This window comes from Pipra filicauda, unplaced genomic scaffold, assembly GCF_003945595.2.
Source record: "Pipra filicauda isolate LSUMZ 115617 unplaced genomic scaffold, ASM394559v2 scaffold119_size3216105_pilon, whole genome shotgun sequence".
NCBI classification, from domain to species: domain Eukaryota; kingdom Metazoa; phylum Chordata; class Aves; order Passeriformes; family Pipridae; genus Pipra; species Pipra filicauda.
Window position 1 is genome coordinate 1,463,818 of NW_024103651.1, and position 205,137 is coordinate 1,668,954.

Below are 205,137 nucleotides of genomic sequence, written 5' to 3' on the forward strand. Positions count from 1 at the left end.
CTGGAAGAGCTGCCATGGAATAGCCACAGGCAGTCGTGATTCAGTCCTGAGCAGTCTCATTAGCACCTGGTTTCTTAATGGCATCCTGTATATACTTACCAGCTATTTTTGTACCCTCCATGCAACCAACCACTGCCTTAACAGGAACTCTCTGTCCACATAAAAGTCTTTTGGTTTAGTTTGTTTTTTTTTTGTTTTTAATCTATATGGAAATGCTGGCTTAAACTTTTGCTTAAACCCTTTAAAATTTAAACTTATAATTAAGAAGAAAAAAACCACTTTGCTTAAAACCTGATGTTCTGTACTTTTTCCTAAAGCCAACGCTTCAGCTTCTTTGAAGAAAAGATTCAAAAAAACGTTGCAAAAGTATTTATTTAGCACATTTTTGGCTTAAAGTACTGTCTTACCAGGTCTGCTATTATTGCTGCTTATCGCTCTGAGGTAACATTTGCTTTTTGTTCCAAAAGTTTCAGGTGTTTGCTTTTAGGGATGTTACTGGTGGTGGCTCAATATCTGGTTACAGATGGCCAGAGTCTGACATGGCTCCTGCCTGAACCAGCTTCTCCGAGTCAGGGAAAGATCAAAAGTGGCAGAGGGGAAAACAAACCCGAGGGCACAGGTCAGCTCTGCCTGGGCTGTGTGGGAGCAAACCTGGACAGGGGGATTGAGGCTGTCTGGTGGAAAAGGCGCTGAATCACGACTGACAGGGATGACTCTGGTCTGAGTGGAGCCTTAGTAGTGAAAACTGGCAAAGCACTTAAATGACATCTTCCACCCAGTCTGCTGGTGAGAGTTGTCCAGAAGCTGCCGGGCACAAAGCTGACATAACCTCTACCCCTTTGCTCCTGCAGGTCTGGCCTGGGCTGGACCCCACTTGCCACCTTGCTGCTTATCGATGTGCTTGTTGACCTGGCTGTGTTCCCTGCATTCCAGAGTTGGTCGTTGGATGTTGTTTGTTTGAATTCCTCTGCAGCTTCAGCACAGCCCCATGTACTGACTCTTTTGCTGTTTGGAGTTGTAGCCTTCCATCACCGTGTCTTTGAACAACGTATGTGCTCCCCATCCTTCTTCTACAGTACAGGAATTTGGGAAGAATCAGCTGATTCCCTGAAATTCCAAATATTATTAATGGTATCATTATAGGTGGCCGTGCTCTCTTACTTTTCATGAAGCCAGGAGTAAAGCTGAAGCTCAGATAAAGAGACACCTGGCATTTGTATTTGTTCATATTTACAATAGTCTAATGATTGCCTTCACAGGCTCCTGCAAAGTGTTCACCTGCCCGGAGGGATGGAATGACTCTGCAGGATATCTGCATTACAATTGGAATATTGTTCCTGCTGGGAGAGGACTTGGGAGAATATTTTTATTTTTCAGCAGCTCCTGCTGTGCTTTGGCTTTTACAGTCCATCTGGACTAACACCTTCAGCAGTTTTTTCTCTGCCCAGCAGAGTCTGGGCCAGCAGTGACAAGCACATTAGTTCATCACCAAGCTGTGAGTAGCATAGTTGATTAGTTTTTATCATTCACTGCTTTTAGTGTGTCACACAGAACTTCAGAACTTCCTTTACGGGTGGGGAAACTGAGTCATGGAGAGAAGAGATGGTGCCACTTAGTTCACCTGTTAAGGAGGGTGGAAGAGGTGACACCGAGATCCTGGCTGGCTGAACTCTGGCTGGGAGACCTATCCTCTGGATTGCTACCTATTCCTGAAAATCTGGGGCATGAAGGCATGATTGTCACACTCCTCTCACCTCTTCTGCCTGGCTTGTGATGCAGTCTACTAGAAAGGCCTTTCTGAATCACTTGTTCCCCCCAGAACCTCTTACTAATCTACACAGACTCATCTGGATCTAAAACTAAGACTCCCTAGGAAAGCCAGAACAGCCAGGCTTTCCCAAACTGTGTTCTGCTGAACTGTCCAGGTCCCCAGACACAGCTGTATTTCTCACAGGTGTGTTTCTTAGAGCAGAACAGGATCTCCTCTTGCTTCCAAAGACCTTCCCAGAATTTGGTACTGAGTCACTTGTCTTGAATCAGATTGCAACTGGTCCTCCAAGTGAAGATGCAAGGGCAGGGGCTGCAGGGAAAGTGGGAGAAGAGAGTTCAGACCCCTGACTCGCAGGGCTTCCAGGAGTATTTTCTCACATGTGCTGTTCAGAGAGCTGCCCGAATAGACCAGGGGCTCATTCCCTGGGAGCAGTGAACTGGAAAAACAAGGCTGGCAGAACCGGCCGGACACATTACCCGGGAGCCGCTTCAAGCTGTGAGCTGTCATTGCCCTCTGCTGACAGTTTGGTGTATGGGGCCATCACCGTAAAATCGAGTGTTCTCTGGTCTAGAGCAAACAAGGATTTCTGAGGATCAGCAGTAAACTCAAGGAACCTCCCTCAGACAGAGATTTTTGGGGTTTAGTGCTTGATTTTTTTATGTCCTTTCTCACTGTTGTAACTCATATGCTACACATCAATCGATCAATCACACATCAATCATCCCACACCAAAGACAAGCCCAGTGTAAGCTGCTGTGCAAGACATGCAGTGCACACAGAGTGAGACCCAAGTTTCCCCTGGAGTCCTTGTGGTGTACAGGGACAACACAGATAACGCATAGTAAAAAAAAAATGATCAGCCCCATTTTACATGTAAGTCACTGAGATGCTGAAAAGTCCAGCTGAACCCAAAAAAGTTCAAAAAAACCAAAAAAAAACCCCAAAACCCAAAAAACCCAAAAAACTCTGGTGCCCTGCCTGGAAGTTGGATGAATTCAAAGCAGAAATAAACTACAAGTCCTGACTGCAAGGAGAACAGATCACACCCTTTGCCTCTTCTTTTTTCCTTTTAAATTTTTTTCCTCACAACGATAGGTAGCTCCTTAGGTCAACCAAAGCTGAAATTCAAATGCTGTTTGAGGGGTAGAGCAGGCCAGGAAGCAATGACCTATGATTAATAGGAGGTTGGACTGGACAGTCACAATTCTTTTCTGCCTGTCAGTTTGTCCAAGGTCACAGTGGAGTTATGTGAGAAAGCCAGAAAGTAAACCAGCAGTGAGGTTTTTTGTTTGGTTTGATTTCTTGTTGTTTGGGGGTTTTTTTGTCCATGGCCTTAAAATATGTTTTCCGCTTATTTACATTTCAGAATTATCTAACAAATGACTATAGGAATGTCTTTAATTAAATATTATAGTGACAAATGGGACAGAAAGGTCTAGGACATTTTGACAAGTGTTTTTTCAGCCTATGAACTGCCACTGAACTCTTTACCAGGACTTTTCCTGTGGTAAATTTACTGTTTGGGTTCTGCTGGTTTGGTCCTTGTGAGTGCTGAATAAATTGGTGTTGCATTTCAACCACCCAGTGCCTCATAAAGATTTCAGGCTGTCCATGGAAATATTCCTGGGTTGTCTGCTCTGAATAAATGCTCATGTGGAAAAAGACTAAAAGCTTACAGGAATATCCACAGACAGCAAAGAAAAAGGACTTTTATCTTTGGCAACTTCCATTTTACCATGCTGAGTATGTGGTAAGGACTAAGTGTGTTTTCACAGGCTCTGTAAAAGGATGAAAGTCTTCTCTTGCTGCCAGACAAATGCTATTCCCCCACTCAAGCAGCAAAGGCTTCTGATTTCAGCAGTTAAAAGCAGTTTCCAAGCCCAGCTATGGGGAGGAGACATCAAAATCTAAATTCCTGAACTGTAGTGGTGTCACTGCATTAAGTAGATTATAGCAAGAATAATAGCAACAATAAGTAATAGTGTTGATAATTAATAATTACCTCAGGCTAATGAATAAGGGGCTGACTGTCCTTGCATGGATATTCTTGCTGGTCCCAATGAAAAAGGGGTAAATTAGGTCATTTTTTCACTCCTCTGTGTGGGTGCTCTGGAGAGCACCTCAGTGCTTCTCCTGAGGGGCCTCCTTTCAGAGAGCCAAATTCTCTCACTGCTCTGCTCTTTCATCTGTTACATCTCTTTCATTTCTTACAGGTTTTGCATTAAAACCTGATGTTTTCCCCCACAGCAGTATTTATGGCAGTGCTACCAGGTTTTAAAGTATGATGTGGTATTTTGTACAGCTTTACAAATTTGTGTACTTGTAGAAAAATCTTAGCATTTGTTAAAAAAAAAAGATATTAAAATTAAGCCCCAGGGAGGGAGGGAAAAAGCAGAATAAGAATTCCATCAAAAACAACAACAACAGCAGACAAACAAAAAAAAATAAAAGAAAAAGCACACTAATTTAAAATATGTATAACCTAATCTAGTGAGGTCTTGAAAGAGAAGGGAGATTAGCTGAGAAGTATTCACCATGTCTGTATTTATTGGATTTTGTTACATGATTAACTGAGGATTTTGTTACATGATTAACTCCCTTAAACAACAGAGGATAAAGTTTTAATAGCATGAAGGGTGTATTTCATTAAACGGGTACAGGGAGCAAAATATTAATTTCTAGACTGAAGAACACATTAGGAGGATGACTTCACGTGTTCACTTGCTTTTTCCTTTCCCCCATGTTCTCTATACAGTTTCCTAATTCTCTATTGTTTCCTTCCAGAAGCATCACTCAATGTCTACACTGAGAATGATTTTGGGCCAGGAAGTGGAGAAGACGGAAGCAGGTATATCTATCACGTTATCCTTGATGCTGACAGGGCAGAGATGACAGGGAAAACATCACTCATCTTTCCAAACATGATTTCATCCACTGTAATTGTTTATAGGAGGACAGGTCTGGAATAAAACCCGAGTGCCACTTGGGAAGGCCTGACGCCTTCTCTGTCATCAGCAGCTGAGGCAGCCTGAATGTCAACATTCTCTTACTGCAGTTAATTTGTCCTTAAAAGCTCCTTCAGAAAGCAGGTTATGGCTGGAGCTTCCACTCCCTGAGACATGGCCCATTACATCAGACTTCCTGACACGTGGCTCTAAAGGAGCCAAAATGTTGCCATCCATACCCATTCCGCCTTTGCAGGAGGGGATGTTCCTTCAGCACAGTCAGTGGATGAGATCAATACCATGTTAAGTCCAACAGGATAACTTGCACTGCTATGCAAGTTAGTTTAGAGAGTTGGTTTTGTTTTTACCTAGGCTGGAGGAATGTTTATTTTCAGTGAACTTGGAGGGAAAATTAAAGTCTCTCATATTAAGCAGCTAGGAACAATAATCATGAATCAAACCCATGGATCTGGCTTAAATTTTAGTAGTACAAATTCAGTTAGTTATTTTATCACCTGGTTTTGTTTTCAATTTTTTTCTCTTAACATGATCAATAAAATATACAATAACCCTGTGATGCTCCCATTATCACGACTCCAGGATACAAATATTCCAAATAAGTATTAATGTTTTAAAACTCATAGTGTGAAAATTACCGCAGTTGGCCACATCGAAGTTGAACAAACTGTTTTTCCCCTTTCCAAATACACAGTGGTATTATGGGTACATGTCTGCTATTTTCTTTTTAGAAAAGCTATGGATTTGACAAAAATAATTGCTAATATTGACAACAAGCAGCCAGGAGATGGTGCATTATACTATGGAGAGTGAGAAGGGTACACCTCTGATGGATTTTTCCTTCCTTTGTCAGTGTAAAACAGGATGGGGATGCATTATTCAGTAGGGAAATTCAGAATTAGTATAATTGAGGTGCAATGCCAGTGGAATCAAGACAAATGAATCCTACTCATTGCAGTATGAGATTTGTCCTATAGCTTTAGGTCTTCATGGAAATTTAACCATTTGTCTCTTCTCCTTATTGCTTAGAGAAGGCAGCCAGCATTTCCATGAGATTATTTAAATGTAGGATTATTAGAAAAGTTTGCAGCTACAGAGATAGATGGGTTTTACATAAAATCCCTGCTCTTTGTAGCAGCCGAGTGTGATATTGAGCAAGATAATGGTCAGAAAGTACATTGCCAGGCTCCTAATGAGAAACTGTTGACAGTAGAATTACCCCAACATTCATCAAAAAGCCAATAAATGTCAAGCAAGGGGCCTTTGATGCAGTGGCTCATAATTCCTGTCCAGAAGCCTTTGCAGTCACTTCAGGGCACACAATCACCCTGAATTTCTGCTGATTTTACCAAAAACTTTGTTGCTGAAGAATTACAGGGAGCAGGTGTCAGCATTCCAAGTGCCCCTGTTCCAGTGCCATGGGCTCACTGTGAGACCTCAGGCACAGCTCATTTGGCCTCAATTTCCCCATCTGCAACACAGGAATGACAATAGAGGAATTACCCAGAGGCATTTCTGTGAAGGACACAGTGTTGCCATCCAAATGCTCAGGAATCATGAGCTAGATGGGGAAAACTCGGATGCTGACTCCTGCCAGTGAGGTAGTCAGGCATTTTTAATATTAACTGTGTCCCGCTTTTGGGGCCTTTGTAGTTCATATTTTCAAGCTCTCTCCTCCACAGCTACAGGAGATTACTTAAAACCGATGTGAAACTAATTCTTACCCAGGTTGATGAATCCTGGGTTGGGCAGCCTTAAGGAAACTGCATGGAGTTCATATAAAAGCTTAGATAAACTGTCCTTTGGCTCTGTGGAACAAATACCTTGCTCATCACCCAAGTGCTCTGTTTGTCTTCAGCATATATCCCCCAGGTGACGTGGTGAGGCAGGTCATTGCCTGGTCCATGAATTAGGAACAACCTTGTGCTGAGTGTTACTCTCCTTGTCTCTGGTCCCTGGCTTTAGGTTTGCCTTGTTCATGAGGGGAGCCTGAAGCTACATCACAAGTGACATGACCATATCCTCTAGATTTTGCCTGTATATATCTTTTCTAAGATTTGCAGGTAAAGGCTCAGAGTCATTCTTTTAAGGCCTCCCTGCATTCTGAGGTACTTCAGTCCATTCATACTGGCAATTCCTTGCCTGCATTTTCTTGACTGGTTTCCATTCCAGCTGTTCCTGTCCATATGAACAGAAAACATGTCCCTGTTGGACATTTCCAGGGATAAGCTGCATCCCAGAGGCTGTATGAAGATGGGGTTGTGCTTAGTTTCCAGAGAAGGCTAAGTGTGTGCCACATGCTATTAGGGTCACTTGAAACTGGGCTAATTACCTGGCAGACATTGTTGCAGAGAGATCCTTTAATAAAAATGAATGGGGTGACAAGGAAGAGGCTCCTTGCTATTTTGGGACAAACTCTTCCCTCAGGCAGCAGATAACCACGCTGGTAAGGCTCCCAATACATCATTTGGTTTGCTGTTTCTTGGCTGTAGAACTTATTTAACAATTCTGGAACTGCTCTGTTTCCCAGGAATAGCTTGTAAGTCCATTAAATTAAACAATAAAGGCAGATGTGGGCAAAAATAAAAAACCCACGCAAGTCCAAAATGAAAAATTGTTTTGTCAGTCTTCAGGGGCCAGTGCAGGAATGTTATAAAACCTGCTGAAGTTTTTCTGTCTAGTGGTTCAAGCAAGAGAGAAATGCTCCTGTGGATGCCACCATTTATGGAACTGATGATTACTAATTAAAAGGGCATGTAGTGACAGGAAAAGTAGGAATGGTTTTAAACTGAAAGACAGTAGGTTTAGATTAGATACTGGGAAGAAATTCTCTACTGTGAGGGTGGTGAGGCACTGGCACAGGTTGCCCAGAAAAGCTGTGCATGCTCCATCCTTGGAAGTGTTCGAGGCCAGGTTGGATGGGGCTCTGAGCAACCTGGTCTAGTGGAAGGTGTCCCTGCCCATGGCAGGGGGGTTGGAACAAGATGATCTTTAAGGTCCCTTCGAGCCCAAACCATTCTATGATGATTCTATGATTCTATAATTACATAATTGCTTTATTGCATTAAATAGTACAAATAGAGTGAAAACTGAGTTAAAACATATTTTTTCTACTCAAGATCTGAAAGTACAAGACAAACATTTGTCATACCTGTGAATTAGACTGAAAAATACCACGAGCCTTGAAAAGAAGTGTTCTTTAGGATCTGAACTCAGTTGCCCAGAGCATTGTACTTCCTCAGCTTCCACAGATTTGAACTGTGAAGGAGCTCAAGACATTATGGTGCTCGGTCTTCTACAGGGTAAGCCAAGGATAAAGGTAACAGTCCTAACCTTTCCCTATCACATAACCAACCAGGACACCATTTCTGATAGTTAACTTCCCCTCCCAACATCATTTTGTCTTGCTCAAGTGTGCCTGTTCTTAACTTTACACAGCACTTCCATTAACTTCTGCTCATAGTGAAAAGCCTGAGGACACTTATGTGTCTTTGGAATATTAGTGTCCTACAAGGCCATTCAAACTGAATGAATCCATGTGCAGGAATAATTTGATTCCACTGTGGTACAACTATTTCAAATGAAGTAATTATTCTTTTAAAATGCATTTTTTTCCTTCAAAAATTGCAAGCATGAGTTAATAATAATACTAATAATACTACTACTAATAACAATGCCAAACCCCACCCAGTGTAGATGGCAATTAGCTGTAGAATAATTTCTAAATATCTGAAAGAATGTGCTCATCTAAACTGTCACTTATGCTTTAAGATGGCCAGTGAAACCATTTTATTACTGCAGTTAGTTGGAAAGAGCACTGTTCTGCAAAAATCAGATAATGTACTTATTTCTAAAAGCCTGGAACATAAGAGCCAGTTAAGATTTGCTGAGTAGTTGCAAGATAGCCATTAAATATAAATATTTTTTAAAACAATTTACTCTTTCCTAATGCTTTTAGAGCAGCATGTGGGAACAGAGTCTAAGTGCAGCATCTTACTGCATTGAAAAGGACATGATGAAGGTTATTGGGCTCCAGATTTAACTCTTCTATCTCTTAATTGCTCATAACAGTTCCTAACTTATATGAACTGTGTGAGTTTTTTTTAATAAACTTACCCATCTTTACTGGTGGTAACAATAAAAATTTATATTTTTAAAACAACTAGTCCCAATATACCCCTTTTTTCTCTTTTCCATAGAAACAAATTATGTTCAGTGGTGAATTCAAGTTTAAGTTTCCATTCCTCAAAGTAAAAATTGCAGCAGAACTGAAAAATTCTTTCTTTTCAACCTGTAGCTGGGAAAGAGAATTGCATTGTGGGGCTGGATATGTATAAATGGTAAAAGTATTTATGTCACTGGTTTCACTGAAAGGCCTATGGGGACAGTCCTGGGACTTTACTGGGGATCTGATTCACTCCAGTGGAGAACTGAGGAATGAACTAACATTCAGACAGACAGGGAACCAAGGATGTGGGTCCAACATACCTTAAAAAAATCCTTCCTGATTCATGATGCTTCCACATTTGGAGTTTTAGTAGCCATAGGCAGGATTAATTTGATCTAACTGAAGACATCTAAGTCTGTGCTTAGCACTTTGGGCTACTTTTACTGTCAACAAAGAATAAAAGGCCCATCCATACAGTGATTCACCTGATCTTGCTTAGATGTCTATTTAAGGATGAGATGGATGAGCCTTCATGATTTGGCTGTGTGGAACTTCAGAAAAAATGCCTTTGCTGGGAGGCCATCCCATGTTGATCACCATGGATTGATATGAAGACTTGTATCACTCAGTATCACCATCAGTAACAGATCTTCAGCAAGCCTGCAGGTGATATGGAATTGAGGCAGTGACTGCCACACCGAAGGGCCTGGCTTCAATCCCAAAAAACATAATCTAAGGAGAAATGTGAGTTTCTGCACCTGGGAAGAATAACCCCAGCACCAGTACAGGCTAAGAGAGGACTGGCAGAGCACAGTCCTCCTGGAACCGGGCTCACAGTGGATGAATGGCTGCAGCAGAGCCAGCAGTGCCCTCTCATCCCAGACCAGACAAAATGCACCCTGAGCAGGACTCACTGGCCAGCACATGGAAGGCATATTTTGTTCTCTGCTCAGCACTGGTGAGGCCATATTTAGACTCCAGTCCAGTTTTGGCACAACCAGTAAAAAGGGATGTGGAGAAACTGGAACTGGTCCACTGCAGGGCTGCCAAGCTGGTTACCTAGAGAACCTGACCTACGGGGAGGGTGGAGGAAGTTTGTTCAGTCTGGCACACAGGAGCATCAGTGTGGTGTAAGTGCAGCCTGTGACTGCTTGAAGACAGTTACACAGATAATGGATTTGGAGTTTTCTCAACAATGTCAGATAATGTAACCAGGGGCAATGGACAAAAAAATTCTGCTTCAAGGCTCAGACTGGACATTAACAAAAAATATTTCAGCAGGAGGGTTGCAAAGCACTGTAAGAGATTACCCAGAGGAGCAGCTGAATCCTTGTTGTAGGAGGTTGTCAAGTCTGTAAATCCACAGCTGAACTGCTCCAGTGCTGGTAAAAGCCCAGCTCTGAGCACAAAGATGGACTTGCCAACTAATACATCCAAGATTCTGTGATAAACTGAACACATACAGCCTGAAAATTACAGCTGGGTCAAGTCACTGCCAGGTGAGGATCTCTGCTGAAGCCCATGGGGTGACTTTTGCCCCAAGCCACGCTCATCCTTCCCTGGAGTCAACAGCACAATTCTCTAGAGCTGGGAGAAGTGCTTGAACTGATAGTAGAAAATCAGGATTTGCTGTGGGATACATACAGTTCATAAGCAGATATATCCATAAGGAGTAATGGATCACTATTACAGGCTTCTGTCTGTAACACCCAAACAGTCCTGGAATCCATTATGACATGTACTACCATCATCTCTGGAATGTGTCCAAGCCCTTCAATCTCTATTAATAAATGGAAATTCTCATCTAGAACTATGGGGAGAGGTACTGAACAGGACGATCTGAGCTCTCTCTCAGTCCCTGTGACTCCCTAAGTAACCTGGGACATCTTAAACTGATTTTTGCAGCACAGAGTTCCTTCTAAAACCACAGATTAAATTCACTGCTGAGAAAACCCATTTTTTCTTTGATGTTTCTTAACATTTATTACATACTTAGAATAAATTTATTGTGTCTGGCATATGCAAGAAGACAAATTTAACTTTCAGTAAGAACAAAAATATAATTCCCAAAGGCAACTGCGTGAAGAATCACAAAGCACAGCTAAGGTTAGTTAAGAGGCAGGACTCATTTCTTCTCTTCCTGAGAGTGTGTCCAGACTGGCTTACGCTTCTGGATAAAGGCTTCGATACCCTCCTGCCCATCCCTCAAAGTCAGATTGTCTACCATGACCTGAGTAGTCATTTTGTAAGCAGTGTCCAGGTCCTGGGTTATCTGTCTGTAAAAGGTGGCTTTCCCCAGGGCCAGCACGGACTTGCTGCTTTCACAGATCTTGTGAGAGATTTTCATGGTCTCTTCTTCCAGCTTGTCTTCTGGTACCACCTTGCTGACGAGCCCGTGCATTAGTGCTTCGTGGGCAGAGAGAGGTTCACCCGTGAAAAGCATCTCCAGTGCCACCTGAGCAAGGAAAAAATTTGTGTTAAGTCAATCCAACGGCCTTACTGCTTTGCTTTGCTTGGGGAATTTCAGCAGCCTCCTCCTCTTCCAAGTACAAGTCACTCTTTCAACAAACATAAGATTTAAATCTTCTGGCCTCTTAAACTGCCAAGGACACATTAAGAGGGTTCAGCAAAGAGAAGGACTGAGTCTAAAGCTAGTCTCTTTAAAGCTGCCCGCTGATCCCAGCTGTCCTAGGCTGACACCTCTGGCTTTCTCTTCAAAAGCCCACAATCTCTACTGATTGCTGCAGGAATTAAGAGACATGTGGGTCATCTACAATGTCAAATGACTGAACTTGGTATTTTAAGCTGGGCATATGTGCAGTTTTTGAAAACACCTGCCTTAGTTTTAAGTTTGGTATGGATGGTTTTAAATATGCACTTCACATAGCCACGGCTACTTCAGTCTCCTGCTGCTTCCAGCATCTGCTACTTGAGGTTTCAAATTAAAAACTCCCTCAAATACTCAGCGACTGTCCAATGTTATATATCAATAAGGATTTTTTTCCATGACTCCTCATGCAAATGCCTGAATCATAAGAGCTGATTATCCTCATTAGTATCTTTGAAACAATGGCAACATTTCACTTGTTAAAAGGTAAAACTGGCAATCCTGGGAACTGCAGGGAATGCTCTTGCTACTTTGAAAAGTGGCACCGGGAAAAGTATATCCTGCACATTTTAGAGAGGTAATCACACCCCCAAGAAATACTAATTCAGAAATAGTTACAAGTGTACACTACAGCAGACTTGGAAAAAACCCCATGGACTGTATTTGAACAGGATGGCCTTACAGATGGCAAATTTCAAGCTGAAGCTCTTATCCAGCAATGGGATTTGTGCTGCATCTCAGCAGAGCCCTGCTGGGCTTGGAGAGTCTGTCTGCATAAATCCAGCTGGATCAGAACTTAAAATTCCTATTCTCAGTTACGGAAGCTTTACAGATCGTACCATTTTTTATGCAGTGAGAGATGTGCAGCCACAATCAGTAGGACATAAAACAGGAAGACAGTACAGGAGGGTTTCAGATGCTATTTAGAGCATCTTGATCTACAGCCAGGCAGATCATGCTGGCAGTGAAATGTCACTGCCTGGTGAGAATTGATACCTCGGTGGGATTGTTATCCTGAACTTGCAGGGGTTTCCTCCTCAGGGGAGAACATCATGGGCTAAAGCACAGAGCTGTCTGTTGGGAAGGAAAGGGATCACTGAGCTGTTGTGCTGCTGGGATGAGCTCGTGCTGGCTGGAATTGCATCAGTGGGAAACTGCTTTCCCTAAACCGAGTTCATCCCTTTATTATTTTTCCCAGTCCAAAGAGTTATGGAGATGCCTTTTGCAATAGAGTACTTTGAATGTTGTACTACAGGAAAATAAAGTTCAGGCAACGGAACTAAAACTCCTGACACGGGGACCTACTTCTTGCAAAATTACAAAGAATGTCTGGGAAGGCAGCCTACCTTTCTTGGAAGAGATCTGCCCAAGGCCACAGCTGGTGTGGAGCAAAACAGCCCAATGTTTACCCCAGGAGTAGCAAACTTGGATTTCTCACTTGCCACTGCGATGTCACAGCTTGCCACAAGCTGACAGCCTGCTGCTGTAGCCAAGCCGTTTACTTTGGCAATCACTGGCACTGGAAGCTTCTGGATTAAAGTCATAACCTGCATGTACAAAGAAAGAGATCGGTATCGAAATTTAGGAAGACACAATCCTGTTTTGGAAGCCCTCAAAAGTACCTTTCTCTCTCTACTGACCAAAAAAAAACCCCAAAACTGTTGGATCTTGGCTCCTTCAGCTGTAGCTTTCACACATGGCTTTTACAGCATTCCTGAAGTATGGGTTTGGCAATGTGTACAGACATCAGTATTACTGCAGGAACTAGAACAAAGGGTTTCAAAGTACTTTCTGCTGTCACTCTGAGCAGGATTAGGGATCAAATTCTAGTGCTGTCACAATCAAAGGGGGGTTTGCCATTCCCTCCAAAGGCTCCAGGATTCACTTTAATATCTCAGCCTCCAGGACTGTGTCTTTGTAACAAGAACTTGTGTGTTCTGCTGATGGGGCAACCTGGGAGTCAGATCTTATTTCCACGTTGTCTATTTGACGTTTAAGCTGGTCTTGAGTTCCCAATGAGATGCTGGGAAACAACATTGGATCACACGTGATTTGAAGGTGCTTATCCCCAGATTTCTAGGAATGACATTGCCCAACTACTCAGCTGTATGGAACACTGGCTAAACTAAGGAAAACACTGAGACTGTACCCATTGCTGGAGACATGCACAGTGTTATTGCAGCCCTTTTATTTACATGTAGAGAAATCCAGGGAAAACATAAATTCACCATTAAAATAGCAGAGCAGCAAAAAGCAAGGAATCTGGAGCAAAAGCCTGTGCTTTAGCAAGTAAGTGAGCAATGCTGTCCCTCCTCACACCAATGCTTCCTCTTAAATACCAAACACAACCAGTGTCACTCAAAGAGGACTGCTTACCTCTGCACATAATTCAAACACTTGGGAATGATGCTTCACATCATCTTCAGTTGACAGTTCCTTTAAATCATGGCCAGAACAAAATACAGGTCCTTCAGCTGCAAAGAATTTCAGGAAAAGTCAGTCTGAATTAATCAAGAAACCAGGGGCAATGGCACATCAATGCCCCAGCTAAAGGGATGTCAGTGAGATGTCCATGGTCAAAAAGGAGTTTGGGGAGGGAGTTTTGCACAAGAGTTGGAAAATATTGTGTTCTGGGGGTTGTGACAACTTTAAATTGCCACAATGTAACATTTAACCACAGTAACACCCATAAACACTTTTCAAGGCCTAGTTTTACTTCCATTCCAGTTAACTCAGTTATATATAAGGCTCTGAACCCAATTTCTTGTAAGGATACTGTTCAAAACAGCTCCTTGGTACAACACAAACTGGTCAGCTGGAGCAAGGCTGGAGTGCTCCTCTCTCAGACTGATAAATACAGTTAGTTCCTATTTATTGTACCCAGAATTAATTATTAACATTTGCTAAACAAGCATCAATATTTTTAGCGTCATGGTGTTCGAGGTCAGAGTGGGGAAAAAAAAAAGAAAAAAGATTGTTCTGCTAGAGGAGAACCAGAAGGACTGCTGGGGTGTCTTTACTGCTAAAACTGTCATCTAGAGATTCCCAAAAAGTATGTTCAGGGTTTGGGCAGCAAACCAGCAGGTTTTTGTGGAATTAAGCTTTGGATTTGCTAAGATCAAAACACCCTTTGCAGGTATGCAATCCTTACAACAGTATTCCTTTGTCATGAGGATATGTGCTATGAGAATAAACCAATGTGGTGCTTTTTAATCCTTCAGGACTTCTCAGATATTTGCATGGATATGACATTTCCAGCTACAACTGTGTAAGACCCAACCTGGACTTGTTTCTTAAGGATCAGAAATAAACACACAATTATTGTCAGCCAGCTCATGGGATCAGCAATATATATCTGGAAATTAATCACATCTGCATTTATGCCTCATTGAAGAAGAATCCACTGCAAAGTCTCTGTTAAAGACCCAAAGCATTCCCTGAGAAGTCTTTTATTTTCTTGACATTTCTTCCTTTGCATGCCATTCAGCAAGGGAATTGGCAATCAACAGGAACATGCAATTCCTTTTTAAACTAAAACAAAAAACCCAAATGCAACTGGGCTCACCAACTGCCACAGCATTGTACTCCCAACCTGTAACTGCTGTTGGAAATGCTGAATATGTGCATTTAAACTCACCCTTGTGGAGTCAGCTCACTTCCACTTGTGTGTGTGCACTAACACAAAGTGTTTCCCCTATATATAGGAAACAGCATCATCCTAAATTAATAACCAATTTCCCTGAGATGTTTGGAAGGGGGGCAGAGGAAGGTTATCTTAAAATAGCAGAGGAAGAAAGATGGCTTAAGAATGGCTCAGGTTCCATTATCTTCAAGAACTCTCCAGGTTAATACCTAAATGGAAGGAAACTGTAACAGGCTCCAAGAGAAACTGTTTTACATCCGTGGGTTATGGGTGACTTGTGGTATTGACATTATGGTCTCTCCTTCCTCTGAGAGTTTTAAAAATAGTTCTGACAAACCAGTGGCAATAATTTGGCTGATCCTGGCTCTGAGGAGAACAAAGCACTTGGTTTGCAGAACCCTTGTGAGTCCTGTTTACTCCAGTCTGTATGTGTCACCAAAGGCAACAAGTGTCATCCCAGCTCAGCCTGTTCCTGTCCAAAACCAGTATCTGGGAATGTCACTGCTTTACTTTGGTAACTATTAGAACTCTTGTTCTGTTTGGCTTTTGGCCCGTTTAAAGTATTCTTCAGACGTAGTTTTAAAACAAATTATTTCACCTGCTGATTGTTTCTGTAAAAGTAGGCAGCTCACCAACTGTAAACACAAGGCACAGCCCGACTGTGAAATATGGACATCCTGGGAGTTCTGCTTAGACGTGTTGGTTAAAACCAAAACCGTAACAAAACCCAAGCGACTTGTTAATGCTGCGTTCGAGAACGAGGAATTAAGTACATGAGAGCGGCAAGTGGGCGGAGTATACAGGAATATAGGGGGAGACCTCAGGGGTGCAGGAGACCACGGGGGTGGCAGGGACACAACAGGCAGGTCCCGTCCCGTCCCCTGCAATTCCGAGGGAGGTTCGGGTTTAAATCCCGCTGTGCGCCCCATCCCCGCCCGCGCCCCGCGGTACCCGCGATGACGATGACGCGGAGCTCCCGGCTCTTCACGTCGTGCAGCAGGTCCTGCCTCAGGCACCGCAGCATGGGCAGGGACAGCGCGTTCCGCCGCCGCGGGTTGTTCAGGACGATGGTGCTGCAAAACCCGGGAGAGACGCGGCGGGGTTACCCTCACGGAGCGCCCCGGGCGCGCCCTGGCCCCGCCGGCTCGGTGCCCCCCGCCGCCCCCGCTCACCGCACGCCCCCCGCCTGCCGCCGCACCGTCAGCGGCTCCGCCGGCGGCTCCTGCCCGGGCCCCGCGGCCGCGGCGCTGCCGAAGGCGGCCGTGAGGGGCCTCCGCAGGCGGCAGAGCCGCGCGGCCGCCATGGCTGAGGGAGGGCGCCGGGCGGGGCGGAGCGGGGCGGGCGGGGCTGCCGCGCTGTGGCACTGAGGCGGCCGTGTTGGAAAAGACCTCCGGGATCATCGAGTCCACCCCGTGACCGAGCACCGCCATGTGAACTAGAGCAGGGCACCGAGTCTTTCCTTAAACGCCAGGCCACGTCCAGTCTTTCCTTAAATACCTCCAGGGACGGTGACCCCACCACCTCCCCTGGACAGCCCATTCCAATGCCTAATCACCCTTCCCGTGAAGAAATTCCTCCTGATGTCCAGCCTAAACTCCCCGGTCCTCTTGTTGTGTTGGTGGTTGTCTGGGAGAAGGGACTGACCCCCACCCTCCCTTCAGGGAGTTGTAGAGAGCGATGAGGCGACAGAATCACAGAATTCACAGAATCACAGCGTCGTTAGGCTTAGAAGGGACCTCTGGAGATCATCCAGTCCAATCCCCCTGCCAAGGCAGGGTCACCTGGAGCAGGTGACACAGGAACACGTCCAGGTGGGTTTGGAATGTCTCCAGAGAGGGAGATTCCACAACCTCCCTGGGCAGCCTGTTCCAGTGCTCTGCCACCCTCCATGGAAAGAAGTTCTTCCTCAGGTTGAGGTGGAACTTCTTGTGTTTTAGTTTATGGCCGAGCCTCCTCTTATTAAGGGTAAACTCTCCCAGCTCCCTTAGGTGCTCCTCTTCAGACTTGTGCTCCAGACCCTTCCCCAGCTTCGTTCTCTTCTCCGGACATGCTCCAGCACCTCAATGTCCTTTGTGTCATGAGGGGCTGAAAACTGAACGCAGGATTCAACGTGTGGCCTCACCAGTGCCAAGTACAGGGGGATGCTCTGCTTCTTGTGAAAGATCGCTTCAAGGCCAAGAGTAACTGGTATGGGATGAATCAGTTCTGTGGGGCTTGGGGTCATATACTTAGGAATTGATAAGATTGTAGTTTACTCACTGGGAGCTCATCATCATAGTCATGGTCATGGAGTAGACCTTGTGTGTTCTAACTGATTCCACAGAGTCAGTCTGTGGCCCCTATGATGCATGCAAGAAGAAGAAGAAGAAGAAAGAAAGGCAAATGTGATTTTAAGAGGTGATTTGGTGATTTTAAACTTCAAATGTGATTTTAAATTTCAAAGTATTTTAGGGATATATATTCATAGCTTAATTATTGCTTATGCTTCTGGTCACCCACATTCCAGAAGCCAGGCTAAAAGAGGGGCAGAGAAAATAGAAACAGCACAGAACAGACTCTGTTATGAGGGATGAGGGGAGTGTTGTTCCTTGAGTCCAGCAAGACAAATACAAAAGGATTTATGGCTGCTGTCTTGAGGACAAGCATTTTCCATCTGAGAAGACAAAGAGGAAGCTCAGGAGGCTTCTAAAAGGGGTTATATGATGTCCCTGCCTGGGTTACCAGAGGATTGGATCTGGGGAAGTGGGTCCCTCTCCACTGGTGTTTCTGCTGAAACCCAAAGCTCTCCTTTGCCAAGTGCTGGCACGATGCATCGTAAGTCTTTCTAGTTTGAGAAACACACGACTCTCTGCAGACCCCAATTACTCAAAATAGTTCTTCCAGAAAATGTCACTTTGCAATATAACCTCTCCCATTTCTTTCATTCTTCTGTTCTCTGTTCACTCCCAAGAGCAATGACCCCTGCCTGTCACACGTGGCTCAGGCAGTCTCCTGGGAAGGGAGCAGCTGTTCTCGTGAGGCAGCTGGTGAACAACCTCATCTGCCAGGGGAGATGCTGACAGGCCCAAACAGCAAGCAGCCTTGTTCCAGGAGTTACAGGTACCCTAAAATGAAATAGATATATGTCCAGCATATGTTCCTTGTAAATATAGATCTGTGCTCCTGCTTCCTGATCTCCCTATTCTTGTGAGTTCTTGCCAAGTGCTTGTAGGTTCCCAGATGTGTCTCCAGTTTTCATCACTGTCTGTTGAACCCCTGCAGTTTTTCTGACTCTAGTGGCTATTGAGGCTTCTCAGTTCTGAGCATCAGCCTCATAAAAGAACCACTTGAATTTTGTGTTTAATAATATATTTACTTATACAAACAGTAGCTTAATGTGGAGATGCACTTTCTGCTTACTGATTTTATATTGTCTAACACAAGCCCTTGGATCCCTGGGCTTTGTGGCTCTAATGTGAGAGCAACAGTGGGTTTGTAAACCTGTTTCAGTGTTGAAGGACACTGACAGGCTTGAGAGCTAATTCTGCTCTGGCCTTTCCCCAGTTGCCCATCTTTGTTTTCTCATGGTTGTTCGTGCCTCATGGTCATTCATTGAAAAGTTTTCCCAAAATTTGCTTTTAATATGTGATAGGAATCTGTAGCCAAAAAAAAAATCCATTTAAAAGCAAATGAGATCATCTTAAATAGATCTCAGCAGTGTTCAAAGTCCCTGCTTGGTGTGGCAAAGGCCATCACATAGAGAACACTCAGGGAAGAGTTCCCAATCCCCTGCAACTCCAACCAGTGACCTCTTTCAAGCTTGTGGATACAACCTTATTTTTTTTTTTCTTCCAGTGCCTTCTCTTTCTCCATCTGCTTGTCCTTTTTCTGTCCATCTCCAAGGAAAGAAATTTTTTTGGTCTTCTCCAAAAAGCTTATTTTTATATAGTGTTTCCAGCTCCCTGGAAATTCTGTTCTTTTTCACTTTGACTGACAACCTCATGTTTCCTTTCACACCCACCCCCATTACAGACTGTTTTTTTGGCTGCAGCTTCCCCAACGCATTTAGCAGACCTGCTGCTGCCTTCTCTGAGAAAGTACTGAAAAAAACTTTTCCAATTTCAGGCAGATTTCCTTTTTATAGCATTTGCCAGCAGCATTGTGGTTATGGCTGAGCTCACAGCTCCAACTGGAGACAATTAGGAGCCAGGACTGCAAGTACCAGACAGGGCTTTTCTAACCTTTAGCTGTATTGATCCTTCATGTAAAATAAAAAGGGAGATGAGGAGGGATATGATCCTTACAGAAACTTTGAGGGTATCACACTGTGCAGGAAAGGATGTTTTGAGATTCAGCTGTGCTCAGCTGCTGGGATCTCCATTATAATGTTGCTGAATAGCCTGCATGGACAATAAAGATACAGGATCCCTTTCTTTATGAAGCACAGGTATTTAATTGGGTCTTTATTTCCTTGGCTTTCAGTGATCCCAGAAGGGACATGCATCTTGCAGGAGCACCTGCTGTTATAAATAGCAGCTCATCCCAGGGCAAAGGCAGAACTTGTTGGGATGTGGCTGAAATGTAAACCATGTCCACATGCACATGTGTGAATGGGTAAATATATCCATAAAGACACTTCTAGCTATCAATTGGAGTGCTGTGATGAAAAACTGGGACTATTCTATGGAACATGGGCAGACACATCCCTGGCTGAATTTCATGCAAATTATTTCTCATGAAACATTGGCATTCCCAGAGGATCTTGTGACCTGCTTTTCAACGCTGCTGAAGGCATTCAAATCCCACTGGGAGCCAGAAGGGTTCAGCACCTTTAGAACTTAAGTGCTGCTTAATTCTGGTCAGGAGTGTAGTAGTTCCAGGATAACAGGGAGAGCAGGGCCCTGTTCTTGCACCCAAGCCAAAGAAAATAATTTATTTTCCTGCTTTGTGAGTTCTGCTAGCAAAGAGATAGACAAGTGCATCATGGGCTCTCTGATGTGGAACCCTCCAGCACTGACTAAAGAAAAGGTGAAAAAAGATTTTACATTTTTGCTCCCATTTAGCCAGAATTCTGAGCTGAGTCCCAGCACCACATGATGGGTGCTGTCCAAGTAATATTTTTTACTGTATCCTGAGACTATTTATGTTTTCTGTATTCGTGTTGGGATAGAAATAGTACAGAAACTTCAGGAAAATACCCACTTGGGCTGGAATTTTCTAAGAGCATGAAGCTAAGGGCACTTTACTTTGTCTACACCTGGAATTCACAAGACTTTGCTACCAAACCTCCTTTGGGTTCTAGCCTTGTTTTTTTTTCCTTTGAAGAGATATTATTATACTTTAGTTAGAGAAAGACTAAGTAATACATCAACCTTCTCTTTAGAAAGCCTTTAATTACTAAAAGTAGTAATTAAAAACCAGTTATAGGATTAAAGTCTGGGAGACTATCAGAAAAGTTTAGTGTGTACTCTATGAGAAAGTAATTTTTTAAAAAAGAAATTATTGATTATTCTGATAAAATAAAGGATTTGAATTCAGTTTTAACTCCATGACTGCTACTGAGAATTTTTAGTAACCTGTGAACCAGGCTAAACACCTGCCACTAAGGCTCAGATGAGGTCCTTACCTGGCAGTACTGCTGCCTCCTGCCACTACATTTTGCATTCCTTCGGCAAACGGTCCAGTGTCCTGTTTGCTTTCGATATTAGACATAAAGCCCCCAGTGTCAATTCTGCTGCAAATCTTCGCAGATGCTGCTCCTCTGTCACTGTGTGGCAGCACTGCTCCGTGGAATGGACGCTACTTATTTTCCCTTCAGCCTGCGAACCAGGTGAACGACCCTTTTGTCACTACACCCATCCCTGTTCCTCTTTATTTGCTGTTTTTCTCTTATCCTCCCCGCACTCATCTTTTATCTTTCACTGTCCTCACTTTTAAAGCAATTTATCTTTCCCTGGCGTTATCTTTAGATTTTTTTGTATGTGCCTTCCAATTGTGAGATTCTCAAGATGTGAACAATGATCAAAATTACAAACTATATGTGAGGCTATAACAGGCTTGGAAAAAAGGTGGCATTCATTCCTGCCCTCACAGCAGCTAACCTTAGGTTCCCAATTTAGATAGTTAATCCTGCAAGGCTCCCTACACGATCAATAGGGACGTGCTCTCCCCCGCAGGGCTGGTCAGAGTGTCTAAATTAGCCGCCTGCTCCCAGTGCCTCTCCAGGCTGCTTCCAGCTCTCCTGCTCTCTATTGATTGCACCAGAGTCGGGGTTTAACCCCTGCTGGCAACTCAGCCCCGCGCAGCTGCTCCTGCTCCCTTCCTCCGAGAGGACTGGGGGGAGGGTGGGAGGGGTAAAAGTGAGGAAGCTTGTGTGTTAGATACAGACAGTTCATGGGTAGAGCAAAAAAACGCGGAAGAAAAATCAAACAAGGAATTCATTCCTTGGCAGGCAGGTGTCCAGCCACCCTCAGGAAAGCAGGGCTCCATCGCTTGTAATGGTGGCTTGGGAAGACAGACACCATCACTGAACATTCCCCCCTTCCTTCTTCTCCCAGATTTATGGGCCAACCATGATGTCATAAGGTCTGGGATATCCCTTGGGGCAGTTGGGCTCATCTGTCCCAGCTGTGTCCCCTCCCAGCTCCTTGTGCACCCCCAGCCTCCTCGCTGGTGGGGCGAGGAGCAGTAAAGGCCTTGACTGTGTGTAAGCTCTGTCCAGCAATAATAAAAACATCCCTGTGTTATCAACACTGATTCCAGCACAAATCCAAAACACAGCCCCATACAGGCCACTGTGAAGAAAACTAACTCCTGTCCCAGCCAAAATCAGCACAGTTGGGAGCTGAGGCAAACAGGTCAGATACCTCTTGCAGGTGGTGTGAGCATTCCCCTCAGCCACAATGTACATTTTGTACATTGTATTTGTACAGAAAGGTACAAACACTGATCTCAGCCCAGGGACTGGGCTGGAAGAACAGAGGGCCAGAATCCTCCCAGCCTGACAATCCTCTGAGTGTATCTCAGGATTCACTTCCAGGTGTCAGTGTCTCTCTGCCGTGGTTAGACAAAAACACTGCTGTGAATGAAGAGGTAAATTGTAGCTGCTGTTTGGGGCTAAGAGCAAAAATTTGGCGTAAGTTGTTTATACTTGTGAACAGCCATCGTGGCCTGGCTTTGCTCTCAGCCCCTTCTGCAAATGACAGTTCTCACCCTCTACCCACCTTGTCCTTCCCTCTGTAAGTAACTTCTTTTCTGTAGCAAAATATGTTGAATTTTCTGGACTCTTCCCGTTTACCTGTTTCCTGCCCTTTGGCCAATTTTCAGCTCATTTCATTTTCTTTCAATCCTTTTTATCTCATAACAACCATCATATTAAAACCGGGGAAAATATTTATTTTTCAACAAAATTGGACTTTTATCCAATAAGAATACTGCATGAGAACGACAGAACCCTAATAGTTAATAGTTCCTTGGTGGCACCACCACCATCAGAAGGCCCACAGACAACAGCCATCTCGGGTAGAAAGGTTTACAAAGTCCCAGAAAAAATTAGTTCAGTCAGGAGCTGAAGCTGGGCATGTCCATGCCAGACTGGGACAAGAGGAGGAGGAGGCTTTCGTGTGTCCTCAGGTGAAACATTTCTTGCAAGGGGCTTGACCCAGAATGCTGCTCATTAATGGGTTGGCAGTGACTTACCTATCTCAGTGGCCTATATTTTACTTTATCTCACCTTACATCTTATCTCCCTCGTGCTGTGACAGATGTGGCAACCATGAGGCAGGACCAGGAGTCACCAGGGAAGCTGCCAAGTGCTCGTGTGTATTTTCTTTATGGTAGGAAATGCCAGGCAGCAGTTTGGGCTCAGGGTGTGCAGCTGGCCCTGATACTCTTCCAGTGCCCTTTTATCTTATCAAGACCACACATGTTAAATTCACAGTGTGCTGGCACTAAGGAGGGGGCGATGGCCTGATCCAACACAGCTGTCCCATATTGTGGAGAAACATCCTGTCACTCTCTGTGTCAAAGTGCTCGTGATTCCTGTTTCCAGGCAGAGGAAACATTAATACACAATGAGGAAAGAAAATTGTTCTGTATTTAGGGAATGCTAACCCACACATTAAAAGGGGCATTTTTATAATAAAGAATTATTTTACTTCTGAAGGAAAAAAGAAGCTTTGGCAAATTATGTCTGCCAGTCCCCCAGATCTATCAAGGAGATTGGAAGAGATGTTAAAGGTTGCAGGAAAAATTATTGCTGAGGAGAAAAAAAGACAGAAACAAATGCTTACCCTGAGGGAAAGGCTGCAGCAGAAGCTCAGGGATCATCTCTCTTGTGTGACCTGCCGACCGATCCATCAGCACGTGTGTGTCCATCGATCCTCATCTCCTGGAGCCAGCCCCAGCCCTGCCTCTCACTCCGAGAGGAGTTATGGGGTGTGGAAGGAAGCTGAGACACAGGGTGTTTGTGTATGTGCCAAACAGACACACTGAGAGAGAGGGATTACATATAAGGGGAATTTAGGGTTACTGTGACAGTGCCTGGCAGAATTCAAATTAGCAGTAAACAGTCTTTGCTAGTTCTGTAATTGGAGAAAGAACCTGTGTTGCTACACCCCTAACACAACACGTGTCACCAACCCTCTCACTCCCCCACCATTCCCGGAGCACACGTGCTGTGGTGTGAGGAGTTTGGGGTTCTGCAGGTCGAACACAAAGTCTGTGGCTCTTCTCTTATTCGAGGTGGTAATTTGGGTCTCCAGTTTCTGTCCAGCCATCGCTGTTCTCAGGAGAGGTGGATACTGAGGATCACTGAGAACCCCAACCTGCTGTCAAATGTAGCAGGAGACGAATAGTCTGATCACATTTCCACAGGAAACCAGGCTAAAATAACCTTCATGATCATGTTAAACTCCTACATTTAAAATTACACTGCTGTTTTCATGAACAGCCTCCTGCACAAAAACAACTACAGTAACCTAGAGGTTTTCATCATTATTCATCTGTTTTATTGAGAGCTGAACCAATTAGTACTGCAAAGATTCATAATATGGCAATGGACTTACAAATTACCAGTGAATATTTTAATGAACTAATCCCATTAGTGAATTTTTAGACTTCCATTTATTTTAAACAGCCAACTGACTAGTTTATCTTTGTTTTTATTTTCACTTTTTCACACCACTCGTGATAGAAACTTTTGCTTGGGTTTCACAAGGCAGCAGAAGAGAAATGTGCAAGCCAATTTCCACCTCCCTTTTCACCAGAGGCAAGGAAATCAAATGCTTCCTCAATTTACATCCTACTTAAATAAGGGTACATGATTTGTCCAATTAGATCTGTACAGTATGCAAACACGAGGGTTTGGCTAGGTCTCTTCAAAATAATGTAGTTTAATATATCACTTTTTTTAAAACATGGCCACCTGCATTTCTCCTTCATTAGTATTTACGTGCTTAGTTCCGGAGCAGGCAAAAGAAGGCCATTTCTAGGTAGTAATTTATTTAAATTTGGACTTCAGTGATCGTTGTGCTTGTGGGTCCCCTCCAGCTCAGGATATTCTGTGATTCTATGACCTTTTTTTATTTCTTCTTTCAGAAGTACCTTTTGTGCTCAGTGTGTTCAGCTCTAGGAACTTGAGCACCTCAGCTGACACTGCTATTCCCAGCAGGAACCTTCAGGAAGATGAACAGCATATATTTGGACATCTGAGGCAAATGAAATATGATTCTATGAATTAATTATGGCTGTGAAGTTTTTCTAGTTCTGCATGTTTCTCATGAACGTACACATTTGGTTGTTGACAGTGGCACAATGTTTCATTTGAATTGCTGAAGGTAGAAGAGTTTCTGACTGTGCAAGCCAGCTGAATCTCAGTCCTGCCTGAAGCTGGTGGCTGGATTCTTATGGATTTTGCTGGCACCAGGTTTCCTGGACCTGGCACAGCAATTTTCAAGCATTGATGCAGTGGCATCTCATGACAGTTCATGAAGACTTACTTTCAGCTTTTGGCTATGCAGTGCTATCCAAACTGCATTGGAACCAGATGATCTTTAAGGTCCTTTCCAGCCCAAACAATTCTGTGATTCTATGATAATAATATCTGTGCAATCTCAGAGCCATAACAGCACAAAATGGAATTCAGGCAGCACCTTGTATCCCCAAAACTGCAGAGCAGCCTAAGTACATAACTGCACAGCTTTTTGATACTGGAACACCAACTACTTTTCTTCGGTGCACATTAGCACTAATCAGTTGCCTAGGTCTGGACCAACCTATAGAAGTGAAATTACAGGGACATTAGGATGGTAAATCGTTTATTACATGAGTGCCTAAGGCTGACAAAGTACAAGGCTCCCCACTACAAGACACTGTACTCCCTGCTCCAAAAATGCTCAGAGCTGCAGAAAAGCAGCTGAATGTATTCGTAAAGTGAAGGTTGTAATTTGATAGCAAGCACGTAGGTTATGTAGTATCTTGGTGATGTGAGAGTCAATTTGAGAACACCAACAGAAAGAAGAGAGAAAGGAGAAGAGATTCTGAAAAGAGGATTGTTGGGAGTAACAGTCACAGGAGTGGAATGAAGCTGATGTAAGAGGTTTTGAGCACAGGGGCTGGAACAAACACCCAGTGAACGTGGTGAACATTGAGCCAGCACTGCAGAGTGGCTCTGGGGGTGGTTGTCACTCCTGCCTCAGCAGCTGCTCTCAGGGCTTGCTTCTTCTCCATCTGAGACCTAGCTCTCCCAGAAATGGGGACTGCTCTCGCTATAGATGTGAGACAGAACATCTATAGTTTTTTTTTTTCTCTTTCTGACCTTCCTTTTTAAGCAGATTTAAGGAGTGAAACAGAGTACACAGAGCAATGTTTGCAGCAATATGTTGAAAATATATTTGAAATATATTTGAAAATATCAAGTTTAGGTACTAAAGCTGGGTATACACAAGCTAAACTAGAGCAACTCTAATGCTGGTTTTAAATTAAATCTGGCTGCTCACAGCCTCATTGATCACATGATATAAAACCAAAAATGTTTTGATGTCCCCTGGTTTCTTCACTACATCAGCTCTAGGCCACCTCAGGACTTGTCCTGCGCTGGGGGAGTTCTCCTGTAACACACTGTTTGTTTCTTCCATCTGCTCTTTTCTGCTGGAGCAGGGATTAGAATTTGTCTTGAGGAATCCCCATTTTCTTTTTATAGCTTCACACTGATTCACCATGGGAAGGGGTTCAGGTATAAGGAATGTTGCAGGCTGTGAACTACATCCTGCTCAGCTGCACACCTACGGCTTCCACTCATTTGTAAAAAAAAGACTGACATGCATCCAAGAGGATAATTTGGTTCTGTTCCTGTTATTAGACCTGCATGACTTGAAATTACTCAGAAATAGTTTTCTGGCTCTTGGACACCTGTTATTATCATTAGGAGACTTTATTACTGTTTGTAGGAAGAGGTAGGATGTAGATGAAGAATAATTCTCCTCTCCATATCTTCAAGTCTAATGTTCCCTTTCCAGTTATGTCCAAACATGACAGCTGGAACAAAAAAAGCCAGTCTCCTTTCTTTGTATGGACAGGTAATTTGTAGCTGCATTCTGTCCAAGATTCGGAATAAACCAAGAAGTGTGGGGGATTTTTTGACCTATTTCTTTCATCCAAACAATTCCCATACCCCAAAAGGAAATCAAATATTGTCCAATCCTCAACAAAACCCATAAAGGACAAGAGATTATTTTAATATATTTTTTAAAAAGGTGTACTTAGAAACTTCAGGTATAGCTAATCCAGCTGAGGGTAGGAGAATGCAGTGGATGAGTCCATTTCAGTGTCCCTTCCAGTTCTGTTTTCTATGATAATATGATTGGGAAGAGGGTAATTATCAGCAATATCCAGTGTGAACACAGGAGCAGATTTGGAGTGCTGCCTGATTACAAGGTATTTGTCTGACACTCATCGTCATTGTATGAGAATGCTTTAATTAGCCTTGAAAACATTTAGTTACATAGACCATCTCTTGCAAAAATAGACTGTGTGCCTGATGTTTTCTACTCTATATAAATGCTAAGTGTTTAGCACATGGGTACACAATGCCACCACCTGAAAGCACTAAAACCTATAAATCCTTGATTCTCATTTGCAACAGAAATACCAAGAATCTTTAGGATTGTTGATGTAAACATTTTCTTGTCAGTAAGGATGAACAATGACAAAGTGTGTTTTTACTACTCAGAAAATGAGCTTATAATCATGAAAAGGACAAGTGATCCCAATCTATTTCTACAAAGGCAGATCCTGTTCTGGCATCTGAGCAGCTGAGTAGGAGGTATGTGTATATTTAAAGACAAGATACCACACAGACAGAGCACATTCTTGTTTGGTTCTTATACAGGTTTATACTCAGTTCTCAGAGCACTTCAGATTATATTTTCCGAACACTCTACTTCTCTCCATTTGCTTCATCAAAGTCATTCAAATCTGGATTTTAAACCTGTGTTTCCACAAAGTTGGCTGGAAGCAGATTCATTTACCTAATGTAAAGGTTAGACTCAGCCAGCAGATTAAGACACCTAAATTTAGGTGTCTGCACGTAGGTGCTGACCTGGGATCTGGCTGTCACAGGCACTGGGGGCTTGTCAGCTTGATAGGGCTCAGGATTCACTGACTGCTGATCACACCTGAGCAAGGACTCATGGAGTTCTTTCCCAGTATAATCAATGGAGAGCTGGTCAGTGGAGCTTAGAGTGGAATCAATCCAGTCACCCGTAAGTGTTTTATAATGAGCTGCCTCGTGCCCTCAAGCCCTTTGAGTGCCCTCCAGCACCCAGGGTGGGAGCCCAGACACCTGGTTTGCATACAGGCACATACATTGCAGACACCTCAGGCTAAGTGAGGTCCATCCCACCTGAAGTGGAGACTGGATGTGGAGATCCTCTGGGCTGACTTCCTGCAGGAAACAGGCTGTAGGACAGAGTTCAGCAGCCTCTGGACAAGCAGTCTCACAAAACCAGTGGTTAGATACACTTGTGGCCCCACATACCTACAGCTTCTCCGGAGCCTCTGCACATGCCAGGCTTTTCCCAGCTCTCCCACGGATTCTAGACAAGGAGGAAAAAGATTCTTTTATGCACAATAAAGGTGTTGGAGGGTCACCAATGATTCCATCTTCCTATGGAAAAGACTTGGGTGTGACTGGTGCAGGACACAACACGACTGTGCTTTTCTATCTCAATGCAGATGTTCCAGAACAAAATTACAAGGAAAGGCTGATGCAGCTTTTGTGACAGATATCCATGACTGTATGGCAAGTCCAGGATGTATTTTAAGTGAAACATTTTGTGTCATTTAATTAACTGATACTGTGGCTATGTTGGTCCTGCCAGAGGATTTCTAAACTCTTTGTACCAACTAATTTTAGTTCAGTTCGTTTTTTTAATTAAATTTTTTTAAAAATTAATTAGACATTATATATGTAATTAAAATATATAAAATTAGATATAGAATAAAAAAATTAATTAGACAGTACAATGAACTTACTCCATTTTCTATATTTTCCCAAATTCAGATTTCACCCTTTATCATAAGTGAAGCAGGAGCAGCACCATGTATTTTCCATTACCTCCTCCCCTGCTTCTAATAAAATTTCAACTATGGGTCAAATCCTTGGCTAGAAATTCTATACAGAGCAGGATCTGCCTTGTATAAAAAAGCTACAAAAACAGGATGTGTTTTATTTGACTGGAGTGAACTTGATGGTCAGGGGTCATTTTCATTTAAGACACATTTTTTCACATGGTTTTCAAATGTATTTTGTTTCTTAAATGACAGCAAAAATAAAATGCATTTTTCTCAGCATTTTTTCTTAAGGATCTCGAGGCACTTTGCTGGAAGTAATTTGCTAAATCTTGCAGCCTCTCTATATAGTGAATATGTCACTGCTGGCCTTATCTGCTTTCTCAGCTTTCAGGCTTATTTCCCTCCAGTGGGAGGGAAGACCCTGAGTGCTTTCCAATCTGGAATTATTAAGAGGACAGAAACACCATATATTTTTATGTACAACTTTTTTTTTCTCCCTATTACTTGGATTTTTCTTCATTTGTCTTCCCAAACTGAAAGCTTGGTAAAGGATTCTTCCTTTATTTCACCAGCATGTTGTTCTTTTCTCTTGTTTTCAGCTCCTCCCCAGCAAATCTCCGGTTTGCCCTGTTCCATTCATCCCCTCTGGAAGGGTTTTCAAGTCTTGAAAGTTCACCTCAGGAAGATTTCATAATAAGAACTTAAGGAAAATAATATAATCTTGCTTTAAAACACTTCCTTCCTCTGTTTTGCTGATGAATTATAACAATTCACAATACCATCTGGCCAGCAACTGGTACAGAACTTATTTCATTGTTTTAACTGTATTTGTGTCTTTTGGTTGTAGAGCACATACCATAACATGAGGATTCCCTCGCTGCTCTTTTGTGATCAGATGGACCCAGACTGCAACATGAGATCAAGATGTGCCCAAATGTCTGGAATTGGGCTAGAAAGAGCCTTGGCAAATGATCTGCAGTCTTACAGTGAATTAGAACGTGAGTCCTGTGGTGGAGGGCAGAATGCAGGTCTGAATTTTCAAGCTTGATCCATTTTCTAAAATCAGAGGAAAATATGAAGAGAAATCCAACATTCTCCTTCTTAGGGGGATTTTGTAGAAACTTCTTAAACTTGTAGATTGAATTCAAAATGAAAAGGAACCTGTTTTCTGAATCCCAGTTTTGACATAACTCAGGATAATAAAAATAGAGCTGGACAAGAAGTTTTGAAGAACTTTCTACAATCCCAGTTTTGAGGAACCTCACAGCACAGTTCAGGATTTGGGTGGTGCTCTGGCCCAAATCTAGGAAGGACAGCCTTAATTCCAAAACCTAAGTGACAAAATCAGCTCTGAATTTGATCACTCATGGATCAGGAGCGCTGGTGGTGATGTGGTGGGGAAGTACCACACCCAAGCTTCCCACCAGATCCCCTGAAGCACTTAATGAATGCATGAGGTGAGTGAGACCTCAGGGCTTTCTAGATCCTCCTTCCAAGTACATTTGGAACACGTGAATATCAGACTTTCAATACATAATTTGAGGCCTGATTCAGTGTGGATCATAAGGTGGTGCAGTGAAACTACAACTTCTTGTCCTACAAAGTTAATTTAATTAACTTGTGCAGTTTTGAAAGACTGTGAAATGAAGAATGACTCAAAACAGTCTCTAGTGACTATGGATGTTCTTACAGCCCTTACTGGAAGGTGAATGTTATGGTGTAAATGTACAGACCATTCAGCAACAGGCATTCACTGTCTGTCCCATGAGCAGATAGAGGTCAATTCTCAGTGTCTGTGCTGCTCCAGGCACAACCTTGCTGACCAACATTGTGTTTGCTGTTGATTTTTTGATACAAGACCTCTTGATTTCCAGCTTTTTCATAAGCTGTGGCCAGACAATAAGAGGCAAAGGCCAGCATCACATTAATGACAGAGGGTGTAAAGTTCTTAGAATTTATTTTTAGTTCACCAAACCATTCTAGGCCTCAGGGTTAGATTATTTAAAGTGAACGTTGCTGTACACCCAACACATGATATTTTCTCACATGTTGCCTCACTCCCACATGCTCATGCCACTTCCATGTGAACTCCAGCATATTGCAAAGCTGTGTCGTATTCTTTTAATTTTTACACTGAAGGATTTCAAATGGAACGTAACATAATTAGATTACTTGTAATCTCTTCCCATTTTGATCCCATTCTCAAGAGTGTTTGCAAAGGAGCTTACTCGAGTCTTAAATGCACAACTTTAAATCGCACTGACGGAGACGAATAAGAGCAGGACGCTCTTAGGAAAACATCCTGATGTGCAGGACAAAGCCCTGTGGCTTTATCCAGTGAAATAGGAGTCCCCATTGGCAGTGTCTGCTTCGAAATCCTCGACACACAATTTTTTAAACTTCTGCACAAAACCTGTAACAAGTTGATTCTGAGTCTTTCCTTATCCATTTCTCCCCTGAATCAACACAAACTCCCATTAATACCTGCTCGTCCCGGGGCTCCCGCAGAGCTCTGTCGTTTCTATTAAGGTGTCAGCCATCGAGATAAACTGCAGTTCAGAAGGGTTTTCAAACAGCCATCACCTTTCTGGGAGTACATTCAAAGAGATTATGTGTTGCCAGACAGCAAGTCTTGTCAGGTCAGGGCAAAACAACATTTTAAGCCGATTGGCTCATATATCTCAAGGTATGTGTGTCCTTGCACAAATTCACTTTCCCCTCAACCCAGTATTTAAGAAAATCCACCTTTCATGATGTTGATCGATCTGAAGTGTGGTCAGACTGAATCCTGCTTATTATCTTGAGGTTACGGAAGGAGAAATAACTCCAGATGCGATAGTAAATTATTGGATTGTAAGGAAACTTCGAGAAAATAGCCTGTTATTTGGTGGTTGATACCTCACCTTTCAGAAAGCTTTTCTTTGCATAAAAAGGATAAAGCATGCTTACACTCCAAAGGTATTTGCCAAAAGTTTGGGAAGCTTCACCCTGTTTTACAGATGAAAGCTGGCTTTGTTTGCCAAAGGTGAGGGGTGCCTTTATCAGCAACGGTGGTTGTATGCAGGGACCGTGGCTCCCTGAAACTGGGTACCTGGTGTAAACACCAGCCCCAGCAGGATCTGTGAGCACATCTCCTTCATCGGCCAGGAATGTGAGTTACCTCACGTCCCGTGTTTGGGCATCCTGGGTGCCAGTTGTGCAATGGCCCCTTCCTGGGAAACAAACTCTGCTCCTCACAGGTGTGAAACAGCTTGGCCACTCTCTCCTTGGCTCGTTTCACTCTATGGTTCCATATGGGCTTGGTTAGGGAAAAGATAAGTGCCATAGGACTTCCATTTCCCTGGCAAGCTATTCCTGCAGTTAAGGCTTCGTAGGAAACCTTCACTCTGCTTAACAGGAGGCTGGACCGAACACAGATGGCTCAAGGCAGAGGGGGAAGGAAAAAAGCAAAGCCCAACTTGCATCCCCCATTTCACGTTGTGCTACATAAATTCTGCATAAGCAGGGAAAAACTCTAAATGCCACATTGCTGGAAAAAAATGATTTTGATCTTCCACAAGGAGCTTTACCTGATCGAACTGAACATATTTCTGCTCCATCAGTCATTTACTCTTCTCTGCTCATTTCAGCAGCAAATGGAAAAGGTCATAAAGATTTAACTTTTGCACTACATTAGACAAGTAATTACACCTTTTGCAGGATACACTATCACAGCACAGAGCATTGACACATTTTATTACAGGCTCCTGTTTTCATTTGCTTGTAACTTCATGAAAATGAATCCCTTTGAGGATTTTAAATTTGTTGGTGTCTAAGAAATGACTCTATTTCTGTTAACTTTGAGTTACTTCTGACATGCTGGTGGTTATGGGTGACTGATAATAAACTTTAATAGTGACTGTGCTCTGAACACTGACTCTATAAAATACTGTCATGAGATTCCTGGTTCCTTGTCTTGCTGTAACTCTACATCAGATCTGCAGTTTAAAAAAACATATCTTTCAGCTACTGTCCTGGAAAACCACAAAAGATGAAGCTGATGCTTTGTTTTGTTGTACATCATTGCCAATAAAATCTAATCTTCTGTCTTCTTATCCTTCCTTTTCTTCCTCTGTTTTATGTTCTACTTCTCCTTGATTTGAAAGCTGTATGATTTGATTACAGCTTTTCCCTCTCTTTCACCAAATCCCTTCTCCTTCTGCTGTGGGAGCAGGATGAAATCCTGTTAACAAGAATCTAAAATTCAGATTCAGGAAAATACTCCACTTCATGTTTTAAACCCATCCTATGCTTCAGTTTAGATATGGCCACACGTGCCTTCTTCAGCAAGGCTTTTGTATTTGCTGTGCACAGTCATCTTGTATTGTCTGTGTAGTCAATGTAGAAAAGGATCTCTGGGAAGTTCTATGACATGGGATATACAGGGAAGTGACACATTTTTGGTGTTGTGCGTTTTTTCAGTTCACTGAAAAACTACTTGGTGTTAAGGAGACATTTTTAAAAGGTTTCTTTGTACTGTGTATTAAATGCTGTTCCATGTGTACTTTTCATAAAGAGTATTGAAACCTAAATCAACATATAAAAGGGGAGAGAAAGAAATGAGAGAGTACTGATGTAACAGAAAGAATAAGACATAAGGATGTAAATGGGAAAAGGCAAGAAAATGCTAGAAGAGACAGAAAATTTGGGAAAAAAAGGAAGGAGATCAAGAAAATCTCCTTGACAGACAGAGGGGACAGAAATATGCCCTTTCATCAGGCAGCAAGCACTGCACACATTCAAGTCTGATTCCCATGGCAGGAGTCACCAAAAGCAGGAAGAGAGGCCTGAATGGGTGAAACCTGAACCTCTGCAAACCAAGGGAGCCTGCAGACAATGGGACTGGGTGAGGGCAAGGGAACAACCCCAATGGAAAGGAAAACAGTCCTTTAGGCAGCCAGAAAAATGACATCAGCACTCAATAGTGAAGCAAAGGGCAAACCCTCCTGCTCCCAGTCCCACTCCCATCCCTGCTTTCAGCACAGCCCTTCCTGTGCAATGCAGTGTTTCCAGATCAGAGGGTGGCTGATGCTGTACAGGCAAACCTCTGCCTAAATCATCAGTTTTGCAGAGCTGGGGGATGCAAAGCTCCTGCAAATGTCCATGGCATGATCAGGCAAGTGATGGGCTGGAAGTAACACCTGAAACAGTCACCCACCACTTGCATTTTGGGGAAAGTAAACGAAAGCAAACCCGGCAGGTGGTACGGCAGCTGAGGGCATTTAAGCTTATAAAATATTGATGTACTTCATGATACTGTAAAGAATAGCCATCTGCCAGCTATTGTTCATAGTCCTATAAGCACTTCACCTCAAATCGGGTATTTGAAGTGATATCCTTTGTAATGACTACTGTAGGTTTCAGAAGTGACAAGTCTCAGAGGTTGAACAGGCAGATGTTTAAATTTAAGACTAATAGACAGGTTTGTGTGTGTTGGATACCTGCAGGATCTTCTGAGCCGCTCACTCTCCAGGTACATGCCTGTGCATAAATGGTTCGTATTTTGAGTGACACAGAAAAACACCCATTAGCTCATGTGCCTTGAAAACGATCTGCAAGCAGAAGTGGAAATGCCATATGCCACGGAAAATATGCTGGAAATCCTACACACCACAGAAACTAAGCCAAACCTATAGCACAAACACAGCTTGGAAAAGAATAGTCCAAAACCAGTTTTAAAAATAATTTTAGGACTAAGAAAATTCTACTAACTGCGGTCTTTTCGGTTCACAGAATGCATAATTTTGTAAAGCCAAAGTCAAGCTCTTCAGGGCTGTAGCTGTGCCACCAAATCACAGAATGGTTTGAGTTGGAAGAGACCTTAAAGATCATCTAGTTCCAACCCTCCACCATGGGCAGAGACATCTTCCCCTGGACCAGGTTGCTTCAAGCCCAGTCCCACCTGGCCTTGAACACTTCCAAGGATGGGGCATCCACAGCTTCTCTAGGCAACCTGTGCCAGGGCCTCACCACCCTCACAGGAAAGAACTTCTTCCTTACATCTAATCTAAATGTGCACTCTGTCAGTTTGAAGCCATTCCCTCTTGTCCTGTCACTCCATGCCCTTGTCAGAAGTCCCTCTCCAGCTCTCTTGGAGCCCCTTTAGGTACTGCAAGGGGCTTTAAGGTCTCTCCAGAGCCTTCACTTCTCTGGGCAGAATGACCCCAACTCTCTCAGTCTGTCTCCACAGGGGATATGCTCCAGACCTCTAATCATGTGTTCGTATGTGAATTTATATGTTTAGCCCAATGGACTGCCTTAGGGAGGCTGCCTTAGGGTGCCTTTGCACCACAGGATGGTGCTCCAGAAGTTCTTGGGACTTCCAGTCCACAATTCCTAATTCAAAGCCCGGGTCATCAAATTCATGCCCTTGTCCCATTGCTGGGCAGGCCTCACAAGGGAGGAAGCTCATGGATACAGTGAGGGCAGGCTGTAATCACTACCTGCAGACAGACAGATTTACTTCCAGATGTTGCAGTTGGCTCACAGAACTCTGCACATGTGCTTTGTGTTCTGCTTAATTTTTTAAAATGCTGTTTTATTGAAGAGAATGGGTTTCATAAGCCTTGTAGCTAAAAATACCCCAGAGGGCAAAGCACACCGAGGATTGGCTGCTGATGGGAATCTCGTTGCTTTTGCAGCATGAATTCCTGTGTTCCTTTGGAGTCCAGTGGGTCTCTGAGGGAAAAGCTGTGCTGGGATTGGGATGGCACACGAGGAGACTGACCAGGACTGTCTTTACCCCCGCCAGGTAAGTATTTTTTTAGTGGATATCCATGAGTGGATATCCACCTTCTGGATATCCTGAGCAAGAGAGAGTGTGGCTTTGGGTCGTCACTGTTGTCTGTGCAGTAACGACATCCCTGACTGCTACACTGAACCTGTCAAATCTCACTGGAGTGGTGTTGTGATTACCACTGTGGTTAATTAGTTTTGGCCATTGGTTTTGGTGGGGACTTAAAGTTTGACTGAGTTGCTGCCTGCACAAAGCTGTCTCCCTGTACCCCTGTGGTGCATCCCAATGCCCGCTCGGTGCAATGAGGTGTTAGTTTGCACCAGGTTCAGTATCTTCACTTCTGTGGCTCCAGACCCAGCTGAAGGTGGCTGCAACATCTGAACTTCAAGGTCATCTCTTGAGGTAACCCCTGAACGTTCCTGACATTAGCAGATACTCCTGGTTCAGAAAGGAATTTTACGGAAAGGTTGTAAATGTGATTCTAAATGTCTCTTACATGTTTCCAACTGAAGTTCACACTTGGTGAGCAAGCTGCAGGTTTTCCAAGTAGAGAGCAGATGGACTGGACCCAGGCAACTTCTCCACCGTGTATCCCACGCTGCTCACTCTGCCCACGTGACATGGAAGATAAATTGGTACGCTGGGAGTCTCACGAAGCCTGTCAGCATGGGGTCGGCTGGCAGGCTGCACACAGGACCAGTTTAAGGACAGTGTAGATACAACAGTGTAGATACAACATGGAGAACCATGTGAGGTTTCCCTGATTCCCAAAGCACGCTCCTGGCAAAGAGCACAGGCACAGGCAGCGTCTCTTTATGTTCTTGGGATGCCACATGGACCTTTAAGCATTATAAATAACAGTGAGTGGATACACTTTCTCAGACTAAGAACTGTGATAAAAAACAAAGTGTTGCTGGAAATGATATTGCAGGATTTGTATGTGGGAGTAGTGATAAAACAAGTATGATCCCACTGTCAGCCGCTTGGAAAGCTGTGATTTCAGAACTGTTCCACATCCCAGTTATAGTAGTGCAACAGGAAACAAAGAGCATATGGGGAAACAAAAACGATGATCTACAGTTTGAGAATGCATGAAATAGAAATGAGATGGTTCTGATGAAGCAGGGAGCTCCCTGTGGAAGACATTCATCTTAACTCATTAGCCATTTTGGGAGGAAACAAATCCCTAGCTGGCAGAAAGCTAAGTAATATTTTTATATCCCAACACCTTCTAAAATTTTTAAAAACACAATTAAGTCTTGAAATTGGAATAAGCCAGGTCCGACCACGGTATCCCTCTTGGGATCGATGGGATACTGATAGGTTAGTTAATCACAATTATTTTCTGAAATATATTGCAAAGCAATACATTTCTGGTTTTTGTTACAATTTCTCTGCACAAGGAGAGGAAATTTGGACAAAAGCAATCTGGGCTGCTCTGTCTCACTGCCTTTGGCCTTTTTCTCCTACATGAAATGGGTGTCACATGCAGCCATGCTCATGCACAGCATGTAGATTTCCCACATTCCTGGAGGCAGTGAGATGTGCTGGCATGGGGATTACGTGTACCAGGGGTGATACTTCCAGTTTTTCCAGAAGTAACACTATTCAAGCTCTTTTTCATCTAAAATAAGAGAGAACTATGAGGACAGAAAGCCTATTAAAAAAGGAAATATCTGTGGAGATTTACTGATCTTTGGCTAACCAGTCAATAATTATTTAACTCATCTAATCTATCCTGGAGTAATGGAGTAATGTGTTCTACAAATTGTCATGAAATGTCCTAGGATTACAAAATTTAATAAAAATTAATATTGGAAGTCGAGAACCCCACAACTCCTAGTGCAAGTTGTCTGGAATTGCTTATTTTAAAGTGTTTATATTTTGTAGATTATGCTAAATTCCTTGGTTAGTATTTGAATAGAAACTGTTTAAATATAATTGTGGCTCAAACACAGGATTGTTTAAAACATTTACGGGACATTGCTCTGTTTTCCTATCGTTACTGGACAACTTTTGGTACTACATTTTAGGTACTGTTTATTTTAATTCTGCTCTGAATGTAACACCCTATTTTATTGCCACTCCAAATTCCCTCTTAACCACAACAGTTTTGTTTTCAAACCAAGATTTAAACTCTTCTGGTCATGACACTGCTGTGGCATTTGAGATGTCAAAATGTTAGTTGCATTGCTGTGCTTTCTCCCTTCCAGTTTTGTTTGGGACCGGCTCCACTGCCCCATGCAAAGCACAGGGATGTAAATGCACCAGGAATTTGCACACAGGGAGTGGGAGCACTTGCTTAAGGAAGAGGCAGGGCTAGGATCAAAGCTCTTGTGATGGGTGCAGGATGCCAGGAGAGCTGGAATGAGCAATATAGCCCATCCCACAGAATGGGTCAGGTTGGAAAGGACCACAGTGGGTCATCTGGTCCAACCTCCCTGCTCAAGCAGGGCCATCCCAGAGCACACGGCACAGGATTGTGTCCCTGTGGTTCTTGAATATCTCCAGTGCAGGAGACTCCACAATCTCTCTGGCAATCCTGTGGTAGTCCTTGTCACACACAAGCCCGAGTTCAGCCATGGAGCTGTGCTTCAACCCTCCTGCCAGAGAAAATCAAAACACACAACCACAGAATCGCTGGGGTTGGAAGGGACCTCTGGAGATCATCCAGTCCAACCCCCCTGCCAAGGCAGGGTCACCTGGAGCAGACGACACAGGAACACGCCCAGGTGAGTCTGGAATGTCTTCAGAGAGGGAGATTCCACAACCTTCCTGGGCAGCCTGTTCCAGTACTCTGCCACCCTCCATGGAAAGAAGTTCTTCCTCATGTTGAGGTAGAACTTCTTGTGTTTTAGTTTATGGCCATTGCTCCTTGCCCTGTCACTGGACACCACTGAAATGAGTCTGGCACCATCCTCCTGGCACCTGCCTTGGAGATATTTATGCATATTGATGAGATCCTCTCTCAGTGTTCTCTAAACGGGCCCAACTCCTTCAGTGTCTCCTCAAAAGAGAGATGTTCCAGACCCCTCATCACCTCTGTGGCCTCCGCTGGACCCTCTCCAGCAGCTCCTTGTCTTCCTTGTATGGAGCAGCCTAGACCTGGACACAGGAGAATGGGTTTCCATGATGGGGGTCTTCCATGATCTGGCAGCACAGCCACGATATATCTGAAGGCCACAAGACTTGCATTGTGTTTTCCCCCTTCTTTCCCCCACACGACGCCCTGTCCCGCTCTGCCCCGGCTCTCCCGGAGGGGCTCCGGGCGGACGCCTCGTCCCCAGCCCAAGATGGCGGCGGCGGGTCAGCCCTGTGGGAGGGGCGGGGGCGGGGAGGTTTCCATAGCGGCGGTGTCACACCGGGGCACTTCCTGGTCGGAGGCCGCCGGTCCCGGGGCAGCGAGCAGGGACGCGCCGCTGGGGAAGGCGGCGGAGGGAGGGAGGGAGGCCCCGGGAAGAGGAGGAAGCCGAGAAAAGGTAGGGGCGAGCCGGGACTTTGCTCCGGCCATTGTGCGGCCCCCGGGGTTGGCCGGCTGGACCCATCCATTGCCGGGGCGCGGGGGGGGGGGCCGCGTGTGTGTGGAGATGCCGCGCCGGACCCTCCATTGAAACGGGCGGGTTCCGGCGGGCTGAGGGGAGGTGGGCGGTACCATCCTCCCCCGGGGGCGGGGGCGCGCACCCCCGCGGGGCCGGAGAGGTGGAAGAGGCGGGAGCCGGCTCCCGCAGGGTACTGGGGTGCTCCGGACTGTTCCACTCCCGGCGGAGGGGTGTGTGTGTGCGTGCGTGTGTCTGTCTGTCTTTGGAGGTTCCCTGCTGTGTCTGTTGGGGAGGGGGCAGCGTGCGGGGGGCTGTGAGGGGCCGGGACGCGGCTGAGCCGGGAGTGCTGAGGGAGCCCGGGGGAAGCCCTGTGGAGATGTCCCTGGGTCCCAGTGTAAGGCTGGTATGAGTTGTGGCGGCGGTGAGGGGGGCGCTTTCCTCAGGAGAGTGAGGGGCCACAGCCAGAGTGGGGCTGGGGCTGAGGGGCCTGGGGAGGTGTTTGGGGGGTCGGACACTGGAGGCCCCCTCGAGAAACCCCCTTTTCTGCCCAGGTGGGAGGCGGCAGTGCCGCCCCGGTCGGGAGCAGGGAGGATTTGGATGGCTGAGCCCTTGTTTTAATCTGACTTTCTGGCACCGCCGCTCTCCCTGTACCTGCTCCCTCTTCTGTTCTTTGTAATACTTCAGGTATGTGGTGGAAAGTGCCGGGCTGGCCGTGCTGGGTTGGGACAGAGGGGTCCAGAGTCCTGTGGGCTTCCCCTGGCTGTGCCGAGCCCGGGGGTCCGTGTCCCTCTCCCAGCCCGGGGTCTCCGCTGGGACTGCCAGCAAAGAGCCAATTCTCCGATGTTTTGTGTTCTTTCTGTGGCGTGGATGGCTGCTTGTAGGAAACCACCGAAGCCATTGAACTACCAGCTGAATGAGAGTCAAGTGGTGACTTAAAAGTCGCTCTCTCCGAACTCCTGTACCAGTTGTTCGCCCTCATATGCTCGAGAATAACTTTCTTTGTGCCATTTGCTGCTTGGAGGAGGCAGCTGCACTGAGGGCTGGCTGTGAGGGGAGCCGGTTTTCAGCTTTCACTGAATTACAGTGGAGTGAAAAATTCCACATCTGCCCTGTTCACAACAAACGTATCTTGTGGAGGATCAGTTCAATTAGAATAATTCCATTAAATAATTGTTTTCTATGGTTTTCTGGCTTGCTGCCTGCCCTGCAATCTAGAGCTGCTGTGTGACAGTCGAAACTCCAACTCTGCCAGGCGTGTGTGTGTATGAAACGCGGCGGCCAATGAGCAGCGCCTGAAACTAAAGGCGATTTGCCTCAACGCTTTGTAGTGTAAATATTCCTGCCGCGAACAAAGGAGGGTGTGTCGTTGGACTTGTTTCATTTGTACTTCCATGTGCTTCCTCATTTGTGGCCAGTCAATGATTCTGTGTAGGTTCTGAAACAGTAGCAGTCTCACTTTGTTGTGAATTGTGCCCTTCGCGCTGGCTTTGGGTATTTTTCGGAGCTGGGATGCTCAGAATCTTGGTGCTGTGTTAGGGATTTTTATTGTGTTCTTTTTAACAGCCGTGCTCTGAAGTGACTTAGTTTTGCTCTTTTTAAACTTTTGTTGTTACTGATTAGAACTTTGAAGTTAACTCAACTTGGATGCAGTGTAAAATGAGTATTTAGTAGAACTGCCTTTTAACCAGCTGTTCTTTTGCCCTCTGATTATACAGCACAGAAACCAGCAATTTCAGACTTAATGTTCTGCCAGCCAGATATCTATACATCTCTAAAACATGTGCTTCTGAAATCTCTGTATTTGTTTTCTGTGAGGGGCCATAACATTTAATTTAAAGAAAAAAGTAAATGACAGTAAAATACTGATTTGTGCAAGGCAGGCTCTCTTTAGGCTATTTTGTCTGTGTCTTTAAACAGTGGAGGAGCACAGGAGCTGCTCCTGTGATTTCTGATTCTTGGGAACTGGGGATATAAATTCTTAATGTTAACTCCTTAGCATCTAAGTTAAACAAATACTACAATAACATACACACTGGCTAGACCTGAATCTTTAATTGCCAATTTAAAGGGAAATCTTTTCTCTGGATCGAGTCATAGTGCATAGAATATGCTGTAATTTGCTTGCAATCTGGCTCATGCTAATTGTCCTGAAACAGAGTATTGGGTAAAAAAGGAGACCTGGCACTGGGTGTGGAAACAGGTCATTGAATGTCTTATTAGTGTGGGTGAATTTGAAGTCGCAAAGAGCTTCCCTCAGTTCTGGTGTTCCTTTCAAATCTCGGTTAAAATGCCGATAGTTTCACAGCTACTTCAGGTGAATCCCCCCGAGGGCTGGTAGATGTGTGTCAGTAGAGGAAACACAAGGCTTTGCTCTTCAGGAAAGGACAAGGATCAAAGTTATGTGTGGGTGGTTTCTTATTTTTTTCTTTTATAGCCTTGTTGATTGCAAGGGAAAGCACAGAGGGTGTCAGGCACTACTTTGGATTAAAAGTTTTCCCAAGATTTGTCTTTCAGCAAGACACTCAACAAGTCATGGTCTGTCTTTCTCTGCTCTGTAGTGGTTGGTTGTGTTTCTGTGCAGGAGAAAACCCTCCATGCACTGGAATAAACCAGGTTGTTGGCTGAGAGAGCGAAGCGAAAACAGTTTAGTTTCTCCCACACTCCTTAGGAAGAGTGTTGATTTTGCAGTGCAATATAAAGCAGGGACATTCTGATATTTGGCAGTGTTGACTTTTCCTGACTTTCCAGTGCTGCTTGCTATTGCTATACTCAAAATTATAGATAAAAGATGAAAATTTCATTTTTTTTTTTTTTTTTAGTGACTTAAGCACTTTCCAGTAGTCCAAGAAAATACCTGTCAGCGAAATGATCGAGTTGTTCACGAGGGAAATGGTATAAAGCACGCAGGGTTTTTTCTTTGAAATAACACTCCCTGAATTAACCAGAAGTCTGCACTGGCTGGTAAACAGGTACTGGCAGTAGCTAAACAAAATATTTAGACACTGAAGGCACTGTGGGAGTAACACTTTATAGCTGGAAGCCGGAGTTCAGGTTGCTGTGGAGCGCTGGAACACTCACTTTTCATGGCCATGACACGTTTATAGGCAGCACATCACTGCTACATTCTCATCTCATTTCCTCACTGTTACGTGACTAGGTTTTTATAAGAGATGTGCTGCATAATTATGCTATTATTAGCCTTAAGTGGTTTTCAGAGCTGCTGTTTTGTTTTTTCCTAATGAACAGCCTTTTCCTGTGCATACACACAATAAAGTGTCGTGTAAGACGATGTCTCAGAGCAGAATATTGTTAGTTCATATTTGCAAAACTGAGGTGAGACTGTACCTTTGGAAAGTTGAGTAGGAGAGTCTGGTTTTTCATCTGGTTCTGCCTAAGAGTCAAGCAGAATTTGGGCCCAAAGACACTGTGGGGCTCTGGTCAGAAGTGCTTTGGACCTGAGTTGAGGGCTGTCTGCTTGACATATTTGATGTTCTTAACATAAAAGCTGTTGTTAGTGCAGTAAATAATTAAACATCATGGAAGTTTTGTTTGATAATTTTGACACCAGTAATCAAGAGGAAGCTGACAAGGCTGCAGTTCTAACATTATGTTTTAACAGACACTTCATTTTTTATTGGGCTGTGTGTGCTTAAATATTGAATTTAGCAGCCATTCATACAGCACTGCCAGGGCTTGCAGTTCAGACTGTTCTTCAGTGATTGCAACTTCTCATGGCTTTGTGTTCCTCTCTGCTTGTTTAGAATGGTTGCATATGGATTTCTCCAGCCATTTTCTTCCCCTGTTGAGCCTCTTCCCTCTGTTACTTTTTCAGTGCAAAAGGAATTGGTTGTAATTTTCAGTTTGCATCATTACCAAAGGCTACCTTTTGGCAGTTGGTTTTTTTTTTTTTTATGGTGTGGGGGTGGTTTTGTTTTTTAATTTTATTTTTATGTTTTTTAGAAAACTGGTTTTAGCAATTGATAGAGGAACCTTCTTGTGATGTGAATTCAGTCCTGGGGTAGTTCCTCTACTATTTTGCCACATGCTGTAAATCTAAATATTATGTGAAGACATAATTTAGGAAAATTAGATTACATATTTTGTCTTTTTGCATTTTATGTTGCTTTTTGTAAAGCATGAAGAGATCAGGAGAGTTGAGACTTGCAGTCTGAGTCAGCACAAGATATCTGGCTGAATTAGCACAGGTGGTCAGGTTCAGCAAGTTCTAAAAAGAGGGAATAAATCACACAATATTCCCTAATTTACAGATACTCTCTATTTGTGCAGGTATTAGAGAAGAATTCTTTATAGCTTAGTAGATATGGTTTTTTTTTTTTTTCATTTCAGCTGTGAGGTGAAGTTACTTTTGTTTAGCTGTTCTGTCAGACTTGTATAAACTTGCTTTTAGCAGCAGGATGGAGATTATATAATAAATTTTTCAAGATGTACTTGCTGTGCTGTCGTTTTGGAGATGCAGCCTCTGTATTTGGCTTCGGGGAGGGCCGGGCGTGTTGTCACTGAATCCACATCTGCCCTGTCTGGGTACCTGCTTTTTTTCCTTGCCATCAGGAATTGACTGATCTGCTGGTTTGCAGTTGCTAGAAATGGTAACTTTTCCAGGTTTTGTTTCCGAGGAGGAAGTGTTTGATGCTAATGCCAACCTGTGCTTATTTAGTAAATTTAATTGCAGTTCTTGTGTTTTAAAGAGTGTTTTTATGCCTCATCTTGCTGGCTGAGGTTGCTGAAGGAGAAAACACTGCTTTGGAATTTTCAGTTATTGTATCCATGTTGTGGTCTTGCACTTTTAACTTCTTAACTGCTCCCAAAAGATAACAAACAATATATTTTATAGCACCTTTTTGTAGCACATGCTCACAAGTTTGTAATGTGATTGTTAGAAGGTACACGTTTTTATCCATAAGGAGTTAAGCTCTTCAGTCATAACAAACACATCTTTGTGTTCCTTTTTTTTTTTTTTAAGGAGGAGGATGAAAAGATAGTAGGAAAGACAGTGTATATGTAAACATATATCCTAGTGATTTAAAGTTGAAAAAATGATTTGTCTTTTTATTTTCTTCCTACCATCAGGACATGTATACCTCTGAGAAACCTTCTCCAACAAGATACCTTGCTTCAAGACCTCTCTTGGATTATATACAAAGAAGTTTCCAGTCATGAGTGAGTAGATTTTTTTTTTTTCTTTCAGAAAAAAAAAGAAACCCTTATTTTGTAGTTTAGAAGAACTGTGACTTCTGTAGTAGGTTTTGGGAAGTGGTTATTCCTCAAAAATATTCGTATTGAGTTTTGTCTCTTCAGTCCTTCAAACTAACCAAATGAAACTGAGACTTGGCAGATGCAATTCTTAATATGCAAATTTTTGATCACTGTGTGCTCTGTGAGACTCCTGTGTTGGTAGTCTGGTCTCATTTTCAAGAAGTTTGGTTCTGTAACAAGCTGATGTTTGTTTTTTTCAGTATAAATAAAACATGTAACTCTGAGGGGGAAATGTCTTGGGTTTGCTGAGAACTCCAAAATTTGTGACTGCCTAGTGAATTAAAATAACTGGTAAAGATCCAACATAAAATGAAAGGACTTCATTTTGTAGAAAAAAAATAAATATGTTTCTCAAATTCCAGTACAGAGGTCTGATCCCAAAGGAATTTTGGCATGTATTGGAAAGATCTGAGCCATAGAAAACCTAATATATCTGTTTTGGTGAAAAAAAAAAAAACCAAACAGATGGAAGACACTATAAGTTTTGTTTTAGGTTGTATCTGATGGGTAAGGTGATCTCTTTTTAGTGAACCGTTCTGAGTGTTTAAAAGTCCCTTGTAAGTTTTGTGGATGTGAGACTTGATGTAATTGTTGGCAGCCACGTTCCCTGGCCTTACCTTGTGTAGAAATGAGGATAAAACTTCCTATCCCAGGAACTGTGTTTATAGTGTAGCTCAGTTCCAACACAACTGTACTGAATGTGCTGAAGAATGAGCATCTCGTTCACAGGATAATTATATCCTGTGTTAGTAAAATAAGACCATTCGAGTTTCTGGGAGGAAGTGAGTAAAGAAAAGGGTTGGTTAAATTTCTTGTCAAACTAAATGAAAAATGATTGTTGGTGACATCTGGAAGAAAAAAAAGGAATGGTGAAGGAAATGCTCGCTAAATGCAGCAGAGGAAAAATTATACCAAACAAAGGGCTGAAAGAACTGCTGAACTCTAGAGTTCTTGCTGGTGTAGGTAGAACTATTTTAGTATTTATATATAGATTTATCTCTTTTATGTTGCTGTTGACACTTGTTTGCTTTCTGAGGTTTAAAGCATTTGCTGTGTTGTGTAGGTGACAATTTTCCTGGCAGTTATTCAAGTACCGGAATGTCCTGATTTGTCCAACACTGCTCTATTAATCCTCATTTGTTGTACAGAGCTTCTCATGTGCTGTCATTGCCTTGTGTGCAGCCTCAGACATTACCAATAAGTGAATCACAGCTCTGTGTGGTGTGACTGGCCAAGGTGCTGCTGGGATGGGGTTGCTTTGGGGACAGCACAAACTGCCGTGGCTTGAGCAAAACACCATTGGCTTGGTCACATTTTGGGCTGATTCCAGGCTGGAGGGTTCAGCTGTTTGTTGGGAAGAATGAAGACCCTCATTCAAATGCAAGACAGCACTTTGGCAGGACTTTTTGTGGTGGTCACTTATAATGTTCTGCAGTGCAGGACACCACGTTGTGGTGGGGGACTGGATGCTTCAGTCCCTGCTAAGTGATGGCCTTCAAGGGCACGATGGAAAGTGCCACTTGTTTGAAAATATGGTTTAAAGAAGATGAAATGTTTTATGTTCAACTCATGTTGGATTTCTTAGTTTATGGTTTACTTGAGAGTAACTTGAACTATAAGCACAGTCCTTATTTTTAGTCTCCTCTCTCCCAAATATCTCATCACTAAGATATGTATCATCCTATGAAGATGTATTTATTTGCATCCCTCTGTACATGTGAGCTTATTCACAAAATCTGTGGGCACCTGTAATAGCTGGATGTGTTAAAAACGATGGGAGTCTCCAGTATTCCTAACATGTGCATCACCTAGTGTGATTCAAACCAAACATCTACCTAAAATTAGGGAATGTCAGTCTTAAGAAGGTTAATAAAACTTCAGAATGCAGGCTACATTATCAAATCCTACTTGTTACTTGCTTGAGACACACTTGATGCAATATATATTTACATTGCTCTTTGTGAAGGGCTGTTCTACACTCTTAGTCTTAAAATGATTAAATCCCTTTTGTAATATCTGCCCTAAATTTATTCACAGGTAGTTCATATCTATTTTTTTTTTGTTTGCCAACTTTATTAATCAGCTAAAGAAATTTTTACCTTATCATATTTGTTGTTTTAGCAGTTTGTTACATAAAGCTTATATTTCATTGAAATAATTTGTAGAATTAAATCTGTATTATCTTGCTATTTAAGAAGCACACAGATGCTTATTTTTAAGCAAATGATCAGGTAATTTTTTTTTCAAAGTGAACAAACTTACTATTGTTATATAACTTCTAATAGTTGCCAGGTGTGTAGGTAAATGCTTTGGATGCTGTTGTACTGGATCTTCCCTATTATCAGGGAAGAGCATTGACAGAATTGCAAAATTCACCATTCATGGTAGGTTTTTTTTGCTGGGCAATACAAAGAATCAGATGGAACTGAGGCAGCCCCTGTTCAGGCTTTTATTTCTGTGGAATGCCTTTATAAATGTCTGTTTTCATAAATAAGGGTAAGACAGATCCGTGTTTGAAATTATGCTTTTCCATTTTGTGCCCCATAGCACAGTGAGGTCATGTGCTTGAAGGATGGGGACAAGTCTAAAGTGTAGCTAAGTGAGATTGATTTTGATTTGTTTTGTATTTAAAGATAACTTGTCGAGGAGATCCTGGCTGGATAGAACCTGCCTAGAATGTCCCACCTCAGAGAGAGTTGGTTTCATCTTCCACGTTTTCTCCAGAGATTGACATTTAGCAGCTAAAAAATGTGTACTGTCATGATAAATTTTTACTGTGCTCTTTATGTTTGGGAGTTTTCCTGTGCTTTTCTCCTTGGAAGAAAGGTCAATTCAGTGAACTCTTTTGAGCTGCTGCAGTGAACTCTGTTTGCAAACAATTGATCCACATGTTAGTACACTCTATTGCAGCAAGCTGGTAACATCTTTGATTTTCTTTTACCCCCTTGAATGTATAGTGCCAATTTATAATACAGAATATTTCTTTCCTGACTTTATCTTTCTGCTTCTAGTTTTGTTTCCCACACCCTAAAAACTCAACACTGTTCACAGTTGCGAAGTTCACCTGCTGTTCTTTGTGCCTCAGTATCATCTCGTGAGTGACTGAGGGTAGGAGCACATTTTGTGTGTTTGAAGAGATGCTGTGCAATGAAATCTTACAGTTTGGAAATGGTCAGTGTGGCCTGGTAATCACAGGGGGAACTTTTTGCTTCAGCAGTTCAAATCAAGACCACAATGGTGTGATTAAAGGCTGCCTCTGTTTGATGGTTGGTTATTTTTCTTGACCTCTCATTACAGCTGGCTTTCTAGTTTGTGTTCACAGAGGAACCTGAAGCTTTGGGGATTTCTAAAAAAAAAAAAGAAAAAATTTTTTCCTGTCATTTTGTGTTCTTGTATTGTATGTAAATAAATAGTTTTGGCTGTCAGTTTTCCTGTTCATGAGCAATAAACTTGGGAATCAAAACAAATATTAAGATCAGCCATAATAGATAAAGATGCAATAGATGAAGGCCAGGTTGGACGGGGCTTGGAGCAGCCTGGCCTGGTGGGAGGTGTCCCTGCCCACGGCAGGGGGTTGGAACGAGATGATCTTTAAGGTTCCTTCCTACCCAGACCATTGCATGCATTATTATTCTTATATTTGCAACTGAGAAAAGTGTGTTCTGGGCTTCTCTAAAGCTTTGTGTGCGAAGGAAAGTCTGTTTGGTTAAGTCTGGCTCAATTTCCCCCCCTCGCCCCTAATCTCCCCTCCTGGGTCAACCAGAATGAATTTGCAGTGAATTAAGGACCAAGTCAAACTGTTAATAAAATAAATACTGGGAATTAGACTTTTTTTTTTTGTGGTCTACCCAAAGTGTAGGTGACTGTGCATTTTGTGTATTGTGGGTAAGGTGCTGAAAATAATTTTAAAGCTGATTGATTTGGTTTAAGAGGCTTTATATCATCAGTTCTTTGCTGTGAGCTGAGATTGAAAGAAAGGAAAAAGTCTAAGTTCTGATTCACACAGAAAACTGAATAACGGGGGAGGAAAGCTTAGAAGTAAACTAAAATGCTTTTACAATGAAGTATAATAATGAATAGCTAAAGGATGTCAGATTATTATGTTACATTTGAAGTTTTTATTTTTGGACCATGAACCCTGAAAGCCCATTCATAAAATGCAAGTTTGAAGCTACAGTTCGTGAAGTGTTTTCACAGTTGTTCTGATTTCACAGCACAATTATCTTCTAATCTATATAAATACTGAGACTTAAGGAATGGGGAAGAAATAGGGAAGAAGTTATGAGGTCTCCTGGGTTATCTTTACTGAAATTTGAAATAGTAATTCCTTAGGAAAAATTGAAGCTCTGAATGATAAAGATTTGTAGGACATAGGGGATAAAGAGCCATAATGCAGATTGGAAAAAGGTTGCTTTGAAAACTTGGGATGTGTTTAAAGAAATTTTGAAGAGTCAAATACTAGTAACCCCCCTGGAACTCAGCTGTGTGAAATAGGGGGAAGCCCACAAGATTCTTAAATAGTAAACTACTGTGTATTAGTGACCCCCTAAAAATTGTTTCCTTGATAACATCAGTATTTATTTAGTGGTTCCACTATTTTTTTTCTTGAAGCTGTCAGAGGGATTTCCCACTGTATGTGACTGTAGTGGCATGTGAGCACTTGGACCAGGAATAGTAGTGTAGTAACTTTTTTTGTAGTGGGAGGTTGGAGCATGAAAAATAAATGTGTGCTGAGTTCTTTGGCTCCTGGACCTCGTGGTAGGAGAACTTGCAGGGCTGGGGGTCAGTGATCTGTGGGTGAGGCTGTGGTAGATGCTGCTTTCCCCTTGCTTGGAGTGGGCATGGAACTGTAGCTTAAGTTGTTCAGGAATGTGGTAATCTTGGGCTTCCTCTGCCCTAAGCAAGGAGGGGCATCTCCAGAGGGCTAATCAGATCTTACATGACCCAGTTTCTCACCAGTGCTGTAATTAAACTGCTCCTGTAAATACAGAGGGTGCCTGACTAGCAATAAATATAAACCCAAGTGCTTTGCACAGAACTGATGCATCACAGTGAGGACATGAAGGCATGTTAGTAGAAACTTACCTGCTGTTTTAATATTCCTATTTTATTATGTTGGATTTCCTGACATAATGATGCACTTTCTCAGACCTTGTGGTTTTATTTTTTTTGCTGAAAGTACAGTTATTTAAATGTATCAGAACCCAGATGAAAGCTTTTTGAAATTTGTCTGTATTTAAACAGATTTTAGATTAATTTGTTTTTCATAATCCTTCCTTTATTTTCGGTCACTTTTTAGGATATTTAGGACTGATAAGTTGTGACTTCCCTTGGGCTTAGAATTTATTTTTAGATCAAAGAGGCAGATAAACACGTTTTGAATTTTGTTCTGTCACCTTTTTACCTGAAAAAAAATAAGTCCTCAATCTCCAAAGACTGAAGTGAAGCCACTTCTTTGCAGGAGGTTGCAGCTACCAAAAATGTATTTCTCACATCCAGAAACTGTGCTTGCATGTGGTAGGTACAAGTTGAGTGGTGTCACTTTTTATTAGGCTTTGCTAACAAGCAGGTGTTGTGGAATATTTAATGTTTCATTTAAATTAATGTATAGTAAAGCTAAATTTTTAAAACCCTTTGCATGTGTTTCACATACATTTATTGAAGATTTTTAAAAAAAGGTGTTACATTTATTTTTTAATTTATTTTTCCATAAAGGGAACTTCAGATCTTCTTTTAGTTGGGCTTTTTCCCCGTGGGTTTAAATTGATGGTCGGGTTGATGGGGCTTCTCTAAATAAGTCAGAGCAACATGACACCTACTTTTAAAGCAATGTAATTTCTGTTTGTAAACCAAGATGTTGGCACTGGCAGGAAACTATTGTTAATTTTGAGCTGACAGGAGAGCTGTGGCAGGAAAATTGCCATCATTAATGTTATTGGAGGACCAGTCTTTTTGTATACACCCTTACTACTCCCTGAATGTGTCCTTTCTAGACACTTGCACTTCACATTTATTCTGTCATGTTTGCAATGAAAATTAAGGTTGGATTATTTCCAAATTATTTACTTTATGACACTGTGTGTGTCCAAACCAGCAAGGATAATAGAAATATGGTTATTGTATATATTTGATCATTCATTACATATTTCATTTGTTATAAACATTTTATGTAATTTTCTCTTTATATTATAAATTATATACTTACATAAAATACATGACAGTTCTTTTATTTATGAGTTTGTATGGAGAGCCATCTTTTAAAATTTCTCTGCCTCTCAGTGTTTTGATGGATGGCCAGTAAGGAGGGATGAATTATTGTGAGTAATTGGCATACACAGGAGTACATGCCTGTGGCATGATAATATTCTCCCATTACAGGGTTTTTTAGTTAAATCTTAGTCTTTGGGCCTCTCTCTGTGCTCCTTTATGTAAAACATTGCACAATGATGCCTTTATGGTGGGTCTTTGGTGCTCCTGCAGCAGCAGAACAGGGTAACCTTGTTCTCTGGAGTGAGGATCAAGTATCCAGCACTATGTAAGCAATTCATATTTCTGGGATCCTATTCACCCTGGGATAAGTTGAGGGTGGCACTCAAGTACATTCCAAAGGAGGAAGGATGCAGAAATTCCCAACCAAAACAGAGATGAAAAGCAACAGTTATACATGTAGATGTTTGGGTGGGCACCCCCTTCTCCGCGTAGGGCGCTGTGTAGACACAGAACGATGTTTTGGTGACTGCAGGGAGGACTTTCCAGAGGCTGCAGTTCTGAGCTTCCTGGTGGTGGATAATAAATAGTTTTATTGACTATGGAATCAGAGAATTCACAAGGCAAATGAATGGGATGAAGGATTAGAAATGGACTGCAGAAGAACTTTCCCAACAGCAGTGTTAAGTGAGATGTTCAGAGGACTTTCCTTGCCTCTTGTGAGTCATGTTGATTCTCCCTTTCCATATGAATAATTGGATAATATGCTCCACTGTGTAGGAAAAGTGAAGCTATTGCTGCTCACTGGTGTAAGTTCATCACAGATAAGAAAAATAACTGAGCTGCAGCCTCATTTTGTTATGTTATTCATGTTCACATTCAAGAAACAAAACACCTGATTTACAAGATTTGTGGTTATTTTAAGCTAAATTGGTTGTGTTTCAAGGAAAACTACTCTGACATTCTTTATCCAGCTTCTGATAGGAAACGACTTCTTTGATTTGTAGCACAGACAGAAAATATTTGGGCTTGTTGCCAGAAGTGGGGTTATGCAAGTAATGTCAGCCAGATTACTGGCTCCATACTTGTTTAAATTTAAGATCTTTTCTTTACTTAAACTATCCAACCTGTTGTCCTTTAAGTGTTTAAAGGATGGTTGCAGATGTTTGTGTTAACGAAGTAGCTGCACTCAGATGATATCCTATCAATCTTCCGATTATGAGGTTTGTTTAATCTCTCATTGCAAAAGACCCCCCCTATAATTAAGGTCTTTTAATTCCCAAAATTGTGTGGGAGACTGGCACTGGAATTTTTTCAAGGCTGTTGGTAAACCTGGACCTGTCCTGCTTGAAATTTCTGAAGCAAGCAGAAAGCTGGGTAGGACTCCCAGGCTGATTTGGGAACCTGGTGTGTTGTGTTTCTTTTTTTTTCTTTTTTTCTCCATCTTCCTTTTTCCCTGTTTTATTCTGTGGAATGTAATGGTCTCCGGAGTGGAAAGCTCACCAACACGCTGTGGAATCTCCAGTGCTTTTGGGCAGTGCAGTCATTAATCTAACAGATCTGGAACGTAAAAGGGCACTTTGTTTGAAAAAAGCACTTTGGTTTGCCATAGGAGAGGATTCCTGAATGCAGGCTTTCTGTTTTACCCTTGAAAAGTTCTTTGAAAACCTGCCTAATTCTGTGGTAGATGCTGAAAGGCTCACTCAGAGCTCCTTTGAGCAGGAGACAGAATTGCCAGAAGTTTTAGAGGCATAGGGAAATAAGTGTCTCACCAGAATATTCTGTTGCATTCAATAAAAAGCTTTTCCCTTCTCTGTTTTCTTTTTTTTTTCATAGTACTTTGTACAGCATTATATGAGAAGTTTTATTTTGTGAGGCTGCTGTACCTGAGTTGTCCAAAACACTATGATGGCATAACCCAAACTCCAAACTGCCTGCCCTCCCCTAAAGTTGCTGTTGGAGGTGACACTTGTTGCTGCAGCTCTTGGTTCTTGGAGTGGTGCTGAGCTGCAGCCCTGCTTGTGTTCAGGCTGCTCCACAGCCCCTGCTTGTCTTGGGAGCCTCAGAACAGTTACAGTTCCAATTATTTTATATCTGACTGCACAAACTAAAGCTTTTAGCTTCCTCTCCCCCTGGTTACAGCATATTCCTGCGAGATGATTGAAGGATGTCAGGGTTGGTCTTGGAGAGCAGGAGAGACAAAATTAGGTCTATAGTTGGCTGTGAAAAAGTGAGGTACAAACTGCAAAGTATCAGTTTTGGTTTTTATTTCCTCCCCACTTCCTACTCCCTCCCCCCACACTCTTTTTCTATGCCAGAAGCAGTGACAAAAATATTTGTAGATTTTACTTTAAGTATGTGGTAGGAAAGTTTTCTTTTTAGAGCAAAGGCTAATGAGTCACTTATAATGATATTTCAGTATTTATTTATTTCCTGTGCATTAAAACAAACTAAAAGAAATAATACTTATGTGAAACTCACTGTAAGGTTCTTGAGTGTTTGGGGTTTTTTTCCCCTCTTTTTCTAATGCATCAGTCACTAAGTGGACCATTAATTTTGGAGAAGTAGCTCCATTTGTGTTTTTGTTTAATGGTGTGTAATCAGGGGACCTACAGGATGCTGTAGCAAGGCCCAGCTATCTGTGTTGTCCAGTGACACTGAACTGATCAAGGGTAAATCCCCTGCAGATGGGGGATGATGGCACTTCTGTTTCTGTTCCTGTAGCATTGGTGTAGCGCCAGTGGGAGTTCAATTAGTGGGTTGCAGTCTCTGACTGTGATATTTTGTGGAGTGATGCCATTCAGTGCCACCTTGGACATGGGCAACTGTTGGCTGAAACTTGGCATGATTTTAAACTCCCTACTGCTACAGAGAGAGCAGGGAGAACTCCAGTCTTCCCTCTGCCAAAAGTGGGATTGTGTCATTAGGAGTCTACGATTGCTCTGTCTTTGCTCATGTACCAGGTAGGTAAGATGTCCTCCACTGGGACAGGGTGATTGTCTTCAGGTGAAGCTCACTAAAGAAGTCTAAGATGCCTGGGTATTCCCACCATTTTTTCATTGATGAGGGAATACAAGAACTCTTTTCAGTAGTGGAGGCCTGCATATGTTTTATGGGAAACAGGACTGGGAGGGACGTGCTTGTTACTAAATAATTTTTGTTATTAAATCATTTTTGAGAGCAGAGGCAAACCAGATAACCATAAGGTAGCCACAGCCAGCCACTAAAGCAGGAAATGTCTCAAATACAACTCTGGCATTGACCTTAAGTAGTCACAGTTAACATGATGGTCATATCCAAGTGCTGAGCTTGGATTTTTAAAATACATTAGTTAAAATCTGCTTTAACAGACTGCATTTGCTGAGTGAATGTGCAAGGAGAGCAGGAGGCAGAAGTGTGACAGTGAACAGTCTGCCATTAGAACACAAGTGCAGTGAGCAAACAGACCCAGGGACACTTCCTTTTCCAGGGGGGTGGATCTCTGCTGATCTGGCTGACCTGCACCTTCATTGCCTTCAGCTACTTTTGAAATTCTTCCCTCCCACGTGTCTCTTTGTAACAGCTTCTCATCACTAAGGTGGGCAGGGTTTGTGGGAACAGATGCCACTTTAGTGTTAGATTACCCTGTTACAAAGTACTCAAAAACTTGTTTTAAAAGTTTCACTTTTTCCTGCAGCACAGAAAGCCACACCATGTCCTGTTTGCTGCACAAACCACGCCTGCAAATACATGGGCTTAATAAAAGTAGTGTGTTTTGCAGTGGACTAATGAGGTTTGATGTTCTTCCTGGTGGCTGTGTACAGCTGCATTTTATTACTTGGATTAAATATCAGCATAGAAATGTTACATGCAGTGAAGGATTTAATCATGCTAACAAACAGCAAGGCAGAGAATTTTCTAGTTTTTCTTTGCCTCAGGGAGGTACAAGATTATTAGTCTCATTCATATCCTCTTCAAAAAGAAGCCAAGTAAGGGTTTAAATTACAGGCAGAGTTTTTATTTTTCTTCCTTCTTTGAATTGAACACACATTCACTTTTATCAGTCTTTCCTTGATTAAACTAATGAATTTACTTTTACTTCAGAATTAACACATGTAAGATAGTAATAGTTTTGATTTTTGTTTAATATTGCAAAAAGAAAGAAAAAGTATTTTAGTGACTAGTGTGGCTTCTGTGTGCTTGGGTTTGACAGAATATTTAATAATATCCTTTAACTTGAAGATAAATCTGTTGATTAGCACTACAGGCATGACCTAAATCCAGGAGATGTAAAATTGCTGCATGTTCTATTTGAAATGCTGCCCGTGCAGGAAATACTGCATATTGCTTGGAGAAAATCTTTTGCTGTAATTATAAATGTATAAATGTTTAATTTCTTTTTGGGACTTGTAGTATAAAACTTTTTTTTCTCAGAAAAATTTTCATTTGAAACTAAATCTGTATTAAGATTTGGACTGTCATATGAGGAAGACTGAGAAATTCTATGGGGTTTGTGCACTCACTGAGATGAGGATCTTGTACTGACATCCTCTTTCTTCCTCCCATTTAAAAAAACCCCAACAAACCTAATTTTATCAAATGTTTAAAATGGGCTTCCTAGATACAATTTTTTTTTTTTGAAAATGCCATTTGCTTTGTTGGTGCTTTTTTACCAGCTACTGTGCCTTACCAAGTGGCCTTTTGGCCTTTGAAGGGAGGGCTGTGAGGGGGAGGAGAAAGGAATGGAATTAGTTTGAAGAGCCGTAATAAGAACCTGCGGTTCTGCAGCTGCTCTTTGTCGTAACCTCTTTGTAACTTGCTTAACACAATCCCAAGCACACAGACCCAAAAGGCATGGAGTGCCTCAGTTGTATCTAAGGAGCTCTGTAGCCTGAGCTATTCTTTTTGATGAATCCCTACAGGTTAAATCTCTAAGAGCTTTTGGAACCCTTTGAACTGTTGCTAAATTGTGTATTCTGGACATGCTTGTATGTCTAAATCTGATGGTACAGTTTTACAGAAAATACATGAGCAAAGACAAAGCAGTGCCCTTTTTTGCTCATGGAGGTGATAGATATAAACCCCACACTTATTGAGAAGAAGAAAAATAAATGATACATCTATACATGCTTGCTTTTTTTATTTTTAGAAGAGTGCATCAAGACGTATTTGAACACAACCTTCTGATGCTGCTCTCCATTAGTGTCTGTTTGTTCTCAGGAGGGTGGTAAAAGTGATCCACAGGGGCAGTTCCCTTGGCTTCCTTGTGGCTCTCAGGGAAACTCCCTGTCTGCCTTGTTATAATCTAGATCCACTTGCAGAAATTGCTGTAGCAAGAGCTGAGGGGATAAAACCTGCTGGGAATTGAGTAAGAAGGGCAACAGTAAGAGTGTTGTGCAATGTGTAGTTTTCTTTCCTGTGGTCTGCTGAATGTGGCTGTGTGTTTTTCTGTCTTCCCTTTCCCCCAGTTTTAGCATTTGTTTTTTTATTTTGGGTTCATAAATTTTTGCCCAGAACGGGCAGAATTAATTTTGTTGACCGTTTATTGAAGTTCTCCATCTGAATTTAATGAACAGCTTTCTCCTATGTGCAAAGTATAAAGAAAAACAGACTTAAAAAAAATAGCTTTCTCTTCTCCAGCCTCTAGATCACACTACTTTCTGCTCCCAGGAAGATGGCTTTTAAATGATGCTCAAATATCTACATCAGATTCTTTTAGAAACTGCAGCCAAACTTTCATGCTTTGAAATTGGTAGCAAACGTGCTAGAAATAAAGGAAAAAATATTCCTAAGTGGAAGCACATTCTAGTGGATTAAGTAGTTACAGACTCTGTAGGACCATTGGGAAGACTGTGAGGATATTCATTTAGTTTTTGGATACTTTGCAAAATGCAGAGCCAAATGCAGTCATTTGAGAAAAATGAATGCCTTGAATAGTAAAGGGAGTTGTATGAGTAGTGCAAACATTTTTATAGGAGAGGCTACCAGAATTTCACCTATGAATTCTTGACACCATTAGGGTAATTTTTTCATGGTTCAAAGAATGATCTGTAGAAAATAATGAAGATAAGAATTTAAAGTTTCAGAGATTTATGGGGGGGTTAGTTATTGATCAGGAACTATACAGTTCTCCTCTTCCAGCTACAATAGATTGTTTAAAACTTAATGAAAACTGTAGGCTTCAGTTCACAAATTGGAAAATTAATTTAAATGTTAGTGAGAAGGAACAGATAACCTAATTTATATCTGCTTTAGTAATAATTTGTATCATGATATAGTGCCTGTCTTAAAACTCAGTGCCTAATTCTTTTGAGATAACAATTTGAAGACCAGTTCTGACAGGAAAAGTCAGAGAGGAGTATTATAAACCAAAATATTTCCGTGGATAGTTAAGGTATTGCCAGAACTTAGCTGCCAGGTAGACTTTATCTGAATTTATTATTTTTTGCAAGAAATAAGCAGTTTTTACTGTGAAGACACTATGCAAATGTTCTTTATAATATGCTCTTCCTTCTATTTGATACTTAAATAATCTTCTCCCAGCTAATGTGCCTTACTTGTGTTTCCTTAATCCTTTAATCTATTCTTGAAAACTTTTATCCTGCATATGAAATAGTTGTTCCTCATGAGAAAAATCTTCGTTTTCTGAGCCTCTTTGCTGAGATGGGAGGGAGGGTGAAGCAGTTGTGCCATGTGTGCTTCCTGAAACTGCTGCTCTCAGAGCAAACATTCCAGTGGGTCGTTAGGAGCAGCTTCCCTGGCTCTTGGTGGCACTGGAGGTTTTATAGCCCCTGTTAAGGACGATCCTGCTGACTTTGACTTGCCAAAACACCAGCTGGGCTTTACTGCATGGAAAGGAGTGGCCAAAGAGCAAACAGACCCTGCTCTTGTAAATCCCCTTCTCCTGCCTCTAACCTCAGACTTTGCTCTCTTGCAGAATTAGAGGGAGCAGAATGAGTGTTTTGTGTATTTATCTGCTTTCTCGAGAATGTAAGGCTTGACCCCACTTCCATTAGACCAGGTAAGGCAGGACTGGCTCTCGGTCAGTGCCTTCCCGGCCAGTTTGGTCTGGGCTCTCCATTCCCGGGAGTGTCAGGCCTGTAAGCTTGGTATTCTGACCATGTCTGGAGTCCAGCAAGTGGGGAAAAGGACACAATGCTGGCTCTGGGGAGCTCAAGGGAGGATGATGAAGCCAAACCCGCCCAGGTTTCTGCAGAGATGTGAGGAGGAATCTGTGTGCAGAATGTCTGAATTGCAGACAGCTCCTGTTGATGTGAGGTGGAAAAAGAACGGTGACAGTTACTTTGCATCTCAGCTCAGGTGTGTGCAGGGCTGTTGTTCCTATGAATGGAAACCCTCGAGCCATTGTAGTGGGTTGGGGTTTTTTCTATTAGTAGCTTGTACATCTTTCTTTCTGTAAATGAGGGCACACAAGCAGGAGCATTTTGGGAAGCTGCAGTGCTGCCTCGAATACCCTGAGGGTTCTTGATGGCTTTTTAATAGCCTAGACAGAATGCCATGAATATATAAACATTACAGATTAGAACAAGAGAGGGAAAGAGAAAATATTAAGTCTTCCTCAAATTTTGATCTCCCCCACCCCCAAGTGTCATTTGACAAATACTCACTGAGCCATACTTCTGCAGCATCTTTTGTGCTGTAAATATGTTATCTCCTGGCAATATGTTTCACAAAAAAGAACTGCTTCCAAAGATCAATTAATTATAATTATGTTAATGGAAGCATTTTTATTCTGAATTGTGATAGCTGGCTAATCAGGATGCAGGTCATATTTTTTTATTATGGTTAGGAGAGATCATGTTGATCCATAAAATCTCATCCTGGTTAACTGCTGCTCATAGCAATGTATTTCCTTGGGTTGATAACGTGCATGATTTCTGTATTCCCTGCAATTAAGGAAGAAAAGCAAAATCCAAGACCATCATCAAGCACATATTGCTGAGCAAGCTCGGTGTCGAAGATGAAAAATGCTTGGCAGCAATCTGTTCTATGCACTGGATATGTCAGGCTGCTTTTCTCCTCAAACAGAATCGACTGACATGGTTACACTGACACAGTTTCTTTGTGGTTCACTTTGTTTGTTTGTGTCAGCACTGCTGTGACCTTCCCGTGGGTGTGTCTGTCCCTGCCCGTCTTGTCAGGATGTGGTCTGAGAGGTGGCACTTGTAGTGACAGATGGTGTGGAAGTATCAGTTGGTTCAGTATCACTCAGACATAACAGTGAACTATAACCAAGTTATGATTCATGAGTTTCAGATGAAATGACGTGATTTAACTAGTTAGTGCATTTTATTTCTCAGTAATGGTATTGCCACTGTTCTAAAGCAGCTTTAGTGTTATTGTCTTGGTGTATAGATTGATTTGGAGAAAGACAAACAGCAGCCACAAAGCTTGCTGTGTGATTCCTCGAAGTTTGAGTGATTTGTTTATTTGTTTATATGCCCGTGTCAGACTTGCACCATTTTCTCTGTTTCACACAGAATATTTAGTAAAGTGGTTTACATTTTCCTAAATGAATTTTAAGGCTTTGGGTTTTTTTCGGTTTCTTTCTATGTGCCAGTTGTCACAACAAAGAAGAGAGTGCATACCAGCTCTGGAGGTGATTTCATGTTGAGGAAGGCAGGTGTGTGTGAAAATGATTTCTAGTCCTGAAGCTCTTTGTGTGTCTCTCTTTTAAAAGCTCAGAGCAGCTTCCGCTGTTTAAACCCCCCCTGCCTCTGGTGGAGGGAGAGATCCTCGTGATCATAGGGGTGGAAGCCTTTCCAGTGGCTATTCTGCAAACTTTAGTAGGGACTGGTTTTGTATTCTGACCACTGTCCACTGGACCTGCAAATCATCTAAAAGAGTCCTTTTCCAGTTAGTCATCTTTATTACCAGCAGGACAAGGGATAGTTTGGAAGAAAAGGGAATAGGTACTGAAGTGCCCATCCTCTCCTTGTTCCAGCACTTGAGAACATTGCTGTAGAAATGAGATAATCAAGTTCAGTTAAAGATCAGTTCTGGGACCTTCAAGGTACACTCTTGCTTTGGAAGGCCAAGTGGATGTTGTTACTGAAGATTTTATTCAACCTTACTCCTTTTTTTTTCTTGTTCCTCCTATCCATAATGTTTATATAAGGACCATCAAAAGTTTAGTAGTTCTGTAAAGGTAGTTGTGTTCCATAAACCTAGAAGCCAGTTTTTGAGAGGGAATTTGCAATGTAATGCAGCTGCAAGTAATGCTGTTCCTTCAGGTTTGTGTCTTTGACTTGAGAACAGGTTGTTCGATTGCCCAACTAACTAAAGAACAAACACATCATGGCAAGATAATTGTGGAACAGTTTTTACAGCAGCAGTTTTGAGCACTGGATTATTAAGTAAAGGACCTCCAGGTAAACTTTACTGCACAACCCTGCATTCTACATCTTATTTAAGTGTTCTGCAATATATAGCTGTTCTAGAAAGTTCTGTTCGTAGTAATCTTCTCCGTGCCTCTCTGTGTATAGAGTCATTTGTCTTAAACCTGGAATTTAAGTTTAGGTCCAGGACATAGAAATTATTCTTCATACAGAAAGTTGAGAGTTCTGTTTCTTTGCTGTGAAGAATCCTTTTTCAGGAAGGACAAGCTGCAGTTGCACAGTATGTCTACAAGCTTCCTACTGGGTGGACACTTGAATGTTTGCAGGGTGGGAGAAGGAACTGGACAGCTTGGCAGAGAGAATGATTTTACTTGTCTTTGTTCTGCCAACCCAAATACAACAGGACTTTGGGTTGCTCTTACTTCTGGCAGAGATGGATTTATGGGCAGGCTGTAAAGGAGACTGACATAACAGAAGTGGTTTGTTGTGCCTGTGCTCTGTGTTTGAAGGGACTGACATGGATGTGGATAAATGTGCCAGCAAATATAAAATCTGAAATGCTTGTGATGAGCAGCTGGGAATGGAAAGAGGTGACCTCTCGTCCCCCCACCCCCCATCTCACACTTAAGCAATGGGAACAGAAGGTCTAAAGGCCAGAGAATGTGGCCTGTGGTTTGTTTAAATGTTATGGTTTTCAGAACATGTAGTTGGCTTCCTAAATCAATCTCTCTGTGTGTGCAAGGCCTCACAGTGCTGTGTAGGAATTTGGTTTTCCAAATTGTTCACAGAGCCCCTTCAGGGCTGACAGTTATTTAAGGTGATCACATAAAACATGATTCCTCAGGATTTATTTTTTTTTTTTGTTATCTCTGCAGAGGTTTTGGCAAAAGGCACTTATGAAGGGCCTTTGTACATTTTCCAGATGGCATTAAAAATATTGGGGGGGCACATAGTGCAATCTGTCTGCCTAAAATTACCTGACAGAAGTAATCACAATGGCTTTGCTGAAATAGTTCTCTGGGCCTCTGGTGGTGGGAGAGAGAATGTCTGAAATACTCCCAGGATTTCCAGCCTCCCGGTGTGCGAGAATTCCCATCACGTACAGGGGTGTCAGAGGTTTGTGTTCAAGGGGGGAGAGAAGGAACTCAATGCCTGTTTCTAGAAGGAGCTTGCTTGTGCCTGATGGAGTTTTTGCAGGCTGGATTTAATTTCAGTCCTGTTGGTGGGTCTGACGTTGGCTCTGCGCTGCACCGGAGTCTTTCTTTGAGCATTATGTGGAATTCCATGAATTGAGACAGACTCGAAAGGAGGATGCAGCCACTTCTTACTCACTGAGCCCAGGGGAGCTGCATCTGTCAGCAGTCACTGCAAGTGGGTTTTTTTTCTGTAGCTACTTTGTGGCGTAATTACTTTATTACTTTAAACTTTATTTAGAGGCATCGCTATGCGTTCTCTGTGGTAAATCATTTTAAAATGCTCTGCAGAAACACATTCAGGACTGCTGGCAGTTTCTTTCCTCCTTGTGCTGAAGTCACTTTAAATCCATCACCCCAGCCTGTAGAGTCGTCAGGCAGAAATCTTCCTGTGAAGGTGGATGAGTTGTTCCTGCATCACTTTTGCTTGGGCATACTGAGGACAGCCATGTAATCAGGTGTAGTAATGAAACCTGTTGGAATTCTAGAGGAGCCCCCAGTCCCTTTGATCTTGCTGCTGAGCAATGATTCAAGTGCTACAGATTGTAAAGGATCTGGTGTCGCCAGCACGACGGAGAACAGATGCTGCTAAGAAAGGTAAGAGCAGCACTGGGATGTATTCAGTGCTCTGAGCAATTTACTGTAAATCAGAAATATTCTGGAGTTTGGTTGTAGTTAAATTAACTGTGTACTTGGTACTTAAACATGCTCTTTGTTGTGGCATGTACAGCTGCCATAATTTGGCTTAGAACTATATTAAGCCTAATGATTATCGTTTCTGCAACTGCAGCTTTCCCAAAGAGAATCCTGGTGACGTTCCTTATGTGAGGATTGAGTTTGTCAGCATCTGTGACTGCTGCTGTTGTTGCTGTTGTTCTAAAGATCTTTTCCTTTTTTTTTTTTTTTTTTTTTTTTTTGTAGTAAAAACATTTTTGTTGTCTGGAGAGCTCAGGTTGTGAAAATAGCAACTGTATTCCGTGTAATCCCATCAGAACAGTTTTTAGAGTCTTAATGCTCTAAATGAGAATAAGAGCAAAAATAGTGCTTAGTGCTTATGGAAATGAGAGACTGGAAGGACACAGCTGCACTGCTGGTTAGGTTTTACAATTAGATTATTTCTAGATTACAACTAACTTCAAAATCTGAAATGCCTCCTGCAAGTGTACAAAACATTACTTGAAATACTCAATTACTGCTTGAAATTAATCGATGGTAAATGCTGTTCTTGTTTACTTCAGTGTGTTGAACACTTTTTATTTTGCTAAAGTAGTGCCATCCTTTGTGGTATCTGGCACACTTATCTAATTAGGAACTGATTAAACACTTCTTTCTTTTGTACTTTTACATCTTAATCATTTGCAACTGCTGAATAAATGGTTCATAGAGGAACTAAATTATTTGTAGAGATGTCTTAAAAATTTCATTCCTTTCTTGCTAAAATTAATTTTCTAGGGCCACTTTTTTTGTATTGAATAGGTCATGAATAATTTAGGATCTACAGCATCTGTGTCTGCCTGTTACAGTGTCACTGTTCTATTCTGCCCTTACATGTAATGTGTGGCTAAAGGCAAGTACCTTTATTTTAAATCACTCCTCTAATAACATCAGGCTCTTCTAATTTTAATGAGTCAGTTAATGAAACACCTCTGTAAGGAGACAAAAGGTAGAACTGGGCTCAGCTGTTACCTTCTTGTTCTGGAAAAAAAAAGGGCAAACTTCCTAATTACTTCCTTAGATTTTGCAGTGATTGGTTGAACGTCCCCCCCAACAGTTGTATAATTTCATCACAGGGAATTACTCCACTTCAGTGCTGTTCACTGTTCATTTTTTGATTTGTGCTTCCACTCCACTGGTTCCAGAGAGGAATGAAGGGGCAGGAGTTCTGCTTGTGTGTTCTCCATGTAGCTCCCCAGTCAGGAAGCATTTTTGTAGGAGTACTGTAAGAACTGGGTTGAAAAGATGAGGATTTTTTATTTTTTGGGGGTTATTTATAGGAACAGATGCAGTAGAATTGGAAGGGAAAGCCTTGAAAAACATGAGGAAATGCTCGTTTTCTCAGTTCTAAAGCTTTGAGGTTTTTTTCTCTCCATTTGTTTTACTCCCTTGTTAAAAGACATTAATTTTGGGTCATTGTTTGGGTGGTATTCTCAAGCTGCTACTATCTGAGCTAATTAGATGTCAGCTCTTACAGGACTGAGTAGTGCATTTTGACAAGCAATGTTAAGATCTTAACATTAAAAAAATTCAAACATTCCCAAGAAAACATTTACAAAAGATGTAAAATGCTGCCAGACTTGTGTGATGAATACTGTAATTTGAGTAGGCATTATTATTTTTTTGCTTCACAGCATGCAACATCAGGCATCTGTTGTACGTGAAGGGCTGTATTCTGCAGAAGTGACTCATTCTCATTGTTTTCAGTACATGGAAAAATGTGTTTTTCCACAGAGGAGGAGTTGCTGGGAAGCCCCCTGTGAATGCAGGTGAATCCATTGAGATGTGGGGGATGATGTGTGGAGTGTTCACCAATGTGCTTTCAAACTGGAGTTACTAAAGAGTGAAGGTTTAAACTCCCACTCCTCAGGTGCATCCTCTTCTTCCCCTTTAACAAAGTGTTTATCAATTTATTGGGAGACAAATGTTGCAAAGGAACACAATGTATTGACGGTGTGTTTAATATGCAGTACCAAGTTTAAAACTTCTTTTTTAACACTGAATGTCCTAAGCATATAACTGTTTTTATTAATAGTATATAAGGTTGTGGGGGAAAGGACTCCTCTGGCCTCCAGTTTTCCCAAGATGTATTTTCAGACTGAGACCTAGAAACAGGGTGAAGAGCCAAGAGAGTGTCTCTTTGCATCCATCATTTGACACCAGAAGCTTGTTACAAGGTAAGAAGAGCTACTGTGGAGAAGAAAATTCAATCCCTGCAGAAGAAATTCCTGCGAAATGCAGTTTAAAAGACCCCATTACTAACATTTCATGGATTAAAATGTGGATTTAATGGGATAATTGAGCAGCCTGCCAGACGTGCCGAGTCTAATTTTGCTTTTTACAGGCCAGAGTTTTTTTCATTGTGGCCATGACCTCTGCCACCAGTTAAATTAAATTTATTTTTCTGTATCATAAGAGGGTGATAAATAAGTGGTTTACAAGACTAAATCCTGCCAAGAGTGAGGCAGTGTGAGCATGAGTGGCCACCTCATCTCCCAGTGCAAGTCCTGTGGTGCTGGTTTTGTCTTGGCTCTTTGGCTGTTGAGGCTGGACAACAGAAAATCCTTTGGTAGCTTCGGGGTCTTCCTTAGTGATACAAGTGCAGGGAGCTAAACAGTAACTTTAGAATGTCTCACTTTTCCATCCTGTTTTTTAGTCTTGTGCTGTTTAAAAATTGAATTGTTTGAAGTTTAAGGAAAAAGGGCCCTATAACTGTGTTCCATAGTCTTCCAATTGCAGCGAAGCTGAGAGTGTAGAGTTTTTTGTCTGCTTTTTATGGGTTTTGTTTTTGGGAAAACCAGACCTTACCATATTTAGATAATACCAGGTCAGTTTAAAAAATGCCTCTAGTGCATTTATTGTCAAAGGGGTAACACTTTACATGCTCTAAGTCTGAAGGTGAACATGAAGTAGTAAAGAAATTTTGAAGAGGTTGCCATTATTTTATTTCATAATACTTGAATTTCTTTTAATGAATTATGAAAGTCTGTCTTCTTTGGATAAAATTCTAACTTATGCCAGTATAAAATTCTCTTGATAAGCATTCTAATTCAAAGCCAGACATTCTACAGGAGCTGAAAGCTTTCTGAATTTTAAAAACCAGTTCAAATGTTACTTCTCCTAGAGAAGTCCATGTAGAGCACAAATCTATTATTTATTTTCTTTTTTTCATCCCTAAAATCCTGGTTGAAATCCAAGTTGTTTAAAATTAAAGAATTACTCATATTTACTTCTTTCCTCCCTCCCTCCTCTTACAGATGGTCACAGCAGAACTTAATTGGCAACATCACCTTGATGTTAGGATATAAAAAGAGATGTTGTATTAAAATACTTCTGCCAGATGGGATAACTAAATTGAAATGACAGAAATAAAAAGGGATGCAGTGTTTCAATGTGAGAGAAAGATGCCTGTAGAGAAACCTTTGGTTTGGTACTTTTTTAATGGATTGCAAGAGGAGGCACATGTTTGGTCACTGCAGTACTTGGGCCTAGGAGGTGTGTAAAGGTTGGGCCAGCCAAGGATAACCAGGTTTTAACTCTCCAGCAATAACAAATCCAGTAACAAATCCAGTTGCTGATGCAGTTCCCACTTGGGAAGTTACTGCCTGGATTCACGGTGGTGGAACCCTGGGTTTTGGACTTAGACTTGCCAAGAAATGGACAGTGTTTTTGGGCTTCTTTCTTTTGGCATGGACTAAGCTGATTAATTGCAAGATTTATATAATTGCTGATTATTTGGAGAAAATAAAATAAAGGCCCCACAGCAAGCAGTCTTGGTGTTTTCTTGTTCCCTTTGGTGAAAGTAGAGGAAAGGTATAATCAAATGCTTTCTCTTGAGGCAACTATGTCAGAAACTCTCTTCAGTCTCTTAATTTTTCTGTTTGTTAAAAGCTCTTGCACAGGAGGCTGAGAATTTGCCTTTTATGGGAGGTTCCAGGGCTACCTGAATTTCTTTTTCATTTCTTCATATAATACTGTTATAATCCAGGTGGAGTATTTGAACTGATAAAAGCTGGATTAGAAGTAAGGGTTTTTGTAGACCTATCCTCAAATTACTTTTCTTAAAGGTAGCCTGGACAGAAGAGCCAGGTTAATAAAAATTAACAAGTTCTTCAGTGAGCTGCAAGCAGGGAGGTTGGGTTCTTTTTTCCATTTAATATGAAATTCTGCCCACAGCAGGCAAGATAATGTATTGTATTCTGCAGCTCCCCAGTACATGTACAGCTTCAATTCATTATTTACCATGGCTCAGTTTCTACCAATGGGACAGAATTTAACTGTATTTCAACAGGTTCTTCTGACATTTGTATTAAAGTTTCAGCTGTGTTTTCACCAATAATTAATGCCAGCAGAAATGACTCCTCCTGCCTTGTTCTGCTGCTCACTTTGTCTCCTCATCCCAGTTCAAATCCCCAGAGAGCTTCACAAGCCTTTGTGCAGCCCTGGAGTGATTTGGGTTGGGAAGCTGTACCTCTAGTTCTTGTTGAGTTCCCAGAATCCTGATTAACTGATGCAGTTGCTGCTGCACTTCCACAAAGGTTTATGTCAGCTCCAAGGAGGAGCCAGCAATAGGATGTGAGTGAATCCATGGGGACAACTTTCCTTCAGTGGTGCTGATGCTGGTGGGAAGTGCTGCTGGGACTTCCTTCTGCAGGAGTGTGAGGGATTCACCTCAGGATGATCCAGACACGAGCAAGTAATAACACAGCTGGATCCCTGTAAAACTGGGCACACAGGGTAGTGTTTTTACCTAAAATACTCTTATTTCTGTGACCGGCATTTGCTCTCTCTCTCTTTAAGTAGTAATACCTTTCATGGGGTGTACACACATTGTGGCTTTTCTGTTGCATTTCTTATCCTGACATTTTATTGCCTTTTTTACTTTATTTGAAATTTTATTTTTCTCATTTGTGTGACGGCAGCTGCAGTGATTAGGAAAGGTCGTGGTGCTGCTTTGCCATATGTAGCTGTTAATGACTTACTTAAGTGCCTGTTTATTTGGTTATTAGGTAGGTGGCATCATTTAACAGAGTACGTAGATGTTGTATCTTGGGAATTGATCTGTGGCATAACAAAATTAATACAGACAGCCTGAATTCATTTAGCTATAGAGGAACTACAGGAAAATGAAGTACTGCATGTTCTCCTTTTATGCAACAATGTTAGTCACCTGAAATGAGCCAGTTACAAGCAGGTGAGCACAGGAAAGGCAACTCATCTCCAGCTCCAGACCGTGATTTGTTATTCCAATAAGTGTTGGGGTTTTTTGGGAAGGTGTGACCCTAAACCTGTGAATGTCAAGTGTAATATTCTCAATAATCTTGGAATACCATTTTAGCTTTCTTACTTGTAGCACCTGGGAAATGTGGGAGCTTAACATAAAATATTCCTGTAACAGTAGTTTTGAAAAAGAAGAGTAAGGAACAGTGCAGGGAAAAGCACAACAGGTTCACAGTGATGCTTCTGCTAGATGGGACAGAAATTCATTTTGGTATAAATCTGCTCAGCTGTGTCTGCATCCCTGAAGCTGATCTGACTTGCTGTGTGTGGTGTGGGATTCTTTGTGTTGTCTTTTTCTTTTTTTCCTGTAAACATGCACTGTAGTTGTTGTTTTCAGTCCGTGCAAGGACAGTCAAATGTAAAGTAAAAGTGATCTGCAAACCCCGGCCTGGTTTCACCACAACCCGAGGAACCTGGCAGCTGGGTGGAAGCAAGGTGACTTTACTGGGTTCCTTGAAAAGAGAGGACAGTTAGGGATTAATTCCAGTTTTTGCTGACCATTTGAGAAGGTTAATGGTTACGTGGTTTTGACCTTGAGCTGGTGGATGAGTAGATTTGGCTTTCTGGTTTCAGTGACTGCAGCCGAGACAAGGATTCTGTTTGGCCCGGGGCATTTGCCCACTGTGTCTGCAATAGAGCCAGATCTGAACGTGGCAAAAAGATGTGTGTCCTGTGCCTTTCCTTCTGTAGCAGCTCTTGTACTTCTTCACCCTGTGAATTTTACAGCTGGCAGCCCAGACATGGTAGTTTTGGTTTGGAGACTTTTGGGAAAAGGCCAAGAAGCTCTGTCTGAAGGACCTAGAAAAACAAACCTCATTCTGTGCCTTGCATTTTTGCAGTTCAGGTGCACATATTTTTCTGACTTAGATTTTGGTGAGATGGCAATTGTGCATATGCTATTTGCAAGCACGTACAACTTTTTTCTTCTCGTTGACCCTCAAAGTGTAATGCTGATGTTATTTGACACAACAAAGTACATTCCTTTTCTTTAAGAAAAACTTGTGCCTTTGAGATGTGCACATTTAAGGAATGAGGGATCATATGATTTTTTTTTTTAAGCCTTCAATTGTTAAGTTTCCAGTATTTTATCCTCATACCTATGAAATTTGGAATTTAATGTTAAATTTGAATGCTAGTCTCCGTGTTTTGGTTGTGAAGTTGTGAAGCTTGTACAGAATTTATTTAATACAGCTTGAAAAGGTGATGGTTTTGCTTGTTAAATTGGACTGGATAGGATTAAGCAAGAGTGTGGAGATAAATGCTAATAAGTTTCTATGTTTCTTTTCAATTGCTTAAAATGTGGTGAATATTTCCAATTGACAGGGTCCCAGCTGGACATTGTCTACAACAGATAATTACAGCACTTGGGTGGCTTAGCCAGTGCTTTGGTGTATATTGGCATTTCACAACTTCCCTGGATATCTTAGCTGGCTTCTCCAAGCATTTTTGTCCTGTTGAGCTTCTAGATCTTTTGGTACAGCTTGTAAGGAAAACATCCAGACTTCTCCAATCAGCTAACACAGCCAAGTTTTTTAGTTAATCCTGTCTAACAGCAAATAAAAATACTGGTTTCTCGGTGGATTAGATTCTCCTGTTTCATCCTTCTGGTTGTAAGTCCAGGCAGTTTCTTCTAAAGGAAATTATCTGTCAGCATTAGTATTAAACTATCCATAAAAATGTTAATTTGAACCAAATTCCAGATCAAACAGAAAACTTAATTCATGTCAGTTAATTAAATTCTTGGTGGAAATGAGAAAATAAGTACACAGATGCCTGAGACTGCTGCTGTCTCTTTGCTAATAAAGCAGCTAACGAAGCATTTTTAGCTGTACCTGGAGGGGGCAGGTCCTTGGTGGGAATGATTTCCTCAAGGAACAAATCCTACTACCTTCTGCATCGTGTCCCAGGTGATGCAGGTTTTTTTTTCCTCCTGTTGTTTTCTGTAGCATTATTACATGGCAACACACTCAAACAAAGAAAAGGATTAGATGTGCAGACACTTGCCTGCAGACGCTTCTCTCTGGGAGAAGAGCCCAGAACCAGTGTCAGGGCTGTGGTGATGAAGGGGATGTCAGGCTTGGAACCTGCCACGAGGGCTCCATGAGTGCGTGTGGGCTGTGGTGTAGAATGGGTCTGGGCTGAGTGGCCTCAGCTCCTGTGAAGACTTTTGGGGGTTTTGTAGCTTTAAAGCCAGGTGTCATCTTGGTTCACACAGTTGACTTGGGCAGTGAAAGTTGTGTGCAGTAGTTGATATTTCTCTGTGTGTGTGGTGGTTGGTTTTGTTGTTTGTTTGGTTTGGTTTTTTTGCAAACAGTAATTTTTTGTGTGGCAGTGTTGTGCTTTCAGCACGTTGTCACAATCCAGATGCTCCATTTCTGTGGCACATTAGCAGCCTTTTTGGGACTATTATAGTGTAATGCAGATATTAATGAAGTGTAAGTGGGACTGGAATGAAATCTCTTGATTTCCCTTTGGTTTAATTCATCATTAAAAAATAGGTTTCTACTTAAGAGTCTAAAAATCAAATGTCTTTTTCTCAGCATTCCTGTTAACAGTGGTGTAAGTGATGGCTGTGCCTTCCTCTCCTTCCACCAGTGCAGGCACCAGTCCTATCCAAATGTGGAATGTTCAAATGGAACCTTTCTGCCCTTTGGTTTTCCAGAAGCAAGTGGCAAAGGCCTGTGAGCTGTGGGTAAATCAGATTGCACAAAACTTTCTGCATTTATTGACTGGCAAATATTTTTATTCCCTGGAAACTGAAGGGGGAAAATGGTTCTTTTCTTTTCCTTGTTTTTAGATGAGATATTTTTCTTTTGAGATTTAGCTAATATACCAGGCAAGACAAATGTGCAAACATTTGGAGGGTGAATAGGCAGGTTTCACCATATCTGCTGGTCTATACTATGTGCTAGTTTTTCCTCCAAAATATTTTGACTAAAGGCACTCTCCAGTCCATTTTTTATCTCCCATGAGTCAGGAGTATCTTGCAGAGGTTAAGGCTAAGTTTCAGGCTTGTTTTTTTAGAAATAGATCCTTCAAAAATTCTAATTTTTAATAATTTTGGTTCACTGATTCCTGTCACAGAATGCAAGTGCAGCTTTTGTTGCTAAACCTCATTTTTGAGTGGGAAATAGCAATAGTCTGGAGGACACGGTTATAGTGCAGTTCACAGGTCTCAACTGGAATGTGAGAAGTTGCCTTGATCTGAGACTTCCTCTTGCTGATAGAAAAGGAAATACTGTTTGTGCTAATGAAGGGACTTCAGTAACTTGAATATGCTGTGATCTTTCCTAGAGAAATATTTTCTGTTTCGTTTAAAGTCACGTTGTTTGGATTAGTGGAACGATTCTTCCATCATTTTCAAGTGCTGGGTGTTTCTGGGATGCTTCCAGGGCTCCCCAGTGTGCTCTTTCCTGCTGAGCTCAGGCGTTGCACTTTGCTGTGTGGTGGATAAACGGCTGCACCGTTGCTCTGTGTCCTAATTTTTCTCCTTCTATAAAGAAAAAACCTGACTAATCCTTTCCTTTTTCTGATGACAGCTGTACATTGAAAGGACTTCAACATGTTTTGCAAAATTTCCCCATCTATGCTGCAGCTGCACCAAGTCTTGAAGCCACTGTGTCACATCACTGGGTAAAAGAAAATGTTGTGTTCAGACTGTGTTGTGGAGCACACCCTGCACAAGTCAGAGACACACAGATCAATAAAAATGTTTTTGTCAATTTTCTGCTGTAAATTAGTACCCTCGTTAGGTTTTAAAATATGTGGGATGAGTGCTACTCTAGAGCTTGCCAAATCTGTAGATGAAAGAGAAAATAAGCTACACAGACTCCAATTCCCATTACTATTTAGTTTATAGGCGTTGGAATGACCTTCTAATCTGTGCAGTGATAATTGCCTGTTTTACATAATGTGTAAAGCTTCACAGAAGACTATTTGTAGTGATGGAACATGTATTAAAAATCATTGTCTGGTAACTAATAAGAATGTAAAGCCATTCTATAAATAGTGCAGATAAGCTCTGAAGGGAAGAATGAGCAAACACATTTAACACAAATCAAAGGATGACTGCACTGAGGCCCAGGCTGTGCCTCTCCCACAGGGAGATGTGTGGCAAGGAGTGTGGCACTGCAGGAGAGAGGAAAGCTGGGAGTCCAACATCCCTCTGTGTTTGGGCAGTTCTTCCAGGTCTAACTCAAACCTCAGCCTTATTCTTCGGGCACAACATAACTTGGAGGTAGGAGTGTGTCTCACAGATAGTTGAACCTGGAAGGATTCCAGTTTTGCATACTTCCAAGCCACTTCCCAGCACAAACTGGGGAACAGTAAATAGAGATGATCTGGAGCTTTGCTCCAAAGCACTCTTCCAATTTAGACTAAAATGCTATTTAGAAAATTGCATGGAACATCAGCAGTCTTTTACCCCAGATTTGTGATCTGGACATTGGATAGAATATCCTAATGAGGCTTTTCTTGGGAATAAGTGGAATTTCTGGTAGGGTTGATATGTCAGGGGCAGAAAGGGGATCAAGAGATTATGCATGAATGTATTGAAGACTGACATTTATGACCTGGGTTTGTATATGCTCTGCCTCTCGAGATTAAATGCTGAATTAATGGGAAGGTTTCTGTCTGGCCCCTGTATTGGGCTTCCATGGCAAGGTTTTGGTAGCCAGGGCTGCAGACCTGGCCTGTGTCAGAACAGGTCAGGGGCTGTCTCCTGTGCTGGACACAGCCAGATCCAGCCTGCTCCAGAACAGACCCATCCTTGGGTGAAGCTGGTGGCACCTCCTGGGATAAGATATTTAAGCAAGGATAAAAACCACAGCGCAGCAGTTGTGAGAGAGGAGAACAAGAAAAATATGTGGGAATCAACTCTGCAGACCCCAAGGTCAGTGAAGGAGGAGGAGGAGGAGGAGGAGGTGCTCCAGGCCCCAGAGCAGAGATTCTTTGGCAGCCTTTGGAGAAGACCATGGTGAGGCAGCTGTCCCCCTGCAGAACATGGAGGGAGCAGAGATCCACCAGGAGCCTGTGGAGTCCCCCCTGCTGAGCAGATGGATGTGCCCTGAAGGGAGCTGCAGCCTGTGGAGAGCCCATGCTGGAGCAGCTCCTGGTCCCCGCAGAGGAGCCCACACAGGAGCAGGTTTTCTGGAACAGCAGCTGGTGGGAAGGGCCCACACTGGAACAGTCTGTGAAGGACTTTGTCCTGTGGGAGGGACCCCATGCTGGAGCAGGGGAAGAGTGTGAGGAGGAAGGAGCAGCAAAGACCAGTTGCTATGGACTTGACTGCAAGTCCCATTCCCCATCCCCCTGTGCCAGGGTGGGGAGAACACAGAAGGATTGGGATCAAAGGAATGAAGTTGAGCCTGGGAAGAATGCTGTGTTTCTCCCCATCTTATACTATTTTTAGCTGCCAGTAAATTAATTTCCCCAAGCCAAGTCTGTTTTGCTCATGAGGGTGATTGGTAAGTGAACTCCCTGTCTATTTTGATCCATGAGCTTTTCTTTTTCCCTCTGTCCTGTTGAGGAGGAAGAGTGAGAGGAGCTTGGTGGGCACCTGGCACCCGGATAAGGATCAACTCACTGCAGCAACGCTGAGGATGTGGGCAGAGAGAAACTTTGCAGGCCTGTGTTCCTCTGGGTTCTCCCCAGTCCCAGTTCCCCCAAACTGCTGGGGATGTTGTGCTGGCAGTGGGAGTGCATTCAGCAGTTTGCCTTTTCCCGTGCTGGGTTGCAGGGCACTCACATGATCCTGTTTACCAGCCCTGCCCACAGCAGTAACTCCCAGCAGAGCTGGAGACAAAGAGCAGTGACAAGAGCTGTAAGTCCAGGACTGGATGTCTGAGTGACATTCTCCTACATTTCCCTTTACACCCTCTTAATATACTACTGGATAAAATCTGTGCTAAAAAACAATTAAACATTTAATAAGCTTCTTAACATTTTTCAGCTACTGCTGTTTATTAATTGGTTTTGAAACACTGTTTATTGGTACGACAGTGGATTTTTTCGGCAATTTTAGGTGGTAAGTGTTAAAACTACTAAAGTCATTGCTACCTTAGGAGACCTCAACATATCTCTCGTGCATCCTATCTACAGAAATGGCATGATAGGAGAAGCTTGGAGAAAAGATAATTGAATTAGGCTTAATGGGAATACACTTGAATGTGAGGTGGTTGCAGGGGGCAGGTGGATGAGGGGGACACAACATTTATTTGATGTATCTGAATGATTCCTGTTGCTGTAGAATTGTTATTTAATAGTGATTTGGTTTGAGGTTTGTTTATTTAACTAAGCTGCCTTTCTAGGCAATTTCTGATTACTTTTTAATTTAAAACAACTTTTCTGCATTATTTTGTATTTCTCATCTCCAACCTATTTTTGCCTGCTTTTTATCTGTCATGCAGCTTCCATCAGTTGAGTTCATAGACTTCTGGTTAGCAGGAAAACAGTTGTTTCCAATTAAAAACTAAAAAAAACCCCAACTTACAGATTCATATTTGGAAATAATTTATTTTAATACAAAGATGTTACAAAACTGCTGTAACATGAAAACCGTTTCATTTCTTTTACTATTTTGAATGATTATTTTTTTTCCTCCACAATTAAAAAAACTGCAGATGAGTTTGTGTCCCAACCTAGGAAACAAAACTGGGAAACAAACTTCTTCGTTCTGAGACAAACGTGAGCAGTCCTTTAATTAAAATTTGGTCTAATTCCTGCGGTCCCACATGAAAGGGACCTGTTGGGGATTCTATTTATATGAACTGAGAAGCTCGAACTTGAAATTCTGACGTATAAATGATATCTCAGGGAACTGCCTGGTGTTGGGGTAGTAATGACATTCCAGTTTCACTGAGAAATAGTTACTTCTGAGGTCTAGGAATAAGAAATTTGCCTTGTTTGCCCTGAAGTGGCCACACAGTTGTATCTGCAGTCAGGCCATGGCAGTAGGTTATAAATGTGACACTTCCCTGTCTGTCTGGAATCCCTGGGGATTAACTTGGAGCTACCCAAAAGGCAGCTAGCATGTTTTTAAAATGAAGCTAATTTAAGGTCACCTTACTTGTGTTCCTTTCGTGCTGATCAGTTTTCTCACAAGTCTCAGTTGTGTGGGCTTTGGGGAATAACTGTGCTTTTCTCTTTGTTTATGGTGGTTGTTTTTTTAGTTATTTGGGAAGTTATAGTTCATTAGACCCCTTCCCACTAACTCATGGTGTAGCCTATTCTTATCCAAGTGCTTCTGTTTCTTTTTCATCTTTCTAAGCATGTGCAGTTGTTTTGCATTCCTGTTTTGCCTTTGTGACTTTTCCTTCAGGCTTTTGACGTTTTATTTTTACATTTCAGCATTGTCTGTCTATCCAGAGGGATAGAAAGTAGTGCTGATCTCATGTCTGGGTACAAGGCAGTGAGAAAATTGCTACTCAAACCTGATGGAATTAGTTCTACAACAAGGTAGTAAAAACTTAGAGCAGCTCAATAATTATTTTAAATTATTTAATTTAATCTTTGGGTTTCTTACTTGTGGTTTTGTGCATTAAAATACCTATGATGAAAGATAGTTTTAAAATCCCTCTCTGTTGGCTTGAAGTCCCTTACCCCTTACTGATGATGACCCCTACATGCTTTAACTTGACAGCTTATTATATTCTGGAAGTTTTTTACATCATGCTCTTAAAATATCATTCCTTAAATAAAACATCACGCTTCCCCTCACCTCCCACCTCCCCCTGCCACTTTCTGTATCCTCTTTTCATATTGTTTGCATTTGTCCTGTCATTATGGCTGACTTGTAAATTCTCTCTCTTCTGCTTTTCTAGTGCCAGGAGGTGTTAGGTTACCAGAGAACAATTCTCCGGGTCACTGCCCTGGCAGGGTGTTGAGGGGCAGGGGAAAGGTTGCAGTGTCTGAGCTGAGCCACAGCCTGGGCTGTACCTGGAGTTCTGACTGAGTGTTCCAGCCCCACCTGCATCCACAGCACCCAAATAGATCTGCACCATCAAACAGCAGCAGCCCTTCATTACATTCCCGCTAAAGATTTTTGATTTAGTAAAGCCTGATCAGCTGAGTCGCAAATCCCCGTATTTGTCTTGTGCTTTCACTTAAAATCCTGTGTGTTTATCTGAAAAAAGGGCCTTAGTCTGTGTTCGAGGTGATTCAGTGAAACACCACCCAGGCTCAACAGCACCTGAAGAGTAATGGCTGTTTGTGAGAGTGTTTTAATGGAGGGGGAGCTTCCCCGGGGCGTGCAGCTGACTCACTGCTCAGAGAATCCTGTCAGTAATGACTCTGAGGTGGCCTGAATGTTACCCTGGGATTGAACAGCCTGTTGTGCCTCAGGTACAAAGTACTCTCTGTAGCTTTTCTTTTCCTACGTGTTTATAGCACCCGTTATCACAGTGATGTGAGCTGTTTGTTCCTGTTGTCAATTTTTAGGTTTCATGCTCTTCCCAAACAGTGGGTGTTGGCAAATAAAGAGTACGTGTGAGTAATTTTATAGTGTTCAATGGTTACACCCCTGGATTTTCACACACCAGGGAAGAAAGTGAGGTGGGGAAGGAGAAAAGCAGTGAGCAGGATTTCTAGACTAAATACACGAAGTTTGCACTGATGACTAACACACCCCAAGAGCTGTTATGTTTAGTGTGGATTATGGTAAAATAAATTTAAGTTGAAAATTATCTGTGCTTCTTCTCCGAGCCTTAAGGGAGTCTGAGTTGTTTATGAATTCTCTCAAAAACTTGCTGTCATAACAAGTTGTTTGTTGTTAAATTAACTGGTTTCAGAAAACTCAGACAGGAGAAATATTTGGTATTTCCCCCTCACATTTAGACTTCTGCGTTGGCAGATGACAACTGTACTGCTGAAGAGGGAAGAGTTGATGAAAGGCTTTTCATCAAGTTTGAAGCCCTTGGAGTAATAACTCCTAATCCTTCCAAAGTGCTGTAACTGAAGGAAATTTTATGATGTTCATCCTCTTCATTTCCTCTGCTATTGCCAGACCTCCTGGGAACACCTTAGCAGAGATGGTGCCTTAGTTTTACTGCATTACAGTTCCTTGTTTCAAGGAGATGCTTTGGCTTTGTTTGTAGTAACATCAGAAATGCACAGTTGGGATTTCAGTGTGTACTGAAGGAATGTTTTGGTGGTAAGAGGGAACCACAATTCATAACCAAGATGTTTTTCCCTTGCAAGTCATTTTGAGTTTATCTTCACTGACGAAAATTTCAGGCTTGAATTTGCTGAACTTTCATGTGAAGTCGATGAATTTCAGAGTGAGCGTTGTACCCGGTGGGAAGGTTTCCTGACTGACACTGTAGCTACATCTCCAGGTCAAAAGGAGGTTTTAAAAGCAGTTTAGGCAGACCAAGAGCTTTGACCTGTATGTGCAGCTGCTGGTGGTACTTAGGGCTCAAAGCCATTCTCTTGTGAAGAGTCGAGTTCTGATGTTTGGTTGATGCCTGGAACCGGTGAGCCCTGTCACTCCTGGTCTGTCCAGGCTGCACAAATGAGAACTTGAACCCTCCCCAAAGCGCTGAATCCCCAAACTGCCTGTCTGTCCCAGTGCACACACGGGGTGGGTCCGGCTTTGTCTCAGCTGGGCCCTCACCGAGCACAGCCGCTGCTGTTCCCGCTCCCTCATGGGGGGCGCAGCTCCTGCCCGCCCTTGGGGAGGGCTCTGCAGTCAGCCTGCTTTTCCCAGGATACAGGATGCTCCCTGCCAGATGCTGCTCCACAGGCTCAACCGAGGCTTCACTCGTCCTGTGGATTTTGATACTGTAAGGGCTATGACATTTGCAGAGTTTGACAGGGATCTTTTTTGAATGAAATAGGTTATTAGGGTGGACTGAAATGTGTAAAAGGGTTTATTTGTGTATTATCCTAGAGCTAACCCTTGTAACTTGGAATAGGTGTTGCCAAAGTATCATAGTTTTTGCATTAGATGAAGTAGACATTTTCTGTGTACTGAGTTCAGAATTGCTTTTTAGCCATTTCTGTTGAGATATGAGAGTCTGATAAATGGTCAGATTTTTCTGGGTTATGGGTGGTTTGCTTTTTTTTTTATTTTTTTAAACAGACTGTACTGGTTACAAAGTGGATCTTCATTAGTAGGTTTAGTGCATTATTGACTTTAGCATTAAGAAATAAATGGATTTTTTGCTTGGTGCCTGTGCACCAGGCTTAGACTAAAATTAACCTTGTGTTTGTCTTGCAACAGAAAACTTGTTAAGGTGTTTGCAATGTGTGTTTGTAGCTCTTCATTTTGCATCAGTACTTAAATAAAAGTACTGATTTTGAGCATTGAGTAGCATTGAAAACGTGACAGTGGGTTTTTGCTGCTGAGGTACCTCAGCGTTTCTCTTCCTCTCAACCAGTCAAGGGAAGTGTTAGTGATACGTCTGTTAATGGACTGATTACTAAAGTAATTGTTTCCATGCACCGGCAGAATAAATTAATAATTATTGTCTTAAGTGACTGCCAGATATTTGTAAAACATTTTCAGAATGAGCCAAATGGTGCCTCTCGCTGTGATCTCATACTTGAAGGAGACTTATGACCTCTTTGGAACATTCTGTTCTGATCAACCTGTGTTATCTTTTAAAATCAACTGTTCAAACAAACGGCTTTTCATTTTTGTTTTGTGGTTCTGTATTACTACAGCTTTGTGCCTGACCTCAGTGGTACTGGTATCTCACGTTATCTGTGCTTAAATGCCAGACTGTCCTGAGGTGTGGGGATGAATTAAATCTAAAAACTAATTTGATGTTATGTTTAGCAAAAACTGATTGAAATAAAGGTGGTGATATAACTTAGGCAGAAGGTTTGTGTTACTGGTCCAATGTTTTGTGGATAAACTACCACACAGTTTGGGGGATTGATCTTTTTTCCTTTGGATTATTTTAACCAAACTCTGAAGTTGTTTTATATTGATAAAGGTTTTAGCTGATGCAAACTAGATGGAGGCAAACAAATTAGTACTGCTATTGCTAATTACCAGTGTGAATGTAACTGGATTGGGATTTGGTGGGTATGGCTTTGGGATTTACTGCAGCCCCTCTGCTGTGCTTTCCCTTGGCTTCAGGCTGGGACCCAGACACGGGACAGCCTTGGAGGCCCCAATTCCTGCTTGGCATGGGAAATGCTGTGGCTGTTTACTTTGGTTTGTTTACCAGCCCTCAGTCAGTGCAACCGAAAACAACAGAACCTTCTTGTCTATCACCAACTTCCTTTTCTTGTAGCAAGGATGAAGAAACTTCCCCACTTTCTGCTGCCGTTCAACAAAGTTGTTTACCCTTCCTCTTGTTGTCTTTTACTCCTCCAGCGCTTCCTATAACCTCTTTATAAACATAAAAAACATGGATCTAGTGCATGGATGACACTTAAAATGATTTCAAATGTCCAGAGGGGATTTCAGTGTTTTCCCCCTGTCCCAAATGCCATTTTAGTTTTTAATTGAGTGACAGATATTAGAGGGAGCTGATGACTCAGGTTTTTTCAGAGCAGCCCCGTGCTGTGTAGACACGACTGATATTACAAGCAGGCAGGTGTCTAAATTTGCCTTGATGTCTTTCTGTGGACTTAGTGAAACTTATCCTAGTCACCAAGAGAAGGTTTAGTGTCATGGGAGCTTCTTGGTGCCATTCAGACTTTTCATAGGATTCGCTCAGAGGATCCTATTTGTACTTGGGGTATTACTGCAGTTAAAATGTTTATCTGCTCAAAGATGAATAGCTCAGAGACAGCCATTGAAGAAAGCTGTTCAGCTACGGTGAGCAGAGCTGTAGTGTGTAACTCAGTACTTTTATTTTTGTGGAAACACTTTAAATATGTTAAGATTATAGTTAAAGTTGAATAGAGAAGGGCCTCGCAGCTCCTCTGTGACTTCTGCTGGTTTGTTCAGTGTATCCCAATGGTAGATGGAGGGATGGCTGAGATTCACACTCTGGAATGGATCCCAAGAGCCTGTCCAGCAGCCCGGAGTAACTACAGTGACATGCTTTTGCTGGTATAAAACAAGAAATGCTTTTTCATCCTGCCAAAATTTTAGCAATATTTAAGATTTTATTTTCCTGTTGTGTGTGTGTTGAGGTGAAACTGAGCTTATGGAAATAAATCCTGCCACGGGGAGGCTGTGCCCAGAGAGGCAGAGCAGGGACACTCAGGTTGAAGTGTGGACAGGGGCTCGGGCTGGTTTTTTGGGGGAAGGAGCAGTTCCTGTGCACTCCGTGCTGTCTCTTCCAGGAGAAGGCAGAAATTTCAGAGGCTGGCAGTGCATGTGCAGCTGGTGAGTAAAGGCTGGTGCTATCAGTGGCTGCTCATCCGCTGCTTGTTTGCAAACGCTTCCTTTTCCGTCTCACGGAAGGGCCGGCGAGCTTTGGGCAGCGCCGTTCCCGAGCAGCAGCGTGGGCTCAGCCTTGGGTCGGGGCTCAGCCTTGGGTCGGGGCTCAGCCTTGGGTCGGGGCTCAGCCTTGGGTCGGGGCTCAGCCTTGGGTCGGGACTCAGCCTTGGGTCGGGGCTCAGCCGTAGGTCGGACTCAGCCTTAGGTCGGGCTCAGCCTCAGGTCATCGCGGAGGGCGCGGGGCAGGTCGGGGGGAGCCGCTCCTCCTTCCCGCGATGCTCTTCAAGTTCTGCTCCTGCCACCTCGGGTCAGTGCTGGTGTTTTTCTGAGCTGGCTCGGAGCTCTTTAGTCTTATTAACTGGCAGAATGGCGTCTATTACAAAAACAAACCCTCCTTTTCTTCCTGTTGTAATCAGTTAAATCGGCTGTGTAATTAAATGATGAGCTGGACTGTGGGTATGGCAGTGTATTCAAAGATTGGCTGTGTAGAGGAGCAAACCTCTTTGTTTTAGCCAGTAAGTGATATAGATGAATATCAATATAGATGAAATTTTGTTAATTGGGGAACTTTTGTAATTTCTCTGGCCCTACAGAAGAAATAAAACAACTTCCTCAAAAATGAAGACCCCGTTTTAAAAGTTTCTTCCAGAGTCTGTATGAGCATTGTTTTGGTGATGCTTTAAGGCTTCACATCATTAATACTAAATTTTAAAATATAATTATTGTTTGGGTCATTAATTTTGACTAATGCTGAGATAAAAATGAATAATCAGGAGACAACATAATTAGTGCAGTGTGGCAACTGACTACTTGATTATGAGTCTGTTAATGTGGGAAGTATAGCTCTTGCTATGAAATGTTCTTTGTGTCAGGATCTAAAATATTAGAACCATTTTACTCTTTAAATTGATACTGCAAATTGCAGTGCTGTGAAAACATTCACATTCTACCACTAATGAAAATGTTCAAAACAGGAAATCTGAAATTATGTTTGAAAATAATGTCAAAATTTCAGAGAATATTTTTAATGTTCTTTTGATTTATGTTGCTGGAAAAAAAAGTGATTTTTGTTTGTCATCCTGATGTATGGCATTGGGAAAACGAAGAGGAAATTTATTGCAGGGAATGGTTGTGTTCAATCTTGCTGAAAGATTGTTTTGCCTGTATGTTTAGTAGCCTGTCACAGTTAAAAGAAGTATGAGCAGCCTCAGTGTGCAGAAGGGATATTTTAGTTTTCAAAAGCCTCTGGGAACTGCAGACATAATATACTTTTAAAGTACAAGGGATCAAAAAAATGGCATTTTCAGCTGAATTTGCTTATAAAATCATAACCAGTACCTGAAAAAACACTGGTATGAAAGAATGACTCGACTTATATTAGGTTGAGGGTAAAATTCCTGTAATCTTCCTGCTTTTTATCTGTCAGTACTGCTTCTGATGAGGTTAAGTGTCTGCTCTTACCATATAATGCAGCAGCTGATTTGCAGCATATTTTATTAAGACATTAATTATAAAGGCTGGGACTAGTGCTGGGAAAGGTCATGGATTTCAGGGGAGTGTGGGAGTAATGCTCATGGGCTGTAGATGAAGCAGATTATATGTTACAGCAGGATCAGTTCTAGCCACAGTAGGAGTTCCAGGAAATTTAATCTTTGGTGGAAGACCATGAGATAATTTCCATGTAGCAGAAACCCTGCTGTGTTTTTCCCTGAAGGCTGGATCTTTGTCTCTCCATGGCTGCTGGGTTCTAAGGTGTTGCAGGAGCAACGCTGGCTGTGTCTCCTGGAACAGTGGGATGCAGATCTGCTCCCATCACCACTGGAACTGTTCAGAGGGCTCGAATTACTGAGATCAGCAGAATATTTGCAGCTCCTGACAGATGAAATGTGTAGGTGAGGGAGCACTGCACTGGGGCCAGAACGCTGCTCTTTGATAGCAGTGAGGAGAAACAGCAGTGAACTAATGAAAAGGCCAGCTGCCAACTGCACCCTTGGGAAGAGGAGAACAAAGGATGACTTAGGCTTAGACATAAGACATTAGGTAGTTGTTGCACAAGTCAGACCAGTCTTAACATACTGGCAAGCCCCAAATTATACCCAGCCCAAGTTTTTACATTGAAGTCTAAGAAGAGCTGCCATAAATGTTTTTTTGGGTTGTGTTGACAGAGTCACGGGCAGGAGGGTGAGTTGGGTATTGTTTTTTTTTTCTCCTTTTCTTTCAAGAAAGCAGCATTGTTCAGAGTTGGGCTTTCTCTTTTCAGCGTAGCTTGTTGCAAATTGGCAATTATGGTTTCTTCTGGCTTTGCAACTGATTATGTTAACCTTCAGCAAATTAATTATCTTCTGGCTCATGACTGCACACACAACACTTTGCAAAATGGAATTACAGTAGAACACTGCCAGATCTTGTCACTCCACTTTGTAACCCGTGTGGTGACATTCATAAGGCTCAGTAGTGAGGTGATGACATGAGCATTCCAACTGGAGCTTCCAGCTGGTGAGTTGTAGGCAGAGCTGATGGAGATGATTCAATTTTCAGGTGTACTTATGCAGAAAAACAAATTGCAAATTAGGACTAAGTAAATGGACAAGTTGTATTCTATTAGATTATGTTCTCTTTCTGGTTTTTTGCTGGTTTGTTCTGAGGTTTTTTTCTTTCAGTGCTCTATTAACTAATATGTATCAGTAAGGCTCTGTTACTAAAAATAGTGATAGACATGTTACAGTAACTGATTAATATTGGTAGAATTCCTCTAAGTCCTTTCTTAATTGCTGCTTTAAAGTGAGATAGTTTGGGTAGTTGATTTAAATTCTCTGCAATATATAGGCTACTAAATTCTCATTTCTTGTTTAGACACAGGTTTCTTCTGTGGAATATTGCTTAGCAGGGCTGCCTTGCTTGCCCTGCTCTTGCTTTGAGTCCTTTGGGAATCACTTTAAAATTACTTTGAGGGAGTTTTCAGTAGCAGTTAATTCTAATTTCCAAAGTGACCATTTTCCACTGGTGACTGTGCAGTGTCTCAAAGGGGATGTTGCAAAACTGCAGGTACTCTGCCATAGTGAAACTCGATTTTTTCACTAAGAGGAGAGTGCAGTCATCTTCAGAAAAGTTAAATCTTTACTTTCATTTCTTTCACCCATTACTCATGCTGTAAAACTACAATACGGTCTACTCTGAAGAAATGCTGATGAATGGGGGGAGGGTGCACGTATTTTGCTGTTGGAATAGGGTTTTTTGGTGCAGAGCATAGTGCAATATATTGATTTTACAAATAGCTTTGCCTTTTTTTTTTTTTCCTTTGGAAGAGAGAAAAAAATTCAGTTAAGCCAAAATCTTTCCTCTGTGTTAAGTCTACTTGAAAACACCCACAAAAATAGACATGCTAAACTTAAGAGATGTCAAAGAAGTGTCAGTATATACAGGTCTAGTGTAGCTACAGTGTGTGTGTGTGTGTGTGTGTGTGTGTGTATAGATATATATAGATATATATATATATCTGTAATATGGCTTATTGCTACCTGGGAGAACGTGTGGTAGAAGAGCACCAGTGATGTTAAAAAGCAGGTTGTTTTCAAGTGGTGAAGGTGTATCTGTGAGAGGGTTAACCTGGAACGAGTGCTTGTGTTCATTGAGTGAGAGTTCTTTTCATCCTCACCACAAATACCCTCTCAGGTAAAAAACCAGACAGTAGCTGGTTTTATAAAACCAGTTGAGTAGTTCTGTGATGAGCAAAGTGGAAGATTATTTCGGTATAGCAAGAGGATTGCTGCTGTGGGCATGGGGATGTCAGCAGTTAAAGGCTGCTTTTGAGGGAAATGTGCCTGGTGTTGGATATGGCCCTGGCTTAGTCTAAACTCACACTGAGACCAGAGACTAAACTACTGACACCTGGGTTTGGGTGGGATCCATGAGCAGCAATCAGTGGTAAAGACAAAGGAGCTGCTGCTCATTTCCAGGCTCGGTGCTCAGCCAGGCGATGTGGGGAGGAAGGTTAAAACAATTGAAGGAACTTAATTTTTTTTTCAGACTCTGGGGGAAAAAGAACAGTTTGACACACTTGATCAGATCTGTCTTGTGTTCCTGGCATCTTAACACTTCTCAGGGCACAAGAAAACCACAGAATGGTTGAGGTTGGAAGGGACCTCTGGAGGTCATCTGGTCCATCCCGGTGCTCGCAGAGCTGGTTGCCCAGGATCATGTCCAGGTGGCTTATGACCCTCTCCAAGGATGGAGACCCTGTAGCATCCCAGGGGAACCTGTGCCAGTCCCACTGATCATCTCTCAGTTGGCTTCACAAGCAGCTGGAAGCCCACCCAAGTCTTCCACGCTGGGGCTGGCAGCGTGTGTGCCCCGACTTCCTCAGGCTGAGCAATGGAATTGGCTGGCTCCTGGCTCAGGGCAGCAAACACCAGCTGACTGGTTGTGGGAGAGAGATGTGTGAGGGCTAAAATCTATGCAGGAGAATGGCTTCGTGTGTGCCTGGCCTGGAATATTTGGCATGGAGATCTGTTTTCCAGGTTTTGAGGATGCAGATGAATTCTACCGGTTTTAAATCTTGAATTTTTGTTCTTTTAGCAGCAAAAATGTTCTTGTCAAATTCTGCCACACCAGGTATTTCAGGTCCCCAAGATATCCTGAACAATGAAGGAGTTTAGAGCAGAAAATATGTAAACTCTCCATTCTGCCCTCAGGGAATGCCAAACAGTTACAGAAATTGAAACTATTTTAGAGTTACTCCATTTCATAGTTTCTTAAGTAATAAGCCAGAAATAGGGTACTTCAAGCCCCATTTCTAGTAAGTCTTTTCAGTGAGATGCTGTTCCTGCAGCGCTGGGTAAATACCAGTAAGAATTCTTAGCCGAGAGTGTCACAGGAGCCGCGGCCTCTGAGGCTGTTTGTTCAAATCCCTTTGTTTATTATGAGCTGGAATGCGGGGCTGTGGGCTGGGGTGGGGAACACCAGCGTGGTGCCTGCCTGACACTTCCATTAACAAATGGCAGCTTTGTTTGAGGAGCTGCAGCTCGTGGAGCTGTAGAGGGGCCGTGTCTGGAAAAAGGAGCACGTGTCAAGTGGCTCAGTTGTGTGGAGCAAGTGCTGCGAGTGGAGGAGGAGAACTTTCCCCTGGTCATTTTTGGTAAACTAATTTAGAATATGGTCTAGAAAAAAACAGGTTTACTTCATGAAGACTAAAACAGAGCTCTACAAGGACTGGGAAGAAAATGACAATCTAAAGACTGGTAAAGCATTTTTATTTTGTGTACTGGTCTTTAATTCTGTATATTGTGCTTGTTTTACTTCTCTCTTATTTCAAGTTAGTCATAACTGAGTTTTAAGTACTTAATACTACTAAGATAACGATGTTTAATTGTGGAAGAAATGTAGCTCAGTTAACTTCTGGAATATGTATTTCTGAGGTGTTGCTACAGAAAAGGGATTGCTTTTCTAACTAACTAGTTCCCTTTATGTTAAAACTTTTTCTCTGTGTTAAAAGTTCTCTCTGCATGAGAAGAAAAAGAAAATATATAATAAATTATGCTTAATCCCTTTTGTTCAGAGCGGGTTTAATGTTGATGTGCAGGTATTTACCAAGATTTTTCCTTTGGAACATCATGTACCCACAACAAAATACTACCAAGTGTACGTCATGGCTTTTCCTTCGTTGTTTATGGGAATGGACTGGAAAGTAAATAAACAGCCTGAGTATTTAAGGGACTTTCTGATATGACCAGAGACTTTGTCTGTTGCTCTGATATGTGCTTTGAATGTGTAGCTGTGGAGCAGCTGGTGGTAGTGCCTGCAGACAGGAATTTGTGCCAGTGCAGCTCTTTGTGCACTGGAATGTGTAATGTGCAAACAAGCAAGAATTGGGGTAAAGTAATGGAAAACAAATTAGCATGTTTCAAGTCTTTTGGGCTTTTCAGAGTGCTCTGCTGTTGAAGAGACAGTATGGTAGGTCAGAGAACAAAAAAGGGAGAAATCTCTGTTCAGAATTTGGGATAAGGTTGTGGGGGATGCTGTTAATATATTGGGCCTCAGCCGCGTGGGAAGAGGCATTATTTCTGTGGGTGCTGGTCCACAGCAGCTGAACATGAGCTGGAGTGTGCCCAGGTGGGCAAGGCCAGTGGCATCCTGGCTTGTACCAGCAATAGTGTGGCCAGCAGGACCAGGGCAGGGACCATCTCCCTGTACTTGGGCCTGGGGACACCACACCTCAAATCCTGTGTTCAGTTTTGTGCCCCTCACTCCAACAAAGACATGGAGATGCTGGATCTTGTCTGGAGACGGGCGGTGGAGCTGGGGAAGGGACTGGAGCACAAATCTGATGGGGAGCAGCTGAGGGAGCTGGGGGGGCTGAGCCTGGAGGAGGCTCAGGGGGACCTTCTCGCTCTCTACAACGCCCTGGAAGGAAGTTGCAGCCATGTGAGGGTTGGGCTCTGCTCCCAGGTAACTGGTGACAGGACAAGGGGAAATGACCTCAAGTTGCATCAGGGCAGGTTTAAATTGGATATTAGGAAAAATTTCTTCATAGAAAGGATGGTCAAGCCCTGGCACAGCTGCCCAGGGCAGTGGTGGAGTCACCATCCCTGAAGGTATTTAAAGATGTGTAGATGTGACACTTGGGGACATGGTTCAGTGGTGGGCTTGGCAGTGCTGGGTTCGTGGTTGGACTCAATGATCGTAGAAGTCTTTTCCAACCTAAACAAATCTGTGATTCTTCTTAAATTTATGGCACATCTGTAAGAGGCAACTTCTGCTGCTACTGATGCATAAGCACTTGTACCTGCTGCTCCTTCAGTACCTGTAAGGAACTCTGAGGCTCTCGGTGGTACTTGTTTTGTGCTAGGGATTTGTCCCTTGATGAGGGAGTTGGTTCTTGGCTGTTGTTACCTTTTCCAGGTGAGGTGCTGTCAAGCCATTTTTTTAGGCTGTTTCAGAGACCGTATCACCAGTGGGTTTGAGTAACCCCAAAGACCATTCCTGTAAGTTGTACGACTACTTTGGCAGCAACCAGAGGTGTGTGTGCTCGGTGCACTGCACGTGGGGATCACTTGGAAAAACAGTGTGCCTTCCTGGTTTGCAGTTCTGTAGCTGAACAGGATTAGAAGCCATGCAGGATTAGGGAGAGCTCAAACTAAAAGTACTCACTAAACCTTGTAGAGAGCAGCTTTTCTCCTTGTGGGAAGGACCAGTGTTTTACTGTCTTTGGCCCTTCCTCCCTGGGCAGCAGCTCAGTCCTGTCAGGCTGTGATGGAGCCCAGGTGTAACTCTGGGCTCTTTATAAGTCACCCCTGACCAGGAGCAGCCAAGCTGCTGCCAGACTGTCACAGGCTGTTCAGCTCCTCCTTGACTGCTGGAAACACAAGGGATAGTGCTGCCATCTCCCCACTCTTTATTTTGGAAAACTGAGCTACTGCAGGGACTACAAGAAAAATCCTGTGTTTTTCTTGGCGATTTAAATGAATACAAAAATACATTATTGCTAAACTTATTTTTTACCTTTTTTTTTTCGTCTTCTTCCCTATCCCACTTTAAAAAAAATGTATTTTAGGTGCATTATGGGGGGACCTTGGATCAGGGTTCCCTGGTGTCTGTAGATGCCTAGATACATAGCTGCCATTCCTCCCTGTGGAACAGGAGGGAGAAGATGGCTCAAAGGCAAGAGTAAGACAGGATTGTTTCTGTGTTTTTGTTTTTTTTTTCCAGTTCCATCAGATCTACCAGACTGTAACTCTGCTTCTTGCAAAAATCTCTATCCTTGAGAAGGTTTACTACTACTCAGAATTTAATTTTTGCATGTATTTATAGACCTTATTTTTTTCTTTACTAGTGTTTTCTTTTTACTTGGATCTGTTGTTTGGCTGTTGAATATTTCACTTATGGCAGTTGGTCCATTCCACTTAGTCTGGCATTCATTATAGAGCATAAAGTTATGTATTTTTTGTTTACATTGTGTCCATTAACATTATTAGTTCCTCACTTAAATTTACTGCATTTGCCTTTCTTCCTGTAGCATTGGAAGGATATGGAATTCTGGAAAAGTAAGCTGTTGTCCCCAGTATTCCTCACAAGCTGCAAGATACTTAGAATTGCAGCTTCTCGGTAGGAACTGAGAGTTCTCAGTTGGTTTTCCAGTTTGTGTAAGAAGCCTGTTTATTAATAGTCAGTTTTAGGAATTTATTTTAATTTTGTGTTATGTTTTTCCAATTTTTTGTATCAATTGACTGAGCTGGACAGTGTTTTTAAAATGTGTTTAAAAAAAAAAGTTCAGCTTTAAAAATGTGGGGGTTTGTTTTAAATGAGATTGTGATGCACAGAGAGACCATCTAATAGTGAAGAACAGGATAACACCCAACATTCATCTGTAAATTTGTTCTTATGAAACAAAGCTGGTGTCTCCAGGTCACTCATTTCCTCTCAGAAAATACTGGAGCCTAGCAAGGATTGTTCCTTGGGTAGGACTGGGTTAATTTTTTGCCTGTGCCACGTCCATCCCGTCACCACTCTGTTCCTTTTCAATTCTTTGGTAATTGGTGAGGGCAGGAGAGACTCATTAGAGTGCCAGAGGAGGAAAGCTGGTACTGGTGCTGGGAGGGCTTCCACTTCCAAGGGCTGTGGCATCCACAGGTGGCTGATTCAGCAGGCCTGCCTTTGGAGCAATTTCAAGGCAGGGAGCTGCAAAATAAACCCACTTCTAGTCCCACCCTTCAGTATGCCTGTGGAAGTTTGGATCTGGCAGTTTATCAGTCATCTCAGCAGCACTGACCAGTAAAACAGTCTGATTTCCAAGTGGAGCAGAACAGCAGGGTCTGGCTGTGATGTTGGTCCTTTTTCACGTCATTGCAGGTTGGAGTTTTCTGTTTGATTTTCTGTTTCTAGTGATGCTTCAGTTCCTTTGCATGGTGCTGTTCAGAACTTACACATTTTGTAATTGTGCACACATTTTGTGTGTAAATTTTGTAAATACAGCAAACAGGTCAGTGATGAGGGGCAGATATTCTCTGATGGGGAGTGTTACAGGCATCAGGCAAATCCTTTCTTTCTAGGCTTAACCTTTCCAAGAGCTCGATGTGTGCCACCTCCCTTTTTACAAGGAGTCACATGGAAAAGACGAGAGGGGATGGTACAAATTACACCTGAGGAGATTTAGGACATGTGGAAAAGTGTTGACAATGAGAACAGCCAGCCATTGGAATAATCTCCCCAGGGAAGTGGGACACCTTTAAGATTCAGCTGAACAGGGTGCTGGGCTATCTTGTCTAGGCTGTGTTTTTGCCAGCTTGCACCAGAGGATCCTGGAGGTCCCTTCCACCCTGGCATTCTGTGAATGCTGCTGGGCAGGGTTTTAACCACACTGCTTGTACCTTGTAAGCCTGACTGGTTTCTGGGGGGACTTAAATGTTCTGTTTACCTTGCCATCATTGGCAGATTTTGTCATCTCCTTATTGATAATATATTTCCTCAGTTTTTAGTTCAAGTCAGTTCTCTGTACTAGTTAATTTGCTATATATTAATGCCAGCCTCATCTGAGATTGCATCGTTTCCTGTGTAATGTGCTGTTCATCATCTGTCCTGCTAACTTTTAATTAGAAAATTTAATCATGCTTGTGTCACATCTTTAACTTTTCACTGAGATAACACTTACTGAATAAAACTGATAAGACTTTAGAATACCAGTTATTTGTCTTCAATTTTGTAGTGATGTATTTTTGTGCCTAGGAAGGTGTTTCACAAAGAATTTTCCTTGTTCCCATATTTAGCTTTTACTTTATCAGGAATCATTGTGCAATTTCTAACTTGGAGATATTTAAATATTTCCTCTTAAGAGAAAAATCATGTTTAATGCTTATCTCCCAAAATATAACCTCCTGTGCCCATGGCAAGCTGTTTTCTGGGTTTTTGGTGTGGATGGATTAACGAAACATCGAACTATCTCAGTGCAGCTGGAAGGTTCAGATGGTTCTGGCAGAAAGCAAAGAGGATTACTTTAAAGGCAATGAATATGATAATTTCCACACTAAATGTAATTGAATTGTCATGAGACACAGAACGTGCCAAACTTTGATTCACACATTCCTTCTGCAGAAGAAGGGAAGGTAAAGCAAGGCACAGCCATGTTTTCAGCATAAACCAGGAACTTGGTTTCTGGTGCAGATAACATTTTGCATTCTTTTAAGCAAAGGTTTAAACTTTGTTTCAAATTATGCCACTTATCCCGTCTGTGGTGTTGAAGAGCTGTGCATGTCCTTTTGGGTACATTTTAAGATAAAGTTATAACCTATTTTTAAATTCTGTTAAAGTATCGGCTACATAGTCCTTGAATGTACCAAGTACTATAATAAATATTGTCTATTTATTATTCAGCCATACTCTTTCTCAAATCTAATCTCTCTTTTACTTGGAAATCAGTGATAGGATTTTTTTCCCCATGTCTGGAAGCTCAGCAGCAGGTGTACTTTAAACAAGGAAGCTTTTCCCCCACATCTTTCCATTGGAGAAGTGGTGGGTTGCTCAGCACTTGAATTCTCTGAAGGAATATCAGCTTTCTAAGCAGGTTTAAAGTTTACTTTTTAAAAACCGATAGTTGGTCTTCTATAAAGACTTGCTGTAAGCACAGATCTGTCTTAGAAAATAAAACACAATTTAATTTTAGCTATGGTTCCTTTACCTGCTCACTTTGTAAATAGTACTAGGGTTCATCTACTGCTTTTTTCAGTGTTGATTTTGTAGCTTTAGTGGATGTTGTCAGTTTAGTAGATACACCATGTCAGCTAGTAAAGGACAAGAACCAGATTGTTCTAATTGTGTTGGGGGGGCAATGTGGAGTTCAGTGTGTGCCCTTGGGGGGGCACAGGGCTGGGGAGGGGCTCTGGAGGGCTGTGGTTGGTGTGCAGGAGCTGTGTCGAGCTCACATGGACAGCTGGGGTGATGGAGTCCTGCAGTGGCTGTAAAGATGCATCAGAGAAAATCCAACCTGAAACCAAAGTGCTTTGTGTCTTATGCTCCTCTTTAAGCTTAGGAATAAAGGTGCGTCCAGCACCTGAAGGAGCAGGAAGAACAGTGCTCTGTTTGGGCACACCAGAGTCTGAGCAATATGAAATGATTCCACTCACCTCTTATCTTACAAGGAGGAAATTCTTTATCAGTTTTGTGGCTCAGAGATGTAAAGCTTCCAGATACAGCAGGTGGAATTATGATTTTTTTTTTCCCCCCTCAAATAATTGTGTAAATACGTGTGTGCTGGTTCTGGTGCACACTGGGAAAAAATGACAGAGCATTGACATCCTCACTAATAAATGGGAGTAATAGGATTGGCAAATGGTGATAAGCAGAAGGGGGCCAGAACTGGGGGTAATGAAGTGTAACTCCTGGGGGTCATAAAGGAAAGCTTTACAGAGGCAGTCAGGCTTTCCCTCAGGGGGAGCTTAGGACAGGCATTGCTGTTCCCTGAATGTTGGTGTTTGTGTCTGTGGTGGGTCACACTGAGGTTCTCTCTGCATTCCCCCAGAGAAAGTTCGAGTGAAAACAAGCAGAGACCATGCGAAATCTCTAACAGATGGCTTAGAAGGCACCTTGGCACAACTTCTTGTCTAATTGTTGAGAAATATGTAGGTAAAGTTTATTAAAGAAACACTGGGTTTGAACAAATAATTGTGTTAATGTCATGTGATAGAAAACTGTAATATCCAGTCTGTTTTTCTATTTCATGGCCCAGATGGTTGGTATGTACAATTCCTGAAGTTCATTATGCTGCCATGAACTAGATAGTGAGGAAAAAACACGTGCTTGGAGTTATTTTTGTAACAGGGTGTGCTCGAAAAATATTTCAAATCTTTTTAAAGCTTTGCTTTATCGAAAGTTCATTGCTTTTTAATAAGAGAAACAAATTTAAAGTTTGTTGATTTTTAACAATCGAAACTCTTGAATCTTTCACAAACTTATTAATTAAAGCTGATTTGCCTCCTTGGTTTGACATAATCACACTTGGGATATCAAAGCATGTTCTGTTGCTGGATATTCAAAGCAGCAACTCTTCCTTTATTTGATGTCCTCTTTATGTTCCTACCCATGTTCTAGAGATGGTTTCTGCCAAAGGAACAGGACTTAGCAAGACTTTTACTGCACTGGTGTAGTAAATGCTGCGTCTGCAGTGTCCTGGGGCTTCCCCACACATCGTTTAGTTCTTGCCTGTCAACCTTCCTGTTGTCATATCCTTATTCCAGCTCTGGGTCGCCCAAGTTGCACTTCTGACAATATGACAACATCCCTCTCTGATTTCTGAGAAATAAGTCTGAGGCAATTTCTCAGATGAAGCCATGCAGTGTTTCTTCAGTATTCCAGTACCTCTCTACAAATCATGTAAATGGCTCACACTTCTGTTCTAAGCCAGTAGGGTACATTTTGGCTTTCTTTGACTATGAGAATGTTTGTGGAATTGGCAACTAGTAGCTTTTACTATTTTCTTCAGTCTTTCAGTTAGTGGATTGTGAAGAATCATTATTTTACTGTATTTATTGGTGGAAAATCAGCATCATTCTAAACTTGGCAATTAAGATGCCATCCAATAACTGTATTTTACTCTGAACAATATTCAAGATGTGCACCGAGGTCATGTTTTGCTTTGATACAATAGCTTTGGCATTTCTCCATCCAAATTGTCTCACTGAAGTTGATTTTTCCAAGTATTTAGCTGCAGTTCTTTGTTCACAATGGAGCAAATCTGAACAGTGTTATTTTAATTCTCTACAGGTGCAGATGCTGAGCAGGATGCTGCTATCAAACTTGCCCAAGAACGAGCAGAGATAGTTGCCAAGTATGACAGAGTAAGTGAACTTGTTAATAATTTTAAAGACATTTTATAATTAATCTTAGTAATATGTCTGTTTTAAAAAATGAATCACTGTTCCAGCCAGCTGTTGTTTAAAATACTCTAGTACTAATCTGATGGTTTCATGATACACTGGCCTCTGGGTGAATTAAATTCTTCCTCCACAAGGGATATTCTGGATAATGACTCAATCAGCTAATTTTTCAGGTGCATGGCAAGTTGCTTTGGGGCTATTTAAGGGGGTGTATTGTATTAGAAGTAATGAAGGTGGGGGGTTTGAGGCTGCTTAGTATATCTATGAGATTAGAAAGACACTTTTTATTTCTTTAATTTTTGGTTATGATAATAGAAACATTTAAATCATTACAGACAAAGTAAAAGATGAGTGAGCTGCATTGTTTGTCAGATTCTTGTGGGCAGCTGAAGTGCCCTGATCACCTGTTACTTCTTGTCAAGTAAAAGCCTGGCACATAGTGTGCCTAGAGAATGCCTGTACTGTGTTCAGGTATTTTTGTAACACTTGATGACTTTGCAAGTGTTGCTGGGGTACTGAGCAATAGAGGAAGCAAAAAACTTGTTTGTAGAGTTCATGAAGCATTTTCCATGCCAGACTCACTGGTGGTTTGCACAGTGTGCAGGTGAGTGGCTGTGGCTGTTTGAATAAGGAAAGACCTGCTCATGTGTGGCAGGTTGACCCTGGCTGACACCAGGTACCCACCAAGCTGCTCTGGCACTGCTCCTCACCTGGGCAGGGGAGAGAAAATACAAGGAAAGGCTTCTGGATTGGGATGAGGGCAGGGAGAGATCCCTCACCAGCAGACCTGGCTTTAGGAAATGGGTTTAATTTATTACTAATCAAATTAGAGCAGGATAATAAGAGAATAAAAATTAAGACTTAGAACATTTTCTCCCCACCCCTCCCTTCTTCCTGGGCTTAACTTCACTCCCGGTTTTCTCTGCCTCCTCCAGCCCAGCAGTGCAGGAGGATGGGGAATGGGGGCCCTGGTCAGTTAATCACATGTTGTTTCTGTGGCTCCTTCCTCCGTGGGGATTGGACTCCTCACACTCTGCCCTTTCTCTAGCCTGGGGTCCCTCCCACAGGCTGCCCTTCTCCATGAACTTCTCCAGTGTGGGTCCTTCCCATGGCTGCAGTTCTCCATGAGGTGCTCCAGTGTGGGCTGCTTCCACAGGGTGCAGTTTTCCAGGAACAGGCTGCTCCAGTGTGGGTCCCCTGCAGGGTCACAAGTACTGCCAGCACACCTGCTCCGTGGGGGCTCCTCTCTCCGTGGGGGCACAGTTCCTGCTGAGAGCCTGCTCTGGCATGGGCTTCCCATGGGTTACAGCCTCCTTCAGGCATCCACCTGTTCAGGTGTGGGCTCCTCCAGGGGCTGCAGGTGGGTCTCTGCTCCTCCAGGGACTGCAGGGGGACATCCTTCCTCCCTATGCTCTGCACCACGGGCTGCAGGGAATCTGCTCCTGTGCCTGGAGCAACTCCTCGCCCTCCTCGACTGACCCGGGTGTCTGCAGGGCTGTTTCTCTCACAGGTTCTCACTCCTCTCTCCAGCTGCAATTTCTGTTGTGCAGTTTTTTTCCTCCCTTGTGAACTCTGTTGTCCCAGAGACACAACCCCTGTTGCTGATGGGCTCAGCCTTGACCAGTGGCAGATCCGTCCCGGAGCCAGGCTGGCATTGACTCTGTTGGACAGGGCGGAAGCTTCCAGCACCTTCTCACAAAAGCCACCCCTGTAGCCCCCTGATACCACAGCCTGGCCATGCAGACCCAGTGCACTCTGTGTTCTGAGTGGTGGCCTCTCTTCATACCCAGTAACCTGTGCAGAGCCCACACCAGAAGCAGATACAGCTGAAATATATTTAAATTTCTGCCAGCCTTAAGTAGATTGGCAGTTGGAGTGGGAGAGAGGGACATGAATGAGCACTTCATTGAGAGGAAAACTCAGTGCTGCATTCTCTCTGTGGACATCAGCTCAGGATTTCTGCAGGATGTGCTGTTGCAGGTGATTGTTCAGGAAAGATGGTCTTTGGCAATGAAATGAGTAGAAGGCACTTTGTGAGGACCTTAGTGGACTGTTGTGGAGTTTAACAACAGATGTGGGATCACTACAAGTCTGTGGTTGAAATCAGTGGTTGAAATGTATTCTGTGACAAAAAGAGATTTCCTGTGATGAAAGTACTGTTCCCAGGGGCTGGGAGAGGTGTGCTGCAGAGGTGGCCTGGCCAGTTTAGGACTAGTGTTCTCCTCCCCCTCCTCTGACCTACTACCAGCATGTCCCAAAGGTTATGCTTTGAGTGGCTGAATCCTGTCGTATGTGTCTTAGTTTATTGTGTCATAAAACATCATTTGGCTTTTTATTTTTTCCTTTAGGGACGTGAGGGGGCACAGATTGAACCTTGGGAAGATGCCGACTACCGTCTGTACAAAGTCACAGATAGATTTGGGTTTCTACAGTAAGTAGCAACTTTGTAAAGAAAATAAGATTAAGAGTTTGCTACTATTACTATTTATGCTTTTTATTGTATTGCCTATTTGGTGAAAGTAATATTATGCCTTTTAATAGATCTTCTGGAAGCTGCTGTGTAAGTGTTACTGCTTTCACTGTGCTTTTCAGTTCAGTTTCTATCTGTTTATTTATTTCTGTAACTTGATCCTGCATGGGGGGGAAATGTTTTAAATTTTTTTGTTTGGGGGGAATGAAAGTTGACAGTCTACAAAAGAGATATTTCAAGCTGAATTGCAGTTGTGAATAACTTAGTTGGATATAAACAACCTTGAAGTTCTTGGAAGGATTTATAAAAATTTTGTTGAAGTGTTGATTTTTAAAAAGCTCCCAGCACATTAAGGTTACTTAATGGTTATGTATGAGCAAATGTGTATCCCAGTCCCTCAAAGATAAATATCATTTGACTTCATGTATTTAATAACCTTAGTGAAATCTCTGCTGATTTGGTACCTAATGTTGAATCTTAAAGTCAAGTCAGAAAATGCCAGAATCCAGATCCAGTTCCCCTCTAGGTACCTCCTTTGTAACACACTCTCTGTCTTTTGGCAAATAAAGGATTAGAGTATTAAATGGTATTGGGATTTTTGTGCTTGGCAAATGTAAATATTCAGTTTGTAGAAACTGAACACAAGCAGAGTTGCCACTTTTGATAATATCAGGACTCTGGTGTTCTTGTTGTTTGGCATTTATGTTTGAACACGTGAAATTCAGTTAAAATCCAGAAAAATCAGTGATAAGAGGAAAACTTATTAATAACTATGTAATTTATAGTATGGGGGAGGGACGTGTGTATGTTTTGGTTTTCTGGGGGATTTTTTCCCCCCCTGTCTTCCTTCTCTTTTGCCATGTCATTGTTTTTAAAGCTGTCAGTTAAAAAGTCATCTTCACCTGCAGACTGCTTTTGCCTCACTGCAGTGAGTTAATTTGGGGTATGGCATCCAAACAGTTGTGTTTTACACAAGGAGGTCCTTGTGTGGGTAAACTACAGCTGCAGCACCACGTGCCTGGTGTTGTAGCTGCAGTTGGAGCATTTTGAATGGAGAATGGATGTCACAGTTATTCCTCGTGCAGAAGTAATGGGAACTGCTTCCGAGTTCACCATGGACTTTGGTATCCTTATGAACTCCTGAACTTTTCCTGGTACTTGGTATTTTTGTGTGTTAGGCGTGGAATATTGTTACTCCAGTCCTCCCCAGTTGCTGCTGCAGTCAGTTTTCAGGAATGTTGCTGTTCCACAGCTCCAGTGCCTTGGCATGTTTGGGGTGCAGTTGGGCACATCAACATGCCCCAGGCTCTGAGCTCTGTCCCTGTAACTCAGAGCTGCTGTGGGCACCCTCAGATCCCACTGCAGTCATTCCTGGGGTGTGCCAGGGGGATGGACTCAGTCATGAGCCCAGACCTCCTCCCTAGGAACATCTTTATTCATAATGCAGAATTAATTGTCGTTACAGTCAACTTCAAGGGACAAAAATGGAGAGATTTATAACACATGAAGACTGCACAGGCTCACAGTGTATGCAGATAATCTCTTCACTAATTGTGTCTATTTGTAGCTCATCCATGTCTTGTTACAAGGCAGATTTCACCTGAGAGTGCTCAGGTTTATGAGAGGCTGCTTTATGATTCTATAAGAGAAATCCATTGCAAATGATGTTTTTATTTTCCTGGGAAATAAAATCCTCTCCTATTAGAAGAAATACACTCAGGATAACCATATCAACTGTCTTGCCCAGAAGAGACAGTTTATATGGCACTGGAGAGTTGAACTGTGGCCTGGGTTTGTGTGTGCTGCCACCCTGAGCCTGTGCCACCTGCTGTGTCTGAAAGAAGCTCCTGTTCTGTGAGACTTTGGAATCAAGCAGGATGTACCAAAAGCTTCCAATGATTATCATCCCTGAGAGCCATAATTCCCTGTGGTCTATCAGGTGTTTAAAGTAAATTAATTGTACATTGACAAACAGGCCTGATGCACATTGAAACCTGAAAATCTGGGGACAGCACCAAGCTTTCTGTGCTCCAGTCAGAGTCCACAGTGATTTGCAATTGTTTGTATTGACATCTTAAAATACTCAGTAAAATGTCTTTTGTGTCAGAAGGCTGCTGGGTGTGAGGAACAGGATGGAAAATTAGGGCTTGTTTTCTCAATCACAATAGGCTTTTATTATCATCAGTAGTTTTCTTTTTCCTTGGCTGTGTCCTGTTTGCAGCTTTGCTGGACTCTGTGAAGGGCTTTCAAGGTTCTGTTGATTGCTGATAAGGCAGAAAAGATAATTTTTGGGGAATGAAGCGCTCAGGCTGCCTGTGTAACTTGCCACCTGTTAAAAGATGGGAGAACATAAAGATTAGAGACACTCTAAGAATAGTTTTGGTCTGGGTCTGCACTACTTCTGGTGTCCCAGTGCCCTTATTTGTGTGTCAGACTGGGAATTTGTAAACTTGGGGAACCTGAAGACACTTCAGTTGTCTTCCTACCATATCAGTAGAAGTGGGCTCAGGTTTTCTTAAGAGAACACAGAGGCAGAGGGAAGGTGCCTTTTTATTTAACAGTGGAGAAGTTGGGTGGTGATTGGAAAGTGATAGGACCTTTCCCTTCAAGTGAAATATCTCACTTTAACCTTCTTTTAAGACCCACAGCTGATGTACCTGATATCCCTGGTCAGTTCTAAGTGTTGTAGTATTTATTGTTTACAATAGTTGGGACCATCTTTACCCAGCACTGTCTTAAATTTTCAGTAGCTGCTGCCCTAAGAACACAATTTAATTTGTTTGCTGCAGTATTTTATTTTGGAGTTCTGCAAAATGTGTGGATGTTCTTGTTATCTTTTCGATATTAGAAGGAAAGAAGTTCAATGAGAAGTACCAAAGCATTATAATAATGAGACTTGTTTGAAATGAATAAAGGGAAGTTTTAGAGGGAAGTGTGATGTGAGAAGGTTTTCAGCAAAGCCAAGCTGTAAAATAACTCATGGGGAGCTGAAGGGTTCTGTCCCTTGAGATGTTTAGGACCAGACTGTGCAAAATGCACCTATGGGAAGTTTGGTCTGTAGGACTGACTAAATTGTAACAACTACTCTACTGAAAACATAAACTGTACATGAGAGGTGTGCAGGAACCAGAGAGAGTGAAAATCTCATTATTGGCTAAAATGTAGAAAATTTGGCCTTACCAATTGCTATTGTTGCCAGGCTGTGGTGGGTCATGGTGTCTTTAAGCCATGTGGTTTGTGACAAACCAGTCTCAACTTGGGGATTTTTTTACATAATGTATTACCAAAGAGCACAGCTTGTGATTGCTGATTTGGATACAGGGGACACACACGCTCCAAAACATGAAACTTTAACAGACACCTGAAGGAAACCCCTGTCTCCCCTCTGCCTCCAGGCCAAACTTCCCTTGCTTTGTGTTGTGGGTTACCCTTGGATCACCCCAGTTCCTTTGGTGAGGCACAGGCAGTGCAGGAGGTCCTGCATGGAATGGCTCCTTTCTGCTGTTCCTGGTTTCTTACTTGTTTTCATCCCCTGTTCCTTGTGTCTTATCTGTTTTCTTCTGCCCCCGTGTGGGTCTCCCATGGCTCCAGTCTCCTTGGAGATCCATCCCAGCATGGTGTGCCTCCCTCTGGGAGTGTATCTATGGCCATGTTCCCAACATCTCCTTCTGTGGGTCTCTTCTGCCTCCCCAATTAGTATTGCTCCTCTTTATTAAGATAGATTTGTTTCTATCAAGTACTGTTGGCCTTCCTCACTGTCACCAGGTGCACATGGGGTAGTGCCTGTTAAAACTTTACTCTTCACTTCCATAATGTTTCTCTTGGAGAATCCCATGTCAGGGACTCATCTTGTCACGACCACGAGTATTGAGAGAGCAGATCAGTATACTTTATACAGGTGCACTGTGGTTACCCACAAACATAAAAATATTAAAAAAAAAAACCCAAAAAGACAGCAAAAAACCTTCAGGCATAGTCCTTGTTCAATACAATTTATTTCCAGTAAAAATCCTGCTGCATTCCTGATGTCACGTGATAGTGCAGGAATGCTGAACAGGAGGGGTGATGTGAAAAGTGCCATTCAATTTTAAAAGGAACATTTTTTTTCCTCTGGGAAGCCCAGCACCAGTGTCTGTATGTACAGTCTGCAGGGTTTTGATAAGATCAGACACTCTTGTCTAGAAAGTGCAGGAGAGGGAGAGTTTGTGCTCTACCTGTAGTTGCTGGAAGTCCAGCAGGACATCTCAGGGGACTCTGTAGGGCTCAGATAAACCTGAGTGTGTGATAGATGACTCTTGCAATCAAGTATTTTAGGAATGGGAGAAATGCCTGAGATCTCTTCACAGATAGTCATAACAAAAACTGTTTTAACTGTTTTTGGAAATGAAAAAGGCAGAATGTGTTTGGTATTCATAAAAAATGAGGGGTTTGTTAGTTCATTTTTTTCCTTTTTTCTCGCCTTTTTGGTTTGTTTTTTGTGTTTGTTTTCCTCTTCTTGGATATGTTGTGTCTTTTTGGTCAACATTGTGTCAAGCTACCTCTTTTTTTTTATTATTTTTCCTCCAGATTTAATCACAAATTCGCATTTCATGCTCAGAATACACACACATACACAAAGCACCAGAGTCTTGCAGTTAAAAAACCCAACAACCAAACTAATAGAAAACAAAAAATTAAACCCTATGCCCAAAAACCAAACTCCAAACACCCTGTACCCCCCAAAAAAGCAGTTCCTTTCTGTCCTGTCTCAGAACCTGGCTAAATTTTAAAGTAAATGTTCTTAGAATTTTCACTGTGGACTGTTCTTTTCTCCACAGTTTGCCTTGTAGATACTTGTGTTTGCAGTTTTTCTAGCAGCAGTCATTGATAAGGGAATAACTTCAGGGAAAGAAACCTGAAGGAATTTCTGAATGTCTTGAAGCTCATAGCAGGCATTCCAGTAATGCCTGGGATCTGGGATTTGACCCTTCCCCCTCCTTAAATTCTTTAGTTGATTTGTTACTGTTTGGGGATGGTTGAAAAAGCTACTGAAATAAATGTGTAATTCCTTGGGTGGGGGCAAGTTCCCTACTACAACCAGGAACATTTTCAAAGGTGTTTATTTCTTTAAGCTGACAATTTAAATAATATCTATATTAATTTGTCAATTTGGAAGTGACAATGATATGAATAATTTCTATAGTCTAAAAATTATTAAAGGTCTTAAAGCTGCAAAAGAAAGCAAGAAATCCAAATGAAAGTCAATATTTTGTAAACAAATAAGAATTTAAGCTTTATCTGAAGATCATTGAAGCACATTTTTTTTGTGAATATATCCTTGTATTTATTTTTTGTGAAATTCTCCAGTTAGCTACGGGGACAAAATAACTTTATTCCTTCCCCTTGCTCCTTGCCCCAGATAATTTTAAGGCTGAATGCTCTTATGGTGATAAATATCCTGGGATCAGCATAGTGATGTTGGAAGTTTATTTGTTTGTTTGTTTTTTAGAGAATAAAAAGTTGTACAATAAAAGTACCAATGGTAGAAAATACAGATGTGGTCCCATTCATGAGGCTCCCTTCAAAATTCGGGTTAGATTCTGCTCTTACAGTAGCTCAGTGCTGATTCTGATGGAATTGTACCAATTCACAGCAGCTGAGAATGTGACTCATACTCTTAGTCTTAATCCCCTGAGTCTATTAAAGCACTGAACATGCTTTGAGAATAGTTTGCTAATGATGGAGATTACCACGGTGCCAGAGGCGCTTTTCAAATAGCAGAATTCATTCTTTCCTTTGCTGAGAGAGGGACCTGCCTGCTCTTCTCCATCAGCTTCTCTCCTTAAAAACAGGTATTGCATTTTTATTAGCTCTGATGCATTTCTGCAGCATGCTCCAAGAAATGAGCTAGGGGAGCTAAGAAGTGGAGAGCTCAATCAAGGATTGTGAGATACTCTATTAAATGAAGCTATTGATTCTTTTTTTTGGTTTTTTTTTTCTTTTTTTTCATTAACCCTGAACTTTTTAATGGGGAGCAATATGATGAGCAACCAATTACCTTCTCTCTCTCATTCTGTTTCTTGGTGGTTTATATGTAGCCTTGCTGGAAAACAGTCCTTGTCTCTGAAGTATTCTTTGTGCATTCCTTAATATTTTCTCCAATGTGCCTGTTGCACCACATGTCTCAGAGCAGTAACTCTTGCACAGCTCACCCTGCTGATTTGGGTGGGTCCACAAGTGAGTTCTCTCCAGATAAGGGGTGTAAGGACTGGCCTCTGAGGGCTTTTGGCAGCCAAAGAAGTTATGCTGAAATTTTGGGTAATAGAAATTAAAGAAAGAAGCCTGTTAGCTGTAATTTGATAATAATCAAAGTAGCATTAAACAAATTGAGATTTTATAATATTTTAATTTCAAATTTTTAGTAGAAAAGTCATAGAATCATAGAATCATCAAGGTTGGAAGAGACCCTGAAGATCATCCATCACCACCACTGTAATCCCTAAACCACATCACCCAGTGTCAGATCCAGATGCCTCTTAAACCTATTCCAGTGCCTGACCACTCTAACAGTGAAAATTTTTTTTCTAATATCTAATCTGAGTCTCCCCTGTCTCATTTTAGGGCCATTTCTGTTTAAGGCCATTAAATCTGCACCTCAGAGCTTAAGGAAAGAACACCAAGGCTACTGGGAGAGTTCCACACTTGTTGTTCCCAGTGACATGCAGCCACCATCCTTACTTTTCTTGGTGCAGTAAATATTGCCAAACCCATTACATGATGTTCTAAAAGTGCAACGAAATGTTTATTCTTAAGAGTTCAATTATAAATGTAAATTTTACTGCATTTTATTTATCATGGTAATTCAGGAGGGAGTTGCTGTCGTCTTCCTCTCCTCTTTTCTTCTCAGCTTTGGGAGACAGGGTCAGAACTGCTTGTCAGGAGAGTGGCTTAACCTAACTCTTCCCTCCCTTGGGAAGAAGTGTGCCAAGTTCAGCCTCTTTCAGCTGTCAAGGACAAAACTTTATTTAAAAAAAAGTTCAGATCTCAGATATTACAGAAAAGTCGTGTTTTTCTTCATTGTCTTTCTCCTAAATATATAAATGTGCCTCATTTTGACCATGTAGAGTTTTTCATGTGGCATTATAAAGATTTAGCATGAGAACTCCACTGGAGTGTTATCTTATGTGCCGTGGATTTTGCCCTCTAATATGTGATACATTGGTCTGGACTGATTGTGCTCTGAAATATTCATTGCTAATCATTGTATTAAGGAACTGCTGTAAAAAAAAAAAAAAACAACCAACCACAGACTTCAACTTTATTTAACATTCTTTCCTTTTGCCCTAATGTACACTGAGGATGTTATCTTTATTTAAGGAGAGAAGTGGAAGTTTTCCTGGGTTAGTAATTGAGATTCAAATTGCTTGTTTTAGATCCATCTTCCTGGCATTAGACGAATACTTTTTTTTTTCTTTTTTTTTCTTTGCCTGCTTCCACAGGGAACTAGTTTTAAAAGAATATTTTAATTGCATTTCTGTATGACAAAACCTGTTTTTTGAAAACACAGCAAGACCACTATTTATTGCTTATGGAATTCCTGATAAGCTGAAATGAATCCCTGCTTACCATGCAATTGTGAAGTGATGGGGCTGAGTTTGAGACCAAGGTCAACACACAGTTTTATTTAAACATCACTGACAGTGGAAGAGCACATTGGACCTGCTGTAAAATTCACTTAGTCCTGTCCATTCTGGCTGAGTTTACAGCTCTGCTTCCGTGATGGACAATGACCTTTGGGCTCTGAATTTGTCTCCAGTTATGGTGGTGGTTTTGTTGTGATAATTCTCTCTGTGTTCATGCATTTGAACTCATGTCCAAAAGCATGAGATGTGTGTGGCAATTTGCTTCCTTAAAACGATGTCTCATTTTGCAACAGCAAATGTGGTCAGACACGATGCTTTAAAAGGTGTTTTGGTTGCTACAAGGAACTTTTCAGTGCTTTTGTTGTTCACTTTTTCTCACACTTGCTGCTCTAAGAAGTATTTTTGCCAACCTGATGGTGAAAGTGGTTGTTTATTCAAAGCTGTTTCATGGTAAGTATCTAAACCAGACCCAGCAAAGGGACCTTCTCTCTTGGGTGGTCACTGGGAGCTTCACAGTCTTCCAGGGTCTTACAGTATTTGCACATCACTTGTGTTCCTGGTGGTAGGATTTTACCAGGAGAAGATGGAAGTGCCTCACTCCTGGTTTTGGCCTGGTCACTGTCCAAGCCAGACTTGCTTTAGCACCTCCTAAAGCCAAGCAGACTGTTTGAACCCAGGCTCACCTCATTTTGTGTGAGACTCGAGGTCATCTTGGACCATTTGAAGAGAAGCCAACGCCTGCAATTCAAACAGGAGCTGAGAAACCCCCTCCTGGGCTGGTATTTACAGCCACAAGAGGGAAGTAGGAGGACTTCAGGTGTACCTTGCTCTGCCAGTTTTTGTTGAGTTAATTTTGGATTCCATTGGGGAATAAGCAGCTTTGCCCACCTGCTGTGCTCTCATGGTTGCAATAATTTTTTAACATCTACGTCTCTACAAGTTACCAATGAATTTTTCAGTGATTTGGACTGCGAGTGTCAGTTCATGTACAAAAGTGTTTAAGATGTTCTTCTCTTTAATTCAGTTTTGTGCATCTTAGTCTAAATTGGATTGTTAAAGAATAACTTGAAAGGGGTTTTGGTTTTTTTTTTCCTTTTAAATTTTATTTTTCCTTTGTGTTATCACGGTGATCTAGTGTATGGCTTTTCTACTACTCTCCTTTCAGGCAGCTTCTTTCTGTGGAAGGAAGAAATATTCTGTTGTTATTTGCTATAATTCAGAATGGTGTGGACCTTTTTTCCCCTCAAACGGTGTCACAAGGGTACCCATTTCTTTAGCTTATTCTTAGGACTAGAATTGAAATTTGAATTTTAAATCCATTCTTTTAGCTGAGTTAGTCCAGGCTGTCACTTCAACAATCCTCTGCAGATACAGAAGGTAACAAGGTGAATGCAACCCTGCAGATTTGATGGCAAACACAAAAATAAGCTGCAGGAAAATTCTGCCAACTAAGGACAAATAATGTGTTTTTGTTAACAGCTGCTGCTACTTGATTTGAGTAAAAGATCACCCACTGTGTACAAGGAATTCATAAAGTACTTCCTTGTATGGAAAGAGCTATTAGGCAGCAGAACTGAAAAAAAAAAAAAGATTGAATATGTTAATATGGTTTAATTTATACATTCATAAAGCAACACACGATGGCTTTGAGTTACTGCTTAAGCTCTAAAACGTGAGTATTCAGCATAATCATTGTTACCACATATATTTCCTACCAAATTTAGCATTTGTAGCAGATTGAAGTAACTGAATGTAGGGAATGGCCAAAGTGTGTTTCATTGGCACACGTTAAGGATGCTGAAAGGTGTCAGGGACAACAGTTTTTAGAAGTGCAAAAATGCTTCTACTCTCGACCCGATGAAGGACCCACCAAAATGGGGTTTGACACCACCGAAGGTTATTTCCTAAAAGAACCAAGTGCAGGTTCCCAAAGCTTGGAGCTTCAGCAGTGAGCAAATCCATATTGCTGGGACCCCCCATCTTAGTTAGCTGGTGTTGAAACCCGCTCTGCACAGCACATGAGTTTGAATAGAGATGGAGCTGCCAGCCTGCAAACCCTGGCTCTCCATGGATCTGTGGTGAGAGGGACCTGCACGGGAACTCCCCTCCCAGCACGGCTTGAAAGCAGCAGATGTGTGTTTAAGGGGAAATTTTAGACATTATCACATGTAAATTAGAGGCTTGTTCTTTTTCGTTTGTCTTTCAGACTCTTGAGAGTGTTGAGGTAGCTTAGGCTAATTTTTATCTTTTTTTAAAAACGCTTGGCATTGATGCTGGGAGGACCCTCTTGACCCCAGCGGTCATTTGTGCACCATTAAAGTGGCGTCAAAAATCACAAGAAATGCTGACGTGCCCAATTATGTGGATTATAGATTTTTCTCAAAGGTTTTGTGATTCCAAGCTGGGAAGACTTTAGAGTTTGCATACAGAACAAATCTCTTCTACTAACGACTCAGGAAAGCACATATTTTAGCCTTTGGCAGTGAAATCACAGATATCTTTTTTTTGCTATGAATTTCCTGAACATTTTTCATATTGGCAATAAAAACTTTACAGTGAAGTCATCTTCTTCCAAGCAGCAAAGTACTTCACTAAAAAGTCACCATTTTGAGATTGAATTGAATTTGATAAAACTTTTGATTTTATTTTATCTTATTTTTCTGCACTACTTGAGACTTTCTGGACAGGAGCTACATGTTCATGGCACTGTGCTCTGCATATTGGCAGCTACAGCCACAGAATCCACAAATAATAATTGCAACTAAAACCTAGTCACAAAATCACATGTGGTCCATTTCTTTTGCCAGCATTAAATTCTTTTTGCAACATATTTCCTGATAATTATATTGTGGAATATCACATTGGCTGATCCCATATGTTAATTAATTGCTTTGGCTTGCTTATGAATTTTAACCAAACTTCTGAAAGCTGTTTTTTAATCTGCTGTAGTCACCACCCCCATACTGTGCAGAGGTTGTTCAGTGAAAATTCAAAGTGGATGATTATAGTAGCAGAGCTCCAATTATTTTGAGAGACAGACACAATCAGAATTGTGAGTTATGTGAATTGTGAAATGGGAAGAAATGAGTGAGCTGTAGAATTTTAACTGTAGAAAAAAAGCAGTTTTCTTATTTTCTCCTTAATATTTTCAGAAACCTTTTCCATGTACTGTTGGTTTTGAAAATCACACTCTTGCCTTTAATTTCCTTTGAGAAGTTGGAAGATAAAAGCAATCATTCATAATCAGGATTCCTCTGAAAATTACCTTTTTGGACTAAAGGGTCTGAATTAAGACCAAGTTGTGCTTTAGATTTGTGCTATAAAGAGTAGAATAACTTAATCATAGGCCTAAAGAAGGACAAGACATTGAAATAATGTTTTATTTCTACTTAGAATGGTTAATGAGGTTTTTTTAGTTGGCTTTAGGAAAGAGTTTGCTGTGAGCCCACCTTGTGCCATACTGCAGACATAAACCCAGTCCTTACAGGGAATGATGCTGGTTCCTGGGATCTCACAATTGTCTTATTTATATTCCCTTCTATCAGGTGATTGTCAAGCATTTTTCAGCTAACTTTAGAACAAAGATCGGTGTGCATATACTTAGAACAGGCTGTATGTATATATCTATATATATTTATTTATGTGTATATAAAACTAAGATGTGCTTGTGTTGCAAAGCACTGTTGTAAGTATCCATAATACTGTGTATTGCCCTGACAGCTTTATGTGCCCTGGATCAGACCCTGAGGGGGAGGCAGACCTAACAGAACACCTACTTAGTGTGTTTATTGCTGTAGAATTGGTTTCCCAGTGTGAATAGACTCTTTTTTTTTTTTTTGTCTAGTAAAGCTATAGACTCCTACAACTCACTTCTGACAAATTGCACAGCCTAAAAACTGGTCTTACTTGGGAAGATTTACTCTTTCCCAATACACCTGGAGACTGTAAGGTTGCAATTTATTACTCAGCAATCTGAGTTTGATATTGTACAGCAAAACAACTCCATTTTTACTAAAGCTTTTTGTGTCCACATACTTCTCAAGCGAATTCTTCCCTTCTCATACCTTACCTGTGCCTGAATTTATTTCATGTCACTTGTGAGTTTTATGCCTCACTAATGGTTTTATGGATGTTTCACTCACAAATTTCTTAGTCATGAAAGTTTCAAAATTATACAAATGACTGTTTTAAAAATTTTTTTTAAGGAATTCCTTCAGAATAAGTCTCCTGAATAGTAGCAGGTGTGTTTTCTTCATGGATTTAAACACTTAATAGTGCCTCACAAATGACAAACTGAATGCCCAGCATCTCTTTCTTCATGATTAACTCAATGAGACCGTGAAGATGAGTGTCCTGCAAGAAACTTTTCCCATATTATATTTACTGTGTGAAACAATTTTGCATAGGCACTGCACCACAGCCTTTAGGAGGATCCAAGTTTTTTTAATAGTCATGTTATACTGAGCTGAATGATGTAGGAATCTTGAATTTAGTTGACTTTTTAATTAAATAATGACTTGCATGTATTACAGTTATTCCTGCAAATGTTTCAGGATAAAAAGCCTCAAGTTCTTCACAGTGCACTGGCTAATTCTCCCTGGGGCAAGAATACAGCAGGTAGAGAGGGTTTTTAAGCAAGTGCTGTGTTTTGAAATAGAATTTATGAGAAATGACAATAGAGCGTACCAAGAAATTTTGAACATAACAATTCTTTGGGCAGTTAAGCTTTGTAGTGAAGATTTTTAGTCTTATTGTGGTCAATTTTTGCCACTTTTTTTTTTCTTTTTTTTTCCCCAATGAAAAATTGATTGCCAGGCTTTATCCAATTTGTAACTGTGAAGAATTGAATTGATCCTCTGGAGTTTAGAGTTCTGGGGTGATCGGTGTATCAGGGCTGCTGATCATTGCACTAAACATCTTCCATCCTCAACTGAAGGTGCAGAGGATAGAGGAGGCTTTAGATTTCTTAAATTTAAGCCAAACTAGAAGCAGGAAAGTGCTGTGATTTGAGCCAGCAGGGAACATACTTGGGATTTAAATACAAGTGTAAGAAAAGAGTAAATCTGATGAGTGGCTAATATAAGAACGTCTTTCCTCGTGATTGTATTGAACAAATATATCAAAGTGATGTTTAAAGATTTAAACAGCAGCAGTGGGTAGGTGACTGTAAGCTTGTTAAGTCTTAGGCTTTTCAATTCATTTAAGCTACCACTGTTACTCGAGGAACCTAATTACAACACAGCTTAATGGTCGAAACCATAGATCTGCCATATTTAATGTTCTGAAGGGACAGGTATTTATGCATTAAGATCATTATTTTAAGTTATCTTGAAACATTCATGAAACCCTGTGTTAACCATCGTGGGGGATTTAAAGATGTAAAATCCATTCATCCCTTAAAATGCAACTTAAAAAATTTCATTTTCTATCAAGTCCTTGTTTTTCAAAATGAAATCTTGTTTCTTTGATCTCACAGCCATTCTCACCAGACAGTGGGAATAGTCCAGATGGAAAGATGGGAAGACAACTTTGGGCTGGTGTTGCAGATCAGCACCAGTGAGGACCATGGGTAGAGGTCCTGAGTTCAGTCAGACCTTGGAAGGAAGTAAGCACGAGATTCCAGTGAGATGGCTTTGAGGAGCCTCTTGCTAGAATTCCCAGTGTTCACCTGATTGGAACTGGGATTTGGACTTGCAGTGTTTTGCAGCTCCCAAACCTGGTGACAAGATCTTCACCCCTTTCTCTTAGTGCTGTAACTCCAGAGCTGCTTGGCAGTGTCAGAGCCCTGAGCTGCTGTTGGGATCCAGTGTGGGCTGCCCAGCCTGGAGCTGGAGCTCCTGCCTTCCTGCCAGAGGCACAGACCAGGGGAGTGATTCCTGATCCCTGGCTGATTCAACAGGTGACTTTGCCTAGTTTGGGTTTCTCTTTAGTGTGGACAGTAGAGTGTTAAGATTTCATTTCTGGTTAGTGAAACCTTATTTCCATGAGTTCAGTTAAAAGCATCCCTGTGACTCCTCTTTTGGATAACCAAGGATTGTGTGGTTCCAAGCTAATTACGTTATTCAGTTCTGTTCTCTCTGTATCCCCTAAATGAATAGTACTTGGGCTATTAAAGGAAAACAGTCATCTTAGGGGCAGGATATTGCTATATTATGTTAATATTGTTTACTACTTTACATTATTATTTGGTGAAGTGTGCAGATGAAAATCTGGAAAAATGCAAGTTTAAATAGACTGGGGATGATGGGAGAAGATTCAACGTTAAAAGAAATAATGAAGGTATAACAATGTTCGATTGGTTAGGCTGGGGAAGGAAGGGGAAGACTTGTCATTATAAAGAAGAAATAGAAGGTGCAATAAAATAACTTTGATTAATAGGCATTAATTGATTTTGTGTCTGATCCCACCTAATCATGTAAAAAAAAAAAATCCGTAAGGTTCTTCTGCACAGAAAACACATATGCTAAGGGGAAATGTATTTATTTAAAATACCTTTAGGGGCTTGAGAGAGTTTGTGTGCCCACTGTGCTTTTCCTCAGTCCTTGCAGGATAGATTTGAATATTTAGCTGGGTGAGCACATGGGTGTAGTTGGTGCCATCTCCTTAATTGAGAGGAAGATCTCCAGGAACTTGGTGCATTCCAGTCCTGTGAGTTACTGAGCAGCCCGGGGCGATTCCCTTGGCTACTGCTCCTGCAGCATCATGGGGAATAAAAACATGGGGCTGGCTTCAAGTGCTCCTGTGGAATTCCAGTGGAGGTACATGGAATTAGGGCACAGCTGTGCAGCTCAAGAAATAACGAGGAACGTGGGCATAAATTTGCTGCTGGATGGATTTCGTGAGGGAGTGCAGTGTCTGCTTCCCAGGGCCTGCTCAGGAGGTTCAGCCATGCCTTTGCTCTGCATGTTGATGGTAACTTGGAAAATTAGCTAGTAAATCATTGCAAAATATTGTGAAAAATAAGATTTGATTAATCTTTCATGTGATCAGCTTCCATGCTGGATCTGCCAAGGATAAGATAGCCTGTCAAGTGGTACCAGTCAAGCAGAGGAGCTGCTGTGTCCAGTGAGTCCCCAGGGCTGTGGAGCTGTCCCACCCTTGTCCTGCACACTGCTGGCAGCACTGCAGGGAGAGGACTTTGTTGTGTGCACAGCTGGGGGGACCTCAGAGACTGAGGCTGGTGGGGGGTGGGCAGGACCTGCAACTGTCACTGAACAACTGGAAATTCTAAATGACGTGGAAAGGCTTAGAAATCTTTGTTCATCAAACCAAAGAGCAACGACCCCAAGCAGATTGTATTAAGTTGAATTTTTACTTCCCCTTTGTTTCTCCACCTGCCCTTCAAGTAAGCTGGATTTTTAGGTTATATTTGGCATACAAAGGGCCTGCTTTCAGTTGTTTGGTTTAGTTATATGAGAATGTACAATAATTTGTAACATTACAACCTCAGGTAGTGCTGAATATGGGCTCTTTCTGGTGTGTTAGATGGTAATCAAGAGTTTTTTTGATTTTGATGTTGTTTGCCAAGAAAACTTTTAGATACCTGGAAAGTGCTTCTAAATGCATGGACTGTGCTTTTTGCAATGCTGCTCAAAAGGAACAGTGTTTTGGTTTTAAAATTAGTCCTGGGCTGTGTACTGGAAACTTTGACTTGTGTGTGTGTGGTCTCTGAAAAGGTGTTGATTGGAGCAAGTTTTTCCATTAGATGAAGTAATTCAAATGTGTTTCTTTATTCAAATATAACTTCTGAATCTGAAATGACAGCTTTTAAATGAGATAAATGAGATTGAATATAATTCCAGCCTTTTGCATCAGACTGTGCTTGCATTAACATCTGTGGCCTTCCCCACTGTTTCATCCTGCACAGGTTTGATCCAGGTCTAAAATACTGTGGTTTAATGGCCTTGCTGTGGAAGGCTGTAATGGTGTGGGTAGGAGGTTTTTTTCCATAATATCAAGACTCAGTAGGAATTTTTTTAGAGTGTTTCACATGGTTCCTGCTTGTTAGTCCTTTTAAAACACAGTTTTGATGGGTGTGTTATTTATCTGACCTCTGGAGCAGAAGAAGGGTAGTTTTGCTGCTTGCAGATGAGCTGCTGTGTTTTCAGAAGCTTTAAAGGAAGGCTCATTTGGCATCAAAGTGGTCCAGTTACTTTTGATATGAAAAACACAAATCTCTTTGAGAAAAACAGAAGTTGGAGCCCTCAGAATGAAACTGGAGTTAATAAAAAGTCTGATTAAAAAGTCTGAACATGTATCTGTTCCAAGGTTTCTTTTTAAGCTTTCCATTCCTAAACTGCCTTTTTATACTTCGGCTAAGAAGTGTTTAAGGAAAAGAGTTTAAGTTTTAATACTAATTGGATACCTAGTAACAAATCTGTATTTTTTTTTCTTCTTCCTCCTTGTTACTGAGAGTGAGTTTTGTAGAGTTTTGAGAAAATGGAAGTTAACTCTCCTAAGTCAAGCAAAGTCTCAGCACCTTTCCTAGAGCACAGTAGTAAAGGAGGGAAACCTTTATTTTTATTGGTATTTCTCCTAATAATGGTATGGTCAAATAAACTTGAGTTTAAACTCAAAAATCAGTTGAGTTTCAGTTCAGTACAGCACAGGGTGCTTTTACAGAAGAAAAAACGAGTCCTTGACTTTTATTAAGCTATGCAATGTTTTTCTTAAGCTATGCAACTATTTTGATTTAGAATCCTAGTTCTGTACTTAAAATATTATGAGTTTGACTTTGTTTGAAAAATAAATTCCGAGGATTTCTGTGTGAATCTTAGTTCTTTATAGTTCAGAATTCTTGATTGCTAGTTACTATAAATTGCTGCTGTAAATGATGACTTGTAAGAACTTACACAGAAATGATTTTGTACCAGCATTAACCAAGACTAACATGAACTTTGTCTTTGTTTTCAGTCCAGAGGAGCTTCCTGTCCACGATGCAGTGATAGAAAAGGTAAGTCCACTGCCTTCCAGGTTTTTTTACCAGGAAATAAAAGTTTACAGATTTTACAGCTTTTTAAAATATAAATCTTGGAGAAACGAGTTGATGAAGCATTTTATTGATTTGCATTCCCAAGGAAGCACGTTCCAAGTCCTGTAAGAACTGTCATCCTTGAGGCCACATTAATTTACCCACAGATCCCTTGGGGCCCCCTCATTGTTACATTTACAGCTGGTGCAGGTCGGAGTCCAAAAGTCCTCCTGCTGCTGGAGGATTCTGCAAGAGCAGTTTGACAACTGATGTGTTGGGAACGTGGAAAGCAGTAAAAATAATGGGGAACTGAATTGCTGCTTGTCTGGGCCTGGTTACTGTTGGTGTTCCCCCTTGGTCAGTCAGGCCTGGTGTTATCTCCAAGATCCTTCTTGTTTGTCCCTATTAATAATCTGTATAATCAGAAAACTCAAGATAAACTATTTAAAGCTGTATTTTTAAGTTACCCCTCTTGGCTGCACAAATCAGTGGAGTACATGGAAAAGGGATGGAATGACTTGTTCCAAGGCAGCTCAGCTCCTTGAGTATTAAGAGCAGCAAAATAAATTAATTATTGTAAGCTTCAATTATATCCTGAAACTAGTAAGAGATGCTCTCTGTAGAAGAGTGGAACTTGTGAGTCCCTTTTGTTTTGTGTTGGTTCTTCTGTGTCCCTGCATACACAGCCTGGAATAGTTGTGTTTTCCTGCCATGTTTCATTACATTTAATAACACAGTGAGGGGATGTATAATTTCATTTCCATCAGAAGGGCACAGCAGGGGGGGAGTCTCTGAGCATAAATATTAGGCAGCTTGCAGTTGCTGTGGTGGGTGTGTTTTGAAGCTCTGATTCACTGTGGCTTTGTAGTTAGCCTTAAATTATTGAGGGAAAATTAGTCTTGGGTCTCTGTCCCATATTGTGTCTGTGCCGGCTCAGACAATGTGTCAGCACAGAAACTGTATTTATTGAGCCGGTGTTAAATTGCAAATCTGGAGTCTTTTTATAACCATCCAGTGATGCTTCTGTGTTAAACTCCTGGTTACACTCCTGATGGTATCCTGACCTCTGCTGGTCTGAGGTTTATCTGCCTCCTGTCAGCAGGATTTTCAGGATACCATTCATGGGATAATTAATGTGTCATGTTAATGCAGGCTAAGACTAAAAGCTTACTGTACAATGCCTTTTGAAGTCACTTGGCAGAACTATTTATGCTTTCTTTTTGCCTTGCTTGTGAATTTTAAAAAATATTCCTAAGCCATGTTTTCATTTCATTTGCAACTTAGGTAAAGGGTTGATATCCTGGTGAATTTTGAATCTTTGTTCACACACACACACACACACACACAAAACTTAAGCTGGGTTTTCTGTGTGTATATTTGTTAATTTTTGGTCATAATACCTTTAGTAATTGTTACTGTGAGTGTAGAGTAGTTTTGATGCTTCATTACCTTGCTGCACATTTGGTGACTTAAATGCATCAAATCATTGTCCTACATTATGAACTACTTAACCTTGAGATGAATCATCCAGCACATCTGAGAGAAAACCAGGGGAGGAAAGATTTTCTGGAGGAGGAAAGGAGAGAGAACTGACCTCAGGAAATCTGGAGTCTGTGTCTCGCTCTGGGTTTGAAGTGTTTTGAAAATGAATGTTTTGTAAGTAATTTTCAGTTTGTTAGGCTTTATCTTTTGTTTATTTGATTGTAAATCCTGTGGTGAACAGTTCAGCGAGTTCTGGTGTTGTCTGAGGCTTCTGCTCTCCTGGCAGGTGCAGTGCTGCACACAAGATGGATGCTTGCCAACTTAACTCCATGGTTTTTTTGCTTTCACTGGTGCATCGTTTACTGACATCAAAATAAGAAACCCTCTCTGCTTCAATTAGGGATTCTGTTATTCCCAGTAGCAAAAATGCTTCCAAGTGTAAAATGTACTCAAAAGACAGATAAATGGATTTTTTTTTCTTTTTTTTTTGGTGACAACTACATGGAACTTGCCTGAAAGAGCAGCAGCAGCTCTGAACACTGAGCTGCCTCAGATCTGTCCATGTTTTCAATGTTGTACCTGTTAGACATGAAAGGGAACATAATCCAGACTGGGAAAGAAAGAGCTAAAAATTTTCAACAACTGAACACAGAAATAATTGCTATTTTGACTACAATAGCATCACTTGAGAATGGGGATAAATTGACACAGAGACATGAAAGCTTGAACAAACATACAATTGAAGTGAGCTCCTGGCTCAAAAGACCAAAAATCTTGAAAGCAGATCAAACATACAAACAAAAAGACTGTGGGAGCAAATAGGGTTTTATTTTTTCTTACCAATTATCTGAACAACCTGTTGAGGGCAGAGACCTTTCCTGACTTCCTGTTATTCCTGCAGACTAAACTCTGCCTGGAGGACATCTGCTCTCAGAGATGGTAAAAATGCCCATTGCTTAAAGGGCTTGCAAGCGGGAAGGAGAATCAGCAACAGTGTTGTGAAAGTCATGACATGTGGGAGGCAGTGGGTTTTCTACCCTTCCCCTCTAACGGAACTCTTAAGAAATGTCTTTTACAATTTGTTTTTTTAGAGGCAGGTATTTGAGATGTTGCCCAGTCCAGCCAGAACACGGACAGGAATGTGGGTTGCAACATGAACAGTGGGATAAATTACGGTTGAAAGAGTAGAGGCACTTCTTTTCCCTACAATTTTCTTATGCTTGTGTCAGGCTTACATCAGTTGAATTCAAACAAAAACAAGTTGTTTTGGGTTTTTAAGTTATTTCCAGGACAGTTCATGGACTGAATTGTGGTTGGGATGGACCTAAATGGTCATCAAGTGCTACTCCTGCTCATGCAAGGCTTTGGACTCCTGAATTAAAGAAGTTCTTTGCCCATTTTGTTGCATTAATATCCCAGAAAGAATGCAAAAATTCTGATGGATAAAAGCTAGTAGTAAAATTAGGATTCTGTTGAGGTAGTAAGTAATAATTTATATATCCTCCCAAGATTTCAGGCTTTATAAATACTTAATGAAAGTATTAATAAATTTTCAATATCCTGCAGAGCTTTAAAATTAAACTTTTACATTGTTACCAGATTGAATCACTAACCATATGAATATCCTTCCTGTCTTTATTAAGCCCTTTACAACAAAACTCAATATTTGTTTATATTCACCTTTGGAGAGAAAGCAATAGCCACACACAGACATTTTTCTGCTTTAACTTTTCCAGTGTGGATCCTCAGCTCCAGAGCACTATGAAAGAGTTGGAATAGTGTCATTAAAAAAAATGTAAAACCACATAGTTAATAGTTAACTTTGTAACATAATCAGAGACACTTGTAAAATGTAAAACTGGGCTGTAAAAATGATACTAAAAATCTTATTGTTGGAACCAACAAAATACAGATTTTTGTCTGTGTAGAGCCAAAGTGCCTTGAAATTCCATGAACAAAGGTAGCTAATTCCAAGGGCTCGTTTGGTTCCCAAATTCTAGAAGTTGATGGCAACTGTACCAATAATTTCATAGACAGAATGGCAATCTCTAAGGTAGTAGGGTTGTCCCATGCTTTTAAAGCTGTATATAATAAAACTGAAGTGTGGAATTCACGTATTTATGATTGTTGTGCATTATACTACTTAATATAATGATTTATTTTGAGAAGATGGGGCTTGCTTTGTTTTGAATTCTCGTTCTATCACCCTGTAACTGAAATATTCTTGCCAGTACTACAATTCAAGCAAACAGATCTTCAGAAGAAATCCCTGATGTTAAAATACAGGAAAATTTAGGTAAAAATGTACCAAGCCAAGGAAGAGAATTATGACAAGGCTTTCCAGCTCTTAATGTCCAGAATTAGAGCTTATTCCCCCTTCTGCTCCTGCACTGTTGCTCTTGTGTGCATTTGTTTTTGTTCCTGTATTTTGTGCCCTTTTAAAGTTGTGCTTTTTAGGAAGGGGTGGTTTGTGTGGTCACTGGCAAACAGAAGCTGGTTATGTTTAGGGCAGGTCTGGGTAAAGATGATCATTTCAGAAGCAACCGATTTTTAAATGGCTTCAGCAGAAATTATTTGCCTGAAAACCTACTGAGTATAAAAACAAACGGAAGGCTTTTTTACCTGTCAAAAATGTGTAGAGAAGAAACTTTATAAATTTGTACCTAACTTCTTCTTACAAAATACAGTTCTTCCATAGTGCTGAAAATAAGGGTTTCTGCTTATTTTCAGTTGGTTGTTTTATGTGAACTGGTGTTACTCTTTGCTGTTCTTAGATGACTGGATAAAAAGTTGATGATGCCCTGTTAAACTTTTTCTCAAGGTTTTTAGAAAAACATTAATAATTTAAAATGTATTCATTTTGAAAATACTGAACATTTCTAATTCCTTTTCAGCAAAAGCACCTTGAAATTGAAAGAACGACAAAATGGCTCAAGATGCTGAAAAGCTGGGAAAAATACAAGAATAGTGAAAAGGTAAAGTTCTGCATGGCTTTGTCACTGGCTGTCACTTCTGAATGGCTGTGTACCCTGAAATTAGATTGCCTGTGTTTGATACCTGAAAAACCCAAACCCCACAGTGACAGAAAAAGGCTTTTTATTCTTCCAAAAAGCAAAATACATAATAGCCCAATGGTAATAATAATGACCCAACAAAAGTGGTGGTCAAATGCAAGGATTTGTGTTCCCTTTGTTCATGTCTGCAGAACAGTCTGTGGAGAGAGTGGGTTGTGTCAGGTGGACCATTGAACACCAAGTACTTTTACTTGCTTTAAAAGCTGGGCAGGGACTTTCATGTGCATAGTTTATTTGCTGCAGTTGTAGTCATGATCATCTTAAAATTACAGAAAACTTCCAGCTGGGAAAAACTTGCTGGAGAGGCTGCATTCCCAACACTGTGTTCTGGGGAGGTTTTCATAGCTGGTCTTGTGGCTGTTTGGTGGCTAATGCACAGAATATGGAGTTCCCAAGTTCAGATTTCCTCTGCTTCTCAGTAGGGCTTAAAATTTGCATTTTCTGTTGGGGACTCTGTGTGTATATTCTGGTGCTGCTGATCCAGCTGTGTTTTGCTGAGGACTTGAGGACACCAGTTACCCACCCCAGGTTCCTGCAGATGACTGGCCTGCAGTGTTGCTTTACTCCCTTACTGGCCTTTAGCAAATTATCTGTGCAAAGTTGAAAACTTTAAAGGGAGAGATTGAGCCCAGAATCCTTGTTAGCCTGCTGGGCAGGGAGCTGAGATAGTAGGAGTTAAGTACAGGGAGAAATTCTCTTGGCATGTCCCCTCATCCTGTCTGCTCACTGCCTGTGTTTTGGATACCAGTAGCTGTGTTTGCACTTTGCTTTTGTTAAAAACCACAACCAGTGGTTTATGTTTTTCAGGGTATAGCTAAGAAGCCATTTTAAAAGTCCATTTTATTAAAATATGACGTGAATCCATGAAAAATAATTATTTGTTGCTGAAGTTTTTCTTATGGTCCTACTTTCTGTCCTGTCATCTTTTCTGGAAGGAGAAGCTACAGGTCATAACACCTGTGACTTTGTTTCTTTACTGTGGCAATAAGGTGATTTGAAGATCAAGTATGTATCCAAATCCAAAGGGATGATAAAAAAATGAAATCTGTGTAACAGCTACTTTGTTTGCAAAGAGAATGTTAAATATGACCTTTCAGGTAACAGTGACAACTCCAGCAGTGGTTGTGCTCTTCAGCCATGGGTGACGTGGGTCCATGATACACTGACTTAGGTGAATAATCCTCTCCTCACCAGGCATGCAGAAGGTGCAGCAGACCAGCTGAGCAGAAAGAGCTTCAGTTCATGTAACAAATTATAGGCTGAACTATAAATAGTGGCAGGAATAATTCAATATGTTCATAAAGGGATGAACTTTGCTTGAGGCTAGGAAAAATTCTCACTCATTGTTGGACTCTAGTGGAGCACATGAGACTTAAAAAACAAGGGTGTTTTCCTTATTCTTTCTCACATCTTGTGTGGTAAGGGAACCAGAACATACAGAACAAAGAATCAAAGCCAGACATTATTTGTCACTGCTCTTTATGAAAAGCCTGGCCACATTCTCAGGGTTGTCCAAAACTCACAATTAAAGACAGTTTTTATCTGGAAGTGTGTTGGAAGAGTGCACCAGTTTTCCTTGCTCACATTCTTGCAGCACAGAAGCAGCAGTCACAAGAACAGTTCCTGGCTCTTCTGTCTTCACTTGACTGGATAAAGTGGTTAATGTTAGAGGAACAAACTGCTCAAGAAAATGAACAGCCTGTGTGTTAGACTCACTTCACCTGACACTGCCATGGTTTCTGTGCAGTCAGGCTGCTCCTGAAATCAGTGTTCTTTAGAAATAGCACTGAAGGGAACATTGCAGGAGCAACAACAGTAATAATGTTGTAGGATTATAGAATGTAATTGTAGTGATGACTTGGTTTTGGAAAATGGCATATTTGAGAGGTGCTTGTGACCTTAAAAAGAGAACAAGGGAGACTCAAAGATGGTCCCAGGGATACAGCAGGTATACACAGAATACAGGACTTTAGACAACCTGTTTGCAATGAGCCTTCATAATGTACAGCTGAGAGAGTTTTGCCTTGGAGGAGTCTATTCATAGTGTACACATACTGTAAATGAACCCATATATTTGGTTACATTATCCCAAACTGTCATAGGCTTAATTGCAAAATATAGCTTTCATTTAATACTCTTGCAGAGCTGCCTATAGGCTGCTGCCTTATTTTTTTCTCCTGTAACTTCACACGAAGAATTAATGAGAAAACATTAACACATGTTAATGTGTGCACGTGAGGTGGTTCTATTTACATCTTTCCCTGACCTTTCTGGAAGGAGAATATCTCAAGAAAGAGATGAGGGCTCTGGGAACCTCATGCTGTTTGATCATGGACATACCTATAGGAGCTTGCCTTGCTGACCTTATGTCCTTGTCCAGTCTCTCTGTATTCCTCCCAGGCTGCCTGTCCTTGCTTCCCCCACACCCACAGGTTTCCTTGTTCTGTTTGAGGTGGTCCATGCACTCCTTATTCACTCACAGAGGCCTCCTGGTGCTTTTGCCTCACTTCCTCTTTGTGTATAAAACTCCTTGATTCCTGTGTGATTATTTAGGCATCTTTTTCAGTGAAGTCATCATGATTCTTACAGACACCAGTGTCTGAAGTGTGTAACTGCCCTTGTGTCTTTGTGTGATTGATATTTGTCAAAACAAAGCTTTTATCTCCCCATCAGTCACTTCTTATGCAGAAAGTGTCACAGAGCAGCAAAGTTTGTGTTTCAGTGTGGTTTTCTCTAGCTTGTGCTTTTATTTCCTATTTGTATTCTACTGCTCAGTAGTCCAGGGTACAATCAACCACCCACAGATAGTAAATCCTTCCTGGCTTAGTATGATCATAACTTTCAGGAAAGATTAAATAAAACTGTTATATGTTGTATTCCCATTTGAGTATTTCCACCAAAGTATTTCTGTCTTTCCCTGTCTGCCTTCATCTGTCTGTGATTGAAGTTGCCTAAATTGAGAGGGAAAGGAAGAAGAGAAACAATCAGGGGAGCTGCCATTTCCAGCTGTTCTGGCATTCACACAGAGTGTAATAATCAAGTCTCCACTTCGTTTGGAGTCTGAACACAGAACCTTAATGAAGAACCCTCTTCGCATTCCTGGGATTTCTTGAATGAGGTGGAGCAACTCTTGTATTTGCAGTCTTTCTTCCTTTTATGCAACCCACTGAAGATGAAGAACCTCTAAAGGCAGCAGGCTTTATAAATATATTTTCTTTTCATTATAAATATACTTTCTTGTGAGACTTCAGATTTTAATTCCTATGCTTGTCATCACTGATTCTTTTTGAGCTGCTTGTGCAGCTCTTCCTGACACAGCTGAGAAAGTTTGATTTTTAAGAAAACCAGTTTTACATCTTTGAGGAGCAGTGATGACACTTCCACTCTTCAGGCTGGTGCTGTGTGACAGTGGCCTCATTTCTTGTCCAGGAACCTGTTGGGTTCATAAGCTGGAGAGATTGGGGCAGGGGAAGGAAGGGGAGGTTCTATGTTTTCCAGGTTTTCTTCATGGAGGCAACATTGAATGTTAGAAGTTATGGACTTCATTATTTGAGATGATAGCTAGTTTGGAGTATTTCAAATTTGAGAGGGTTTATTTCCTTTTGATTTGTAAGGATTTTAGTTAATTCTGTATATTCTGCAAGTTTACAAGTGTGATTTCTTTTTGCATTAGAAGAAACTCCTTTTGAATTCCCAAATGGTAGGGCCTCATCTAGTCTCCATTTGTCATATCCACTTCAGGATCAACAATATTAGTAATAATAGCAAGAGTTTATGATAATTGTACTTGGCTGAATATCATCTTAGATGTGATACAGAACTCGAACCTGTATTTTTTTGTATCCTGTGTTTATACAGTTACATGTATCAAGGATTACTTTCTTTTTTCTATGCCCTATGCTGATGGAAACATCCCAGATTCCATATCCCCATTCTTGGAATGATGCATGCTTTTATAGGTGTACATTTTTATCTGAACTCCAGGTTTATATACTTGTGTTTTGTTTGGAGCTAGTATCTTAAGAAGGCCTAATTTTAAAGAATTTGTTGAAGATTGACTCGTTATTTCATCTTCCCAGAAGCAAAAGAAAAGAAACAAGTTTCTGAATTTTCTACTTTCTATTTTAATCATTAATTCAGAGAGAGCAGAAGAGTAGATTAGGGTTCTGCAAGTCTATAGAGCCAATCAGTATTTCTCAACAGTTTTCAACCTTGTATTACATAAGGAAATAAAAGCCAGCAGAGGGCACTAGTATGGTGCTTATGGTAAAGAGATTGTTAGCTAATAATCAGTTTGCTCATTTATATTTTGGTGACTGAATGGTTATAAGAAGTGAATTCTGCTGTGAAGTGTGTGTGGGTTCCCCCCTCTCACTCCCCAGGATGTAGCACAGCAGTGCCATTTGCACAGAACTGCAGCATCAGAAAGGGTCACGGAAAGGTTGAGGCTGGAAGGGACCTCTGGAGGTTCCTGGTCCAGCCCCCTGCTCAAGCAGGTCCCCCACAGCAGCTGCCCAGGACCATGTCCTGATGGCTTTGGAGTGTCTCCAAGGAAGGAGACTCCACAACCTCCCTGGGTGGCCTGTGCCAGCACTTGGTCACCCTCACAGTGAAGAAGTGTTTCCTGATGTTCAGAGGGAATCCCCTGTGTTTGTTTGTGCCCATTGTCTCTGGTCCTGTCACTGGGCCCCACTGAACAGAGCCTGGCTCTGTCCTCTTTGCACCCTCCCTTAGGTATTTACACACACTGATGGGATCCCCTGAGCCTCCTGTTCCAGGCTGAACAGCCCCAGCTCTCTCAGCCTTTCCTCACAGCAGAGGTGATCAAGTCCCTTCATCTCTGTAGCCCTTTGCAATATGTCCATGTCTGCCCTGTACTGGTGAGCCCCAAACTGGACACAGTGCTCCAGGTGTGGCCTCACCACTGCTGAGTAGAGGGGACCTGCTGGCAATCACAGAGTCATAGAATGGTTTGGGTGGGAAGGGACCTTTAAGATCATCCCATTCCAACTCCCCTGCCATGCACAGGGACACCTTCCACTAGATCAGGTTACTGAGTAGAGGGAAAGGATCAACTCCCTTGACCTGCTGGGAATTCTTTTGTCTGACACTGCCCAGGATACCCTTAGTCATCTTTGCTTCCAGGGCACTGTGCTGGCTCCTGCTCAACTTGGTGTCCACCAAGACCCACAGGTCCTTTTCTGCTTCCCAGCTGGGTGACCCCCAGCACGTTCTGGTGCCTGGGGTTGTTCCTTCTCAGGTGCAGGACTTTGCACCTCTCCTTGTTGAACTCCAAGAGGTTCCTGTCAACCCCTTTCTCCAGCTTGCTGAGGTCACTCTGGGTAGCAGCACAACCCTCTGGTGTATCAGCCACTCAGGTTTTTGTTGTGTATGAAATGTTTCACAGTTGTTTCCATGTTATTGTCTGTGCAGTGGAGCCTATGCCATGAAAGGTTCTGTTCTTGAGTGACTTTTCTCTCTCCTATATCAGATAGACAGTGAAAGTCTTTGGTCTTGTGTTCTCTGAGTCTCTAGGCAGGATCTGGTAATGACTTGGGATGACTGAGAGCTTTTTCTCTGCCTCAATAAAAGAGTAGTTGGAATAGCAGAGTCAGCTGAAGACAGATCTAAAATGGTTTGTAAGAAGCTGTGACTGTTATTTGGGTTTATTCTGTCAGGTAGTGCAATAATTCAGAATTTACCTACTGAAAATGTTTGCTTTCCTCCTGGGGTTTTTTTGGCATATCTGTAGTAGGCTGCTGGACTCTCTGTCCTTTCCACTCTTTTTAAAGTTATATTTGCAAACTCACTTTTCAAACTTTTCTGTAAAAAGCACCTCCACAGTTCTCTCAGTTTTTACCTACTGCTGCAAGGGCTCTTGTAGTGTTTGGCTGTTTCAGTCCAGGCACCACAGAAGATGGGAAAACTGTAAATACCATAGACGCCTCTGAAACTGGTGGTTCTTCTCCTTCAGGTTTATCTCCCCAAAAAAACCCCTGGAACAACCCCACACCTTGGATGGTTTGAATTATTTTGATTCTATTTGAATAAGAAGCTGTTGTTACAAGGGCTTATTTCTGGCCTTTCATATCCACCTGATCTTCTCCCAAAACATTAATTTACAACAACAGTAATCCTGAGAATTTATTCTTCAGCCAGTTTTCTTCATTAATAAACTTTTGTTCTTGAAGACATTTGAAAGCAAGTTACAAAATTATAGTTAACTGACAAAAATGTTTGTTGTGAAGGTGCTCTGTTGCTGTACCATGGGGCTGAGGAATAAAACTACCTGTCAATGGGGACAAGATCACTGCTTTTTTTCTCGTTTGGCTTTCACAAGACTGAATTTTCTCCCACAGGCAGTTACCCCTGTGTCTGGGCTGACACACACTGAATTCTCAGTGTGACCTGAGCTCTGGGTATCCATCTACAGAGGAGCTGCTTTGTAGCTCTGTATGTTCTTTATCCTTACAGAAGAAACTGTACTGACATAGCTGTGCTCACAGTACAAGTGTTGCTGCTTTAGCATTCTTAGCATTAAAGCAGCAAAGTTTTCTTTATAAAGCACAACATTTTTTTTGTGGACAGCCTCCAGGATTGCTGTTGCCTCTTATACAAGTTTAAAAGTTTCATTTGAAAAGGAACAAGGGAAAAAAGTCATGACCTTACTTGTGCAAGACTTCTGGATTTTAAAATCCAGGCACAAATCCTTGCTGGCATTAAAGACACCTTTAAAGATCTGATATATCCCAAGCAGCAGGAGGTTTGCAAATTTACTGCAACGAGGGGTTCATTAATTTTCCAAAACTGGAGATGTGAAATACGTGAAAAGAAAAACGATCCTGTCTTTGAGGAGGACATTTCTTTTAAAATATTTCTTATGTTGCAAACATAACTTCTATAAAAATGTTTGAAGGAAGTGATAACTTTTTCAATTGCAATTTTTAAGGTCTAACTTTCATTGTAGGATAAATGCAAAGAATGAAGTTTTTGGAGAGCAGTTGTGTGTGTTTTATTCTCTTTTAAATCTAATTGTCTCCCTGTGTAACATTACAATGATGATAAAAACATAACTTCAGAAAGGTTCATTTTCTTTGTCAGAGTTCTCTTTTTTTATTTTCCTTTTCTTAGACATGTCTCCAGAAAGATAACATTTTTTTGGTGGTTTTTATATTGTTTTTGTGCAAATCCTTTAATGTGCATTTAGACATTTGTTATTGTCTAATAACAAATTAGTTTGTTATTGGTTTAGAAATATCATCTGAGATTTGCTAGCTTTAGAAATGGCAAATTCTGGTTTTTTTTTGTGATCTCACAGTTTGTTTTGTTGCATACATACATTTCAGCACACTGCTGCAGTCCTACAAGCATTCAAAAATCAATTCTGCTTTTGTTTTTTCTACTGTAATCTTTAAAGCTCTGTGATATTGCTGCTTGCTTTTCACCATTTCTGTTTATAGATTTTAATAATAGTGAGTTATTTGTGGCTTATCCGGAAATACTGTGTTGCTAAAAATTCGGGGGTTTTTTGGGTCTAAATTGGAAAATTTGCTTAGCAAAGGTGATACAATTTTGACAGACCTTCCTGCATGCAGAAGGTTTGTAAACATCACCTGCCCAGGTTTGGCCGTGTCCCCATTTTGTCCCTGTGCTTCTGGATTCTGTCAGGAGGTCCCAGATGGAATCACCAGACACCTTCAGTCCCTAAAAGACACTTGAACTCTGTCCCCCAGCAGGTCAGCCTTTTGCTGGGACAGTTGATGTAATTGCATTTTTCTCTTTACATTTTGTACCTCACTGTTCCTTTTGTTCAGAGCATTGTAGATTCTGCTGCATTCATATTTTCTTTTGCTTTTTTACAGTTTCATAGGAGAATTTATAAAGGGATCCCACTGCAGTTCAGAGGACAAGTCTGGTCTTTACTACTTGATGTCCCTAAAATGAAAGAAGAAATGAAAGACCTGTACAATGTGAGTTTGTAGAATTTCCACTTAATATTAATGAAAAAAATATCAAATACTGAAACTACAACCTTTATTAAGCTTCGTTGTTATGCAGCATTAAAAAATAAATTGAAAATTACATTGCACTCTACTGCTTATTTTAGCTAGGGAAAAAGCTATGTGTTGAAAAGCGCTTTTCCAGCCTATTTTTTGGTTCTGAAATTCATGGAATTAATTTAGTTTTCTTTCCATTTCTTTTCCCATTCTCAAAATGCAAAAACCCTTTTAAAATCAAAGCAAAATAAAGTAAGAAAAATCCCCTGTCAAGGTAAGAAGGCAAAACCCTTGGAAACTACAGCTCTTTGAAAATGTCTATTAAGGAAGTACCTTGTTAGCTGAATATCAGTAAAAGAAGTTTCAGTATTCTGGAAGGGATGGTGCCTTAATCTTGGAAAAGCCAGAACAAGCTGGCTGTCTTTGTGCCATCTCATGTCCAGGGGAAGCTTAGCTTTCCAAAGCACTGCCTGGTTACTTGGTTGTATTCCCAGAGGTGCAACTGGTGACAAGGGTGTTAACCCCACAAAATTCCACAGGCATAAATCCATCACTTAAGTGCATCTCTTACTTGGAATATAAGGAAAACAGCTGTTACTGCCCAGCCCTCCTCCTTACCCTGAGTAGCAGTTAAAGGAGACTCTAAATTACTGTGGTTATGTTCCTCTAAATTTTTCCCTGCTACCTCTTAGTTTCTCTGTGGGTGTGACTAAGCTGTTGGCCATCAGAGCTGGACCTCAGACCCCAGAGTGGAGAGGAAGGTTCATGTGCAGGCTCCTAAGTTGGGCAGAAGGGGAATTGAGTCCTTTAAAAGTCTGACTTTTCCTCTCTGCTAAAGGATTATAGGAGAACTTGCCTAACAGAAAGGCAGTTTAGTATTCTAGAGTGTTTCATTTTTCTCCCCACAGCAATCTGAATGTTCACTGCCTTTTAAAGGAATAATGTCCAGAGTTTCAAGGAAATGCATTGCTGGTTTGATTTTGACATTTTGTAATAGCACTTTTTTGGAACTGTGCTTAGGATCTGAGTAGATGAGAAATCTTATATGGTCATGAAAGATGGATGTTGACATTGATGTTATCTAAATTTTGGTGTCTGTGATCTTCCTCTTAAGTTATTTATTGCTCTTTAGTCTGACAGGTTGCTCTTTCTGACTTTTATGAGGTTTTTTAACTTCCTAAGTAAGACTAGTGGCAGATCCAAAAGGGATAAAACAGAGCTAATGCTAAATAATGTAGTTGTGGGGAAGAATGCTGAATAGAACTAGAAGTATTTAAAAATAGGTGAATTCATCTTCAGAAATGATTAATGCCATCTAATGATCAATGCAAAACAAAGAAATGTTTGTAGTTCAGATATAGAAGTAGAAAGAGTTTCTTCCATCATTATCCTGGGTTGTTTATTTGTGATAAGCTCATTTTGCTGCTCTCCATTTTCCCATTGAATTCAGGGTCTTGTAAACTCAACTTTTAGGAACAGAAGTGAGAATAAATGAATGAATGTCAAGAGAAAATTATCCTAAGTGCAGAAAATAAGGCGTCAATCTAACCTGTGCAGGCTTCCTAAGTATTCAATTACAAAAATGGATTTAATTATAAAACACTAAAGCAAGTGCTAAAGTAGACATATTCTACAGCTAAATTAGATTAGAACAGAAAGACAGGAAATTACTAGAGAAATGTCCATTATCTGTACTTAGATAATAACTGGCAGCTCTGTAGCTACGACTTCTGCTTAGAGAAAAAGGCAGGAAAAGTATGAAAACCATACTAAATCATTTGCTAAAAGTCCAGTCTGGAGCACTTGGATCTCAGGTTCTTGTTCCTGAGTAGTAAAATTAATTTTTTGTCTTTCTCCAGTGCTGTGCCTGCCTGAGAAATGGCAATAAGAAATTGGAAATGCTGAAACAGCTTTAAATATGGGTAGTGAATGATGTGTCAAAAAGAAGTGTGTTATGAGAATGGTCTTTTTACATCTCTGCTGTGTGACTGTGTCTGACTCTATAGAATTTGTGTATGTGTCTGCATATATTGGAAGTTAAAATTGGGATCTTGTGAGTTGCTATTCTGTATTGTTATAAATCACGTTAGCAAATACTTCAGTATGGGCGTACAGTCAGACAGGTTTCTGCTGTTTTAGAGCTCACAATTTTAGACTTAATCTCTGTTCTTTGCTGTTTTCCCAGAAATTGAAGTGGCAAGCACGAGGGTCTTCGTCTTTCATCAGACAGATTGACCTGGATGTGAATCGGACGTACCGGGATCACATCATGTTTCGGGACAGATACGGAGTGAAGTGAGTACATGGAAAGGGTTTGTTGGGCTTGTCTTAAAAACGCCTTCTGATCTGCCCTGAGCCTCCTCTTCCCGGGAAATGTGTGCTCCAAACTTTCAAAGCAGGGTTACTTGTGTGCAGTGATGTAAATAATTACTGGTACTAACACACAGCTAACTAGCTTTCCCTTACCACGAGGTGGTCAGTGGCCTTCCAAAGAAAACCATTTCTAAGCTGTTCTCATCTTATTTCGTATTAAAAAAACTGTCTCAGGTATTATAAATACAAATGCATGGGAATTCCAAGCTAATAAATGAATTAAGATTTATTACACAGTTGTTTCATTTAACTATTTCTTTGCAAAAATAACTTCTTGCATCTCTAATAACATTTATCTTCCCAGAGATTTTAACCTTCCTTTGGATTTTGTATTCCTCTTCTTCTATCTAACTCAGAACCAAATGAGGCAGTATTTTTATATGTGACCATTTAATTATTTACAAATGTAGGCCACAATGCTTTTGGATTTCTTCAACATGTTGGTTTGGTTTGGGTTTTTTTACTGCCTTTGGATGAGGAATATTAGGCAGCTGTCATCTTTAAAAATGCTTAATAGTGAAAAATATTGTGGTGATACAAATATCAGCATTGTTGCTGGCTTGCAGCATCAGCACCCTGCAGAGATGAAGAGAGTATCTTCTCCCTTCTGTCCCTGTATTAGGTTCAGTTTTTAATCTGCTTTTCTTGCCAAGGCAGATTCTATGGTAGTCTGCTATTTTCCAAAAGCAGCACTCAGAGCTGTGCACTGTAATGTGATAATAAATGAAACATTTTCTTATATTATTATTCTAGGTATTTTTGTGGAGAAACTCTAAATCAGGGGAGTTTCTGTGATGGCTGTAAGGAAGGAGCCCAGAGCAGAGATTCCCAGGCTGGGCTGTTCTGTGCAGCCCCTGTGGCTCAGATCCCTTTGTGCAGGGCCGTGTGTGCAGGGCCGTGTGTGCAGGGCCGTGTGTGCAGGGCCGTGTGTGCAGGGCCGTGTGTGCAGGGCCGTGTGTTCCTCGCTGCTGTGCCTCGCTCTGCGGGACTGCCACGGTGCCATCCCACACTGCCTGTGCTCTCTGGGCCTCACTGCATTCCCACACACGCTTTTCCATGTCAGCAGGAACTCGTTGCTCCATCAGTTTGGGGTTAACACAAGCAGAGCCAGCTCCAGTCCCTGTGGCTGTGCTGTAAGCATGCCCTCAGAGTCCACAGGAAAGCCTTTGGCTGCCTGAAGCAATTTCACACTTGGAATAGATCTTGGAATTACTGTACATATATTATACATTTCCAGCGATGCCTCGATGAAAAATTCAGAAATCATTTCACATAGCACTGAAATAAAGTCCCCTGGGTATGTCAATAGCTTGTTTGACTTTTAAGTAGACTGTGTATCTTTGAAGGTTCGTTCTTTTACAGGTCTTTAGTGGTCTCATCTAGTGTAAATAGTACTAAAATTGCCATTATTTTATGTATGTTACTGTGAATGAAATTGAGCTCTTAGGTTAGGTTTCAAATGGTCAGCTGAGGATACAAGAGGTTCCTGTGTACATTTGGGACCTGTTAATTTGTCCTTGTAAAATAAAACTTGGGCTTAATATCTAGGACTTCAGGTTAAACTTTTCTTTGGTTCCTGAAGAATTGCCCTCTTCAGAATTCAAGTTTAGCCAACAAAAATGCCATAATGTAAAAGGTTTTGGTAAGTTTTTCCAGGTGTACATCCTCTTCCCAGTATAAAATAAGCACCTTTATACTTTCTTTTTTTTTTTGCCTACTAATATCTGTTTCCATACATTGATTAGTGTCAGGGAAGAAATTTCACTGGACAGGAAAAGGACAATATGCAAAACTCAGCAGTTATATTTTAGCAGTTTTACTTGCAGATGAAAGTAGGCATTCAGGTGTCCAAATTCTCCTGAACAAACCACAGAAAGTGCGTGTCAGTTTAAAAATTCGTTATGAGAGCCCTCCACCATTACTTTGGTGGCCCAGCTGAGAAGAGCAGGGTTCTGTTGGTTGGTTTCTTGGTTTCTCTCTTGTTACCTTCACAAGTTAGACAGTTTTACAGAAAGCAAAAGACTTTTACAAAGCTTTTTTCAAGTCTAACCCTGAAGTACTCGGAGATCAGCACACTCAGAGGACTGAGCACAGGATGCCAAGTCAGAGTTAATATTGCTTTTCTCCAGTTTGACAGTAGCAGCCACCAGAGCAGACTTTAATTTGGGTGCCAAGATTAAGACACCTTTGTGGCTGCTTTGTGCATTTCACATCTCCACTTCTACATATCAGTTTGGAATCAGTAACAGCTGTTAGTGTTCTGCAAGCACAGAAACAGGTCTGGAGGGTTTAAATTTTGGCATCCAGAATAAATCAGTGTTTGAAATGTAGCTCCTCCTGTGTTTCACTTTACCTGTCGGTAAAAATGATGATCTGACACCGTTGCCTTCTCAAAATTCTGTAGGTATTTTTTGAAACCTTTGAACATGTAAAGCATCATAAAGGTGCTAATTACAAAGTTAGCTTGAAATCAGAAGTGCTTATCATTGTGAAGTGTGGTTTATCCTGTTCTTTAGTGCTGGACAAGTTGAACTGGGGAAACACATTTCCGAAATACAGTTCGCTACTTCTAGGTTTTTCTGTTTTTACAAAAGACAATATTATAGTATTTTCCTTTTCTGCTCTTATTTCTCCAGGCAACAATCTTTGTTCCATGTTTTAGCTGCATATTCCATGTATAATACGGTAAGTTGTGTCCCTTCACACAAATCTGATTTCTCTGAATGTAAGATAATAACTTGCATCTCTATCTTCTTTCTCCCTAAAAAAAAAAAAAAAATAGCAAACATTTCAGAGGCCTTTGGAAGTGTACAGAAATGGATTATTTGCTTGTTGACATGTTTTGAGCTGAAGTTAAAGTAAAGCATCTTGATTATGAGTATCTGATTGGACAGACTGCACTGTGCCCACAGTTTGGCTGAAGCTCAGTATTGTGTCCAATAAGAGTAATGAATTTGTGCTGTGCTGGAGTATTATGCACTGATATTTCCCCCCATTGCATTATCTGCCTCCCATGATAGGGAGGAAAATACTGGAAAAAGATGCATGTTGGAGTTAACAGGCATATTTCATAACCTGAAAGGTTCTAGAAAATGGAAAATGTCTTTAAAGGTTGCATCTTCTTTACGTAAACCCTTGGTCTTGGCTGCAGTCCTGGATGGGGATTTATTAGAGTGGGGTTTCTAGACTGTATCATAAGGGTTAAGAACTTATGTCTTTTGGCTGTATGCTAAAAATAGAAACCGAAATGCTGTTGTGTCCACATTTAACTGGGCTTTTAATGTAATATCCCCTCATTCCTTGGGCCCATTTTGAGCATTTCCATACATCTTCCATTTTATATTTATCAGCAACTCCCTAGCATTCAGTGTGAAAATACAGAAGTTCAAAAGAAGAAAGTAAAATTAAGCAGTTACTCAAATTAAATACCAGTTTGTTTGATTTGTTTGCAAAGTTCCAAGAAATGTAACCTTTCTGTCTGGCCTTTATATACTTCCTATAAAACATTGGACTAGTATTTTCAAGTTGCATGAAAAATATTGTTTAAAATCAACCATCAAAGTGTAATGATGAGAATACTGCAGTGAAGTCTTTATTTTACACTTATGTTGTTGCAACAGTGCAGCAGTTTTTATGCTTTCCTTTTATCTCTAGAGCAAAAGTTCTGCTAAGAACTTGTAAACTCAAAAAAAACTTATTCAACAATTAAGTCATTATCCTTACAAATATTTTATTGGTGGGGTTATCTGAGCAGCTGAATGATGGTGACAGTTGGTTCCTGCCATAAAAGTCAAAACTAATAGTAGAGGAAATACTCGAGTTCAGTTTTGGAACAATAAAATTTTTCTTTGGGTTTGTTACAGTTGCTGGTTATTGGGCTGCTAAACTTCAGCAGGTTTATAGCTACAGGTCACTCTCGACAGATCCTGTGCTTATCAGTAGTGCTCTGACTGTAAACCTAAACAAAACCAGATCCTCTCCTCCCCCTCAAAAAAACCAAATTACAACTAAATGGTAACATCTCCATTCAGAGAGTAAGATGATACAGTTACTTGAAAATATTAGTGCTGACAAGGATTTTGTGCATCAGTAGTGAGTTCTAATGAACAATCAGTACTTCCAGGTTACTTTTCAGCTGGAGGGTTGTGCATCATTCCTTCTCTCTATCAATATTTTGAATGTTTAAATATAAAGTGTGTTTGGTGGTGTTATAATTAGGGAACCTCTGCCATCAGGACAGGCATCTCCACTAAGGGAAAAGATAAGAGCTCATGGTTACGAGGCTTTTGTTCCCAGCAGTTTAATATTTTCACTGTCTGATTCTCAGGAAGTTGGATACTGTCAGGGGATGAGCCAGATCACAGCTTTACTCCTCATGTACATGAATGAAGAAGATGCCTTCTGGGCCTTGGTGAAGCTCCTCTCTGGCCCAAAGCACGCTATGCACGGTATGGGTCCATGTCATTCAGTATATTTGGGTTTCAACCTGTCCTTTCAAGCTGTAAATTATTCAGAAACTGAACTAAGCTGCTCTGTCTGATTGGTAAAAGTAAGACAAAATGGGAGCTTTATACTTGGGAGGGGTATTGGATGTTACTGGAGCTCTCACCCACAAGGGTAGGTAATTGTTTTTATATGTGATATCTTTCAAGTAATTCTAATGAAAATCAGATGGTTTCCTCTTCTCTTAGTCTCTCAGGGAATGTAACCAATTGAAGGCTGGTTATGCAGACATCTATGTGGTAATAAAATAGTAGTGGAAACCTAATACAGAATGTGTTAAATAATATTGCAGCTGTGCTATCACTTGGCAGGACAGGAATCGACAGTAAAAAATGGACTTGTGTCTAGGCATGAACTTCGGGTTTCTCAGTTTTATCTCTTCCTGACACAGAAATTCCTGCTCTTGTGCTATTGTTACTCTTAGGTTATCAGTAGTTCTCTCTTTCCTGCCAGATTTAGTGTGATCTATGCGTGTTCCAGGGCTATTGGTATGGGACAAGTCCAGGAATTCCAGCATCTTTGTGATGTTACTGATGTGGTGATTCAGAATAGCTGTAGTTCTTGGAAGCCTGAAAAAGTAAATGTTGTTTAGAACTTGGGCTTTTTAGCAGATTTCCAACAACCTCCAGCTCCTTTTCCCTGCTCAAGACTTTCTCGTACTGTGATACCTTCCTCAGCTTTTCAGTGTCCCTGGGTGTTCTCCACCCCCAAGACAAAGGGCTAGTTTGTTATTTTGCTGCTTATACTTCTGCAAAACTATCACTTTTGGGGGGAGAGAAAAGTGTGATCTGATGTGAGGATCAAGTGTCAAAGACTTCTTGAAGCTTTACACAGTAGTAACAGACTAAGAGCATCTTACGAAAAATCTATAGATTTAATAATAATCAGAACCTGTGCAACTGCAACTGTGTAGGATTTTGAGCTCTTCAAAGCTCGTAGGAAATTCTGGGTGTTTTGGGAAGTAAGTCAGAAGCAGCTCCTTATATACCAAATCACATGCATGATGAACAAGAGGGTGAACACAGGAATGACGTGTTGCAGACCTCCCTCTCTCCCCTCATTCCTGTCACATACCTGTCAAGTGATGGGAGAGGGAAGGAGGGAGCTTTGAGTAGCCCAAGGCTTGATGAGTTCCTCCTCCACAGGGCACATGAACCATCATGCCACAGGTTTATACCCACTGAAACTGTCCTGGCAACATCTGTTAGGGAAGGTTGCATTTATAGTTATGCTGACAAAACCTTGATTATAACTCAGATGTTACCAACCATAAGGTTCTGCTTTCAGCAGGTTGGACCAGGTAATCTCCAGAAGTCCTGTGCAACCCAGATTTCCTATGATTCTTTGAATATTTATGTTTTAAATGAGTTTTTGTCACTGTGCATCTGTAAATATTACTGTAGATTCTGGAAGGGAAACTTTAGAACTGACTTGACTGCTATCATATAACTTTGCCCTTTTTCTGCATTCTTAGGGGAAAGTAGCTTAAAGCACTGTTTGCCAACTCTTTAAAGCCAAAATAATTTCAATTCTAAATTGCCAATATCCATGAAGAAAAACTTTTATAGTTACACTTGATGCTACTGACCATGAAATGGTTCTCTGAAATGGGCATCCCCCAGTGGAAATTATGGTAGGGGGCTGAGTAATTCAATTAGAATCATATTGACAAGAGTAGGGTGGTGAAAAGTTCTTGTTTTTCTCTTCTACCTGTGATCTGGAAACGTAGAATACTTTCTGGGTGCAACCCATTAGCTAGACTTATTTCTAGCATAGCCCCACTTGAAATCAAGAGATGAATTTGACCTCTGTAATGTTTTATATTGTATGGATAATGTGAAGTCTCTAAATGATAAAATACAGATATCTGACCCTGAAAATGATCTACTTTTTTGGAAGCTCTTTCCATTGATCTTTCTGTAGTCTTAAAAATTCAAGATAATGAGTTGGTGTATATAAATTTAAAAAAGCAACCTTCCATGGAAAAAGCACCTTTGAATGTTATTGCAGACGGTGAATTAGCTTTGAAGGAGTCACTGTTTGCAGTAAGAAAATACCAAATGCCTTGCCTATGTTAGTAGAAATTCCTAATGTGCAGCCCAGCATTTAAGTATGATACAAATGCAAATTCTGTCATTTGTATCTATGAAATACTAAACCTGTGTGAACCTGAGATAGTAAATTTTGGGTCTTAGTGGCCGTGCACTGAATTCTGTAACCGATAACTAGAGTTTGCTTTTTGGTTTGGGACTTCTTTAGTGATTCCTTTGTTCTCTTTTTTCTGAAGGGACATGTGTTCTTCCAGTTTCCATACTGCTTAAAAGGTCTTGGAGTTTTCTTTTGGTAGACTTTTTCATCCTAAGAATGTGGAATTGCTGCACTAGCTCTATTTAACCTGGTGTTCTGTCTGTGACAGCGACCAGCAACAGATGCTCAGTGAAGTGTCTGAAAAAAAAGGCAACCAAAGATCAACACCTCCACCTCCTGGAAAACGTTCTGAAGGAACTTCTTGAGATGAAAATTTGTTTTGCCTGTAATATGGATTGTTCTTCCATTTGTGTTTTGGCTCTGCCACGTGACGGTTTCTCCTCTGGATTTGTCATAGAGAAGACGGTGAATGTTTGACCAGCTCCCTGCTGGCACTTGGTTTGTCACTGCTCTTGGCACAGAAGTGGTTGTATACCTTGACTTCTGTGGCTTCTTGCCTTTTCCAGACTTCCCAATACTCCCTCAGGGTGGCCAGGACTTGACTGATTGTTCACAGTGTGGACACATGGCACGTGTCATCAGGTCCCAGCACAAACTCCTGCACAACTTCATGGGTGAAGCCTTTTTGTCTTTTTTGTTTTGCTGTCTTTCAACCAATTGTATTGGCTGCTTCTGGAGGTGGGCTGGAGAGATCAAGCTACTTTGCTGATAGAACCCATTAAGTACCTTTGCAAAGTTAAATAGGCAGTAGCCACTGCTCTCTGTGCCTGCATGCTCACTGATTTCTTCATGGGAGCCCAGTGGATTTAAGAGACGTGACCTCTCTTTGTAGAAACCATGTTGATTATTCTCTGCATTACATCCATCTGGGCAACCACTTGCCCCAACTTATCTTATTATGGTTTCTATCAGTCTTTTCTTGGAATAGTGATGTGAGTATTGCACAGATACTGGACTGAAAAGCAGTTTAAGAAAAGCTGATGTCATTTCAGCCCTTCTCAGACTCATGGCAAGAGGTTTCATAGAATCCACGTTTCGGGTGGTTCATCTGTGAGTTCTTTTTGAGCTGTTTAGGGTTTAGCAGGAACCTCTCCCCCATGTCTTCCATGCAGAAATTTAACTTGCTTTTAGTATTGACTTCATCTTCTCTGAGCACTTCTAAAAATGTTCACAGACCTACAAACTCTGTCAGACTTTCTGTTTCCAAGTGTTTGAAAATAGGTCCATTAGTATTTTTAATGTCTTTCGTGAGTTGTTTTTTTGGTGGGGCAGGCTTGCTTTTTCACATTTTTATACTGTGAGGGTTTGATCATCTCTGTTTTTCTGATCTGAACACACCTTCAACTTTTTGAAGGATCTTTTGTGGATGGTTTCTTTTCCTGCTGTGTAGCTGTGCTAGCTTTCCTTTACATTTTTTTGCCTATTATTATGTGTTTGCTCTGAGCCCGGTTTTTAACTCCACTGATAACTCAATGGAAAGGGGATCTTAGTGCTCTCCTTTTCCAGTATATGATCTCTAAAACTACTAAAGATTTTTATATGCCCTCTGTCTCGGTTGTGTGAGCTCACAGTCTTTACTTATAGTATATAATCATGATATTTGTCTTGGTAGAATATCCCTCTTGTCTTTTTTTATGGTGTCTTCTTCAGTGCAGACAGTCCTAGTAACTGCCTGTGCTGTTTGCCCTTCTATCATGAATTTTCTGGGCAATAATTCCAATTTGTCTTTTTGCTTTTAAAATTTTTATTTTGTGTATTGTGGTTCTTTTTTTGTGGAGTTTGGCTTGGTGTTTGGTTTGGTTTTTTTGTTTGTTTGTTTGGTTTTGGATTTGTTTTTTTTTTAGAATAATTATAAATGTTTTCCACATGATCTTATACTGGGTAGACTAATGTATGACTGATGGATCTGCTGTCATTTGTCATTCTAATCTAATAATAGTCACTGAGGGGGAATGTATTGATGCTTAACTGTAGTTATTTAGGCAGAAGTATGTGCACATCTGTACATAGACATCATAATATTGTTATGAATATCTGTTTAGATCCAATGGTCTTATAGAAGGGTAATATTCTTGGAGCCTCAATGCCTCTGTAATGTGATTTTTGTACCAAATACACCTTTTAAAGGGTCAATTTCTTTTCTTAGGTTTTTTTATTGAAGGTTTTCCAAAACTGTTGAGGTTTCAAGAACATCATGACAAAATACTGAAGAAATTTTTGTCCAAGCTTAAGCAGCACTTGGTGAGTATTTATATTGCAACACAAACAATGCTGGTTTACAGCTTCCTACCTTGTTTCAGTTCAGGTGAACCCACTAGGTTGAGAATACTCAAACCTCAGAAAAGAAATGCAAAGCTGTAAGAGGCAGAAGTGCTGTTGTTTTCATTAGAGACAAAGTTGTGGTGCCCCTCAGCAGAGTTGTGATAAAATTGGATCACGAGAGTAAGTAAAGTGGGTGCCTGTCTCACTTTGGACTCTGAGTTAAGGACAATATGTGGTTGTTCTGCTTGACCTTGTGCAAACTGCTGATGGTAAAACATTTTATCAAGGGTTTTTTATATGTAGAGCTTTGTGGTTCACAGAGGTGACTTTATGACCAGCCAGTTTTAATCTCTGTTTAAAAAATAACCTTTATAAGAGGAGTTAATGGTCCTTTTAAAATTTGCACATACTCATGAACCTAAATTTAGAGTTTTTTCTCTTCTAATGCTCTTAAGTAGGAAATAATATGCTGTTTTTTGGCTGTATTTATTCTAAGAAATATATAATTTTTCTAATGGGAGAAGAATGCCCTTCCAGTAGTCATCAAGAATTTCCTTGTACAGTACATTGGTACTGCCAGAATCCATCTGCAGGTCTTAAAAGGTAATGTAAGAGATGCTCACTTGCAGCAACATCATCTGAGAGTGATGGCTGCTTACAAGCACTACCTTCTCAGGACTGTATTGTTTTCTGCTTAGTGTGTTTCCCTCCCTAGAAAAAGAAAAAAAAGACAATTTGGGAGCAAACTAGCACCTTGGCAATGGTGAATTGCATCTCATGTGTGCTTGTTGTATTACAAAATAGAATTTAATGTCTTTTTTAATTTATTCTTTTTAACAGTGTGCTGTAAGAACTGCTCATAACAGGCAGTTAGGCAGATCTGATTAAAAAAACCCCACTCTTCTGTTAAAAGGTCAAGTCAGAATTAGTCATGCAAGATTATCTTTTCACATTTTCAAAACCAGTTTTGTAACTAATTTGACTCTGAAATTAAAATTGTAGGTTTAATTTTTACAGTACGTGCAAGATGATGATTTTGCTTAGAAATATGGTGTTATTCTCATTTTTGAGGTTGTCACATTTCAGAAAGAAAATATAGAATAATCCCAAGAAGACAGTAAATGGTAAAAGGCCGTTATACTTTCTAAAAATTCCAAAATCATAATACATGATTGAGATGATAGAACTTGAGGCTGGCACATTATTAAATTTTATATTATTGTTTATACACCTGTTATTACTGCAGCTAATAATCAAGAGCTTTTTTTTCCCTGTCATCTGTCCCTGTATCACATCTCCCCCCTCTGCCTTGGGTCACTTGAAAAAAGAAAGTTTCAGACAAGTGCAGAAACTGCTTTTAGTAACTGAAAGAGCTAATTAAATTAAAATGCTTCCATAGCTCTCTTCTGAGGGAATTCTTGCCCATTTGTTTAGAGGGATGCAGAAAACATTCACTCTCCCTATTTATTACATTTTTTCTTTTAAGTTTCAATTCAGAAATTAGTCCTATTTTTGTATGAATCAGTTTTGGGGGCACTGAATTTAATAGCAATTTGGTTTTTTTATCAGAGAAAGCCACGGACCATTATATCTTATATTTCAGTAGGCTGATGGCCATTCTTACAGGTTAGAAAACTAAGGTTGTTTTGGTTCTGTTTGCTTTTTTCAGGACTCTCAACATGAAAATCTCATTATTGCAGTTATATGAAGGATTGTTTTTCTCATCTCTTACTGTGAATGTGTCACTAAAATGAGCCCATGTTAACTTGCTGAAAGACAAAAGTAAAGCCTGCAGATAAACCAGAGGAGTTGGTCCGTTGCTTATTCAGTGTTTTATAACTGAAATTTTTGGAAAAGCTGAATCTGGCAAGCCTGGAATATGATATTACCCACAGTTAAAATTCAGGATTTCTTAACTTTTCATCTTTTCCTCTAACTATGCTAAGAACTTTGAAGAGCTCCATGGAACTGCAGAGAAGCTTTAGCCATCTTTGAATGGGTGGCACACCACCTGGATTATCTGTGCTCTGGGGGAAATTGGGCCCTTTAATTAAGGAATAAAATCCCTTATGAGTCTAAGTCCTGTTTTGAGGCCCTGTGTTTGAATAATTTGATAGTTTTGTGCTGGTTTCTGGTAGTTATTGTATTTTTGTCACAAAATATTTTCAGCCTTTGGTGTGAATTGGCAACCTTGCTACAGAGAAATAAAAGACTGGATGGACCCAGTGCCTGAACTTGGGTTGCTCCAGAATATGGGCTTATTTTCTTGATAGAGGATTTTATCCTCTGCTGCCTCTGTCCCAGGAACAAGATAAAGGTTGTGTTAATACCTCTGCATCTCTGTGTGCGTGTTCTTCAAGTGGTAAAGTTGATGAAGGAAAACTATAAAAGAAATTTGTTGGATTGAAGTAACAGTGTCTCATATGGTTAAATTAATTATTTATGGTGAATATTGGGCACATTGGCCTCAAGGGGAAAATGTTGTTTCATGGACGGTGCAAGGCACTACTTGGAATTTTGTAAGTATTTTTAAACTTCTGCATTCTTTGCAGGACTCCCAGGATATGCCCACCAGCCTTTACACAACCAAGTGGTTTTTCCAGTGTTTTCTTGATCGTGTGAGTATGTTTTCCTTTCTGTTGCTGTTTTCAGTTGTGACTTGGGCAGACTGTTTTCACAGCGTCACCTGGTTCTGTCATTGCAGACTCCCTTTACATTAAGCCTCAGGATATGGGATATCTACATACTTGAAGGAGAGCGGATTCTCACTGCTATGTCTTACACAATTCTGAAACTACACAGAAGTAAGAAACCTCTCAAACATTTGAAGCCTAAACAGAGATTCAGCAAGTTTTGTTCTCATTTGTGTAGTTTGACCTTTATGTGTGAAAATCTCAAGTTTCCGATTTGCCCTATGCTGCTTCTGCCAGGTCTGTGCACAAAAAGTTAAAAGCTTTTGCTTTATTTATGGCTGTGTGTGTGGTGGGCTGACCTTGGCTGCATCCAGGTGCCCACCAAGCTGCTACACTTCCCAGCAGGACTGGGGGAAGGAGAAATAAGGGCTGCTGTGGGGAAAATGAACTCCCTCTCAGCCAGGCCCAATACAATGTGATTGTCAAAGCAAAGTATTTATGATAGTAAGAAAGTTATTTAAACATGGACATGAGGTGAGCTGTATTGCTGACTAAACAAGGGGGAATAACGTAGGTCTGTGGTTTGGAAATGGCTTACTAGCCCCTGCAGGATTTAAATTAATTGGAAAAGCACACAAAGAATCCAGAGTGTGCCACTGACTGTTACCAACAAACAACTCAGCAATGAGCAATCACAAGTCTCTCTCCTTATGCCGTTGTTTATCCAAGAATGTAATTAAAATCCAGACTTTCTGTAGTCTGCCTGTGTGACCTTCTCTTTCATCTCTTGCCTTTATGTGAAGTAAAATTTGAGATTTTCAATAGAAGAATTGTCTAAAGCACCTGTGCTTGGTTCCCTAAAGTGATGTAGCATCTTAAGTTCCAAAGGATTGGAAAAACTTTTGAGGATGCATTTTAGGTTTGAATAAATTTGAACATTTCTCAGGGTGATACCTTTTAGCTCAAGTTCAAGATACTTTTACTGTGGGACTTTGGCTTTCTGAGTGAAGTCATGTAACTCTGTAAATTCAGAGTCTGCATGGAGCTGCAGAATTCACGTCGTAGTTTCCTTGCACATTTATTCCTCTTGAACTTGGTGATGCTCCCTCACTGTCTCACTGGGGTGTGCTCACTAGTTTGTTCATAAACTGCCTTGAAAAATGGAAAAGGTTCCTTTTTTCATTATTGCACTTAAGAAAGCTAAACATTTTGAGGCAAATAATTAGGCTTAGCATTTTGGTTTCTCTTCTTTCCTTGCAAATAAACATCTACTTGAATTTTTGTTTTATTCCATGATCAAACACCTCGAATAGCTCAGGGCAACAGAGAGGAGACGAGAGGGCTGGCAGAGAAAGTGGCAGAAGACAGATTCTGATTTGTTTTCCAGTTTCTTGTCTACCCTTAAAAACATTGATGGTATAGCTATCCAGTCAAAGTGTCACTGTGGAATACATGCCAAGGGCATTTTTATTACGGTGCAAAACCATCTTTTTTTATGGTTTCTGTATAGAAATTGTACATTCTGAAACTTTTGATGACATGCAAATGATTAAAGAAGCTACATAGGTATGCAGTTACAGCCTTGCAAACCACATGGCCTTACTGCTGTGTAAAAAGGGAAAGAAAAATAACCTGATAACTGTAAAATGACTTTCAAAATATGACCTGAATTTTCAGAGAGCCTGAAGCAATGGTTCTGAAGTGTGAACTGCCATCATCATTTCATTGGGAGTTAATTCAGTTGTGAATGAGGATACTGTAAATAGCGACTTTTAAAATGTTTTACTGCCTTTCAGAGCTCCTGATTAAGAGAGATGATGTGTGTTGTACAGATCTACAGAGTAAGCTGAGGATGCAGGGCTGAAAAATAAAGACCTGAAGCTGTTGGACATGAGAAAGCTGTTGTGAAGATGCCCCTGTTTGGAAAACACTGTCCTAAGTAGAGAATGACACATAGAAAGCATTTCCATAGTGATCTGCAAGTGAATTTTGGATGCATTTTACAGATTTCTGGTGTAGAAATCAGTTATCTGCATAATTAACCAGTATTTTTCATTCTACTTTGAAAACAAAAGCACCTAATGACGGAAATACGTTTTCCAGTGTTCATGATCAAGATATCTTAATGTATAATATAATATTTTCTCCTTATATAGAGCATCTGATGAAATTACAAATGGAAGAGCTTGTAAAATTTCTGCAGGAGACTTTAGCCAAGGATTTCTTCTATGAAGATGACTTTGTAATAGAGCAGCTCCAAAATTCTGTAGCGGAATTGAAACGAGCAAAGCTGGATTTACCAGCAGCAGGTAAGAAACTTGAACATATGCACACTTAGATATTTGGAGCTATTTACACATTGTTCATTTTTAAAGTGTTAAGTAATGCTGTTGAAAATAATGCAAATGTTTCTCTCTTCATCACTGCATAGATTTTGTTTTTTTTTTTACCCAGAAATACTTCACAGTTTAAAATCAACACTTTTCCTTTCATGAATTTGTTCTTTTTTGGTATTTTGTTTTAAGCTAATGGCAAAGCACTTTGAAACATCCTGTGTTCTGATAATTTTATTAACTTAAATTTATAAAACCTTTCAGGTAGAAGTTCAAATATCAGGGTTTGAAATTTTTTGAAGCAACAGCATTGTCTGGGAATCCAGACTGTTTCGTAGCTTGATTAGATGTGGAACAAACTACAGGTCAAATAGTTTCTTCTGTTAGTCAAATCCAGATTTTTAATTGTGTGCAGGTGATAGACCTGCTGGGTGTTTAATGGAATCATTTTCTTTTTTTCTTCTCCATCTTTGTGGGTTTGGTTGCAGAGCAGAGATGGTTGTTTTGTTGCATTGCTTATGAAATGTGTAGAATCTTCGTCCTCTATTAAGATTCTATTCTTTTTTTCTATCCCCACCTCCACAATGTTTAATTAGAATTTTTCTTGTGATTACTCAATGCTTCTTTTTTATTCTTTAATTGTAGAATAGTATCTGAGAGATGTATATTTAAAAAAAATTACAAGCCTTGCAGAATTTACCTTAAAGTAGCTTTAAATAAAGTTGCTGTGGTTTGCTTTCAGAAGTTAAGAAGTGTCAGAATAAAGGTTGCCTGTGTAGCATTGTTGTGATAATTTGTTCTTTCGTTAATGAACTTAATTTTTCTATTTCTGTAGACATTATTTATTGCATTCAGTATTGGGCTGTGTCAACTGCCCACCACAAATAAATACCTGTTTCATCTGGTTCTTCAGCAGATCTGTTCCTATGGAGTGCAAACTCTTTCTGTTTTTCATCATCTTGGCTTCTTGTCAGCTTCCTGTTTCTCCCTATTCCCGTGTTTTGCCCTCTTTCTGAATTTCTGTACAATCTCTCCAGCTGACTTTCTTCCACCCACAATAGGCTGAAGTCCAGTTCCTTCCCCTTTGTAATCGTAGCCTTCCCATCCCGCCTTCTTTCCATCCTTTTTCCACAAGCTTCAGTCTTGAGAAATGTTGTGCTGCTGAAGTTGTTCTTTCCATCACTGCTCTTCAGCCATGAGCTTTATCAGACACCTTGTCACAGCTGGTGCTCGGCCAAGGTGAACAACTTCATCCTTTGGCATCAGTTGCACTCCATCCCAGAATCATAGGATATCCTGAGATGGAAGGAATCCTTAAGGATCATTGAAGTCCAGTGGTTATATTTGAACAGTGAGGGGCTTATTCCAACAACTTCAGTAGTTTGTAGATGTGTAGATTTTTCATGGATGTGGTAAAGTTAAATTTCATCAGTGAAAAGTTCCTAGTTTCCAAACTGTGGTAGCTGAAGAATTGGGTAAGATTTTTATGGTGCTGTATCTTCCAGCCTAGAAAATCATATCCATGCAAGTCACGTTGAGAGTTTCTGCGGAAAATACAGAATCTACTGGAAATTTGCTTGGTGCAGAAGGCAGAAAGTCTGTTCCTAACTTATTTATGTTTTAAGGCTTTTGTTTTTGTGGAATATAAAATGCCTTCAAGTGAAATTTTGTTTGAGAATACTCTGGATTTTCACAGAAAGTTCGAGGAGGCTTCAGGTGACGTGAGAGCCACCACCCACCTTGGAACAGAAAGTGTGAGACTCAAGGAGTCTGCTTGTGGGTACCAACAGCAAAGGACAGTGACTGTATCTTCTTGCCAAGGCAGTTTAGCCATGAAATGCAAGTTGTTTGGTTTCATGCTGGGTACACTTCAGTGTGACTTCTGATATGACAAGCTGACAGGATGCTAATTGTTTCGAGCCATATTGGTTCTTTATTTTGGGTAGCTAAAGCAACAGCAGTAACAAAATGTATTGTGTTAGTTGGTTTTTTTTCCCATTCTACATGAATGTGGGAGGTTTAACTTTGAAACAGGAAAAGCAAAGCCAAAGTGAATTATATTTTGGTGCTGGATGAGAAATTGAGCTTTTTTCCTTCTTAATTTCAAAGTAACCTGGGAAAGCCTCTGTGTGGTATGTTTTTGTGAGGGGTAGAAGGGAACATTCCTTAACCTTTTACAGAATAAAAATAAAGTGCCTTCATCCTAATCCTTGGGAATCTGGCTGATTTGTCTGCTGTTATCTGTACTTGGGTGAGGCTGCCTCGTTTGTTCTTCATATGAATTTTACGAGCCTTTGGTTTTATTTTTAAAAATTTTTTCTCTCTTAATTTTGGTTTTATTAATCACTGTCTTCAACTAATATTTTTTTTACAGGTTCTGAACAATTTCTAGACGTTCAGCTTTGCTCATATGTTCTGGCAGGACACCAGGTGTCCACCAAAACTGCTCTGTCACTGCTGTCCTCAGCTGGGCAGGGGAGAGAAAATACAAGGAAAGGCTTCTGGACTGAGATAAGGGCAGGGAGAGAACACTCAGCAGTTCCCATCATGGGCAGAAGAGACTTGACTTGGGAAAACTAATTGAATTTATTACTAATCAAGTCAGAGTATGATAGTGAGAAACAGAACCAAATCTTAAAAAAAACTTTTCCCCCACCCCTCCCTTTTTCCAGGGTTCAACTTCACTCCCATTTTTTTCTATCTCCTCCCCTCCAGCAGTGCAGGTGGACAGGGAATGTGGGTTGTGGTCAGTTCATCACATGTTGTTTCTGCTGCTTCTTTCTCCACAAGGTGAGGACTCCTCACACTCTTCCTTTTCTCAAGCATGGGGTGCCTCCCACAGGCTGCAGTTGTCCATGAACTGCTCCAGCGTGGGTGCTTCCCAAGGGCTGCACTTCCTCACTAACTACTCCACTGTGTGTCCCTCCCACGGGGTGCAGTTTTTCAGGACCAGGCTGCTCCAGTGTGGATCCCCTATGAGGTCACGACTCCTGCCACCAAACCTGCTCCAGCATGGGTTCCTCTCTCCATGGGTCCCCAGGTCCTGCCAGGAGCCTGCTCCAGTGCAGACTTCCCATGGGGTTACAGCTTCCTTTGGGCATCCCCCTGCTCTGGTGTGGGGCCCTCCAGGCCTCAGGTGCTGCAGGTGAATCTCTGCTGTGGCACGTGGAGCACCTGCCCCTCCTCGACTGACCTCAGTGTCTGCAGGGCTGTTTCTCTCACGTGTTCTCACTCCTTTCTCCAGCTGCATTTGCTCTTGAGCAGGTTTTATTTTTCTCCCCTTCTTAACTCAGTTATCCCAGAAGTGCTACCACCATCCCTGTTGTGCTCAGTCTTGGCCAGTCCTGGATCCAGTTGGCATTGGCTTTGTTGGACATGGGGGAAGCTTCTCCAGCTCCTCACAGGAACCACCCCTGTAGCCTCCCCTGCTACCAAAGCTTTGCCACACAAACCCAATACAGATGTCTGTGTGACTCTACTGTCTTTACTACCTTGACTCTTACTATTTTTCTTGTAATTCCATCTAAAACATATGAAACCATTCTGTGTCATGCAACCACAAAAATACCTGTTTGTTTAAGTATTCGCCGTAGCCTGAGAAAATAGTGTTTATTTTTGTTTTCTCAGCTGAAATCAAAGCACTACTTCCTATCTTGTACTTTTTTTTTTTTTCCCTGAGCAACAATTACACCTTTAAGAACTAAAGTAAAAATGCATGTTAGGAAAAAGAAAAAAATCTCCATCTTACAGTTGCATCAGTATCAGTCATCCAGGAATAGCAGTGAGCTAATTAAGCTCAGTGGAATTTTCCATCTGGCATCCTTTGTTAGGCTGTATAGATTTTCCTGCCCTAGTAGGGTAAGCTGCAGTAGGATATTAAAAGAGGTAATAACTTTTGTGTTACTTTAAAGTGGATGTCTGCTTATGTCTGATGTAGCTTTCCCTGGCTTGCTTCCTCCATGGCTTCTCCCAGTGAATTAAGGAGCTCCGTGTTCCCTTCAGAGCACAGAAGGAAGACACTTTCTCACTGTTAAAACCCTTAAAAGGCTCAACCAGAAAACATGGATGTTAAGGGGATCTTGCTAATTTTGTATATCTGTTCTTGCCAATACTGGGACTGTTTTGCAGAAAGCAGACCCTGGATTTTCCCTCCTCTTAGTGGTAATTTCTGTAAGTGCTGGCCAGTGTAGGGTAACCTGTACTTAGCAACTGCAACGTTCAGAGCATGGCATGCAAATCAAGTGCTGTTCCTCAAGGCAGGCATCCCTCTCTTCCAGTGACTCTGTGGAGACAGTGACTGTATGAATAAGAACATTTCTTACTGGGAAGCCAAGTGGTTGTTGAGCCCTAGAGAGGCAGGCTGTGACAGCTAGACAGTAAAAACTGTCCTTTAAGGTATTTCTCCTCTGACATACCCTCAAGCAAATTTAGTAGGAAAGGCATTTGGTATTTTCTGGATTGCCTGGAATGTGGTGCAGGGTGTCCACACCACAGCTGGTTCCTGAACAGCACACTCACCTAACTCTGTATGACTTCACATCTTCTCCAGCTGCCAGATCTGATGTAGGATGGACAATGTCTTCCTTAATTCAAGGATGATGTTTAGAGCATAATGAGAGGAATTTTCTTGGGGTACACCATTGGTTTCCAAAATTTCTTGATGCAGATTCTCTCCATGTCTATTATTTAAAACAGCAGCAAAATTCTTTAAGTGCTCACAAGATAGGGATAAAATTTCCAGCTTTGCTATAACTCATTCCTGTAGAACTACATGAATAATGCAATGCTTAATAAGCAATATTTATATATGAATAGATTTTTATAGTGTCTGACTTTAATAAACAGAAGTGCTTGCCAGTAAAAGTTTCATATTAAAAATACTTTGCTGAAAATAGTTTATTAATATTTTCCTTTATAAACAAGGCAACCAGGCCCACCTTCAAGGCTTGGAGCCTCTCAGGTCTGTTCCTGGGACAGTTTCTCACCTGTGTTTTGATACAAGGTGTCCTGAAAAGGGAGGGCAGAGGGCTCCTGGGTTGGATTTTTTTTTTTAATGACTAAAAGTTTAATAGACCTAACAGCAGGCCCTAAATCAGACATAAAGCTCTTGTGCTTAATTTTAAAACAGTATTGGCAAATGTTAAAATCTGCTGCTGTTGTTGTGATCAATTTAACTACATTGGTGCATGACAACACCAGCTTTAAACTCTAACTCAGTTCTAGTTTTCCCAACCTTTTCTGTATTCAGGGAAAACTAGCAAAATTTGAATCTTGCATTTGCCATACATTTTAAAATGTTTATTTGATATTTATTTTTAAATTTATATTTTATTACATTTATTATCAGTATCTTTTATTCAATATCCATTTCACATATTCATTGGTGACAGTGCAGAAGTGTATACTGCATTAATAGAAATATTAACCATAGTCTATTAAATAATGTCTATTCTCCCCTGTTCACGTGCCTTTTGACAGCCAAAACAATAGAAGTACGTAAGTCAGCTTGACTTTCCTGTTTCTGATGGTGTCTTTCTTTTGGTTGTGTTTTGTTTCAGAGGTATTTTGGATTTTTCACTTGTGCTTGAAGAATACCCAAGTAACTATTTCAGACAGTGCATTTTGTGTTTTAATCAACTAAACTATTTTTTCTGCCTTGTTTCTTGTGTGGTACAACTACTTTACAATATGATGAACTAAAATAATATATGGAATTATACTAATATAATTAGTGTATATCTTCGGCAGTTTTAGACTTTGGATTTCCTTTGTTTAAAAACATTTACTGTTTAAAACTTCCATGATCTTTAAATATATGGCCCAGATAGTTATGTTGGTCCAAATCTGTTAACATTTCCATTGTTCATCTGAATGCAGATGTTTATAAAGTAAGTTTTCCTTGCTGTCAGTACTACAAAAGCGACACAGCAGCAGAAAGGCAAACAGTGTATTTTGTTCTCCCTTCAAGTTGTCCAGCAGGATTTCATTTAGTAACTCCTTTGGCAGTGAAGGCATACAAAGGAGGAGGAGCGAAGGTTGACTTACAGAGAGCACCCTGAGCTTCTAGTGCAGGCACTTAAAATTTCTTTAAAATTCTCTTAGACTTGTAAACCGCAGAAGATGGCATGTCACTGATGGAAAATAAACAAAATTTCAAGATGTCATTTCAAGAGTTGTTTTTATGACCATTACCATCCTTGAAAATTGTGTTAGAACAGTCAAAGTGCATGTATTCTGGTGCTGAAATTAAGGACTAGACTGTTATTCACCGGAGAGAGCACTTAAAGCACTTTACTCCAATTATATGTCTGCTACTCGATGCATGAGGCTGTTAGTGCCTCCTGAAGCAATTATCTGGAAAAGTCTTGCAGTGGAGACCCACTTCCACTGGGTGGCGGCCAAGGCTTGTTTGAGCAGGAGGAAGTCAGGACACAAAGTTTCTTTAATATGACTTGGATGTCTTGTCTTTTGGGGAACAGTCAGACCTGCTCATATTTGCTCTGCTGCTTTTCATGTCAGGGAATATGTTTACCAACAACAAACAGGCACCTGATTCTTCTTGTTTTGCTTAAATTGTCTCCCTCTCCTTCCATTTCTCTCCTTCCTTACCCGTTTTTCACCCTGTATTATTTGTTTGCTTATTTTATGCTATACTGCATAGAAGCCAACTAAAGCACTGCCTTTCTTTTAAAGGAAAAATAGAAAATCCTGTAGTTCCGGTTCTGTAATTTCTGATACAAGCTGATACAATGTTTGTCTTTGGGAAAAGCCGGTAACTAAACTGTCTAGGAACCTGTTCTGTTGAAAGAAGGGAGGAGAGAAGGATGAGAGCTAAAAGATTCCCATCTCACATAAATACTGGCAACTTGGGAAAAATCTGATAGCCCAGATCACTTCAGAGGACAAAGGCACATTCAGTGATTGCAGAGGTCACTGCCAGAACAGTCACAGCTGAACTAAACAGCTTTGCCTTAACTTCTAGTTTTAAAATGCTTATAAACCTTGTATCTAAACATCATGGATTTATAGAAAAGCCCTTGTCCCAAAAATACTTCTTGTAGAATTCAGTAGTTTTTCCCTTTTTCAGTACGACAGGTATGTCCAGAGGTGAATAAACTCAGATTTTGGATCAACAACACAAACAGAATGTCCTTGAAAAGACCCACATAAAATTTTTTCATGCTCAAATCTAAGGAGTTTGAACAGTGAGTTTAGTTGAAGTAGTAAAGATGGTTGAGAGCTGTGTGTGAGGCTTTAGGCAGATTTGGAGTGGAAAATTGGTAGATAAAAGAAATGTGGCTTGAAGGAATTGGTGCTTTTGCATGCTTGTCTGGCGAGCTGTGTTTGTACCTCTTAAGGCAGAGATGTTTGTTGTGACTTAGTTTCTTTTGTTTGCCTTTGCATTGTGTTTTCATTTCTTCAGCTTTTCGCTTTTATTACCTTCTTTCTTTCTTTCTTTCTTGCCAGCATGCAGCATCGTGGGTTTCGTGCTGTTCTTACTGACAGTGGACTGGTTAAAGCACTCCCAAACTCAGTTTGCATGCTACTTGTGCATTTGGGGAATGCCCCATGGCAGTCAGGTGCATGGTGGTAATGTGGTTATCCTCTACCTGGTTAATTTTGTGAACTTTTTTTGAACTTCAGGAGTCTTTATTTGTTTTTTTGAAGTCCTTGGTAGTTTCACTGTGAGTGACAGCTCTGTGCATGTGTGTATGGATATTTATGTATGAGCTGTATATTTCAACTAGAATTAAATATCCATTTTGCATTTTCAAACAGTTTGGTTTTCCTTTAGAAGGTGACTGGTTTGCAGGGTTTCTATTTGCTGCAGCACCATAGGTCCTTACACAGCTCAAGTTGGGTTTATGTGCTTTTTATGGCAGGAGGTGATCAGTGCTCGAGTGCTTTTGTTCCAGAGCAAGGCCTGTGCTTGCTTCCTGAGTTGGTACCTCTGGCAAGGTGGCCTTTCCTAGTTGCACATGCAGATGTGGTGACTAAACAAGGCTGTGTCAGTTGTTTCTGTCCAAGGTCAAGTTAAACCAAGTTTTGTAAAGCCCCGTGGCTAAAATTTAAAGCTGTATTTCTTCTTTTCCCCACTTGTTGTTCCATATTTTTGTTTTTCCTGAAAGCACAAAGCTTTGGCATTACCAGCCTATAAACAGAGTATTGTGCTGTTACAACGCAGAGCTTCTCTTTGGAATGAACTGTTGTCTTGCAACACTCTGCTTCTTACTCAGTACATGAATTAGTGTTGAGTTTTAACAATTTCACAACAAAGAGTTTTAACAATTTCACTTCCCTGATACTCATTTTACAGCTGTAATTCATGTTACCCCACACATTATCTAGACCATGGAGTCCACATATGCCTGGTTGTAGTGTGTTCTTTTACCCTGAAATGAGAAGGAAAAGTGACAGAAAGTAACCTTTAAAGCAGTCGAGGTAGAATCAATAAAAATATCTGCAGTATTCTCACTTGGGTTTATTAGAGCTTAATGGTAATTAAGAAACCTTAAGTGTGTGAAATTAAAAACCAGAAACTGACACAAACCCCACCTTTATTGTGCAACCAAGTATATTTAAAGGATCTCCTATTGCTCTGTAGGCATTTCTTAGAGTAAAAGCTGGAAGAAAGGAAATCAGTTCGTGCTTTTAACATCTCTGGCCAAATGAAGGAAGCATTGCAGCTGCTAGAGGAACTGGTCTTCAGGGTTTTTTGTATGTATAACTAGAATATTTTAACTTCAAGCATAGAAGAAAATAAACAATTTTTCTAAAACATTTCTTGCATGCAGGAACAGAAATTAAAGAATTAGGGGATGTTGAGGAGCCATTTTCTTATAGTATCCTATAACTGCTCCGGGTCCTCCTGGAGGTTATAAATGGATTGGCAGCATATACAAACTAGTTCTATATGATTTAGACGACAAGTTTTTGGTATTTACTTTGTTAATAACAAAGTATTGTATTCAGACTTCATGCTGTTTTAACATTCAAGACTGGTAAGATTGAAAGCACTGTCACATGTAGTGCCAGTATCAGGAATATTTATTATGGGCAAAATTCACTTTTGTTTAGAAGACAAGATCTTCAGCTTTGCCTAACACTGTGTGTGAGGAGGCAGATGGAATTAAATGGTACAAATACCTCTTGCCAAACTGAAGCAAGTTCAGAAAGTGAACTCCTGTTCATAAAGACTAAAGGACAATTCTGGAGAGGCTGTTGCAGCAGTCAGTGTGTTGCAGAGCTGTTAAATCACCCGTTTGCAGCATCCATGCAGCTCGTTCCTCTGTCCTCTCCTCTGTTCCTCCACTGGTGTGCAAGGCTGCAAAGCCATGCTCCGGATTTTAACCTGGTTTGGGAATAGTAGGGCCCTTCATTGGTAGAGACCAAACGTGAGACTTTGCCATTCCGAGAGCCATTCCTTGGAGCCCAGTGCTGAGGCCCTGCCCTGCCGTGTGTCCTGCTGTGCTGTCTGGGGGGGTGTTCTCCATCCTGGAGTACAGTGTGCCAGGTGTATAACCCTGGGCTTTAACGTGGGGAATCTCCCCTTTGAAGACAAGAAATTGAGGAGAGGGCTTAGCAGGAGGATCTGCTTTTGCCAGGTTGGTTGCAAGGTGGACAGTGAGTACCTGGGGTGTGAGAGGTTTGTGTATCTACATCATTGTATGATCATGATTGAGAGGAGGATAACTGGGGGAAAACTGGAGTGGAGGGGTTTTCTACAGAAAGCCTGGGTATGCTGTGTGTGTTATATGTAAACTGAGGTTTCTGAAGTTATTTCTGAAGCAAAGGGTAGGTTCCCATATGACCTTTGGCCTCTTATGAAGAAAAATCAAGAAAAGGCTGGTTTAATTGTTTGGCCAAACCAGCCTGTTTCTGTTAAGTGCTTTTATGTAGTTATCTTGTCGTGACACACAGCACCATTGTGTTCTTCCCTGCTGTCCTCCTGCTATGTCCTGGCTGGCACAAACTCTTGAGTTTTCATTTAGTTTATATAGCAACTGCTCCGTGGTGGTAGTTTGTTACACTGTTCCAATAAATAATACCGACCTTGGCTGCTGGCTTTCCTCTGTGTGTCTGTATCATGAACCAGTCATCAAAGACTGAACTGGGGCTCGTGCCTGTGTAAATGAACATCACTCACTTGTAACCACAACACTGGAGTCAGGGAGAGAGACATTGTATGTCTTAACTCCTTTGAACCCATATAGACAAAGAATTTTAATTACAAATAGCTAGAAGGTGAGGTGCTAACTTTATGATCTTCGATGGAAAAAGATTCTACAGTTCTTGTCATAGGAAGAAGGAGGGATCAAACAAGATTATTTTACCAACAACCATTTTGCATAATTTATTTTGTGTAACATTAGAGCAAGGGTAGCCATTTCTTTTTTTTCTCTTTACAACAGAGCTTCTGCTTAATAAACAGTTACACAGTGAGTAGGATTTGTTTGGTTATGCTGACTTGAAAAGTTTTGTGGGTTTTTTTTTAAATGCTGAAGATCAAATGAATTAAATCTAGATTAATACATTTAATGAGAAGTGTGTGACCTTTTCTGCTTATAATGGGAAAGTAATGGATTGCACAGTTAAATAAGTTATATGCAAGTGGATATGATAAAAGACTTTGGCTGAGATTATGAAGGGTGGTGGCTGCTAAGGAGAAGGATTGCAGTGGAAAATTTGATGTGAATTTTTCTATGAGCCATGAAACATTTCTTTATTCTTTCTGTAGTGTCAGTTTGGGTTGTTTTGGGTCCCCACATAACTAATGTTTACCACTGGCTATTGCAATGTGTTGAGCTCCAGTCTGGGGGAACTTTCCCTTAATGTCTGTGTTCTGTAAGTGATGTCCTTGTGTTTGGCAAAACTTGTCCATGGAATGCTCGACTGAAACCGTGGCATAGCCAGTATTAGTGTCAGCTATTTCAGTTGTTCTATATTGATAAAAAGCTGAACTGAAAAGAAAATTATTCTGTGTAGAGCCTTTTACTGAAGCTTTTTAATACTGAGGATGAAATTTCTAGGCAGGGACTTAAGGGGGGCAAGGTCTTAACTGTGCAGATGTTAATGGGGAGCTCCAACCAAAAACCAAAGTGAGAGAAAGTTTATAGTGTAGCTTGCCATAAGTGAACATTAAAAGATGAAGGAATGGATAATAATAGATGAGAGAGGGATATTGGGAAGGATTTTTAAGGTGGAGAAAAGTAGTTTGCTTAATGTGAGGAGGATTATGTACAGAGTAGGTACTTGTAACCAAAATGTCATCTAGGAAAATCATTTTTTGCAGCAGCAGTGTCTAGGTAGAGCAAAAGCTTGACAAGGTTGTGTCAGGTGTAGGAAGGAAGACTAGAATAACTGGTTGGGATGAGAGCCATAAAAAAATCTCTGTTCGGTGTCAGTGTACAAAAGAACCTTGGAGGTGTTCAGCAGAATGGTGACCCAGAGAGAGACCCTGTTAATTTGTAGTTATTTTTGCTTGCATGACCAACAGATCAAAGACTTTTGCACAAAGATGAATTTATGTTATTCCTGTTCTTTTTTTAGGTAAAGAAGATGAACTTCCAAAGAAGCCATTGGGGCAGATTCCATCAGAACCTCAGCCTTCTGTGCTTAACTCCACTCCAATGCTTAATGGACAGAATAGCACTGGTACACAAGCAGCCAGAAGGACAGAGAGGAGACCATCCATAGAAGAAGAACCAGGAAGTTCATCAAATGACCGAAAAAGAATTAACTCAGTGGAAAAGAAACCTTCCTTAAAACAGCAGAAGATTCAACCAATAGAGACACAAAACAGTTTGCCTAAGAACGAGGTGGATACCAGAAAAAAGCCTCAGCCAGCAGAGCCAGACACCTCGAGTCTGTACAATAATGCAGCTGCTAATCAAAATTCTAATGCTACTTCAAATACAAGAAGGGAATTTGTACCTAAGTGGAATAAACCGTCTGATATCAAAATAATTGAAAAGACAATGCAACTTACTGCAGATGTGAAAGGGAGGCCAGTAAACCATTTGGTTTCGGGCCCATCACCAAGTCCTGGAGAAATGCAGTCTTTGAATGTAAAGCAAAAGATGAGGGTTTTGGATGCTGATGAAGGTAAGCGAGGGTCTAATGCATCTCAGTATGACAATGTTTCAGAAGATGAAACTGAGAATGAGAATGTTGTTGAAGAGATGCTTGAGAGAGCTCTTCCACAGAGCCCTAGGCATGTAGCATATTCCAATAGTCCAAGAAGGCAAATGGAAAAAGTACCGGCTCCGTTAAAAATACCCAATAATTACACCTTCGCTTCACAACCCAGGTCTCCAAAGTATGCATCTCAGTCTGATGGCCCACCTCATGGACTGAATGCAAAACAGCCACTGCCATGTTATAGTAATCCACCTACATACCATGGGAATTCTCCAAAGCATGTTTCCAGTATAGGCAATGCAAGTTCTGTCCCTCTGCATTACCACGGGAGTCGAACCAGCCCCTCTGGGAGGCCATACGGGCCTTTTATGTCAGTAGATTATTCCCCCAATAAACTACCAATGAATTCCTATCCTACCAGTCGACAAAATCCTCTTCCACCAGCCCCTGGTCACGTAGAAGTAGCCCCTGTTGATGCTTATACCAGCAACTCGAGGTCCTCCCCGGGTGTCAGATTCATAATCCCTCCAGCGGATTATGTGCCAGAGGATAGGAAGTGGCCGGATGCTGCCTATGCCTACAGACATGAGCCCTACAGGCAGCCCTGGAGCCAAGACCTTAACAAAGGCCACCTGGATAATTTCCAGAAATACCAGCATTTTCAGCCAACACCTTTTCAAGACCACAGTCTTCCTGCTGTTTCTGTGGATAGCCCGGTAAGATACAGGACTTCACCAACCTTTGAAGAGAACGGCTCAGCGCAGTACCAATATTCCAACCCGCCGGCTCCAGCCCAGCACTATCGGAACAGATCCGATGGATTGTCTGTGCACAAATCTGTGCTGCTCTGAGGAGCTGGCTGTGCTCAGTAAAGTGGCAAGAACCAAACCCAGTTGAATGTCACTGTGTTAGGGGTGGTCCAGCTCAGTTCTTCTCTGAAATGCGGACGGTTCACATGAGCTTAGAAACAACCACACAATTTCAGAGATGTTTCAAACTTTGGCTGAAGGCTGGTGGAGTTCTTGGGCTTGGATGGGAGCTGTTGGAAGTGATCTGATGCACACAGACATAGCAATAAGCTCATACACACCATGTGGTTTATGCTGTCATCGCTCCTTACTTTTAAATAACTTGTGTTACAATCCTGCCTAAAACCAGTAAAACATTACAAGTTTAATTTTGACTGACATTGTTAATGCACTGTACAGATGTGTGTGTGCGTGTGAGAGTGTGCACTTACAATACACAAACTCATATGGAAAAGAGCTAAAGAGTTTAAATGTAAATGCATTTAACTTTGGGCAAAGCTTGTGAAGTACTTTTATTTCATATTAATTTTTCTTTGTAATTTATTTGAGAAGCCATTCATTTTGAATGGGAATTTCTGTCATCTTTATACAACTGCCTCAGCATCCCAGTATCTGTTCTGGGCAGGAGAGATGCTTCGGGATTATTAATTTAATCTTATATGAGAGTTAATTTCCTCTCCTTTGACTACTGTTTGTTATTTTCCTCAGCAGGAAGGAGCAGGCAGGCAAAAGCAGAAAGCCAAAAATGTGTCTCTAATCTGGCTAAGTAATGGTGCTTAAAATTCAGGGCAGTGTTTAGGGGTTTTTTTTTTGGGGCATAGCAAGTGGAGAAGTTTTACCTTCTCACCCAAGTCTACCTTCAGGATGTCGTCCTATATGCAAAATACTGGAGCAGAGTGAGAGTAATGCCTGATGCAGAAATGGTGCTGCACCCTTCCCTTTTTGCCATGCTGTGCTGTCAGACTAAAACTGGTTGCAGGGCCAAATCTCACAAGTGTCAGAGAATGACCAGCTCCTTGACACTCCTGTGAAGCGCACGCAGGAGTCCGAGCTTTGCTCAAGGCTTGATATTCCCAGAGCTGTGTGAGCATGCAGTGTCCCTTCTCTTGAGCTTTGTCGAGTCAGTTCTGTTCTGTTTTGCCCTTTTTTACCCCAAAGAGCCAGCAGGGTTGTGCCTGGTGGAGCATGTGCTGTTGGGCTGCTCACACTGTGCGGTGTTTTACACTAAAATGATCCCGACTGTTGTTAACAGGAACCTTCAACTCCTGGGGACATAAGTAATTTTAACCAGTGTTTGCAGCCTTTTCTACTTCGTGTTTTCCTTGCCTTGACTGTGAATTGGGGGTGATGAGAAGCAGGTGAAGTGGCACATTTGGGATGCTCCTCCTGGGAGCTGCTGGTGCCGTGTAGCAGGTGCTGGATGCACCGACCCCTTCCTGGGAGCTGAGGCACAGGAGGGTCTTGCCAGAAGAGGTCCTTGGAGTGCTGAACAGAGATATTTTTTTCTAATACTGAAGTACTAAACATTGGCATCAACACCAGTTTAGTATGGTTTGGAAGGTTGTCCTGTTGTCTTTTGTTCTGTAAGGTTTGTTTAACTGAAAACATAGAAATGGATTATTTTTTTTTCCTTTAAAAAATGAGCTTTAGTGCCTATTATTGCTGCAGGTTGGCTCGGTAAGTTTTAAGGTACAGAAGTAAAACAATTTTTACGAATGGAAGTAACATTTACTTAGTATGTTTCAAAACATTTTTTTTGTGTGTATATAACGTGTCTGATGTAATTTTTAATAACTGGGCAATTTTATATTTAAAAATTGCAAACTGCAGCGAAGTAACAGTTAGCAAAGCACTACACTGAAACTAAAATAAAATTGTGAAGATAAATATGACTTGGGCTTACTTTAGTTCTGATTGCTTGCAGCAGCTTAGAAATGTATGTATATAATATTGTGGCTAAGTGTAATAATCTCAGTGTTTAATGATGGTTCTGTAATTGATAACAAAGCTGTACAATTCCTTTGTGCAAGCAACGCAAGGCTCCAAAATATGTATCAGCATTAGTAAATACTGTAGATTTTTATATATAAAATATATACACACTATTTTCTTATGTCATCTGCAACAGTTTTATAACTGTGTATCCTATTTTGATGTGACTGTATTTTTAACATGTTAAAATAATAATAATTAAGCTTATGTTGTTTTGTCTTTATTCTTAATTATTTTGTTAGCTCCAGACTCCAAACTTTTGCTCTTCTCAGCACAAATAATTGCTTTTCCTAAATGAATCATGTATAGATATGATGTATGTCCTATTTAATCTGTACGTGTTTATTTTTAGACTAAGCAATACGGATACAATCTATATAGTGCTTTTGCATTATTACACAAGCAGGAAGGTTATTGACTGTAGTTTATTACAGTGCTAAACCTTAACCTGTCATTTGCAAAAGCTGGGACCGTAAACTGTGATCATAATTTTTTGATTTTGTTCTGATAATCTCACCCAATACCAGTTTAAGAGAGGAGAATTATTGGCATGAAGGATTTGCAAAGTCACGTTGATCATAGTGCACAATAACAGCCTGACTGTGGCCGCTGTGTCTCACATGTTTGGAGGATTGGACAGAGTTGGGTATTTTTTAAAACAACAGCCTTGTGTCACCTGTAGTGCCAAATACATTTTTATCTTCATTTAACTGGACAAACCAAACTGAAGGAACAGCCAGATTTGAGTCTGTCATTCGTACCAGAAGCAAAACCCCTCTTGGTGTGGAGTGAAGTGAGACACAGCTGTGCCAGTGCCTTGCTGGTGCAGGGAATCATCTCAGTGTCGTGGATTAGGTGTCCTCGTAAGAGCTTTTCTGTCACTGTTTTCTTTGATCTGCAGACACTGAAGCACTAAGTATCAACATAAAATACTTGAGACCTTTTTTTTTTTTCTTCCTATGATTTCATAATTTTCCAAAATCTGTCTGCTTTGAGCTGTATAAACTGTAGGTTTCTTGTCCAAATTAGTTGTCACTGCTCTCCTTGTGGTTAGTGAGACACAATCAGGGTAGGGCTTTGGAGAATTAACACAGAAGACTGGGTAAGGAGAGGTGTCTAACTTATTTATGGCAAAAATTAAGTGGAATTAAACTAATTAGAATGTAAGAGGAAAAGGAGTTCACTTGAGTATATGCTGTGGTCTTCTGTGGTTGTTTTTCCTTTCACCCTGATGCCGTGCTAGATTAAATCTAAAGACTTCAGTGTTGGACTGAAGCATTTCAACCTTCTGCAGTACAAATTGTCATGGCCATGGAAGAAAGACAGGAAGGATTGTGGTGTCACTGGTACTCCCAGCCTTTTTGGTGAGTGGGATGTGATTACATGATCAAGCTGCTTATCTCTGTAATCAGACCATGTGTTATGCACTGCAAGTGAAGACAGAAGCCATCCCTGCTCCTCCTTCCTCAGCTGACCCAGGGGAAGATTCTGGCATCAGGTTTGGTGATGAATTTGAGTCTAAACATCCACTCTGTCAGGCAGCTAAGGAAGAGAATCTGACCTCAGGAAAATGCTCTTACCCCTCTCCCCAGATCCATCTGTGGCCAGTCTGAACCGCTCCGGGGAAGGCAACAGAGGAAAGAGAAAACCCGTTTAGCCAGAAGTCGATTAAGGAGAGTATTCCCTCCTAATCCTGCTAGTGACTGCCTAAAGCCTTGAAGCATGATATTGTTTGCAGTTGTTTCAAAATTATCGGACCTGTGTGGACAATCCTGTTTTTCCCATGGCCAAGGTGTGTGTAAATGCCTGTTCCCTCCATTATATTTGACAGCAGGATCAATCCCTTGTTGTAAAAGTAACTGTTATATCCTCACTACCAATGAAAGTTTAAAGACAAATAGGGATTTTTAGAAATCTTAGAGGATGCAGAAGAGAAATACCTCACTGCTCGTCAAAGATACACCTTTGTAATAAACCACAGAATAATTCTGAATTTAGATGCAAAGAGTAAACAACATTGGAATGTCAGAAGACAGAACAGACTTCCAGTGTAGGGAAGCAAATCCAAAGCTTCCCTGAGGTACATACACATTTTCCGGGGAGATTTCTCTCAAGAATCCTATCCTGAATTTTACATCATCCTCGATATGACTTTGAAATGGACTTGCAAATTGCAGACTTTTTTTTTTAATCTCCCCCTTGGGTGGCATTACACTGCATGCACAAAGAAGAATACTATTTAAAATATGCCATCAAACGCCCACCATTTCATTTCCAGCAGAGAACATTCCACTTTCAATACTTCAGCAAGAGGAAAATATAATCTTTTTTTCTAGTCCTTTAAATACAGAATTTTTTTAAAGTTCTGTAAATGTAGCACAGCTACTTAAGCAAGTGTGGTTCAGGCTCCTCTTTCGATGGCGTGAAGCTATTGCATAGTTTGCTGGGGTTTTTTTCTTCTGGGCAATATTAAGACAATCCAAATGCTTTTTAGTGGCAGAGTTGCAAGGAGGAGATGACTAGGCCAGCAGTTGAAATTGGAAATACAATTGCAGTCATTTCAGAGTAGCCTTTAAGTGGTTGCCAAAAGTGGTTGGGGAAAGACGCCGTTTTCTGGGTTCTTTGTGCCAAGAGAACTTCTCACTGCAGCAGGGAATGTGTAGGTCCCTCTCCTGAGTGATTTGGTTCTGCTCACACCAACTGCCTTTCTTTGTGCTTATGGAGTTAATATGTTAGTAGAAAATCAATGGTGCTTTTAGAATGAATAATCAGAAAATGAACATATCTCGTTCTGACTTTTCTTTCTTTTTTTTTTGGTAGTTTGTTTGTTTTACTGGTTTCATTGTCAGCCTTGTCAAGGTGAGCTGTGCGTGACGTGATTCTTCTGTCTCTCTGATAATGTGCCAGCTTGTGTTTTTCAGAGGTTTTGTGATGCCTTTTTGCTGCTGTTCATTGGGAACATGATAAAGCAGTTAATATCGTACCTCTGCAGCTTTTCCTTTCTAGACTATGTGCAAATTAAGAAAAAAAAAATATTCTTAATATTGTGGTTGGTCAGAAATCCTCCAGGAAGGCTTTTTCCTGACAGAAGGCAATTTAACTTGGCAACTGGTGAAGGCTGCTTTAAGGTGGGGCTCTTGTACAGTTTTTGCAATCCAAACTCAGAGGGTGCTTCTGCTCAGGATCAAGCATCAAAAGCTGTATTACACACAGGCCAACCAAGCATTTTTTGTAAAATGCTGTCTTCTGCCACAGGAATGTGCCAGTTTAGACTAGCAGGAGGGCAGATGGAGCTCAAATATGCTTGATTTGGTTAGGTAAATAACCCCTTGCTTCCTGATAATACGTTCCTTTTGTCAGATTTTCTTCTCAAAATGAGATGAGGCAAAAAATTGAAGCCTGAGCTGTGAACTCTCCTGTCTGATCTCCTTTCCTTCCTTAGGAAACCTGAAGTTGGCTTTTGGTTCAAACTATCCACTTCATTCATGGTGTTTGTAAATTCAGCAGTATCTTCTAGAATAATTTGTGAGATTGTCCCTTAAGAAAAAACACCTCTCACTTGTTTGGTTTTGTGATTTTTTTTTTTGTGTTTCGTTGGTTGGTTGTTTTTTTATAACAAGAGCTCTGTTAGATTATTTTGTCTGATGTGTGCCTTCTTTTTAAATTTACCTGTTCCCAGAGAAAACTCAGGTAACTGGGAGTGACACTAATGGTAGTAGGTGATCTCCAGTACTACCATCAGGGGGGTTGAATGGTGTTTTCAGGCACGTTGGCACCCAGCTGTGAAAACAGGGTTTTGCTATACAGGTCAGTGGAAAAGCTTCACTGGCAGAAGCCTCCCTGTGTGTAATGTAATGTGTGCATTAAAATGTAATTAAAGCAGTAATGTGTGCTTTTACACTAAAACTCACAAATCTTGGAAGCAAAAGGACTGGTTTTCAGACATAGTGATGCTGAACTGCCTTAACCTTTGGGAGTGGAGTTGGAATTCTGTACAAAGCCTGTTTCTAGCAACCCCTGGGCTTTCTTCCTCTGAAATTTGAACAGTAACCTGACTGAAGCACATCATGGAGAACCCCTGCTCTCAGAAAAAGAGTTGGGTCCATTCTGCAAGTGAGCAGTTTCAAATTCCTGGACACATGCTCCATACAGGTAACCTAGAACAAATTGGGTATCACTGTGTTTAATAAAGTGGTTTTAAAACTGTCCTCTTGGCTTCAGCGTCCCTTAGAGGCAACTCACCAATCAGGCTTTCAGTCTCTAAAGCAAGTGACTGCGTCAGAAGATCTTTCTTTGATAGCAACTAATGCTCAAGGTGTTCAATGTCCTTCATTTGTTCAGACTTTGCGTCTGGAACTCCTGAAACCCTTCGCAGCTCTGTCCCCTTCTGCTCCCCAGGTTTTATTGTGTCAGATTGTTTCCATCACGGTTGTTTCAGTTCCAGTAGAGATGCCCACCTGTTTGTGCTTCTCCAGTGAATGAGTTTCCTTTCAGTTCTTGTGTCAACTTGTCACAAGCTCCGTGCTCCTTGTCAGTTCCTTGCATTCTCCAATCCATCTCCAAGTCTGTCTTCAAGTTGCAGTGCTGTCACTTTGCTTTGGAAAAAACACTGAAAAGGGATAAAGTGCCTGATTTGGAGATTGTAAAACAGGGAACACGAGTGTAAAAGCCAATCACAAGCACTTTAGAAGGGCCTGTGTGGTGGCTGTGCTGTGTGTGTATCACAAGTGATACAGGTGCTTATGTATTGCCCAGTTAATTGGAAGGACTGGGATGATAAGTGGCCTGCTGAGTTCTTTCCCCCAGCAATACCTTGTTTGTGTGGGAGGTTATGTCCATGATTTGACAACTTGATGCTGGTCAGCACAAAGGAGCAAGCCAGCCTTTATTGGATGGCTGAGCACAATGCTCCCTGTAAATATTTCATCACATACAGTGAGTAAAGAAAGAATAGTCTCTCCCAGCCAAAGAATGAGTATGCTCACAGCTACAGAAGGTGGCTGCTGCAGTTGTACAGAGCGATACCTCAACCTTTTTGATGCTGTAAATTGTGGTTTTACTATGTAATATGTAAAACTGCAGCATTAACCTCCAGTGTGCCCTTTGCCATGCAGTTGTGCAGCCAGGTGGGCAGTGTCTGTCCTGCCTGTGGCTGTTCCTTTCCTGATGGGCTCAATTTCTTTGAGCACACCTGATCTGGCAGGGAAAGAAATGAACCCCTTGTGGCCTCTAAGTATTCATGGCTCCTCCTGGGTGCTGGTTGTGGGGTTTGTTTATTTGTTTTGTGACAAAGCTGAAGAAAATAATTCAGTTTTCACAACATCTTCTGATCCTCGCTGCTCTGTCTGAATTATGCCAAATGCTAAAGGAGAGGGCAAAATCATAAATTCTGGAGTTAAACATCTGCAGACTTGACCTGCTGGAAGTTGTGCAGCTCTGCCCCCTCCCCACAGAGAAAAGTTCTGATGGTGGAACTTTGGGCAAGGAACAAAATAGTTTTGCTCTTTAAATGCCATTATAAACCCCCACGGTTTCAGTGACTGGGTGGGGCATCACACTGGGCACACATTTATCATTGTAAATGTTATGTCTGAAAGGCTTTGAAATGCTTTCAGAACGTGTGATTTTGGGCACATAAGCTGATCACTTTTATTATAACCCTCTTGTTATACTCAGTAGGGTTGGTCAGGTGATGTTTCTCCCTGTTGATTTAAGTGGTTTCTTACAGAGGCCTTGGAGTTCCAGAATAACGTTCTGTGCAGCCCTGATAATTACTTTATTATTAACTCTAAGGCCAGACTCCCTTGTCTACCTCCCCTTTTCGAAGTGAATCATGTTCTGATATTAAAATGACCCTAAGCTGAGATCTCAAATTTCCTTTCCAGCTGGATTAATGGGGCTTGTAGGAGGGAAGCCAAACTTCCATGACTTCTAATTATCCTTAGATTGGATTAATAAAGGAAAATTACTTAACTACCCATCCAAAGATGGAAAGTTAACTTTACCTCTGAAAAGACTTGTCAGCTGCTAACAAGGTAGCTGAACTGGGCTTGTCTTTTTTTTTTTCCGTACCTTTGGTATATCATCCTCTGAGTACCATACACGGAAGGATTCATCCTTTTGTGTACCATTTGTGGGAGGGGTTCAACAAAATCTTAGCTGGCAAGTTGGCCACCTCAGTAGGTGTCTCTGGAGCCAGACCAAGGACTGTGTTTCCATCTACAAGCGTAACCCGCAAGTTGTGGAGATCGTTGAGAGTCTATGTGCAACTTTTAAGGGGTTTATTTTCAGACAAGGAAGGTGAACTGCCTGAAGTCCTGTCTTGGCAATTCTTTTCTCTTTAAGCGATGGAGTTGCAGTCAGTTGCCACGGAGGTGGAATTTTTTCCAGCCACAAAAGCCAACAATGCTCCTGCAGTGCTGGAGGAGCACTCTCCATGGTGGTGCTCCTGGGAGGGAGTTGCACCTAATTATTTTAAAAGATGGAAGCATGTCAAAGAGCTTGTGTCCAACTTCTTAAGTGACTTAGCACCCACTATTCTTCATAGAATTTGAGCAGCCAATGTCCACATTGCTTAGGAAGGCAAGAAAGAACTCCTGTCTTTATGTTCTTGGTGTTTAACATGCTCAGTTTTACCATTAGCCCATAGCTGAGCTACTTTATAAAACCTTCCTAGCCTGCATCTTCTGTCTGATACTTCCTTGCTAGTGTTGTTTATAAGAAAAACCTGCAACCCTTTTATTTTTAACTCCTGTGTTAATGATGGCGACGCTTAGGGAGAAATTCCCTCTTTGCTTTTTTGCCTTTGCTGGGGAAAAATAATAAATGCTTGTCAGCCTAACAAGATTTCAGTTCCTAAGCATTTAATTCCTAAGGTGTCTTTGTAACTGCACTTTGTGCTGAACAGAATTTCTCAAATATTTTTAATCCAGCCATTTTGTGATAAGTCTGGTCTGACCTTTCAGACTTATTTTTGGGTTGAGGTATTGTTTTTCTGACCTTTCAGACTTATTTTTGGGTTGAGGTATTGTTTTCTCTGTCACTACCTGCTTTCTTTCTCTTCCAACTGAATGGACCCAGAAGATGCTGGTGGTGCTTTGAGGTGGGTATACCTGAACATCTCTCCCTGCAACGAGCTAACAAAGGAAAATGAGAATGGCTTTTTGAATTCAAAAAGATCTATTAGAATGTCAGCCAGAATACTTAATTATCTTAATGAGAATTCAAAGCGATGAAGAGCATTCTTAAATATTTAAGTGCTCTCTGCCCTTGTCCATTAAGTCTCTTCCAATGCAGATCTATTCCTCCAGGACTTAAGTCAACCCAGCCGTGTTTTTGGGGGCTGTTACAAGCTCTGGGCTGCCACTCTCATCCACGGAGAGTTGCCCCCGTGGGAAGTCCATTCCCTGCCCCTCTCAGCATGTTTTTAGTCTCTCTGCAACCCTGCCTAGTCTTTCATTGCCAAATTCCTGCTCTTGGCCCCTTCTGCTGCCATCCCACCCTCTGCTCCTGGAGCTCTGTTCTGTCGAAGTCACAGGCAGCCCAGTAACCTCCATCCTCTGTTGCACTGAACCCTGCCCACCCCAATTGCTCTCCTTGGCCGTGCCAGCTGAGAAAACACTGTCACAGAACCACAGCAAGGGCTGGGACAGATTTGGATGGTTCTGCCTGGTATCTGCCCAAGCTTCCCTGCTTCTTAGCCTGTGCTTACTTGCAGCTGGAGAGTTCCCTCTGTCCTGGAGAGGAAAGCCTTCCACGAACAGTTCAGTCCTCCAAGGATAAATACAGAATGCACTGGGCTCAGCAGAACTGGAATATTTATATGTGAGAGGGCTTTTCATAAGCACAGCGAAAAACCCATCAGTCTTTCATGTTTGGTGCCTGAGATTAAAAATTTTGGTCAGGTCTTCATACCTGTTGGTGCTGCATTTCATGCAGGGTTGGTACGGTACAAACAATTCTTCCTGTGTCTGATTTCCATTTTTCTTTTAAATTACATTTCTTTAATTTCGTTCAGAGGTGTTGTGGTTGTTGGTTTCTTTTGCATGCACAGATGTTGGTTGATGCTTTTATGTCTGCTCAGAAGTACTGAACCGAGTTGGCTCTCTCTTGAGTTTCTGTGCAGGATACCAAATATTTTCCTCTCTTCAAGTTAGGTGAACCTGTCACTCTGCAACACATTTATTAATTCACCTTGAAAAAACTTTTATTTTTATGGGAGTTTTTTTCTGTAAAGATATTGTTTAAAAGCAGGTATTTGAAATGAGATTTTTATTGTAACTGCTCCAAGAGGCTCAAAACCCTCATAGCCTTGACATCTGAAGTCTTCCAGAAGAAGCTAAGTGGGCTCTGTGTTTGAAGTGGCAGCACAATGCAAAGATATAGCAGGAGGGAAATGTATTGTATTAATTCTAACAAACTTCAAGAAGCTTATTATATCTCTGAAAGTTTTTTACAGCTTTGGCTCAGAGGTCTCAGATACAAAGGAACGTTGAAATCAAGGACGAAGATGCCAACAAAGGCTTGTTGAAGATGGAGGACCCAGACCTCCTGTGCAAGTGAGGCTTCTTCTGTCAGGCTTCTTTCAGAGAAATAATAATAATAATAATAATAAAAAAAGCACTCAACAACATCTCTGAACACAAAGGCTGAACAAGTCTCTGGCCTTTGAGACTGAAAGAATTATTTCATTGGTAATTAAACATAGTCACAGTTGTTATAGGAGGTTCAATCTGTGTTTGTGACTTTGGTTGCGTGGTAAGGTCATCAGTTGGCTGTGAGTGCCCATTATAGATCCATGCAGAGAAATTATTGACCTGCCTTGCCTGTGAGGGTTTTTTTTAGCAATATGTGATGTGGGTTTTATGGGTAACAAAAACTTTCAAGAATACATCTATTATTTGGCTGTAAAAATGGGAACAAATCAAGAGAACTTAGACATCTCCCAGTTCTCTGCTTCTAGTTGACTCATCTTAAAACTTGGAGCTGAAGAGCTTAAATATTGTCTAAAAGAATAAATTCCCAGAGTAGAGAATGGATTTACAAGTGCAGTAACTTCCAAAGAGCATTTGCTGTCCTAAGTCTGCAAACTGTTCTGGAAATCTAACTGGTGTCTGTTCAATGGGTGAGTTTGTGCTACATATCACAGGTCTTTATGGGGGGTTATTGTTCTTTTTAATCCCATACTCAAAGCATTTGGCTCAGTAAGTGTGTTAATATGAAGTACCCGTAAAACTAAACTCTTGTTACCAAGCAAAGGGCAGTTGAACTGAGACCCCCAGGACAGATGAGGATTCATAATACTTTGGCTTCTAATTCTTAGTTGGTGAAATCACAAAGTCCCCCTTCCTAGTTCCCAGGAGGATTTCCTTGTGTTTGGTTGTGTTTGAATCAATTTGCCTGTGTTGTGACCTTCAAAAAAACCCCAAAAATAACAAAGAAAAGAAAATCCACCTCCAAATCTGGTTTATTTTGTAAAACTAATTTCTGATCATTTGCTACCATCCCATCTGTTTGTCATCTACAAAGATTTTTACATGAACATCTAGAACATTGATAAAATATTAAATAATATTGAGCCAAGAGTTAGTCCCTGGGGAAATCTGCTGGGAAAAGCCCCACTGATTCATATCTCCCACTAATGCGATTACATGAAGTTGCCTTTTGATATCAGTGTTTACAATTTTAACATTAACATCCAACAATAAAGCTGTACCTGACACTTGGGATTTCTTTGTTTCAAGTTGCCTTCTTTATTATGCTGAATTCTTGAAGTTTATAAAGTTTTCATTGAATTGTGTGCTCTCCATTATTACTTGTCTATATTTTCAACCCCAGTGAAACTCTCTGCCATTTCCTGCTCTGCTTTTTATAATTTTTCTTTATTGAAGTATTTGTACTTTTAACTAGATGGATTTTTTGCAGAGCACAACTTTTTACGTGTCTGCTGGGTTTGGTGTTTTTTTTTTTTTCTTTGCTGTCAGGTGGAAGACCTCGAGCAATTTACTGTTTATGTATCTCCCACTCCAAATGTGCTGTTCCCAGTTAGTTATGCCAACAATTCCCTTATGCTTTGAAAAATTTGCCCTTTAAAATTTCCCAATAAGCCTGTGTTGACAGCACGTCTGGCTACACTCGGTGAGTTGCACCAAGTCACTATTCCCAGCATTGAGGCCGATGCTAATTTTGTATATCATGAAACTTCTTTTTTTCTTTTTTTCCCCCCAGAAACTCTGTATTTTGTTAGGTAGCCACGGGCTATGTCCAGCAATGCTTGCTCGTGATAGATTAGCTTTCCTTTCTCTATATTGTAGACAAGTTTTTGTCAAATAATTCGCTCTGTTGTCTCATGATATTTGGTTGTGTGCTCAAGTGCCAGTCCTGCATTGAGTATTCAATTGCCCTGGGGTCTGAGTCACAATGACTCAGAGGGCCAAGCTATAGGGTGGGCACTTGCTCATGAGGAGCTGAATTACAACTTGATAATGATTTTGAGAGGAAAACAGCATTGAATGCATTTTCTACCTACCTGGGTAGGTGTCTTTTCGGCTGGTGGAGTTGTGCTAGGAAGCTTTATATGTGAGATGTTAGAAAAAATTATCTATTTCTTTACCTATTAGAGGTGTAAATATTTTTAAAACAGTAGACAGGTGTATGGCTCAGCCAGCATTTACCTGGAATATTTTGCATAATAATTGCTGACCTTATTTTCACCCTCCCCCAGAGCTGTGAATCCTCTTGCAGACTGTTTGGTGCAGCCACTCAAGAGAGCAGTGAGTGTCTCTGTGGCAGGGTGGTGGCACATGTGAGGACCCTGAACCCTCATCAGTGTTTTAACACAAACTGCAGCCATCAGCTGCATCTCTAGACCCTCTTCATCATCCGTTCTTCCTGGAAACCCTTATTCATCCCTTCTCGCTGCTGAAGTTTCCCGTGCAAGTTCCTGTCCTTGGAACTTGTCCTGTCCTGTCCTGTGCTTGTTCTTCCTTCTTCATCTGGTTCTGGGAACGATCCCCGCAGCGTTTCCATGAGTGTTTGACCTTTCCACACTGTCACAGAAACACCCTGAATGACCTTTTGGGATTTTCCCCTCTCTCTCCCTATAAACCTTTCTGTGAGAGGTTCCACGGTATTTGCTAACCAGCAGTGTCTGCACTTGCCGTTTGAATGCACAGACAGAGTTAACAATACTTGTGCCAGGAAGCCTTTCCTCTCCTCCTCCTATTGCCAAAGGATTTATTATCTTTTACAGTCAATACTTCATGTGTGTTGTTTAGCATTTGTCACCGAGGAAAGGCCAATTCCAGACGTGGCACTGCAGATTTGTGATGTCGTGCAAAGCCCAAGTTATTTTTCATAATTATTAATATTGCTTTGGTGACAGCCCAAAGGTGAGGTGTATCTGCTCATCTCCAAATGACCCTGTGAAGATGAGCAACATTTGCAATGACTTTGGTCAGTGGCTGCTTAACTGCTCTAAGTCATTTCAGAGCCCGGCCAAGGGATTTACATTTCCATAAACGGATCCCACTGTCAGAAACTCTCTGAGCATGAGGGATCTGGAAGAACTGGCTGTTCCTACCAGCATGTCCAGAGTTTCCAGCACAGGAATCAGTACAGCCTGGCTGGGAACAGGGAAAACACCCCGGGTGGTGACATATTAAAAGGGCACAGAGCATTCCCTTTCTTTCAGAACATCTGTCTCTCCTGCTAGCATTGGGTGATGCACTATAAAGAGTCTGCTGGTTTTAAAAACAACAACAGTTGTTGGTCAGAAGTTTTTCTGAAATAATTTTGTCGACTGTATTTCACTAGATAAATTAAAAAAAACAAGCAACATAATACTCAAATCACATATTTGTGGGTTTTGGTTTTCTTTCTTTCTTTTTTTTTTTTAATATGAACTTTTTTCTTTCTTTTGGTCAGAGTTACTGAAGGCTTTGGGGTGGGTGTTTTTTTTTTGTTTTTATTCTTTATGTTTGTTTGTTTTCTTAGTGACAGGGACAGCAAAACGGGACACACCAGTCAGAGGATTTTAATTTTTAACCTTAAATATTACCAAGCTCAATAAAACCTTCTCAATGGGGACTGTAGGATTGAAAGGGGATCAGCTGAGCAGCCTTTACCTTTGCTGATGGGAAAAACTGTGGTTTGTTTCTGCTTCTGAATGATCTCTGAAGAGTAAATATTTCCTTGGAGCACTCCAAAAAGAGGTTTTTTTTTCTAGAGGTTGTCTAAGTTCTCTTTTAGGAAGGCTGGGTGATGATTTACCTAATGGGAAATGAAACCACTTGGAATTGGCGGCACCCACCTCTGGAGAACAGACTGTGTTGCCTTGACTTGACCTCCCTGTTGCATCACCTGTTGCACTCCTTTGGAAGTACCTGATAGCCCAGTTCCCAGAGACCCTGCAGACAGGAGCAGATGGAGAATGTGTGGCATTTGTGGCATGAGAGGAAAAGCAGGTGTTGCTGCAAGTCTTACAGTGGGAAATGTACCTGGAAGAACCTTTTCCAAATGTCCCAGGGATGCCAGATGTCCTGTATAAACTGATGGGATATTGAAGAATACCATGGGGTTGAGGAGGAATTGCTTGCTTTGGAGATTACAGAAAGTTTAAAGCCTCATATCACCCCAAGCTCCTGGCATTTGCTGTCTTTGCAAATGTCCTGTGAAGAATGAGCTTTAGTACTGCCAAAAGGGAGGAAGACACCTGGGCAGTTTCTTTAGGATTCTTCCCCAGGGACAAGCCACACAGGGTAGTTAGCAATGCAAGTCCTCTCCTGTACCAGCAGAATGATAGAGATCCCCAGGAGAGGAGGCTTTATAGTGTCTGCTTAGGCACAGAGCAGAACCAGAGTGGCTCAGTGGAGCTGCTCCTGAGGAAGGCTGCTTGGAGAAAACATCTTCCCAGCAAGCATAACCACACCATTGCTCCATCAGGAGCTGGGTGGAAGCTAAAGCATGTGTAGGACTGAAACCACCTGCCCAATAAATAGAAGGGGGAATCTTGCACTGGATGTGATGGACAGCTCAGGAAAGGGAAAAGCTGTGATACCCCTGACCCACTTGGGGTTTGTTTTTTGGACCTTTGGGAGGATTTTAGTTTGGAGACGTTCACCCCAATATTTATATTTGCTATCATCTCACTTTCTTGCTTATAATTATTCATGGCAACTCAAGGATGGCTCCAGCCCCCTGGGTGCATGGTCAGTCCCCTCTGGAGGTGGCCCCACTGTTCAAAGCAGTTTTGTGGCTCTTGGGGAGCTCAGCACGATTCTTTATAGCACCCACTGGGGGCCCAGGCGCTTTCTGCTCCTGCCGTGGCACCAGGGATTTGAGGAGATGGTTTTTTTCCCTGGTGAAATAGATTGACTGTGTTTGACATTTAAATTGTCATCCAGAATTAACCTGCCACTGAGATAACAGGAGGAGGACAGAGCAGCTTTCTCTCCCCCACTCCTTGGATTTTCCTCCAGAGACCTGTATCTTCCCTGTATCCTTCTCCCTCTCCAACTTTGCATCAAGCCAGACCAAAAGATCAGCAGTTCCTATATGAACATTCAATTAGTCCCATATTTAAATCTTGTCACTGTGACCTAGTGAATTATGCAAGGGGCTGGATACCAGAAATCAATTGAGCTCTAATTCCCAGCCCTGGCATGGGATCTCTCTGCATATTGCTGTAGGCAAGTTATTTCAGCATGTTCTTTCTCTCTCCATTTCTGCCCTATAAATTGCACATGCTAACATTAGGTGATGTACTGGGATATTTGGGTGGAAGAATTACACAGCACATCCCACTTTTACATTGTGTGCTTGGATCTTTGAATCAGATGTTTATTTGAAAATGCATCCGTAGCGAAACATTTGCCAAACGCAGGATGATTCAGGCTTTGTCTTTTATTACAGATAGAAGGTCTAGGGGAAATCTTTGGAATTATCATATGAAAGACAGTTTAAGATGAAGAGGAGGTTACAAGAGAGTAAAATAGGCAGTATTTTCTGCCCCAAAATGCTGGTGCTGAGTTATCACTCACACGCAGTCCAGTACGGCGGCAATTCAGAGCCACGGGGGTCCTTATCTGCCATGGCTCATGCAGAAATTACTGCAAATGCTGTCGGCGAGAACAGACCAAATCCACCCTGAGAGGCTGCGTCAGCAAGGAGGGTGTTGTCATATGCAGGGCCTGAGGATTTTTGTGAAGTTTTTTCTCACCTTGATGGAAGTGTTTTTAAGAATGGTTTTGTGAAAAGCTGGCACCAAGTCTACAGTGCTCTTCAGTGATGAATTTGTAATGCAAAGGAAATTTAAGTATGACAGAGGACAAAATAATTATTATAGCAGTTTACAGGCCTTTCACGTATGTTTCTTAGAAACATTAATTGAGTACTTTGTCTCCTATTGCTCTCTTTTACTACCCATCACACTGCACTCACAAGTTAATCACTACACTTTGGAGTTGTTATCCACTAATGGATGAGCACAAGCGATTTGTGGCGGAAATTTAAATGTTATTTATATAAAAAAACTACTGGAAAAAAAATCTAGTTGGAATCAGTGTTTCCTGAATGGTTTAAAATGTCATCTGAGACAAAGTTCTGTTCAGCTGTTCTTGACTGTGGTATTTTCATGGTGCAACATTTGTAAGGCGTGGGAGAGCCAAAATGTGAGCTCACGAAAGGCAAAGTCTTTAAGCTGCTTAGGTGGCTGCATACAGCATTTTAAAAAAGTACAGGGCGAGGGAAGAAGGATAAATTAGGTGGTTTAAATATCCTTAATTTTAGTTAAAGATGGCAGCACTGAAATTGTAAAGGCATTTAGCTCCTGTCTAATGAAGCCTCCTTGGTGTGGCTTCTGGGGATCTGAGTGCACCATTCACGTTGCTGAAACCTCTTTATGTCACACGGGGCTTGGCTGAAATCAACAGTTTATTATTGGCTCCAGCAACTCATGGCCTCTTAATGCTGTCTTAATGCTACCTTGGTGAAGTTAAGCTGTTTGCACATCCTTTCCCTCCAGTCCTTAGTGGAAACTTTTATGTGCAATCATTCATCATAAGGTGATTCACTGGGTAGGATATGTAAAACTCTCTTTGGTCTCCAAATGTCTCAACCAGCTGATAAATAATCAAGAACCTTTAATGTTCCTTTTTCTGTCTGTCTGTCTCCTCTGCTTTGTTTGACCTGCAGGGATTGATTGGTGAGTGCATTAAAAACCAGTCACTGGAATGTCACAGACATGAATTAACACAGTACTGTCTCTCATTTGGTGGCTTTGGCAATGCCAGGCAAGAGACTTATCCCAGGGCAGGGTGTGTTTGGGCTGTGCTGTTGTTGTTGTTTTGCTTCTCTGCATTTTTAAGTGTCCTAATTAAATTCTGAAAAAAATCAAAATTTTAGACCTTCTTCCAAAATCCAAGTGCCATTCACAATGAGGGTTTTTTGGATTGTTGTTGGATGGCAATAGCCCCTTTTTCCCCCCCCGACCTTATAAGCTTAAGTCCAAACTTTTCAATCTTGATTCCTTCATTATTGTTGTTTTCTGATTGCCCAGGTGAGGGTGAATGCATTGTGTCTGTGGAGCCAGGTCCTTTGAAGGATAGCTCTGCAAATTGGGATTTCTCTTGGAAGGTCAGTTGCAGAGTCCCTGCCTAGGTTGGCCTCCCCTCCTTTTGCCTCCTGGCAGTGATTGCATGTCAAATGATTGCACTCTTGAACCGTAAACTCCAAGGCCTGTGCTCCCACTGCTGCTTGGCAGGAAGAAGTGATTTTCTGTATGGAATTAAAGAGCCTCCTCTCTTCCTCTGATTTAAAAAATCATTTTAAAAAGACTTTTCCACCCCACATCTTCTGAAGTTAGTGCTACACCCTGCAAGGCTGGCAGCCTCTGAAAACAATTAGAAAGAGACTCTTGAAGGCAGGATCTGGACAATCTTGCAAGAGACATAATTTTGATCTCATAGAATGTCCTGGCAAACTGGGTGAAAACAGGCTTTGTCCCTGGGATGAAAAATGATTAAAGCCAAATTCTGTCTTGCGGCGATTATGGAACAGGCCAAAGTACAGCGGAAGGCATGGCTAAATTGGTTTTCTTAATCCGTGGTCTAATAGACTCTAAAATGTCTCTCTAAATGGGGAGAGGAGAAATCACCCATTTGGGTGTCATCTGCATGCGTGTCCTGACCACCTTGACCTGGCTTACATCCCAAGCAGCCTCTCCTTCCTCTGACTTGGCTTTGGCCCACTGCCCTTCCTGGCACCTGTGGATATCCAGCACCTGCTCCTGCCTCCATACACACACACACATTCTCTCTTCACTGCCCACTTGCTTCTCACTGCAGCTTCTCCCTTTGCAGGCAGATGGCTTTGGGTGGGACATCCCACCCTCCTGTCACCCCACTGTCTACACGCTCTATTACCTTATAGTCTTTAGGCACACACCTACATGCTACTGGCTCCATTGGCAACCTTTTAAAAAGCTCTTCAAGGACAAAAGAGAACCAAAGATACAAGAGACAAACCTAAACAGGAAAGCTCCCCTTCCACCCCATTTGATCTCATCCTCATTACACACCAGAGCCAATACATACCCTGGTACTGTAATTTTAACCTCTGCTGAATTTCTCCCCCAGAGAGGGGCTACTGGGACCCTACCAGACCTGTGAAAAGCAGGAGGTTTCACACAAGGATCACACTTTGTTTCTGAGGCAGCAGCAAAGCATGCTGCCCTTGGTTTTTATCAGCATGATTAGCCAAAACTGTGGAATTTTGCAAAGGTGATTCAGGGGAGAAACCCCAGGATATTGTTGGTACAGTATTTATTTACATATTAAGTAGAGAGGGTCAGTTCCTAGGTGCCCAAGCAGAACCAAACACAACAAATGTCCCTGACTGAAGCTCCAGATCTCTTTTGTCGGCACCCCAACCTCATCTCACCAGGTTCATTGTCTGTCCCTTCCACACCTGAGAGTTAAGTGCTGGAGGATTTGGACTCCTTTAGCTGCCAGGCTCAGGTTTCATCCACCCTGTTCTGCAAAAAGACTTCCCAAATACCTGGAAAACCCCTGCATCCACTAATCTTCAACCCAAGGAGTCTCAAATATGCCTTCATTTCAGGTGAGGATGTGCCTTTTTGTTCGTTGCACATGTGTCTGGACTTCAGTAATGAGCACACGCAAATCTGGGCTTTATAAAACTGTAAATTGCTTAAAAATGGGAATGAGGGAGCACTTTTCCTAGTGGATGGCTCGACTTCTCCTTCTAGGTGGTAGTCTCTGCTTGCAGTCTGTCGTTCAGCCCAAAGCCATCTGTGCTGCACAGCTCGCTCTGTAGAAGAGGAGGTGAACTGGGGAGCACGGGCCAGGCAGAGGTACCACCAGGCATTTGATCTGATACAAGCCAGTGTCCAAATTTTGCCTGTATGGGATTTTTTGTTGTTGTTGTTGTTTGGTTTTTGTAGGGTTATTTTTTTAAGATAAGCTCATGCAGATCTCAGTCATTTAGATCTGTCGCAGTATCTACACAGGGACAAACACAGTCCAGAGCTCTGCTGTTGTGGCTGGACCCGTTTAATGTGTCTGGTACCCTGATTTAGGAGCTGTTGTGTTTAGAAGCTGCTTGGCAATCAGCGGGTTAGTTTTCCTCGTGTTTGTGCCCGACAAGGGTGCGGGCGAGGGAGAGATGTGGCACTGAGATAAGGAGAAGCTTTTAATTCATTTCGTAGGTGACCTAAATTCAGGCCCTGTGGCCATCATGTCAATCCCACGGTCTTGTCTGCTAGATTACTGATGTAAGTAATGGTGACACGTGTATATATCGAATGTCCTTCTCTGTGGCTTCAGGAAGGACATCTTGGGGCGGGGGGGGGGAGGGAAGAAAGTTACTTGGAGATTTAATGATGCTTGTCATCAGTTCTGTTTTCTGAAGCCATGACCTCTGGTTTATCCTAGCACTGAGAGAGCACATGACAGTGCACGTCACAAAATTATAACATATTTATCCTATGAGAGCGGCTTGTTCCCCTGTGCTTCATATCTCCATAAAATCTGAGACTGCTCAGGGAACTTAAGCACAGAAAGACCTAATTTGCAGACCTCAACAGGCATGTACATGACATAGATGCTAACCTGCGTGGTCCTGCTGAGATGACAACATTTCTGAGCGCAGCAGCAAAACTCCAGATAGCTGGGTAATTACAGTGGCAAAAATTATGTGTTTATGGCCCTTCAGGAGCCTCAGGTGATAAATGTTCTGTGGATTGCACTCCCACATTCGAGTGCCCAGACTCTGTCCAGGTATCCCGCAGTTCCTTGTGCCTTCAGTGGCACCTTGGGCATGGTGTGTGCAGGATGCTTTAGTTTTGAATTAACTTCTCCAAAGTAATCCCGGGTTTCCTGTACCCTTTCCACAGGTTGGGCCCAAGCTCAGCGTGACGGGAGCGCTGCAAGCAGTGACTCAGCAGCACACCTGCCCTTGCATACGTGACTGAACACCTCATGCTGTGTGTTTCATCCCCAGAATTGCTACTTCCTAAAGTTAGAAGCAAATAAAAGTCATGCTTAGTGAAAAATAAACCTTTATAATTTAGGTCTCCAGCACCACCTGGTCTTCCATCCTCTCCCCTTACCTCTTGCTGGATAACATTTCCCGTGCTGATTGTATTAGTGTAGCATGGAGTGAAGTACAGTCAAAGGCTAATCTTTTTGTGATTGAATATTAGATTCTTCATTTCAAGAGGCTCTTACAAACAGCTCTCTGTCAGACTGATGGAAGATGGCAGGGATGGAAGAGAACTTGAGGGGAAAGTACATGTCTCTTCCCAAGGGTTTTATTCTCTTTTCCATCATAGCTTTTACATTATGGCAAATGGTACAATTTAGGGTTGTAATTTCAAGAAACGTGTTCATTACTGAGGAGGCAGCTTGACCAAATCTTCCTCACAAGGCAGTTAATTGACAGTGTTTAGGACTGACAACACACCTGAGATGGGTCACCAGCAATTCATCCTTGAAGTAGAAGGAAAAGAACAGAAGGACAAAAAGGACAGAAAGAGAAAACTTGGAGGTGCAGGATCCCAAAGGAAGTAAACATGCAACTGAATAATACTGATCCTGTGCTTCCTGCACCACCTTTAATAGTGCATAAAATGACATGTAAGTAGTCATTTATTGCTATTTTTTGCAGGATGAAGATACAAGGCAAACACTGCTGCTCCTCAGGCAAAGCCTTTACTCCTTGTGCAGAAGGTGAGATCTTTCCAAGGTCCTACACTGCTGTATGAGCCATTGCAGGACCTGAAAACCCAGGTCAGGCCCCAGGATTTCCTGTTCCTATCTCAAGACAACCCTTTGCTGTTTCTTCCTTTGATCACTTTTAATAGCTCTATGAATTGCTCTCCTCTCCCTACCCCCAAAATAAAACTGATGGAGCCAGATGTTCACCATGTTTGCGTGCAGGGCAATCGGGGTGGTGTCCAGAAGGGACCTGGCAGTTAAGGCAAAATATGACACTGCAGCAAGTAAAATATAATGTAACAACACATAGTACCTGTCTCCAACTACCACCCAGTTCTGGAGGTTTTTGCTTTGGTTATGTGTCTCTTTGCATTATGTGAGTCCTCTATACCCACAGGTTTGCTGCTGTTCGGCCTCACCAATTGTGCTTTTTATGTCAGGTAAAAGCAGAAAAAGCTCCAATCTGAAGTTCCAGTTATTTTTGTTTATCATGGGATGGGGGATTAAAGGTAAGGTAAATCCTTTGGGTTATCCAGCCTGGTAGCAGTTCTCAGAGCAAACTCAGTGGGCAGTGACAAGGCTGCTCAAAGATAGTGGTGGGATGTCCCTTCCTGAACACTTGGTAGTAGGTACCAGTGTGGTTGCCATCCCTCATCCTTAAGGGATCAGATCTGCCATCTCCTGGAAGGGAAACTTGATTTTGCTTGAGCTGCTGTCCAGAAAATAATGTGGGATTTGGGATGTTCATGGGAATATTGAACCAAACAGTCATCCCAGCAAAGGGTCTCTGTCACCTCATAGTTAAAGCTCTTGCTGGGAATTTGGGAGGTGAAAGAGGGATTGACCAAAAAACCTTCTGTTGCTTGTGTGCAGGTTGTGCTTGTGCTTAACATAGGTTTTAACAGTGACATTCAGGAGAAAAGGAGGATTCTGTACAAAGACTCTGAGGAGATGAAGCTGCTTCTCTGCAAGCCTGGATGAGGAGCCTCCAAGAGAGGTGAGATTGCAGACGTGTCCCTGTGTGCAGCATCTTCTATGAGCTTGCACTGACATGACTTTCTGCTCTGTGTGTGTGTGTTTTTTTATGGGGGGTTGTATTTTCCATTCCATCTCTGGAGTGCCCTGATCTCTCCCTGTAGTTGGAGGCAAGGCAGCTTCTGGATTCGCTCCCTGCAGTGCAAAAGTCTCAAAACAAAACACGATGTCACCTAATTGTGAGCGCTGAAATTATTTATGGACCTGGCCTTTGGAGTCAGAGCCTCAAACTTCTTTAATTACCTTTGGGGATCTGTGCACAGGATACCATGGTGATGAGAATAATATTTGGAATTCAAGTCTTGTCTAATGTGCTTTAGCAGCTGGAATGGGCAAGCAGCTGATTATGACCATAACAGAAATCATGCCAGAAACCTCCATACACAGAGTTTGGAGTGTTGGCTTTTTAATCAGATGTATAAAACTCTTGTTATCTTTCTTAAGCCCTTCTGGAAACAAAATTTGGAAGGAAAGCTCCTGTTCAATATTCAATGTCCCTGTGCAATGTGAATCTTTACCTATAAAGCTGCCTTTCAGACAAAAAGTCCTCACCAAAGGAGGAAAGACTAGAATGTAAATTGTTTTCTTGCTACTGCTGTCTGGGGCATTAGTATACATCCACTAAGAAACAAAAACTGAACATGCAAATTATTCCCAGTACAGATCCATACCAACATTGCTGGAATTAGGCTGAACCTGCCGTTGTTTGATTCAAACTGTGTAAACTCTCTGGGGTCAGCTTAAATATTTGAGGTGATCTGTTTCTCAGGGGAAGCCCTCCAGGTTCATTAGCAGCCCATGGCAATTGTCAGAACCGATGGTATCTGGAGGCAGTTGCTGCTTCTCAAACTCGCCTCCAAGGACCCACTGAGGCACAGCTACACAGGACTGTCCATAGGATGATGTAAGATTTGGAACCAGAGGCAGCCCACATTGAGCCAGATCATAGCACAAGTCTATCAGCCCCAGCCACGTGGGATTCATCTGAGCAAATAAACTGGTTGTCTAGTCTTGCTTTGGCACTACAGGGAAATTGGCACATTCAAGGCATGATTCATCTTGCCCTAAAGCTGATATCTAAAATAGGTCAGCTGAGCTGTGAAAGTGCCTGTTTCCCTTCACGGTTACAAAGGATGGGAGGCTCAGTGAGGCACAGATGTCTCCAGCGTGGATGTTTTGAATTAGGCAAGATGAATCCTGTCTATGCTGTATTTTTTAAAAATGCTTTGTGTGATGGAAGTACAAGTCCAATTAAAAAATACAGTGTCCTCAAGGGCCCTCGATGAAACGTGTTTGCTCTGAGCTCAACTCTGACCCAAAGTATCTTTATCTGAAGTCACAAAGTATTTAGTGACTATAACTTGTCAGACACTTCAGCATTTGGTCCTCTTTATCGCTTTTGTTTAGCAACCAAACTCAAAGATTTAATGGATGCTTTTAGAGCTTACTCCCAAAACTTTAAAATTATTTGGATCAGGTAGCATGAACATTTCCCCCTTCTTCAGAGCTCTAGGACTCATAGCAAATTCCTATTTTCTTCGTTGTATTTATTCCTTTGTCTTGTATCATCCATAATGCTGTGATTGTCCCACAGCTCAGAGGAGAAGATTTCTTGAGTAGTTTGGAGCATCTTGAACTTTGATTTCTAATCAATTTGCGCTAACAGCTCTGGAAACCAATATAACAAGCCAGGCCTTTTCTGTCTCTTTCTCTTTCTTACGTTTGGAAAAATAAATCTGAGCAGCGACGTGAGTCTTGTATAATTACTCTTCCATTTGTATTTCTAGACTTGTCAATCTGGCAAGCGTCACAGAGCGGGATTAAAAGCTTTCTCCTTCTCTCTCAATCAGAGACTTCATTTGCTTCCGTGTTTTACAGTAAATATAATCAGTTCAGCAGGAGATGGTTTTGTTCTCTGCAGTGATGTCTTCCTAGTCGAGGGAGCTCTTATTAGCAGCCCGGATGGGAAGTCAGTTGACAGGAGCCCCCGACACCGCATGTTGTTACAGCTGTAGGCAGAGTGCTCTTGGCTGGAGTCCCCCTGGGGCACCTGGAAATGTGTCTCCCCCACAGGAAACCCAAAGATATCTACTCCTTCCTTTCTGGTTGGGGTTTAGGAGACTCTAAAGAGGAGTTGGAGTCAGACTCAACCACCCTCCATGTGGGAGCAGGGTGATGCTGTAGGTCTGCAGGGTGGCTGCTGGGCCAAGGGAAGATGGTGCAGATTAATCTTAACTCCCTATTAGTCCCAAACATGGGGGTTCTGGGAACCTCCTCCAACCAGGCACAGTCCACAGCCACACAGGGACTTCTGTTCATCTTTTGGGCAGGGATTGGCCCCAGTTTGGTGGGAAGGGGAAGTGCTGGAGCATGGCAAGTCTTGGCTGTGGGATGGAGGGGGCCAAGCTTGGTGGGGGCTTGGACTGAGGGTCACCGGTCAGGATTGCAAATGGTTTGACACTCTGTAGAGGACAGGAATAAAGGAATTTTTGTTTAATGGAGAATTATTACTTGGGCACTTAGATATCTCTAAGTTTAGCAGCAGAGCAGGGAGTTTAAATATTGCTTTCCGTGCATTTAAGCACCTGAATTCCACTGGCACCTCATTTAGTTTGTCTTTGTCCTTTTTTTCACCCTGACTTGCAGGCTCTGTGCCTTGATTTCCAACACATAAACACAACACAAAATACAATAAAAGGAAATTGGAAATGCTTTGGTTAAGCCTTGATGGCAGCTGGTATGTAAATGCAAAGACTTCAGACTGTCTCTCAGTACAGAGCCACCCTTAGCGCTTCATCGTTTATAACTTTTGCATGGTCAGAGCCACAGATATACCAATATTTCAGTGCTTTCACTGATTGCTTCATTTCCCAGTTCTGCACCTGAATTCAAGAGTGATGTCAAGTTTCATGCAGTGTAAGTCCTTTGCCAATCCTTCATTAAACAAAAAGCAAACCTACCCTTAAGCTCCAAGGATTTGTTTTTTCCCCCTATATCTTTCCCAACACTTTTAATCACTTTATGAGGACAAAATGTCTATTTTTTACCTAATGACTTTGCAAAAGTCAGCCCAGGAGTTGATATTTCTATTCTTTCCTGTTTTCACCCCTCATAAATATTCTGTGGTGGGGCCTGAGCTGACAGTTGTGATGAAGAGACGGGGTGGCACAGAAATACTTGGTCCTCTGTGGCTGTGCTGACAGCTGGTGTGGACTGGCACAGATCCAGTGGAGATCTGGCCCCTGGTCCTGGATTTGTACAGGGAATCTATCTATAAAGGCAGGAGCCATTTTACAGGCTGCATTTTCCCTTAGCCTGACAGGTTTTAATAGCTGGTACGAGGGTGCTGTTGCATCCTAAAAGGCATTGTAGAAACTCATAATTAAGAGCAACCTTGCTGCATAAAGCTCTTAATTTAAGCTAAAAAACCAAAGCAAAACAAAACAAAAAACCCCCAGACAAACAAAAAAACACCCACCCACCCACCCGAGAAAATGGACACGAGAGGATGCAATGCACAGAAAAGCAGCCTGGTTTTCAAAGCAGGTGAGGCTTTCAGCGTTGTGCTGCCGGTATTCGAAGGGGAAATGGTCGTAGCTAAAGCGAGGACCTCGGGAGCGCTGATCTCCTGGAAAGCCGGGAGAGGCTGCTGAGCCAGCCCGGCTGAGCATCCCGCCCAGCGAGGAGGCTGCAAGCTGTTGCACAGCCCCTCGCCAGCCAAGAGCAGGGCGAGCCAAGCGCCAGCCCGGGAGCCAAGCGGGGATCCAGCTGCCGCTTTCGGGGCGGGGAGGGGAGGATGGACTGGGCGACTTCCCTGGGCTTGGCACCGCATCCCGGCAGCCTGGCCAACCGTGCCCCTGGAGTGTGTGTGGCGGGAGCAGCGCTGCTGAGGCAGACAGATAAAGAGGTTGTACCGGGACCACTTTCCACACAGCAATTAACGGGAAGAGACGGCACCGAGCAAATATTCCAACCGCGGATCCAGGAGGTGCCAATATGTTTTGCCGTTCCGCGATTGTGTTCTGGAGGCGGCAGCAGGGCTGTTACACTGAAGGGTCTGTTCAGTTGGCATTTCCACTATAAACCTAATTTTTGAAAGGGGTTATGATTCGGCCATTTTTAATTAACGAGGGGATTAAAGTTGGCACACGGGCGCTCAAGGGCTGTTTGTTGCTGGTTTAATTTATTTTCTTTTTTTTTTTAATCCAATCTGTTAGGCCCATCTCAAATAATATTCTTTGTTTCCACTTGCTGGGGTTGACTTTAAAGATCTCTATGCGTGTGTGTGGACCTGTGTCTATGTATAAGAGAAAAGAGATTTATCAAGGTGAAGAGCCACGTCAGAGTAGGTGAGCAGGTTGCTGAAAGATCCCACATTCCCAAGGCCACTGTAACTCATACCAACTATGTGCTGAAGCAGAAGCAGTTGCAAATTTTTTGCTGAATTTTGCAGAATTTTGTCCACTTGGGACGTGCAAAAAGTTTGCTCCAGACTTAGGCATCATTCTTATGCACAACACTTTGAAGCTGTGAGATACTAATATTTATTTATCAAAGTCTTACCAGGCAGCTTGTTGGTAAGTCACTGTTGGAATACATAAAATCATGTAAATACAATGACACTGTAAATAGTTACCTATTGTAGACTATATTATTGTAAATCCCCAAATTTCTAGGGCCATAAACCTCTCAATATCAGAAAAATTTATTCCAGTTCTCTACTATTCCAACCACTAGAAAGTTTTTCCTCATATCTAACCTGAATCTCCCTCTTCTTAACTTAATCCTGTTAATTCTTGTCCTATGTGCCATGGACATGGAAAACAGACTGTCCCTTGCCTTTTTGCAGCACGCTTTTCATGTGTCAGAAGGCCATTGTCCCTTGGTGGTTCTTGCTTCTTTGGGCTTTCCAGCTTTCCCAACACAGCCTCTGAAAATTTAACTATATTTAAAAAAAAGGAGTCTTACCTCTTTCTAACTGGTCCAGCCTTCCTGGGAGCGATGAAGATTTTGGGTGAAGCTTCAACAGAACCCTTGGCACTGCTCCTTTGTGCTCAGCAATATTGCACCTCTCAGTCCCCCTGCTCTTTCACAAGTGTTTTCTTAAGCATCATTCAGAGATGACCACAACACATGGAGTGTGTACCTGGACTCACCAGGAGGAATGACAGCAAGTCTGGGTTTGTACAAGTGCTTCACCACCCTGTTGGCAAACACCCAGTGGGAAGGGTCTGTGGCTGGCTGTTTGAACCCTTGAACTGGTGACTGGTGTGTCCTCTGTTGTTCACAGGGCCAGAGCTCTGAGGTGAGTCCAGGGATGAGACTGAAGTGTAACTCAGGCTCTACACTGCACTTCTGAAAAGCCTGCTGGCCATCCGAATCACTTGGGTGGTTGACAAGGCCTGATCTTCACAACACATGCATCCTTTGATCTCTCCAAAAGTCATATCCTGGCTCAGCAAGCCTGCAGGTTTGTCCCAGCTTTGGCCACACTCTCTGAGCAGCTCCAGGAGTCACTGAGTTCATTTGGTAGTCACCATGAACTTATCTGTGATGCCTGTCAGTTTGTTGGCCAGCAGCTACCCCAGCTGATGTCTGTCCATCCTGTGGCTGCTATCCCATCTTTGTGAACGGGCAAAATGGAAAACCTCAATATAAAGGGTATGGGTAACAAAGGATGAGTTGTCCTTCTAGTTCTGGGGGGCTTTAGTTCCTCTCTCCTGGTGGTGACTGGGTGGGAGACGAAGGACAAGAGCAGGGCATTCCCTTTCCTGTGTGTGCTGAGGGCTGGTTCTGATTTTGGGATTTGAGGAAGGGTATTTTTGCAGGAAGCATGGCAGTTTGCGTGGGCTGGGGTTGTTTGTCTCCTATGAATTGCTTTGCCCGGAGCGGTGAGGCTGCTGTTTGAGGGGGTGCAGCAATCACTGTTCCCTGGTGTGATGGGTTTGTCATCCACGGTAGTGCTGTTCCTGGGGTGTGTATATTTGTCAGCTGAAATTTTTCTGCAATTTCCTTGACAGGAGCAGTGAGTGACACACATTCCCTCAGGAGGTATTTCCATGTTTTTACTATTCTTCAGGCTTCTGTGACATTTCCCAAGTCCAGTTGTTGGAGCCTCAGGTTCAATCATCTACACTGCCCAGGACCACATCCCAGCAGGGATAATTTGGCCCTTCAGCAGTGAATACATTGACTTCTGCAGCTCATGGTATGCACAGTTTGGTATGCCCATGGTACGTGCCTTAAAACCTACTCTGAAATCCTCCATCGTTTGGTGCTCAGTGGCACCGGGTCCAGCATAATTTTTCATTCCTGTGACTCCCAACAATGGCCTGAAAATGAAGGTTAAAAAGAAAACTAAAACTGCTTTTGCCTTCTTTCCAGGTAGAGGTGCATACGAGACTGAAATTTTCAAGCTTTCAGTGAAACACCAAATATGTGTGTACAATTCCAGGAATGCCGGCTATCGGGAAAAGCACCGCTGACTGGGAGTTTCCTGGTAAAATCGTGACAGTTGACAGCACTAAGCAGATAACACAGGCTATATAAAACAAACTGCTTCTTGTGAGTGTGCTAACACTCCTTGCACTTCTCTGGCCTGAATGTTTTAAATATCTGTGGTTGGCTGTGAATGTTTGCACAAATCAACTCTTACTGTCCCTGGACTTTAGAGGTCTCTGATGACCCCTTTTGAGACTGAGGGGCTGTTGATGGATAGATCATGGAGTTCCTCCATCTTCATCACAGTGAAAAGAGAGGATGTCATTGTTTGACCTCAGCTGACAGCTGCTCATTCACTCCCATCCCCTGCCCCAATGGGGAAGAAAACCGGAAAAAAACGTAAAACTCATGGATTGAGATAAGTATAGTTTAATAATTGAAACAAACTAAAATATAATAGTCATATTAATTATAACAATGATAATAATAGTAATGAAAAGCAAAGAGAGAGAGAGAGGAACAAAACACAAGAAGGAAAAGCGATGCCAAATACCACTGTTCACCACTTGGTGGCCAGTGTCCAGCCTGTCCTCCAGCCGGGTTTCCCCCACAGTTTATATACTCAGTTTATATACTGAGTGTGATGTCCTGTGGGATGGAATATCCCTCTGGACAGTTTGGGTCAGCTGTCCTGGCCATGCACCACCTCACTGGCAGAGCCTGGGAAACTGGAAAGTCTTTGACTTGGAGTAAACACTACGTAGCAACAACTAGAACATCAGTGTGTTATCGACATTATTCTCATCCTAAATCCAAAACACCGAAAGGAAAATTAACTCTATCCCAACCAAAACCAGGACAGAGGAGAAGCCTCGTTTTTTTAATTCCCCCCCCCTCCTCCCCCAGCCAGAAAGTGCATTTACACCAATGGTTTGATTTTCAAGTTGCCCCAGGCCATCTGTGCTGTGCCAGTGGGTGTAGGTTCATTCCCCAGCTTTCAACCAGCTTGCAACCCTGAGGGTAGTTTGCTCCAGGAACCTCTTCTCACCTTTTCTCTTGACTCCACCAAGACTGGTCATCTCTGCCCTCATATCCCTCTATACCCCAAGGTAGACTTCACATATTTTCAGTAAACTGGGGTGGGGTTAAACTAAAATCTTTCTATTTCTGGCCAAAGGAAGAGAGACTTGTTACCAGGAACACAAGATCTGTCACCAACCACTGTGGAAAAAGAGAACTCTGTCTTATCTATTATTGCTGCTTTTGTTATTGATATTATTATTATTCTGAGAACCCACTGAGGCCCTCTTATTATGTTGTTAAAGTCAACATTTTCCCTGTGCACTTCATTCTCCTGCCTGGGAAAAATAAAGAATTTTTGATAAAGTTATGCTGATAATGCTGCTAATTAGTTTCTCATCTTTTAAAAATATGACTGCAGGCAACTGGAGCAAACTCTTTGTTGCAGGACATTGTATGCTGAAATGTCTATATGCTTGATATCCTCTGCAGGGCTCTCACAATATGCTAATTTGTCCTTGTAGCAGAGTTCGCTTTTTTAGGTCTTTTCCACTCTATTTTGCAAATCCATTATGTCAAAATATGATCAGTCATATGTGCACAAGATGCAGGCCTTCACCAACATATGGAGATATGTGTGTGTTTGTGTGCACGTTCACACATGAATAAGCTGAAAAAATAAATGCCCAGATAAGTGTGTATGAATTTATTTACGTACACACACAGATATATTTTTATTATTTTATATCATTTAATGAAATTAAATGTTTAATGAAGTTAAATGTCAATTTTTTGTAATTATCTATAATATGTGCATACACATACACACGAAATTTGACATCTATTTAGGAACTCATAGGGCTTAGCTCGTCTAGGGAACATTTACTCTCATTTCCCTTAAAATATATAGTTTATAGTCTCTATTCAGCACATAGAGTTTGCAAGCTCAAGTTGTATGCTTGCCTGTGCATTTCCTAGCACTTCCATCTGAACACTCATTATAATTTACTTTCAATAACTATCATCTGTCATTTTTAAAAGTTGCATAATAATGTGGTTGGTTCATATGAAAAGTGATGTTTGCTCTAAATTTGGCTACGATTTTGACATTGCTGTTAATATTTTTGTAAGCTTGACACCCACAAGCTGAAAAGACAGGTGGTAAGTTTATTTTTTTAAACTTCCCTTTCAACACCTCCCCCCAACAATTAAAAAACAAAAAAGTCACATTTTCAACACATTCACTGGAATTTCTATGTTCCTTTCTAGCAAAATTTCACTGAGGCAAAGGAGAAAGACTAAGTTTTGTACCTATTTGGATTAAAAAATATTGTAGTTTTCAGGTCCTGAGACTTAAAAATATTCCTTATCCAATTAAAACCATCAGCTGAAATGCTGCTGCTTCTTCCCTGGTCCTGGTGTATGTCCTGGCTCCTCCAGGGTGGGTCTGGATCTGTGCATCATTCCCTAATATAATTTTTTTCCCCTCTCTCCTTCTCAAGGTGCTGGAGGGAAGTACCAGAAGGGGCTCGTGGTGTTGCATCTTCACGCAGCTGAGAAGCAGGAATGTCTTGTGAGCAGCACCTTGTGGCTCACAGAGCTGCAAACAAAATGACCCAAACACAGAGTCCTGTGGCAAAAGTCCCAGACATGGAGTTTTGGGGCAAAAAGTTGCATTCCTCTTGAAATGGCAAAAGTGGGTGGTTTCCCTCTCTGTCTTTTTGAATTTTGAAAATTGTACATGGAAAATAAGTAGTTTCTAGAGATTGAAAACCTGGTTTTAGAGCATTTTCAAGAACACATTTTGGAAAAGGAACCACGACAACTGTCATTAAAAACAACCCCAACAGTGATTTTGAATTCTTTTTTAAAAAATTCAGTTTGTTTCAAGTTTTCTTTCTTTGTCCTGCTTTTGCCTCAGTTACTCTCCTAAAGAGCCAGCTGTAGCAGAAGGAAAAGTTTGCATATCTTTTCCTTCTTGTTTTCCAAAAGACATAAAACAGTTGAGTCACACTGACAAAGATTCTCAGTTTTCAGTGGTGGGGCCAAGACAAACAACAATCCTAAACGATGTTCTTTCTAGGACTGTCCTGAGCAAGAACAAACAAGCTTTGCTAATTAGACCAGTTCAGTCCCTGCTCAAAAGTGGTTTGAGATCGCATGGAAGCCTTTTTATCACCCTTGATGGTGTTGCTTCTATTTGAAGTCTTAAAATGTTGTGTGACAGCAGAAAATTAGGGTATCTCAGAGAAGGAAACATTAAACATTTGTGGAGACTCTTTTTCTTTTTTTTTTTCTCTTCTGATTTGGAACTCTTCACTGGATCCTACTCAAAACTGTAATTTCTTGTTTTACCAGTTGCTGCTCTTTTCAGGGCACAAAGTCTCCCCCTTCCCCAAGCCCATGGTCTTGTGGTGGGAAAGGTGGGAAGCTGTGCAGGCAAGAATTAGGGGCCAGAGGGGGGTAATTTCTGTGGGGCCAGCGTGAGTTCAGCAAAGGTTGGCTGTGACCTGGAGCAGTTGCCAGCTCTTCTGTCACAGACGTACGGAGAGTTGGTTGTGACATTTTTCATCTGTCAGGGAACACGCTATCCCAAATACCACAGGTAATTTTTTTTTATTTTCTATTTTTTTTTTTTTGCTGGCAGTTCCTTGTTTACTGTTGCAATGGCTGGGGACAAGGAAGCTCTGGTGCTGTACCCACATCCCCTCGGACCCAAGGGTCCAAGGATCTGTGAGGATCACGTGTGTCCCGTGCACACATCACTCGCACCGAGCTGGTTTGGGTTGTTGGTGACCAGGAAGAGCCAAAGGAGCCCTGGGCAACCTTCTGGAAACCATCACAGGCCTGCCTCAGGCTACCTGGGAAAGAGCTGCCTTTAGCCTTGTCTTCTCTTTCTTCCCTTAGCAGGTACCGAAGGTCAGGTCTTCCCTTCGTGCTTTGGTTCTTGCTATTTCTGCATCTGGTGAAAATGGTGTGGCTACTCCAAATTAACACAGATTCAGCTAAAATAACCTGTCTTCACAGGCAATTGCTTTTTCCCAGAGCTCCCTGAACGTATGGGAGCTGCAGAAATATGTGCTTTGTTCAGGGGCACGTTGTTGGTGATGTGATAAGTGGTGTCCCAATGGCACAGCAGTGAAAAACATGGGAGCATGTTGAGTTGCAGGAGCACTGGGTTGGCTTTGGATGGAGATAGGGCATGACTATTTGAATGCAGGATGGACTGGGAGGCTGAGTGGCTAGTGATGGGAAGGATGACTATAGGGAGGGATGGGTTAGATGCTTGTAAATGATAAGAGTGCCAGTAGCAAAGGAAAAAGGGGCTTTGGGATGGAAAGGCAATTATTTAATCAAAGGGAAAGTGGAGGGAAATAAATACCAGGGGAATGACAGACTGGTGCTCTGGAGTTGCCTCCTTCTGACTGGTTGGACCCTGACTGCCTGTCCTACCAGTCAGCTCCTGTCTCATATCGACTTCCCTGCCACCTCTGCTGCTCAACAGCTCCTGCCCTTATTTCAGCCAATGGATCCTTGTCTTTAGATTGACTGGTTGGTTGCCTGTTCTTCAGACCACCTCCATTAATTCCCACCCTCCAGCTTCTTGTCACCACATTCATTATTTTCAGTCCCCACCACCTCCCCTGCTGTTCTCCTGAGATATTTCACTGGCTCTGTTAGCCCTGAATTGCCATATTCTGGCTTGGCTTTCACCAGACAACCACATTTTATGTTCCTACTAGCTAATCATGCACCATGTTTACATCCATATGGCTGAGGATGGGTGGGCAGGCACTGAAGGCCATGCTGGGTCCCCACAGGCATGGGAGACTGGCTGGGCCAGGGACATGCTGGTTTGTGCTGAAACCCATCCCAGCCATTCATCTTGACTCTTCATTTTGACTCTGATACAGCTACAAGGAAAAACCAACATCTTCTGACCTCCATCAGTTGTGATGGCCTCTGCTCTGGATCCCTAAGGACCAGTCTTTGCACCTGAAAGCCAATTTGATATAAAAGCCTTGGGCAACTAAATCCATAATTAGACTAAGTAAGCACCCCTCTTCCCTCCTCTCCCAGTCTTGCTGAACTGGGGGCCAAGCCCACCTCTCTTCCAGGACAGAGGAAATGGGCAACTTCACAAGGAGGTGAAGTCTGCTGCAAATAGTGGAAAACCTCTTCTAACAGTCACTTGCATTTTTTTCCAGCCACGAATCACCATCCTGGGCTCTCAGGGAGCCCAGCAACCCTGTACCTGGGACAGAAGGCAGCTGTCCCCCTCACCATGGCCCTAGCACCACTGTGGGACTGATTCCTGTGCCAGGCTTGGTGCCTAGTGTGGCTGCACACTTTCTTGGGCTCAGCCAGAGAGGGAGATGGGAATGTTATTTTTGCTTTGTGTTGAGGAGTCTCTTTCACCTCTGAATCACCTTTTGCAGGAGATTTTGTACTCAAAGCTCCATCAGAGGAAAAAATCTGTGCTTCCTAGCACATCTCCCACACATGCACTCTGTAGATGACAACTCCAGCACTGCCTGATGTGGCAGAGAGTGTGGATGGTGGAGAACATCCCTTCCCAGTGATGGGGCCACCCTGGGCAACCCACAGCCACCACCAGCAGCTCGGGGTGTTGTGTTCATAGAGGAGAAGTCCTGGCAAACAACTATTGCTTGTTGGTTGTGCAGAGCAGGTAATTTTGCAGGTAATCTCTTAACAGCTAGAGGAAGGGCAGGAGAAGGTGTTTTTATCACTGAAGAGTGATGTGCTGTTTCTCCAGAGGGTTCCCTTGTGCAGCACACAGAGGCTCAGGGTTGGCTCACCTGCTTGTGAGCCCAGAGCAGGATGCTCAAAGATCCCAGAAATCCTGGCCAAAGGGCTCAAGCTGAGATGTTTAGTTATTTTCAGAGGGAATTTAACATATTTAAATGGATCCTGCCATGCACACTTCTCACAGATAAGAGGTCTCTTCCCTGGGCAGTGAGTCCGTGGGGTGGTTGGGTATTGCCTGGGTACTAAAGGTGTTTTTGCCCAACTGCTTTCAGGGAGCAGGAGCTCTGCTGTGCTGGCTGAAAGCTGCCTAGGAGAGAATGTCTTTAATTGGTGCCAGATCAACCATGGCCGTGGGTTGGTTGTTTTTTTTCAGGGCATGAATAGCATGATATCAGGGCAGCCCACAGAGCCATGCACTCAGTGGATCTGGCTGTATCTGTGAGGCTGAGGGAGAAAGGAGTCCTCCAGCTCACAGATTTGCATAATGTCTTTTATTTCCCTAAAGAATATACATTGTATTTGCCAGGAAACTCACCTGAGCTACCTTTTGTGTGAAGTAATGAATGCCAAACACATTAAATACAAATCATTTGCTCATCCCTGGAAGTGTTCAAAGTCAGGTTGGATGAGGCTTTGAGCAACCTGGTCTAGTGGAAGGTGTTCCTGCCCATGGCAGGGGGTTGGAACTAGATGGTCTTTAAGGTCCCTTCCAACTCAAACCATTTTGTGATTTTATAATTTATTTTCATTCTAAGCCTGAACCAATTACAATAACAAAATCAGAAGGTTGGATTCCACTAAAGTGGGATTTGGGAGGCCTGGGTTAACTGTTGACCTTTGCCATCTCTTTCCACTCTTTGCCTGACTCATCTCTTTCAGCTCCAGGTTCTTCAGGATATGGGATATCTCTTCCCATCCATCTGCAGAGTGTCTTGAGGCTCATCCATGTGCAGTTAATGTTATAAGCAGCATTTCCACTGCACTGAAAACACTGTAAGTCCAACAGTATTTTCAGAAATAGGTTGAATCTAAAAACAGATGATGACATTTCCCAATGAATAACCTCCTTAAATATTTAATTTGAACTTGGTGAAAACATTTTGCTTCGAACTGTTCTTAACTGATAAAGGTCAGCCCCTTTTAAAATTTCTATTTTTATTTTTTTTTTTTTAATTTCGCATAAAAATAATTTTCTGGTTAGGAAAATCGCTTTTGTTGAATTTCAACTACCATTTCTGTTGCATTGTGACCCCAAAACAGCTGCCTCTGAACTGCTTTTTGCCGTGGCTGCAGATGGCTGGGTGGCAGATGTGTTCTCATCCGACAAGTGGCTGAATTTTAGTAGCGAAGTGAGAGATCCCCAGTAGCCATTAAAGTCAACGTTCATCACCAGTTACTTTATTCTAGTGGCTTAGAGAGTGCAATTTTCATTTCTCGAAGAAGAAACTGCTGTAATCCTGTGTCTCCTCTGTCATATGAGAGCGTACTGGAGCTTCCATTAATCACTGTCAGTTGCTGAGAGATCATAGGCAGAAAAGCACTTGAAAGAACAAAATGTTACAAACTTAAACAAGAAAAACTCAAAATCACTACAAAAATCAATTTCAGAATTGAAAGTTATAATTATTTTATACTGCTTGTAACTGGGATCTTATGGATGGAAAAGAAGAGCAGATTCAGCCTCTAATGACTCACTGTGTTTTATTGATTGCTCTCTTTTAGCTCAAGCCAGTGTCATCCAAGATGTACCATCAAGAAGACATCAAAGATGGAATTCTGGTCAAAAATGACCAAATCAAAATCCAAAAATCACATCTGAATTCACAATTTCAACTCTAGGCAGCAATGCTGCAAAACTCCATGGTGAGGGGAGTTGGAAAATCCTTTCTGATTTGCTCAGTTTTCTGGCTGGAAAAGACTTTTTAGAAGTTTCACTTCCTTAATGAAAAGAAGAGATGGAGGCAGGAAGATGGAGGTGGGGGAGAAATCTGAGATTGCTTAAATTGCCTAAGAACCCTTTCTTGGGATTACTTGTCCTTCAGGATGTGCTTTGTAGTTCCAGGACAGCAACAGGTGGTAAAGAGAAAAGATCAGCAGTAGGAGAATGGGAAACAGCAATATAGGAACCATACCCTTTATAACACACATAAAGAGATCCCTTATGCTGCAATGCCCCTGGGAGAGGGACATGTCATGCCTGTTATTTATCTACTTGACCAGGACATTGACATTTTTATTGCAGGAGTAATTTTCAGATTGTGCCTAAGAAGTCAGGAGGCTGTGGGCAGCACTGGAACTCCTGATCTGAGGGTCTTTTTCCAGAAGAAAACTGAGAATAATATCTGGAGGCACAATGCCTCCTTTCAAGACCCCGGGGCCAAAATTCATGGCCCAGTGCCAGGATTTGCAAAACCTCAATGGGAGAAGTTGGGCAATGTTTGAGTGTTTTAGTTGTTTGTTGTGTTTTTGTTGATTGGTTGTTTTTTTTAAAATTGCTTGCCCCTTTCTTATGGGCTGAGCCTCGTTTAAACAAGTTTGTTATTCTGAAGAATCTGCTAAATGGGTCTGTGCGAACCCCCCCTTGGATTCAGCTCCTGTGGTGTTGCTGAGCGCCAGGCACCAAGCACAAAGTGCACCATTTGTGCTGTGTCATCAGCTTCCTCTGTTGCTGGGGATTATTGCTTCTCCATGGCTGGATGCTTCTATCTTTTAAAGCAGAATAATCAGGAGTAAAGAATGTCAAGTGAGAAATGAACTATGAAGGACAAATATTTCAATTTCTGCACAAATAACCTGTCCTTGCTAGCCTTGGATGATGGCCTGTGTGAAAAAAAAAAATAAAAATCCAAGTACCTGGATAAGCAAAACATTGATTTCATGTTTATTTATTAAAAAATAAAGGCAACTTCTGGCCTGTAATCCTCAAAAGGATCGTTGTCTTATCTAATTTGGTCTCCTCTGTAGGAAGCCTATTGTTTCCACCCTGTTTCCTGTTTGAGGTTTTGTCAGGTTTCAACTTCCCATCATGGCTGGTTCAACCATGCAAATGAATTCCTACAGCTCTGCATGACATGTCAGTTATTAAAGATTACACTGGCAGGTCAGAAGCACTCAAAAGATCATGTTTTGTGTCAGGGTGTAAGCCTGAGCACAGGTTTTTGTGCCATCAGCTTGGTGGAGGTGGCCTGTCCTGTTAAGATTGAAGCCTTTTCAAAGATTGCAGGTTAGTCAGCCCTGGTCACCAAAAACATTGAAGTTGTTTGTCTCCATGCTTTGGAGTGACTGATGACAGGTCGATACAGGAGATAAAAAGATCTGTCTGGAGCTCTGGCTAATTAAGAATTTACTGAATTTACTACTGCATCTTTTATACCAAGTGCCAACAAGGGCGAACACAACACGTGGTTAGTTTATGACACTGGGGTTTTCTTTGTCATATATGAGTAGCCAGAAATAAGCTTAAAAAAAAGATGAAGCAGTGGTGCCAGGAATAATTAAATTACACTGAACTAGAGGCCGGTAACTACGTGACATTGTTTCTGCTGAACTGGGTTTGGTCATTTATGATTTGTAAATACAAACACTGCTGACTCTGGGAGTTCTTTGTAAAGAGACCTGTTGCTTTTTTGTCACTAAAGAATAATATGGGTAGATTTTGAACAGCTGGACTTAAAACACAGTTATACCTGACTCCCAGGCACAGGATGATGCTCCTGAAAGCTGCACTGCAGGCTAACATTTGAATGAGGTCTTATCTGGGAACAGAACAAACTAATTTCTCATTTTGCCATTTATTAGCCAGTTTTGTGGAACCATTTTTCACGTTTTAATTCACTCTGCATTAACAGGGTGTTCATATTTCTGACCCTCAGGCCACATTCTGCCTTACTACTTTCATCTCTTCAAGGAAAGAATTATGAGTAAAATCTGCTTCTACTCTGAAAACAGGAGACAGAAAAGGCATGTTCCCACCTCTGTAAACCTGGATGCTTTGTGTGTGTTGGGGGTTGTGTTTCCTGCCATTTTTACTGCCCTCAGCCCTGGTGTACCAGCACAACACAGGAACTGGAGCCTTTTCTATCTTCTGCATCATCTGAAAGAATTGATCATTAATTTCTAATTGTAGGACACACGGTGTAATCCCATTGCTGTCAGACTGTGCTCTTGCTTACCCATGTGTAACCTCCAGGAGACACTTTATTACTCTTGATGGATGAGCCTGGAAGAGCTCATCTTGACTTTCAGATCCTAAGCTGCGTTTACAGCCCTGCAAGATGAGAATCTGGAGGAGAAACATTTTGCTAGTAAACAGAGCAAATGAACATACAATAAACCTCTGAGACACAGTAATCCCAGAAACCCATGACACTATTAATAATGGGTCCTTTTCAAAGTGAAACCACACTTCATGCCCCAAAGCCTCCAGAATTATGTTTGGGTAAGCTGCAGACATCGCATTCCTTGGAGGGCAATAGCTTGTATCTTCCATTTCTCTGATGCAACCTATTTTTTTCCCTTTATCAGAGATGGATATGGTTCCCTTAAGAATCCTCATTTAAGTAGCTTCAATCTTTTCCAACTTTACACTTATTGATCTTCTGGGCAGAATGGGTATTCTGGTAAGTGGAAAGTCTTAGGATTTTGCAGTTAGTTTTTATTCTCAGGAAGGATTGTAGAATTACAGAATGGTTTGAGTCGGAAGGGACCTTAAAGATCATCCAGTTCCAACATCCTGCCGTGGACAGGTTCACCTTCCACCAGACCAGGTTGCTCAAAGCCCTAATGGAGACGTGCTCAGGTTCCTGGCTTTACTGGCCAGCACAGGATTTTGTGACTATGACATCCCTGGTAAGTGCTCTAAACCACGCTGGGGACCTGCCCATCTGCAGTGAGTTTTATCACAGTTTGAGTTTAGAAACCAAATCCCAGCTCAACCATCATGGCTAAGGTTCACAAAGCACAGGAGTTGCTTCCTCCCCATCCAGGCAGGTATGCACCCAGGAGCTGCCTGGTCCTTCCTTGGGAGGAGGCACAACAGCATTACAGATCCCATTCCCACATTTGGTGCTGCAATGCCCGCGTCCCATCTGAGGGAGTAGAGTGGGGTCTACTGCAGCTGCTGAGTCTCCTGCCTGGATTTTATGGCTGGGACATTGGGCCACTGCTATAATTGTCAGTTTAGCAGTTTTCAATGCTTTAATAGACTATATTTCTGAAAATTTGCCTTCCTGCTCCACAAGTGTTATTGATTATAATGTTTGTCGGTTTGCAGCTGGAACTGTAATAGACTCATAAGGGATTTTTAAACGTTCTTTTGGGTTTTTTTAACCAGACTTGAGGGTTAAGTAGATACTACATTATACCATTATTATAGCTACAATATTATTATTTTTCTTTAACTGGAACTGTTTATTATGCATGCATTGAAGCACAAATGTGGAACAAATGAATCTGATATCAAATTAATGCTGCGATCAGGTTCCCTCCCCTTCCCTCTTTAGTTGCCATAACAATCTGTGATCTTGAAGCAACAATAAAATTAGAATTGCATTAAAGGTGTTTACACCATGTACACTCTGTATCCCATTATTGTTTTTCACTGTAATAAAAGAATTGAGTGTTTTCTTTGGAATAGAACACCGTTACATCCTTTGCCTTGCCACGTCTCACGTTGCTTTTTGAAGCCAAAAGTTGTTTGTTTTTTTGTTTTGAGAAGAGAGAAGGGTATTCTGGGCTGGAACTTATGGAGGAGGGATGATTATGTTTTTTAAGATAATGTTTGTCTTTTACTTGTAGGATGCAATTTTGAGTGTGCTACCTCTGGATTTCAGAACTTCAAAGAATTGCGTCTCTGCTCTTAAACATGTGGCAAATCTCCACCCCTACTGTTGTGGAAAGTACATCTTCCAGCTCTTCCCCTTACTGACCAAAAGGGAAGTAAAGGAAGACTCCGTCAGCACGTATCTGTGCGTGGGTGCACGTGTGTGCGTACAAATGTGTGCATGGGACGGGATGTAATTAACTTCCCCTCCCCATGACTGCACAAGCTTCTGCCCCTGGGGACAGGATGAAAGGAAAAACATGACAGATGTTAGTCATATTGCCTAGTGCATGACTTGAAAGTGCTCTGCTAGTTCAGCAATGAGCGTTATGGCAAAACATTTATGGAACAAAGAAGCCGTTATCCCAGGATCTCGACTGTGCCGGGCATCACGGAGCCCCTTTGCTGCTGCTCCTATCCAGTCTGGCACATTATTCCTTGCTGTGACATCTTTCTCTGTAGCCTTTGTAGATAATCCTTGTGATAAACTTCCCTTCTGAAAAACGGTAGTTTTTCATTTTTAAATACATAATGTGATCACCTTATGCTGAGGCTGGACTTGAATAGAAATACCATGAGAAGATTTTCCTTCTCCAGCCGCTAAGCCTGCTGTTCTCAGATGCAAACTGTCCTTTGATCTATTTTTTTTTTTGTCGGTTTAGCCCCTGTTAGGAATACAGGATCCATCTATTTATGAACATTGTCTGTGATTATTTCCCTGATTAATCTGAATATAAGATGTACAGCAACCATCTAATTTAAAGTCTTTCCTGGTGGCACTAGCACACCTTTGAATTCTTTATTTCAGATTCTGTACAACACAGAGGAGAATTCTTACACTGGGCACAGGGATTTGGGGGCGGGGGGCAGGATAAAAGAAAATAAAATTCCATGTAGGCTGAGAGAAGAATGTAGTTAGCTGTCATAAATCTCTGGAGACAAGATCTCTCCAGAGCTGGATTCATGTAGTGATCCCCTCCCTGACTCCAGTCCTAAAGATCAAAGAATAGTGGATTAAGTAGCATGTATTCTGCAGTGATGTGCTGCTGGGGATTAGCCAGGTAGGAATCACCTAAATAAAAGATCACAGCACCACAATGCAATTCTGGCTGGAAAGGACCTTGTGAGGTCCTAGTTCAACCCGCTGCTCAAAGCTGGGCCAACTTCCCTGTCAGATCAGGTTGCTTCAGGGCCATGCCTAGTTGAATTTTGAATGTGTCCAAGGATGGGGATCTTACCTCCTCTCATGATCCCCATTCCAGTGGTTTACTCTCATGATCCCCATTCCAGTGGTTTACTCATTCCATGGTGAAGTTTTCTTTCCTTTCCTTATATCTAACTGAAATTGCCCTTCCTGCAAATTCTCGTGCCTGTCTTATCCATGTAGCTTTTTGTCCTTCTGTTCCATGTTCCTGAGAAATATATCTCTCTATCTTCTTTAGGTTATTGCAGTCAGCCCTAATATCCTCCTCTTCCCCTGAAGCTGTCTCTTCTCCAGGGTGAACAGGCTGACTGTCTCAGTATCACAACACACATCATGTGCTCTGGCTCCCTCAGCATCTTGACCTACGACCAAACTGGACTCACTCCAATCAGCTGACAACTCTCTTGGTGGCCCAAAACTGGCCCCAGGACCCCGTATGTGATCTCACAAGTACCAAATAAGAGTGAATTCCCTTGACCTGCTTATAGAGCAGAGGAGATGCTCTGAGATACCATCAATATTGATACTGCAGAGCCTTTTGGAGCCGGTGCCAGTTGTCAGTGCCAGTGACCTCTATAAATGTTGGCCTTAGGCCTTTTCTCACTGGATAAGATTCACATTGATCCAGGGAAAAAAAAAAAATCACTATTTGTCTCAGAAGAGTCCAGAGACTAAGTGATGCTAGGTGGGAGCTTTTACTCTTTATTGTGGTCTCTCAGGATGAGAGCTAAGGTTTTTCCAGGCAGTTGAGAGTCTTCAGCTGCCAGTGACACTTCCTGGTCTGTTATGGTTAAAATTGCTATGAACATAGTAGTTGGCTGCAGGGGCTGCTGCTGGGGTAAGTCAGCAAAGTCACTTAGCTTTTGGGCATAGCTATCATGGTAACTCAGTGTAGGTTCTGGAAATAGGCCCAGACCAGTTCTCCAACATGTTCCTACCAGGTTTTTCACCCTCAGGCATCTTCTCATCCCTTGATCTGGGGCTCTGAACTCACCCTCAGCATCATGCTGTAAAGAGAGGATAGGAACAGCTTGTGACATAGGAATGGGGGGTTCCTCACCCTGCTAATGTTTGAGGGCCAAAAGTCATCCCATAGAAAGCCTTAACCAAATTGCTGACCAATGTTCACACTGGCCTACCTGCTGTCCTCAGGCAGTTTGGGTATAGGGCAGTCTGTCTCTACTGCTCCTTATGAGGGTAAGGGAAACAAGAGGGCTTTGCTCTGGCCAGTGGAGCAGTAGCATGGCCAAGAGAGCTATTTTTAAGTTTTACTTGATGCTAATGAGGCTGTGAAAATGTCTTTGTGGATGTTGTCCTCAAGCTTTTCTTGTGATTGGTATTGGTGACTGGAAAGAGCCAACTGGGGCTAGAAAAGGAAGAAGAGGATGCCTTCTGGCTGGCTCTTGGCTTGTAACCTCAGGAGACGTACTCATGCTGTGTATCACAGTGGAGATACCTTTATGGTAACTCCAAGATTACATGGTGTAGCCATATCAATATAGCTCTGTGCCCAAGAAATATCTTATCGGCTCCACTTTGAAGAATGGAAAACCTTGCAGATGTGCCTATATTGTCTTCAAGATCTGAAATTCCATCCTTGGGTGGTGGATCCAGCTCCTTGGAGGTGATGTGGTGGGTAACCATGCCATCTCCCAGTGCATGGCAGAGATGTGTCACTGTCACACTTGTAAGCATCTACATTTTAAAGTAAATGCTTTACACTACGAGCATTTACTGTTTTGAGAAATCACACGAAACCCACACTGGATACTTTTTGCTTTGTTCTTCTGATGACCCAAATCACAAGATTTTGATGCAACATTTTGACATACTTGCTGCTGTACTTGTGCCTTCCTTTGGGTGACTTAGTGCTACACAGAGCAGCTCTGAGGGTACTCCAGTGATTTGTAACATGCTTCCTAGTTGAGGGCATGTATTTATCATGTTTCAACAAATGAATGATTAATAGTTGCCATAGTGATAATGAGAACTTGAAGTCTTTGAGCACTACAGAGTCAAATGCAAGCCTTGGCACATCTTTACTGCAAAGCAATCATGGCTGCGTCTTAAAAATAGAGGCTCAGGAACCAGCATCACTTAATAACACTCACACCCTATGGAGAAAAACATTAGAAAAATCATATACTTATTTAGAAATGTGAAAAAAATGTATGCGAAAGACTCACTTCAGGTTTTTCACTATAAGAAGACATTTGAATATTTTCACAGAATCTACTTTTTTCTATTTTTTAATGCAATTGAAAGCTGCTGCTTTTTACTGCCAACATTCCCCTTCTTCTTTCCCCTAGCAAAACTTTGCTCACTGAAATGTTACATGGATAAAATCTCTGCTTTCCAAGGTCCTGCCAGTGCTTCTATTTAATCCAGGGCACACAATAATTTCTCCTGAAATTTGCTCACCAGCCACCAACAAGAAGCCTTTTCAGGGATGCACAGTTTTGCCCACTATTATTTCTTGATATTCCGTGAAGGAAAATGTCATTCAGACATCTGTGGGACACTGGGGCAGATGAGGAGCTACTGAAGATTATAATTGTTTGTTCAAGCCCAGGTTGGCCATAAGCCCCTCTGTGTTCAACAGCTTGTGCTGCATAGTGCAGTGGCCAAAGAGGAGCTTGTTAGTGATGGCAGATCCAAACCCAACAGCTGGTAAAGTTAACCCAGGTGATGTGTCCTGACAGTCTCAAACTGTTCCTCAAAAAATGCCAGAATTCATGAAGAGTTTTGACTTGGTTATCCTCCACTGGATCCTGTCACTTAGCTGCTGGAAGTGAAGACTCAGCAGAAGTATAAACAAAATGTTGAGGGTCAGAGTGGCAAAGCCCTATGCTTCTATGTGTGCCTTCTGAAATCATTTCCAAATGGGACTTTCATAACCCACAGGGGAAAAACAGAGAGCAGACTTGGTGGCCATTAACTACTACGAGAACTAATAAAATGAAAGGAAAGATTCTAAAACCACTGGGACACCCAGAAGCTTTGTTTGGCTTGCTGGTATGCTGAGAAATTCCAGCTGAGGATCTGGAAGATGATCCACTGATTTATCCAGATCAGATAACGAGCAAGGCAGAAGGTACTGTGCCAAACTAAGGAACATGCACAATATAGTTTGGCATCAACGCGTGGCCATTATCCTCTGAGATGAAAAGTGATGAGAAGCCTTCCCCTTGTGTTACCTCTGCATCTCCCCACTCTCCTTGGGGCTTTTCCTGTGAACAGCTCTGAAGCATCAGGATCCTGTACTGTAAAATTAATGTAAAACACTTTTCCTTTCTTCCTGAGCCTATGATTGTGGGAATCTGAAATCCCGGTCAGCTCTTTGGAACACTGGGGTTTCGAAGACATAATCTGTGCCTGGGGACACCTGGCAGTCCTCACCTCGAAAGCAGTAAATTAGAGAAAAGAGAACATGCAATGTGGTAATAAAATAGTTTTGGTGTTACCAGGAAGTTACAAAGCATTAGTTATTAGTCAATATTGCTCTGCATACCAGTGTAAGATTTACAGATCTCTCCCATCAACTGACAGAACCAGCAGGCACCCAAAAAGCTTCAAGAACTGCAAGTCTCCATCACCAGGTGTTGGACTTCACGATTTTGGAAGTCTTTTCCCCCCCTAATGATTCTGTGATTCTCTGAAAATAATCCTGAGACTTCACATAAGCAACAAGCTTGCATGCTATTCCTGAGCTATAAAACTTTCCAAAAAAAGGGCATGATGACCACTACAGTGAAGTTTTCGGACAAGTTTTTGTTCAATTAACGCAACTTGATTTATTGCTGGCTGAACTCTCAAACAGCCTTTAATTACAGACCCACAACTGCAAAGTAGGAAGATTATGAAGGTTAAACATACCAAGTCTTTGCATGAGGAGGAAGTGATCAATGAGGAAAAAAAAAAAAGTAGAGTTAACAAGAGATAAAAGGATTCAGGAGCATGGCAGATCAGTTCGTGCTAGGACACTCTGTAATGAGAGAAGACAGCACAGCAAATGAAAGCAGAAAACCTTGATTTTTCTCAGAGTGTCATTAGAAACTTAGATGTAGTCTTCACAAATAAATCTCATTTTAAGGGCTAGTGCTCTTTCTTTTCTGTCCCAAATTTACCTGCTGTGTTAATGCAGTGTCCTCTCACATTCGTTGTTGAGAATTAATTACTTGAGTAATAAGGAGATATAAAAAAATCTCTTCAAACAGGTTATAAAAGGAATTGTTTGCGCTGAAGGGAAGTTGCCCACTGCATTTTAAGTTTGCAGCATGAATAAATCTCTTTGTGTTCTCGTTTCAGTGCTTTCTCACACACTGTGTCCCACCATTGTGCCTAGGAGGGAGAGACAAATACAGTCTTTTGGGCTGACTAACCTTGTCCCAGAAGGATTCCTCTTACAGAATTTTCTGCTCTTTGCAATCTTAAGTCCCATGGGAATAGAAACTTCCCGTGCTGCCCCAGAGGCAGGCTTGCCCTCTATTACATTTCACTTTAAGGAAATATTTTCCTGATCTTCAGCCTTTATGTCTCACTTGCTTAATTCCTTCCCACTGCACCTAGTTAGATTCCCTTGTACAATCCTAAATAATTAATCACCTCCTTCATTCATTTCAAACACTTGTTGAATACAGAGCAGAGACCAAGAATTATTCACAGGAAGAAAAAGAGTGGGAACTGGATGAGAGAGGACCAGTTGAGAGGCAAGGAACGGGGAAAGAGCAACGCTCCAAGCATAAAATCCAAGCTGCTGGTAAGAGTAAAAGGGATACAGGAGAGCTGCAGTGCCCTGTGGCTGATTCGTGCTGCTTACTTTTGCATATTAATTTGGGAAGGCAAAATACAGTTCCTCACGGGGTCTGGAAGTGCTCTGCTCACAAGAAGGTACCCTTTGATGCCTGTCAGTCGGAAACAGCAGCAGTGCACAGGCAGCTCCCCAGGCATGGCCGGGCAACCGAACGTGAAATGAGAGCAGTGGTGAGTGCACCATGAGCATAAGCCCTGCAGCCATTTGGATGCCCAAAAAGCCTTCAGTGGGTGAAAGGTGCTGAGGTGAAGACAGTTCTGCATATATGAAGAATCAGAACTAAGGAGAGCTTCCAGCATTGATGGTAATGCTCCTCACAAGCTCGCTCTCCCAAGGATATGGGTGAAACCCATTTTGAAGGGTTGTGTTGTGGTTTGGTTTGGCTTCTTTTTCTTCCTGGGCATTTTATTTCCTTATACCTTGAAAGCTGAAGATCACAAGTTTCTAGGCAAGCCCAGAAGTGCATTCCTAGAGTGCAACGGCTCCTTATTGCAGAAGGCATGTCCCAGTGCACTGTGTCCAGCTGCTGTGAGCTGAGCACCCAACCAGGAAGTTGAAGCCAGATCTCTGTACCAGGATCCTTTACTCACCCTCCTTCAGCAGAGAATGAGTGGCTTCTTCAGATACATAATAGGTCAGGCTGAGGTCTGCCCCACATCTGGTGATACCTCTCCAGTTTTCCCAGTAGGAGTACAGGGATGCTCAAACACCCAAGAACTTCAGTTAGCCCAATCCAAGGGCTGGACACACTAAAGCTCTTATGCCTAAGTAGGCAATTTGACACCAGTCCCCTGGGTTGAACTCTACAGCCCTGGGACAGTAGGTAGGACGTATTTTTGTAGCTTGTCAAGGAGGAGAAGGGCAGTCAGCAAGCAGGGAAATGGCCAACTGTTCATGGAACACAGTAAGGCCGAATGAGCTGAAGAAAACTAGCCCAGAAGAGAAGGGGGACACTGTGAACCCTCCTACTATGCCTGTTTTCCCTCCATAAAAAGCCACAATCCAGCTGCTTGGTGTTGCTTTTGTGAATTGTGCACTTTTTATTTATTCACACCTGGGAACACGACCTTTCATCCAGGAGCTCTGTTCCACCGAGAGTGGAATTTATGGCTGGCATCTGCTCCTGCACCAGGCACAGGGAGGTGATTTATGGCAAAGAAATTGCATTCTGACCCAGTGACAAGCCATTTTGCTGAGATGTTGAAGATATAAACAATCAGGCTGTGGCATAAGTGTGGGTACAATTTCAGTAGTTGTGATAGTACTTACACTGCCCAGCCCACCATCAACTCCGCTGCTGGTGTTCAGAAGTTGGATGCAGCTATAACTCTTTTACAGGTAGCAGGAACACTAGAAGGGAAGCCCATGGGCTGAGATTGGGCAGTGCTAAAGCTTTCTTTTTATTGGGAAGCATGTTATGGCATAAATGAGAGCTGTCCAGTAAGCAAGCATCCCCAGTCATGAAGGTGCTTGGAAGGGGACCAGGGAAGTGGAGCATCTCGCATGGGAATTTGTTGTAGTACTTTACTATGTAAGGCCCATGGAGATGATCATGGGATCCACTGGATTGGCAGATGGCTTTTGAAAAAAAAACGAACAAAAATTGACAGCAGCCCTATGGCATCATCTTCTAGGCCTGTATGCCCATGGTTTGGGACAGGAACCTGAGATGTGGGAAGGGGAGGAAAAGAGCCCTTAATGATCCCTCTGTCTTCCTGCACATAAATTGGTCAAGGTCTTTACACCTTTCTAGTCACCATGTTCTCAGTCCACAACAGAGTGGTGGTGTTACTATTTCCCCCTACCCCACCCACAAGACTGCTGGAAACCTGAGGTTTGCTGAGGGTGGGAGGTAGAAGGGTGAACTGCAAAAAAATCTGGGATCAAGACAGGAGAGCTGGAGGCCCCAAACCTTGTGACAAAAGTTGTGCTTGTGCCTGTGGAAAGGAAGAATATCTTTGGCTGCAGGCAGCAGACTGACACTGATTGACTAGGAAATGAGTGGGTGGATGGATTCCTGTCACCTGCAAGCACAAGGATCATGGTCATCCTGGCACTGCTGCAGCCATAGCCTTGACTTTGTCCCTGCTGTGGACATACAAAAGCACTGGTAGCTGTTTGGACTAGTGAAGCATTGCCCAAGACTGTGCTTCTCAGCAAGGTGGTGAGCAGAAATCCCAGTTCTGATACCCAGGGTGTGCTCAGAGGGGGCTGCGTGACTAGTTACATGTGCCTGCTAGAGAACAACCTGTTTTCTTTAATAGCACCTTCTGGAGTTTCCTTGTTTTTTATTTTTCTCATTTTGGCATGAAAGTAAGAGGAGAGGGGAGTGGGTGAGATACCCATAATGTGCTGTCTGTCTCCTCAGCCTCCACTTGCCTTTGGTTCACCCACATGCAGAAGAAGTGCAACCCAAGGCAAGTGCAACATCCATGTTTCACACCACTTCATGTCCCACCCTGTGAAGTTTGCAGTTTTTGGTTCCTCCAGTACATAAAAGTAATGGACAAACTGAAGGGTGTTCAGGGAGGGACACCAGCATGGCTGGACAGGCTTAAGCTCTCACCTACCAGCAAAGGCTGATGGGGCTGGCCTTGTCCATCCTGGAGCAGAGACAGCCTGGGGTGCACCTAACAGCAGTACCCTCCCCTCGTATCTTTGGGGAACTTATCAAGAAGTTTTAGCAGGGCTTTTTGCAGTGGCATATGGCAGGTGTGAGAGGCAAGGGGCATGAGTTGCAACAGGAGAGGTGGATATGAGGCTGGATATCAGGAAAAATATCTTCACCATGAGGACAGTCAGGTAGTGCAACAAATTGCCCAAAGAGTCTGTGAAGGTTCCTGCTTTTTATTTTATTACTCTTTTGAGCAGGAGAATCCCTGGTCTGGGGGTATGGGATGCTAAAATGTGTGGCATGATCACACCAGGATCAGAGACCAAAGTATCACTAACTATGTGACTTTGGCCACATCTACAACAAATATAAGGATAGGGATCCTCAATGCTAAAAGCTGAATAGGATGAAATTAATGACAGAGGTGCTCTATAGATCACGTCAGAACAAGTCCTTGGAGGTCTGACTTTTCTGTCAGAGGGATAGTCTGCACATAGCTATCCCCTAAAAAGCAGTTCCACTGCAGTTGGTGGTTTTATTAGTACAATCCCCACTTAGGGCCTGTGGGACTTCACCTGGGGCTCATTTGTTAACAATAGGATTCACTGAATTTCACCTTCAGCCGTCTACAAATTAGACCCCTAGAGCTCAATTTTTCTTTAATAAATGCAGGAATCAATGCCATTTGAGTTGCCCTGGAGTATCAACATGGCCCAGGTTTAGGAAAGTGAATATAAGCCTTAAAGTGGGATTCAGCTCACAGACTCATCCTCCTAAGCTTAGGGATCCTTAGCTGGGTATCTGGATGCACCAGCTCCTTATGCTTATATTATTTAGAGCTTTGAAATAGCCTAGGCTATCCCATGCTGGTGGTCACAAGTGTCCTACTCATTCTGCATCACATCTGCAAGCCCTTGGAATCATAGAATCTTTTGGGTTGGAAAAGACCTTTAAGACTATTGAGTCCAACTAATAACCCAGCACTGCCAAGTCCACCACTAAACCATGTCCCTAAGTGCCACATCTACACCTTTGTGGAGGTTTTGGAGGTTATAGGACATCTCAAACAGCACTAGGTGCTTACATCTGGCAAAAAAATTCAGCTGTACTTGGCTACTTCAGGCCAGGCAGGATAACTCTGCTGCCATTTACTGCTGCCCAACATGGGAGCTGAGGCTTTAGTGTACCTGGGTCTCTGAGCTGGCTGAGCAAGTCATCCAGGGCCTGACTGAATGGCCTAAACAGGGGTGCCTAGTGCCTTCTGAGATACCTGCAGTACTCTGAAACACCCACACGGGGCTGGCAGGTATGACAAAAGACCTAAAGGACACCTGTGCTCTTCTGTTACAGTGGTTGTAGCTGACAGGGTATCCTTGGGCACTTGGGGCAATACTTGGTGCCTCTACTAAGAAAACTGAATTTTGCTCCTGTTGTCCTCTTACAGCCATTGGAAAGGCAGTGACAGCTTCAGACAGCTCCTTTACTCCCTGTTCTTCAGATGGGAATAATTGTCTCCAGGCTGTATTTATGTTACCCTCTCCAGTAAAGATGTCTACAGGGTAAAGCAGCGGCCTGTGTCTGCTTTGAGGAGTGCTGGGCTGAGGCTGAGGTTCCTGAGCAGATGCATTGATATCTCAGCACCTCTAAGGTCTGTGGCCAGCATACCTGTATGGCAACATGTGGCCTGAAACAGCACCTGTGCCTATTGCATAGAACAGCACATCACCTTCCTCTGTTATTGCTGCTGCTTATCCCTTTTTAACTGTATGGTGTCAGGTCTGTTAGGCTAACTCAGGTCTCTTCTGATTTCCAAATGACCTCTCTTCTCTAAGAGGTCCCAGGTATTCCCCACTCCCCAGGTTGATCCTGACCCTTCTGCACTGTTTGCTTCAAAGCCACAGGGCTTTATCTCCCATGTGCCCTAATGAAAGCACCTGTATCTGTTCAGAGGAGGATGATGAATGAAAAAATATTTTGCCTTCACCTGTGCTTCCTATTGACCTTTAAATAATATAATATATACATATATATAATCATAAATAAACGTGTTGCCCTGTTGTTCTCTCTGTCAACTCTACCTGAGTGAGAAGGGCAGGACAACTGCAAAAATTTGTGAGTATGTTTATTTTATCATTGAACTTAGGCTTTTGGAGATGGGAAATCTTCTAGTCATGCTGCAGAAAAAGGGGAAATGTCAAAAATTCTCTTCTTTCACATACTTACATGCCAGGAGAAGGCTCAAATGATTTCTGGTCCAACTCTGTAAAAGTCTACTTAGCTACTATTTTATTAAAGATATAGTAGCCCCAGGTCTAAGAATAGGGCAGAAAGCTCTGACCCATTGACACAGGCCCTTAGGAATATTTAAGCACACCAGCAGAATCCCAGATTGGAATGGGAAATGTGACATTCTCATGTTTGCACTCAAAAAGACAAGCAGGATGGCCCAGCCCATGGTTGGCTAGTTTGACATTGCTTTGGCAAAATAATGGACATATTGATATGGGCATAAAGACATTAAAGGAGAGGTAAACAATTAATGCCAATCAACATGTTTTTTAGGGGAGGAAGGGTTGTCAAACTGGATTTCATTCTTTGATGTGATTGTAGGTTTTGGCTGATAAAAGTAATTGCGAAGATGGAATATATTCTGACTTTTGTACGTTTGACAGCACAACGGATTCTGATTAAAAAATTAGCATTCTACTCTATCAATACAAGGCACATAAAATGGTTTAAGAATGGGCTGACATGTCAACAAAGAAGCTGTCAAAGGGGACTCACTGTAGGAGAGTATTTTTATAGAGGGGGTCTGAATGCTATTCAATATTTTCACTAATGAGTTGGAGGTAAATAGTCCTCTTCAACATTTTCCAATGTTATCAGCAGTTTTACTAAGAGCTAAACAAAAGGGCTCTTAGTGCAGTTGTGAGCAAGCTTTCAAGTTGAAGAACAGGCAAGCAGACCACACACAGAGGAACCTGGAGCACAACACATCTGAGAGGGATTTTGGCATACTAAAGGAGCAACTAAAATAGTTTCTGCCAGTATGGGTTTTTGTTGCTTTTGCAAGTCATTTTTGCAAGGACT

At 41.8% G+C, this 205,137-nt stretch overlaps 2 protein-coding genes and 2 long non-coding RNA genes across 11 annotated transcripts; 3 read left to right on the forward strand and 1 right to left on the reverse strand.

Annotated features, from left to right (window-relative positions):
• Nucleotides 1-7,766: 7,766 nt before the first annotated feature.
• ECHDC3 (enoyl-CoA hydratase domain containing 3) lies at nt 7,767-16,448 on the reverse strand. The gene is made up of 5 exons (XM_027728252.2): nt 16,326-16,448; nt 16,105-16,226; nt 13,887-13,984; nt 12,857-13,057; nt 7,767-11,357 (listed from the first exon to the last, which is right to left on the reverse strand). Exons 2-5 carry the CDS (start codon nt 16,175-16,177, stop codon nt 11,028-11,030), a joined length of 702 nt encoding a protein of 233 aa, XP_027584053.1. The 5' UTR covers nt 16,178-16,226; nt 16,326-16,448; the 3' UTR covers nt 7,767-11,027.
• A 709-nt stretch (nt 16,449-17,157) lies between these two features.
• LOC120324252 lies at nt 17,158-35,944 on the forward strand. The gene is made up of 3 exons (XR_005565424.1): nt 17,158-17,340; nt 18,104-18,252; nt 35,385-35,944. It is a non-coding gene; the product is annotated as an uncharacterized LOC120324252 (long non-coding RNA).
• Nucleotides 35,945-38,864: 2,920 nt separating this feature from the next.
• USP6NL (USP6 N-terminal like) lies at nt 38,865-155,301 on the forward strand. 6 transcript variants are annotated; one of them, XM_039386235.1, is made up of 15 exons: nt 38,865-38,958; nt 44,107-44,196; nt 92,112-92,185; nt 94,573-94,655; nt 111,230-111,269; nt 115,664-115,744; nt 123,706-123,813; nt 126,026-126,135; nt 128,850-128,898; nt 130,541-130,661; nt 135,071-135,165; nt 137,739-137,804; nt 137,891-137,990; nt 139,976-140,128; nt 151,703-155,301. In XM_039386235.1, exons 2-15 carry the CDS (start codon nt 44,193-44,195, stop codon nt 153,142-153,144), a joined length of 2,526 nt encoding a protein of 841 aa, XP_039242169.1. In that variant the 5' UTR covers nt 38,865-38,958; nt 44,107-44,192; the 3' UTR covers nt 153,145-155,301. The 6 variants fall into 6 exon arrangements, with proteins under 6 accessions (XP_039242169.1, XP_039242175.1, XP_039242176.1 ...); XM_039386241.1 differs by lacking the exon at nt 38,865-38,958 and adding an exon at nt 39,376-39,421; XM_039386242.1 differs by lacking the exon at nt 38,865-38,958 and adding an exon at nt 39,393-39,412.
• A 24,894-nt stretch (nt 155,302-180,195) lies between these two features.
• On the forward strand, nt 180,196-185,516 carry LOC120324280. Of its 3 annotated transcripts, none has more exons than XR_005565446.1 (3): nt 180,196-181,928; nt 184,328-184,521; nt 185,473-185,516. It is a non-coding gene; the product is annotated as an uncharacterized LOC120324280 (long non-coding RNA). The 3 variants fall into 3 exon arrangements; XR_005565447.1 differs by lacking the exon at nt 185,473-185,516 and having other exon boundaries at nt 180,196-181,597; nt 181,749-181,928; nt 184,328-184,678; XR_005565445.1 differs by lacking the exon at nt 185,473-185,516 and having other exon boundaries at nt 184,328-184,678.
• Nucleotides 185,517-205,137: the final 19,621 nt, after the last annotated feature.

Excerpts from the sequence above, each read along its gene's own strand:
- USP6NL (XM_027728239.2), top strand. The coding sequence starts at position 61,555 with ATGATTCAAGTGCTACAGATTGTAAAGGATCTGGTGTCGCCAGCACGA. Across the intron at positions 126,136-128,849 it reads CGGGACAGATACGGAGTGAA|GCAACAATCTTTGTTCCATG; the intron begins GTGAGTACATGG and ends TTATTTCTCCAG. Across the intron at positions 137,805-137,890 it reads TCCAGTGTTTTCTTGATCGT|ACTCCCTTTACATTAAGCCT; the intron begins GTGAGTATGTTT and ends CTGTCATTGCAG.
- ECHDC3 (XM_027728252.2), bottom strand. The coding sequence starts at position 16,177 with ATGCTGCGGTGCCTGAGGCAGGACCTGCTGCACGACGTGAAGAGCCGG. Across the intron at positions 13,985-16,104 it reads CCGCGTCATCGTCATCGCGG|CTGAAGGACCTGTATTTTGT; the intron begins GTACCGCGGGGC and ends AATTCTTTGCAG. Across the intron at positions 13,058-13,886 it reads TGTTTGAATTATGTGCAGAG|GTTATGACTTTAATCCAGAA; the intron begins GTAAGCAGTCCT and ends TTGTACATGCAG.